Source organism: Antechinus flavipes, chromosome 2 (assembly GCF_016432865.1).
Source record: "Antechinus flavipes isolate AdamAnt ecotype Samford, QLD, Australia chromosome 2, AdamAnt_v2, whole genome shotgun sequence".
Taxonomy (NCBI): Eukaryota; Metazoa; Chordata; class Mammalia; order Dasyuromorphia; family Dasyuridae; genus Antechinus; species Antechinus flavipes.
Window position 1 is genome coordinate 616,938,921 of NC_067399.1, and position 263,571 is coordinate 617,202,491.

Genomic DNA, 263,571 nt, shown 5'->3' on the forward strand with positions numbered 1-263,571 from the left:
AAATATGAAACTATTCCATTTACCTTCTTTTGTTTGAGTATAGTTTTGGTGAACGACTATTACTCATGTTGCTAATGTAACTTCTTCCCTTCCTATATTTTACTCCATTTCTTCTGTAAATTTTCAGTGTAATTCAGGTTGGAAAATGGTATTTGGAGATTATCTTTTTTTTTTCTTTTGGACCAGGGAATACTCAATAAGAAGATTCCTAACAATGCAAATCAGTACCTGCTCTGAAACTTTTACCCTTATGGCAGTTTAATTTTAGGGAGTTTCCAGGAGGCACTGACAGATTAAGACACTTGTTTAAGATCACTCAATTAGAATACACCAGAGATGGATTTTTAATCTCCTTTCTGACTCCAAGACCAGTTCTCCATTTATTATGCCAACCTGCTGGAAATGAAGATACTTTAATTTCTTCCTTCCCTCAGAATATTTTCAATTTTTGCTGTTTATGACAAACTGCTACGTTAAGTAAGGCTATATGGTGTGGTGGGAAGAAATAATTAGCAAATAGCCAAAAATTATAGTGGTATGCAAATTACTAGGACAACCAATAATTTTGATGTGATTTCATTTTGTGATAGCAGTAGTCATGCCATTTTGCGTCTAATGATACTAGACAAAATCAGAAGATCTGACCACAATCAGATTAAGCCCAAATTTTCCTACTTTTTAGTTATTTCTTGGCAAACTGAACACTCAATTTCATAACACAATTGTTTAATTGTTCTCTTTTGGTAGTTTTAATTCTTAATTTTAAGGGAATATATAATATTCCAAGGAAACATGTAAAAGTTATAGTTCTTAAAGAACATACTTCAGTGACTATGAGAGATATTACAATTTTTGCTGATGTGTGAAAGTCAAACAATTTAAGGATTATTTAAGACCACAATGAAACCGGATCAGTTCTATAAAAGAATAAGTAAAAGAGTGATCAAAAATTAAATATAATGTTAAGAACTTACAAATTATTACTGTAAATCACCTTAATCAATTTTCAAATTCATGTCAGGCACATTTTGAAATTTGAAAAAAATTTCAAAGGGATTTGGAAGCTAGAGGGGATTGTTACTGATCCCTTTAAAGTACATAGGCTTCTTGAATTTGAAAAAAGAGCAAGCTGTTTTTTTCTTTTAAAAAAGAACTGTGGTGATAGGAAAAAAAAAATTTTGTCTTAGACAAGATGATACAAAGACTTACTGAAGGTTAAAAAAAAGATAATTTTTAGTGATGAAACTCATTTTTTATTCAAGACTATACCAAAATTATTTTCAAAAGAAATTCAGGTAACTCAGGTGCTTTATCAAATTGTAAATATTTGTATCTATATATATACACACATAAATATATACAAATCTTCATACCTAACAAATTGTCTAATATGACAGAAAAGGAAAATGATAAATATTGGAGATTATGTGAGAAAATTGAGGTGGAGTTTTGAACTCATCCCATCATTCTAAAAAGCAATTTGGAAAATGACCAAAGAGCAATCAAGCTATGCATACCCTTTGATCCAACTAATACTACTCCTAGATTTGTTGTATTCTCTTCTCCCAAAGAAATTTTTTAAAAAGGAAAAGAACTTATTTATACAAAAATATTAATAGCAGCTCTTTTTATAGTGACAAAAAATTGGAAATTGAAGGGATGCTCATCAGTTGGAGATAGCTGAACAAGTTATGATATATGATTGGCATGTGATGGCATATTATTGTGCTATAAGAAATGACAAACAAGCAAATTTCAGAAAAACCTGGACTTAAATAAATTGATGTAAAATGAAGTGAGCAGGAGAACATTGTACAGAATAAGAGCAACATTGCATGATGATCTACTATGAATGACTTATTCTCAGCAATATAATGGTTCAAGACAATTCTAAAGGATTCATAATGAAAAATGTTATCCACAACCAAATAAAGAACAGAGTGGAGTCTGAATGCAGATCAAAGCACACTATTTTCACTTTCTTTTGTGTGTGTGTTTTCTTTTGGTCTGTGTTTTCTTTTACAACATGACTAATGTGGAAATATGTTTTGCATGATTGCAAACATAAAGATAGATAGATAAATAGATATACAGTAATTGCTTATGGTCTTAGGGAAGGGGGAGGTGAAAGAGGGAGGGAGAAAATTTGGAACTCAAAAAATTTTTAAATGAATGTTAGTAATTGTTGCGACAGATAATTGAGAAAAAGTAAAATACTATTATGAAATAAAAAATTATTTAATCTCCTATTTTATCATCATCATCATTGGTAACATTTATATTGTACCTACTATGTGCTAAGCAAAAATAAATCTTTCGCAAATGTTATCTAGTTGACTCTCACAACAACCCTGGGAGATGGGTGCTATTATCACTCTCATTTTACAGTTGAGGGAACAGACTAATAGAGATTAAGCCATTTGCCAGGATCACACACAGCTAGTAATATATCAAAGATCATAAACTTAAAGCCATAAACCTTTGAAATCATCTAATTCAATTTTCTTATTTTACAGTTGAGGAAACTGAGGGACAAAGACATTAAGTGACTTGTCCAAGGTCATATCAGTAGTAAGAATCAGAGCCAAGATTAACATGAGTCCTCAGAGTACACATTTGGTATGTTACACTGTAACATGTTGCACCTGGCAAGTACATCAGAGTTTAAGTCTCTTTTTTTGTTAGAAGGGATGACTTTCTGAGAAAGGGGAGAAGAGAGGAATACAAGGGAAAATCTAGATTCTAAATTATGTCTTCTATATTTTAGATGATACAAAACCAAAATATATTAATGAAAACCCACTTTTTTTAAGTCCAACAATTTTGGCCTGTGTGGGACTTATTTATTCATTCATTTATTTATTCTTTAATACATGGGTAATTAGAATAGCCAGGGCACATCAAAAGTTCTGTGGGGAGACCAGTGGTGGATAGATGGGGCCAGAGGCAGATGGTCAATGATATAGGGCCAATGCTGGAGTACCAGCAGGTCCTTAGTGGATGCTAGTAGAACCTAGATCCCATATCCAGCCTGTTTCCCAGCCTGGGGAGACTTCTCTAATGCCCTAAAGTCCAAGACAGTAAAGTTGGAATTTTTTTTCAAATTTTTAATTAAAAAAATTAATAGCATTTTATTTTTTTAAATACATGGAAAGATAGTTTTCAGCATTCACCTTTATAAAACCTTGTGTTCCAAATTTCTCTCTCTCTCTCTCTCTCTCTCTCTCTCTCTCTCTCTCTCTCTCTCTCTCTCTCTCTCTCTCTCTCTTTCTCTCTCTCTCTCTCTCTCTCTCTTTCTTTCTCTCTTTCTCTCTCTCTCTCTCTCTCTCTCTCTCTCTCTCTCTCTCTCTCTCTCTCTCTCCACCCACCCTTCCCAAGATTGCAAGGATTTGGATATAGGTTACACATGGGCAATTCTTCTAAACATATTTCTGTATCTGTTATGCTGCACAAGAAAAATCAGATCAGATCAAGAAAAATCAAATAAAAAAAAAAGGGAGGGGGGGAGAAAAAAGATGAGAAAGAAAAAAAAAAGAACAATAACAAAAGGTGAAAAGACTATGCTTTAATCCACATTCAGCCTCCATAATTCTCCTCCAGATGTGGATGGCACTTTCCATCACAAGTCTATTAGAACTGCCTTGAATCCCCTCACTGTTAAAAAAAACTAAGTCCATCATAGTTGATCATCACACAATCTTGCTGTTACTGTATACAATGTTCTCCTAGTTCTGCTCACTTCATTCAGAATCAGTTCATGCTAGACTTTCCAGGCTTTTCTGAAATCATCCTGCTGGTTATTTCTTATAGAACAATAATATTCCATAACATTCATACACCATGACTTATTCAGTCATTCCCCAACTAATGGGCACCCACTCATTTTCCAGTTCCTTGTTATTGTAAAAAGGGCTGCTATAAACATTTTTGTACATGTGGGTCCTTTTCCCTCTTTTATGATCTCTTTGGGATATAGACCCAGGACAGACATTGCTGGATCAAAGGGTATACACAGTTTTATACTTAAAATCTACTTAAAAAAAAAAAGAAATTTAAAGTCACTGCTTTTCCTAGCTATTCAACCAAATAGTGAATGAGTCACAAGATGAACCTTTTCTATAAAATGCTGGGCTGGACATCTGAAACTAAAAGAGATTAAAAGAATTTGTTCAGGTTCTATGAATTTGTTTTCTTGTTCCTCCCATATACTACATGTTCACTCTAGTGGTAGAATCACTTTTCTTTGCATCTGTATGGGTAAGAATGGAATAGAAATAGAATGAGGAGTTATCAGGAAATATGAATGACATCACTGTTCTAGGCTTTTTTTTTTCATGTAATACCTGAAGTACTTCTGATCTTGATTTTAAAGTATTGTCTAAACTGGGTGTCCTGTCATTTTGTAAGGCACGTTATAAAGAGTCAGGTTAATATGTCTCTGAATCTGTAACAAGACTACATGTAGGTCAGGGCAGGGAAGGTTCATTCTGTCCTTTGAAAAAGAAATTCAGTTGTCCAAGCATTTCATCAATTTCCTCGTGAATTGTATGTATCTTTGCATGAATGAGATTTAATAAAGAGTTCCTCCATCTGGAAAAATAAACAACCTTTAGAAAGGAACATTATTGTAAATCAGGAAAAAACAAACAAACAATGAATTAAATAGATTTAGGGAAGTGCCGATTTGTGATTTTAATGGCATGGGGAACTCTTAATGATTGATTCACCTATAACTTAAAGTCCTGAAAGTTACCTAGATCATAGGTAGAAAAGACTTCATTGAACATCTAGACCACTTCTCATTCTACAAATGGGCAAAGAAAACTTCAAATGGAGTCATGAAGTCAGACACTTCTAAACACCTACAACAGTTTTGGTTCTGAGTTCAAAGACTAAAAAGTGATACTTATTTCACCATATAAGAATCTGAGATTTCAAAAATATGGCTCCTTTTACAAATATGCATCTCATGTCCTGCCAGACAGCACACACCCTTGTCTTAAATAGATCATTTGATGATTTGTTCTCACCAAAAAATTCACTGGATGACTAAACCTCTGGTGATTAGCCTCTCCAAATTTAGGGAGTCTAACCGTGGGATATCAGACAATCTGATCTGGGCCACAGATATTCCTAGTGACATATCCAAATGGGAGCATCCAACTAATTCATTGTTGGTGGAGTTGTGAAATGATTCAATCATTCTGGAGAGCAATTTGGAACTATGCCTAAAAGGCTATAAAACTGGGTATATCCTTTGATCCAGCAGTTTCATTGCTGGGTCTATATCCCAAAGAGATCATCAAAGACTGAAGTCTTTCCATGTGTGCAAAAATGTTTGTAGCAGCTCCTTTTGAAGTGGCAAAAATTGTAAATTGAGGGGGAATGGGGGAATGGTTAAATAATTATGGTATATGAATGTGATGGAACATTATTGTTCTATAAGAAATGATGAGCAGTCTGATTTCAGGAAAGCCGGGAGAGACTTACATGAATTGATGCTGAATGAAATAAACAGAAGCAGGGGGAAATTGTACATAGTATCAGCTACATTGTGTGATGATCAACTGTGGTGGACTTGGCTCTTCTCAGCAATGCACTGATCCAAGACATTTCTAAAAAAGTTGAGATAGAAAATGTCATTTACATTAGAAAGAGAACTATGGAAACTGACTGTGAATTGAAACATAGTATTTTCATTTTTTTGTTTATTTAATTTTTCTCTCTTGTGGTTTTTCCTTTTTTGTTTTTAATTTTTTTTTTTTGCACAATATGGCAAATATAGAAAAGGATTTATATTTATAACCTATCAGATTGCTTGATGTCTTAGGGAGCGGGGAGATAAAGGAGGGAGGGAGAAAAAAAATTTTGGAACATAAAATCTTACAAGAATGAATGCTGGAAATTATCTTTACGTTCAATTTGGAAAATAAAATATTATCAAGAAAACAAAAGAAAACAAAAAACAAATGGATGGTCCAAACTGGAAATTAGACAATGATTAAACCATCACAAGCCACTAGGTGGCACTTTTTTTTGGTTTTTGTTCCTTTCTTTTTTGTTTTTTACCAAGGAAGACTCCTGATTAAGAAAGGTGTTTAGTTTTCTTTAGCTCTTAGTATGAGAATAACACTATGAAGCGCCTTCCTGATAGTCTTGTGTCTTGCCTCTGTTGTACAGAAAGGGATACGTGTATAGGAAGAGGCCCTCTTATTGGTCTAAAGATTCCTCCATCAATAACTTGGGCTATAAGAACACTGCTGCTGGTCTTATTACAAAATTTTAAAATGGGACTAAAATTTAGAAGGTTCATTTCTTATGCTGATGGACTCTATATGTTACCTTCCACTTCTACTGGCAATGAAGTCAAGTATACTAAAAGTATAACCCTGAATAAATACCTTTCCAAGCCTCAGTTTGTTTATCTGTAAAATGAAGTATCTCTATTAAAATGACATTTCCTTTCATCTTTGACATTTTATGGTTCAGTGAAAATGTTCTCCCTATTCCCAAACTTCCCATAACATTTAGTTTGGACCTTTTTTGTGTCTCATCACATGATGCCTTATATCATTCATATTTACACACATGGTATTCTCCTATTATATTGTAAGCTCAGAAAAAGTAACAAATATAACATTTTTTACCTTTGTATGTCTCTGGCAGCATAGTATGATTGACAGAATGCTAGACTTGGAATCACAAAATTCTCAGTTCGCTAAGCTTTCAAAGTTGCAGTAGTGTATACAGATGCTGTTTGACCCAAAAAGACCTGAGAAAGACTTTAGCTTAAAAAGGCCAAGGTCTCCCCTTGTGTCTGGTACTGGAGAAGAGTTATTTTGAACACCCCTGCCTCACTTAAATCCAATTAACTTGCAAGCCAAACATCATCTTTTTGATGTCATTGGTTCTCTTGAGAAGGAAAGACAAACAACAAAAACAATAACATCATTAACTAGCTCTATATTCCAATTAAAAAATAAGAAATTTTGTACTCATGTACAAAAACATTTACAGTAATTCTTTTTGTAATAGCAAATGACTGGAAATTAAGGGGGTATCCAATAGTTGAGGAATAGCTGAATACATTACAATATATGAATGTAATGTAATACTATTGCGCTATAAGAAATGGAGAAATAAATGGTTTTGCAGAAACTGGGGATATGATGCTATCATGAAATGACGTAGAGAGAAAGAAAGTAAGTGAAGGAAAACAATTTATAAAATAACAATGTTATAAAAGAAGAAAACTATCTTTGAAAGACTTGAGAGCTCTGACCAATTCAATGATTAACCATGATTCCAGAGCACTGAATAAAAGGATTGTTGTAACACACTTTTTTTATTGAAGATTTTTATTTTCTTTTTTTTTTTTTATTTTATTTTATTTAATAATAACTTTGTATTGACAGAATCCATGCCAGGATAATTTTTATACAACATTATCCCTTGCAATCGCTTATGTTTCGTTTTTTTCCCTCCCTCCCTCCACCTCCCCCCCCCCCAAGATGGCAAGCAGTCCTATATATGTTAAATATGTTGCAGTATATCCTAGATACAATACATATTTGCAGAACCGAACAGTTCTCCCGCTGCACAGGGAGAATTGGATTCAGAAGGTAAAAATAACTCGGGAAGAAAATCAAAAATGCAAATAGTTCACATTCATTTCCCAGTATTCCTTCTTTGGGTGTAGCTGTTTCTGTCCATCATTTATCCATTGAAACTCAGTTAAGTCTCTTTGTCATAGAAATCCACTTCCATCAAAATACATCCTCATACAATATCGTTGTCGAAGTGTATAATGATCTCCTGGTTCTGCTCATCTCACTTAGCATCAGTCCATGTAGGTCTCTCCAAGCCTCTCTGTATTCATCCTGCTGGTCATTCCTTACAGAGCAATAATATTCCATAACATGAAGATTTTTATTTTCAAAACATATGCAAGGATGGTTTTTCACCACTGACCCTTGAAAAAGCTTGTGTTCCAATTCTCCCCTCCCTTTTCCCTCATCCCTCCTCTGGATGGCAAGTAATCCAATATATTTTAAACATGGTAAAAATATATGTAAAACCAAGATAGGCATATGTCTTTATACAATTATCTTGTTGTGCAAGAAAAATCAGATCAAAAAGGAGAAAAATCAGTTCAAAAAGGAAAAAAAAATGAGAAAGAAAATAAAATTCAAGCAAACAACAAAAGAAGTGAAAATGCTATGTGATCCACACTCAGTTCCCACAGTCCTCTCTCTGGGTGTAGATGGCTCTCATCATCACAAGATCATTGGAACGAAACTGAATCATCTCATTATTGAGAAGAGCCACATCCACAAAAATTGATTATAGTATAATCTTGCTGTTGCTGATCTCCTGGTTCTGCTTACTTCATTTAGCATTGGTTCATATAAGTCTCTCCAGGCTTCTCTGAAATCATCCTATTGATTGTTTCTTATAGAACAATAATATTCCATAACAATCATATACCATAAGTTACTCAGTCATTCTCCAAGTGAGGGGCATCCACTCAGTTTCCAGTTTCTTGCCATTACAAAAAGGGCTGCCACAAACATTTTTGCACATGTGCATCCTTTTCTCTCCTTTAAGATCTCTTCAGAATATAAGCCCAGTAATAATACTACTAGATCAAAGGGTATGCACAGCTTGATAACCTCTTGAGCATAGTTCCAAACTGCTCTCCAGAATGTCTGGATCCATTCACAATTCCACTGACAATGTATTAGTGTTTTCCCACATCCCCTCCAACATTCTTCATTATCCTTTCCTGTCATCTTAGCCAAACTGAGAGATGACTATTCACTTCTTGACAGGGAGATGATGAACTCAAGATGCAATATAAGATAAAAAAATTTTAGACCCAGCTGGTATGACAATTTGTTTAACTATGCATACTTGTTACAAGAGCTTTGTTTTTTTTTTTTCTTTCAGTTAAAGAAAGAAAAGGGAGGAAAAGAGGGAGGGAAGAAGAAAGGAAGAAAGGGAGGGAGGGAGAAAGAGAGGCAGGAAAAAAGGAAAGAAAAAAAGAACAATAAAATATTTTTCCCAAAAAAAGATCCATTCAAATTCGATATCTCACACTTATTGGTTCTGTGAACATGGTGAAATCATCTAAGCTCTTTGGATCTCAGTTGTCTCATATTTAAAATGAGGATGATGATAATAATATCTGTAATGGCTTCCTCATAAAGTTGTTATGAGACTTGTGTATTAGAGGGCATATAAAGTGCTATAACTCCCTTTAAGTGTGGTATAGACTCCAGTTCTTATTGTTATACTGCATTATTATCTTTATCAGATCTAGGCAACATGAGCTAAAGTGGAGATCAGGGGAACAGGGCTTAATGCATCTTTCCATTAGTCAACCTAACTGGCAAACAGACAGGATGTTGCCACACCTCTGCTGCTGGGACATAAGATTACTTCTCCAGAAAGAAAAGGCAAACCTTGGGTATTCATTTCTACCCTAATCAATTATGTAGATATTCAGCCCTAGACCAGGTAGACCTCAATGTCATACCAAAACATCTATACTCTCACTTCTATGTTAGGTCACAGATTAGAACTTGACTGAAATCTCTAGCTTATTTAGAATTACCAAGGAAATGTGTCCAAAACTGTTCCCAACACCTATCTACTTCAAGTTCTTACTAGTCTAGAGTTTAACACCAGGATCTGCCCTCTCAGGATCAATAGTCCTACATCTCCATAAACCCATCAGCCTTTGGTGATTTGCATCAGGCATCCATCTCTCATTCCCCCTTTACACATAGTTTAAGATACGTGACTCTGAGATGGCTCATTTACAAAGGTTAACAATCTACTAATAACATAAAGAGTTTAAGAATCTTGAATGGTAATGAAAAAAAATCACAAGATTTCAACTAAAAAAGACTTTAGCGGTCTACACCTTAAGACAAATCCCACTTTAATATTATTCATAAATAGTTTACTACATCTGCCTGAAGACCTCCAATGAGAGAAATTCTTCCAAGGCAGCCTAATTTTTTTGGGGGGGAAGAGGCAGCTCTAATTGTTAGCATGGAAGTTACGGAAGAAATGACAGATTTGTAGTCAAATCCTCTTCCATTTTTACCTGTATGATTCTGGGAAAGTCAGTTAAACTTTTGAGACGCCATTTTTCTTAACTGTAAAATAAGGGGATTGGTCTAGTTGATTTCTAGGATACTTTCTAGCTCTAAATCTATGATCTTTTTAAAAATTTCTTTTTTTACTAAAGCTTTTTATTTTCAAAACATATACATAATTTTCAACATTTAACTTGCAAAACCTTTTGTTCCAAATTATTTTCCCTCCCTTCCCTCTACTCTCTCCCCTAGATGACAAGTAATCTAATATGTGCAATTCTCCTATTCATATTTCCACAATTCTCATGCTGCACAAGAAAAATAAAATCAAAAGGGAAAAAATGAAAAGAAAACAAAATGCAAGCAAACAACAAATAATTGAAAATAATATGTTGTGTAAATCTATGATCTTTTTTAACTAAAGCTTTTTAATTTTCAAAACATATGCATAGATAATTTTCAACATTCTTTTTAAAAATTTCTTTTTTTTTTTGTTTTAATAACTTTTTATTGACAGAACCCATGCCAAGGTAATTTTTTACATCATTGTCCCTTGCACTCACTTCTGTTCCGATTTTTCCCCTCCCTCCTTCTACCCCCTCTCCCAGATGGCAAGCAGTCCTTTACATGTTAAATAGGTTACAGTATATCCTAGATACAATATATGTGTGCAGAACCAGTTTTCTTGTTGCACAGGGAGAATTGGATTCAGAAGGTAAAAATAACCTGGGAAGAAAAACAAAAATGTAAGCAGTTTATATTCATTTCCCAATGTTCTTTCTTTGGGTGTAGCTGCTTCTGTCTATCCTTGATCTTCATTGAAACTGAATTAGCTCTCTTTATCGAAGAGATCCACTTCCATCAGAATACATCCTCAAACAGTATCATTGTTGAGGTATATAATGATCTCCTGGTTCTGCTCATTTCACTCAGCATCAGTTCATGTAAGTCTCGCCAGTCCTCTCTGTATTCATCCTGCTGGTCATTCAGAACAATAATATTCCATAACGTTCATATACCACAATTTACTCAACCATTCTCCAATTGATGGGCATCCATTCATTTTCTAGCTTCTAGCCACTACAAATAGGGCTGCCACAAACATTTGGCACATACAGGTCCCTTTCCCTTCTTTAGTATCTCTTTGGGGTATAAGCCCAGTAGAAACACTGCTGGGTCAAAGGGTATGCACAGTTTGATAACTTTTTGAGCATAGTTCCAAATTGCTCTCCAGAATGGCTGGATGTGTTCACAATTCCACCAACAATGTATCAGTATCCCTGTTTTCCCACATCCTCTCCAACATTCCTCATTATCTTTCCCTGTCATTCTAGCCAGTCTGACAGGTGTGTAGTGGTATCTCAGAGTTGTCTTAATTTGCATTTCTCTGATTAATAATGATTTGGAGCATAAAAAATTTCTTTTTTTTTATTGAAGCTTCTTATTTTCAAAACATATACATAGATAATTTTCAACATTCACCCTTGCAAAACCTTGTATTCCAATTTTTTTTTCTCCTTCTCTTTCCTCCATCTTCTCCCCTAGACAGCAAGTAATCCAATATATGTTAAACATGTGCAATTCTTCTACACATATTTCCACAATTATCTTGCTGCACAAGAAAATCAGATCAAAAAGGAAAAAAAATGAGAAAGAAAATGAAATGCAAACAACAACAAAAAGTGAAAATATGTAAATATGTAAATCTGTGATCTTTTGATGCCAAGTTCTGCCTTATTTGTCAAGCCTACATTTGCCACTTTGCAAATTTCATCTGTTGTTCCTAGTTTGTTCATCACATATTAATTTTTCCACTTCTTTGGCTTTAACCAGTTGATCCATTAACAATCAACAACAAATCTGGGCTAACTGGGAGTGCCCACTATCACCACCATGTTAAGCCTTGGCCATCCACTTATAGTCTGCTTATGAATAACCATAAAGTTGTCTTCATTATGATTCCTTTCTTCCCCCTCTCTAAGGCCATCTCCACTAGTCCTGATCTGTATCTTGCCACTGGACCCAGATGGCATTGGAAGAGAGAGTAAGGCTAGTGACTTTGCACAGCCCTCTCTCACTTAAACATAATTTACCTTCAAGTCATGACATCTTCTCCCTGATGTCATAGACCTCTTCGAGAATGAAGGACAAACAACAGCCACCTTCTTCCCCCCAGGGGCCAGATGCTGTAATTAAGGGTACTGTCAGGTCCCCGCCCCCTCCAGAGATGAGACCAAAGCAGCCAATGATTAAAAGCAATTAACAGGGCCTGAGAGAGAGGACCCAGGTGGTCCAAGCTTAGAGCAGAATGCATAAACAAAATGACATTCAGTAGTCAAAACCCAGGAGGAGATGAATGATCATGGAGGTCCAGATAACCAGACCTAGATTGTTAATTCAGTAATTTAATTTAACAAACATTTATTCAGCAACTACTATGTGCTAACTGAGCACTATATGCTACTGGGGATATAGAAACACTATAGAAATGATTTCTATTCTCAAGGAACTTGCATTCTATTAGGAATGGGAAGAGGGGCATGTGCATAGGAAATCAAATGAAAATATAGTCAGAATAATTTGGAGAAGGGGCAGTAGCAGTGGGAAAAATCAAGATAGGTTCCCTATAAGGGAAGGGATTAAGCATCTACTCTGTGCCAAATACTATACTGATCACCTTTACAAATACTATCTTATTTGATCCTTAAAACAACCCTGGGAGGTAGGCACTGTTATTATCCCCATTTGACAGTTAAGGAAGAAGTTAATCCAGATTAAGTGACTCTGCCAGGATCACACAGCTAATAAGTGAGCTCAATCTTTATGATTCCAGGAAATCAGGAATTTTGAAGAAAGCTAGGGAGTCTTTTGAGTCAGAGATAAACAAACAAGCTTTCCAGGATTAGAGAACATTTTTAGGCCTGTTTTGGATGAATTGTAGAGTGCCTGAGAGTCATATACAGTAATCCTCCAAGGCACTCAGTGCATTTAAAGCTTAGCTCACAGATTATCTTCTCTAAGGAGTCTTTTATGATTCACCTTATGAGTATTAGCTTCAAAACCTTCCCTATAGAGAATGTGGATGTAGCTTTAAAATCTTCAAGAATGTTACTGTATCTTCAAGAATTGAGAGACTCTTGAGAGTTACAGTGTTATTAAGTCTCATGGCTGGAGAGAAATTGACAGCAGATAGCTGGTCCAATCACACCAGGTCAAATGATCAGAAGTAACCTGACCAACTCCCCCCGCCTCCCTCTTCCTCCCCCCAACTACATTTATTTATATGTGCTATTTTCTCCTATTTGAATGTAAGTTTCTTGAGGGCAGAAAATGTTTCATTTTTGCCTGTGTCTTCAGGTGTCCCGTTAGTGAGCACTAATAAATTCAGATGGTCAAAAGCAGCATGATGGAACATAGTATGAAAGAAACAACATTTAGTGCAGTTTGATCAGGATTGAGAGTCAGGGGGAGTAATAGGAAATAAGGAAAATTAGTCAAAATCCTCATTGTTAAGGACTTTATATGCCAAACTTAGGAACTTTCATTTTATTGTAGAAGAAATGGGGAGCTATGGGAACTTTCTGAGACAGTAACATGGTCAGACTTGTGCTTTAGGAAAACCAAATAGGCAGTTATGTGGAGGATGTATTGGAGACGGGAAGGACTGGACAAAGGGAAGAACCCATTGCAATAGTCCAGGTAAGAGATGATAAGGAGCTGGATTGTCTTAGAAGGTAAGTGTGTTCCTGGTATTTTATAGCCTCCATTTCTAAAAACACCTATGTTTTCCTTGTCATCAGATGCGTTCCTGTTTTCCCTTTCTAATAACACACACCCTCACATGTACACATATATATGGACACACATATTCCAATTCACTTACTCACATATACCTGAAGTCTTAATTAGACATCCCAAGTGGGACTGATCTTTATCTCTTCCTCCAGAAATTAGGGGAATAGGAAGAGAAGAAGATATATTTGTACTATTTTGCATATATTTATATATTCATATACAGAATTTGTCTTTTATTTAGTTTTCAACAACAGAAATGGAAAATGGGCAAATAAGGTAGAAAAAAAAAAGCTGGTATAGTTCAACCACTGTTATTCTGACTGCCATTTTCTAGCTATGTAACTCTCTGGGCCTCATTTCCCCTGTCAAATAAGAGGATTAGACTAATTGACTCCTGAAGAATCCCTTCCAGCTCTAAATCTGTGATATTATGATCAATGATGCTCCTGTCAGTTCTGATAGTCTATGATAGTTCTATGTGATCTGGGCCAAGAATTCTTACCTTAGGACCTCTGGTGTTAGCTTGAGCCCTGAAGCCAAATCACACAGGTTTCCAGCTCTGATGCCTTTCTCAACCAGAGCTTCCTGAGCTGGACAGTTGGTGAAGAGTCACAGATGGAATATTGTCCACATAACGAGGGCAAATTAGTTCCTTTTGGCCAAAATGTTCACTGGGAACCATTTTCCTCTCAGTCTCCTTCCGAAGGTTAATTCAATGTTTTTCATCTGCCCCTGGGATGACCGACCATCTGGCCAAGGCAGGAAAATATGTTTGGCCAAAGGATATAGATGTAATGAGTGTGAGAGTTAACATATGGATAGCTCAAACAGTTCCTTGGCAGTACCTGATGATAATGAAAAAACAAGAGAAATGCCTCCAAATCATAAGGTAGAATCTCTATGAAGGTGAGATGGATCATAAATCATAGGATCAGAAATCAAGTACACAACCTCCTTTTATAGATAAGGAAACTGAGGTTAATTGATTTGCCCAGAGTCAAGAATTATACCAGATGAGATGAGATGAGATAAATCTGTACATGTGGAAGAGATTGCTCACACTGATGAAATCATGAATACACCAAATTAGGGCTCCATAGTTATGGCTCTGTAGCCTGGAATGAAAAGGTAATAACAACAGCAGACATTTAAATAAGTAACACTTTGGAGTTTGCCAAATGCTTTATATATACAAAAATCTAGCAAGGTAATTGCTCTTATTTGTAGATGAAGAAACTGAGTCTCGGCTTCAGTTTGGGGTAACAGGATACAATGGATTCAGCTAAGTCTGGAGTCAGGAAGACCTGAGTTCAAATATGACCTCCGACACTTACTAGCTTTACCATTCTGAACAAGTCATTTAACCTGTCTGTATCAATTTTCTTAACTGTAAAATGGGTATATTAATACCCAGGATTTGTTGTTGTGAGAATAAGATAAGGTTGTTGTAAGAATAAGATAAGATAGCATAAAGTGCTTAGCACAAGGCCTGGCACACAGTGGACTCTTCATAAATGCCTATTTCCTTTCCTTTTCTTCTTTCCATAAGAAATTTGTCCAGGGTCTTATAGGCTAATTTACCTTTGTGGTAGAATTTGAATCCTAGTCTTTCTGACTCCAAATCCAAAAGATTATCTACTGTATCATCTGGCCTATCGAGTAATAGGCTGGTTTTGTGGGACCTGTTCTAGGCTGTCACTTTGGGTGACAGTTTGCCAATCCTCCTCACTGGCTTCAACCAAGTTTGGAGACTCAAAATAGATTCTTACTTCTAAGGAAGCAGTCAGGAAGTTGAGTGCAGCTACTTTTGGAAGGTACTTTGTGATAATGGTATGGACAGTCGAGAAATAGCTTGGTGCTGTGAAAAGAGCTCTGCACTTGGGTTCAAATCCTTGGGACCAAATCTCATCCTTGTCATTTAGCACATGAAGGCATATTAAAAACTCCCTTCTTTCTTTCTCTAGAAATATTAAGAAATAATACTTCTCTTTCCAAAATCCTTGGAAAAACTCTCTTAAAAGATTAGTGATTGGTTTTAAGGATAAAAAAGCTTTTCTGAAATAAATTCATTCTTCTAACTTTTGTCTTATTTTCATCTTTGCCTTCCCCAATCGGGAAGTGATCTGAATATTTACCCATCTAAGAGTAGGCTCTAATTCTCCATCCCCTGAAGTGATTAGACTAGGGGCTATCCTATAGGAATGACTCTCTTTTTCACTGAGATGTAGGTGTTCTTAACATCTCCTATTTCTATAGATCTTTGGGAGGTACCTCATTGTTTCTTCAAAGGGTACAAGAAGAATTTGATAGTGACTTGGTTACTTAAGATATTCTGAATGTTGACTAAGAACTATAGCATTGATTCCTATGTTAGATACGACTGAAAACAAAACTAAATAAGAACAAAAATAAATGTAATAAATGTCTTTGGGAGAAGGGTCATGTTGAAAAGCATGAGCTACTATATGCATTAGAATCTCTCTCTCTCTCTCTCTTTCTCTCTCTCTCTCTCTCTCTCTTCTTTGAATATTAGATTAATGAGAAATTAAATAAAACTATATCTGGCAGACCTGAACCTAAAAACAAAGAGTACAAGATTAGTATTAATGTTTTCCTCAATAGCCATATGGCTTTGAGTAATTTATTGCTTCTTTGAGCTTCAGTTTTGTAGACATAGGATTATAAATGTGAAGTTGGAAGGAAGCTTAGAAGATTTATAATCCAATCCCCATATTCTTTAGTTGTGAAACTGAGGCCCAAGGATGTTAATTAGAATTAACTGGATGGTCAGTCTCCACATACCTGCCAAAGTGATTTCCTTAAAACACAGATCTGACCATACCACCCACCTTTTCAACAAACTCTACATGGCAGAAGTGTCAGAAGGGATTTACATTCTTAGCTTCAACCCCACAACCAATATTTACTACCTGTGTGAATATGGATTATCTACTTTCTCTGGGTTTCAATTTCCCTATCTACTTCTAAGGTTCTTCCAAACTTTGTATCTATGATCCTAAAATGGAGATAATAATAATATTTGCATCACCAGCACTTAGCACAATGACCGGCAAGAGAAGGCATATAAATACTTGCTGACTTGACTTGTACTCCTTACCTCACATAGCTGTGGAGGAAAACATTCTGCAAACTGTAAAATTGTGTACAGACGTGAGCCGTGTTACTACTCAGTTTCTTGAAAGATGTTTATTAATTCCCCTTGACTTAGACCCAAAGATGAAAGTAATGAGGAAGAACTTTTTGATTCGTTTGGTTTCGGCAAAACCTGTCTGGCCAATCCTGAGATTTTAGATGAAAGGTGAGGTCACATAGTGAATTAGTCATGAAAAAAATCAATTGACAATTTCTTTTCTTTCTCCTCTTTCTCTGGAGTCTAAACCCTCATATTCACCCTCTCTGCCATCACATATTTAGCCCATGATTTTTTCCCCTTAAATCAGTGCTCTCTGAAGGGGGACCTTGTCGGGAGATTGAGGAATATGAGATCAACGAGGAGGATGGGAAGATGGGAAACAATCACCCTACCAAATGTAGTTTTGTCTCTAAAACAATTCTTACTACCCCTTTACCCATGACAGCCCATTGTTACTCAACTCTGCCTTTTCCTGAACTTTGAGACTCCCAACCTCTTTCTTTTTGCACTAAATGTTGGCCTCTAAGGGCAGCTATAACCAACCCCCACTCAGATGCTATTGGAAAATTCCATGCCCCAGAACACTAAGCCTCTAACCCCTGGATCACTTTATGTGTGAAAGGGCTACAGTTAGAGAGCAGGCTCTACACCCCAGGGCAGTGACAAATGACTAAGACTGTCCATTCTATTTCATTTTCATCTGCTACACAAATCACATTACATTATATTTCCCCAAAAAACCAGTCCTCTTCTGAACTTCCCTATTTCTATTGAAGATACCACCTCTTTCTAGTCAAGAATGTTCACAGCATCATCTATAGTCATTCCAAGTTCCTCAGTCTCATCTTTCATACTGATCAGTGATCAAGTCTAACAAGACTTGATTCTATCTGCAGTTCTCTTACATTAGTCCTAGTTTGGACTCATATCATCTCTCATTTGGACCATTACAATTAGTCTAATTTGTTTCCCTGCTTCAAGGCTCTCCTTCCTCCAATTCAATCTCCACATATAGCCAAAGTGATTTCTCTAAAATACAGGTATGATCAATTCATAATCCTCTTCAATGATTCCCAGTGAACGAGATAAAATGAGATCTTTCAAGACAGTTGTGAAAATCGAGTAAGGCTTCATCTATTTCAAAGTTTGAGTAGGCCTGAAGGACTTTAAGGTCAGGGGCATACTTAGTGTCTCCTCCCTGCAAAGTGTCTCCTCCCTGCTATCTTAAGGACATACTTAAAGTCTTCCTGCTATCCCCTCCCTGTTAGCCCTTTAAGGGCATACTTAAGTCCCCTTCTTGTTATCCTCCCTATTTCAGCCAAATATGGGCAACTATGTACTTGTTGGCCAAGTTCAATTTCTTGGATAGTTCCCGCGTTTAAAATGTAAGATCCTCAGCCAATAAGGATGAGGGTCAGTGATGGGAGGGGGAATTTGCATTAGGGATAAAAGCGCCGACCCTACCCCCTACGGTGCCTCCTCCCTTCGATTGTCTGCTCGGTTGCTCGGATGCCAGTTCTCGAGAACGTAAATAAACTTTGCTTTGCTTCTAGAGATCTATCCAGTTGTTTTATTAATGGTTTCTGACCCACACACCAGTTATCTTTAGGATCAAAAATAAGATCCCTTTTGTGGGATTTGAAGCCTTTCCCAAAATGCTTCCAATCTACCTCTCCTGTCTAATTAAACAATGCTATTCTTCCTGGATTTTATCAGCCAAAGGGTCTTCCTCATACAAAACTTTAGTCACGCAGAAACGCAATTAAAATATCCAAAAATAAGTAGGAAACTAAGGTATTAATAACCTCTATTAAGCAGAAACATGCAGGAAGAAAAGAAATGGATTTATATTTAAAATTTTTTGCTAGAATGGAATATCTCCTTTAGAGATATATCCAGACCAAGATCTAATCTGATAGCAAAAGAAATTCTAAGTTTGGGCTAAGGAGTGTATTCCTGCTCATGTTGATTCTCCCTGCTATCAAGATAGGTGATATCATCTGTCTCCTTAGTTGATGTCTTCTTAACCAAGATTTGAGTGGCCTACCTCCCATGTATCCATTTGATTAACCAATCAGAGGTGATTTAGGCATCATTCATATGAAAGGCATATAAACTGTGACCCCACCCCATTAGGGATCTTTAGTCTAAGAGAGATGGTCAAATGAACAATCTTTTATTAATTATATGCTGACCTTATTAATAAAATGATTAAATTACCCATAAACTATGTCTCTTGAACTTTTTAATCATCACAGGAACACTGTGGAGTATATTGTATAGTTGCATAATAGTCTAATTGGTCTTCTGGGATCCAAACAACTTATTCCTTTTCCAGTTCATTTCCATCTGTAAGCAAGAAATATTTATTAAGCATCAATCAGGTTCAAGACATAGATCAAAATCCTGGAACTGGAAAAACAAAAGAAAAAAAAAAAAGAAAGAAATAGGTATTTCCTTCATGGAGCTTCCATTTTATGGGAGGGGGGCAGGGAAGAAAAGGGTTAGACAACATGGAAGCAAGTTAATAATAAAGACAAATCCAATGTAATTTAGAGATGAGAGAGATGCAAAGACATAAGATAAACTAGTCCTTAGGAAGTTTCATCTCAGGAGAATATAAAATGCATCTAAGTAAATAAATGTATAGCATATACAAAATAATGCAAAGTAATTTCAAAAGGAAATGGCGATGACTAAGATGGAAATGTGTTTGGCATGATTGCACATGCATAACCTAGATCAAATCGCTTGCCTTCCCGAGGAAAGGAGAGGAGAGGAGAAGAGAGGAGGACAAAAATTTGCAACTAAAAAAAAAAAAGGTTTTAAAGAATATTAATAATGTTTTTTACATGTAATTGGAGGGAAATATTAATTTTTTTCAAAAAGAAAATGAAGAGATCAGGAAAAACTTTGCATAGTAAATAATAATATCCATTTAGCCTTTATATGGTGCTTTAAGGTTTTTAAAGTGCTTTACAAATATGTCACTTGATTCTCGTAATAACATTTGGAAGCAGGTACTATTTTTATTATCCCTATTTTACAAATAAGGAAACTGAATTACAGAAAGGTTAAATGACTCACCGAGATCCTACAGAGGCCAGATCTAAACTCAGTTCTTCTTTATTAATGAAAAATTCTACATATTTCAGTGTTTCAAGAATGAATTTGACCCTTTACAGTATGATCTACAGAGCTAAGAGACACATTGAAGAGAATGATGGATCTCTTTTAAAATATATATATATATATATATATTTAATTTCCTCTGCCCTCGTTATAATTTTTTTAAATTGGGTTTTTTAAAAAAAACTTTTGAGTTCCAGTTTCTCTCCCTTATTCCCACCTCCAGCCCCCATTAAGGAATCACATGTGAAGCTATGCAAAACATTTCCATAAAAGTCATGTTGTGAAAGATAACATAGCTCTCCCACCCTAGTAAAAAACCCTCAAAAAAAGGAGAAGATGAGGAAAGAGGGAAAAAGAGAAAGACAAAGACAAAGACAGAGCCAGAAAGACAGAGACACACAGAGAGAGAGACAGAGACAGAGAGACAGAGAGTGACAGAGACAGAGAGAGAAGGAAGAAGGGAGGGAAGAAGATAGAAGAGGAAGAGTGAGAGAATGCTTCAATCTATATTCAGACACAATCAGTTTCCTCTCTGAGTATGGATTGAATTTTTCATCACAAATCTTTCAGAACAGTCATGGATCATTGTATGCTGATAATAGCAAAGTCATTTACAGCTGGTCATCTCAGAACATTGCTATTACTTTATATACAGTACATTTCATTTTGTTTGAGTTCATAGAGGACTTTCCAGGTTTTTTTTTCTGAGTATCATTTCCCATAGAAGAATAACATTCAATGATAATCACATACCATAATTTATTCAGTCATTCTCCAGTTGATGGACATCCCTTAATCAACCTAATCTCAGTTCTTCTTGATCCCAAATCCAATACTCTATCCACTGTGCCAAGTAGTTGCACCTTGACTATGCTTTGGAGGAAGTTAAGAATTCTGAGTCAGGGATGAGAAAAGAGAACATCCCAAGCATAGAAGATCACTTTGCAAAGGCAAGGAGGAGCAATATTTAATGTCATGTAGAGGAGATAGCTAATCATTCAGTTTGAGGGAATGGAAAGTGTGTGAAGGAAATAAAATGAAATAGTACTGGAAATATATTCAGATGTTACTGGATTTAAATGCCAGTCCAAGAAGTTTGTATTTTATCCTTGAGTCAATAGAATCACTTTTTTAAAATTGGGATTTGACATGATGAGATCTGCATTTTTTTTTTGGGGGGGGTGATCTGACATGATCACATCTGCATTTTAGAAATATAGGAACATATAGATAGATCTGAGAGTAAAGAAGAAGAACCTGTAGAGGTAAAAATGACAGAATTTGGCAATTGTCTGGATATAGAGAGTGAACTGATATATGAGTGAGGGAAGGATTAAAGATAATTCCAAGTTGTGGTCATGGATGACAGGGAGAATGGTGATACCTTTAATAGAAATTTAAAAATTGGCAAAAGGTTTGAGTTTTGGAGGAAATATGAGTTCTGTTTTTAGACATTGGGGGACATCCAAGTAGAGATGGCTAGATGGCAATTGGTAATGTAAGATTAGAATTAAAAAACAGAGTAAAACCTGGACCTATAAATTTGGGAATCATCTGTAAGGAGATGCAAATTGAACCTATAGAAAATGTAGAGAAAGAAAAAGGAGAAAACCCAGGACAGAGCCTTGAGAGATGGCCATACTTCCAAGAAGGGAGGAGAGTGATCTAGTAAGGAAATTGAGCAGTCATATCGGTAGAAGAGCCAAGAAGAGCATGTCACAGAAACCAATGGAAGAGAGGAGAGCTGGGGGAAAAGAGATGATTAACACTTTTGATAACTTCTGACAATTATAGGCAGGCCAAGTAAAATGGAAAGTGAGAAAAAAATAATTTGGTTTATCTATTAAAAGATGATTTGGGAGCCTGGAAAAATGCAATTTCATTCAAATGGTGGGATCAGTTCTTTGACCTCATATTTATTTGTTGAAAACACACCTATTTTGCTATTTAATTTCCTTGCTATATTGTGCTTGTTTAATGGAATTTAGACTTTAGATGAGTGAGTGCATAAGTTATTATCAAAGATTCTATTATCAATTTGTCAGTTTCTTCTTTGTGCTATAGAATCTTTTATACCATGGCCAACTACTAAAACACCGTATTTTGACAGGAAACAAACTACATTTACCATTAACCCAGGTTTTTTTTTTTTCTCATTATGGTGTTATCACTTGATGACAGGCTGTCATTTACTTCCACACAATCCATTCATTTAATGCAAATAAAGCATCAATTTCAAAATGAGGTCCACATTTTTTCCAATTAAGTCCATTCGGGAAGTAAGGACTTCCTCAGAATAAACAGTGTTTAATTTGTTGAGAAATAGTATGGGAGAAAAGAGAAAGGCACAAGTTCTTTTTAATCAGATTTATTGATCAATTCTGATCCTTGGCAATTCCTAGAATTTTTACTGGAGTAATTACATTAGTAAAGTTAAGTGACTTAGGCATTTAAAAATTCTTTATAATCTTTCCCCTTTCTCTATTTCTAGAAAGAGTCAGACACAACTGAAAAATGACCTAACAACAACAATTTTCTCTCTCTCTCTCTGTATGTACATATGTATATAGTCATTTATATTATATATTTATATATTGTAGATAACTATTATATATATAGTATGTGTATTATATATTATACATTTATATACTTATATTCACATCCTTTGTAATTCAGTCATATTGGCCTCCTTAATATTCTTCACATAATGCTTGTCTCTCATGACTATATCTTTGCATTGACTTTTCTCAATTCCCAGAATACTCCCTTTCTTACTTCTATCTTTCAGATTCCTTGATTTCTTTTAAGATCAACTAAAAGTTGCCTTCTACTAGAAATCTTCCCTAGTCCTCAGGCCTATTCCTCAGCTGCCAGTGTCTTTCCAAGATTTTTTTCCTATCTACTTTGTATATATCTTGTAAATACCTATTTATGTATATGGAGGTAGCTGGAAGTAGAGAGAGCCTGGAATCTGGACGGCTCATCTTCTTGTGCTCAAATCTGACCTCACACACTTACTAGCTATGTGATCCTGGACAAGTCACTTAGCTCTGTTTGCCTTAATCTCTACATCTGTAAAATGAGGTAAAGAAGGAAATACAAACTATTCTGGTATCTTTGTCAAGAAAACTCCCAATGAGGTCATGAGAAGTCAGACACAACTGAAAAATGACCAAACAACAATTTATAATGTAAGCTACTTAAGGGTAAGAACAAAGATCTGATAGGTAAATTATCCTTTGCTCTTCTAATTTGTTATGGTATTCTCTATGCCCAAATCATGTACCCATTTTGACCTTATCTTAGTATAAGATATGAAATGCAGATCTATGCCAAGTTTCTGATAAATTATTTTCCAGTTTTCCTAGCAATTTTTGTCAAATGGTGAGTTCTTAATCCAAAAGCTGGAATTTGGGGATTTATCAAATACTAGATTGTTCTAGGCCTTAATTATTGCATTGTATGTATCTAATCTATTCCACTGATCTACCACTCTATTTCTAAACCAGTTACAAATGGTTTTGATTATTGCTGCTTTATAATATAGTTTTAGGTTTGGTACTGCTAAGCTACTATCCTTTGTATTTTTTTTTCATTAATTTCTTTGATATTCTTGACCTTTGTTCTGACAGATGAATTTTGTTATTATTTTTTTCTAGTTCTATAAAATAATATTTTGGTAGTTCAATTGATGTGGCACTGAAAAAGTAGATCAACTTAAGCAGAATTGTCATTTTTATTATATTAGCTCAGCCTATCCATGAGCAATTGATACTTTACAATTTTTGTAATTGTATTAATATAGTTCTTGGGTTTGTCTTGGCAGGTAGACCCCCCCAAATATTTTATTTTGTCTACAGTAATTTTAAATGGAATTTCTCTTTCTCTTGCTGATGGGCTTTGTCAATAATATATAGAAATGCTGGTGATTTGTGTAGGTTAATTTTATATCCTGCAACTTTGGTAAAGCTGTGAATTGTTTCCAGCAGATTTTTGGATGATTTTCTAGGACTCTCTAAGTATATCATCATATTATCTGCAAAGAGTGATAGTTTTATTTCCTCATTGCCTATTCTAATTCCTTTCATTTCTTTTTTCTTTTCTTATTGCTAAAGTCAATATTTCCAGTACAATGTTGCATAATAGAGGTGATAATGGGCATCCTTGTTTCACCCTTGATCTTAGGAATGCATCCAGCTTCTCTCCATTACAAATAATTCTTGCTGTTGGTTATAGATAGATATTGCTTATTAATTTAAGGAAAGCTCCCTTTATTCCTATGCTCTCTAGTGTTTTTAATAGGAATGGATGCTGTATTTTGTCAAAAGCTTTTTCTGCATCTGTTGAGATTATGATTTCTGTTGGTTTTGTTGTTGAGATGGTCGATTATGGTAATAGTTTTCCTGATCCAATATAGATTAAATAGGTGCAATTTTTCTAAACATTCCATCATGTTGCACATACACCAAAAAAATCCGATCAAAAGGAAAAAAAAAAACTTGAGAAAGGAAAAAAAAACAACGAGCAAACAATAACAACATTCACTCTAATAGTTTTCTCTCTGGATGTGGATGGCACTTTTCACAAGTCTATTAGAACTGCCTTGAATCACTTCATTGTAGAAAAGTCTCAAGTCTATCACAGTTGATCATTACATAATGTAATGTTCTCTTGGTTCTGCTCATTTCACTCAAGTCTTTCCAATCTTTTCTGAAATCAGCCTGCTCATCATTTCTTATAGAACAATAATGTTCTGTTATATTCATATACCATAATTTATATAATTTGTATATACCATATGTATACTAAATATATACCATAATTTATATAATTAACTGATGGACAATCCACTTGATTTCCATTTCCTTGCCACTACATAAAGAATTGCTACAAATATTTTTGCACATGTGAGTCCTTTCCCCACTTTTATGATCTCTTTGAGATACAGACCCAGTAGTAAGACTCTTGGATCAAAGGGCATGCACAGTTTTATAGATCTTTAGACATAAATGAACTCCACTCTTCCCCCAACTCTCCTCTTTCCATTGGAGTGCCTCCTTTTTTTTCAAGGTCCTCCTCAGATCTTACCTCCTTCATGAAGTCTTCATTGTCTTTCTACCATCTGTCATCATAGATAAATGTGCTCTCCACTTTGCTTCAGTGTCTCCTTTGCAATTATTTTAGTCTTCCTTTGGTTAGAGTTCTTTGTTTATATTAGATTGTCAGGTGCTTCAGAGCAATCAGTGTTGGACCCAGTGGCAAGAAAAGAAAGAAAAAATGAAAACAAATATTTTTAAAGTGTCTATTATGTTCAATGGTATTTGTGCTTAATACTTTAAAAATATAAGTATCAACCAAACAAACCTGGGAGGTAAGTACCACACACACACACACACACACACACACACACACGCACACGCACACACACCTCCATTTTACAGATGAGGAAACTGTGGCATTCAGCTATTAAGTAACACACCCAGGATCACACAGCTAATAAGTATTTCAGTTCGGATTTGAATTCAGGTATTCCTGAGACAAGGCCCATATTACACCAAGAACAATATTTTGAACATAATAGACAACAAATACTTACTAAATCAATTTAATTGCTGAAGCAAAGAAATGGGCTTCTAATTTGTATTCTTAGAAATTTACCTGATTTACACACACTGGACTTTTGACCCAGATGGTCACCAATGTCTTCAAGAGAGCTGGCTTTCATAGCAAATAGAATTAATAAAATTTGATTAGAAAAATGTAAAGAAATACAAAAGCTTCTAAGCTAAAAAAAATATTTGGGGGGGGAAGGGGAGAGGTGAGGAAATCATGGTTAAGTGACTTGCTCAAGATCACACAGCTAACAAGTGTCTGAGATCACATTTGAATGCAGGTCCTTCTGACTTCAGGGCAATGTTCTTCCACTGTACTACCTTGCTTCCCCAAATTACCAAGAGGATATTGAAGGAGCTCCAAATCACAGCTGAAGAGAAAGGGTTCTGGTCTGATAAATGGAGTACAGAATTCTTGTTCACCATCTCCCCTATTTTACCTCCAGCTCTACATTCAATCCAATCTTAGTCTCTGAGAGCTCTACTTGACAGGGGAAAAATTAAAATCCTTTGAACCTAGCTCATTTGGAGTTTGTGGTATTTACACTGAATTTCAACTAAAGACAAAACCAACAGGTGAATACCATCTATGACTCAGGGAGAGGATTCTTGATGTTCAGTCTTCTTTAGCTACACCCAGTTTTAATACCTTCAACCCTTTCTCGTGGTTGCTCTAAAAGAATTTGACAACACTTCTAAAATGGGAGAGGTTTCCCTATGTCATAAGGAAGCACAATTAGATGTAAAGGTCTGTCCTTTATCTCTTAGTCTGCTCCCTTATCTCATTTTTAGCCCTTCTTCCTATTGAGCCAAGTTCATAGCATCATAGATAGTGTCTGACTGACCATATGTACCATACTCTTTGTGGGGTTTTCTTGGTAAAGATACTGGAATGGTTTGCCATTTACTTCTCCAACAGATTAAGACAAACAGAGGTTATGACTTGCCCATGATCACTTAACAAATAGCTTTCTGAGGCCACATTTGAACTCATCTTCCTGACTCTACACCCAGCATTTTATCCCCCAAGCCATCTAACTGCCTCTAGGAAAAAAAAAAAAAAACCTTTAGAAGTCATTATATCTAATTCTCCAATTTTACAAAACAGTAACTTGGGTTTAGCTATAGGAATCCAAGACAAAAATTGCCAGTTACGATATAGTAAATATATCCTTGAGACTTGTCAAAATGTCAGGGAAGTTTAAGTGACTAAAGATAGCTACTTGAAGATTGAAAAAACTAAGTAACTCCAACTATATATTAAGCAAAGACAGAGTAATTCATACGGTGGGAGAGTGAGGTTTGCAAGTTGTTAGAGAAGAAAAATCTTGACTTGAGATTTTTTTTTTTGGTTGTTGTTTGGTGTGTGTGTGTGTGTGTGTGTGTGTGTGTGTGTGTGTGTGTATGTGTGTGTATGTGTGTGTGTGTGCTGACCTGGTGGCATTATGGGCAGATTAACAAAAGAGCTGGAATATTTTAGTGTATCCTAAGAATGAGCAGTCTCCTTTTGAGGACAAAGGGCTTAAAGCTGAAAACAGCTTCAACAGAGAGCAACAGCTCAGTTGGAAAAAACCCAGCAGTTTCTCAGCAACAAATATAAAAATAGCTCTGTAGGGAAGTAGTAAGCAATAGATTTGGAGGCAAAAAAACAAAAATGGCAGCTGCAGATGTGAGAGGGGAAAGAGTGATCAAACATGGTGAAAGGTATTCCAGCTGGGATGCAACCCTATGTTAGTGAGCAGTCTAGGAGTATTCCCTCTTAGTGCTGTAGGAATCTATGGAAGATTATGATCCCTTGGTATTTTTTTCAAAACAGAATCATAGTGTCTTAGAATAGGAAGGTATCTCAGAATCCTGATTGGAATCCGATTCTCTTTAAAGTTATTCCCATGGAAATATAGCAATCACATCCAGAGGGAAAACTAGGGAGACTGAATGTGGACCAAAGCATAGTATTTTCACCTTTTTGTTTTATTTTTTAATTTCTCATGTTTTTTTTTTTTCCTTTTTGGTCTGATTTTTCTTATATAATATGACAACTATAGAAATATGTTTAAAAGGATAGCACATATTTAACCTATATCAGATTACTTGCTGTCTTGAGGAAGGGGGAGAAGTGAGGGAGAGAAGGAGAAAAATTTGCAACACATAGTTTTACAAAAATGAATTTTGAAAACTAACTTTACATGTATTTAGAAAAATAAAATACTATTGGAAAAAAAAGTTATTCTCAACAAATATTCAACCAGCTCCCTGCAGCGAATAGAAACTACTATCTCTTGAAACAGCTTATTCCACTTTGGGAGCAATCAAATATTTCATCCCCATATTAAATGCAGATCTACTCTACTTTAATTTCCACCCACTGCTCCTACTCTGCCCTCTGAGGCCAAACAGAACAAATTCAATCTTTCCTCTACTTAGCCAACCTAGTAAATATCTGGAAAAAAAAATCATAATGTTCACCATTAGTCCTCTTTTTTTAATCACATTATGTCAACACATTGTTGGATTAGAAAAAAAGCAAATTTAAGAACAGCTAAAGATTAAGAAATAACTTTATTGCATTATTTAATAATATTCATGATTTCAACACTGGATATTTCCTTCACTAATCCAGATTATAAGGGCAGTTAGGTAGCACAGTGCATAGAGCACTAGACTTGGAGTCAATAAGATCAGTAGGATCTGGCCTCTGACACACACTAGCTATGTGACGCTGGGCAACTCACTTAACTCTGCTTGCCTCAGTTTTCTCATCTGCAAAATGGCCTATACCAGGTGATTCAGGCCAGTTCCAATGGTCTTGTGTTGGAGAGAACCATCTGCACCCAGAGAGAGGACTGTGGGGATTTTGTGTGGCTTACAACATAGTATTTTCTTTTCTTTCTTTCTTTTTTTTTTGATTGTTGTTTGTTTGCATTTTGTTTTCTTTCTCATTTTTTCCCTTTTTGATTTTATTTTTCTTGTGAAGCATGATAATTGTGGATACACACACACACACACACACACACACACACATATATATTGCACATGTTTAACATATATTGGATTACTTGCTATCTAGGAGAGGAGATGGGGGAAGGAAGAAGAAAAAAATTTAGAACACAATGTTTTGCAAGGATGAATGCTGAAAATTATCTATGCATATGTTTTGAAAATAAAAAGATTTAAAAAATAAATAAATAGAATAAAATGAGCTACAGAAGGAAATGACAAATCATGCCAATATCTTCACCAAGAAAACCCCTAAAGGGGATCACAGAGAGTTGGACTTGATTGAAAAGCAACAATAATGATCCAGATTAGAACTTTTTCTTTGTTATTTTATTTACTCTTCCAACTTAATTAAAAACATTGATGTTTGAGGTGTATTGAAACCAGGTGGATTCAATAGGGAAACAAGCATTTATTAAGGATTTGTCAAATGCTAGGCATTATTTTGTTGATATAAAATCCATTTGATTCTCTCCTATATTTGCACAGTCTTTGACTCTGAAGAGAAGCCATTGAACATGAAGATGAAAAGACTGAGCTGCAGAGAAGTTAAGTCATTTGACAAGCTCACAGTGCTAGAGCTGGAATTTAATGAATTCAGAACTCTCTCCCTTGCAATATGCTGTAAGCTCTGGAGCACACTTGGCCTGATGATCAAGCACCAAACTGAAGGCAGGATCACCCTGCAAGGAAAAGATCTCCAGAATTCACAGTTGCCTTAAATCTCTCCTCCTGGATCTTCCTTCTCCCTTTATCCCAGCCCTATTGGCCCTCCCAAGATTTGGCAAACACACCTGGTATTTAGGGATGTCTTATCCCCACTTTATGAGTAGTATCTGAGTCAGTGGAAAATCTGAAAAGAGACTTGAAGACTTAAAAGGACAAATTTATTGAGAATTAAGAAAAACAAAACAACCTCCCCCCCAAAATCTTTACTCAACAAAGTCAAATTCAAACAAAGATGAGTCTCGGAGGAGTGAATCAAAATGCTCTTCTTCTGGACTTCAATGGATCTGATCAAGTAGATACCCCTTCCAACTGTTGGTATCAGTCCTTCCGAGAAGCAGCTTCCCAATCTTCCAGTCTGGCCATTGCCATTGCCAAGTCATCTACTATTAACTTTATTTTTTCTGCCTTCATTCCTTACCTGGACCTCTTTATGGTTCTGGTCTTCCTGGGAATTCTGTGCTATCATGTGACTCTGTAAAATGAAAGAAAGAGTTGAGTCTGGAGTCAATGTCTGGATTCTCCTTGGGAGAGCAGCTAGATGGAGCAGTAGATAGAGCACCAGCACTGGAATCAGAAAAAACCTGAGTTTAAATCAGATCTCAGATATTTAACACTTACTAGCTGTGTGACCCTGGGTAAGACACTTAACACAAATGCCTCGCAAAAAAAAAAAATCTGCTCTGAAACTTCCTACTTATGTGACCCTAGACAAGTCATTTAATCTCCCTATCCTGACTCAGTTTTTTCATCCTTGAAATAATAGGGTTAGACTGGTGATCTAAGAGTCCTTCCCTTCCAGCTCAAAATCTATAATTTATGAGCCAGAATATTATTACTACTGGTTTTACCCTTCAGTAAAGGTCATCTTCAACTATCACTGTTGCAATTATTATTATTAATATTAATATGACCACAATATCAATCAATATAACAACAAAGTCACACCACAACTTACAAAACACTTTCCTTATTGTAATACTGAGAAGTCGAAGTAAAAGTATTATCACTAATTTGGGGGCAATGAAACTGAGCTCCTTAGTCAGTGCCCATATCAGTATGGGCTTTGCAGCCACAATGTAAATTCAGGTCTTCTGATTCCAAGTGAAGAACTCTTTTCCTTATACTATACTGCATCCTCCAGGACCATCTCCAGTTGTCTTTGATCTATATGTTGCCAATGGACCCAGATGGCTCTGGAGGGGAAAGTGAAGCAGGTGACCTTATCCTCCCTCATTTAAATCCAGTTCTCTTGTATGTCATGGCATCCCCTCCCTGATGTCATGGTCCTCTTTGAGACTGAAGAACAAACAACAAGCTGCTTCCCCCATTATTCTAGGCTCAAATTTGTTTCCCTGTATGGTCTCTCCGGATAAAGGTGGAAGGCTATCATCTTAGCCTTGAGCCTGTCTGCATCTTGCCATCCTTTGTTAGTTGGACCCCCTGTATCTTTCTGTTCCAAATTGCACATTCCTTTTTGACTTACTCACTAATTCCTGTTTCCCATCTAAGGAATGATCCCAGCTCTCCTTTCATTTGTAGCCAACAAAGCTGACTAACAACAGTGAAATAGGTTACTGGTTGTACCCATGTCTTCTATTGACACACAGTCTCCAGCTTCTCTTTAGTACCATAAAACCTAAATGAGATTTTAATTCAATACCCCCATTTTCCAATGAGCAAATTAAGATATAGTTAGTCAGGATCTAGAACCAGGTAACCTGTTCCCAGTTCAGCAATGCTGCTGTTGCTGATGACATAATGATTCATATATTCCCAGGGAAGAAATGGAACTCTTCTCAAAGTCACTTAATTACAATCTAACAGTAAATTATATTTTAAACATGTTTAATAAAGCATATAGAGATCACTCCTGCTATCAATGAATCCTTGCACCGAACAGATGCAATGTCTTCTAAGCTCTGAAAAGTCAATGTGATTCTGACAGGCAATACCCCTTTTACTATTTTCTAGGTTACAGTATTAGGTTGAGAAGTTAGCCAGGGAATAGAGATAACTTGGATTCAGGGAATGGAGATAATCAAACTAAAATCCTTCAATCCTGAAAGTTTAGGAAGTAGTAGTCTGAGATGGAATCTTTACTGTTGACTTAATGCCTAATTATTTCCTTTACAATCTGCTTTAAAGAAATGGCTTTTATTAAATTTGATGTAAATATTGTGTTGAGCCTGACCTTGATCAGGGATAGTTCAATGGATACAGAATTCATGAACTATGAATTTAAGCAAATAAGAGATCCCAAGTGGTTCCAGAAACCTAAAAGTGATGGGACGGGGGCACACATATAAATTAAAATATAAATACATATAACTCATATGTAAAAAAATCTTGTTTATTCTATGCACAGTGAAATGTTTGTGTTTGTTGATGATTGGTAAGTTCATATAAAAAAAGAAAAGATGTTTTAAAAAAAGGAAATGATGGGGTTGGACTAGATGGCCTCAGAGTGCCTTTCAGAGCTAGATCAATAGTTAAATGATCTGTTCCACCATAATAGACTGCCTCCCCTCACCCTGTTCCTCTGGGCTCCTCCTTGACTTAGCCTCTGCTTTCTTTCCTTTTAGGATGATCTCATCTATTCCCATCTACAAAGTGGAAGTCCAATCAATGAGTCTTTCCATTAAGAGCTTTTCTGTATGATCTGACTTTTTCTCTTTCCTGTACTGGGGACAGGGAGGGGCTGGGAATAAAGAGGAGGAGGAAGAGTCATCTCTTCAAAAGTTAATCTGTCTCAGGGTTTGACCCCAAAGTTTAGAACAATAGTTTAAATGGCTTTAGATTGATTAGCTTTGCTACCTAACCCAGTGCTGGCTCTGGTCACCTAAGCTCTCTTGTTGTGGAGGATTCCATTGACCTTTGTGTGTGACCTTGTACAAGATATCTAAACCTCAAAATGACCAGGTTAGGTTAAGTAGTTGTCCTTCATTCTCAAAGAAGGCCAAGATGACATCACACTAGAGTAAAGTTTGTATATCTGAATGAGACTAATCAGACCACAGGAACCCAGAATGCTTTGTCAAAGGTCAGCCATAAATAATTCCTATGAACATTTGGGGTGGTACTCTAATTTTATGCATCTTGAGTTTCTTCTGAGTTAATTCAATTGTGCTTTACTCATAGAGCATAGCACCTTCTCTGATGAGGGCATGCCATGTTGGGTTGTTCTGTGCTAAGTCACACAATCAATTCTAAAGTTCTTTTTTGGTTTGTTTTGCTGAGGCATTTGGGGTTAAATGACTTGCCCAGGGTCACACAGCTAAGTGTTAAGTGTCTGAGGTCAGATTTGAACTCAGGTTCTCCTGACTTCAGGGCTGGTGCTCTATCCATTGGGCCACCTAGCTGCCCCAATTCGAAAGTTCTTAAGAGAGACCTTGAAGGTATCATTGTATTGCTTTTTCTGACTATCTTGTAAGCACTTACCCTGTGAGAATTCTCCATAAAATAGTCTTTTTGGCAAATGTACATTTGGCAGTCAAACAACATGGCCAGTCTAACACAGTTATGTTCTCTGCAGTAGAGTTGGAATGCTTGACAGTTCGGTTTGAGAAAGGATCTCAGTGTCTAGTATCAAGTAGATAAACAATATCTATTGTCCAGACTACAATATACAATTGAATGGGCAATATATAAAGCTTCTTAATCATTATATATCTATATCTTAGCCTTACTTATGTCTTTATCCATATATTATTCTGTATACATATTTATAATTATATCCATATAATGACCATCTACATCTACAGACATTGAAATTGGATAGTCAGTTGGAAAGTTCAGAAGTGAATGGGAGGAATAAAGTGAGTAATTTCCTAGAAGCTCTTTTAATGAACTTAAGTTTCTTCCTGAAATAAAGATCCATCTTTTTCATGACAATATTTTCCTGGTGGTGTGGAAAGCTTTGAGTCATGGAATAATACTGAAGAATTGTAATTGAGGATCTTGTTTACCAGAGGAGAAAAGAAAGATTAGAGAGTAAAGGGACTTGGTCAAAGGATGTGAGATCAGGATTCAACCCAAATTTTCTGAATCTTCCCCTCTTCACAATAGATTTGATTTACTCTCTATATTCAGGTCAGCATACTGACCTGATCTGAAGATCACTTGGCTGGACAAGAAATGTAAGAGGAACAGAAAACTAGTTTAGTTGGACATTAGAGTATAAAAGGGAATAATGGCTGGAAACAACAAAAAGTATTATCTTAGAGGCAATATAGGATTAATGGAGTTTGTTCATTGAGGAGTAACCTGGTAAGACTTATCCCAGCACATAGTGCCTGGGACACTTAATGAATGTTAATTATTGAATGAATGAATTTGAGAAAAATCAATTTGCTGGCTATGTTGAAAAAGAGACATTTGAGGCAAGGATATCAATTAGGAGGCCATAGTAAAAGTCCAGGAAAGAGATAATGAAATTGTGAACTTAGGTAGTGATTGTGTGAGTAGTCAGAAAAGGAGGGATATAAGAACTGTTGTAAAAGTTGAAATGTCAAGATTTGGCAGCTCACTGGGTATATGGGGTAAAGGAGGAAGAAGAAGAGATTGTAAATTGAAGGAATTAAAAAGATAATGGCATCCCTGATAGAAAGAGGGAAATCTAGGAAAAGAATAGATTTGGTAGTCAAAAGATACTGGTTTTTCTTTTAGATACATTGAATTTAAGATGTCCAGTAGGCAGTTGTTGATGTAAGACCAGAACTCAAGAGAATGGCTGAAACTAGACATATAGATCTGGGAGCCATTTGTATAGAGATGATAATTAAACTGGTGAGGTCACCAAATTCTAGAGTTTAAAGGAAGAAGAAAAGAGGGTCAAAGACAGAGGGTCAAAGCACACTAGTAATAGAGGGTTATAATATGGAAGGTGAGCTAGCAGAGGAAACTGAGAAGAAATGGTCAGTGGGAGGACCTCAGTGTTGTATTCCCTACATCTTCTAGTTAAATTCATGATGGTAAAGATGTGCTCCATGGTGGAATATTGCCTAAGAAAGCTTGCTTCTTTCCTCTTAATATCCTCAAGAATGTCTAGTACAGATTATTTTCATAAAAATTTTATAGGGATAAGAAAGTAGAAATGCAGATCAGGATTCAGTGATGTGTTCTTGGTTATCAATTCTTTTTTGTTCAGAATAAAGTCTTGTATTTTTCAGCCAAAAGGCAATGAAGAAAGTCATGATTAGCATGTACAGGCTGCAACATATTACAAACAAAGAATTCTGGAGGAAATCTTTTGAAAGATGTCAACAGATTTGTCAGAAAATCAGAATGCCATAGTGGATAGAATATTAAACTTGGAATCACTTGATCCACATCACTAATGATAAGAAAAATGTAAATTAAAACAATTAAAGTTTCACCTCATCCTCATCAAATTGACAAAGATGATAAAAAGAAATGTTGGAGAAGTTTAGAAAGATGTGCATTCTATTACATCATTGGACAAGCTGTGAATTTTCCAGACCATTCTGGAAAACAATTTGAAATTATGCAAAAAAAAAAAATCTCTAACCTATTCATACTCTTTGACACAGTAATTCCAGTATTTGGCAGTACCCCAAGGGAGTAAATGACAGCAAGAAAGGTCTTACATATAACAAAATATTCATAACAGCTCTTTTTTTGAAGTAGTACAAACAACTGAGGACAAAAAAGAGTCCATCATTTGGGGAGATGGTTGAACAAATCATGGTGTATGAATTTGATGGATTATAATTCAGTTGTAAAATGAGGAATAGAAAGAATTCAGAAAAATATAGAAAGACCTGTATGAAGTAATGCAAAATGAAGGAAACAGAAGGTAGAGAACAATATGCACAATTACAATACAAATTACAATCATGTAAAGCTCTAAAAAGTTGTCAAACCAATCAATTTTAAGAAATATTTTTAAATCCTAGAGAACAGATAGCAAGATATATGAACAAATTAGATGCTCTGCAATGAGCAGTAATTGCTATTGTGGATGAATTAGAATAATTAGAAATAAGAACTAAGGTGGTGCAGTGGATACAGTACCAGTCCTGAATTCAGGAGGATCTGAATTCAAATCTGGTCTCAGACACTTGATACTTCCTAGCTGTGTGACCCTGGGCAAGTCACTTAACCCCAATTGCCTCAGCAAAAAAATAAAAATAAAAAACCTGTATGTGCCAAAATGTTTGTAGCAGCCCTGTTTGTAGTGGCTAGAAACTGGAAAATGAATGGATGCCCATCAATTGGAGAATGGCTGGGTAAATTATGGTATATGAATGTTATGGAATATTATTGTTCTGTAAGAAATGACCAGCAGGATGAATACGGAGAGGACTGGCGAGACTTACATGAACTGATGCTAAGTGAGATGAGCAGAACCAGGAGATCATTATACACTTCGACAGCGATATTGTATGAGGACATATTTTGATGGAAGTGGATTTCTTTGACAAAGAGACCTGAGTTTCAATTGATAAATAACGGACAAAAGCAGCTACACCCAAAGAAAGAACACTGGGAAACGAATGTGAACTATCTACATTTTTGTTTTTCTTCCCGGGTTATTTATACCTTCTGAATCCAATTCTCCCTATGCAACAAGAGAACTGTTCGGTTCTGCAAACATATATTGTATCTAGGATATACTGCAACATATCCAACATATAAAGGACTGCTTGCCATCTAGGGGAGGGGGTGGAGGGAGGAAGGGAAAAAAAATTGGAACAGAAACGAGTGTCAATATAAAGTAATTATTAAATAAAAATTAAAAAAAATTAAAAAAAAGAAAAAAAAGAAAAACTCAATTATGCTATGACTATCACTATACATATATTTGTGTAATATTTATGATCTTTAATCATACAAAACATAACTGGAATATTATAAGAAATAAGTTACTTGGTATATGAGCTAACTCTACATTGAATAGAGATTTGGATTGGTTAAAAAATGTTACATTGAATACTGAAAATTGTGAAATTGCAATTGATGAAAATGGGGTAACTGATGAGGTTTTGAATGTTCTCAAATCCTTTTAATAATGTAGGAAATATGATATTACATTTTAGCTTGTTTTTCTTACTCCTGATGCTAATGTGTGCATGTGGATGCTCCCTGTCTAAAACTGGCTCTAAAAGTTTCTCAGCATTAACCACAGACCTTCAATATCTTGAGTTAAAAAGAAAGGGGGAGGTGTAGAGGGCTAGCAAAAAGCAGATGTCCTAAAAAGCTGGGCAGGGGTTAATATACTCTCTGTGCAGCTGTGAATTGATGGGCAGCAGGCTCATTTCCACAACCAAAGTTGAGAATAGGACATGTTGACCTGTTAGATCAAGCAAGTACTGCTAGCACAAAGATGTAATAAATCTGAAGTTACCTATGTGAATATGTCAGCATCAGGAAAATATATTTGATATAAATTCAATATAACTTTGGTGATGAATACATGGAACAAGAACAAGGCATATGAACCAGACAATTTATAATTATGTTGTGGTACACAGATTGTTATTTCTAGTTACTGTTTAAAAAAATTAATGTGTAGCTACAATGTAATAATAGACTGTATATTACATAACTTAATGACAACTAATATTATTGCAACACTAGCATAAAAAGTATATAAATCCTGACTCTCAGATCAATAAACAAACTTTGAAATTCATTAATTGAAGTCTCCACCTGTCCCGCATCATACCTTCTTTTCAATGAGTCCCTTGAGCTGGTCTCACAGTATCTTTTATTATAAAATTTGGATTGATATTATATAATGTTATTCATATATTTTATGCATTTCTGAGCTTCTAAACTTTTTCTGTGCTGTCTATAGGCCTTTCTGTGTTGTTTGTGACTTCCACAAAACTGCCCCAAAATTCCCATTTAATTTTCTATGCTGCCCTGTGACACATTGAAACTATTATGGAGAAAGTTGCAATGTGGAAGGGATACCTGTATTAGTAGAAGCAAGAGATGATCAGTAGATATAGACTATGTGACCCATGGGTATCATAATGAATTCAAGAGACTTACCATGTTCAAATGCATACGGGCACATGTACACACACATACGCACACAGAGCATGTTGAGTAGAATAGATGGCAAATGTATGGAAAGGCATGAACAAGAATAGCCCAGTATGGTTGAGTCTGTATCATTGGAGGCAATCCCCAAATCAGTGTATCATAGCTCCACTGGCAAATTGGAGTTTCAGATAAAAACATTTTTCCTTTTCACAGCAAAAGATCGTTGTGAAGAAATCACTTTGGAAATTGTAAAGTGAGTTATCATAGTCTGCAAGGCATTTCATAGCCATTATTTCATTTGATCTTCAAGACAACCCTGAGAAGTAAGTGTTATTTACAGAAGGAAGAGCTGAGTCTTGGACAAATTAAATGATTTGCCGGAGCCACACCTACACACACATGTATAACAACCCAGAGACTTATACGCATGTATCAGCACACAAACACTGTTGCATGGTACGGAGCTCTGCAGGACATACATACCTTCCTTCCTCTCCTCCCTCTTTGTCACTCCCCCTACTCCCCAGGCAGCAACAAACACATGCAATCTAATGTGTATCTCCAGCCTGGGAAACAAGCCTACATCAATATTTTCAGCTGCTATCCTTGGAGCTTTTGTTCTTCTTACTGTGATTACTCATATGTTTAAAATGCCCCTCTCTCAGACCAAGATGTTTAAAGGTCATCAATTCCCTGATGCTGCTTCCTGCTCTGCCAGAGAGGCAGCCACAAGGGCCTTTAACCCATTACTGTAGTCATTACAGATCAGAGTGGGTAGAGCTGCCAGGAATTCTGGATAATCAGGCTGGCAAGGGGGCAGAGTTGGGAGGGCTGGTTAAGCAGGACTCAAAACCACAATTAAAACAAACCTTCCCTCCTTCCCTTCCCACCTCATCTTCTTTCCCCAATTTCCTGAATTGTCTTTTTTTTTGGGGGGGGGGGAGGAGGGGTTGGTGGGAGGAGCTAAGCACCAGCCAGGTATCCCAAGTACCAAGAGCCAACTTCAATCCAGCAGATCCTATTCTCCGGATCTGATACTTCAGTTGAGGCAAATTCAAGATGATTTCACATTCTTTTGTTTTTACATGTGATGGTTCTATTTCCCATATAGATTACAGGCTCCCCAGAATACAGACCTGCAACTCTTATCTCCCTTCCCAAAGCTTATTAACTTTCAATTTTTAAATGAGCATAAAGAAGTGGGGAGGCCACTAGATGTCATAGTGGATAGAGCACCGGTCCTGGAGTCAGGAGTCCCTAAGTTCAAATGTGGCCTCTGACACTTAATACTTCCTAGCTTTGTGACTCCCTGAGCAAGTTAATTTACCTCAATTGCCTTGTTTAAAAAAAAAAAAAGTGGATTTGGGGTGAGAGATTCTGTCCAAATCCTAGACCTCTTACTGTCTGTGTAATCCTAACTTCTTCCAGCCTCAATTTCCTCATTTGTAGAATGAGGAATTTGGCCCGGATACCTTTAAGGTCCCTTCCAGGTTTAAACCTGTGTTTTTAACATTTGTGTGATCCATTCTGATTCTGAGAATAATGTGAGAGATTGGGCTACAGCCGCAGGTTGGAAAACTTCCTCTCCATTAACCTTGTGATTAAAATAATTAGAAGGTTCAAATCCCAGACCTGGAACGTTCTGTTCAAAGGAAACAGATAGGCTGATGTCAGAACTTCTCTTTGTAAGCCATGATATCATGATATCAGCTCTGCCTAGGGATTGGCTTTGATTTAAATCTTACCTGGACATGAGACTTACTGGAAACATTTTATGATTTCATATGATTTTGCGATTTAGAACTAGAAGTGACTTTACTGATCATCTAGTATGGTGTCATTTCTTTTTTACAAGGAAGGAAAATGAGACAAGAAAAGTTAAATGTCTTATATAAGGTCACACAGCTATTAAGTTAGCAGAACAGCCTGCTCCAGACCCAGTACAAACCATTGGTTCCCATAGGCCCATGTATTTGTCATATGGGCAGGCACCAGGGTGTTCTATCCTAACCCAGAGAATTCCATTCATCTTTGCTTGCCAACTTTCCCCTTCATTCCTCTTTGGGAGGCTTTTATAAATTGTAGCAGGCTATTATCTAAACAACAGGAAAGGAGGTAGTAGAAATTTGGGGAGGATTCTGGGAACTGCAAAAAGCAATGAGATAACCCATTGACTTCAGATTGATTTGAAATAGGATGTCAGACTTGGAAGGTACTTCAGAGAATTAATCCAAACTTTTCATTTTCCAATGGGGAAACAAGTAAAAAGAGGGGGAATAACTTATTTAAGGTCATATTACAAGTCAATGGCAGAATCTAGATCTTGTCAAGTTAACATACTATATTATCCCTCCTCTTACAGAGAAATGACTCCTGACTCTGAGTTCAATTTAGCATTAACCTTGACTCCTGATTATACTCCCCTTACCCAAGCCCAATTCTACCCCCAACAAGTTCTGTATCACTAGTTGGCCATGAATCAGCAGGGATGACTTACGGCTCTTCCTCCTCCCCCTCCTCCCCCCCACATACACACATGCCTTTTAGGGTCGGGCCAATACAGATTAAAACTGAAAAGAACTACCAGTCTGGAAAAATACCCATAGACAATCCCTTCCTCCAGGGCTGAAGCTGGGAACCTTGGCAAGCTGTGCCACCTGCCCCGCCCTCTCCCACTCCCTGTGGGCGTGGGCTGGACCTTTGGCTGCATAAGGCTTCAACCGCTGCAGCTGCTGTATCAAGAGGGAGCCGAGAAGCATCTCAACAGGCACATTCCTCCCAAGGATCCAGGCCCCAGCCTCACCCAGTCTCGCCCACTACAGCCCAATCAACCAGCCCCTTCAAGATGGCCAGCAAGAGCTTCCAGGACCTGAAGAAGCAAGCAGAGGGAGCTGCCCAGGAGGCGGGTGAGAGACGATGAACAAAGTGGGAGCAGGGGAGAGGGAGAGAACATAACTCCTATTTCCTATTCAGGGATAGGTGCAGGGAGGCTAAACTCAGCTAATATGTCCATGTGCTGCTTTCAGGACTAGTGAGGGGCAAAATCAGCCTGAAAGTTTGGAATCCAGAGAGTTGACTTATTTCTGTTCCATTCTCCCTAGCCCTGTCTTACTTTCTTGGAGAAAAGAGCTGGTTCTCCTTGATCCCCTTCCTAGAGAAGCTGCTTTTTTAAAGTGACTGTGCCAGTGAGACCAGGATCCTTGGACTGAGTCAAATAGAACTTGAAAAGAGGAGATATCTTGAGACCTTGACCTTGCTTGTCTTATACTGGGGCCTGAGGAGGCACTTGGGGCAGAGAGTGCCAGGGACCATGTCAGGTGCTGATCCCCCAGGGATGTCTGTGGGTCTGGAAGCCACTTCTTGAGATGCTGAGAATGTGGGAATCCCTGGGCTTTTTTAATGTTGGGACTTACCTTTAGGATTTGTTACAGCCAAAGTTCCCCAAACAAATATGATTCTGAAAGAAATCTTAGGGAAGGGCCATCAGCAGGATTCCTTGAGCACTGGACATGAATAGGATGGGATGATGGCTCTCTGGCTATGCTTTGATGTTAGCCACAAAGCCAAGAAAAGGAGAAACGAGTCCCCAAGAAAGGAGGAAGGGGAGGACGAGACCAGAGGCTGCAGAAGCATGGAAACATGAATGGACAGAAGACAAAAAGCTTTATTATTGTTGCCTAGTCATTTTTTGGTCATGTTGACTCTTTGTGGCCCCTTTTGGGGTTTTCTTGGCAAGGATATAGGAATGATTTGCCATTCTTTCTTTAGCTCATTTTTTACTGATGAGAAAATGATAGCAAATAGGGTTAAGTGATTTCTCCAAGGTCACACAGCTAACAAGGATTTTGTACTGCAATACCAGACTACTCCTAGTTTCCTAAACTAGTTTCTTAAAGTTTCCTAAAAAGGATCCTAGAGAAGTGAGCAGAAACCCCTGGCATGTGTATGGTGGGGAAGAGGGAGTCACCAACAATGCTAGGACAATTGCCTTGCCAATGAAATGGGGAAGGAAAGATTCAGAGGCAAAACAGGAAGCAAGCCCCTCACTTTGGCAGCACCTGTAACAGCCAACCCTGAATCAAAGTAGCTTTGTGTGTGCAAGACAGCCTAGATTTGGGGGACCTTGTTTTTTAGTTTTTTGACTCATTCAGAATCCCACATTTGCTGAAGTCTCAGCCCCTGTACATTAATCTAATTGAAGTTTAGTTGCCCATTCCCAGCCTCTCTCAGGGGGGACATTCCTCCTCTTCACTAGTAAGTAGCAACTAAGATACCTTTGTAACTAGAAAATGCTGTATAGAAGCTGGCTAAGTCTAGTGATTATTTTCCCTTGAGGCAGAACTCTGCCAGTCTCAGGAGGTTTTCCCAAAGTTAAATTCTTGCTGTTTTGTTTCTTATTGGTCCCTTTCCAGAAGCTCACCAGGACTTTCCATTCCCAACCTCCAAGGAGAATGAGGAAACTTCCCCCCTCCACGGAAAAGTAGGGTCTCCTGGGGACAGGCTGCCTGCCACTGCTGGCTTAAAGCTGACATAACATTCCTCCTCCCCAAAGTGCTGTTTGGCGCAGGTTCCCTGATTTTTAAAAATGAAGTAAACTCATTAATTTCCTGGTAAGCGCTGCCCTTTTGAGAATATTATAGGCCACCAGGGATATGGAATCCCTGAGGACAGACAAGAGTTCAGGGAAGGACTATCTTTTAACTCTTTTAGAGGAAGGTGTGTTTATCAACCCTACTATGTTCCAGGCACTATCTATGATAAGCATTTTTAAAATATTACCTCATTTGGTAGTCATAACAACTCTGTGAGGTAGAGTTATTATCCTTATTATCACTAAAATTTTACAGTTGAGAAAGGCAGATAGAATATCTGATATAATAGATATATGCAGATATAATAGAATTTTATATATATGGTTATAACACAGATAGAAATTAAGTAACTTGCCCTAGTGAACGTTTGAGGCTAGATTTGAATTCAGATTTTCCTGACTTCAGGATCAGTTCTATCCAGTGTATCAACTAGCTGCCATTTAAGAATTAATTTCCCCATTAATAAAATGGATAGATGTCTTTCCTAATGATGCTCTCTATCTAAGAAGAGAGAAAGAGAGAGAGAGAGAGAGAGAGAGAGAGAGAGAGAGAGAGAGAGAGAGAGAGAAACTATATACTTCTTCCCTGTATGCTGATAGAATATACTGGGTCTTCTGCTGATTTCTAGAATCAGAGAATGTCATATATTGGAAGAGACTTTAGCAATCCCTTGTCCAATATTTTCATTTTAGATAAGGGAACAAAGCCGCCCCCACCCCCACCCCACCCCCCACCCCCCCAAAAAAGTAAAGTAAATTGGCTCAGGTCACTTATTTAGTGGAAGATGTAGACCTAGAATCTCAGTTTTCTAACTTCCACTTCATTCTTGGTTCTTTCTGTTAGGCTAAATCAAAGAGGGAGTCAAAGGTCAGGAAGAACATCCAGGACCAGTTTAGGGAGGCTCCATCACGAGAAGCATAAAATACCTCCGTTTCCAAGAGAGTCATAACCTTAACCCTGGTTTAAAGGACAGAATTGTACTTTCTAGGGTTGAAGGATTGGCAGATCTAAGACCAATGGAGGCCAGTCATGCCCCGTCAGGTGCCCATGGATCAGTGTTTAGAGAATTTCTTTCTGCCCCATCATATTATCCAACTCCCCCCACACACATTGTTATCTTACCTGTGCTGTATGTGTCTGGTATGTACCAATTTGTATACACCTTATCTCACTCATTAGATTTAGAATTCAATACTTCTTGAGGGCAGAAATTATTCTTTTCTTTTCTTTTTTTGTATCTTCAGATCTTAGGATAGTGCCTGGCAAATAGTAAGCTCTTAATAAATGCCTCTTGATTGACTGACAAAGATCAAAATGCCAGGAATTTTTTTAAATTTCAATTTAACAAAGTAACTGACCATTACAAGTCAGGGTGGTGATGGATGATAACAAAAAAGCAAAAAAAAAAAAAAAAAAAAAAATCCTTGCCTGGGGCAGCTAGGTCTGGTCTCAGCCACTTAACATTTCCTTGCTGTGTGACCCCCCTCCCCCCCCCCACAAGTCACTTAACCCCAATTGCCTCAGTCAAAAAAAAAAAAAGTCTTTCCTTTAGGGAGTTTGCATTCTACTGGGAGAATAAAACATACTCCCTAATCAATAAATACAAAGAATACACAAAGTAATACAAAATGATTTAGACTCACCAGAAACTCTTTCCATAGGAGGAACCTTCTATGATTCCCCAGACTCTGAAAAAGGCCAGATTTTACATGAAAAGATAAGATGATGTTCTTATCTACATGACTTTTCCCTACCACCTCCCTCCAGATCCCAGTTTGTCCATTTCTAAAATGGGTCTGCTCTGTCCTTTTCCCCATCCTCTGATTTACCAAAGACAAATAAATTAACATTTTTAGCTCTTTGGGAAAAAAGTGTTTCCTCAGAATAAGATTTTCTTTTTTGACAAATCACTTAGATGACCATCTAATCAGCTCAGTTGGCACCTTGAGATCAGGTCTGCTCTTTAAACTGAGAGAGTCCACGTTTGTAGCACCCTTTGAGAGCCTCTAAATCAGGGTAGGGATAATGGCATGGAGTTTTCAGGAGTGTCTGGGGTTATGTATGGATCTGAATGGGATTTGGAGACAAACCTGTTTATTTCTAAAGCGTGGATTCTCTGCATAACTTAGGCAGCTATCTGCCAAGAGACTCAGCTAAAGCTTATTTCTGGCCACTGGTCCAGAACAAAAGGGTCTAGACAGAAATCCTGAAATTTTCTCCAGCATCCCCAGCCCTGCCCTCTATGTTTATCTCTCCTCCTCTCATCCATTGTCCAAGCACCTACGGCCCTCATGGTACCCTCTTCTCTTCTGCTGGGGAAGAAGTGTATGAAAATGTATTCCTAAGGTTCAGTGAATGGAACTCTAGTTCTGGAGTCTGGAAGCTCTGAGTTCAAATCAAGTCTCAAACTCTTACTAGCTAACGTGATGCTGGGCAAGTAAAAATCTTGGATGACCTTAATCTGTTAGAGAAGGAAATGGCAAACCACTCTACAATTTTTGCTAAGAAAACTCTATAGATGGTATTGGCACATTATGGTCCACTGGGCCAAAGGAGTTGGATACCACAGAGCAACAGGTGAGGTAAAAAAAAAAAAAAAAAAAAGGCTTATTAGGAGGACACATTTTTAAAAGGGGGGGAAACATTTATTAAGTACCTACTATGTACCAAACACTTTACAAGTATTTCATTTGATCCTCATAATAACTCTGGGAGGCAGGTGCTGTTATGATGCCCATTTCATAGTTGGAGAAATTGAGGCAGATAAATGCTAAGTGTCTTACCCAGAATCCTGTAGCTAGTAGCTGTTTTAGGAAGAATTTAAATTCTTACTTATTCCAGGCCCAGAACTCTCTCTACTGTACCACTTACCTGCCTCAGAGCAAGACAATGTATAATCCAAAGGAATGAATGTCCATGGGTAGAATTGCAGTCATCAGGGGCAGTAGGTCTAGAAAGGGAAATGTTCATCCCCATGGAAGGTCATCTTCCATACAGAATGGAAAAAAGTATTAATTAAGCACTTCCTGTGTGCTGCTTATGTATAAGAACAGGAAACACAAAAAGAAAATAAAGACAATTTCTGCTCTCGGAGAACTCATTCTTCTCAGAGAAGATAACTCATACAGGAGAGTTCAATTTCAAGGCAGATGGAAAAGTTCAGTGGGCTTTGGGGGTGCATCAGCCAGGTGTAGGGGAATACCCAAGGATGCCTGGAGAACTCACTGGAACAAAGCAGATGGTAAAAGCTAATGGGCCTTCATCTTATTGGAAAAACTGTAGTTGGTGACTTCCTACTCTTAGAGGTGATATAGGTGACCATGTTAATTTAACATCATCTTTCTCCATTCCATGACAGTTCTTTTCACATCTGGTCAACAATATTTTTCCTGGATCTTTTAGTGAATAGAACACATAAGCCAAAGAAAAAATAATTAATTTTTGTCTGCCTTTCTCTCTCCCCTTTTCCCCTTCTTCTTTCCCTCACAATTGTCTCTTTCTATCACTGTCTCTCTGATTCTCTTTGTGTCTTTGTCTCTCTCAACACCCTTTCTTTCTCTCTCTTTCTTTTCCCCTCTCTCTCTTCTCCTCTCTTTTTCTCTTCTTTTCCCCCCATTTGTCTATTCCAGCAAATGCGGCAAGCGAAGCTGCCCAGCAGGCTGTGGACCAGGCTGCAGAGGCAGGACAGAAAGGTTAGACAATGGAAGGGGATCAAATGGTATATGGGAGGTAATCATGGCGGGAGGGGGGGATAATGGGCCAAGGAAAAAGACATAGAAGGGCCCTTCCCTCTCCAGCTAAAACTTATGGGAACCGGGTTTTGCTTTTCCTGAGGTTTCCCTGGCCAGTTGGATTTGACAAAGAACCCTTGGTTGGTACTTTATGGATTTAGCCACTCTATATAGTCAGTTTGATTATAACAAGCCATGCATATTCCTAAAAATCATCTTTATGCAAGATCACCTAATAACTACAACATTTATGGAGAAAATAAAGTTAGGTGTATAATATTCAAAAACTATCAGTGACATTTTTATGTAAAAAACACTTTTAAAAAGGTAGAAATACATCAGTACTACAATGAATAGTGGGTTACTACTCAGCCTGTAACCCAATTCCTATGGAGGTGGGGGATAGATTGGGGAGAAGTTGACAAGTTGATGGCTACAAGAGAAAGGGCACAACTGGAATGTGACCATTGCTAAAGGAGGAGGGAGGAGAGAGTATGGATACAAAACATAGTTCTTTTTGCACCAGAAGATATATAACAAATATGACATTTTTATACTGAAAAAGACCTAAATTTAGTTTGTGGAAGTGGGTATGAATTATTACAAAGTGGTACCATCTTTTTCTTTCCCCATATTTCATATATATATATATAAAAGCATTATTAGTAAATCCCAAATTTACATTTTCTAATTATTCCCTAGAAGATCAATCATGTAACAAATGTCAGTTTTTAGAACACACATTATAGAAGAATTAATTGTATTATCATAGAACTTTTGATCCCCTTAGAGATGTGTTTTCCCTGGTTTTATCCTAGTCTTTTCCCCCTGGAGCAAGAGACTAAACATCAATGACAATGATGAATTTGCTGTCTTTTTTGTGCTTTGGCCATCTTCATCTGCAGAGAAGGATTTTTCTGGAGTAGGAGGGAGGATGGAATGGTTGAATTGGGCAATTTACCTGTGACCTCTCCCTCTTCCCCAGCTGTGGAGAACTTGGTCAAGTCAACCCAGGAGGGCCTCGACAAGACAACAGGTCAAGCTGCAGAAGCCATTTCAAGTTTTGGGAAGAAATACGGGCTCCAAAAATGATCACCTTTGGGAAGAAGAACAGGAATAACCCCCCTCTCCTCAATTCCCAATCTCCATCTCTTCATCATAGCCTCGATTTGGAAATGCCCCAGGGGGTCTGATCTCTTATTAAAATGAGTTCCTCTCATGTGGAGGCAGAGGAAAACCAAATGTTCTGTCTCCTCTTTGGACCCTCGTCTAACTAACTACTTCTGACCTTAGCAGTCATGAATAGAAGTTGACCCTTTTAGGAGGAGAGTAGGTGCCACAGAGTCTGATATTGATCGGAGAAGCATATACCGTGTGTGCTCTGTGCATACCCAGCACTGACTGATTTCCTTCTCTGCAGGCCAGTCTGGCGACAGAAAAAGGCAGATTTCCTCCTTTGGAGGGTATGGGAAGGGAGGTGGTCTAACAGGGTTTCTTAAACTTTTTCCACTTGTGACTCCTTTGCGTCTAAGAAATTTGGCTGGGGGCGAGGCGGGGAGGAGGGGAGAATGGATTAGAAAAACAAATTATTTTCATTGCTTAATGGGCTTTTTTAGTGCCCAAAAATATATTTCAAAGAATACAAATATAATATAACTGTGTACATATAAAGTGAGTATGCTAATGACATCCTAGGAAGAGGCATATTGTGCAGTGTCCAAATTGGAAATGAAATGTTTGGGAAGTATCAATTGATGATTCCAAAGGAGCCTTTCAAACCTAAGAGAGTAATCTCACCCAATAAGAAAAACATGCAAAATTCATTTAAAAGAACAATTTCCAAAGTTCTCTGATGACTAGAGAAATCCGCAAATATAACAAGCAAGCACAGAGGAGGATTCTTCCTGTCACTCTTCTAATGCACAGTTCCATCTCACTTAAATCTAGTTCACTTGTATGTCAATATGTAACCCTCATGATATCATTGGTCCTTTTTGAGAATGAAGGATGAATCATCACGATTAATTCTTGCTTATGTGATATAGTGAAAAGAGCCTTGGAGAAATGTTTATGGTATATATAGGTATATAAAATAGGTATACAAATTAAACATTTACTCATAATAAATCATAATTTCATGACCACATTCAGCTATACAATCCCATGTGGGGTTGTGATCCACAGTTTAAGTTTTGGTCTATATAAATGTGCCCTGTGCAGAGCAAAACAGGAGATTCTAGTGGAAAGATCATTAAGTTTGAGCTTAGGAGACTTGGGTGGGAATCCTGACTATGATACTTACTCACTATGTGACCCTGAATAAGTCACCTTAACCTTTCTGTAAAGAATTGGGTTAGGCTAGATGCCTTCCAGCTCTGGCATTCTAAGATGCTGAGTAGTTTCCCAGATTTCCCCAGGTCACAGGGACTTGGACTGACCCAGATGCTCCTATAACCCCACCTCTATACTTCTAACCTAATTTGAGGGTTGTAATAGTTTTAGCCTCTGAGCCCTGTGCTCTATTGGAGTCTTGTGCCTCTTGTGGAAGGTTTTGATAATACAGTTAGTTATGTAACCAAGGCACTGAGTCACAGCTTCCCCTCCTCCTTCCCCCTTCTCTTTTTTTCTCTCCTTCCTTCCTCCTCCCCCCTCTCCTCCCTTCCTTTCTCCCTCTCTCCCTCCCCCCGCCACCCTGCTCTGTCTCTCTCTTTCTCTGCCTTTGTTTTTCTCTATTTCTCTGTCCTTCTCCCTTTCCTCTCTCTCTCTCTTTCTCTCTGTCTCTCTCTCTCTCTGTCACACACACACACACACACACACACACACACACACACACTCCCCTCCTTCGTCTCCCCTGAAGTCCTATTTTGGGTCTCCTAGAGTCCTTTTTTCTCTTAGATATACTTTACTTTTTTCTTTTAATTTTTCTCAACAGTTTTTTATTACATCATTTTCATCTCTGAACATTTTCTTCTTCCCCTTTCTTCCCCTTCCAAAATAACCTATCATTTATAACACAGAATAAAAAAGAGCAGTTTGATGAAACTAACCAAAACATCAATGGAGAATGGCAATGTCATTTTTTTCTCTGGAATTTTTTTTGGAATCACTCCCTGCTCCTCCTACCTCACAGCCAGACTAGACTCAGTGGCTTGGGGCTGGTGGTGTGCACAGAGAATCAAACAAGGTTGGTAGAAAAAAAAATGGCTCAAACCCAGACTAAACTTTTCCCTCCCTTTCAGTCCATAATGTAGCAGTTACCATTGAGGTCTGACTTCAACTCACTAGTTAGAGGGAGCTTAAATCAAGCCTCTGGCTAGAGGGATAGGATAGAATGGAGTTAAAGGGGGACTAAAGGTAGAATATTGAGACACAAAGGTGGGACCATGGGAGAAGAGGGCTTCAGGGATGCAAGGGGTCAGGGGAGAGCTGAGCTGAGGAACAAAGGAATAGAGGGGATTCTTTAAACATCAAGTGTTTTCTGATCTCTCCAAATCAAGCCTAGGATCTCCCCTGTATTCCCCCTTCGACCACACCCTCCTCCAACACACTTGGAGAGAATTGTCCCACTTCTCATTGTCCCCATTCTGGGCCTTCTTTGTAGGCTGGTTGTCATGGAAACCTGGGGTGGGGCAGCCACAGGGGATGACTCATGGGTTCGGCACGGAAGGGTGGGGCGGGACGTGGCCAGGCCCCTGGAAGATCAAATGAGATCCCAAAACAGGGCCAGGTTTAGAATGTAGTACAGTCCCCTGCATCCTACTAGAATCTGGCTGGAGAAACCAATACCGGCCTGGAGCTGACCTTCCCAGATTGTTCCAAATCCCTCCCTCTGTTCCCTACATCCCATCATCTTGAATTTCCTGGAAGATTTCCTTGTCTTCCAAGTTTCTCGAGCTAATTTTCCTAGAGCTAGGGTGACTGGATCCATTTCATAAATGAAGCAGACAGATCCGGAGAGGGGCAGCCCCTTCCTTACGACCCACACAGGGAATCAGAACTAAGGATCACATCTCCAGCTGTCCTGCCTCCCCAGCCAGTGATTTTGGCACCTCGCCACCCACTCCCAGATATGTCCTTTTAATGGATGAATCAAAATCACTGGCTCACTGGAATTTGTTCCTCATACTTTCTTCTCTTCCCCTGGCATTCCCAACTTTAGTCCAAACCTGTTAGTGAGTCTTCTCCCCTGGCCAGAGACCCTGGGCTGGTGACTAAGCTGAGAATCTATTCAGACTGGACTAGAGATTCTGAAGAGGACATAAAGATGTAATCGGCTCTTATACATCAAGTAAACATTCTGCCTTCAAAACATTTCTGGGGGTTCTAGTAAAACAGACTGGTTTCAATAAAATAGCCTATCTCAGGGTGCTCCCTTTCCCTCTAGTACACTCATTCAGCCACTAGGTGGAGTTTCCTTTCCTTGTGAGATTTTTATACGTACAATTCTTTGGGCCCAAAGCCTATATTTTGGCTTAATAAAATTAGCTATGAATCTCAGAGTTCAGACTCATTTAGAACAAAAAAAAGGGTGGCTCTTTCGCTTACACACACTTTGTCATTTAAACCTAGCATTTCCAGCAACAATAGTACAAATTTATTTATTGGCAACTGTTGCACTTTAGTTGTGACTGTGTACATATGTAAATACATGTACAATGTGTCATTGAACTCTAGACTAAACTCAGATATTACAAAATAGAGGTGTCTCTTACTATTGACCTGACTTTCTAACTTGTCTTTTAAAAACATTTTTATTAGTTTTATTTATATATTTATTCATTATATATGTATATTATATTTATATATTTATGTATATTTATTTTATATATATTTAAAAGCTTTTACTTTTTTGATAATAGATTTTTATTTTTAAAACCTTGTGTTCTAAATTTTTCTCCTTCCTTTCCCCCTACTCCTCTCTCTTAGACAGCAAGTAATCCAATATAGATTAAACATGTGCAATTCTTCTAAACATATTTCCACATTCTAATTTGTCTTATTTATTAGCCTATGAATCCCTCTAATCTCCAAGTTTGAAGACAGGTCACCAGCAACAAATCAAATGTAGTGTAATCCCATCATTTTAACAGATACTCATTCTCACAGTCAGTCAATCAGTTAGCTCATAAATATTTATTAATTGCCTAATATGGGTCAGGCACTGTACTAAACCCTAGAGATATGAAGAAAAGTAAAAAAACAGACAGTCCCTGCTCTCAAGGGAGACAAATTACAATGATGTAAACACAAGTGGCACAGGATGAATTAATAACCAACTGAAGGAAGGCACTGGCAATTAAAGGGGATGTTTCCTGTGGAAGGTGGGATTTTATTTTATTTTTTTAATTTGCAACTTTAAAGTATATTATTCTCAATTATGAGTCAAGATAATTTTAGCATTGATTTTTTTTTAATGATAAAAGGAATTTTATTTGACAGTGTATGTAACATTCAGCACCCCCAGTTTCTAAGCACCTGGAAGACTGGGAGAGTTTCATCCAACAATATTCCTTCACCATAGCATTGATTTTTACAAGATTTTGTGCTCTAATTTTTTTTCTTCCTTAGCTTCCCTCCCCTCTTCTGAAAATGGTAGGTAATTTGATATATGTTATACATATGCTATCATGTAAAACATATTTCCTTTTTAGTCACAGTTGTGAAAGAAGAAACAGATCAAAAGAAAAAAAAAAACATGAGAAACAATAAAGTAAAAAAAAATTATGTTTTGCTCTGCATTCAGAGCTCATCAGTTTTTTAAGTGGATGTAGACAGTATTTTCCTTCATGGATTGTTTATACTCGTCTTGGATCATTATGCTGCTGAGAAGAGCTGAGTCATTCATAGCTGATCATCACATAATCCTGTTGTTACTGTGCACACGGTTTTCCTAGTTCTGCTCATTTCTCTTTGTATCTTTTCATACAAGTCTTTGAAGGTTTTTCTGAAATCTGCCTGTTTATTTCTTATTTCAAAGCAATAATCTATTATAATCATATATCACAGCTTGTTCAGCCAGAGTTGTATTTATTTCCATTTCTCTAATCAAAAGTGATTTAGAGCACTTCTTCATATGCCTATATATCTCTTTCATTTTCTCATCTGAAACCTACTTGTTCATATCCTGTGATCATTTATTAATTAGGGAATGACTTGTATTCTTACAAATTTGACTCAGTTTTCTATATATTTGAGAAATGAGGCCTTTATCAGAGACACTTGTTGTAAAGATTATTTCCCAACTTTATATCTTTTAACAAGATGTAGTTTCCTTTCTTATCTCTTTAAATTAGGCCAATTTTTGCTTTTACTTTGTCTGAGATCAGAATTACTACCCCTGATTTTTTCACTTCAGCTGAAGCATAATAATAATAAGCGTAATTCTACTCCAGCCTCTTACCTTTATTCTGTATGCTCCATTTTAAGGGTGTCTCTTGTAAACAATATTTTGTAGGCTTCTGATTTTTGATCCATTCTGCTATCTGCTTCTGTTTTACGGGAAAGTTCATCCTATTCAACATTCAGAGTTATGATTACCATCTGTTTATTTTCCTCTATATTGTTCTTTCTCCTGTTTGTCTTCTCTCTCCTTTCTCCCTTTACAAATATTGTATTGTCTTCTCATGTAGGCATGTAAATATTTTAGTTTTATTGAATCCCTTATGTTTTCTTTTCCCTTTTTACCTATTTGTGTTTTCTAGTCTTCTTATGAAGGCTTGAAATCCCTTTATTTCATTGAATGACCTTTTTTTCCCCCCTCTCTTGATATATTATGCTTAACTTTGCTGGGTAAGTGATATTTGGTTACACTCCTAACTCTTTTGCCTTCTGGAATATCATGTTCCATGACCTTCAATCTTTTAAGGTTTTTAAGGTTGGATCCTATGTAATCTTATTAATTATGTCTCCCCTATATTTGAATTATTTCCTTCTGGCCACTTGCATTTTTTCTTGACCTGATAATTCTGAAATTTAGTTATAATGTTTCTTGCAGCTTTTATTTTGGGATCTCTTTCCTGAAGTAGATAGTGGATTCTTTCAATTTCTATTTTGCCCTCTGGTTCTATGACATCAAGGAACCTCTCCTTAAGAATTTTTTGAGAGAAGCTGTCCAGGTCCTCCTTTATATTATGGCTTTCAAGTAGTAGAATGATTCTGAGATTGTCTCTCTTGGATCTATTTTCCAGGTCAGTTGTTTTTCCCACTATGAATTTTACATTTTCTTCCATTTTTTTGTCTTTTTGAATTTAATTGATTCTTAATGTCTCATAGAATATTAGCTTCTGCTTGCCTAATTCTAACTTGTAAGGAATTATTTTCCTCAATTATCTTTAGTACTTTCCTTTCCATTTAGCCAATTGTACTCTTCATGGACTTGTTCAATGGATTTTTGTAAAGTGTAAATTTTTCCATTTGGCCAATTCTATTTTTTAAGCAATTGTTTTCTTTTTCCAAAGTGTTGGTTCTTTTTTTTTTTCCATAATTCTTTTGCATCCCTCCCATTTCTTTTCTCTGTTTTTCTTCTCTCTCTTACATATTTTTTAAAGTTCCTTTTTGAGCTCTTCCATGAGTTCTTTCTGGGCTTTAGACCATTTCCCATTTTTCTTTAGGGTTTTTCCCATAGTGTTTTGACATTGTTCTGAGTTTGTGGCTTGATCTTCCTTGTAACCATAATAACTTTTTATGGTCAGATTCTTTTGTTGTTATTGTTGTTTGCTCATATTTTTTTTTTTGGCTTTTTTCCTTTCTTTTAAGTTTGAGCTCTGTTTCCAGTGGTCACAGTCTCAGGCTTCTTGTGCTAGAGACTGCAGGTGCTGGCTGTTTACCTGGTACTATATGATATTGCTTGGAGGTCCACTTAGGAGCCTTATGTCTGGTGCTGCATTAAGGGTGTATTATGGCGCTAAAGGCCATAGGAGTCTGGCAGCTTACCTGATGCTGAATTGGTGGAGTGTCTGATATGTGCTGAGACCAGTGAGGTGTTTCTGAGTTTTTACAGGGCTAAACTCAAGCCGAAGGTGGTCTGGCTGCTGGAGGCTACCTGTTTGCCCAGGGACAAGCTGAAGCACTGGCAGAGTACAGCACTGAACAAACAGGTTGCCTGTTTGTTTAGACACCTGTTTAGCATATGTATAACATATATCAAAGGTGCTGTTTAGGATGGATGTCAGTTACCTGTGTACTCAGAACACAGAGTCTGGCTTTTGGAGGTTACTTCTTTGCCTGCGGCTATACAGAGTCACCTGGTAATTCTCAAAGCTGAAATCTGCAGATTCCCCTGACTATGGAGAGATATGTGAGGGGTCTTGGTGTTGGTGTTTACCACCACACTGGGACTAATGATCTACCACTGGTTTGCCAAGGTGGGTTTTACTACTGGCTTGCTGGAACATATACTATTCTGGACTGGGTTCTCCTTTTAGCTGAGGGAGACAGATCTGATAAGATATGGAATAATAGCTAGTGAGGATGGATGGATCAGTAGGGTTTTTTGAGGGATGAAGGAAACATGGGAATGTTTTTAGATAGTAGGGAAGTAGCCAGTAGGCTTGGAGAGAATGAAGATAAGGGGAGAGCAAGGATGATAGAGGAGTAGGTAATCTACTGAAAAAGACAGAATGGAATGGGATCACTTGTGCATCATAGGGATTTTCCTTGGTAAGGAGAAGAACTACTTCACTGTGTGAGACAAGAAGTCAGATAGTAACAGAAGGCATCTAGATGATATAAGTTGAGAAGAAGGCAAGAGAGGGAGCTCTTGGCAAATGACCTCATTTTTTTCCCAGTGAAATATGAGGTACTTCTCAGGAGAGAAGGAAAGATATGGAAATTGGAAGGATGAAATGGTTTGGAAAACCTGGTCTGATGAATGGACTAGTAAGTCAATTAATGAGGTATAAAAAGATTGCCTTGCTACGGTGACGGCCAGTATAATAGAATTTTGCAGTGAATCCAGTTAACACAATTTTGCTATTTCTTCCAGCTTCATTTGGTAGCACTTGAATAAAAATGAAGGTAGCAAAAGGCGGGAATAACCCAGGCTGAGGCTTGGCAGAGAAAAATTATCAATAGGATAAGGTAACAAGGGACTCAGGAGAAGAAGATAGTGTAGAATTGAAATAGTTCACTAAGGAGTTAAAATGGGAAAGAATTCAAGGAAAAGCCAATGCAAGTATTGAAACTGAAAGTCACAAGGAAAGAATTTGGGGTTTCAAGGGAACAGAAGTGAGATGACAACAGATTGTGATTCAGATAAGGAGAGTTCAAATTTCATAAACATAGAAGTGGAATATTTGTGAATAATGGCAAGACCAAGAATATGAGTATTTCTGTGTGTAGCTGAGGTTGGGTAGAGGAGTAGGTCATGGGAAATGATCAAGTTAAAAGAAAGAAGGAAGTGTATTTGTGGAAGTATCAATATGTATGTTCAAATTCCTTAGAATGAGGGCAAGATTTGGGGAAGAAAGAAAAATAGGGAGCCAAGAACTAAACTCATGGATAAAGGGGATGTGTCCTGGAGTGTCCTGGAGTTAGATAGACAGACAATCGTTAACAGAATTTTGATGGGGTAGAAGACATGGATTGAGTAGACTCAAAGGTGCTGAAGGGATATAGGAGCATAAATTTAAAGCCAGAAGGACCCTTGAAGACTATCTAATCCAACCCCCACATTTTACAAATGAAAACATTAATGGCAGAGAGTGTTATGATTTGCTCAGGGTCATGTGGGTAACAAATAGAAGAGCTGAGATTGAAATTCAGGCATTCTTTTCCAAAAATGGCATTCTCTCCACTGTAGGATGCCAAGAATGGATGGAACCAAGACTTTTAGAAAATTGGTTTACAGTGAACTGGATGAAGATGGGGGTGACTGACCAGAGAATAGAAAAATACTTTCATGAGTCCTTGAAGAGCAACTTCAGCCAATACAGGGTAATTATGGATAGCAACAAAAAGGCCATCAATAAACCTATCTCCTGGAGAGCAGTAGCTCTTCAAGGAAAAACCTAGAAAAGGGAGTCACAAGCAGCCAAGAGGCCCTATATCTGGGAATAGCCATTTCTCCTCACCTCTCTCTGCATCAGATTGTGTACTTCTTCCCAGATTTCCTTTCACTATTAATTTTTGTTGTTGTTCAGTTGTGTCCAACTCTTTATGAACTCATTTAGGTTTTCTTGTAAAAATGCTTTACCATTTTCTTCTCCAGATCATTTTACAGATGAGAAAAATGAAGCAAATAAATTAAGTGACTTGCCTAGGATCATCTAATCAGTGTCTGAGGCTACATTTGAACTCAGGTCCTCTTGATTCCAAGGCTTGGCACTCTATCCATTGTACCATCTTGCTATCCCCATTCACTATTCCTTATCACTCATAACATTGCATAGATTCATATGTCATAATTTATTTGATCAATTCCTAATAGATGGGCATCCCAGCAATAGATTCTCTCCCTACTCTTTGGGAAGGAGCTGAACAGAAAAAACATTGACTAAGTGAAAAGTACAGTAAATACTTAACCCTGGGCAGTCACTTCATTTGTGAATGCCCTAGTGTTACCCTGTACTTTTATATTGCCAGTCTCTCCTAATTCCCAGGGTGTCAGAGAATCCTCTCACCACTGACCTTTGCAATGTCAACTAACTTTAACTCAACTTGCCTTCTCTGAGGTCTTCAGATGTTTTTGGCTACAATTTCTTGAATTGTAGTTTAATAACCGATAGCGCGCTCAAGAACAGCCATGTGCAAACTTAAAGTCTTTATTATACTAGCTCACATAATGTCCTGACTTGTTAACTCCCAAGTGAACACCAGGTCTGCGAGAGAACTACATATTCACTATTAAGCTCCTCACCTCTTTTGGCTATCCATCCATTTGGTTCAGCTAACCCAGGATAAAGAGAGCGACCTCCAGCTGCAGTGCGTTTAAGAAGAGTCTATGAAGTCACACACACAGCCAATCAGAGAGGGAGCCATCTCCCTCCTTCCTGGTCAATATGACCAGGGTCCCACTCATGGGGCAGTCTCTGGCCACTTCTAGGCCGCCCCACATCCTCCTGTTTGCACTGAGCTAACTCATTGTAAAAAGACCCTAACGATTAAGCAGTTGCCAAGCACAGTGCTATACATTTACACATAGTGATCTGTTCCTTCTTCAAGATTCCTATAAATGTTAACAGAATCCTGTTGGAGAGTATTAGAAACTAAGCCTGTTAAACAGGACAGCTCTTCCTTTAGAAATGTTTTGCATATTAGATAATGTTAAATAAATAAAATTGTTCCTGACAGTTGCCTAAACACAGAGTTTGGTATTAATATTTTTTCTTCAATGATTTGTATCTTTAGCCCTTAGGACCAAGCCTGGCACATAAATGATTAACACACTCTTTTATTCATTCATTTATTATTTGTATGTGCACAGAGATATTATACTCATCATCCAATTACAAACCATGTCCCCCCTTCCCCCCAATTCAAAAAACAATTCAAGAAGCATTTAAATAGCCAGTATATGCCAGGCACTATGCTAAAAGTTAAAGACATGAGAGAAAGACAAAAAGCAGTATTTGTCCTCAGGTAGTTTGCATGAGTGCTAGAATTTTGTCTTTCTTGCTACTCCCATGGGGGAATTTATTTTTGTAAGACTTTATGATCTAAATTTTTCTCCCTCCCTCCATTACTTCCCCTTCCCTAAGACAGCAATCAATCTAAATTAAATATTTGACATTCCTTCTTTTAATGAATTATTCTTAATGAAATACTAAGCACAGTTGTTTCTATGCTAAGACTCCAAAGAAAGACTACAACCGTTGTTGATATCCTGGAAAAGTCAAAGCAGCACTCTACAGTAAAAACAAACCAAAAAAAAAAGTATGTAACTGTCTCTGTTACAGTCTATTATTTCAATTGAACTAGTTTTCCCCCAAGTGGCAGCAGTAGTAGCAATAGTGACCAATAACTAAGGGAGCCTGTGTTGGAAGCCTCCAGCTATGCTGCTGGAAAATCCCTTTTGCGTGTATAGTAATTTCCTGAGATAAACAACAAGTTGCATCACTGCGTCACAAGGCTCTCATTTGAAGGCCTCCTCCTTCCCTCCTTTAAAGGGGATGGGACTGGAGAGATCCATTCAGAATGTTGAAATAGGATCCTTGTGAATTCCCTTTTCTCCCATGGACTTGGGCCCAGCTTCCCCACTTAGAGATGCATTAGAGATAGATTAGACCTCAGGGATGCATTGCTCAATGTTAGACTAGGAAAATGGCATGGCAGCAAGCAGGGAAGATGGGTCCCCACAAGCAGGGGAATTTCCAAGCTTTTTTAGGTGAGGAAGGAGCTCAGTTAGAGAACCTAGAAAGGACCACAAAGAATGATCCATCTGCATTAGACTCCTCTTCATCATAGAAAGACCGCTGAATTCTAGAGTCTGGGTATCCTCTGCTGATGGGAAGCTTTCATTCAGTCTCTGGGTCATGTCTCTGTGTTTGGGAACATAACATTTTGCAACTGCTGGGTTCTGACTTCTAGGTCCTTTTCTCCTTCCTCACACTCCCAAACAGTGTCATTCCTTCCCTTCTTGCCACCCCTATATTCTACTTTAAGTAGAATACTTTTTCTATACACCCACACACGCACACACACACACACACACACACACACACACACACACACACACACACACACCATCATTCCTGTCATTAACTTTTCTGTCTGAGGAATGACAGCTTGTTTTCATCGTTGGCTTCCAGAGATGGTGAATGAATTCATCGCTCACACCTGCCTTGGTCCTTCTCGGCTGTCAGCTAGTGCAGCCCCAAGGTCAGGATTTTTTTGGCCCAGTTCTCCTGCCACTTGTTACCCTGAGATTTTAATTCCAGACACACACATGAGGACATGCTTACCAGCACAGGCTAATTGCCTAAATTACCAAGGTATTTACTTGCATCAACTGGGAGGATAGTAAAGAACTAATTAGTCTCCTGGAGTCTTTCTCCTCTGAGTTGTGAGGGATCTACTTGGACTTCATAAGGGTTGTCTCTTGTTCCAAGTGACAAATCTTAGACTCTTCCTTCGGGGGCTTTAAGATTCAGACAGGGCCAAAATGAAGCAGAGAAAGGTAGAGATGGCGAAGTGCCTGTTTCAGGATAGATTCTTGGAGTCTAAATTTTGATCTTGATCCTGCAAAGCAATTGCCCTGCTTTTCAATTGTAGCAAGAGCCAACTGAATTCTGGTTTCTAGCTCATGATGCCCATTGGATTTTAAGTTATCTCTTTCTCTTTATTCCATCTTCAAAGACAGGGCCTGTATACAGCTAGCATTCAATTATCATTCTCTAATAGGCCATGGGAGAGGGGGGGTTGACAAATGCTCACTATTTAGAGAGTCCTTTCCCCAAAACTTCAACTAATCAAACCTGGTTTGCCTACAAATGAGATTATGAGACAGCTTCTCCTGCACAGAAGGGACAGAATCTGAGGCTGAAACTCCTAAAGTCTGGATTCCAACTGCAGTCGGCTACTGCTTGCCTAAGTACAATCTTATCTCAGTTTCTTCTTCTTCCATAAAATAGACGTTTTAGTCACCTAGTGGATAGAGCACTGGGACTGGCATCAAGAATACCTGAGTTCAAATTCAATTCCAGACACTAGTGTTTGATCCTTTTAAACCATTTTAATCTCTGTCTCAATTTCCTCAACTGTAAAAGGGAGTAACAATAGCACCTACCTTTCAGGATTATTGTGAGGATTAAATGAGATGTTTTTAAAGTATTTAGCATAATGCCTAGCACATAGTAGGCACTTAATAAATGCTTATTTTCTTCCTTATCTATTCATTCATAGGGTAAAACTTCCTCTGGCAAGGTCCAATTTCTTCTCCTGGAATTGTACCTCCTGAAATACCTTGCAAAGAATTTAAGAGTTGAATAGGATCTAAGAAGTCATTTAGTACAACAGGTCCCTTTTATAAAATTTTACTCTTTCTTTTTTTTTTAATAGTATTTTATTTTTCCGATACATGCAAAGAGAGTTTTCAACATTCACCTTTACACAACCTTGTCTTCCAAATTTTTCTCCCACTCCCTTCTCCCAAGACAGCAAGCAATCCGATATATGTTAAACATGTGCAATTCTTCTAAAATTTCCATATTCATCATGCTGTGCAAAAAAAAAAAAAATCAGATCAAAAGGGAAAAACACCAGAAAGAAGAAAAAAAAAAGCAAACAATAATAACAAAAAAGTGAGAATATTATGCTTTGATCCATAATTCTCTCTCTGGATGCAAATAGCACTTAGCAACACAAAAACTTTACTCTTTTATTTCAGTCTATAACATTACCATTCAGTTCACTTTGTCTCCATATTCTTAGTTTCTGTAGTATCTGTCTTTTCTTCTCCCTCATTTCTTATATCCACTGAATTATCAAGTTCTTTAGTGCTCTAGCTCTTCTAGACATTCCTCCTTCTCTAACCCCATTGCTGTTATCTTAGTACAGGTCCTATGTCCACTTGCCCAGATAATTGCAATGGTCTTTAATATCTTCCCATCTTTTATCTTTCTCCACTCAATCCTTCCTTTATATACTAACCAGATTAGTATTCTTTATGTCTGCATTGAGATGGGTTTTCTTGATTCACTTAACTCCAATAACTATTATCCACAAAGTCAGTTTCAAATTCCATTTCTTGGCTTAGAAGGCCTTTACAATCTGGCTCCACCTCATCTTTCTGGCCTTCACTTCTATGCTAACCTTTACCTAACCAGCCAAATTGGACCACTCCACACCAATGTGGGAGTTGGTTTTGCTTGACTATGCATATTTATTACAAAGGGTTTGTTCTTTTTCAGGTTGAGGGGAAGGTAAATAGGAGGAGGTATAGAAATCAAGGGATATTGTTATTAAAAAGTGAAATTATTAAAAAGTATTGTTATTAAAAATAAAAAGCTTTAATAAAAAAAGAAAATTATCTATGTGTGTTTTGAAAATAAGCAGCTTTAATAAAAAAGTCAATTGAAAAAGAAAAGCGTACATAATTGATATTTGCTCTTTTGAATACAATCCTCTTTTTCTATTCTATTATATAGAAATGTTTGCTTTATTTGTTATTAAGTTCAGATTTTTAAAAAAATATAATAAAAAACTCCAATATAGTTTTTAAAAAACTTGAATTACTCCCGATTTCTAAATGTACCTGTAGCCTACTGCCTCCTTGCCTTTCTTTTCTGTTTCCTAGGCTTAGAATGTCCACCTTCATCTTCATTCCTACTAAGCTCTAGCCAGCAGCAAGTCACAGTGGGAAAAATACTGACACCACTGAAGACACAGGACTTAATTTCAAATTTTGCCTGTGATGTTCACCCAGTTTTGTGTCTGTGGGCAAGTCATTTAATCTGTATTTTCCTTATCTGTAGACTGAAGCAGTTGGAGTAGATGCCTCTGAGATCTTAATTTGGGATCTATGACCTTGTGAGCCATGCTGTAAGGTCCAAACCAAATGTCATCTCCCAAATTGTCTTCTTTGAAAGAAAGAAAATAGGAGAGATGCAAAAAAGAAAAGGAAAGAAAAGAGAGAGAAAAAAAGAGGAAAGGGGGGATCGAAACAAAAGAGAAACAAAAGAGAAGGAAATGAGAGATTGATGGGACTTTGCCGGGTGGGGGGGGGGCGGTTAAGATGGGGATATGGACATTCTTGGACATGGCTCTATGACTGAAGGCATATGGGCAGTCAGAGGTCCCTAAAGATTGGATCTTTTGATGACCTTATTCCCAAGAGACAATAGTACTTTATAGATGGTCTGAAAAGTAAGATTGCCTTTTAAGGAGTTGCCTCTGGTCACAGTGGATAATTTGGAAATTTCACCTGAGCTACAATGTGAGATCAGATCACTGTCCTCAAGTTCCCAGCAATACTTGAGCAGACACTGAAGCCCAGAAACAGAGTAAGGCAGTCTTGGCTTTCTATGTATGAATGAATGAAAGTGTGTGTGTGTGTGTGTGTGTGTGTGTGTGTGTGTGTGTGTGTGTGTTTGCACACTCATGTTGAAGCAGAGCATGGTTGGGAAGGATTTAGTTAACTCTGTGTCAAAATATCAATGTGTCCCTAGAATCTACCAATATTTCCATTTTGGAACTGGGGATCATTCAAGAAGACATCAGGAAGTGGAGAATTAGGAATTAGGGTTTTATTTTTTCTGGCATCCTCTATCTTGACTCCATGATAGGTACAAGGGTTGCAGCCTCTCAGTTCTTCCCTTGAGGAAGATGATGATAAGCTACTGGATTATAGATATTAAGGTCCATACAGATGTTTGCTGTGCCAGTAAGAACAATGAATTATAAGTAAGATGACCTGAGAGCCCTTCAGACACATGTTCACTTCTCTCCTGTTCTGGTTTGGAAAAGACATTCCTCTCTAGTTGAATAATCTGTCCAAGGTTTATCTCTCCCTCTTTCTCACAATCCAAACAGAAAAGCTATTTTTAGTTCACATAATCAGAAACACCTGATGATGGTTGTTGTATATTCAATAAACTGTAACCCCCTCCATCCTTAAATTCTCTTCGCTTTAGTGACATTGTCTCTTCCCCTTTATATAATACCGGCATCCTAGGTAGAGGTAGGAAAAACTTGTCAGTCTGGGAAATACAACCAGCTTATAGTGGATGGGCAAAGCAAAATTTCCTGGATTGGGGATGAGGAGGCAGGGTTTGGTTTTCTGTCATTCTTTATTAACCAATCTGAAGTTGATTTACAGAAGAGAATATAAAAAGGGAGTGATTAATAACCTAAAATGAATTTTTAAAAACTCCTTTAGACTAGACAAGGTAAGGCCTTTGAAGCAGATGGGAGCCAACAAGAGACAAAAGAAAAGAAATAGTTTTCTAGTCCATTCCTTTTTGGACCTCAGTTGGGTACCCATGGTGCTCCCCAAATACCCATTTCCATTTCAGCAGATTAGCAGTAAGGATATTTGTAGAATAAGGAACTCCTTCAGTTCTCTTCCCTCATCTCCATCCTGCCTCATTTCTTTCCTAGCCTTAATCATTAAATGGTTTTTGCCTTGGTCAAACTGAGACTTGCTTAAATATTTTAACTTAAAAAGGTCACGATCTCCCACTGCATCCAGGACCATGTCCCATCATCCTGATTGGCCACTGGACCAGAGTCAGAAGGCTCTGGAGGAAAAAGTGAGGCTGGTGACTTTGCACAGCCCACCCTTCCTTAAACCTAATTCACTTGCATGTCATAACATATTTTATATGTGTGTATATGTGTGTGTGTATTTATATATTTGTAAAATAAAGTAACCCTTCAGCTCTATTCAGCAAGAATTGTCTTTGTTGGTTTTCTAAGAACTGTGATACCACGATAAGATAAAGCTTTGAAGAGCTACCTTCTGGGCCACTAAATTACTCACCACCTCTCAAGCTTAATAATGCAGTTAGAGGCAATAACCAGGAACCAGGAAGGATATGAAATGTTCATTAGCCTCAGGACGCTTTTGTTATTTCAGCTCTGTTCATGAGATGGGAGCCTGGGGTTTTCCTGGAAATGGTACCTTGATATAAGATTTAACATCCTGGGTTCAGCATCATCAACTTTGAAGCTGGAAGAGAATGACAGTTGGTTTCTGGGCAAAGATCAGAGACTTTTATTAGGTTCTGTCATTTAGAATGATGTGGAATGGTTTTCTAGAAGAGAGATTGCTTAGAGGCAAAATTGCTGAATTTCACCTCCTTGAAAACCCACTCTCATGTTCATCGTCCCAGAGCACCAGCCTGACTGTGTCACTCCCCTGCTCCACAAACCCTAGATTACCTCCCATAGCATAAACTCCACAGCCCAGCGTGGAAAGCCCTGCCCAGTCCAGCTCCAGGCCACCTATCCAGCCCCATTTAACATGCTCTCAGTTGTAGCTGAATTGCAAACATGGAATGCCATCTCAAGCATGTGCAAAGGCCATTTCTGGTGCCGGAATTCTTTACTTTCTTCAGAATTTACCTCAGATCCTCCCTCAGCCATTTTCTCTTCATTGTAAAGTGGAAATGGTGGCTCTAACCAGTGGAATTCAAGGAGTTTTGTTTTTGTCATTGTAACCTAAGCTTTTAGCTCTGTGCAATACACACAGCAGGCACTAAATAAATGCTTTGAATATAAGAAATATTCTGGCCCTCTTGACTGGTCAGGTTAGAAAGTCTAGAACTGTAGAGTAGAATATTTCTCACAGGGCTAGGCAGGAGTTAATGCCTCTGATAAACCCAGTGATCTGAACATTCTCTACATTATTTTGTTTCATTTTTCTTTCCCTGCCTTGATTTTCTAGTACAAAGCTTTTTTGACTGTAGGTCTTAAGAATGTGGAATTCCATTTGGGGTCGCATTACTAAATATAGGGGTTGTAAAAATTTTGGCAAAAGGTATCAAATATTCCACCAAGATTTAATTATTTATGTAAAAATAAACAAGTACATCCATCTCATTTGCTTTCATCTTTAATAAATGACAAATTATATGTATACTAAATAATTATTTTTAAATAAATTTCTTTATGATTTATTATCAGTAAATGTTAGATTTGTATACCTATATTATATGCCTATATAAAAATTTCTTGGCAAAAATGGGTCACAAGTGGGAAAAATTTTAAAAGCCCTGGTCTAGTAGCTCTGAGCCACTTCTATTGAATTAATAATGTTTCCCATGTATATTCAGTCAGGTGATCGATCTTACATTCATCCTGTAAAATAGGTGAGATTATTACCACCATTTTATAGATGAGAAAAATGAGGCTGAAAGAGCTTAAATGACTTACCCGTAGTCACATAACTAGTTAGTTAGGGCTTCCTGTCCGCCAAATTCAGCATTCTTTCCACTGTGTTATCCAGCTGTTTTTTTCCCATTGAATTAAGAGAAAAATGTATAAACACTTGGCCCAGGAAGTTAAGTGGAAAATTCAGATTTTTAAAAGCCCACTGAGGATTGTTGATTGTGGGCAAGGGCAAAAGAAGACATTATTTGGGGGGAATTTTGTACTCAGTTTTAGCAGCCAACCCATCTTCCCAGAGGCCTTCCTTCACAATGTAGTCCCCTACACCCATCTTGAGGTGGGCTGCAGTGCTATTCAAATAAAAACTGCTTATGGTCATTCAAAGGTCATCAGAGGAACTGGCAGATTTAGAAAGAAGATTGAATCCTGGAGTTGGAAAAGAATGTCAAACATAATCCAATCCAACCCCGGCCAGAACAGGAATCTCCTCTTATCACCATCCCAGAAAGGGCTCAACAGGGTTTACTGGGTGGCTTCCGGGATCTGGTTATCTCTAACTAGAGCTGAGCAGATTAGACAAAATGCTAAATTTTTCAGGAGGTGCTTGGGAGATATCCACATTTAGAGGACATAACTGTGATGACTTTGAAATGTAAAGGGTAACAGCAGTACCCTGGACATGACTCTTAAAAATACATAGTCTTCTGCAAAGAGTCTAAAAATAGAAATTAAAATCTAAAATTCCTCTAATGGGTGTAATTAATCCATTAACCAACAAGTATCTATGGAATGAATGCCTTCTAAGTGCTCAGTTCTGTGTCAGGCACTGGGTAAAGAAAGGGCCATACTGAGTATAATTCTTGGTCTTCAGCCTTTTATTTTTTTTAGAGTTTTTTTAGTTTATTTTTTAATACACATTGTTTTATGAATTATGTTAGGAGAGAAAAACCAGAGTAAACTGGAAAAATCATGGGAGCGATAAAAAAACAAAACAAAACAAACAAAAAGAAGTGAATATAACATATGTTGATTTACATTCAGTCTCTTTAGTTCTTTCTCTGATTGCAGATGGCATTTTCTGTCCAAAGTTTATTGGGATTGCTTTAGATCACTGAACTACTGAGAAGAACCAAGTCTTTCTAGTTGATCATCGCACATTTTTGCTGTTATTGTGTACAACGTATTCCTGGTTCTGCTTGTTTTGCTCAGCATCAGTTCTTTATAAATCTTTCCAGGCCTTTCTATAATCAACTTATTCATCATTTTTAATAGAACAATAATATTACATTACCTTCATGTATCTCAACTTGTTCAGTCATTCCCCAATTGAGGGACATCCACTCCTTTTCCAAATTTTTGCTCCCACAAAGAGCTGCTTCAAATATTTTTGCATATGTGGGTCCTTTTCCCTCCTTTATGATTTTCCTTGGGATACAGATCTTGGTCTTCAATCTTGAAGGCTTTATAATTTATAGTATAAAAATATACAAAAAGCTAAGCAATAAAAGGATAGAACGAATATTGTCAGATTCATTTTTTAGATGAAATGCTAGAAGCATTCAAAGAGGGAAGACACTACAGCCTGAGAAGGTCAGAAGAGCCAGGTTTCCTAGGACGAATTGAGCTAGATGTTTAAGAATAAGAGTAGGATTGGGGTGAATATTTCTCAGCTTGTCACAAGGTGGCATTCCAGAATTGGAATTTCCTGTGACTACAAGAAAAAAATTTGAAGAAATAATTATGATAGCTAACATTTCTATAGGGCTTACTTTGTGTCAGGCATTTGGTCCTTAGAACAACCCTGAGAAGGAGGTACTATTATTATTATTATTCCCATTTTATAATTGAGGGAACTGAGGCAAATGGGGTGAGTGATTTGCCCAGAATCATACAGCTAGCAAGTATCTGAAGTTGGATTTGAATTTAGGACTTCCTGAGTGCAGTCTTGGCACTCTATCCACTATGCTATCCAGCTGCCCCTGAAAGAAAGCAAGGACCCGAAGATTGAATCCATGAGGAACAGGACAAGACAGAAATGAGAATGACACATTGTGAGAGGGGCAGGGACAGTGAAGAACCTGGTCTCACTAGTCTAACTGGGGTGAGGGTGAATAATGAGAAATAGTGGTCAAAAAAGGCAGGTCCTGTAGGAATCAGATTTTAGCTACACCCAGAGAAAGAACACTGGGAGATGAATATAAACTGCTTGCATTTTTGTTTTTCTTCCCGGATTATTTCTACCTTCTGAATTCAATTCTCCCTGTGCAGCAAGAAAACTGTTCGGTTCTGCACACATATATTGTATCCAGGATATACTGTAACCTATTCAACATGTAAAGGACTGCTTGCCATCTGGGGGAGGGGTGGAGGGAGGGAAGGGAAAAATTGGAACAGAAGTGAATGCAAGGGATAATGCTGTAAAAAATTACCCTGGCATGAGTTCTATCAATAAAAAGTTATTTGAAAAAAAAAAAAAAAGGAATCAGATTTTAGCTTGTCAGGTTAAAAAGTTCAGATTTTTTAGCTAAAATACTCTGCTCCCCTAAAAAAAATAACCTCAAAAAAATCTCAACATTCATGGGTTGGAGTCACAAACATTCTAAGTTTCATTTTGTACCTGTTGATTTACATGGTCATTTGGACTGATTCCAACCAAAAGGAGGATTCTATTTCATGATCCTATTTGCACAAAATATTGACTAGGCTCCTTGAGTTGTATGACAGGAAAATGGACTTTACCTGCAGGATTGCTCAGTCAGGGGTTTTTTGACTGATTAAAAAGCACGAGTCAGCACCGCTTCCCGAGCTAGCTGATTACTGCCCCTTAAGGACCATTTCCTAGAATTTTACAGCTGGGTCAACAGAATGTTTTAAAACATTCCAGTCTTTGAAAACAAAAACTCACTCAGTTGAGTATGGCTACTGAGCCCACCCCAGCTCCCTCTTTTAGCTCCCCAGGACACTTGCAAAATGCTTTCCATATATTCACTTGGCTGATTTTCATACTCATCCTGTGAGATGAAGTTATTGCCCCCATTTTGTAGATAAGGAAAATGGAGCCGAAAGAGCTTAAACGACTTGCCCATAGTCACATAGCTAGTTAGTTAGGTCTTTTTCTGCAGAAAGCCACCTTGAGGGGGGCTCCCCTGGGCCACCCTTCCATAGGCTGCCTCCATCATTCTTTAACCTCTCACTGTGCTCAAACCCCAACCCTTTGGCCTTCATCATGGGCATTTTTTTTCTTCATAGCATTGACATTAATGAGACAATGCATCTTAATAGTACCTGTCTTCCTTGGATAACAGGTCTAGTAAAAATACTAATTACCCTGCCCCACACCCTGCTGAGGCAGGATGGCATCATGGAGAATGAGGAAACCTGGGTCCAGGGAATTAAGGTCACATGCTTGATCAGTCAGCATGGGACCCAGTTGTGTCTCTCGCTACAGTCTCCTAGTTTTGTCAGATGATGGTCATCAGAGTGAAAAGGGGCTAACCTTCCCTCTCTCCCCCAGCTCCCCACTCCCACCCCTCATCATATACACACATCCACTAACTTGGGACCCTAAGGAGATGCTGTGGTGAAGAGGGCTTGGGCAAATGGAAGGAGAATTTTATCCTTCTTCTCTTATCTGGAAAGAGCCTAAGTAAAATCTGTTCTTTTCCAAATTGGTGACCAGAAGCCCTCTCTCTTGTCCAATCCCAGAAACCAGATAATGACAGCAGTTTCACTTTAGGAAACCACAATTTTCTAAAATAGTGTCTCATCCCATGGTCCAGCCATGAGCCATATTCTTCGGAGTGCTTCTTGAGGCATGTGTGTTTTTACATCCTTGTTTCAGTTTCTCAGGTCTCAGAGAATCCTTGATCAGGGAGTAATGCCTCTTGTAGGCAGAAGGAACTCTTTGGCCAAGAATTCAATGGCTTTGGGGTGCCTCACTGCCCCTTGCATCCCCAGCAGCAGTCTCATATCTGTGCCCCACCTCTCATCTAGCCTTGCTCCTTCCATTATGGCTTTCCCAGTCATTTTATGGGTTATCTGGACATCAAAGAAGGCAACCGTGGTCTAACATTAAGGGTGTCAAATATTCAGTGGCAATAGTGGGGACAGAACCAGAAGAAAATGTAATTGGGAAATATTTATCAAAATATGTAAAAATGCGATAGAATATAGGAAATGGCAATATGTGTTTATCTAAGTCAATATATGGCTAGATGGGATTTATATGTCCAGTTTAGGGGCTTTCATTTCTGTTTGGGCTTGATACCACTGTCATATCATATTCCTTGTGGTCCCATTGAGATAGATTTGGGTTGAAGGGAGAGGCAGTTTTGTAGGGAAGTCGAATGCTACATCTGGAATCAGGAAAACCTCTGTTAGAATTCTGCCTTAGATTAGACACTTACTAGCTGGGAACAATTAGCATAACTTTTCTGGATTTCATTTTTCTCAGAAAGAAACTAAGAACTGGACTCAGTAATCTCTAAGGCTCCTTCCAGCTGTAAATCTATGATCCTGTGGGAAATGGGGATGATTTCTATGATCTAATGAAAAGAGCCCTCTACTTGGTTGGCGTCTCAGCTCTGACATGGCCTACTAGCCATGTTGTGCCATCTTTTTGTGTGTGTGTGTGAGGTAATTGGGATTAAGTGGCTTACCTAGAGTCACACCGCTAGGAACTGTTAACTGGCTGAGGCTGGATTTGAACTCAGGTCCTCCTGATTTTAGCATTGGTGCTCTATCCACCGTGCCATCTAGGTGTTCCAGGTTGTGCCATCTTGACTGGAGACAAGTCCTATAATCTCTCTGAAACTCAGTTTACTCTATGCAAAAGAGAAACAACAATAATTCCTATTTTAAAGATATACAGTGAACAAAACCTCTGAAAATTATAAAATACTATAGAAATGTGAGCTATTCTTCTTATGTGTATTAAGATGTCTTGGCTATTTAACCCCTTGAAGGTAGAGAGGTTTAGTGAAAAAAGAATTAAATTTGTATCAAGGAGTCTGGGTTCAGATCTTGACAAAGTTTCTTACTCTGAGATTGTGAACAAGTGACCTCCCCTCTCTGGGTCTTAGTTCCCTCATATATAAATGAATGGGTTAGTAGATGTTCTCTGCAGATCTGTCCAACTCCAAACCTATGAGCTAACATAACTTTGGTTATAGCATGGTTCTCAAAGTATGATCCAAAGAATTGGGGGGGGGGAGAAGGTGCAGCTCTGAAACCCTTTCAGAGGATATACAAATTCAAAATTCATTTTTATTTTTAATATGATAAATATCTATAAATATAAGCCACATAAATAAAAATTCTTTGGATAGCTTCTCAATAATTCTTAATAATATAAAAATACTGGGAATGAAAGTTTGAGAACCACTGGCTTATAGGATATTATGGTTTCTGGCTGACTCAATATTGGAAATATACACACAGAACTTAGCATTTAGGTCTGAATTTGTCACAAATTGTCTGAGCAATCCTGGGCAAGTCATCAGATTTCTCCATGTTTTAAGCAGTGCTTAGTTGCAGAAAAAGTATTCCTCTACATTAATAGAGGGAATTTCCTTATCCAGGAAGCCCCTATATCACTAAAATCAGGTTCAAACATTGTCCCTATCCTACATTTATCAGTGTTTTAAGGTCTTTAAAAAAAAATTTACAAATTTCATTTCATTTGCCCCTACTGACTCCTCTGTGGGTCTGGTACACTTATTCCCATTTTGTAGATGACAAGACTGAGGTTCAGAGAGATTAAGTATTTAGACCAGAGCCATACAGCTGGTAAGTTTCTGATGTGGGATTTGAACTTCCTGATCTAGATCTGGAGGTCTTCAAGCAAAATCTGGGTAACAAAGGGGGTTCTTGTTTAGGTATGGGGCCACTGAATTCCCTTCCTATTCAGAGAATCTGGGTAACCTCTTTGGGTTGGCTTCCTTATCTATTAAATACATGGAGCATGACACGATGGGCAAAGAAACAGAATTGGAATCCCAAGAATTGAGTGATCCTATGATTTGGGCTTTGCTCATTATTCCCTGGGAGCCTTTGAGAAATCGCCATTTCTCTAGATCTTAATGTCTTCATGTGAGCAATAAGGAAATTTGACCAGAGGATTACTAAGGACTTAGTAAGAGGGTATCAACAATATTTCATCTGGACATAAAGCATCCCTTTCTTAAGTCTTTCGGTATACAAATGCTTTAGAATCGATTGATGACATGGGAGACACTGGCACAGGACTGCCCAGCACGGCGTGCCCCCATCAGAGAAGGGGCTCTATGGGCAAAGCAGAACTGAATTAGCTCAGAAGGAACATGAGGTGCACAGTCAGAGAGTCCACTCCAAATGTTCACGTGGACTAATTGTGTCCGATCTGTGGCAGAGCACTCGGGGCAAACATTGGTCTGATCAGCCACTCGGACACACAGGAACGCAACTCTTACGTAGGATGTCATTCTGGCCCTCTTCAAGAACAAAGGACAATGACCAATCAGCCAGCTTTGGCGGCTCAGGTGAGCTTACAGAGGATGATAGAGCAATTATCACAGGAGAAGGAAGCTCACCAGACAAGGAGAGCCAAGACCAGCATCAGCAAAGGGAGCTTAGCTCCCTTTTCAGAGATCCCAGGCACACAGATCCAGGAGTCCTTAGAGCTCTTTAACCTTCTAGGACTGGGAGGAGATCTGTAAAAGTCCCTATACATGGGAACAATGTCAATGTGCCACTGATTCTGAAAAAAACAGGACAAAGGGAGACACTGGTAAATTATAGATCAGTTGGCTTTACCCCAGTACCTTCAGATTATCAATAGGTAATGAGTTATACGCAAGATAACCTTTGCATGTAGGTAGCGAATGTAAATTAAGTAAAGAGATGTGGATGTCAAAAGGACAAAGTCCTTGTGTCCAGAACTTTTCCCTTATCCTCCTTCCTTTTGCTGGTGAATTCCTGAGACACCTTTAGAGCAGTGATTTCCAATTTTTCTTATTAAAAAGTTCACAAGTTATCCACATGATGGCAATTGCACTGTCAGTACCTATTGTTTGAGAAAATACATGATGAAATAAGTGATTAACATGTGGCCTTGGTGAGCATTTGAGTATCAACCACAGGTTGAGAAATTCAGCTATAAGTAATTACTGAACACTTAGTATTTAACAGATACCATGTTGGGTTCTAGGGATAAGACTACCAAAAAAATGAACAGTTCCTGCCCTGAAGGGGTTTATATTTGACATATATAAAAAGGGTAAAAAAGTAACACAAAGCATTTGGTAGTGGGATGGGGTGATAGAGGGGAGTCAGAAATGAAAAGGGTACAAAATTAATACAAAGCAATTGGTGGTAGAGAGAGTGATTGAGGGGAGTCAGAAATGAAAAGGGTACAAAATTAATACAAAGCAACTGGTGGTAGAGAGAGTGATTGAGGGGAGTCAGAAATGAAAAGGGTACAAAATTAATACAAAGCAATTTATGGTGGGGTGGGTGATTGAAGAGAGTCAAAATGAAAAGGGCACAAAATCAATACAAAGCAATTGGTGGCAGAGGGGGTGATTGAGGGGAGTCAGAAATGAAAAGGGTACAAAATCAATACAAAGCAATTGGTGGTAGAGGGGATGAGGGGAGTCAGAAATGAAAAGGGTACAAAATTAATACAAAGCAACTGGTGGTGGGATGGGTGATTGAGGGGAGTCAGAAATGAAAAGGGTACAAAATTAATACAAAGCAACTGGTGGCAGAGGGGGTGATTGAGGGGAGTCAAAATGAAAAGGGTACAAAATTAATACAAAGCAATTGGTGATGGGGTGGATGACTGAGGGGAGTCAGAAAGGCCTCATACAAGATGTCCTGAGGGAACTCAGGATTTCAAGGAGTGTCATAGGTAAGAAGAATGTTCCAGGAGACAGCCTGAGCAAAGGTGAGAGATGGGATGTTGTGTGTGGAAGAATACATGATTTGTAGGTCAAGTTGGGCAGAATATAGAGTAAAGGGGAACAGTGTCCTCCAGCTAGGGTGGAGACAAAATGAGGGGCTTCAAACCCCAACATCCATGTTTTGGATGTGATGTGGTCATCCTTATGAACTATCAATATCAATTTAACAGCCATGTAGAGCAGAGATAAGAGCAGGGAGAAGTTAAATTCATTTTGTTGTTTGTTTGTTTGTTTTGAGGCAACTGGAGTAAAGTGGCTTGCCCAGGATCGCACAGCTGAGTGTCTGAGGTCACATTTGAACTCAGGTCCTCCTGGCTGTAGGGCTCTACCCACCACCCTAACTAGCTGCCCTGAATTCATCTCTGCAATCCTCTCCCACAGAAGACATATCCATGCTAGCTCCCGGCAGCCCAGCACATAGTAGGTGCTTGTGGCTTGTGAGTACACAGGTACCATCAGTGGAAAGACACTCCCCTTGGGAAAGGGCTTTGCTCAAGACCCTAAAGAATCAGTCTCCATATATTTCTCCACCCCCTTTGATGCCTCATGGATTAATCACCTCCAAACCCTCCTGACTCCTTCAACGTGACACCCATTGCCCCATGGACATTTGGAGGAGCCCATAGCTGCCTATAAAAAGCCAGGGCTGGGAGGAAGCTGTATACTATTCATCTCTGTGTTCGAGAACAGACCAGGCAGAACCATGCTGGGAGGTTTAGGAAAGCTGGCCGCCGAGGGTCTGGCCCACCGGGCTGAGCATGCTACTGAAGGGGCAGGTGAGTAACATTACACCCCAATAGTACCTCCATATCTGAAAGGGGAGGGGGAGGAGAGGCGAGGGGATGGGTTAGGGAGTCTAAGAGGCTCTAGGGATGCTTCCAGAAGATGCCACACATATGGCTCTGCTGTCTGGGAGGAAGGTTTTGTAGGTTTGGATTTGGCATTTTGAGATCTCTCCTTTCTTCCACTGCTTTGGAAAAGAAAAAAGGAAAAAAAAAGGGAACTAGCAAACAAAATTGTTACCCACGTCTCTCTCACTTGACTCAATTATGACAAGAGAACAGCAAAAAACATCATAGACCATCCTCCCCAGTCTGCCTCCCATAGTAGGGCTAATACTGGGAAGGGGAAGGAGAGAGCTAGGTTGGGGTGGGTGAAAATTTCTGCTATTCTGCAGAGACCTTGCTCTTCCTGGGGAGATGATGGGTAGTTTTAGGAAAGACCAGACTACGTATGTGGACCTCAGCGGAAAGAATCCCCCAATCAATGCCGTCCACTCCTCCAACTCTCCTCCCTTCTGATGGATGTTGAAGAATTGAAGATAAACACTGAAAGACTCCAAAAGGAGGAAGCTTTTGTTAGGTTAATTGTAGGGCCTGCTCCAATTGGCCTCCAGTCACCAAACGAACCTGTTCAACTGCAATGGCTGCTGGGGAAGCTCTGGCTAATTGGGAACTTGGGGCCTAGAAGAAGGAGGAATGCATCTAAGGATGACTGGATGCCAGCAATGGTCCAGGTATACATTGAGAAGAGCACCTCTGTAATCTTTTTTGCCTTGGTTCCTGGGGCAGTGGCCCATGGCAAAGAGCACTGGCAGCTAAGAGATCTGGTTTTTAGAGCCCTGTGCTTTAGGGCACATTCCTGGGTCCTGTTTCTTAATCTGTAAAATCAAGGTATTGATTGAGGTGATTGCTAGAACCTAAGAATCTATGAGATTAATGTAATAGTAACTCACATGTTATATACTGTTTATAAAGTGCTCTTCTCATATTAATCTTCATGGGAGCTGACAGATCATTTAATACCTATAAAAGATGGGCTTCCCCAAAAACTCTGACAAACATTCTGTTCAAAAACAATCCTTTCTGATAACTTTGTAGACAGATAGCCAAAGGGAGTTTATATTTACCTTGGAGGAAATTTTAAAGATTTGTGCTTAAAGAAATGATTGATAATCTTCCCCTCCCTTCACTTGGCCTCTGTAACTAATTAACTATGGATAGTTGAACAAATTGAAGTGGATTGACAAGGTAAATAAAAAGCTACTCTCTATATTAGAGCTCAAAGGAGCGGTAGGGTAAAGAAAAGACCTTATGATGAATCAAAAAGCCTATTACTGACAGATGGGCTTTGATTTTAAATAGTGGCTTTAATCTCGAAAGCTCAAGGATGCTTTCTATTATTCTTTAAACAGACAGATGGATCTCAGATGGAAGAGCTTTGAAGTGAGCAGACAACCCTATTTCTCTTCAATTCTTCTTTCATTATTTTCTATAGAGTGCTTTATTGGAGGTGGAATTAGGATTTGGCTCTCAAAGATACAAATATCCTTCCCCTAACAGTCAGGCAGTCAATAAGCCTATATGTGCCTTCAAGCACTGTGTTAAGCACTAAAGACAGAAAGAAAGGGGGGCAAAGAACAGTTCCTGTGTTCAAGAAGCTCACAATCTATTGGGAGAAACAACATATAAACAATGTACAAACAACTATGTATAGACAAAAGATACACAGGATAAAAAAGAGAGTATTAAAAGAGACTGGTATTAAGTAGGGTAGTAAGTAATGGGGGAAGGCTTCTTGTCAAAGTGGGATTTAGCTGGCTTTAAACAAAACCAGGGATGCCAGGAGTCAGAGATGAGGAGACAGAATTACAGGCCACGAACATGGAGATGAAACCTCTTGTCGTATCCATTTTTTTTTTTTTTTACTTGGATCTCAGCAGTTTGGAGAGATGTGAATACAAAATGTAGTGGAGCCATTTTCTCAAGATTCTTCCTGGCCCAGTCGGTATGACAGAGACTGAGATCAATCTATACAAGGGCAAACAGTCTTTCTATCCTATTTATCTTTGTGGAACATCTTATCACAGATTCTTAGAATTGGAAGAAATCTCAGATACCATCCAGTCCAAGCTTTCTTAAATTTTTTCCACTCATGGATGACCCCTTTTTACTCAAGAAACTTTTATGCAACCTTGGGTATATAGGTATATAAAATAGGTATACAAATCAAACATTTTACAGAAAATAAATCATAATTTCTCTACCCCCACATTCAGTTACATGACTTCATTTGGGGTTGAGACCCACAGTTTAAGAAGTTTTGATCTAGTTTTGGCTGTAGTTGAACCGTAATCCGTAAGAAGTGCTCATTCAGTCTTTGCTTGAAGACTTCTAGAAAGAGAAGTCATTACCTCCCAAGATAGCCCAACGTGCTTTGGATACCTCCATAGTTAGTTTTTTCCTTAGGAGAAGCCTAAATTTGCCTCTAGGTAACTTCCCCTTATGAGGGGGCTTTATGAGGGGACTGGAATGGGGGACATCAAACAGGGTAAGTCTCTACTTAAGTACTGATGTGGGTGATGTAGACACGAGATAATGGTAGTCACCAAAAGTCGGGGTTCAGTGGAAATGTGAAGAATTCACAATGACAATCATTCTCTTTGGCAAAAGATAGATTTGTTTAGGGGAATAGATTATAGACAAAATGAAGGGATACAATAGACACCAAGAATGGTAAATATGAAGTAGAGTGGCAGAGCATATGAAAGACAAGTTCCTCAGTGGAACTCACAATTACCCAGGAGAAAGGGAGCACCATGAAGTTGGGCCATGTCCTTAGCTGGTAGGCTAAATCCTGAAAGGGACTTAGCACCCCAAAAGAAAGAGAAGTGAGGTTGGGAAACATAAGAGAGTTAGGAGAGATACCTTGAAACAAAGTGACCCAAGGAAGGGCAGCAGCCATGAGATGGTCCATAAGTAGATTTTTATTTTATTTTTTTATAAAGCTTTTTATTTTCAAAACATATGCACGGATAATTTTTCAACACTTATCCTTACATAGCCTTGTGTTTCAGATTTTCCCTTCCCCCTACCTCCTCCCCTAGATAGCAAGCACATAAGTAGATTTTATAAGAAAACATTAACCTCAGAGATATGACTGAAATTTCTGACAGGGCATGGGAAGGTGAGATTGCTTGAGATCCCTTCAGAGGATGGGCCTTAGGGGTCTGACAAAACTGGATTTCTGACTGGACAACCTCTCCAGAGGGTGGGACCATAGAGCTAAACTGATTTCTACCAGTGCCTTCTCCCTGCCTGCCTCGGGAATCAATTCTTTAGTTTCTTTCTGTTCAACACATCACTGAGGATTTCATCAGTATAATCCACGCTCTAGTTCCAATAATTCAGTTGTTTTTTTTTAATTAACTTAAATATTAATTCTGGGATACTGCATCACAATAAATGAAGAAATGCAGATGGCTGCAAACTTGAAACTGGAATATATATCATTCTCTAACTGTTCATGTTCTTCAAAGTCCTGTCCCTTGTACTTCTAAAAAGAAATTATAGAAGCTTCTCTACACCTGATTTCAGAATGATACTTATGTTCCATAGTGCTTTAGTGTTTTCAAAACTTTCTCTCCAGCAAATCTAACAATTTAGCAAAATTTCAAATGCTTACTTTCTTCACATTGAGGTACTAAGGTAGGTATTTCCGATATTCTCATTTCAGAGAAGGGAAAACTGAAATTCAGATGTTAAATATCTTGCTCAATCAGGGAACAACTTTAGAATTATTAAAATTCTGGCATCGGAAAACAAGGGGAAAAAAAATCTATCCTATAACAACAACTGTGTCAAAAGAAGCAGTTTTGAAAAACTTAAGAATTCTGAGCAACACAATGATTAAGCATGATTCCCGGGGATTGATGAAGAATGTCAGCTATCTTCTGACAAAAGGGTTATGACAGGAATCAATTCAAATTTATTAAATGGCCGTGACTATGTGTCAGGCACTGTGCTGAGTGAAAGGGATGAAAAGGAAGGTAAAAAACAGTCCACACTCTCAAGGAGCTCATAGTCTAATGGGGAAGATGACATGTACATAATTATGTATAAACAAGATGGAGACAGGATAATTTGGAGCAATCTCAGAAGAAAGACTCGAAGTTTAAGGAATATGAAGAAAGTCTTTGGATGATGGAACTCTAGCCGAGACTTGAGACGCACATTTTTGACCATGGCCAATATAAGAATTTATTTTGTGTGGAGATACTTATTTATTACAAGGCTTAACCCCCCCCTTCCCAACCTCCCCCCCAAAAAAAACCCTTGACATCACTGTCAGTGAAATATTTTCATAGTAAATATGCTCCAAATCACTATTGATAGAGAACTGAAAATTTAGACAACTCTGAGGTACTACTCCACCCCTCTCAGATTGACTAAAATGACAGGAAAAGATAATGATGAATATTGGAAAAGATATGGGAAAACTGGGACACTGATTAAATGATTTCAGAAAGGTCCAGAGACTTACATAAACTGAAATGAGTAGAACCAAGAGAACATTGTACATGGCAACAAAAAGATTATGCCATGATCAGTTCTGATGGATTCTTTTCATCAGTGAGGTGATTCAGGTCAATTCCAATAGATTTGTCATGAAGAGAGACTTAGCATTCAGAAAGAGTACTGTTGGGAATGATTGTAGAGCACAATATAGTATTTTCACTTTTTTTTTTGTTTGCTTTCTTTTTTGCTTTCTTTCTCATTTTTTCCCTTTTTGATCTGATTTTTCTTGTGCACAATGATAAATGTGGAAATAGAACAATTGTACACATTCAACATGTATTTGGGTTGCTTGTTGTTTAGAGGAGGGGAAGGGGAAAGAAAGGGAGAAAATTTGGAACACATGGTTTTGCAAGGGTGAATGCTAAAAACTATCTTTGCATATATTTAGTAACAAAAAGCTATTTTTTTTTAAAAAAAGAAATATTTTCATAGTTATTGGGACAAGCTGAAGCAATGTAGACAAAAGAAATATAAACTCTGTATCTTAAATATATTGGAGACTGATAGTTTAACTAACTTGTCAAGGATCCTGGATGGAAATTTTTTACCAAACAACCCATGGATCTTGGAGATACCTTGTTGGTTTTTTAAATTAACTTAAATATTAGGAGGAGGAAGGAAGAAGCTCTGAATATTGCCAAGAATTCAGAGAATATGTTTAAGACAAAGGCAAACTAACATATATTTTAATATGTATAACATATATTAGATTACTTGCAATCTAGAAAAGGGAGTGGAGGGAAAGAGGGAAAAATTTGGAACACAAGGTTTTGTAAGGGTTAATGTTGAAAATGTATCCATGCATATGTTTTGAAAATAAAAATCTTTAATTAAAAAATATAAAAATGAAATGAGAATCATCTTTCTGAAATTTAAACATGAAACAGTTTGGAGGGAGCCACTATTTTAGATCACAGAGTATTATTTTGTTAAAATTATTCTATTCATAGAGCTAAAGAGAGTTAGATCTCTAATATTTTGAAGTCTTACTAACATTGTAGTTTTTAATTTATTGCTTTCTCAGATTGATTCATCTGTCTATAACCTCTAATTTCCTAATTTTCAGACTTCTAACTCCCTATTGGATAATCCCATTAAACTCAACATTTCCAAACTGAAATTCCTCATCTTTCCCTAGACCCTCTCTCTCTTCCTAATTTACTGTTATTGATATGTACTAGCATTTCTAGGGCATCATCATTCTCCCGGTTACCCTGACTCGCCTCATACCATATTTTCACCCATCTAGCAATATCTGTCCTGTAAGTCCCCTTCTCTCTTTCACTGCTAAAATCCTGTGCAGACCCTTATCTCTTAACCCCTGGACTATTGCAAAGGTTGGCCAATGGACCTTCTAGTCATATCTCCTCTCTCTAATCCATCTTCTACTCAGCTGCCAAAGGGATCTTCCTAAAGTATAGCTCTGTTGCAATCCCATCCTCCCTATTCCTATTGCCCTTCAGTAAACTCTGATGGTTCCCTGTGATCTCCAGGATGATCAAAGATAAAAATCTCCATCACCCCAACTGTCCTATCTTTCCAATCTTCTTTTTATTCCCCTTCAATCCCACTGCAATACAGAGACAGCAGCCTCCTTGCCCCTTTTCTTGACTCTGTTAGCATTTTCACTGTGTATCCCCTATGCCTGGAACTTTTCCTTTACATCTCTATGGCCTAATCTTTCTGGCTTCCTTCATATCTCAGTTAAAATTCCACCTTCTACAATGAGCTTTTTCACAGTCTCCTTAATATTCATACTTTTCTTTCATTAATTATCTTCATTTATGCAATATGTAGTTTTATCAATTTATCCTACCTACATATGCATACATATATAAATATGCAAATATATAATATATACTGTAAAGATCTTGTTTGTATATAACTATTTGCATGTCATCTCCCTCATTAGATCATGAACTTCTGGAGAATAGGGACTATCTTTTGTGTTTCTTTGTATCTCCATTATTTAGTATAATACCTGGCATATATAATAAAGGCTTGTTGACTCATTTTCTTTTGCAATAAATGGACTCATTTGTGAACTAATCATATTGAATTAACATGGGATTAGAGTTGGAAACAAAAGACTGATAAAAAATCCTTCCCTGGGAGGTTATTTACTTATGTTATTTAACATATTATAAATTTATTAGGTTAGAGTTATACAAAGTTGGAAGAATTTAGCACTTATTTTTGTTTTGTGCTTTCTCTCCTTTCTAGTCCACATGGCTGAAGAAGTGGTCAAGGAAGTGGTCAAGGAAGTAGTGGAACATGCCAAGGATGCTGGTGAGAAAGGTATGAGGAATTCTAAATTAGAGAATCTAAAGATAAATAAAGCCAAACATGAAATAGCGTGGCTCAAATGGGCTCATAAATTCTTTTTTCTCCTCAATGGTACCAACTTTTATTTTGGCATAATTTTTCTTTTCCTATTATTCATATTTATGAGATTGTCTAAATTTTTAAAAAATACTCAGAGAACATGTTACTTTGGGGAAAAAAAAAGCAATAAGCAATAAATAAATAAAAATGCCCTGGAGAGATGGGCAATCTATACAAGCTTAATTAGTTATAGAAAGACAGGACAAGGAAACTGTATTGACTTCTCATTGTTATTCCTTGGGTTCCATTTGGTAAAGAAAAAAGATCCCCAAAGTTATGTCTGGAGATTGTCTAAATTTTTTTTAATAACCAGAGAACATATTACTTTGGGAAAAAAAGCAATAAGCAATAAATAAATAAAAATGCATTGGAGAGATGGCCAACCTATACAAATTTAATTACTTATAGAAGGACTTTGATAGGACGAGGAAACTGTATTGGCTTCTCATTGCTTTTCCTTGGGTTCCATTTGGTTAAAAAAAAATCATCAAAGTTAACAGTATCATTTCAGAGTAAGAGACAATTTGCACAGTTGTAATTGCTTGTCCTTCATTCTCTAAGAGGACCAGGAGAGGATGCCATGACGTGAAAGTAAATTGGATTTAAGTGAGGGAGAACTGGGCAAGGTCACCTGCCCACTTTCTTCTCTGTCCAGTGGCCTGGTATTGTAGTATGCCATATGACACCTAGTTGATCCCTCTGAATTAGGACAAACAACTTTCCTTTTTTGGACTAGATGCACGATATAATTCAGAGGGACAAACTATATTTTAGGCTATACTACCAATAAAGAAGCTGAACAATATTCATTTACTCATACCTTTTTATTCTTCTCTTTATCCTTGAAAGCCATTGCAAATGTCGTCAAAGCTGCAAAAGAAACTGAAGAGAAAGCTATCAAGGAGGTGACCAATACAGTGACCAACACAATAATGCACGCCACTGAGGGACTGAATAAACTAGGACAACAATAAACTAGGATCAACATTGCCATCACAGCTTGGACAAAATAAAAAGCCATGTGAATTCCATTTTGGGTACTGGTCTTATTGCTTATGATTGGCAAAGAAATTAAGAGAAAGTCTTTTTCTCCTAATGATTCAAATTCCCCAAACAACTGAGTAACACTGGCAGTACAATGGAAAGTACACTAGATTTGCTTCAAGAGGATCTGCTTAAAATGTATATGCTGCCACTAAATTTGTGATCATGGAGGGTTGGGTGGGAAGGCTCGAGAACCAATTTAGCTATAAATCGATGCTCCCATGAAATTCTATGCATTTGACATTCTATGTATTAAAAGTAGGGCAACAGTTTGATGGTGTCCAAACAAATAATTATGTTTTTCTCCTAGAGAGGTTTTTTTTTTTCCCACATGACTCCTAAAGTATTTCTAGCTTAGACATTAAACATCTTTAACAAATTTTCAACTCCAACATACAAACTAAGCAAGCAGTCATTATACTCCAATATTTGAAGGGGAACTAAGGTATTGATTATATTTTGGCCCATATTGTCTACAGTCTTTAAATAAAATCATTCTTAATTTGGAACACAAGGTTTTGCAAGGGCCTATGTTGAAAAATTACCCATGCATATGTTTTATAAATAAAAAGGGAAAAAAATCAATGAATATATGCTCTCAAATTTGCTTTCCTAGACTATATGACCACATGACCAGGAATTAAAAAAATATACTAAGGTCACAAAACCCCCCAATTCTTATTATTTCAATATAATTTGTGATGTGGCTGATTATAACCTAACTTTAATTCTAAGATGGAATAGTGGTAGGGTGGTAGATTTGGAATCAGGAAGACTCTAGCCTCAGACACTTAGCAGATATGATGCCAGGCAAATTACTTATCCTTTCCTTTTCAGTTTCCTCATCTGTAAAATGGAGATAATAATAATAAAAGGTTCCACCTCCCAGGGTTGTTGTAAGGATCAAATGTGATTATATTTGTAAAGTGCTTTCCAAAACTTAAAGTGCGATATAAATGTTAGGTATTATTAGAAATTATGAACTTTTTGGCTACCAATAAAGTACACCAAAATATTGGAATATAAGAGATATGGAACTTTTCCCTAGAGTCCTACACTTCTGAAGGGAAACTGTAGCCTGTGATAATTTATAAGCAACTTTTCATTGCCATTGTGCAGCCCTAGGACAACCAGGTGGCGCCATAGTGCACAGTGCTGGATCTGGAGACAGGAAGGCTCATTCATCTTCTTGAGTTCAAGTCTGACCTCAAACTTCTTACTACCCAGGTGATATTGGGCAGTCACTTAATCTGGATTGCCTCAGTTTCCTCATCTGTAAATAAGTTGGGGAAGGAAATGGCAAACCACTCCAGTATCTTTGCCGAGGATATCCCAAATAGGGTCATAAAGAGATGGATGCGACTCCATAACAAGTCAACCCAAGCAATTTGTAGCTAACAAAAAATCAAGATGCTTCTAGGGAAATGGATCCAGGTCATCATTGGGGAGGCAATGGGATGTAATGAATGGAAAGAGCATTAGATTTGTAATTAGCCAAATTAGATTTGAATCCTGGCTTCCTGCTTAGAAGCTAGGTGACTCTGGGCAAGTTTGTGTCCCTGTGGTTGTGAATGACAAATGACAAAGTATGAGCAAATATTTCGAGGATTTCCCATTTCTTCAGATTTTCCATATACTCCTTTATAACTTAATTTCTACATAAGCCTCTCCAAATTCCAAAGTTCTAACAATTACTCAGTTCAGGGACTTGCCAAGATTTCAGGATCTCTTGAAGCTTTAAATTAGCTTGAGCAGGAATGCCTGTTTTTGAGATGCTGTGCAAGTTAATGATCATTTCTGTTAAAAGCCTCAGATAAAACAGAAGATTTTGCTTTATAGAGGAAGGACTCTCCTTACCCAGAACAATATCCTCAGTTTTTTCTATCAATAGCTATTTGCCAAGGGCTCAGTGAAAAGAACTTTGGAGCCTTTTAAGGAATATGCAACTATTTTTGCCTTTATCCCTTCTAAAAATGCATGTTTTTACAGATTTAAAAATCCCTTGCCAAATTAGCCTTTTGTGCAATGTACAAGGTGAAACAGATAAAATGCAATTGATTTACCAAAACGATTGTTTTCCAAAATAGATATCTCAAGATGGTGGTTGATAACATGTTTTCTAACATATAGAGTATTTTTTAAGGAGTCAAAGAACTGTGGATCTCCTCCCTCAACCTTAACAAAAAAGCAAACAAAAACCCACGCACCCATCTCTTATCTTAAATGTGTATGGATAGGTTCCAAAACCCAAATCTTTTCTCATATCTCTGAAGGCAAGAAAAATATTTCCAGCAATACATTTCTGGAAGTTGTACGCGTCCTCCCAAAGGCATTTTGAAAGAGGAAGGATTTTATTAAGCCTCGCCTGGGATAAAGGTGAGAAAATTGCAGCAGAGTTTGAATTTGAAGCAAGGTCTTGTGACTCAAAAGCCACAGCCACATTGCACTGCCTTTCTGCTCACCCTTTGTATTGTCATAGGAAATATTCTTCTTAGGCAATGCAGTCCACGAGAATCATGAAAGTCTGCATTCAAATCCTGCTTTAGATACTCACTAACTGTATGACTTTGGACAAGGTTCTGTGCCTCAGTTTCCTCATCTATTAAATGGGAATAATAGCACCTACCTCCTAGAGATGTTGTGAGAATTAAGTGAAATTTCAAACTTTGCAAACCTTAAAGCCCTCTATAAATGCTAGCTATTATAAGTGTTCTCTTTTGCTCCTGTGGTCATTTTTTTTTTTTTAATGATAAGCCTGTCTACCTCATGGCTAATCAGTTATAGCCCTTTCTGTGTCTAATACAGTTTAGGATCAGCCCCTAATTTATTCCACACCCTGAGGCAGCATGCAGAAGAATAAATATTTCTAACCTGGAACTTTCCTATTAGAACCTAATATGCTCCATTGTGTCCCTGTAGGGCATCTTTTTGGGGGTTATCTTTCGGAGCAGTCAGAGCCACGGAATCTCATCAGTAGTTTTGTTGGTCAGTTCTGTGATCTAGTGCTTGCTCTTGTTTAAAGTCATGAATGGTGAGGTCTTCAAATTTAGGTGTAGTTAGCAGAGGAATTGATAAAAATTAATTCCTGGGCAAACAGGCAGTCAGAAAGCTCTGATAGAAATCAGTTTAGTTCCGAAGTCCCACTCTATGAAGAAGTGGTCAATCTAAAATCCAAGTTTCACCAAACCCCTGAGACCCACCTTCTGTAAGGGTCTCCAGCAGTCTCACATTCCTAATCCTTGCTGAATTTCCCTGTAGGAAATTCTAGTCATGTCCCTGAGGTTAAATTTTTCTTATAAAATCTACTTATGGGCCATCCTATGGCTGCTGCCTCTTTTGGGTCAGTCCACCACAGCTCTCTGCCCTGTGGTGTCTTTCCCCTTCCCTTTCCCCCATGCCATGCAATATCTCCCCTAACTCCACCATGCTTCCCAATCCATGTCTCCTTACAGTTAACTAACTCTTTTGGGATGCTACATCCCTTTCAGGATTCAGCCCACCAGCTAAGGGCTTGTCCCAACAGCATGGGGTGCTCCCTTTCTACTGGTAAATGGCAAGTTCCACTGAGGAACTTGTCTTTCATACACTCTCCCATTATATTACATATTTACCATTCCCATTGTCTATTGTATCCCTTCATTTTATCTATAATCTCTTCCCTAAATAAATCTACCTTTTGCCAAAGAGAATGATCACTGTGAATTGTCCACATGACCGAACCCCAACTTCAGTGCCTGCCATCATTTGGTGTCTACATTGTTTTGATCCTGAACCCACACCAATGCTTACCAATGCTGAAGGTACTGTGGGATACTCAGCCGATCAAATTAAATGTTTATTCCTCCCCATTCCCATTTCTAAATGTAATAAATTTAGATAGTTTTTTTTTTTTTTTAAATCAGCTGCAGCACTAAGAGTAAAGGTTAAGATTATTAAACCCTGCTCAAGGTGGTTTAAAGCCAATATAATTAGTAACGACCAGCTGAGTTGACTGTATTCTAGCTACTTTTTTTTTTTAATAAAAAAGATCAGTTTAACAAATAATTTTACCTGTTAGATTTTCTTTTAAAGCATAGATTTAAATACTACAAAACCAAGTAAATGTTATAGCTCTTTATTGCACAGTAGGCTATTGTGAATCAAACATATCAATGTACCTAAACAAATAATTCATGCTATACCCAAGTCAATGATGAAAAATAAATCAATAGTTTATGATGTGGGTGATATGGAATACCAGACGATGCTAGATATCAAACATTGGGGTTTGGTCATGTGAAGAGTTCACAACGGCCATTCCCTTTTGAATGAGATGAGGTGAGATCTTTCAAGACAGTTGTGAAAATCAAGTAAGGCTTTATCTACTTCAGAGTTCGAGTAGGCCTGAAGGCCTTTGAGCATCGATCCAAGGGCATACCTAAGTCTCCTTCCTGCTATCCTCCGATAACATCATTTTCTTCCTATTTCAGTCAAATATGGGCAACTATGTACTTATTGGTCAAGTTCAATTTCTTGGGTGGTCCCCTCATTTTGAATGTAAGATTTTAGGATGTAAGATCCTCAGCCAATGAGGATGAGGGTCAGTGGTGGGAGGAGGTATTTGCGTTAGGGACCAAAAAGTATTAACCTTGCCCCAGAAGGTACTTCTCCCTTCAATTGTCTGCTCCATGGCTGGTACCCCCTTCTCACGAGAATGTATAATAAACTTTGCTTTGCTTCTAGAGATCTCTCCAGCTTTTTTATTACATAGTGACCCCTCACCATTTCTGAACCACACACTCTGACAAAAGGTAGATATATACAGGAAAAGGGCTACAGACAAAATGAAGGGATATAACAGACCTTAGGAATGGTAAATATGAAATAGAGTTGGGAGAGCATATAGTTAGAAAAGGAAAAAGACTAGTTTTCTCTGGGGAACTCACAATTAACCAAGAGAAAGGAAATAACCCATATGGTGGGAAAAATCCATTGTCTGGCAGGTTGGACTGGCCAAAATTAGCTAGAATAAGAAGAATGGAGCCTTTAGAGGGAAGGGACTATGAGGGAGAGAAAGAGAGTACCTCACAATGGACTTAGAACTGAAGAGAATTTAGCAAAAATTTTCAACATATGCAGATCTTTTATAGAGGAAATACAGTCTTGTGGGTTGCAAAGGTGCAAACTGAAGAGGGAGGGTCAGGAAACCAGGTGGCAGGCTGCCAATCAAAAATGTTGGAGGGGATGTGGGAAAACTGGGACGCTAATACATTGTTGGAGGACTTGTCCCTGATCCAATCATTCTGGAAAGCAATTTGGAGCTATGGTCAAAAGGCTACATAAAACAGTGAATACATTCCCATGTGCTTGGAGATGTGACAACATATTGTCAAAATTATAATATTTCAAAGAAAAAAGTGGAACATAATTTCTGAATACATCCTGTATCACTGGAACCCCAAACTTCCACTGGTATTCACTGCCTTTCATCTACTTATTAGGACTTATCTATTCTTCTAACCCTCTCCACTTCCCACTTCCTATCCCATGCCATTTATCCCCCTGACCACCAATAATTTAGTTCATCCAACAGGAAAGCTTTTTGTCTACCTGCATTGTTATCATGATTCATAAACATGCATGATTGCAGAGTATAGACACTGTTGCCTCAAAAGCCATTATGGTGCTTTCTGTCTTAAACATTTCAAGAGAAGCTGGAGCAGTTTTTAAAGTGATTGTACGGTCATGACTAAATTTGCTCTTACGTGGTTGCCTTATGATATGGCTAGGGGAAAAAGACTCCAGTTCTCTTTGGGAAAATGACCAAAACTCCATGACATTATCATTCTCCAAAAAGAAATATTAGTGTTGCATAATAAAATTAAATGGGATGGTAGTAAACTTCTTGACAAAAAAAAGGGGAGAAAATATAATAAGACCAAGAATTTCTAATAGTCTTTTAAAAGAGTGTGACCCTTTAATAAATAAAAAACATCAGAGTGAAATATTTAGTTTATATGGGTTCTAAATGAAGGTTCTTAGGCTTAACTAAAAATCAAGTAGCATTTATTAAGAGCTGAAGATATAAAAAGGGAAAAAAAGACAATTCTTTGGCTACAGGGAGTGGCTGAGGTAGACACCAAATGATTATAGTTACCAAAGTTGGGGTTCAGTCATGTGAAGGGTTCACAATGGCCATTCTCTTTGGCCAAAGGTAGACTTATTTAGGGAAGAGTTTATGAAAGGATAAAAGAAACACCAGAATTGGTAAATATAGAGTAGAGTGGGAGAGTGTATGAAAGACAAGTTCTTCAGTGGAACTCACAATTACGCAGGAGAAAAGAAGCAACCCATGAGGCTGGGGCATGTCCTTAGCTGGTGGGCTAAATCCTGAAAGGGACATAGCACCCCAAAAGAGTTAGCTGCAAGGAGAAGTGGGGTTGGGAAACATGGTGGAGTTAGGGGAGGTGCCATGTGGCATGGGGGAAGGGGAAGAGGAAAGATACCACGAGGTAGAGTGCCATGGAGGACTGACTCAAAGAAGGCAAGCAACCATGGGGTGGCCCATATATTTCATAGGGAAAATTTACTTTTAGGGACATGACTGGGATTTCTGACAGGCCATGGCAAGGTGAGACTCCTACAGTGGGTCTTGGGTTTGACAACTTGGATTTCTGACTGATCCACTTCCCCAAATGTAGGACCATGGAAATTGATTTCTCCCAGTGCCTTCTGCCTGCCCGTCTCAGGGACTAATTTTTTATCAATTCCTCTGCTAACTACACTCAACATTGAAGACCTCATCACAAAGATATATAAGGCTAAATTAGAGGTAATCTCATGGGGAGGGCTTATAAGGGAGATCAGGAGAGACTTTCTTGTAGAAATTGGGATTTTAGCTGTACTTGAAGGAAGCCAGGAAGCCAGGAAGCAGAGACAAGGATGGAGAGACTTCCAGGCAAGGAAGAAAGCAAAAATGCCCCAAGTTGGGAGATGAAGCATCTTGTGCAAAAACAGCAAAGAAGCATTATTGCATTACATGGGGAGAACAGGTGGTATGTAAGACTGAAATGTAGAAGGGGCCCAGGCCATGAAGGGCTTTGGAAGCCAAGTTTATATTTTATCCTGGAAATAATAGGGAACCATTGGAATTTATTGAATGTGGGGAAGGTGGGGGGATTGAGATCACTTAGATTGTTGAGTTGGGGATGGACTGGAGAGGGGACAGGAAGAATAATATTACAATGGTCCAGGTATGATAGATATGATGAGGGCTTGTGAGCACTTTCAGGAGGAGAGGTGTGGATGAGAACAATGTGCTCCAAAAGCCATAAGGATGGCTGCAGCAGGTGCTGGGGAGTGCTTAGAGCTTAGTCATTCATCAAAGAAGTCAAGGCCATCGACTGCAACCCAGGCAACCATCAGTCATCTTGATTTCTGTCCTGCCAGCCACTGGACTGGAAGAGTGAAGTGGACAATTTTGTGCAGCTCTGACTTTGCTTAAATCCAATTTATATCTAAGTCATCACCCCATGATGTCATTGGTCCTTTTTGAAAATGAAGTATAAACAATCACCATGAAAGCAAAATCTACAAGCTTTGGCAATTGCTTGGATGTGGAATTTGAGAAAAAGGAGTCAAGGAAAACAATTAAATTGTGGGCCAGGATGAGTGGAAGAATGGCGATATATATCATACTACAATAATATGGGAGGTGGATTTGAAAAAAAGATGAATTCAGTTTTGGACAGTTGAATTTCTGTAGGACATCCACTTTAAAATGTCCAAAGGACAAGTGGAGACGCTGGAGGCAGGGCAGAAGTTTGGGTTAAACCAGTAGAGGAATGGGAGATTAGTGGGGAAACAATGATAGAAGGAACAATGTTTGAGATAGGGTCATAGAATGGGATCATGTGTGCATCTTGCCACAGAGAAGGGCTGTCCCATTAAGTGAGGTGGGGGTGGAGATGATGAAGCCATCTGAGAAAGATGAAGATTGATGGGATGGAGGCAGAGGATTTAACTGATATCATCATATTGTTATGTTGATATATTACATTGATTAAATTTGTAGCATACCCAAGTCATCATGGTTTTGTGAAGTTTTTCTCCCTTTCAAGTTTAAAAAAAAAATAGAGGAATACAAAACAAAATAAAACGAGACATGTGCCCAGCAGATTGGGGGTGGGGGGGTGGGAATTTCAAAATATGACAAATGATCTGTTCAATAAAGTGTGTTATTAGAATAAAAGGAATTATTCTCAAGTGTCTACCTTTTCTCTACTTCCTTGTAAATTATTTGGTTCTCTACCTTTTTTATTCTTGTTTCCACTTTCATTCCTCTCCCGCCCCTAAAAAAGTAATGTTTATATATACATTTTCTTATCCCTAACCTTTTGCTTTAATGCTTTAATTCTATTCCTAACTTGGCTTGCTATCATTTAAGCTCTCCCCACCTATGAATTTCTCCCTAGTCTTCCTTCACTGTTTCCCCCTCTACCCACCCTTTTGCTCTTATTTCTTCACTTTAATTACATATTTTGCTATATCCTTCATATATAAAGTGTTGCTTCCCTATTGAACCCACTGCTAATGAGTGAATAAGGTTTTCAAAACTGAGCCCTTCTCCCCTCTAATTCTTGTACAACTCATTTGTACAATTACTTTAATTCTGTCAATCTATTTTTTGAGCTACCCTATTGTTGATGTCAAATCTTAAACATGTTACATATTTCTCATGTAAAAAAAAAGAATTTTGTCCTATAATGAGTTCTAGAAATCTTTGATATTGGCTCTTATGTATTACATTTTCTATTAAGTTTAGGTTCGATGAAAGTCTTGAAAATCTGCAAATTCAATATAATTTTGCTGGATATATCTTTGGTCACAGGTCTACTTCTTTTATTGGCAGATATGTAGCTACTTTTAAGTTTTGTACAATTCCAACTGTAGTTAAATGCTTTTATTGAAAATATGAAATATTATTAATTGCACTGATAAAGGTAACAGTGTGACACTAGAATAATCTTGGCTGGGTGACATATACAGATTGAATGAATCTAAGAGGAAAGGTAAAAGAGGGGTACTGAGATAACAAAAGCAAGGTAAGGAATATAATGTCCTCACCACTATCAGTAACTGGAAATGGCCAAGCATTTTATACCTCATTATGTGTGCCAGACCCAGCAGAAAGACAAGCCCTATTCTCAGTATCAAATGTGGGAAGAAACATAATACAGGAGAGCTGATATTGAAGGAGAAGCAATCTGGAGGAAGGATAGCTGGTCTGAGCCCTTTGACATGGAAGCTCCAGGAGGAGGTAGCTGAAGCATGACAAGAATTCCAGAGAATGCAAAGGTTGGGTAGACCAGAAAATGGGATGCTGTAGGGACCAGGAACAGAGACAGGGATTGGGAACAGAGTTTGTCCAATGACAGCCAGGATTTCAGAATTGTTTGGATGGGAAGGCATGAAGGAGTAAACTATACTAATCATTGAGGAAAGAAATTAGTAAGACTGGAGGAAGTGTGCATGTTGGGGAAAGGAAACAGCTTGTGGGAACAGGGAAAACCAAGAGCCTGGGCTTTTTTTACAACAAGATTCCAAGCAGGGCCTCACAAACCCTGAGTTGGGCAGAGTGAAAATACAGTATCTGAAATTACTGAAATATAATTAGATATAAAATTACCAAAAAAACCCCAAAAAACAAACAAACAAACAAAAAACCCAACACGGAAAAGAATAGGTTTGAAAAAGATGAACTTTTAATAACTGCTTTTATCAACCTGTTAAGTCATACAGTTACAAAGTAGTTAGGAAAAAAAACCATGAAATTTCTGTGATTTTTTTTTTTTTGTTAAAAAAAGGGGGGAGACAGGCGAATTCTTTCACTATATAAATAATATCTGGCATCACTTCATTGGGACTCTAGACAAAAGACCTTCCCCAAATAACCCCAAAGAAGTAAACTTGTCCAAAATAAAACAAAACCACCAGATTTGATCCAATTTTGTGTCAAGGGCCACTTTGTTAGGCTTGATTATATTCAGAATGTGAGGTCTCTAAATAAAGAGAAAATACAAAGACTTCCAGAGACCAAGTCATTGACCAATATTTATAGCCGCCAGCTAGGGTCCAAATGACAGGGCCAGAGCTGTTACTGGTTAGACTTCATATTCTGATTCATTTTTCAATGAAGCAGCACAATACCTAATAATCTGATCATATCTCAAAGCAAAACCAAAAAACCCCACCCAATTTTTATTATGATTAAGAGGTTACTAAATTCGTTGGACTATGTCAGCATTATATTTAGCAAAGTTGAGAATATTTTTAAATGTTAAAAGAAAAACAAGCCCCAGTCACTGGTCAAGTTATAAAGAGGAGAATTTGACTATTATGAACTGGATTTTAATTTCTGTTGGATAACTGTACATAGTTGATAAACTATAAATGATACTGTTCTTTTCAGGTTATAAAAATACTAGCTTCTTTCATCCACATTTATAGGCATCTCACTGCTTGAGTCAAGGTTAAGTTTGATAAATGATTAAAGGCAAGTCTATTACAGCAGCATAGTTTTTTCCATAAAAAGGGAAGAAAACGTTGACTAAGGAGAAACAGCCTCTAATTCTGCAACAAGTCAAATGGAGGTATTATTTTGCTGATGTAAAGTAACAACTCTAACTCCCTGCAGGACAGCCATTCTTAATGCTAGTCATGATAAGGCCCTCTGGAAAGTCTCAAGCAGATTATAGCATTCACCAAAACTGCAATGAGCAAGTAGAGCAAACGAGCTAAGTGCTCACCTGCTGCCGGAAGCCACTCCTGAGGTGGGGAGGCAGCCCCAGGAGTGAGGCTGGAGGCCCATATGGAGAAGGCATTTTACTAAGCAGCAAAATACACCAGATGGCCCTCAACTGAGCAAACTAGTTATCGTTAGACCTGTGAGTCTGCACATACCTAGTGTGAGGTTTTTTTTTTTTTTTTTTTTAAAGAAATTAAAGACTAATTTGGACTGAAACTGGTTGGGAAGTGTCTACTACAATAAATCATGAGGGAAAAGGTATTTCTGTGGTTACATGTAAACTTGTGATAGGCTGGAAGAGGGTGTAGAACAAGAGGTGGGTGAAGAGAGAAAGCCACAGAGCCGGCCAGGCTGGCTCGCTTATGTGATGGTCAAACCAGCTTCATTATACACTTTGAAGATTTTCTCGATTGCATTGACATAAGCGGCAGTTCTCAAGTCCAGCCCCAGGTTATACTTCATGGCAGTGCGCATAATTTGCTGAAATGTAGAGTGGAAAATGTGTCAAAAATAAACATTCACTCTTAAAAATCACTCATCATTAGTAAATAGGATACATACTTGGATGTCTAATGACACAATATCTTCACAAAATCCCACTCTATATTTATTGAGGTAAGAAAAAAATTATTACATCTTTTCTAATATATGTTTATCTACTAATAATGTGATTAAGACATTATTCAATCCTGTCTTAATTCTTAGTGATTCCATCTGGGGGTTTTGGGGCAGAGATACTATACACTATGTATTTCAGATGAGGAAACTGAGGCAGACAACAAAGTTAAGGGACCTGCCCAAGCTATTGAGTGTATGAGGTCAGATTTAAATTTAGGAAGTTGAGTTTTCCTGACTCCAGGCCCAGCACTATCTATAGGAGTTGCCCTAAGCCAGTAAATAAATTCTATGAAAATCAGACTTTGAGATGTTCTGAATAACACCATTATTAGGGCTAGGAACTATAGGATTTAAAGGCACACAAATTTTAAACATAACTGTGTGTGTGTGTGTGTGTGTGTGTGTGTGTGTGTGTATGTGTGTGTGTACATGTCCCAAAGTTGACTCTTCATAGTAAAACACTGTATAAAATCTATAGGACCAGTACTTAAGAAAATAAAGGTGATATTATGAAAGTTCAAGAGAAGTGACAACACACTTCTGAGCTACACTTGAGACGGCTGGCAGAAAACATAGCAGTATGTTTCTGAATACATACCCGGGCAGAACGTTCCATAGTATATGCTAAGCCGGAGTGTACAATGTCCTTCTCAGATGCTCCCTACAAGGACAGAGAATGAAGTTAAAAACAAAACAATGCTTTTGCTACCCTCTTTGCTTCCCTACACCAACTAGGAAGCAAACTGTTCACTTGGAAGTACACCAGAACAACTAACTGTACAACCCAGCCCTTGGTTATGAGTATCCATAATTTAAAAACTATTATTGTAAAACAGGTTTTTGATAAAATAAATATGTTTATGGGGGAAAAGTAGGGAAAGTATTGTCATAGACTGAAATTTGGGCACTCACAAACAAAAGTTGAGGGGATTCTTCTTTAAACATTAAAATGGTTTTTAGAAGATGCCTCCTGATGCTGGAAGAAAGCTTTTACCTCCACAACTGTCTAAAATGGTACCTAAGAAAACCCCATTACAGAGGAGCTGTGACATATATGCTATCATATTTAAGTCACAAATGTCCCTTTAGATGGGGCCATTACTGAAGAGAAGCACAAGTCAAATGAAAGCATCTTTTACTGCTTGACCTGGACATGCTTTGCCAAGTGATCAGGACAGCAACCCTGGACAGATCCCAACCACAGCCTTGGACATGCCAGCTTGCTCTCAGTCTCAGGTCTGTCTACCAAGGGACAGAAAGGACACGGAAGGAATACGCCAATCAATCTTAATGGCTTACAAGGAATTTTCACATTCATCCTCAGCTCTTCAGTGACCCTCTAAATTATAGAAAGAAGGCAACAAGCTTCATTTCATTGGTGAGGAAGCTGAGGTTCAGGAGCAGACTTGCTGACTCTGTTGGTAAGGGGGAAAAGGAAGACTGGTCCCAATGTCTCATGACCCCAAAGTCAGTAATTTGATTCTACCACATGGCCTCTGTGATTAGACTGGAGTTCCCTTTTTTATCATACCTTATAGTCAGATGGCCTAACCATTTTAGGAGATTGAAGAGAAAATATTCTGCTCATAGATCTCATATCACCAAAGGTCAAATTATGACCAATTATTTTATCCAGGAAAAAAAGTTGTATAACAGCTTTATATTTAGTGTGTGGAGGTTAAAAAGAAAAAGCAGATCCTTTTAAAATCTCAAGTTTTAATAATATACACCAGTGCCAATTACCATAAAGATTTAACTAGATTGAGATGATAAATTGTGCAAATATTGTTTTTGACTTTAATAATGAACCTGTGCCCAGAGGCAGTGTGGAAAAGTTGAATGAGTTGGTCTGTCTTGGTTCTCAAACCCAAGTGTGGCCCCTATGCAGGCCACTTCATCTCATTGCTCTATGTCAGGCTACCTAAACTTTCCCCACTCAGGATCCCTTCAACTAAGAAAATTTCATGGGAGCCGTTTCTGGCAGTGTTTCTAACTACACAGTACACATATTGTGTGTTCAGAACTAAGTCTGCAGTAAAGTTGCATGATGCACAGGAAAGCATTGCCAGAAATACCTTTAATTTGTTAGGCATTTATTTGATTTTTTGTCATTGCTTTCAGAGACTTTTTACTGTTGTGAAAGTTTTTGTGACCTCCACATTTAGTTATGCAGCCCCATAGAAGCTTTGCTCTAGGCAACTCTAATACTAGAAAGGACAAAGAAGGTGCCAGCCTGCATAGATGAAGGGAACTTTAATTTAGTTCCTATTCTAACATATGTACAAAGACTGTTAAATATTTAGCTGATAAAAAGTAGCTGTTAGATACAAGTTTTCATTTTGACAAGTTAACAATGCAATCTATTCTGTTTGTGCAAATGTTATTCACCATCCGATGAAGACATATGCGACTAAAGAGGCTCACTCCACATTGAGAACAGAGAGAACTATTGAGAGAACTATTGTCACCTTAATTAACCTAGAATTTAAAACTTTACATTAAGTCCAGTTCACTGAGCCTGAATATCAAGAATAAACAATTCAAAAAGAGGATCCCATTAGTTACTCACCGATATCCTGTCCTGGAATTCTGCTGTGGGTACAACTGGAATAGCTCCACCATGCTTGCCAAACTTTCTTTCTAAACTTTCTTGAACAGACACTGTGAGTGGGGGGGGGGGAAGGGAAGTCAAAAAGGAATAAGAGAAACAGGAGAAAAGACACAATGACATAATTAAAAATCAACATGGAGACTCAGTTCTAAAACACAGAATTATTTAATGATCCATATATCCCATTAATTCTGTGGAATCTAAGAAAGGAGACTCAACATTTTGTTAAAGTTTCTATTCAGATGTGAATTTAACATTACCATTTTGTTTCCATAAAACCATATTGGTATAATATGATAAATATGACTTATTATAATAATAATAATAAAATTAATTTGGCAAATGCAATTTGTTAAAAGGAAAATGCCAAGTAGGAAGGGTCTCTGGGAATGGGTGAAAAAATTTGTATCCAAACTTCAACTATGACAAAGTAACCCAAAATTCTCTCCCATCTTCAGGGCCAAAGCTGCTTTTCAATCAAGTTCAAATGGAGATCTAGTCTCATACTTCAGCCTAACTTTAAAGTTGAGCTTTCTATGGAACTTCAAAGGCCCTTGGCAGAAAGGGTTGCCCAAAAGTGAGCAAAGAAAAAGCCAAAGCCAGCAGCCCAGTTTTGTGCCCAAAACTGATGGTGCCACTTTATTTTTAGAGTGTGACCTTGAACTACAGCTGAGTGCCATACGTCGCTCAGGTAGGGCTCTCCACAGCCTGGTATCATGTACTTGATATCACCTCTCCAGTCTTCTCCCTCACTGGTCACATCAAGAGTAAGTTTTTCTCCTCAAACTAAACTTCCCCAGCTTTCAGAAAAGTATGAAAAGCATAAAACTCAAGTGGAGTTCTAATGATAACTGGCCCCAAGACTCCTCGGCACTTACTGAGCAGGTGGTAGTTAGAATCCCTTTCATATTTGAATGTCAGGCGGCCATAGCTGACATGGTTGAGATTTTTCAGCCATTCAAAGTAAGACACCGTCACACCTCCAGCATTCAAGAAGAGATCCTAGGCATAAAACACAACAGTGATTCATCGGTGTACACGCACACACACACACTCATAATTGAAATTCAATGCGATGGGGACAGGTTTTAAATTTTCGGTTGCACAAGTTCTCCACCTCACATCCACAAAATCCGACAGCATACACCCTAGCGTACACCCTGACAAGCCTTTCTCCGCCAGAAGGCAGATGTGGATGTTTTCTAGCCTTTTGGTGGAAAGCTGAAGCCCCTGCTATAACATGTAACTTCTTTCCCCAGCAGCAGAGAACCAGTTTAGAGTATCTTTTTGGATCCTGGTTCTGAGCATGAAGTAATGGTATTCCCTTTGAGGGTGTCTGAACCTTAGGAATTCTCTAATGGGTCTCTGAGCTCCTTTGTTTTATAGCTGAAGAAATGGTGAGAACCTCCCTTAATAACCCATGACTGTTTCTAATAAACCCAGAGTTTTATAAGTTCAAAGTTTATGCCAATCATAATCCTGCTAACTTTGTGAATCCTCCTTCTGTTCTTGGTAGACACGACAATTCTACTACCTGACTACCTAGAAAGTGCTGGAATCTACTAGGAGAATGGTGACAATGACCACAACTTACAGGTACAACCAGGATATTCCTCTCCAGGAAAATTTTGTCAGCCTCTGGGGTTGTGGGTCCGTTGGCACCTTCAGCAATGATCTAGAAACAGAATCATGGAGCAATTGTCATACAAAAACATTCTATAAAAGTGAGAACTTTATTTAGCTGGTACTAATGATTTTAAATGATTAAACAGTAATAGGGTGTTCAAGATTGCCTCTTGCAAGGTTCCCTTCAAGTATTCCTATCTTTCTAATGAGACCCTTAATAAAAGTATTGAGGGCCATTCATACAATACTTTATTTTGAGAAAGTCCAAATGTCATCTTTCATAACTTGTTTTTATAGCATCGATTTACAAATATCCTTTCCTACACCAATCCAGAGCTATTTTCTTTGTAGCGAAGAACATAAAGAAAAAAAGCAGCTTAACCAAATGAACCATAAATCAAGTGAACCTGACAACAGACAACAGAATGCACTATTCCCTTAGTGCTGAAAAGACGGGCTGGGGTGGGGAATGGGATACAACTGAAGCTTTCTATGGACAGTCTCACCTTTGCTTTGATTTTGGATGCATTGGATTTAGTCAACTGCTTCTCACTGGCAGCAGGGATAAGTATGTCACACTCTGCTTCCAAAATGCTTCCTTCATAGGGCTTTGCCTTGGGGAAGCCAACAATTGTTCCATGTTGCTGTTGAAAAACAGAATGAGTGGTTGCATTAGAATACTTCCATGCTGAAATTAACTTAAAGGGCCACCACTCACCCCCAATAACATAAGAATCATTCTACATAAAATGATAAATGTTTGAGCCTTTCTTTATTAGTAGTAAGCTCCTGTGAAGGGCATTATATATAAAATTAAGCCCTGTGAAAGTAACCATGGCAAATGTACATGGAGAAAGAAAAATCTTTCAGATACAACAGATCATTTCCCAGGGTGACGTACCAATTTATAATCCTCCAGTTCCTTCGGGTCAATACCATCTTGATTCCATATGCTGCCATCAAGTTCTCCAACACCAACACACTTAGCACCAAAACGATGTAGGTATCTCATTGAATGAAGGCCTACATTACCAAATCCCTGTGAGAAAAGAACAGCACATGACACGCATGTACACATGCACACATTTATGCAGCCCTTACCTCAAAATCAGAGCTCACATCATAGTGGAGATCTGCTGTATTTTCATCTAATACCATAAAACGCACTTCTTGTTGGAGAGTGCATTTCTCCTTTGGGAAGTACCTTTCAAATGACAACATCAATAGTGATGACATTATTGGGTTTGGCTCCTACCTAAAAATAACTGTAAAGTACAAAGCCTGAACACTGAGGGAAGAGTGAGGTACTCGCTTGGGGCCTGCAAAGAAATTGAACCATCAGCCTCAGATCCTCATTCAGATGAGAACACAGATAAAATGACAAATACACGACAGAGCCAGATTTCTAGCCTAGGTCTTACTTTATATCTATTGTTGTTCCTCCCAAATGACAAAGGCTTTAGCTCATTCACCTCTAAGAGACTAGAAACCCCTCCTCTGAGGGTAAGATTTGAATGAAAGGGCTACAGGTGTCTTCCAGAGTACTCACATCACCTCATGTACATAACTCCATGTAAGTCATTCCAGATAATGTTAACTTCTACTAAATGAGAAATGGGATATGGTGCATTTTTCTGCTTATTACAGAACTAAGAAGACTGTAATTATTAGGCCATATTATCCTCATTATTATAGATAGAACAATTATTCCCTGGTTGAAAAAAGGGGAAACAGAGTTATGATTATGCCCTTGATGCTCCAATAAAAATACTATTGAAAAGAGAACTATATAAATATATACACATATGATGTATTTAAGATATACTTTAACATGTATGAGACTGCCTGTCATCTAGGGGAGGGGGTGGAAGGAAGGAAGGGAAAGTTGGATCAGAAGTGTTTGCAAAGGTCAATGTTGTAAATTATCCATGCATATGTTCTGTCAATAAAAAGTTATAATAAAAACAAATACTGCTGGAGATCTATCACTATTATTTTCATAATGTAATTAGATACTTGCTTAAAAGTGCTTATGGTTTCTGGATACAAATTTTGGGTTAAAGTATAGGGAAGAGAAGAATGGGAACAGTTCAAGAGTTGCAAAGATATCTAAAGTAGTCATTATCAACAAAGGAACTGGGTTTCTCAGTTAATATGAAAAAACTTAGAATTAGAATCATTAGCTTTATAAAAACTAGTGTTGTATAACAAAATAAATCTTTAATCCCAGTTGAATTATTTTATATGACAAAATTTTGTGGTACTTTCTACTTTGCATGAAAAGTAAAATTTGTGAAAACATTTTGAAACAAACATTTCCAATTTTCATTTAACTTTAAGGAAAAGAAAAACAATTACCTGAACAACAAATGTTTTATCTCCAAATCCTGGAGTCATTCCCAAAAGGCTCATATAAGAAGCTTCATTGATGAAATTTTCAATTCCATGGAAGACACCACGACCAGTGGCAGAGATACGCCCATGGATACCACCTTGACTGATAGGTTTACCAGTGACACACGCATGTGCGTTAATATCCTATAAGAAAATCAAGGCTTAATTTCACATGTGTCAATCAACAAGCAATTATTAAGCACCTAGATACAAGTGCTGGGAATACAAAGACAAAAGAAACAGTAGCCTCTTAAGAAATTCTAAGAGGAGGACACAAAATGAATACAGAAATAAGGGACATTTTTAAAAGAGCCTGAAAATCATAAAAGGCCTCATGCAGAAAAATGCATTTGAGCTGAGTTTAAGGAAACTAGGTACTATGAAAGGAGGTAAGCAGGAGGGGGTACTTTCTAAGTGAGGGGAATCCCTGATTCAGAGGGAAGGATCTGGGAAATGGAAGTCGTCATGTGTGGCAAACAGCAAGATAGCCAGCTTGACCAGATCAGAGTTAAGGAAAGGAGGAGCATTCTGTAATATATCAAGAAAGGTAGGTTGGGAATCACAGGAGTGGAGGAATGATAGGTCAGATGAGGGCATTCAGAATAACACTTTGGCAAGGGTGGGCTGTAGAAAGTAGAGTTTTTCAGTAAACAGACAAATTAGGAGGCAATAAAAATAGTCTAAAATTATCAGATGATGAGAGAGCCTGAATTACACACCAATGGTGGTTAGAGGAGAAATGATGAGATCAAAATCAACAAATTATAACAAGTGATGCGTTATGTGATGAGAGTAAGTGAAGTTTAGAAAGAGCCTAAGCTAACGAACCTGGGTGACCTGAAGAACTGTGGGTTCTGGAAGATGCACAGATAACAAAGTGAGCTCTGGTTTTGCATGTGACATTTGGTAGTATGAAGGACGTCCTTAAAAACCACCACTAGGCAATTAGTGATGTGTGATTAATGCTTGGGAGAGCATCTAGGGCTAAGAGATCTAGGAACCAGCTACTTAGGATTAAGTGAACCCATGGAAGTTATGAGGTTACTAAAAGAGTGGGTACACCCAATTAAAGAGTGTGATATGATGATGATTCAGGAAGGAAACCGGGGAATGTTTTAGACAGGTAAAGGACAAAGTGATCACCAATGCCAAATGCCATACAAAGATCAAGAAGAATAGGTTTGAAAAGTGGCAACAAAGAGATGGCTGATAATGATGGAAAAAAGCAACAGTTCAGTAGTGGGGACTAGAAGTGAGCAAGAAATGAAGGCCATGCCCTTCACGGAGACAGGGCTATTAGCCTTTTCTTGGTTTTTGAACGAGTAGTATTAAAAATTATGAAGATGGTTTGACCAGCTGTTAGATCAAGGTAAGGGTTTTTTTTTTTTTAAAAACACACACACTTCTTTATGAATGAGAACAAAAGGGAAAAACTAAGGGAGGAAAAAAAAAATTGAAAATAGCATGTGTTGATTTATGTTCAGTTTTTTGGATGCGGGTTTTTTTTCTATCCAAAGTTTATTGGGTTGCTTTGGATCACTGAACTGCTACTGCTAAGAACCAAGTCATTCATAGTTGATCATCACACATTCTTGCTTTTACTGTGTGCAATGGCATTATATTCCTAATTCTGCTTGTTTCGCTCAGCATTAATTCATGCATATCTTTCCAGGCCTTTCTATAATCAGCTTGTTTATCATTTTTAATAGAATAATATTCTATTATCTTCACATACCACAACCCATTCTCCAAGTGATGATCATCTCATTTTCTAATACTTTGCTACCACAAAAAGAGCTGCTACACATACATGCACATGTGTAGTCTTTTTCCCTCTTTTATGATTTCCTTGGGATACAGACCCAGTAGTGGCGCTGCTGAGTCAAAGGATATGCCCAGTTTTTGTGGCCCTTTGGGCATAGTGATCTGATTAAAAATAATAAAGTTACCATGTATGCAAAATATCTAATTCATTACACCAAAGTACTAACTTACATTGGATTAAAGCTATTAACATTTTCCAGTAAACCTCAGATTGAAGAAAAACCTTTATTTTCCTTTAGCAGCTCATTCAAGTTTGAGATCTTTTATTACTAATCTCCATGGCTTGTTACTAAACTTGGCAGCCTTCCACAGCCAATCTGAAAGTAAAGCTTGACTTCCTTTTCACCCCCTGATGAGGACACAACTTTTTCCTCCACAGCAACTGGTGGGTTGCTTTACTGTTTGCAGAGTTAGGAACTCATCACAGGATTTCCAGAAATGAAATATTGGGGGGAGGGAGCGAGGGGGAAAGAGGGAGGGCATTTTTTTTTTAACACAAGATTTTCCATTACATCAAGCTATAACAAAGTGATGCACACTTGTACAACATTTCTAAATTATCAGAGCACTTTCATATTCACTAATGCCTTTAGCAATAAGGAATAGTCTCAGGGAACTCGACAGAACTTGAAGATTCACAGAGAAGGGAGGGGGCATGGGAGATAAAGGACAAGAATATGTGACATAATTCAAAATATTTGTTCCAGAAAACTTGGAAAATCATCCACCAACTGCTCAATGTGTTCTGAAACTTTTGACTGAAAAATAGAAATGTCCTTCATTTTGCAATGAAAAATGAAAACAAAACAAACAAAAAAAACAAGGATCAGGAAGAAAGGCCATAAAATGGATGAAGGGAAGGAATGTATGATAATGCTAGACAGGTAGGCCCAAGTGATAGGCCCTTCTGGAGTAGAAAATTTAGCTCTAGAGCTAGAGCAGAGTGAAATAATTAGACCAGCACTTAGGGAGTGAGGAGGAAGGGGTCCAAGCTGCCATGATGAATAAGGGAGTGGTTGAATAAGAAGAGGGACACACCCAAGACAGTGCAGACGATGTAAAGGGTGAAGAGGAATGAGAATGAAGGGAAGGATGACCCGGGGCTCCCAGGCCTGTAGGAGCCTCCACAGAAATAAGGGGCAGGTGGGCAGGTTCTGGAGGAGAGGTCATTAGCTCTGGTTTCGGCCAGTTGATATGGCCTACAAAGCAGCCTGTCTGAGATGTCCAAGGGAACTGCCCTATGAAAAAGAAAGCAGCCTGTTCTGTTCACAGCCAAGGGCAGAAGTGAGAATACTAAGCAGAAGTGAGAGGGCGAGGTCAGTTATCAGCCAGTCATCCCAAAGTAGGAGAGCACCTTAGGAGGGTTCTCCTTCGGTGAGGGTCTCTCATTACTAAGAGATGCTGCTGGGGGATTCCCAAGAAATTCTAGTTGACAGAATTAGTGGTGAGACTAGAATCGACATCTCTTGGCCCTTAAACACAGGTATTTGGAATTTCGATTTCTTTTTTTTCCTCAAGGAGCCAGAGCTCTGCTCTTAGATCAACAATCACCCAAACACTCAAGATCTGACATCAAAAGATGAGCAAAATTGGTGTTCAAATAGACATGATATAAGAAATTAAGATTTCTACTGCAGTGGGAAGAACCTAACTTGTTTTTCTGTTTTTTTAAAGTCCTTTGGGTCAGAGAATGCAGTACCTTTTGGTAACTTAACAGTTCGCCTTCATTCACTAACGGCAAAGTTCCAACTACAATGTGGGTGGTTAAAGCACAGGAAGTGATTTAGAAAGCGGTTTCTAGAGTAAATCCAAACAGGCAAAATGACTGTATAAAAGCAGAGATTTATGGAATTAGTTTTCCCACAGCTTTCTTTCATGAATAATTAAGAGCCTCTCTTTAAGAGTGTGGAGCAGCATACCACCTGTGATGCCAACTTGCAAACGCAATAGCTGAGAGTGGGGGCCAGGATGGTTCAGACTTCCTACTCTTCCCCCCCAACGCCATGAGGGCCCAACCCACACAATCTGCCTCCCTGTGTGCTGCAAGAGTCTGCTAGGACTTCATGAGTGGTAGTCATTAAAAGCATAGCATTCTTGCCTGAGGGCCTAATTTCTTTTTCATGTTATTTCAACAAAAGAACCTTACAAGTACCCAAACTTGGCTGACTGCTCCCAAGCTTTCCTTTGTTGTCAGTATGTGCTGAGAGTACCAATGTCTTGTCTAAGCTGGCAGCCACAAACTCTAGGAAGGCTGTTTGGGAAGAGGGAGCATGAGAACAGAGAGGTGCCTTAGGAAGGGCAGAGCAAAAAGCTTTTGGGAGGAGCAGGGAAGCAGCTGCTTTCCCATGTTTTCTGTATCTCATCCTGGCCTGGTCATCGATTCCTATCCTAGGCTGATACTACAGGCTTCTCAATGGCTTCTCAAATTTCAAATTCTCCCCTTGCAAAATGCATGAAGTATGAATCCATTAACCTGGCATTTGAAGTTTTCCACAAAGCTTCAGAGCTCCAGCCCGATTTGTGCCATTTCTAATAACAAGGAACTGTGGTGCTGCAGTCAGTACTTTCAAGTCCTTCTGACAAAGTGGTGGAGGAAAGGGAAAGGAAACCATGAAAAAAATTTGGAAAACTGATCCAGTATAAAGAAATAAGACAAAAGCCTGAAAACCACTGAGAAGATTTAAAGCTGAATAACATGAATACTTTCTTAAAGAATCAGAAGGCAATATTTAGGACTTTGCAAGAAATCATCACCAAAAATGATTTTGACTTGCCAGAAAAAGTTAATGATGTAGGAGCCAATGATCAAAATCAAAAACAAACTTGAAATATAAATGAGATATAAAAGAAATTGACACTGCACAACTATAACATTTCCAACTGACTTATTTTAAAATGCTCAAAAAACTTTAAGTAAATAAGATTATAAAGATGCTGACTTTGATTATCATTATTTCTTAAATTAGTCACTATAACATGGAGGGTTAAAAGCACCCAGAAAGAAACTCAGTAAATATCTCCTTGCTAAAAAAGAAGACACATTAGGTAAAACAAAAACGAATTATTTATAAAAACTCCATGGAAAAAAGTGGTTCTGCCATTCTCTCTGCCAAATGGCATAAGCACATCTGTAATTGAAACTGGAAAGAAGCCATTTCCTCTAGATAAGGGGTCAAGTCTTGTCTATGATCCTCCTGGCCAACTAACCTGAGGCAGGTCATTTAACTTTCTTAGTGTCCTAGTTAACTCCAAGACCATAAAGTGCTAATCAATATTCTTAAAGGAAACTTCCCTCTATCAAAGAAATCACAGATGAGGTTTAAAAAAAAAATCTCCTGGTAATGTCATATGGTGATAAATCAGAGTACACTATGTTCTGAAAAATTATGGATGACGCAGAGAGCAAGAGATGCACAAGAGATCAGGAGGCTGCAAGTGCAACCCATGACCAAGGATAACTCAGCCTCATGAAGCTGCACAGGGATTTATGAAGACATGGTCAGAAAAGGGAAAATATATTGGTGAGAGCAAGAGATGATACAAAGGCAGCCAAGCAAAGGCACCTGAGGAATGACTGAGAGCTACAGGGGTGCCTCTGGGGGAAATGTACAATAATTCTTTTGATAAGGTCTGCCTCTACCATAACCTAGGTAAGTATCACCACCACACAAACATACATCTTTTTTCCCACACTGAGGGTACAAAAATTACTACATGTAATGTAGTAATGTAGTTAAGACTACCCTCTTGAAAGAGAAAGAGAAAGAGATTAAGGAAGGAGGGACTATTTCGGGATTTGTGCACATCCACCAGAACATAGAACTTTCTAAGAAAATTTTATGTGCCGTAAAATGAAACCATTCTAATCTCTTCTCTGGTACTTACATAATGTCCTATGGTACTGGCATAAGTATCTGCAATCCAGGACATCTCTCTTTCACCTGTGCTCATGTCAGGAGCAGGAACATCAACACCAGGTCCTGTTTGCAAAAGACAATGCAATCAATCTTTAACCCAAATCAACGGACTTTGTAACAAAAGCCAATATAGCCTTAAAATTTGTTTGAACATGCCACATAATGACTTGCCATAACTTACTGTTTCAGAAAGTCAAAATTTTTTTAATGCATTCAGCAATGTATTTCAATTTCTTTTGGAAAAATATGTTATGTATTGATCAATTAGGCAAACAACAAACCAATGACTGACAAGTACATACAGTAGGAAAAACATGGGACAAGTCAAGGTATTCCAGCCCCTGATCTCCTACCAGAAAGCTAAACAAACATAAGGCAATAAATACTTAAAACTTACTGGTACCATAGCAGACCCCCTTACCCATGGTCTGTGTAACTGATATAATACCCATCCACACTACTACTAAGGTTGCTATGAGTATAAAAATGAGACTATGTTAAGTAGTTTTATTATTTAAATAAACTCACCATAGGGACAGAAAATGTCTTTAAATGAAGAATGTAAACATTTTCTAAATAACTGAAAGTTTTAGGCACATTTTTATTATGCTCTTATTCTTTGGAAATTGGTAACCTATGGAAAGTTTATCCAGTAATTATTTTCAAAATTCTGTATTCTACGACCAAGAGATTTCCTCAGGTGGAGCCTACAATCTAGACATGGCAGAGACTTTTAAGAGAATACTGAGGGATGTCTGCCACCAGGGACCAGTTCAAATTCTGATTTGTGTGGAAAAGCTGTCTTGAAGGAAACAAGGCTGAAAGTTTGAGCCAGGTTGTGGAAGCCCTTTAATCCCTGGTTAGGAAACCACAGGAGTTCTCAGCCATGACATGGCCTCATCAGTGAGTCAAAGAAGATCACTTTAGCAGCTAAGTGAAAATGGAAATGAGAGGAAAAACCAGTGACAATAATTAAGAAGCTGCTTTAAGTACTTTAAGTGGAACAAATACTAGATATATAGCAAAAACAGACTAAATGGCAACTTATACCGCAAAGATGAGATTTCAAATGTGGGTGACTAGACAGTACCACCATTAACAGAAATAAGGAACGTTACGATTAGGAAAAGAAAATTTGTCATCTTAAAGTCACTCCATGACTCTCCATAAACAACAACTTTCAAATAGTGCTTTAAACTTTTCAAAACACTTTACAAATAAATACTGTGGCCAGGAAAAATTTAACTGGTGGCCAGTCAAGTCTCTAATGATAAGCTTCTCTCTTACTCAGCAAGGCTGAGCCCCAGATGCCGATGTATATTCCCAAGCCCATAACTCAGAGCCCCTAGCTTAGGGTTGAAGGATTCAGAATAATCTTTATGTCAGAGATAGGACCTTTAGAAGAGGTAGACTCCAGAGAGGTAGATAGCTGCTCTGTAAATTCATTTATATCAATTAAAGTAAAATTTCCCTAGAAATAAAAAGGCAAGTAGGACCCAGAATTAACTGGGAGACATACAGACAACCCTTAGGCATCTGCCACTACCTCCTAGATTCCCTGTGCTCATTTGCCATCCTCTTTTCAACTTGGTGTGGGAAGTTCCCAGTGAAAAACTCCCTTCTGCTAATGCAGAAAGGCCCCAAGGCTACATACAGAGTGACGGTCTGAAAGGCCATGAGCACCAAGAAGTGCCATCTAAGAGCAAGCTTTTTACCCCAGGTACAAGGACCAACTTCTTATTTAATCCCAGTCTGTCAATAATGGTTCAAAGGCTACTTCCAAGTAACTATCCTTTATCAGGTTTTCTTTGTTTCTAGAAACAGTAATGTTACAATTTTTAAAAATAAAAAATCCCACTGAATTATCATTTCTAAAAGGGTCAAGACTACTTTTATATGCCTGGAAGATGGTAAAGCAACAGCTGTAGTAATTAAGTGTGTAATTAGTTGTAATTCACCAATCTTCTCTCTATACTGTCTATATACTGTTTATGAAAAGTACTCCCAATTTCTCATCCCAGGCTCTCTTGAGTTCTAGGCTCTTCACCATACCTCGCTGGAGCAGGATGTCCTGCAGGCACCTGTCCACATGTCCAAAACAGAGTGCTCTAACTTTCTCCTCCAACCCAATTCTCTTCCAAACTTCCCTATTTCTTGTCACGAGCAGCACTAATCTCCCTAGGAATCAGTTTGTAGCTTCAGGGTCATTCTCCACAATTCTATAAAGGCTTCTATGAATTCAGGACTTCTCCAATTCTGAGATGTAGTCATGCCATGCCTTCCAATGAGCTATCTCCCTTGCCTGGGGGGCTCTCCCTCCTCAACCCAACCACTTGGAGTCCTCTGAATTCTCCAAGACTTTGCTAAGTGCTGTCTTCTCCATGAGGTCTTTCCTGACCCATCACAAAGGCTTTGAGTTTTCTCACAAAAAGAAATACTTTCATTTATACACTTTGTACATAAAGATATCTGCTCCTTAAGGACAGAATAAATGCTTTTTAATGGAATATCTTTATGTCTGGATGGGAGAAACAATTGTGCTTCATTTCTCTACTGTCCATAATAGATATTCTAATGATGCTGGCTCTCTGATATCCATCAGGAAAAAGGCACAACTCTCAGCATTTAAGCAAATACCCATATTAGATTTTTTAAAATTTTAATTTATTTAATATTATTTCCCTAGTTACATTCAAAACAAATTCTTTACATTTGTTTTTAAAATTTGAGCTGTAGCTTCTCTCTCTTATTCCCACCCACAATTAAGAAACCATGTGAAGTTATGCAAAACATTCCATACAAGTGGTAAAAAAACAGAACTCCCACTTTAATGAAAACAAAAACCTTCAAGAAAAACTAAATTTAAAAAAGAGAAAATGCTTCCATCTGTATTCAGATGCAATCAGTTCCTTCTTTGGGAATGGACAGGATTTTTCATCATAAGTCCTTCAGAGTACAGACTAAATTCCCTTTTTTTTGGCTGAGGCAATGGGGTTAAGTGACTTGCCCAGGATTACACGGCCAGGAAATGTTAAGTATCTGAGACCAGATTTGAACTCAGGTCTCCCGACTTCAGGGTTAGTGATCTATCCACTGCACCATCTAACTGCCCCTACAGATTAAATTCTTAAAGCATATTAAGATTACCAACTAAAATATGACGCATACTTTAGACAGAAATGAAAAAGCAGGCCTCATGACCCTGGAAGGAACAAATGGGGCCTCAAAGCAGAGCTCATTCACTTCAATTTCCTAATCTGTAAAATGGAGATCATGATATTTATCCTATCCACCCTGTTATGAGGGAAAGTGGCTCGGGGTAAAGCCTAGGCCACTATGCAAAAAATATTAATACATACCAATAAAGCCCTTTTTCGCCAGTTCCATGGTAAACCTTCTTGTGATCTTTTCTAACTCATTATCCTAAAAAGAAGCATATTTTTGGCCATTATATATTTGACCTTAAAAGTAGTATGACCTTCATATACATAGTCAATTGAAAGCAACAGTCAGAACCCTAAAAAAAGCCATGTCTCTTTGTGGGGCTCTTTATTGAGAAGCTACATTGTAATCTCTGAGCAGTTTATCCCAGGCTAACTGAGACTGCTTCATAGACTTAACATTTTAAATAGCTAATATGTTGGTTTGGGGATAACTGTATGAATTTATCGAGGGATGAAATGAAATGAGTCCTGGTTGCCTCAGAACTGAAAGATAAAATTTAATACAAAAGGACTTAAAACTGTTTATTATATGGTACCTGATAAAGACCCCCCCCCCAAAAAAAAACCACCTCAAAATTTCTTTTAAAAAAATGCTATATAAGCAACAAAAATTAAACAAATAGTGGTTTCCAATATCCAGAGATCTTCCTCTTTACTGAAGAAAAAAAGGTCAATAGCTACATCAAGAAAGTGACCTTTTAAATGGCAATTTACCAAATGAGTAACTTATTTACTTGTTTTTCCATTTGTCTTTTAAGCAATAGGGTTCATTAATCTCACCTCTGGGGAAAGGGGAAATCAGATGGGAAAACAAACACAGAAGGGCACAGAGAACACATTATTCTGATCTTTACATACACATAAAGGTGGAACTTACTGAATAGTGCCTGGGATTGATTTTAACACCAGCTTTGGCTCCTCCAAATGGCACATCTGAAAGCAAAATGGGGATGGGGAAAAAAGACAAATTGAATACTTGAGAATAAAAATGCAAAATGCCAAAAGTCAAATCTTTCTCTTAAATATCAATGACTAATAATTATGTCCTGTCAAATCTATGCTTTCTAATACAATAATGTCTCTTAAGAATTTTGTGTGGCTTACTTGTTTAATCAGAATTCAAATTTGTTATTAGTTAATTCAGTCCTACTAAAAGGTAGTACATTCTTTCAAGAGGTTTACATTTTTATGTAAAGATAGATTCTGTATAGTTTTTTGAGGTAGATTTCCCATATTTTAAAAAATCATTTTTAAAATAGAAACATTTTGCCTCAAAAGCCAGTTAATATTTTCAAAAATTAATAATGCTTCTAAAGGCAACTCCTTACCGAAGTATCTTATTAAAAATAACATTCAGACATCACTTTTTTCTCTAAGAGCTTAGAGCACTTTTAGAACATCCTGCCATAAACAAGAAAGCTCTCTTACCAACCACAGCACATTTATAAGTCATCAGAGATGCCAAGGCTTTTACTTCATCCACACTAACATCTGTACTGTAACGGATACCTATAAGAATGGGAAGGATAAAAATGAGTTTTAAAGAAGCATCTACTGGTACGTTAAAAACAAAACAAAACATAAAAACAACCTCTTTCCAACTAATACTTTCTCTTCCTTCACCGCCTCCCAACCCAAATATAAAATAGTCAAGTAAAAGAAATTCACATGTCTCATCTCTCGTCATTTCCTCTTAATACTAGTGCATTTTTATTGTTTATTGTCTGTTAGGCTTGACAACACAAGTTACCTTTTGGCTTTTCTTATATCCCTAGCACTTAGCACAGTGCTTATCATACAAATAAATTATAATATATGACCATAACATAACAAAATAAGTAATCCTTACTGATTTCAGCATTTAAAAAATATTTTAAAAGTACTTTCACTAGTGATTACTGTATTAATCAGACACATCATAAACACAATGCCTTTCATGGTAATGAGACCAATAGAAATAGTGTCCTCTCAGCATATAACTCCCTTCTTAAATGTCTGTATCTATACTATATACTTGTACCTCCAAGTACAAGATGTGCTGGCAATCATACTTATCCTCTATTGCCAATTCTCTGCTTCCTTCTTTGAATAAAAGTGCTTATTTGGGAGTAGTTAGGTGTGTGTGGCAATGGAGAACAAAATCCACATAATCAGGAGGACCTGAATTCAAATCCAGCAGACACTAACTTTATAACCAAGCAAGTACCTTAATCCAGATTGCCTCTAAAATTAAGTTGACTCTAAAGCAAAAGTTAAAGTTTTTTCTTTTGAGCATTCCTGAATATTAATCTCTAAGGGGTATGTAGTAAATCCCCCAGGGCACTAGGGCCCTCAGAGCCCAGAATCTGTGCTTGTGCAGGAGGGTGTCACTCATGCCTGTAAGGTCTCCACCTCAGAAGGATACCATCTTCTAAGCCTCAAATAGCCCTCAAAATGAGAGCACTTCCTAACCATTCTGCATCTATTCTCAGATGTCACTCTGTAAATCCTTTGAAACGCTCGTTTCTGTTGCAAGGCAAGCCCCTTGAGGAGAGTCTGGGACGGAGGCTGGCCTGTTCTTGCAGCACTGGTAACGTCTGTCTGAGACAGCATTCACAAGTAGGCCTAAGCTGAAGGCCAACACTCAATTATACTTGCACACAAGTCAGACAATGTTGGAGCTCATTACACAAACCCAGGACACTTTTTCTATACCAGAAAGCATCTTCGTTTTGTTGATGTGATTTCCAATAAATTAACAGCCTTAGCCATCAGCCTAACAGAAATGGACTTTCCAGTCAGTTTGAAGAATAAGCACTCCATACAATTCACATATTATCCACAATGAGGACCATTTAGAGGTCCACTCTTTTTAGATTCTATGTCAGACATTATTTAACGATACCTTCATGATAACTGGTTAACGTTTCTCTTGTCAGTCTTTATGATCACCAAGTCATCTCAGCTTATGTAAAAAAAAAATCTTGAATACATGTATAGGAGAGAACTGTATCAGGAACAGTAGCATTATGATTTCAAATGTCAAATGATGCCTAAATTATGTTTATTTACAATTCTGTTTTTGCCAAACTATGTATTTGCCAATTTAAAATGCCAGAGAATTTGCCCAAAACATGAGGAAAAGCAAGGACTTAAAAAAAATTAAAGGGTCCTAAACACACTTTAGTAGTTAGAAGAGTCTAAAAACCAAACCCAGAAACATTCCTGTTGTCAGTGATCATCGGGTGAGTAGGCAAGTAGTTGTATAGCTAACTTTAAAAATCATGCAGCTCTCTATTAAAGATTATATTAGATTTTAGCCCCCAGGTACTAGAGGACCTAATGTACTACTGAGGCACTGACTATGCCTTGATGTCTGAAAAAGAATGCATCCAAATTCTTCTGCAAAGTCTTTTCCCCCTCAAACAAAATAGAAGATCAGATCATGTATAGGTTAGATTTTGTATAAAAGGAAATGGGGTAAACTAGCAGAAATCATCTTCTACTATGATGTACAAAGATAGGAGAAATTCAAATATTTACTTATTTAGCAATGCTCAAGTACCAAATCAAGTTGCCAAAAGCAAGTTATTCCAAATAATAATATAGGTATCCTCCACACCAACAGAGACAAAGACTACAAAACCAGAAAAACAAAATGCCTATGAACAAGGCCTGCAAATTATGAGTCAGAAACCAACTATGACTGTACTATGGATCACCATGGAAAACACTCAAGTTTCCACTGGATAAGACCCAGGAATACTCTTATTTACAAAGTTAAAAAAGTTTTACCAACCACACCCAGTCAAAACTTAAATGCAATGCAAGGAGCAGGAGAAGACTACAACATTAATAGCTTCAAAAAGCACTTCCCCCTTCAATTTTTCACATCTGTCATCCCAGTGGGGTAGGAGAATCTTTAACTCTAAATTTTATCTTTCTCGAGCATTTTGTAAAAGGAGAAATGTTTAATGTATGTAACAAATGTATTTATTACTTATATATATGTATGTACTCAATGACCTATTTTCTTTTTTTTTTTTTAATATTTTATTTTATTTTATTTAATAATAACTTTATATTGACAGAATCCATGTCAAGGTAATTTTTTTTACAACATTATCCCTTGCACTCGTTTCTGTTCCGATTTTTCCCCTCCCTCCCTTCACTCCCTCCCCTAGATGGCAAGCAGTCCTATATATGTTAGATATGTTGCAGTATATCCTATTTACTATATATGTTTGCAGAACTGAACAGTTCTCTTGTTGCTCAGGGAGAATTGGATTCTGAAGGTAAAAATAACCCTAACCCGGGAAGAAAAACAAAAATGCAGATAGTTCACATTCGTTTCCCAGTGTTCTTTCTTTGGGTGTAGCTGCTTCTGTCCATCATTTATCAATTGAAACTCAGTTAGGTCTCTTTGTCAAAGAAATCCACTTCCATCAGAATACATCCTCATACAATATCATTGTCGAAGTGTATAATGATTTCCTGGTTCTGCTCATTTCACTTAGCATCAGTTCATGTAGGTCTCTCCAAGCCTCTCTGTATTCATCCTGCTGGTCATTTCTTACAGAACAATAATATAATGACCTATTTTCTAAGTGACCCTATTAATCACTTTGAGGAAGAACTTAGTCACTCCTTAGCCAAACTCTTAAGATTTTTCTTTTTTTGCTGAGGCAATTGGGGTTAAGTGACTTGCCCAGGATCATACTGCTAAGAAGTATTAAGTATCTGAGACCACATTTGAACTCGGGTCCTCTTGACTTCAGGGTTAATGCTCTATCCATTGTGCCACCTATGGGTTGGTTTTGGGGGTAGAGGCATGAGCCAGAGAGATAAGAGGAAAAGGCTGTCTCCTTCCACAGGGTTAGACCCAATGCATTGGAGCCCATATCCAGGGTCTACTTTACATCAGAAACACAGGTAAATGGAATTTTAAAGTAAAGGAGGGTTTAAGAAAAAAAAAAAAAAAACTACACATACATACATTCCCTCCTAGTGTTTTAAAAAGTTATAATTAAAGCCTTCCATTTTAAAAACTATTCCCAAATAAGTTTATATCAAAAAGCAAAGTACAAGTACAAGAAATATTAACAAGAAAGGCCACGTGACTCAGAGGACTTGGGGTCTGAGGTTGAAGTCACTTCCTATGTCCCTTTGCAAAAAGTCATTCAAATTCTATAATTCACTTTGTGGCTTCAGTTTCCCAAAATAGAATATCTATAATCAAAGACAATATACCTTGAAAACATTAAATGTGACTTCTGCAATATTTCCAAACTTTCAAATAGTGAAATTTGAAACAAATTTGTATCTACTACATTTTTGTGACCATCTAATAAAAAGTAAAAAAACAAAAAACACCTCTAGTGATATAATTGATGAGTTCGAAAAGACAATAACAGTATATACAACTTTAAGGAAAAAATGGAAGTCAGTGTGTTAATATTGGGGAGGGTGTCTGTAATATTGAGAGGAAATGTCAATTCACTGCCTATTAAAAAAAAAAAAATCAGTGGACCGTTTGAATTTTTCGTGCTTTCACTGGTTATGAGTCACAAAAACCTCTAGCCTAAGCTAGCATTTGTTTTTGTGATGAATCATATAGTAACTTGGTAAATGCAATAAACAAAGCCAAAGGTCTGTTTTATTTCCTTAATTTCACTGCATTCACATTCATTTACATTACAACATTATATATCCTGCTTATATTCCTTTGCATGGGTTCATAGAGTAAGCCTTTACATGCTTCTTGGAATATCTCAGCACAGCAAGCTTTGACTGCATGTACCTGGCTTGTTTAGTCACAGCCTCAACCCTGGGCATCTGCATTTACTTGGCATGTACATGGAGCATTTTTATCCTCGACCTCCTGGCAAAGTTTTCTATTCAAGTGAATAAGCATCTACTAAAATCTTTTTTGGGCTGGGGTCATGGCAGGTAAACACAATTGCCCAAGGGGCACACATTATTCTCATAAACTATGGGCCCATGGGGGATTCCCTGGGCTGGTTGGACCAATCTGCTCTAGGAAGGCAAAGCAGGCAGGAGCAGAGCCCACTGTGCTGCTCCAGTGGCTCTTGGGACAAGACCTCTGTCTTTTGGAGCCATGTCCAGGAAACTAGGTCACTTTTTTCACCTAGGACATGAGAGCATGGACTAGATCACAGGACCCCTTTATACTCTTGGCAATTGAGGACACCCCTGCAAGTAGCTTGTTTATGTGGGATTTACCATATTAGAAATAAAGATGTCTCAATATCATGAAAACGGCTTTAACCTCAAAGGTTCTCAGGGGCCCTTGACCATAGTTGAGAACCACTGGATTAAATGATCCAAGATTCCTTACAAATAAGTCACATGACCCTGTCATACAAGTATAAGGCAATCAGATTCTAAATATGAGGTGCTCAGATAGAAACCCCACCAGGAAAGGCATGTCAAAGGTAGCCACACAAAAACAGAATCTGGGCAAATTCTTTGTTTGGATGGCCACATCATCTAAATGGCCGCCTGCCCATGTTTCTCCAAATCAAGAAACAAAAAGGCTTTAGAGGAAGAGGTAAGGGGAAGGGAGAAAAAAATATAAGGTTTTACATGGGTGTTGAAAACTTTCTATGCATGTTTTGATAATAAAGTTTAAAAAGCTTGGAAGAGTTGTTTTCAAGGCCCTTCTTCCTTTTAAGAGTATAAATCTTGTTCTTGTCAAGACAACTCCCAGGACTCAGTGCAAGATCTTGGATAAAATAGCAGGTACCACACTGCTGAAAGATGATCTTTATACAAAGTTTTTGTGGGACAGTGTCCATAATGCAGAATACCACAATTATGTCCAAAAAAAAAAAAAAGTTACATCAAAAACTCTAGTTGAATTCATTTTGATAAAAGAAATTATGTGTATATCACTCCTCCTAAGGACCTTCCCAGGCTATCCCAGGCTTCTCCCAAGTTCCAGTGAACTAATCCATTTTTAGTTTCAAGAATTGCTTTTAAGCAGATGATTCCCAAAATCTAATCTCTAGCCAAGGATGTTAAAACTACTTTCAAAGCCCCTATTTAGGCTATGTTCTGCATACAGTCTCCAACACTGTATGCTCAAAACTCACCTCTTTCATCCAAATGAGTTCTTTTTGTCAGGATCCCTTCAGTCTTCTAAGCTCTCAGACTATCAACTTCTATTCTTTGACTCTTTCAAATACTTTTTATTAATCCTTCCTTGTTGCTCTTACCTCATCCAGGACTTTATAGAGGCTCAGCCACGGAGACCATGGAGTCTGTTACACTGTGGGTGCAAAGAGCTCAAGGTCCTGTCTGCCCACTAGCCGAATTATCTTGAAGAATTTAATTCTAGGATTCAGCTTCCTGTCTGAACTATGGATGTTCAATTTTTATTTCTACAATTTTAAGGCCCTTATTGCTAGTACCTCAGAGAACCAGGGTACTGTCAAGATAAATCTTTGTAAAAAACATTACTTTCAAAACCCAAGTCCCAAATAGGAGCAATTACGTGGAAACCACAGAAAGTTATTTTTATAAAGAAAAACTTCCTTACAGTAAGTAACTATCCAAAAGGACCACCAGGGGCTAGTCTGTTCTTTAATAACTAGATCTCCAAGAATCAACTATGACCATTTATGAGAGCAGGTAGGACCAACAGATGCCTCCCAAGTCCCTTTCACCTCAGATTCTACAGTTCACTAGACAAAAAACTAGAAAAAAATTTCCCTAGCCTATTTTATTAAGTAGAAACTCTTCTGCCTAACTTCCCAGGATTGTGGTCCTGCTCTGCTCATTCAATTGTGCCCAATTCAATGAGTATTTTTTATTAGACTCTACTTATTATGAATAAAGCCTTCACTAAAATTCTGGTCTAATGCCTCATTATGGCAGTCATGTGTTAACCAGTAAAAACCTGGTAATACTCTGATAGTTGTCAGACCCAGGCTGGCTGTATTTGGCATTATTATGTCTAAGAGATCAAATGAAGGTGATGAATTTGAAAGCCACAATCCTCAAAGAATATCCAAAATTGAGGTGTTGCCATTTGTTCCTGTAGAATGCTTACTTATAATCAAGTTACAGATCCTTGGAGAATGGTGAAGTAGTAATTACTAAATCATTTTTAAAATGTCTATTATCTACATGAACTTAGAAATCAAAACTATATATATATCTACATAGACTTAATAACATTAATACTTGTAAGGCAAAATATTATCACAAAGTCGCATGATTTATTCACTTGTTTCTCTGTCCCTTCATTAAAATTTGGCTGGAACTCAAAAATAAAATGCATTTTAGGCTGTATTACTCTCTACTTTTTGCTCATGATGAAACAAAAAGAGAAAGAGAGCACTGTGTTCCTAATGAGCTTGGACAGGCATTACTAAACCTTTTTTGGGTCACATCTACTCAACTTCTAGCAAAGAAGTAATTCTGAAAAATTGGAAACTCTCAAAGACTTCCAGAGAGAATAGTGTGATTCTCAGAGAAAGAACAGCAAGTTCACAACTAACTAAAACACACTGCTTTGGTTTAGGTGGGTCCGAGGGTACACAGGGAGAAAGGAAGCTATTTAAAAATTACCCCACTGAAAAGAACTCAGCTAAAGGATGATGCCTAACATATTGCTTTGGTATTAACGGGTGTTTAATAAATGTTTACTGAATGAGTCTTCAAAAACATACCATATTGTTACGTTAATTTTTGTTTGTTTGTTTGAACCTGTGCTTTTTATGGGGACAGAGCAGGTATTCTGATCCTGAAATCTATGATTTTAATTTTTAAAATATCTTTTGATATGTATTAGACTATCTACCATTCTAGTGGAAGGGGTGGGGGGAAGAAGGGGAAAAGTTGGAACAGAAGGTTTTGCAAGGGTCAATGCTGAAAAATTACCCATGCATATTATCTTTGTAAATAAAAAGCTATAATAAAAAAACCATGCATCTTTTGATAACTGGATTTCAACAGATTTCCTTTGTAATCCCGAGTTTTATGTTCTATTGGTAAAAAACATTCTGGGTCCATAGATTTTACCTGAACAACCAAAGTGGCTGTTTCACTTAGAAAATTTGTTGCATAAATACACTTACTTGCCAATTGCTTTAACAGGCAACATAGTACCACAGCTTCTAGGAAGAATTAAGCAATAATCACATTTTTTAAAAGTGTCCTTTGATTTAGCTCTTAAAACACTGTCATTTCAGCTTTAATATGAAGAAGTATTACTTATGACAGTACCGCCATCATTTTAGAGGCAGAATTCCATTAAACCTACATTTCATTTTCTTAACAATGGGGACATAAAGTGAAGATGGAAACTTCAGCTTTTTCTGAATAACAGATCTTTGAGGCTTCTTTCTTCACTTCTGGATGGAGGGTTGTGGGGAGAGAGGGAAGGAGCAAATGTTGCAATGGCTTAGAGATTTTGATGAACACTGAATGAAAAAAAATTTAAGGAAATCATTATTTTGCCTATTTCCTCCTAAGAAATATAGAAGGAATATCCCAATTAAAAGATAGATCCATTCCAGCAATTTATAAGAGAGACTGACCAGATATGGTCCAAATTTATCCCAAATAAGAGAATGGAATTATAACTTAGTTTAATCATTCTGGAAATTTTAAACCATACTCCTAAAATCGAGATTATTAAGCATTATTATGTATTAGATATTTACTGCCAAAAGAAGTCAAAAAAGTAAATTTTTTTTACATAGTAAAAAATTTTATAACAGCACCCTTAATTTTTAAAGAATTGGAAATAAAGTTTTGGAAGAATTGGAAATACTATGGTATATGAATATAATGCAATATTTTTCTATTGCATGAGACCTAATATTGATTCATAGAAACCAGAGGGAAAATTCTATGCAACACTGAATTGAAGTGAACAGAACCAAGAAAACAATTTAACCAATAATCAGTATAATTAAAACAATAGAAAGAATATTGGCTTAAAGAATCACAGGACCTGTCACTTCTGTGACAATCAGGTAATCAAGGTATTTAACCATTGGTCTTTTATAAAATAAAGTTTGGACACCACTCCCTATACATACACCCCATTTCTTAAACATTTAATAGCTTTTTTTTCTTTTTTTAAACAAAAACATCAATTTTGGCACTAAGGTTTAAAGTATGATAATGCTCCTCACTTTAGCTTTAGCTATGGCCATGTACTTGTTAGGTTGACTTTACACAGATGACTGAGCATTAAATGTTTATCTTTCAGAGGAATCATATATACATACACACATATATATGCACATACACACAATTTTAAAAGCAAATTACTGCAAGAAGTGATACAAAATGATTCATGGGTCAACTATCTACCTAGTGTATGCCCCTCCCCTTCTCCCCCTCCCCCCCCCTAATAAATAAAGGTGTTGGGAATACACTATATGATGATCAATTCTGATGGAGTTGGCCATCTTTAAAAATCAGTTCCAATGGAGCAGTAATGAACTGAACCAGCTACACCCTGCGAAAGAACTCTGGGAAATGACTAAAAACCATTACATTGAATTCCCAATCCCTATATTTTTGCCTGCCGGCATTTTGGATTTCCTTCACAGGCCAATTGTACAATATTTCAGAGTCTGCTTCTTTTTGTACAGCAAAATAACGGTTTGGTCATGTATACTTATTTTGTATTTAATTTATACTTTAATACATTTAACATGTATTGGTCATCCTGCCATCTAGGAGGAGAGGAAAAATGGGAACAAAAGGTTTGGCAATTGTCAATGCTGTAAAATTACCCATGCATATAACTTGTAAATAAAAAGCTATTAAGATGTTGGGTCTTCATTTTTTTGGTAAAAATTTTTGTTTGAACCTGTGCTTTTCATAGGGACAGAGCAGGTATTCTGATCCTGAAACCTATGAATATTTTAAAAACAGCATCAGAAGTCACAGGAAAAGCTGTTTTTTTGCTTACAAAGGCAAGGAACCATAACCAAGTTTACCAATATCATTAGAACACATAACCTGGCATCAGGGGGAAGATTCATAAAAAACATGTTCTGGGAGTTTGGCTTGATCAATCTTCTTTCAAAGAACCTAGCAGAGTACAATCTTTAACAAGGATAAGCTGGACTTGGTAGGAAAATGAATTTCTCTCTTGAAATATGTTAACATTTCAAGTTGAATGACTTCTAAAGGAACATTTTAAGAGCAGAGAATACAATTTTAGCTCCAACGTGAATCCAATCTCTACTACTTTTGTAAAGATATTAACAACACTTTTTTCAAGTCTTTTAAAAGACTTGTTTACTTGGCTGTAAGTTACTTAACAAGAACAAAGAATTTAGGCATATTCATGTTTATGTTGAGATCTGAAAATAAAGTACATATTAAAAAGGGTCCCAGAAAGAAAGAAAACTATTTAGGATTTCTTTGGTTAAAGAGGCAAATGAAGTAATTTAACTTATTATTAGAAAAGGCACCAAATTTGGGAGTTAGGACCAGGGCTCAAAACCCTGCCTCTAAAACTCTAAAATTTCTGTTCCTCAGTTTGCTCCACTGCAGAATGGAATTGTACTAGATTAAAAGTGTCAATATTGCAGAGGCCAGAATTAGATTGAAATGTAGTTCCTATCTTGATTTCATTGTGTTGCTCTATTAATTTAAAAATAAAAACATATTAACTGTATTTTCTAGGTCAATAAGACTAAGGGAACCTCATGTGTTAGTTGAGGCACCTTATTTCTATCCAGATTGTGACACCAAGAGACTAGATGACCTTGATGATCTTTTCTGGCTCTTAATCTGGGATTCCTGATTAGGGAAGAAAACTAAATTATGAATAACAAAAGAATCAAGATAATATTTATCTAGCAGAACAATCATCTGTGCTTTTCTCTTAAAATATCTAGAATTAGATGCCTTAAGCAAGTATCTAATGTCTTTGACTATGTCAATATGTAAAATAAAAATAAAATATTTCTTAAGTCATTAAAGTATCAATATTTAACAACTTTCATTTATATGCCAAAAACCCTATAAATTCAACATTTAGATAGTTGTAATGTCAAAGTTAGTCAGCCTTGGAAGAAATGTTTGAGGCTCAAAATGTTTTATCAAAATATTACTCTGCAGCATGTTTTTCTAAATATTTCCAATAGACAATGTATATGGGCAGAACATGTATCTTGGAGTCAGAAGAGCCTGGGGCTTAAATTCTGGATCTAACACTTGTTAGTGCAGTGACCTTGGGCAAATAATTTGACCTTTTTGTGAAAAGGACTTTGCAAACCTTAAGTTGCCCCCTAAATGTGAGTTACTACTTGTCATCCTTTAAGAATGAATCTAATTTGCATAAACAGTCAAGTTATTTAGAACTAATCATATCTTATAAACTGAGTAAAGTTTTATATTCCATCTATCCTGTGACTTGTATCACAGCATATTCAACTTGTTCTGAAAGCCCCCCAATTTTTTTAAATTGACAGCATGACTGAAACATAATAGGAGCCTGTCTGAAAGATCTAATCCCTTGGTCTTTGGGGGAAAGGTGGTAGGGGCTCACAAACAACACAAAAGAGGTTATTCCTTAAATCTTAGTGATTTGTTTGTAAAATATTTAAGTCTGAGTATGGAGACTGAGCTTCCCCAGAATTGTTAAGCTTTTCAGTTTTCAGTGACTTATACCTACTTTAGATTACTTCTTAACAAGTATTTTACTATAAAGTCATCAGTTTTTTGCTGCCAAATTCAATACTCGGTGTTAAAGGATTTTGCTGCACAATATGATATGATGACTTTGCATTAAGTTCCAATTTTTTCATATTGTAAATTGTTCCCCTTTGTTTAAAGGGGACCACCATCATATTATGTTTGTGACCTTGAGGGGGAAAAAACCACTTTGGACCCTCTGGATTTCCTTTTGGACTTAGAAGAGTTTCTGAAGTCTCTTTTCAGTTCTGGCTGTCTGATCCAAATGGCTTCTTCCTTTCCAAGATGAGAAACTAAGATCCAAGGTGGCAGTTACTTACCAAGGTCACACATATGTGGCATCAATACAGATTTATTAAGTAAAAATCTGTAAATCATTAAGCTAATGAACTACTCATTTAAAATGCAGTTCTAAAGCAACTGCTATTCCTAAGCTAGGACCACAGGAAATTGCCCAAGTTTTCTTTGTAGAAGAAAGATAATTTTGTAAAGTCCGTTTGGGAAGCCCATGCAAATTGTGGCCAACTTGAAAAGAATGTCCTATAAATGAGCCCAACGTGGCAAAAACACTGGAGTCCTGACCCTACTCCTCTACTTATTATGGTACATATAACAAACCTCTTTAGGTCTGAAGAGGGAATGGGTAGGTGGGTCCCAAAGTTTCTTCCAGCTCTATTTTATTTCCCCATAACAAACACTTTTTTGATCTTTTCACCAAAGATGTTCCATTGTATTTCTGTGAAATTCTTTACAACTGGCTCCCCCTTTTCTTTACTCAGAAGCCTTTGCACAAGGAATGAAACAAATCGTTAAGGAGAAGATTCCAATAAGGTGGGCAACTGAAGACGTGTGCTCAACGACACAAAGTCTGGGAGCACCGGGAGAATTGGGGTTTAATGAACAAAAATTGACTGGACTCCTTTCCTCAGCCTCACACTAAGAGTTAGCCCCGCCCTTACCACACCCCCTGGAGCTCTTTCATTCCATTGGCTGGCCTGTGGGCCACAAGGCGCCTCTAGGTTGGACGTCCCAGCACTTGTTTATGGGAGGACCAGTTCCACCTATTTGGGCATCTGGGGGTGCCCGAGGCAGCACAAATCAAAGCAATGGCATAAGGTGGCAGGAGGAATCCAGCAGTCAACAAACGGGGTCCCAGCAGAAGATCCGCCCTTTTTCTCCCCCCAAGACCCCGGTGGATGGAATCGGGGCTAGTCACATGGGTCAGATTTTTAGGGGAAAGGGGGGAAGTTGCCCGGTAAAAAACAAATCGATTCAAACACCTTCTGGGCAACTGACAGAGGGAATTGGAAGAGCAAGTCAAGAAATCATCTGAAATTCAACTTACTGGCTTGGCTAACTTCCCTTGGTTAAACAGTTGGGATGAGTGTCGTTTTCGTTTTTAAGGATACCACTAGGTGCAATACACATATAGACCGGACCCAAGCAATCTATGAAATACTACAAGAAGTCCGAAATTCAACTTCCTGGCTAACTGTCCTTTAGTTAAACAGCCGAGATAAGAAGTTTTCTTCTTATATATATAGACCGGACTCCTGCCTCTCCTTCCCCTATCCGTAGAAGTGTCAGGAACTGGTGTGGGGGGTGCGGAGAGGGAAAGTAGGTACCTGCTGGTTCTCCTTTCTACACATCCCCATCTACACTTTACTTTCAAACAGCCCCAAATAGGTGCAGCCTGGGGGAAAACTTTCCCGGGGATTGGTCCCGCCCACTTCCCCATCTAAGGACATTAATGGGGCTGAAAGGGGCAGGTCGATGCTTCCCATCTCACCCTCAGATGGCCGGAAAGGGTTTAAGCGGGCAACCCCCCCCATCCCATTCTCGGACCCCCGTAAGGGACTGAGCGGGCGTCCCATCCCACCTTCGGATTCTCGGGCCACTGGCTGGAGCTGAAAGAGGGACTGGCGAGGAGGGAGGGACCCTGGGGTCGAAACTCACCGCCCTTGCAGGGTGTGCGATGCTGGCTGTGCTGAGCCCGGTAGCCCTCAATCACCTCCCAGGCGCCGTTGTCCCTCTTGATGGGGAAGGTGACGCTCAGCACATGGTTGCAGGGCTTGATGATGCGCAAGATGCCGCGCACCCGGTTGCGCTTCTGTTCCTCCGTATCTCGCGTCTTCAGGTCCTCCACCAGTTTGTCCTCCACGATTTTCGAGCCGCGATCGAAGAAGCCCTCCACCATGTTGAAGAAGTTGGGATCGTCATCCCCGGTCCCGGCCGCCTCGCTGTAGTGGCGTCGAGGGGCGGGTGGCGCGGCCGCTGGCTGGCCCCGGGCCCGTAGCAGCAGGGCGGAGGCGGCAGGGTCGCTGGCGGCGGCAGCGGCGGCGGCCGAGGCCCCGACCCGGGACAGCTGCAGCGCTTCCCCGAGGTACCGGAACATGACGGCGGCGGCGGCGGCAGGGAGATGAGGCGGTGGGGCCCGGAGGGAGGGAACGGGCACTTGAGCCGAGGTTGCCTAGCTAGCGCGCTCGCCTTCTCCCTGTTCGCGGCTCACAGGTTAACGGGGAGCGAACGAAGGGCTTTCCGGGACGCCGGCCAGAGCTACGCCTTTTAATGGCAGGAGCGCGGGGGGGCGGGGGCGAAGACGAGGAGGAAGGGCGGGGGCGCGCGCGCCCAGCGCCACTGCCGGCCGGGGGGGTGGGTGGTGCTGGGGGAGCCCCGGCCCCCAACGCCACGGCGGCCGCCGCCGCCTCTGTGACGAGCCACGCGCGTGCTCGCGGCTCGCGCCCGGCGGCGCTCCCGACCGCGCCCCCTTCTCGGACCTGCGCGCCGGGGAGCAGGCCGCAGGAGGGGGCGTGTCTTCAGGCCGCGCTCGGGGACGGCTACTGGGATCGCGGCGCTCCTCGCAGCCCAAAGCGTGTCCCCTCCCCCTGGCGCTGCCGGGTGCGGGGCAGGCCCCGCCTCCACCTCCTCCTCCTGCTGGCTTCCCTCTGGTCTCCTCCGGACGGCGCCCTCCCTTCCCGGAGCTTCCCAGTCTGCGAGGCCCGGGGTTTCCCAGGTCAGTGAACCGTCCAGGCGGGGATAAAGCCGGAGCTTGCCCTCCCGGGCTGGGGGAGTCCTGAGGCGGGAGGCTTGGAATGGAGGGCCCAAGTGGAGACCCCGCCCCCCAAACCGCGGAAGAAGCTCTTTGGCCTGCGCAGAGGCCACGTGCTGTGGCGTCTTGGAGCTTGAACACCGGAAGGCCGCACTGTGTGACCCTGGGCAAGTCAACTAACGCAGCCTCTGGGGTGATTGGGGCAGAGACTGGCTTTTGCCCCGTAAACCCCCAGGGCCTGGGACACAGTGCGCGCTTAACCCCCTCTGGGTTTAACCCCAGTGCCCTTACGGCAGGACCTTGTGAGTCTGAGCCTGCTTCTTGCCGCATAAGTATTTCCCGAACCTGAATGGAATGAGCGAAAGTATTTATTAGGCACTTAACCATCTGCAAAGCATTGAACAGGGGCTGGGGATTTAAACCAGAAAGCAAAACCTGCTGCTTTAATGAAGGAAAACCCGTGGAGGGGCCTCCCTTTGGTCTTTAGGGCATCGGTGTTGTTTCGTTTCCCATTTAATAATCAGTTTTATTGACATCAATGGGAACCAAAAGGGTCTTTTTTAAAGCAGGTGTGCATACCTTTTCTTTAATGTCATTTCCCCCCAAAAACGAAGACAGTTCCCTAGCTTGGCCTCCTGCTGAGGGCTGTTCCCAGCTGTCTTTAGGACAGCACTGAGGCAAGTCCTTCATTCTCTAAGGGGATCGTGAGGTCAGGGAGGGGTGGCCTCTCTTTCCAAAGTCAGCTCGGTCCAGGGACAGATAGAGATTCGGTCAGTAGAGCAGGTCCTGGCTACAAGCTAAAGTCTTCAACTGGAGGCCGTCATTCAGTAATTTAGACTAGGTAGCCATGGAGGCAAAGAATGTCACCTTATAAAAAAAAAAATTAAGGAAATTTGGACCAGCCCAGGATACCCCTTCCGGGGCATGTAACTAAATGGGGAGTCTGGAGGACTTGAGTGCATTCAAGACCTGGATTAATAAGTAATGGTCGTTTCTGGGCCTTTAATGAAGGTTTCCTTTTGGGAAACCCAGGGGAGTTAAGCCGGCAAAAGTTTAGAACCCTAAATTAGGAACACTGCAGGAGATTGGCAAGGTAGTAATTGATGAGAGATACAGTTCATATACAGGAATGCAAGTTCCTTTTTTGACCTCATAGTGTAATTAGGGAATGTTGGATAAGAAGGTTATGATCAAAACGCAGAACTCTTGATTGAAAATGTGACTGGGTTTCAGATGGAGAATTGATGTCAGTCATAGGGGAGACATGAAAGAGATAATTTTTTCTGAAGTTGAATATTAGTGGTGATCCAATTGGATTGGAGGTAAATTTTAGATGTCATTGATGGACAGAATGAATAATTCGAATATGACATGGAAACTAAGGGGAACCCATTGGCATATTTATGAGTGAAATAGAAAAATACATTTCATTGAGATTAATCTATTTAAGATGATCCAAGAGGGGACCAACCTTAAGATAGATGCTTTGGTAGACAATTCTATTGTTTTTTTCCACTCAAGTTTTTCGTTAAAGTCCATGAATTTAACTACAGGAAATTCACATTTAATACAAATGATTTGCACCTTTCCTTTCCATAGGATATCACTTTGTGACCTTGGCCAACTCATCTAACTTCTCAACATTTCAATTTCTTCATCTATAAAATTAAAGATTTATTTTAGATGAATGCTGAGGTCCTTTCCTGTTAGAATTCAGTAATCCTTAATACAACAATTCCATTACATTCTTATTTAGGAATACTGTATTGGTTATATGATAATTTGTAAAATTTCAGCTGTATGATTAGCAACGTATTTGGCTAAAAACACATCAAATATCTCTTGAAAGTCTCCCTTCAGTTTATTTGCATTCTTCTCATATTTACAAATGTTATACAATCTTTGATACCAAAATAGCATTAATTTTGTATTTTTGCTTCTTAAAAGAAAGATTTTCTCATAGAACTAGATAAGTTCTTCCTTAGTTGTAAATTAGGCATCTTAGAAGTACAGTGATTCATATCATTATTAATTTAACAAATATTAAATCATCAACTTATATATATTATATTAGTGTTTTACCCAACAGAATGTGTACTACAAACTCTTTTATTTTAATAGTATTCTCAAAATGTTGCTAAGTGGTACTTTGCCTAACTAATCTAGATTAGCCACTGATCTCATAAAAAAGCACTTATTAATTGCTCTTCTAAACACAGTGGAGACACAAGTTTAAAAATGAAACAATCCATACCCTCAAGAATCTTACATAATTAAGCGAATAAATACATAAAGAAATATGCACTTGAATCATCATAATCTATATAAGGAGAATAAATACAAAATAGTTAAATGGAAAGTGGCTGAAGAGGAAGTACAAGCTCCAGAAGTTGGGGGGATCTAGAAAGGCCTTATTTACAAATGTACTAGTGTTATTGACAACTTTTTTATAAGTGCAATTATATGCTGGTTAAGAACTACCATCATTTGTTAAAGAAATTTCCTTATTGATCCGATTTTTTTTGTGCAGCAAGATAACTACAAATATGTATACATATATTGAATTTAACATATATTTTAATACATTTAATATGTATTGGACGACCTGCCTTCTAGAGGAGAGGGGGTGAGGGGAAGGAGGGGATAATTTGGAACTAGAAGGCTTTGCAAGGGTCAATGTTGAAAATTTACCCATGCATATGTTTTGTAAATAAAAAGCTTTAATAAAAATAAGTAAATAAAAAGAAATATCTTTTCATTTTTAGTGAAATATATACTAAATATCAACTGGTAAATCTTGGATAGAAATCCTACTTGCTTATGGTCTGAAAGTTAAGGTAAGAATTTCCTTTCATTTGATTATTGTGTGTGTGTGTGTGTGTGTGTGTGTGTGTACATTTGACTTACAATTTATATTTTTGTAATTTATTTTAAAAAGTAAAGTCATTCAAACGAATGATATAAATTAAAAACTAGAAATATATAACAGCTTTGTACTTAAAATGTAATTTTTTTTTTATAGGGCAGTCAGTATGATGTTATTTGAGTACCAACATGATGTACTTGGTGTATTCACCAGATGATGGTAGCCACCAGAAGTTGGAGTTTGGTCATGTGAAGAATTCACAGTGACCATTCTCCTTGGCAGAAGATAGATTTATTTAGGGAATAGGTTACAGACAAAATGAAGAAATTCAATAGACACTGGGAATGGTAAATATGGAGTGGAAGAGCATATGAAAGACCAGTTTCTCTGTAGAATTCACAATTACCTAGGAGAAATGGAGCACTCCATGAAGTTGGGGCAAGCCCTTAGCTGGTGGGCTAAATTCTGAAAGAGATATCCAAAAGAGCTATAAGGAGTAAGAGTGGGATTGGGAAGCATTGTGGAGTTAGGGGAGATACCACATGGCATAGGGGAGGAGGGAGGGAAAAGATATTGCAAGGCAAAGTGCTGTGGAGGACTGACCCAAAGAAGGCAGCAGCCATAGGATGGCCCATAGATTTTATAGGGAAAACATAACCTCAGGGACGTTATTGCGATTTCTGACAGGACATGGCAAGGTGAGACTGCTGGAGACCTCTGTGGGTCTCAGGGGTTTGACAAAACTTGAATGTCACATTGGAAAATCTCCCCTACTGGTGGGACCTTAGAGCTAAACTTATCTCTTTTCAGAGCCTTCTTCCTGTTGGCCTCAGGGATTAATTTTATCAATTCCTCTACTAACCACACCTAACATTGAAGATCTCATCATTAATCTACTCTTTTAATTTGTTACAGAAACAGAAACTTTTGAAAAGTGGGTGAGGGGTCCATAAAGAAAAGGGCATTTGTCAGACCAACTGAAATTTTAGGGGCCAAATCCTGGTATACTTGTTAAGTAGTGTCCAGAAAGAGGGAGTGAAATACTGTGGTCTCTGAGGTTGGAGTGTTACAGAGATGAACTCAAGTCAAAGTTTAGTGATATAGGGGTACAAAGTTAGTTACCAGAGCACAGTAACAGAGATTAGCACAGTCAGTTTGCACTTTACTGGGGTCCCACTCAGACTTTGGGGTAGCATTTTTGTTGGGGTCTCTTTACCCCACCTATCAGTTGGGAAATAGAACCTTGGGGGTTTGGCATGGTAACATGACTTTATATTTGGATGCAATAATGGTGGGGTTTCCAGATCTCCCCATTTGGGATGGGACTTTAATCAAAAGTTTTTTGCCTGGAGAACTAGTGGAGTAAGAAGGCCAATGTCATAGTAGCTTCTTTTATGGCTGCATCAGCAAGTCAATTTCCTATGGTTTTGTTTGTGCATATCAACTAAGTTATAAGAAAATGTGTCATAGACTCACAGAACACATAGATGTTATTCCTCCATTAGCTTAAATAGAAGTGACTTTTTTACATGGATGTAACAAAAAGTTAGGGACTAAGTATTTATGGAGTTGGGGGGCTTCATTTTAGTTTGACAACTGAGTAGAGGACAGACTGGAAGTGGGGAGAGATTAAAAGCAGGGAGACCAATCAGCAGTCTGTGAAATAGTCCATGTATGAGGAGGCAAGGGGACCTGTACCAGGGTAGTGTCAGGAGAGGAAAGAAACTGTACGGAGTTTGACCTCATAGATCTGTCACAGGTGGCAGGAGGATAGTAGTACCCAAAACTGTCATGGGGAAATTAGGGGAGGAGGAGAAGAAAGATACATATTTCAATTTTACCCATTTCATTTTAAGATGTTTGAGATGTTCAGTAAGCAGCTGGAAATATAAGACCAAAGTTCAGGAAGAGAAGTTAAAGCTGAATAAATAGATCTGAGAATCAACCATGTTGAGATGCTATAGGAGTTGATGAGATTACCAAACAAAATAGTTAAATATAGAAGAGAGCCCAGAACAAAGCCTTGGAGGTTTTTTTGTGGATATGTCCTGGATAAAGATTCAGCAGAGGAAACTGAGAAGGGGGAGACAGAGTTAAGATTGCAGAATGAGAAGAAGCAATTGAATTTAGCTTGCTGCTATCCCTTCTCTACAACAATCTAGAAAATTCTCCAATCCATATTTTAATTGGAAAAGTACATAAATGGGATCCACAATTTTGAAAATAAAAACCTATTATTAAAAAAGGGAGAAGCATCAAGTCTAGACAAGCACAAAAATGAGGAGAGAGGGAAAGGGATGGATTGAGTGAAGTTACTTTGAGGATGGGAGACCCTGGGGTGTGTTTATAGTCAGTCCCTTGAGCAGCCGCCTGCAAATGGGGGGATTGAAGGTCAGAGAGTGGGGATAATAGAAGGGACACAATGGATTCCTCCATGTGTAGAGAAGTTTGCCTTGGTGAAGGAGAGCTACCACCTCAGGTGACCTCAGGGAGGAAGAGTGGAGAAGGCTGCTCTCCCCGGAGTGGTAGCCTTGTCCCCAGGGAATTAGGGGCCCAGGGTCTCAGCTGATCATGGAGTGGAGACTGCCTCGGGAGTGGGATAGTCAGGGAAACGAATTGACTTCCCCTCATGAGGTGAAAGTAGAGGATCAGTGAGCATTGTTTTGTGATTTAGGAGTGAAGGCTGCAGATGGTGGGAATAATTTAAGGCTGAGGCTTGGCAGGGCAAGAGCTTCCATAAGTCAGGGGAGCAGGTGACTGGTAACTTGAGAAGAGAACAGTATAGAGTTGGACTGGTTTATCAGATGGTCAAAGGAGGGAAGGCAAGGGAGTGAAGCAAATGCAGGGATGATGGCTTGACAAAAAAATTGAGGGTTGGCGCAATTGGAGGTCGCAATAAGGATGAAGATGGGGATTTAGGGACAATAGTAAAAATAAGTTAATTTCAAAGTTTATCAAAATTGAAGGCAGATGATGTATGTCAAGGTGAAGGATATGACCATCTCGGTGTGGAACTAAGTGGAAGTAGAAGAATAGTTTATGGGAAATGAGTAAATTGGGAAATTTGGGTCTTGGGGTATTTGAGGAAATATCAGTATGAAAATACCAGGATAAGAGTTGAGGTGGGCAGAGAGACTGAGCCCCCTCGCTGAACTCATTGAGGAAGAAAGAAGAGGGTTCTGGAGGCCAGCAGACTACCCTAATCTGGATTGGGTGCTGGAGCATCAGTAAACTTTAGAGGAGAAAATTGTGAGTGGTGGGGAAGAGGGAGAATCCGAAGAGAGCAAAGAGTGTTCTCACTCCATATGCACTAGTGAGCAAGCCAGTGGCTATAAGTGTGTAAAAGGCGTCAGGGCTGGAAAAGAGTAGCAAACGTGGAGGGAGAGAAGGAGCAAAAAAGAGAAGAGGTTAAGGTGGAAACTAGTTCCCTGTACAACAGGTATTCGAGAGAACACAGTGGAAGGGGTAGACAGGGTTGGGGTGAGGGGAATGGCATTAAAGGAGTGGTCATTGGGTCTTGGGTTGAAAAATGTTTTCAATATGGAGAGGAAGGTTGGGAATTAAATAATATGAAGAAAGAGTTCAGATAGTTGTTATGATGGGAGGGCAATGTACATTGCTGCAGAAACAAGGTGTCCTTGAGTATGATGGAATGGCTTAACGGGACAATATTGGCCAGAATCAGCTTGTGAAGGGTTTTAAATGCCAACCAGAGGCTACTCCTGGAGCTTCTCAGCATCATCTCCACGCTCAGCTGCCGCTCACAGGCTCTTTCTGCCCCTCCAGTGGGGGAAGAAGGCCCACTGTGTTTCTACCCTGCTTTCCACTATCCATTCTCTCTCCCTTACATTGAGGTACTGTGACATAAGGAATGATACTGTTCAGCTGATCAGCATTGTGTGAAATTGGAATAGTAACAAAACATTACTTTTAAAGTTTGTGAAGTGCTTTACATCAATTATTTCCATTGACCTTCAATACAGTCTTGTGACAGAAGTACTCTAGGTGTAGATATGGTATTTTTATCATTACAGATAAGGAAACTGAGTCTGAGGTATAATAAGGACTTCCAAGAGACAGTAACTAATACTAATTGATTGATGATTTCTCTTGGTAATCAAGTGGTATGCCAAGTGAGATCTGAAACATTTTAAATATGTGCTTTCTGACAGGGAGTTCCCCTGACATTTTTTTTTAACGTTTTATTTTATATACATATATATATATGTATGTATATATATGTATATATATATATATATATATATGTATATTTTTTTTTTTAAGTAGCTTTTTTATTTACAAATTATATGCATGGGTAATTTTACAGCATTGACAATTGCCAAACCTTTCGTTCCAATTTTTCCTCTCCTTCCTCCCACTCTTTTCCCTAGATGGCAGGATGACCAATACATGTTAAATATATTAGAGTATAAATTAAATACAAAATAAGTATACACGACATTAAATGTTTAAAGAGAAATCTTCAGCTTCTCCTGCTGAGAACTTGTGGCTTAATCATGAGACTAAGCAGCCTCCAGCACTCTGGCTAGTTTTCTTCATAACCAATGCCAATGCTAACTCTAACTTCACTATGCTTTCTGACCCCACTTCTCCTCCTTGTAACCAGCAAACTCTTTTTGGGTTCTAGGGAACTTGCCCTTTCCATCCTTAATTATTATGGTCTCCCACTCTGTTTTCTATTTACCATTCCCAAGGTGTATTGTATCTCTTCATTTTGTCTGTAACCTCTTCCCTAAATAAATCTAGATTTTGCCAGAGAGAATGGTCACTGTGAATTCTTCACATGACCGAACCCTAACTTTTAGTGTCTATATCATCTTGTGTTGATAGCAGCCATATTATTTTGGTTCTCAAACCACGTCATTTGGTGCCTAAGCCCACATCATAAACCACATCAACATGCATTTTGGTAGTTCTTTTACTTCTGGCAGTGTGAATTTACTTTGTTCATTGGCTGTTTTGTTCAGTTAGATCTTTTGACAAAAGATTTATCAATTTTATTAGTCTTTTCAAAAAACCATTTCTATTTGGGTTTTTTGTTTGCTATTTAAAAATTTGAGTCCAATTTTTAGTATCTCTTCTTTTGTGCCTATGTTATGGAGGCAGCCAGAATGGCAGCTACGTAAATAGAGTGCTGACCAAATTTCAAATCGAGACTGAAATAATTGGTTTCTCTGTGAGCCTGGGCAAGTCATTTAACCTGATCTGTTTCAATTTCTTCTATAAAATGGAGATATTATTTACCTCCTAGGATTGCTGTGAGGATCAAATAAAATGTAATGTACTCTGCAAAATTTGCTATGCTATAAAAATATTTCTTGTTATTTTAGGTTTATTTGTTGGTGTATGGTATAAACTGAGTGAAGACCTCAAGGAAATATGGCCTTGAGACTTTACAATAACAAGTTGAGCTATAGGTAAAGAAAAGTTGCAGGTGTTGGGTTGTCTTGCATGAACATTTCCCCTCCAGTTTTCCCATCCTCTCTTAATTTAACATTTAAGTACTTCTTTTAAAGGCTATGATGACTTTAGGAATTCAGGTAATAGAATTGCTTATATAGCAGTTCTCTAGGGAAATTTGAATTAAGAGTTTGTTATTTACTAATATTCTTTTGTTTCTGGGATAGATTTCCATGTTTAAAGAGTATGTCTGTACTCTCCCAGACAAAAGGAGTGCAGTGCAGTGTGGGGAGGGAGTAGATGGGGGAAATCAGACTTCTGTGTTTTTCAGTTTGTTCTTCGCACTCCTATATTGATGACACTTGTCTGTTAGGAGTTGCCCTTTCTCTCCAGATCATCATAATCCCCTTTTGCCTTTTTTTTTTTTTTTTTTAACCTTGAGAGTCTCTGTTTATGTGATTGCTATTATCCCACACTTGGGCTTTCTAATTTTTTAAAATGCATATTAAGTTACCCTTTTCTATTTTTTAAATGCATGTTTTAGGGAATAAAAATAAATTTACATGATAACTTTACTACAGATTTAAAAGGAATAGCAAGTTGTGCATAATAAATTAGCAGTTTTATGTGGGAGAGGGGGAAGGGAACTTATACCCTTCCTGTGGGAAAAGACAATTTTTTTTATTATTATTAATAGCTTTTTATTTATAAGTTATATGCATGGATAATTTTACAGCATTGACAATTGCCAAACCTTTTGTTCCAGTTCTTCTCTTCCTTCCCCCTCTCTCCTCCCCCAGATGGCAGGATGACCAACACATGTTAAATATGTTAAAGTATAAATTAAATACAAAATAAGTATACATGTCCAAACCTCATTTTGCTGTACAAAAAGAATCGGACTCCTAACTAGTGCACAATTAGCCTGTGAAGGAAATAAAAAATGCAGGCAGGCAAAAATAGAGGGATTGGAACCATTCTGGAGAACAATCTGGAATTATGCCCAAAAAATTATCAAATTGTGCATACCCTTTGATCCAGCAGTGTTTCTATTGGACTTATATCCCAAAGAAATACTAAAGAAGGGAAAGGGACCTGTATGTGCCAAAATGTTTGTGGCAGCCCTGTTTGTAGTGGCTAGAAACTGGAAATTGAATGGATGCCCATCAATTGGAGAATGGCTGGGTAAATTGTGGTATATGAATGTTATGGAATATTATTGTTCTGTAAGAAATGACCAGCAGGATGAATACAGAGAGGACTGGCGAGACTTACATGAACTGATGCTAAGTGAAATGAGCAGAACCAGGAGATCATTATACACTTCGACAACGATATTGTATGAGGATGTATTCTGATGGAAGTGGATTTCTTTGACAAAGAGACCTAACTGAGTTTCAATTGATAAATGATGGACAGAAGCAGCTACACCCAAAGAAAGAACACTGGGAAACGAATGTGAACTATCTGCATTTTTGTTTTTCTTCCCGGGTTATTTATACCTTCTGAATCCAATTCTCCTGTGCAACAAGCGAACTGTTCAGTTCTGCAAACATATATTGTATCTAGGATATACTGCAACATATCTAACATATATAGGACTGCTTGCCATCTAGGGGAGGGGGTGCAGGGAGAGAGGGGAAAAATCGGAACAGAAACGAGTGCAAGGGATAATGTTGTAAAAAAAATTACCCTGGCATGGATTCTGTCAATACAAAGTTATTATTAAATTAAAAAAAAGAAAAAGAAAAAAAAAAGAAATCCCTATCTGACCTTGAAGGCTGTGGATTCAAATTTTTACTTCTCTTGCTATTTTGAAAATAAATAGAGATATGATAGTCCAAAAAAAAAAAAATAGAGGAATTGGGAATTCTATGTAGTGCTTCTTAGTCATCTCCCAGAGTTCTTTTCGCTGGTTCAGTTCATTACTGCTCCATTGGAACTGATTTGGTTCATCTCATTGCTGAAGATGGCCAGGTCCATCAGAATTGATCATCATATAGTATTGTTGTTAAAGTATATAATGATCTCTCCTGGTCCTGCTTATTTCACTCAGCATCAGTTCATGTAAGTCTCTCCAGACCTTTCTGAAATCATCCTGTTGGTCATTTCTTACCGAACAATAATATTCCATAATGTTCATATACCACAGTTTATTCAGCATTCTCCAATTGATGGGCATCCACTCAGTTTCCAGTTTCTGGCCACTACAAAGAGGGCTGCCACAAACATTCTTGCACATACAAGTCCCTTTCCTGTCTTTAAGATCTCTTTGGGATAAAGACATTTTCTCTTACTGGGAATTTTCACCTGCCTCCACCTAAGCAGTTCCTTACTGCCCTTTGCCCTCTCTATGATCATTTCTCCCTATTTCTCCCTATTTATCATACAGTCTCTTTTGAGAGCCATACTTTTCCATTTATCTCTGTGTCACAGTTCCCCAAGAGCTTAGCTTTCCTTTTTCCTGAGGAAGGATGTTGTCCTAGAATCTCAGTACTCTTGAAAGAGAGATTCTCCTATTGCCCTATAGATTATATCCATTGTAAAATCCCTATTTCCCATTATAAAGTATCTTTTTCCCCTATAGAAAATTTGGACTCCCCTTCCACCCCTAAATTGAGATTTTCACCTTCTTAACCATTTAAATTTCTCCATTTGTCACTTTACCCATTCTCCCATAGGACTTCTTTCTGAGAAAGACAGAAGTTATTTTTCTTTCATTGTTATCTCTCCATCCATCATCTATTCCCTTTCAGTTTCTTCTACCTCTCTCCCTTTTTCTGTGCTTTCACATTTTGCAGTTTAATTTTATCCCACACTGATTTACCTATAAGCAGAGTTTTGTGGGATTTAGTGAGGTTTTGTCCAGCTATATTAAGCCTTTATTTGATTTTTGTTTTCATTCTGGTTTCTTTATGTACTTTTAGTAAGAATTCTCTTAATGGCCCCATTATTGTAACTGTTAACCTGTTAGGTCTCTTTCTAGGCCTATTCCCTCTTCTTCCCCTCCCTCTATTGTATTTATTTTGCCTTCCTTGAGTACTTCATTCCTTTACCTTTTTGGGAGGTTTGTAGTATTTGCAAAGCAAATAATTTGCTGTGATATGGGTTGCTTTGTTGGAGTGCTAGGAATAATAAACCAAATATAGATGACAGCTACTTTAACTGAAGAATGAAGAACCTAATTCTTAAATCTTTCCAAAGGTTATCCACTATTTTTTTCCTCAAAGATATATGGAAATAGTAGGTGTACTTTTCAAAATCAAGAGGTAAATAAAAAATAAAAGCAAACATAGGAATGTAAGAAACAGAATATCTTACCAAAAACTCCACTGACTCACTGATGAATGAAGGAAAGATTTATTTTAAATTCTTGCAAGAATGGATGCCTAAGCAAGATAATTGTATAAATATGTTTATACATATTGGATTTAACATATTTTAACATGTTTGACATATATTGGATTGCTTGCCATTTAGGGGAGGAGATTTCAGAAAATCTGAAACAAGGCTATGCAAGGGTCAATATTGTCAAATTATCCATGCATATGTTTTGAAAATAAAAAGCTTTATTTAAAAAAAAAAAATAGAATAAAGTATAGATCTCAAGGTACTTTTCTAAAAAAAAAAAATCTGGAGATAAAACTCATCAAAGTAGAAGCAGATAAGGTAGGTTTGAAAGGACACTTCCGAATAACTTTTTCAAAAAAGGAATATTGATGGTATGTTCAAATTTATAAGATTTTCCAATGTTTGAGATGTACTCAATTGTGGGATATAACTGAACAAGATAAAATGAGATCTTTCAAGACAGTTGTGAAAATCGAGTAAGGCTTCATCTATTTCAAAGTTTGAGTAGGCCTGAAGGACTTTAAGGTCAAGGACATACTTAGTGTCTCCTCCCTGCAAAGTGTCTCCTCCCTGCTATCTTAAGGACATACTTAAAGTCTTCCTGCTATCCCCTCCCTGTTAGCCCCCTAAGGGCATACTTAAGTCCCCTTGTTATCCTCCCTATTTCAGCCAAATATGGGCAACTATGTACTTGTTGGCCAAGTTCAATTTCTTGGATAGTTCCCGCGTTTAGAATGTAAGATCCTCAGCCAATAAGGATGAGGGTCAGTGGTGGGAGGGGGAATTTGCGTTAGGGATAAAAGCGCCGACCCTACCCCGTACGGTGCTTCCTCCCTTCGACTGTCTGCTGGATGGTGGGATGCCCGATTCTCATGAGAACGTAAATAAACTTTGCTTTGCTTCTAGAGATCTATCCAGCTGTTTTATTAATGGTTTCTGACCCACACATAACTAATATATTCATTACAAATAAAATGAGTTTCAGTCTGAACTTTGCTTCTACCTAAGTCAAAATCTCTTTAGATTCTAGTTTCCTCATCTGTAAAATAAAGATAAATTAAGGTCCCTTTCAACTCTGACATTCTAGAATTAAAATCTTTGCAATTACACTACTACATATGTCATTAATACACACAAAATAAAATGAAGCTGTTTTCCAAAACACACAGGCACACAAAGAATGGGTACCTAGATTAGTAGATACACCTTTGAAATTCCTAGGATAGTATTTTATTTCTTATCTTGAAGAACAAGTCCCTCCTCTGATTCGCTATTAGTTGAATGTTAAACAGAAGTTACACCATGTGAATCTCCACCCTTCTTTACATAGTGATTCTCTGCTCTCAAGGAACTTCCATTCTTATACTCTTTTGGGGGCGATAACCTCTATCTACCCTTTATTATTTGACATCCTTGTTAGTTTCAGTTTTCTAATATGAGTTTCATTTCCCCAATTGTCATAACTGGGTATAATGCCCATCCATTTCTCACAGGAAAATATAGTTATGATGGTCAAAATTTTAACTTAACTTTTGGAAACAAGAAGGCTAAGGAACTTAATTTGTCCATAAAAACATTTTTGAGACAGGGAGTTGACCAAAGGAATATATTAGGAAAATCAGTCTGGTACATAAAAAGAAATTGAGGAATTCAATTAAATTTTTAACTGTATTAGCTACAAAAAAAATACACAATAGTATAGTGATCTCTTGTTACCATTTTTTAGAAATATTTTATATTGAGATACTCAAATGAATCTGTGATCTAATGTATTTGTATAACTCTCTCCAGTAGTTCAGAGCCCAAATCATCCAGTCCCACCTATTCTGTATCCCTCTTGTTTATGAATGCCCATAAATTTCTCATAGGAAAACTACCCATCATTCTAGAGCTATTCTACATTGTAACTTTTCAAGAATAGAGTGACATACACATAGGCTGTGCATGGACTTTTCCTACTTTTCATGTTACCAGCCCATTTTCTTTCTTACTCGTATTTTATTCTGATTCTTTCTAATTCCTTGTTGTATTTTCTGTGACGTTATGATTTTTAAAATACTACTATCAGTAGAGTATTGGTATTTTAAAGATATTTTATTAAAACAATTTTGTAATTTTCCAAAGGCAATTTAGCTTACTTTTTTTCTTCTAGTAAGTTCTAGATTCAGTTCATTGTCTTATTCGCTGTATCTGTCCAAGTTTTTATACACTAATGGACAGATTTTGTAGTTTGTTTGTACAGTTCCTGTCTCATTACTGAATTCCAGGCCAAGACTATCAGCTGCCAGTTGGGTGTCTCCAACTAGATCTCATTTGTGGTTGTTGTTCTTAAAAGAGAATTAATACCATCATCTTTCTTCCAGATCCTCCCCTATTTTTAATATTCTTGTGTCATTAAGAATACCACCATCCTATCAGTCATCCTGATTCCCAATTTAGTAGTTATCTTGCCTTTCATTTCTCTTACTTATCATGTTCAATTGGTTATCAAGTTTTATACATTTTCTCTAGACAATATATCTAACATCTTTCTCCTTCACTTACATAGCCGCCACACTGATTTTGGATCCCAAAACCTGTTCCCTAATCTGTTGCACTTGTGTCCTAATTTATTTCCCATCAACTTATCTCTTTTTTAAACTCATGCTTCATGCTGAACTATGTCACTTGCTTGCCTAAGAAGCATGTATTTTCCTCTTGGTAAAATATCCACTCTGACTTTTAAAGATCTAAATCTGACTTTCCAGGCTTGTTGTAAAACACTGTCCATTGCACATATTTTGTTTTCCCCATCTTAATGTGCTTTCTGTTTTTTCTATGTGATCTTCCTTTTTTCACCTCTCTGCTTTTGCATCCATGAATTTGCTGTATTCCTGGAATGCATTTCCTCCTCATTTCTGCCTTGTAAAATATATGACTTCTTTCAAGGTTATCTCAGGCACCATCTTCTACTTGAAAGTTTTTTGTGCTTTTCCTATTTGCTTATGTCATTTCTCTCTAAATTATTCATCATGTACATAATTTTCTGTATTCCTGTGGGTTTTCCCCACTCAATTATAGTATAAGCTTCTTGAGGGCAGGGACAGTTTTTTTTGCCTTTGTAGGCATTGTGGCAGTATTGTGACTGATACATAGAAGATGATTAATAAATGCTTAATAATTGAAAAAATGAAGGAATTCAGCTTCATACCATAATCAGGACAATATGAATTCTTCATCCACTTTTTTTGTGTGTATAAAATTAAATTAAATTCCCAAGTGATGGTAGATTTCATCCAGAAGGCTCAGCAGTATCCCAGAGCTTCCTGTAGGCAGCATGTCATTTATTCTACATCTCTTCTATGACCATAGCAAACATGTTGGGAGAGCAGTTTTCTCACTGTTTTAGATCTTGCATGATATTAGTAATTAGAAGGTCATTGAACAAGAAGGATACATGGATATCCCTTGTTGAAGGACACTCTTCAAAAATCACTTTGGAATATCTATGGAATCAAATGTTGTTGGTTGTTTTTATTGTTAACAAACAAGCATAGTAGGATCTTGTATTTGTTTTTCTCTTCATTGTATAATAGTAAATATGTAGCTTATTATGAAATATCACTTCTATAAAATCTTCCTTTGTTCCTTTCTAATAACTTTATCATAGATGCTTTTGTACTTATATAGATAGGAAAGTAGGTAGATTGATTGGTGGGTATTAGTGTCCTTCCTCTCTTCACTTTTTTTGAAGGTGGGGTAGGGAAGAGTAATGATAAGACCTAAGGTGTCTTCCCCTAGTGCCTTTTTTTACTACCTTCTCCAGATACCTTAAAAATACCCTCAAAATGTGTCATCTTCAGCATGTACTTCATCTTATACCTTTGCTCTAAGCTGTCTGTTTTTCCCTTCTGTTTTCAGTCCCATTCATACCTCCTCTAAAAGTACATATAGAACTGTGATGTTAGAATCCAAATATGGGTGACTATTTATTGTGAAAAGAGTTTGTTATACAGATAATTATGGAGATTTCGATCTTTGACCTGTTGCCCTCCTAATTTTATCTTCAAATACTTTTGGAATGACTTTATTGTGTTGGGTTTCTCTGTCCCAAACATTTCTTCTAGTTTTGTTTTATTTATCTTTTGCTTCTTGCTATCTTCTGAGTTCAAATTACTCAAAGTTGGCCAATATCTAATAAACAAGTGTGTTTTAAAGTGGCTTCATGGGTGCAAGTGAGTCAGGTATTTGTTGACCAAAGCAAATTTTAGGCCATTTTAGCTTTCTCTTTATGGCAATGATTTACATTGATTAAACTTTTATATGACATTATTATACTTAATGTAGATGTTTTCCATCTATTTCCCATTTTCTGTATCAATGATTTGCTAAAGTAGATCCATTTGGAATTTTAAGTTGCATTCTATATCCTTTTCTCATTTTTATTTTTCTTGTTTTGTATGAATTGTGTTTTTTAATCTGACTGGTTGGTGTTCTAATTGTATATAGATAACCTATTCAGTAGTGATTGGTTCATCAGTTACAAGCAGTTATCTCTTAAAATATAATCAGGTTCATTGTTTTTGTTATTTCATTTGTGCATGCCATGTTGAATATCTTATGATTCTTCTTTTTAACACAGTTCTACCCTGGAAATTTCTTGGGTGTTTTAGATTTACTTTTTGATGCCAAATTTTGAAGTTCAGATGGGAATTTCTAAAATCATCATTAAGCAATGTGAATTGGGTATAAATTGTATAATATCAGACTGTATAAAATGTGGTTTATTTTAGGGGGCAAGAAGGGGGAAAGTATTAAGAAATCACTAGTTGGCTTTTCCTTGCATGTTAGATGAAATTCTAGGTGATGTACTTTGGGACATGGTTGCACATGTTTATTCATACTTTGAATATGAAACTTGGAATAAATAGTAGACTGTTCTATCAGTTGAATATTGGGCATCATCTGGTTAGCATTATTACTGTTTCTCTAATTCTCTTTTTTCAAATACTCTTGATTTTATAGATTTTGGTATGGTGTTAAATTCTTGATATATATTCATCATGGATGCAAAATTACTCAAAAATGAAATTTACTCAGATGGGTGAAGTACCATATTAATTCCGTTTTGGTTGTAAAGTAGAAAATCAGGATAAGGATTGGGGATGCTTAATTATGCTAAATCACTTGTGTTAGATTGATTACTGGCTGATTTTGTTGCATGCCATTTATATGATTTGGACTGGACCAGGAGACATTCAATAGCTATTTTTGTTTAAATAGATCAAAGATTACTTGCAAATCTAAACATAGTATATACCATCCAAATTTTCTATCAGTAATAAGATATACCTGTTTTACATCGTGAGAAAATACCTCTATTAAATCTTCCAAAAACTTGGAATTTTGATGAAAACAACAAACTTGAATGGTTCAAGTTGTCATAGAGCTCAGATATCCAGGTGGAAGCTCTGGGAAAAGGGTTATTTCAAATGTAACCTTTTCATTCTTAAATCCTTATTTACCTCAATGATTTTGTTTTTCAGAGTTAACTTGTCTAGAAGGCTTGGATGTTCTGCAGGAAGACACTAAAATATGTTCAAAACATAAAATATTTAATTTTTTTTCCTTATTTGTTTATTTTTAATACATATTGCTTCATGTTGAGAGAGATAAATTAGAATAAAAGGGAAAAAAATCATAGGAGAGGAAAAAAAAACACAGAAAAAAGAAGTAACCATAGCATGTGTTGATTTATATTTAATCTTGATAGTTTTTTTTTCTGGACACAGATGGAATTTTCAGTCCAAAGTCACTTGGGATTGCTTTGGAACACTGAATCATTGAGAAGAACCAAATCTTTCATAGTTGATCATCACACATCATGAAATATTTCATAGGAACTATTAAGCATTAAAATAATTTTTGACATATCTCAGGGAATCAGAAAGTCAGTATTTTTCTTTTGATTGTTTTATATGTAAATGAGATGTTAGCCACCATATTAAAAAAATACTGGTTTCAATTGAATTAACTGATTCCAGTGGGGAATTGGGAGGGATTTTGTAGAAGGAGAAGATATATGTTAAATCAATTCATCCTGAAGAAATTTTTTTCCTTTTTTTTTTTTTGGGGGGGGGGAGGGCGGTTAAAACTGCTTATTTTCTAAACATATTCATAATTAATTTTAATCATTCACCTTTGCAAAACCTTGTGTTCTGAAATTTTTTTCCTTCTTTAACTTCTGCCCCCATCCCCTACACAGTAAGTAATCCAATATGTTAAACATATGTGATTCTTCTATATACATTTCCACAATCATCATGGTGCACAAGAAAAATCAGATGAAATATATAAAAATGTTTGCGACAGTCTTTTTTGTAGTGGCAAGAAACTGGAAACTGAGTGGATGCCCTTCCTTCAATTGGAGAATGGCTGAATACATTATGGGATATGAATGTTATGGAATATTATTGTTGTAAAGGAAATGATCTGCAGGATGATTTCAGAGAGGCCTGAAGAGACTTACATAAACTGATCCTGAGTGAAATGAGCAGAACCAGGAGATCATTATACACTTCAATAACAATACTATATGAGGATCAACTCTAATGGACATGGCACTTCTCAACAATGAGGTGATTCAGGCCAATTCCAATAGACTTGTGAAGGAGAGAGCCATCTGCACCCAGAGAGAGGCCTGTGGGGGCTGAGTGTGCACTATAACATAGCATTTTCATGCTTTCTGTTATTTGCTTGCATTTTGTTTTCTTTCTTGTTTTTTCCTATTTGATTTGATTTTTCTTGTGCTGCAAGATAATTGTATTGTATACATATATTGGATTTAACATATATTTCTACCATGTTTAACACTGGATTACTTGTCATCTAAGGGGAAGGGGAGGAAGAAGGAGAAGAATTGGAATACAAGGTTTTGCAAGGGTTAATGTTAAAAAATTATCCATGCATATGTTTTGAAAATAAAAAGCTTTAATAAAAAAAAAGAAAAATCAGATGAAAAAAGAAAAAATGAGAAAGAAAACAAAATGCAAGCAAAATAAAAAGGGTGAAAATACTATATTGGGATCAATACTCAGTTCCCACATTTCTCTCTCTGGGTGTAGATGGCTCTCACCATCACAAGATCATTGGAACTGGCCTGAATCATCTCATTGTTGGAAAGAGTCAAGTCCATCAGAATTGATCATTGTATAATCTTGTTGCTGCCTACAATGCTCTCTTGGTTCTTCTCATAGAAGTCAGTATTAGTTCATGTGTCTCCACGCCTTTCTGAAATCATCCTGCTGATTGTTTTTTACAGAACAATATTCCCTAACATTCATGTATCATAATTTATTCAGTCATTCTCCAACTGATGGGCATCCACTCAGTTCCCAGCTCCTTGCCACAATATAAAGGACTGCCACAAACATTTTTGCATATGTGGGTCCTTTTCCTTTTTTTTTATGTTCTTTGGCATACAGGCCCAATAGAGATACTATTGTGTGATGACCGCGTTAGCATCCTGGATACCTTAGAATCAGCTGGAGTCAGGATAAGCAAAATTCTTGATCTTTATCTTTTGTCTTTAGAGATAGAAGTGAATTGGATGGAAGCAGAATCTCTGCGATCTCTCCTCTTTGTCTCCTGCCCAGAAGTGACCTTGGCTAGTCTTACTCCACCCCCTAGTCCCTCCTACAATTCTCTGTATACACCAATTATCAAGCCAGCACAGGATAGTGGGAAGAGCCATTTTCCAAGCATATACTAATAGAGTATTGTCCAATTGGTAATTAGCCTTAAGTGCTCGGTTGTCGGACCTCAGTGCATCAATTCAGAGTTTCAGACCTTTTACATCTCCTACTTTCTTTTGTTTTGGAACACAGGTGGTCACGCCCTTCCTGACTTCTCAGGAAAGGAGGTGAAAGCACTAAAAAGGAGATAATCATGCCCTCCCTAACATTTCAGGAAGGGAGATGAAAAGCACCAAAGGGAAGTGGGGGTTGCTAGCAGGTTTCTGGGCTGAAGGGTCTTATTAGAAACAGGTATGCACAAACCCATCAGCATGGGAGGTATTATACAAGCACATAGCAATAACACACAGGGTATTAGTGGTGACCCTCCCCTCAGTGCAGGCTCGATGTGGTGTAATAAACATGAATTGTACATGCAAGTAACGGTGTAACAAATAATATAAAGCAACATGGTATTGTAAAAGATTTCCAGAAATCCTAGAAGGAGGGTATGTAAACAGCAGTCACACATACGCCTTTTTCAGCAGCCAAGAGATAGTCCAAAACCAATCTATTGTCCATTGCTTCATGTGTCAGGGAATCCAATCATCCCCCCAAGTTTTTGAAGTCCTGAAACAATCTTTTTATATGTTAGGGAATCCAATGATTCCTGGGGGTTTTCAAGTCCTGCAACAGTCTTATCCTGTCTCAGAGAATCCAGTGATTCCTGAGGGTTTTCAAGTCCTACAATAGTCGTATCATGTCTCAGAGAATCCAATGATTCCTGAAGGTTTTGAAGTCTAACAATTTTTGATGTCCATGAGTCAAATGCCATAACTGCCAAGCTCTTTCACTGATGAGCACAATCAGCAACAGAACCACCCGATGTTTCTTGGGTCTTCTCTTTCGTTTCAAGGGTCTGCTCCATCTCTCTGCGATGGGCAAGGCGAATACGGCTCATTGGCACCCATCTGATTGCTTCTCCATCTGTAGAGATACAAGCAAACCCTCTTACACAAGCAGTTAACCTATCTGGTCCCTTCCATTCACCCCTTTCTGGGTCTCTCCACATCACCTGGCGATTATCTGAAGATAGTGGAGCTGCTCGCACTGGACACTGCCCTTCCGATGGGTTATAAAACCTGTCTGCCGGAGCCAGTGCATCTTTGTCAAAAATCAAGAAGTTAGTAGTATAAAGGGTTAGATTTAGAAGTTCTCTAGGGTTACCTGTGGCTTTTTTTTTTTTTAAAGCAAAAGTCCTTGATCTTTATTCTTTGTCTTTAGAGGTAGGATTGAATTGGATAGAAGTGAAGCAGAATCTCTGTGACCTTCCTTCTTCCTCTCCCGCCCAGAAGTGACCCTGGCTGGTCTTACTCCACTCCCCTAATCCCACCTACAATTCTCTGTATACACCAATTATTGAGCCAGCACAGGATAGTGGGAAGAGCCATTTTCCAAGCATATGCTTATAGAGTATTGTCCAATTGGTAATTAGCCTTAAGTGCTGGGTTGTCCAACCTCAGTGCATTGACTCAAGAGTTTCAGCCCTTTACACTATTGGATCAAAGGCTATGCACATTTTGATAACCATTTGGGCATAGTTCCAATTGCTCTCCAGAATGATTTGATCAGTTCACAATTTCACCAACAATGTATTTGTGTTTCAGTTTTCCCACATCCTGTCTAACAATCATCATTATCTTTTCTTGTCATCTTAGCCAATCTGAGGGATGTATAAAGGTATCTCAGAGTTGTCTTAATTTGCATTTCTCTGATCAATAATGACTTAGAGCATTTTTTCTTATATTTCTAAGTGGCTTTAATTTCCTCAGCTGAAATTCCTCAGCCTTTGACTATTTATTAATTGGAGAATGGCTTGAATTCTTATAAATTTGAGTCAATTCTCTACATATTTTAGAAATGAGGCTTTTATCAGAACACTTGGATGTAAAATTTTTTTCCCAGTTTATTGCTTCCTTTCTAATATCGTCTGCATTGGTTTGTACAAAAGTTGAAAAAGTTTTCTTACTACAATTGTACATTAATAAAATTTTGTTCAGGTGACATACCAAAATTGTATCAGTTTTCTTTATGTTAAATATAGATTTTTCAGCAGTTCAAGAGTCTAAAATTTTAAAATTTAAAAGAATATTTTTGTGGGTACCATATATAAGGGAAGTGATAAAAGGTGAACATTTTAAAGGTTCATTGAATGAAATTGGAATTTAGTAAAAAAATATTTTCAGAGTAACTAGAAAATTTTGGAGAAACTATAACGTAGATGATTATCAAGAAATTATCAGTAAACTCCTTAAAAGCATATTATGAGATGTTACCTGTCATGCAAAATTCTATTCTTTGGTTCATATTTGGATTTCTTTGTAGAAAACTTAAGTGATACCATTGATGCATATAGGGAATACTTCAAGAAGTCTGGGTTGAATTAGACAAGTATAATTTTACTTAATAAAAATATAGTACCGTGATTTATGTTAAAAATTGTGGGAGATAAAATCTGAAATCAATGTTATCCTCTTTCCCTGAAGTTCATCTTACCACCACCACTACCACTATTATCTCCCTTTTTTGGTCCTATTTTTTTTCCCCAAGGAAAATATTCTTGATATATTAAGATATATATTAAGATGAGATTTTCTCCAGTTTACAGGTCTGTGACCACTCTGATTCCTTCCTTCTGAACCAAATTTTCCAACTTTTTTGCCATCCTTTTTTGATACCCTTGAGAACCCATGGTCAACTTTATTAAAGATTATGTCCTTTATATTATCTAAATAGGAAGTAACCTAGGTAGCATTGGGTAAGTCACAGAATTCAGCGACTCAGAAAGCATTTATTTACTTATTTGTTTTAGTAAAGCTTTTTATTTATAAAATATATGCATGGATAATTTTTCCAACATTGACTCTTGTAAAATCTTGTGTTCCAAAATTTCCCCTCCTTCCCTCCACCTCCTCCCCTAACTGGCAGGTTATCCAATATATGTTAAATATGTTAAAATACATGTTAGATCCAATATATGTATACATATTTATACAGTTATCTTGTTGCACAAGAAAAATCAGATTAAGGAGGAAGAAAAAGAAAAACTGATAAAACAAAATGTAAGCAAATAACAGAGAGAGTGAGAATGCTATGTTGTGTTCACACTCTGTTCTCATGGTTCTCTCTTTGGGATGGCTCTTTTCATCACTGCACAAGTGGAACTGGTTTGAATCATCTCATTGTTGAAGAGAGCCACATCTGTCAGAATTGATCGTCGTATATTCTTGTTGCCATGTATAATGATCTCCTAGTTCTGCTCATTTCACTTAGCATCAGTTCATGTCAGTCTCTCCAAGTCTCTCTGAAATCATCCTGCTGGTCATTACTTACAGAACAATAATAGTCCATAACGTTCACATACCACAATTTATTCAGCCATTCTCCAACTGATGGGTATCCACTCAGTTTCCAATTTCTTGCCACTATGAAAAGGGCTGGCACAAACATTTTTGCTCATGTGGGTCCCTTTCCTTCCTTTAAGATCTTTTTGAAATATAATCCTAGTAGAAACACTGCTGGGTCAAAGAGCATGCATAGTTTTGATAATTTTTTTTAATTTTTTATTTTATTTTATTTTTTAATAACTTTTTATTGATAGAACACATTGCCAGGGTAGTTTTTTACAGCATTATCCCTTGCATTCACTTCTGTTCCGATTTTTCCCCTCCCTCCCTCTACCCCCTCCCCCAGATGGCAAGCAGTCCTTTACATGTTGAATAGGTTACAGTATATCTTAGATACAATATATGTGTACAGGACCGAACAGTTTTCTTGTTGTACAGGGAGAATTGAATTCAGAAGGTAGAAATAACCCGGGAAGAAAAACAAAAATGCAAGCAGTTTATATTCATTTCCCAACATTCTTTCTTTGGGTGTAGCTGCTTCTGTCCATCTTTGATCAATTAAAGCTCTCTTTATCGAAGAGTTCCACTTCCATCAGAATACATCCTCAAACAGTATTGTTATTGAGGTATATAATGATCTCTTGCTTCTACTCGTCAGTTTTGATAATTTTTTGAGCAGAGTTCCAAACTGCTCTCCAGAATGGGTGGATCCATTCAGAACTCCACTAACAATGTTTCAGTGTCCCAGTTTTCCCATATCTCCTCCAACATTGGCTAAAATGACAGGAGATGATAATGACCAGCCTGACAGATGTGTAGTGGTATCTCATAGTTGTCTTAATTTGCATTTCTCTGACCAACACTGATTTGGAACACCTTTTCATATGACTAGAAATAGTTTCAATTTCTTATTCTGAAAATTGTCATATCCTTTGACCATTTATCAATTGGAGAATGGCTTGAAGTATTATAAATTTGAGTCAATTCTCTTATATATTTTAGAAATGAGGCTTTTATCAGATCTTTTGGATGTAAAAATGTTTTCCCAATTTATTGCTTCCCTTCTGCATTAGTTTTAGTTTTATTTGTACAAAAACTTTTAAACTTTTTTTAAACTTAATATAACAATATTATTGATAATCAAAATTACCTATTTTGTGATCAATCATGATCTTTATTTCTTCTTTGGTCACAAATCTGAGAGGTAAACTATTCTATGTTCTTCAACTTGTTTATATAATTCTTTATGTATAGATCATGAACCCATTTCAATCTGATCTTGGTATATGGTGTTAGGTGTGAGTCTATGCCTACTACAGAAAGCATTTATTAAGCTGAGCCAGATACTCTGCTAAGTACAGAATACAAATGCAAAAGTGAAAATTAAGCAGATCCACAAACTCTTTGAATTTATATTCAGTTGGAGGAATATGTTTATATTTGTGTAGTAAATATACAGAATCAATAGACGGCATTGACAAGAGGAGGGCACTAATAGTTAGAGAAGCTTTGTGTAAAAGGCAGTACTTGAATCAAGTTTTGAGGGAAGTCAGAGATTCTCCAATCAGAGGAACTGAAGAGTTAATTCACTTCAGACATGGAAGTGAGCTAGTGAAAGGTGTAGTAGATAGGATGTCAGGTATGATGAACAGAGAAAGAATGAGCCATGGAGAGCATGAAACAATGTGCAATATATCTGGAAAGGTAGATTAGGACCAGGTTGTAAAGGGCTTTAAATGTGAGATCGATTTTGTATTTAAGGAAGCTGAGCCGTTGGAGTTGATTGTGTAAGGGTCAGACCTGGCCTTGGGAAAACTCTGTAGCAACTCTGTGATGGGGAGATTGGAAGAGCGGGCAGGCCAACCAGAAAGGATTAGAAGAGTGCAGCCAAGAAGGGAGGAGCGTCTCTTACTTGGTTTTCCTGCCTCAAACCTCTGTGCTCTTGAGTCCATTCACTAGACAGCTGCCAAAGCATTCAGGGGATGCCCGTGGTCATCAGTTGAGAGACCTCTGGAAGATAGAACATTGAAAGACAATCGAGTTAGAAAACAGGCTGTGGAGTATGAACCAGCAAAAGAGACCCAGGGAGAAGAGCCAACGAGAAGGAAAACCCGAGGGAGCTAAGTATCCTGCAACCCGGAGAAGAGAACATCAAGGAGTAAAACCGGGTCAGGAGTGTCATCTAAGATGGGAATACAAGGATGCCAATCAAGAAGAGAAAGAAGAGATCATGGAGTTTGACAGAAAGCACTGATCATTTTGAAAGGAGCCCCTGTAATTGAGAAATAAGGTCCAAAGCCTGCTTACAAAGGATTTGAAAAATGATAAGAGAGTGGATAAGATTGATGTAAAAGTCATAGAAGTCTAGAAGTCCTTGACAGGAATCTCAAAGAAAATGAACACCTCAAGGCCACAAATCACTTATAACAACTATCCCCTTTAGAAAAATTATTTGTTGAGATAGCAAATACTATTTTAAGTATAAAGCATAAATAGTTTCATTTTCGACATTGATTTTTCTAAAATTTGAATTCCAAATTCTTTTTCTTCTAAGGTATAAGATAATAAGATAATTAAAATATGAAGATGGCATTTTCTTTATATTATTAATTTGAACATGCTAGATTTTAAGTTTTTTTTTTTTTAGTTTTTTTCTTTTTAAAAATGTTTTTTAAGTAAATGGTACTGTTTTGATGTCAGTTTTACTTCTAAGTTGTTATTAAGAATTACTTTGCTAACACAATTACAAGAATAGCCACGTACATTTATCCAACAAATAATAATTTTCTATCAGTGCAGTGCATGATTTTATGGGATGAATAGAAGGGGCGAGTAAAGGCAATGATAAATCAATTGTACACACCACAAGAAATTTACAACTAATAATCTATATCTCAGTATTAAAGTAAGGTTATAAGGCCCGCAAGAATAACTATTCTAGCATTTCTCAATGAATACATTATCTGGAGTTAGAAATATATATATGCAAAATAAATCTTCTATTGCTGGATCAAAGGGAATGCACACTTTTATAAGCCCTTTGGGCATAGTTCCAAATTGTTCTCCAGAATGGGTGGAGCAGTTCACAGTTCTATCAACAATGCATTCATCTGTATTTTTACACATCCTGTCCAGCATTTGTTATTTTCCTTTCACTAATATTATTAGCCAATCTGATAGGTATGAAGTGTTACCTGTGAGTTGTTTTAATTTGCATTTCTGTAATCCATAGTGATTTAGAGCATTTTTTTCATGTGACTTTTGATAGCTCTCATTTCTTCTTCTGAAAATTGCCTGTTCATATCCTTGGATTATTTATCAATTAGAGAATGGCTCAGAGTATATCTCTTTCTTAGGATTATATATTGTGGATTTCTTCCCTCAACAATTGCCATTTTATATCTGTAGACCATTTATCTTTTGAAGAAATTACTTTTATAAATTTAAATTGGTTCCTGTATATTTAGATATGAGACTTGTGTCAGAGGAACAAAATGGTTTGCTTTTCATTTTAGCTATACTTTACATAAATAAAACTTTAAAATTTTTATGTAATCAGAATTACTATTTCACCTTCATTGTAATATTTCCTATTCTCTTGTTCTGTCATAAAATCTTTCCCCAGTCAATTGTGAATTATTTCCTTCATTGTTCTTATATGTTGTTTACGATATTATCATTTTTAGCTAAGTCATATATCCATTTGGAACTCACCTTTGTACATAGTATGAAGGATTGGTATGTATCTATGTTCTGTAGCCTTCTTTTCAGGTTTTCCAATAATTTTTGTTGAATAGCCCTATCATAGGCCAGCTAAGTGGCCCAGTGGAGAAACCGCCAAGGCTGGAGCCAGGAAAACTTGAATTCAAATCCAGCCTTAGACACTCAGTAGCCATGTAATCCTGAGTAAATCACTTAAGTTTTTTATATCAGCTTCATCTGTGAATGAGGGGAGAGAAAACTGAGAAATGACTAATGCCTTGCCACAGTAGTTGAGGTCTTTTCAGATTTATCAAATGGTATACTAGTATGTATTGTGTAACTAATCTCACTAATTGGCCTTTCTCTTTTTTAACTAGTACCAATAAGTTCTTTTTAATAACTATTAATTCTAATCTAGTTTGAATTATACTATTGTTAGACCCTCTTTATCCCCATTTCTTTCCCCATTATTTCTCTTGAAGTACTTGATTTTTTTGACTCCTATATGAATCTCATTCTTTTTTCTAACTCTAAAAATAATCTTTTGGCTGGTATGGCACTGAATGGTAAATTGGCTGAGATGGAATTATCATTTTTGACAGAATTTCTTTGGGTTAAGTTGATAATGAGAGAAATTCCAGGTGGAAGGAATAGCTTAAATTATTTGATAGAAACAACAAAATACAGTAGCTGTTGGAGGTAATAGTGATAATGGCACTAATTACATACACAGACTGGTGTCCATGAGGAGAGTGAGTTCAGACGATTTGATGGTGATTCTTGAATGCTGGGTGGGAGAATGTTTTGAGGAGGAAAGTGACTTTTATCAGAACTGTTGTAGGAAATTAACGCAATGAAGGTGTCTCAGAGTAGATTGGAACCAGCTGAAACCTTCCAGAGCCAGCTGTTAAATTTTTAGTATCAGCATTTACACCTCTGAAAGGAGCAAGTGTTGTGTACAAATCAGGGCTTGACTTGCTGTTTTATTGGCAATACTTAAGAAAGTAATGGCTAGGGGAGGGCCTTGAGGGCCTGGTGCTGCCAGAGATCAGATCTGACAGACCTTGATGGCCCCGTAAAGATCCAAACTTGAGACCTTGGGACATTGACATTTATGCAGCTCTGTATGTGTCTCATTAGGGAGCAATGAGCCTTGCATTGCATCCCTCTCAGGAGAGAACAGGGAAGACTCCAGCACCCCACTCTAGTTAGTCCCTACATCTCCAAGTAAAGGCAGATAGTCAAGATTGGGTGGAAAAGATGTCATGGGCTATCAGGGCTTCCTGTAGCTCCAGACCAAACGCTTCTGGTAAAAAAAGATAACACTGGTTTGTGCTGGTTTAGGGAATCTCTGTATTTGATGATTACATGTAAACATACTGGAAATCTTTTTCTAAATTATCCAGAATAAACAAAGCAAGGTCAGTTATCCTTTTCATCCATTTTGCAATATCAGGATTGTAAATATGTTTTCTTCACTGTACTTATTGGTTCACACCCAGTGTCCTTTCAACCCTCTACATCTTTGGTAGTTTACAGAATTTGACATAGCCTCTTTTACCTTTTCCACATTAACCTTTTTTTTATTGGCAGATCTTTCTACAAAAGCATATGACAGATTCTGACTTAGAGTTACTGTCCTTAAGTCAGGAATTCTTAACCCTGGGGTACCTAGGCTTTCCCAAGGGAGTTGTGGGTTGATTGCAGGGAGACTTGAAGGGGGCGGGGGGAGGGGGGGGAATTTACCTCTTTATTTTCACTAACCTTTTACCAAAAATTAGCAATTTCTTTAATTATTTTAAAATGTTTTTCTGAAAGAGTTCACAGACTTCACTACTCTGCTAGAGACATCCATGACAAAGAAATTGACTTCCTGTAAACCCAAGGGATAGACTGTTAACATTTTTTCAAAGATCCTAGAATTAAAAGCTGAAAAGGACCACTTCATCTTACAAATGAGGTACCATTAACTTGTTTGCTTTGTTTTTATTTTCACCATCTCCACCTTCTACAAGCACAACTAAGTTTGTTAAATGGTATTTAAGTGTAACAAAAGGAATATTAGTAGGAGTACTTTCTGGCCTTGCAGATGGCACACTGGGTCTGCCTTCAGGAAGCCCTGAATTTAAAGGTGGCCTCCAGGACTTAACCAGCTATGGGGCTCTGGGCATTTAAGCTTTCTGCTTCAGTTCTCTCATCTACAAAATGTGTATAGTAGTAACATCTACTTCACAGGCATAGCATAACCTTCTAAATTAGTGGCATTATGCAGATGTTAGTTAGCTGGTATTATTATTATTATAATTATTAATGAACTGTAATAAAATACTTAGAATTTCAGGTTTAAAAGGATTCACAGTTCAGCCTGTAAATGAACAGACATCTTTTTCCCACAACCCTGATAAGTGCTCATCCAGCCGTTGCTTGGTGCTGGGGTCCTCACTACTTTCCTGAGACAGTGTATTCTAATTTTGAGCAGTTCTAATTATCATGAAATCTTTCCTTACAGTAATCTGAAACCTGGCTTCAACTTTGCCCATTTTTTTCTACTTTTTGCGCCTGGGTCATAACTAACCCCTCGAAGAACAGCTTTTCAAATCATGAATACAATTATAATGTCACCTGCCAAGTCTTTTGTCCCCAAGTTAAGCTTCCCTAGCTTTTTTTTTTTTTTTTTTTTTTTGCCAAGGCAATTGGGGTTAAGTGACTTGCCCAGGGTTTCACAGCTAGGAAGTGTTAAGTGTTTGAGATTAGATTTGAACTCAGGTCCTTCTGACTTCAGGGCTGGTGCTTTATCCACTGTGTCACCTTGCGGCCCCAACTATCCTAGCTTTTTAAGCTAATAATTTTACTTTGTGATTTCCACTCTTTTTACTATAGTGATTGCCCTCTTTTGGGTATGCATTAACTTGTTAGGGGCCTCCCTAAAATTAGGTGATCTTTAGTGAACTCAGTGTTCCATATTTGACCTAACCATTCTAGAGCTCAATCTGCTTTCTTTTTCTGGACCCTCTGCTTCTAAAATCCCAGTAACTTTTCTGGCTTCCTGGTATCCTGTTCAATTTGTTCGTATTGTTTTGTTTTTCCACAAGAATTGCCATCAAGTCACACATTTCCCTTCAGTACTTGCAAAGTTGAATTTTGAATAGCTCTTGACATTCATCCTTTTTTTTTTTTTTAATTTTAGATTTTTGCCACTCATTTTTCTATAGGCTAGGTTCTGTTATCTTAATATATTAATTATCCACCCCTTTTAGTTTTTGTCATCTGAAAAATTTGAGATGTGGTTTATGCCTTCTTTCAGTATACAAGAAATGTTGAATAGTCAAAATTGTGTTTTTGTTTTCATATTTTGCTAGCATTTCATAATGCTATGAATTATTAATCAGACCTTCACTATCAGGTGGTCACACAACTAAAATTATAAAACCTTAGTTCTAAAAGGTAACCTTAGAGTACACATCTTGTTTGGTCTTTTAGTTTTACAGAGGTATGAAAAAAAATTCCTCTGAGCAGCCAAAATATAAATATTGTAATTATAGAAAACTCATCACTTTACTCATGGGAAATATCTTACACCATTGTTTAAGAAACTATTTATATTTAAGCACAAATTTAACAAGATGAGATATTTGGGTTTTAGTGGCAACAGATTAAAAAAGTGGCTACAGTAAGAGTTCCTTGACAGCAGCAAGTAAAAACAGATGAACTATTTTTAAAAAACACAGTTCCCTGGAGCTGTTTAGTGTTAAAATCAAATAAAGTACAGAAAAGTAAGTTGTAAAAATCTAAGGAAAATTATAAATTTGATACAATTCTTTATATGTTTTAGAAATGAGGCCTGTATCAGAAACAGTGGCTATTCTTTTTGTAGTAGCAAGAAACTGGAAACTAAGTGGATGCCCATCAGGTGGAAAATAGCTGAATAAATTATTGTATATGAATGTTATGAAATATTATGGTTTTATAAGAAACAATCATCAGAATGAGTTCAGAGAGGTTTGGAGAGACTTATATGAACTGATGCTAAGTGAAGTGAGCAGAACCAGATCATTGTACACGGCAACAACAAAATTATACAAGTCTGATGGATGTGACTCTTTCCAAAGAGGAGATGATTCAGATCAGTTCCAAAAATTTTGTGATGAAGAGAACCATCTACACCAGAGAGAGGACTGTGGGTACTGAGAGTGGACCATAACATAGCATTTTTACTTTTTCTGTTGTTTGCTTGCGTTTTGTTTTCCTTCTCAGTTTTTTTTTCCTTGATCCGATTTTTCTTATGTAGCAAAATAACTGTATAAATATATATACATATATTGAATTTAACATATATTTTAATACATTTAACATGTATTGGATCACTTGCCATCTAGGGGAAGGGGTGGGGATGTAATCAAGATGATAAGTTTTGTAATTCATAATGTTCTCTAATTCTTCTTTGGTATGAATTCTTTTTTCCCTCCAAATATCTGATAGAGAAACTATCTCTTAGTCTCCTAATTTGTTCATACTGTTACCCTTTCCTTCCATTGAAACTCTGCCTTGTAATAAAAAAAATTTTAAACAAACCAACAAAAACATTATTTTTTATACCATTTATTATACCACATTCCATATGTATAGTTCCTCATTTCTCTACTGAAATAACAGGAGAAGAGATGGGGAAGGGGAGGAGGCAGTATTTCATCATTTCATCATTGGATTTCTGGGACCAAGATTGAACAATATAATTAAATCAGTTACCTTTTAAATGTTATTTTTGTATACATTTTTGTAGTTGTATATATTTACATAGCTTTGCTTAATTTTTTCTGCTATTCACATCTTTCCATATTTCTCTGAATTTCTCTTTATGTGTAATTTCTTATGCTACAATAATGCACTAAATTCATATGCCACACTTTTTTTCAGCCATATCCTAAGTACTTGGTGTCCACCATGTTTCCATGTTTTGATAGCTCCTTGATGACATAGGCCCTAACATGAGATTCTTGGGTTGTTCTATATAACTTTAAAAGAACAACTAGCAGATTACTGTTTTTATTATTTTCATCCTAAGTGGCAAAAATAAAGCATAAGTGTTTAAGAAACTATTTATATGTAAAATTCATCCAGTAAATATTGAGTACTTGCTGTAGGCAAATTCCTGTTTTATGTACTCTAAGGATCCAAATATTTGAGATAACACCGATTAATAAATCATGATCCCCAAATTAAGTTCCATTATAATAATCTGTAGATTTAATTCATGCCATTCAGATAAATGGAAGATGTTCCTCAGCATGCTTTAACCTTGCTTATTAAGTCTTCAAAGTTCCTCCCTATTGCATAAACTTTTAAAAAAGGAACAAAGTTCTAATCATGGTGAAAACAGAAAAATCAATTATATGAAAGTTGTTTATTAAAGATATCACAATAGAGGCTAATTATGCTGGAGGACCCACTTTGACCAAGTATAAAGTTAGCAATTAAGCCTGTAAACTTTGTACCAACCACGTATTAAGCCTAATAATGCTATACTAATCATTTGTGCACTTTAGAATAGATGTTTTGTAACTTTCTAAATGGATTTTGTTCCAAAAAAATCAAGTTATTTAAATGACTAGATGTCTATTGTGATTGATAAAAAACAAAACTGTTTATTGCACATAATATGTCATTATTTAAGAAATTGCTTCCTGATAGCTATGTAACAATAGTATAAATTCTTCCTTGACTGAGAAGACTTGTATTAGCTGACACAAAATCAAAGAATGCAGAACAAAACAGTTTATACAAACAACACTGCAAAATCAAATAATTTGAAATGCAGCCATCTCAGGGCCTGATGATGAAAAATTCAATTAAGTCCCTACTATGTGCCAGGCACTGACTATATTGAGGATCAAGGGAGGCAGAAGGTAGTCTTATTTTTTCTTACCTTTAAATGTAAATTTTGTATTTGAATTCCTTGCACGTTGCACATAGTGGGAATTTACTAAGTACTAGATGATTGAAAAGAGGGCTGTGACATCCATTTGAGAGTCATCTGCACTATGATAACCATCCATCAGTAAACTGTCACCTTCAAACTTCAGCTTTAGTCAGAATTGCTGCCAGATGTAGGAACTCTGGCAGGATCCTGGGACAGAGCTGAGTCACAGAAGCCCTGGAGCTTCTCTGAGACTTTGGCCATCACAATCCAAAAACTTAAGATCATAAGCAGAAGCTTCCACCACCTTTGCCCCAGGAAGGTTCTCAGAAGTTAGAAGTGAAGATACAATTAAAAATAAAAAACAAAACAACCAACAGCTGAGACTTCTGATTAAATGCCCTGAATTTTCTGTGCCCTCTCTACTCATCCTTTGTGCTCTGTAACAATTTCTGTTTCTCTGTTGCTCCAGCTAGACTTCCACTATTTGATTTTCCCTTATATGCCTTCTCTGAAAATCCACCTGTTTACATTTTTTCTCTGGCTCTCACCTTCAAGATTTCTTTCCATTTACTTGTTACATTCTCTCTTCTGTTTTTTTCCCCTCATTAGGGAGCCTCTATATATGATTACTGTTATCTATCAGATTTTTCAAGATAGTCCAAAATTAAAATACTTTATCCAATTTAATATACTACTGTTTTTCCCCCATATTATTTTTCTAGCTCTATAATCCATTGGTGGTCTGCTTAGCATATCACTAAATAAGTAAATTTAATTAGGTAGTATTGATATTTTAATTATATTGTCATGGCCAATCCATGATCAGTGACCATTTCTCTATTTAGGTCTGTCATTTCTACAATACTGTTTTATAATTGGATTCACATAGTTCCTGTTTATATTTTAAAAGGTAAACACTCAAATATTTTATCAACTCTAGTTATTTTGTCTAGAATTTTTCTCTTTTCCCTGTCAGAATTTGTTGATAATATACAGAAGTGTTGATGATTTACATAGGTGCAGTTTATATACTTAGGTGAAATTATTGTTTCGTTTAATTTGTACATTATTTCATGTACAAAAATTCAAAGATTTTGTTGACTCTTTTACTTTAATTTTCTTAATTTCTTATTTATATTGCTATAATTAGAATTACTAAAACTATATAAGCTAATAATGATGATAATGGATATTACTTTATTCTTGATTCTATTTTAGAAGCCTCTGGGTTTTCTCCATTACATATAACGTTTACTCTTGATTTTAGAGAAATAGTAGTTATGTTATGATCCGTTTATTCCAAAGTTTTCTGTTGTTGTTTTTCAGCGTTATTTTTTATTGCTTAGTACATTAGCATATTTTCACAATGGAAACCTTTTGCTTTATATGAGAACAAATGTATTTGTGACTAATTGTGTTAAAAGAGCAAACATAGTAAATCAAAAATTTACAGTTAGCTAATTGAGATTTCTCTTTAATACACAGTGAACAACAAAGAACTAGTTACCTTTTATTTCAATATTTCAAGGAAACAATTAAAGTTGAATACACATGTAATTTTTTTTAATCCTTTTTTTCCCCTCCTGAGCAACAAAATCTTGGTCAGCCGATAAGGAAATCTATGGCTAAGAGTATTTGTTGAAATCTTATATTTGTTTGATTCCTCTTCCATTTTCATGATATAAGAACCCCTGAATTTGGAAAAGGACAACACAGGACTGTGAAAGCCAATTTTTCAAAAAATATTTTTCCCCAGTTGCATTCAAAACAAAAAAATTCTTTTACACTTGTTTTTAAAATTTTTGCATTCTAGGTTCTTTCTCTTATCCCTATCCACAATTAAGAAACCACATGTGAAGTTAGGCAAAACATTTCCATAAAAGTCAAGTTGTGAAAGAAAATATAGATCTCCCACCCTAATGAAAATAAAAACCCTCAAGAAAAATTCAACAGTTAAAGGGAAAGAATGCTTCAATCCATATTCCGACATAATCAATTCCTTCTCTGGGTATGAATAGTATTTTTCATTATAAGTCCTTCAGAGTAGTCTTGGGTGATTGTATTACTGAGAATAGTGAAGTCATTTAAAATTGGTTTGTCCAAAAACATTGCTATTACTTTGTTATAGTACATTTTGCTTGAGTTCATGGAGGACTTTACAGGTGTTTTGTTTTTTGTTTTCTGAGAGCATCCTGCTCATTATTTCCCATAGAACAATAATACAAACATATACCATAGTTTATTGGGCCTTTCTTCAATTAATGGGCATCCCTCGATTTCCAGAGTTTTTTTGCCCTAGGAAGAGAGCTGCTATGAATATTTTTTGTACATATAGGTCATTTTCTTTCCCCTCCCCCCTCCCACTCTGAATCTCTTTTGGTATTCATGCCTAGTCCTGATGTTGTACTTCCTGTTGTTTTTAAGAGAAACAGATGTTGAATTCTATTTTAAAAATAACAAAACCTATAACAGCATATATTCATGTGATTTTTAATTATTTTTATTATTTACATAGTCAACAGTATTTATAGTTTGTCTTTGTTGAACTCTGCATTCCTGTTAAAATCCAACCTAATTGTTGGATATGATTTTTTAAAAATATATTGTTGCTTGAAATCAGACAGATCTGAGTTCAATTACATACAGCCTTCAAATACTATTTGCTACATAATCTTGGGCTAGTTATTGACCTGTGAGTGCTTACCACAAATTCTTCATCATCTATTAATATTCTGTGTCTGTCTATGTATATGTGTCTGTCTGTCTTTGTGTCTGTCTCTCTAGGTGTATATGTGTGTCTGTCTAAGTGTGTGTGTGTGTGTGTGTGTGTGTGTCTGTCTGTCTGTCTGTGTCTGTCTGTGTCTGTGTGTGTGCATCTATGTGCGTGTGAATGTGAGTGTCTAGGTGTGTGTGTCTAGCTGTATCTATATGTATGTATGTGTGTGTGTCTGGGTCAGTGTCTGTGTTTAGCCTTCCTTTGTCTACTTCAGATGATAAGATTTTCATTAGTTGTTCCTTCTCTTCACTCCTTTTCTGTGTCTGTATACTTTTTAACCTCTCATATAAAATAGCAAATTCTTTTTCCTTCTTCTTCACTTCCTTATGCATCCACTGCATTTCACATGCAGAACACTGACACATAATAGCTTCATGTTTCCTACCTCACCGGGCTTTTTGCCCTCCTCTATGACTGCCTTAGACATTAGGCTTCCGAGAGGACACTTATTTCTTCTCCCTATTAGAATGCAAACCATTCATCGCCCTATGGTTCCTTCCAATTGATAAAAGTATTTACTTTTTTGTATTCCTCTTGATTCTTGTCTTTGCATTTAAAAATTTTATTCCCAGGAATGCTTGGTAGCCTTCTCTTTCATTCAAGATCCATTTTTTCCCTTTAGAATTATGCTCAGTTTTGCCAGGTTTGGTTTCTGAAATATATTCCCAGATCTTCTGTCCTTTGTAGAAATAGATGCCAATTGGTTGTGGCCCTTCAGTTCTTAAATGGGGAATTGGCATGGGCGGAGTACTTAAAATACTTAGCCTGGAAGTTCTGGGTTTGAGCTCTGAAATTTTGGGGGGTTCTTTCAGGAGATAACTAATGTATTCTTTGTTTTTATTTGGCCCTCCGATTTTTAAATCTAGAGTATTTTTGTTTGATTTTGTGAAATATGGTATCCAGACATTTTTGGTTATGATTTTCAGTTGTTCTTATGATTCTTTATATTAGCTTTTTTTGAACTGTTTTCCAAATTAATTGTATTTTTAAACAAGTTATAAATTAAGTCAAGTTAACAGGGGTTTATTTCTTACATACTCATCTATGACAGGGAACTTTTATTTTAGCTTTGATTTTGCTTGTATGCTATTGTTTTTATTTATTGATTTTATTTAAAAAAACAATTGAAAAAAGAAAAATAGAAAAGGAATACAAAATAAAATAAAACAAAAGAGAACATTTCATGTGCCCAGCAGAACATCAGGGAGGATTCAAAATATGTGACAACAAATTACCAGATCAAGAAAGTGTATATATTAGTATAATAAATCATATTTAAAATCCACCTTTTTTTTTAACTTCCTTGTAACTGTGCTATGCACCTTTTTAACTTTATTTTCCCCCCTTTCAATCCTCCCTACTCTCTCCAAAAAGGCTATAGTTAGGAAAGGTTATACACACACACACACACACACACACACACACACACACACCCATCTACATATACACATTATCTTTCCTATCTCTGTGATTCTGTTTTAATTCTGCTCCTTAACTTGCCTTGCTATTATTTAACCTCCTCCCATCCTTGGATCCATTTCTTTTCCCCTCACTCTTTGCTTCCCCGTACACCTATCCCTCCTCCTTTATTTCTTTATAGATTTTGAAGAATGCTAACTTCATGATATATATGTAGTTTTGCTTGCCTATTTAACCTTCCTTATGTGAATAGGTTTTCAGAACTACAATCCCTCCTTCACCCTCTAAAACCTCTATATCTATTCTTTCTCTGCACCTCATTTATATAACAACATTATTATTTTTACCTTAACTGCCCCAGTCTTTCTTTTGAGCTACCATATTGTTGATGTCAATCTTAAACATATAGTATGCCATCTATACTCTGGGAGCTGAGTGTGGACCACAACATACCATTTCCTTTCTTTCTGTTATTGTTTACTTGCATTTTTGTTTTCCTTCTCAGGTTTTTTTCCTTTCTATCTAGATCAGATTTTTCTTGTTCAACAAGATAACTGTATAAATATTGCATTTAACATATACTTTAATATATTTAACATGTATTAGACTACCTGTCAGCTAGGGGAGGAAGTGGGGGGAAGGAGGGGAAAAGTTGGAACAGAAGGTTTTGCAAGGGTCATTGTTGAAAAATTACCTGTGCATATGTTTTGTAAATAAAAAGCTATAATAATAATTTTTTAAATGGTATATATACATTTCCCATGCAAAAATACCAAATGATTTGTCCATCTTGAGTTCCTTGAAATTGATCTTTTGATATTGATTCTATGTTGATAGAAAGTCTTGAAAATCTGCAAGTTCATTGAATATCCATCTTTTTCTTGTTAAATATTATAGATAATTTTGTTGGATGTGATATTTTTGGCTGCAGGCCTAGTTCTTTTGCTTGTCAATAGCTATGATTCCAGGACCTGTGGTTTTTTATTGTGGCTGCTGCTAAGTCCTATAAAATTCTAATTGCAACTCCAGTGTATTTGAATTGTTTTTTTTCTTGTTTCTTGAAAAATCTTCTCTTCATCTGGGGATTTTGAAATGTGGTAATAATATTTCTATACATTTTCCATAAAGGATCTTATTGAGGTGGTGATTGATGGATTTTTTCTATTTCTACTTTCCTCTCTTGTTGTCAAAAAAGGACATTTTTTCCTTCATAATAATAGTTTTTCATTTTCAAAATATACACAAAGATAGTTTTCAACATTTATCTTTGGAAATCCTTGTGTTCCAAATTTTTCTCCCTTCTTTTCCCCCACCTCTTCCCCTAGATAGCAAGTAATCCAGTATGTTAAACATGTACAATTCTATTATACATATTTCCGTATTTATCATGCTGAACAAAAAAATTATATGAAAAAGGGGGGAAAAAAGCAAGGAAAGAACAACAAAAATGGTGAGAATATTATGTTGTGGTTCACACTCAGTTCCCACAGTCCTCTCTCTGGATGGACTCTCTCCATCCCAAGATCATTAGAACTGGCACCAATCATCTTAATTTTAGAAAGAGCCATGTCCATCATAATTGATCTTCGTATAATCTTGCTATTGCCATATACAATGATCTTCTGGTTCTGCTCATACCACTTAGCATCAGTTCATATAAGTCTCTCCAGGCATTTCTGAAATCATCCTGCTGGTTATTTCTTATAGAAAATAAGATTCCATAACATTCATATACTATAACTTTTTCAGTCATTCCCCAACTGATGGGCAAACATTCAGTTTCCAGTTCCTTACCACTACAAAAAGGACTGCTACAAACACTTTTGCATATGTGTGTCCCTTTCCCTTCTTCATTATCTCTTTGGGATATAAACCCAGTAGAGGCACTGCTGGATCAAAGGGTACACACAGTTGGATAGCCCTTTGGGCATAATTCCAAATTGGACAGCAAGCAATTCTTAGATTATTTCTTGCATTATTATGTCAAGGTTCTTTTTTTGGTCACAACTTTCAGGCAGTCCAATTCTTATATTTTCTTTTTTTGACCTGTTATCCAGATTTGTCATTTTTCTTATAAGATGTTGCACATTCTGTTCTATTTTTTCATTATTTAGAATCTGTTTTGTTATTTTTTGGTCTCAGCTTCATTGGCTTTCCTCTGCCCAATTCTAATTTTCTTTTCTTTTTTTTTTAATTATAGCTTTTTATTTACAAGATATATGCATGGGTAATTTTTCAGCACTGATAATTGCAAAACCTTTTGTTCTAATTTTTCCCTTCCTTCTCCCTCCCCCCTCCCCAGTTGGCATGTATACCAATACATGCTAAATATGTTAAAGTATATGTTAAATACAATATATGTATACATGTCCATACAGTTATTTTGCTGTACAAAAAAAAATCGGACTTTAAAATAGTGTACTATTAGCCTGTGAAGGAAATTAAAAATGCAGGTGGACAAAAATAGAGGGATTGGGAATTCTATGTACTGGTTCATACTCATTTCCCAGAGTTCTTTTGCTGGGTGTAGCTGGTTCAATTCATTACTGTTCTATTGGAACTGACTTGTTTCAGCTCATTGTTAAAGAGGGCCATGTCCATCAGAATTGATCATCATATAGTATATACTTTTTGAATATATAATGATCTCCTGATTCTGCTCGTTTCACTCAGCATCAGTTCATGTAAGTCTTTCCAGGCCTTTCTGAAATCATCCTGCTGGTCATTTCTTACAGAACAATACCAATTCTAATTTTCAAAGAATTATTTTCATCTTTGAGACTCTGTATCTCCTTTTCTAATTGGTTAACTTTTTTTTCATCATTATTTTTCTTGGGTGTTTTTTAGTTTTTAGTTTTTCCTCAATGCCTCTCATTTGCTTTTTAAATTCTTCTTTGAGTTTTTCTATAAATTCTCACTGAGCAGGGAGCCATTTCACGTTATTCTTTGGAGTTGAAGAAACTTAAAAAGAATAAAAAGCTTAAGTGTCCTCTGAAGATGAAAACAATCTTCTCTGGTCTCATAGTAAGAATTGATGATGGGGTTTTTTCCTTTGCATGTTCATTTTTTTTTTTAAACAAGAGGTTTTTAGTGTAAGCACTTCTACTCATGGAGTGGGGGATGGTGTCTCAAGCTTCCCTTCAGTTCTCTACTCTGACCTGGAACCCCAAACCAAGAGCTCTACCCTCCTGCAAGTGCCTGCAGCGTCCCTGTCCCCTTGTCTCTGCACTCACGGGTGCTGCTTCCTTCTTGCCCAGGGCTGTGTCCCTGCCGCCCAACTGGGCCTGGTTTTCCCAGTCAGCCAGGGTTCCCTCAATCTTCCCAGACTCAGACCCCACTTCCTCTAGCTGTCCAGGAGGTGGAAGTTTCTGAGACTCTCCACTTGGTGTTTGTGGGGATGTAGCCTGGAGGGGTTTGCATTGCACATGGGTAAATCCGGCCTGGGAGCTTTCTTCACATCTTCTCAGATTGTACCTAAAGGTCCCCTGTTCTGCTCCAAGTCTTCTTGGTTTTTCATCAATCTGTATTCCTTGCAAGGCACGAATTTGTTTTATTTTGGGGAAATTTGGAAAGCTTGACATTTTCCAACCTACTGCACCATCTTCCCAGAATCTTCCCCCTGTTTGCATGTTTCTGTTTCTTGTGGTCTTAGAGGCAGTCTTTCTTTTTGTTTAGCCAATTCTGATTTTGGGAGAGGTCAATTTTGGGATGAGGTTTACTTTAATTTGTCCTAAAGGTGTTCTCCTTGGCATCCTTTTCCCCCCTGCCCATCATTTCCTTTAACATTATATTTTGATCTGGTCAAAGGATATGAACAGACAATTTTCAGAGGATGAAATTGAAACTATTACCACTCATATGAAAGAGTGTTCCAAATCATTATTGATCAGAGAAGTGCAAATTAAGACAACTCTGAGATACCACTACACACCTGTCAGATTGGCTTAGATGACAGGAAAAAATAATGATGAATGTTGGAGGGGATGTGGGAAAACTGGGACACTAATGCATTGTTGGTGGAGTTGTGAACGAATCCAACCATTCTGGAGAGCAATCTGGAATTATGCCCCAAAAATTATCAAATTGTGCATACCCTTTGATCCAGCAGTGTTTCTATTGGGCTTATATCCTAAAGAAATACTAAAGAAGGGAAAGGGACCTATATATGCCAAAATGTTTGTAGCAGCCCTATTTGTAGTGGCTAGAAACTGGAAAATGAATGGATGCCCATCAATTGGAGAACGGCTGGGTAAATTGTGGTATATGAATGTTATGGAATATTATTGTTCTGTAAGGAATGACCAGCAGGATGAATACAGAGAGGACTGGCGAGACTTACATGAACTGATGCTAAGTGAAATGAGCAGAACTAGGAGATCATTATACACTTCGACAACGATATTGTATGAGGACATATTTTGATGGAAGTGGATTTCTTTGACAAAGACACCTAACTGAGTTTCAATTGATAAATGACGGACAAAAGCAGCTACACCTAAAGAAAGAATACTGGGAAACGAATGTGAACTATCTGCATTTTTGTTTTTCTTCCCGGATTATTTATACCTTCTGAATCCAATTCTCCCTATGCAACAAGAGAACTGTTCGGTTCTGCAAACATATATTGTATCTAGGATATACTGCAACATATCCAACATATAAAGGACTGCTTGCCATCTAGGGGAGGGGATGGAGGGAAGGAGGGGAAAAAAATCGGAACAGAAACGAGTGCAAGGGATAATGTTGTAAAAAAAAAAATTACCCTGGCATGGATTCTGTCAATATAAAGTAATTATTAAATAAAAATTAAAGAAAATAAAAATAAAAATAAAATAAAATGTAAGTTTACTAAAAAAAAAAAAAAAAACATTATATTTTGATCTCTGTTGCATTTCTTGTTCTCCTTGAGGCCAGGACATTTTCTTCTAGCCTCTTTTGGAATTGTGGAGTTAGCCTCTTCTTTTTGGTTTGATCTCCTGGCTTTGTCCCCTGTCTCTAGAATTTCCCTGCTTTGAGCATTTTTCTCTATTGGGAGGTAGTGCTTGAGTCATCACCCACATGGGTAATGAGAGCAGGTCTTTATTCTGGACATTGTAGCAAAGACTCAGTCTTGCTTTCTTCAAATATTCAGGTCTTGGCTCTTGGTAGTTCAATTTAGGTTTTGACCTTGGCTTGTTCTCGATCTCCTTCTCCTTGAATAGCCCCAAACCCAGAGTTGGCTTTGCCCCTTGCTTGTAACCCTGAAGGCCTCACACAGATAATGATAATGCTCTCGGTGGACCTTCCACAAAACCCCAGGTGCTTTGCTTCCCAGAGAGTGCCCTGGCCCTATCTTTTGCTGAGGCTCAGGTATCAGTTGCCTCAATAATGTTGGGCTACAGACACTGGGAGGATCTTATGGTCCAAGGATGGCTGCTCAGGCCCTGGGTTGGGCAGAAGCACCTCGCACTGGCTCAGCTTGAATTCTGGGCTTGGCTCAGATGCAGACAATCTGCACCCTGAACTGGGTTTTGACTTGTCCCTGTGTCCTGCAGTTGGGAAAAGTAGTTATGTGTTTAGTATATTAGTAAGTACTGATATTTTGAGGCCTGGTAAATAGAGCCCTGGAGACACTGAGACATAAGACCTAATAAGGTTTTCAATGTTGGGCGTGGTTAGCAGAGAGTTAATAATCCGTGAGGCAGGCAGGGAGAAGGCACCCACGGCAATCAGCTTTGCTCTGGTTTCACCCTCTGTAGGGGTCTTGAGCAGTCTCACCTTGCCATGGCATCAGAAATCCCAGTCATGTCCCTGAGATTTCCCTTAAAATCTACTTATAGTTATGGCTACTGCTTTCTTTGGGTCAGTCCTCCCTGGCACTCTGTCTCAAGGTGTCTTTTTCCTCACTCTCTTCATGCCATGTGGTATCTTCTCTAATTCCACCTTGCTTCCCAGCCCCACTCCTCCTCCTTACAGCTAACTCTTTTGGGGTGCTGTGTTCCTTTCAAGATTTAGCCCACCAGCTAAGGGCTTGCTCTACCTCATGGGGTTCTACTGGTAAATGGCAAGTTCCACTGAGGAACTTGTCTTTCATACGCTCTCCCACTATACTACATGTTTACCATTCCTGGTGTGTATTCTATCCCTGTATTTTGTCTGTAACCTTTTCCCTAAATAAGTCTACCTTTTGCCAAAAAGAATGGTCATTGTGAATTCTTCATATGACTCTACCTCAGCTTTTGGTGCCTGCCATCATTTGGTGTCTACATTACCCACATTATATCCACTGGGAGATTATTGTAATAGTTCAAACTAGAAGTGACTGATTGTTGACTATGGAGTATTAGATCTATACCCCAGAGAGATCAAAGGAAAAGGAAATAAGCTCATGTGCAAAAAAATATTTATAGCAACTCTTGAAGTAGCAAAGAATTGAGGGTATGTCCATCATTTGGGGAACAGTTGACAAGTTATGGTGTATATATTGCATTTTAAGAAATATTGAAGAGGATGGTTTTAGAAAAATATGGGAAGATATGTGAACTGATAGAGTATAGAGAAAAGAACCAAAAGAATAATTTTTACAATACCAGCCAATATATAAGGCCAAACAATTTTGAAAAACTTAAGAGCTCTGATCAGCATAATGACCAATCACAATTTCAAAGGACTGGAGATGAAACTAGCCATCCTTGACTGAAAGCTGATGGACTCAAGACTACAGCTTGAGAACACATCATTTTTAGACATGGCCATGCAGGGAATTTGTTCAGCTTGATTTATATGCTTTTACCTGGGATTTTGTTTCCTTGCTTTGTTAGTTGGTGCATGGAAGGGTTTGGAAGAGGGAAAATATATATACATTTTTTCAAAAGAAGTGGTAGGAGAATGAACTAGAGTGGTAGCCACATGAGGGGAGAGAAGGAAATGAATTTACTCCCTTACTAGATGTTCCAAAACAACAAGCATTTATTAAGCAATTACTGTGTGCCAATCTTTTTGCTAAGCATTGGGATTAAAAAGAAAGGCTAAAAATGGCCTGTGCTCACAATTGAATGAGGGAAGACAAGACATAAAAAAAGCTGAAAGTCTAGGAGGATAAAGAAAGATGTGAGGAAGTCAGAGGGGTGCAGGTGGGTGGGAAATGATGAAGGCTGCTCTTCCCTTCTTCCAAACTTCCCTGTTTCTGGCAAGGTCAGTCCCAACCTCACATCTCCAGTCTGTGGCCCAGTCCTGTCCATTCTCCCAGGACCTCTCTTGTGCCCTAATGAAAAGGTAATTAGCTTTTATACAGTGTGTATAGACAATGCTGGGCACTGTGCTAATCATTTTACAAACAGTCCCTATATTTATAAAAATACAACTCTTTGCTGGATCTTGTAAAGCCCATTATGTTATGCCACAGCTCTCTTTAACTGTCCTGACTCAGTTTCCCTGTACGAGTTTCCCTTGTCTCAGTTTCCTTAACTGTTCTGTCTCAATTTCTTTAGTTGTAAATCCTCCTCTGACCCAGTAAGACTGAGGACTGTTTGTTCAAAGGTTATAAATTAGCAAGAGAGTAGGCCTCCTGACTCTTTTCTTCCTCAAGGATTTACAATATCCCTCTAAAATATTCCAAGATATCTCATTGATATCTTTACTTCTTTGTATTCAGATATCCTGTCTCTGGGTTTTCTAGGATTTATGGCCTCCCTATCGTGATAGAGGTTTTCCCTTGCTTCTTACTCCTTCCTTTGTTTAGAGAAAAGATATTTAAGAAGTTGGGGTTCCTCCATTCATTGTTGGAGGCTGGCGGCTGGATGCTGGATGCTGGATTCTTTGGGATGACAGTCTCCTCCAGCCCTGGGACCAAAATGGATTCCTTGGTCCTAGTATACTTATTTCTGTCTGACTGGATAATTTGAGACAAGAGTCCTGTCTAGTCAATTATACTCTCCCATTAATAAAATATTAAAAACTCTCTAATCTCTCTCCTGTCTCAGTTTCTCTGGCATTACAGTTACATTCTGGTTCTTTCCCATGTCTTACTTCCTTCTCTATACTTTAGGGTCCAACCCCCACTGGCCTGTCTCCTAACTGCCTTTTCCCTAGCTATTTTCCTTGCCTCATTTGTTCTCCCTCCTTACCGGCACTGTTTGGTATCTTTAAGACAATTCAAATCCTGCTTTTGCTATAGGCCTGTCACTTTCCCAACTCCCTGCTGCCTAGTACTTTGTATGCACATTAAGTATTTGCAAGTTTTCTCTTCCATTAGAATGGGAGCTCTCTGATTGCAGGGACTCTTTCTTTTGGCCTTATTATATCCTCAACTCTGAACATAGTGCCTGGCATGTAATAATTGTTTAATAAATGCTTTTAAATATCAAGGATGTTCTTAGATAAGGTGCTCAGCTCTTTCTCTGAAGAAAATATGATTAGATAGAATTATGTTTTAGAAAAAAGATAATGAGCATACTTAATATTAATGCTTTCTTTGTTTATTATCTTCAATTTATCCTGTATATCTTATTTATACATTGTTGTTTGCATGTTGTCTTCCCCCATTAGATTGTGTACTTTTTGAAAGCAAGAATTATTTTTTGCTTTTCTTTTTGTCCTTAAATCCAACTGCAATGGATAAATATAAATTGCCCAGATTAACAGAGGAGGAAATAAATTATCTAAATAGTCCCATTTTAGAAAAAGAAATTGAACAAATCATTAATGAACTCCCTAAGAAAAAATCTCCAGGGTCAGATGAATTTACAAGTGAATTCTCCAAATATTTAAAGAACAATTCTCATACTATGTAAACTATTTGAAAAATAGGTAAAGAAGGAATCTTGCTAATTCCTTTTTTGATGCAAATGTGGTACTGATACCTAAACCATGAAGAGTCAAAACAGAGAAAGAAAATTACAGACCAATCTCTCTAATGAATATTGATGCAAAAGTTTTTTTCATAAAATATTAGCAAAGAAATTACTGCAACTTATCAACAAAATAATACACTATGACCAAGTGGTTTATACCAGGAATGCAGGGCTGGTTCAATATCAGGAAAACTATTACCATCATTGACCATATCAATAACAAAACCAACAGAAATCATGAGATAATTTCAATAAATGCAGAAAAAGCTTTTGACAAAATACAGCACTCATTCCTATTAAAAATACTAGAGAGCATAGGGATAAAGAGTGCAGAGAAACTGGATGCATTCCGAGTAAGATCAGGGGTGAAAACAAAGATGCCCCTTTTCTTTATGTCCTCAGTGCCTGGCAATAGAATAGGTGCTCAATAAGTGTTTGTTGATTTATATGCTGAGTCAGGTTGTCCATGAGACATCCAGTGTAAAACGTTTATTAGGCAGTTCATGTGTGGCTGAAGCTTGAGATTAGGACAAAATCCACTAGATTCTGGAATTATGTTGTTAGCAGTGATAAAACTGTGATGGCCAGTAAAATATACATTCTTTATATTTTTCTTTATGTGCAGAAATTGTTAAATTTGATTAACTTAAATAAAATTTCAAATTAACAAAGGCTGGGAAAAAACAGCTCATCAGATATCAGACTGATTATTAGAAATGTTAATAGGTAAGTATTAGTTTCAATATCCGAGCTTAGTTATATTTTTTTAATTCACTGGGCAGATGTATAATCTTGTCATCAGTTAAAGCAGATATAGATTTTCCCTGTGCTTATTAGGTGTTTTGTACAGTGGGCTTCATTTATATTCATATATATTTGTAATCTCATAGTTATTTCAATAGGAAATAGGGATCAAATCAGAGTGAATTTTTATGATTGGTTGGTAGAATAGGAAAGCATGAACAAATTTGGTAACAGCATTTTCAGTTGTAGTCTGAAAAGGTAAAACCTGCTGATGCAGTTCATCTTGTTTTAATAGATCTTTGACCCTTCAATCAGACTCTGACCATTCTAAAGATAAAGGGTTCTAGTTGTATTGGTCTTTCTGTGTGAAGCAACCTTTTACAGATTGTGAAATGGTATAATAATTAACAAGGATAATGGCCTTGTGCTAACAAGTTTCACTTAGTATCTCACTGAGCATTAACTCTTTGAGCATACCCAAAACATATAGAGATTCTGCAGATATAACTGGCTTATCAGCAATCAACCACACTATATTAATCATGTTATTTTTTTGTCATGATAAAATTGTGTTAGTAAGTATAAATTTTTTCTTCCACAAAGTTCACTTGTTTCCTTAAATAGAATAAAATGAAAGGAGAAATCACATTATCACTAGAACTTGAGTTCATTGATGATATAAATTACCTTTAATAAATTTTACTTTTAAATACAATATTACCTCATACATCTATATCAATCAGCTCTGTGTATGTTCTGGATATAATCTGATCATACCACCCTTTGAAGTTGGGTTTGTATTGAAGTTTGAAGGTTTGGTTGTATTGCCTTTTTTATATAACTTTCCCACTAAGTGAACCTGAGATAGAAACAAGCTATTCACCTTTTTGGTGTTTTGGGCAGATTGCTTGGCTTAGTTGCACTGGGGAGTGAAGTGGAAATTGTCTTAGACTGGGAATCAGACAAAGAACATGGATTCCAACATCAGCTGACTCTGCACTAGCGTCCTGTAACCTCCATAAATCTGCTTCCTCATCTCCGAAATAGCAAAAGTGCTTGTCTAACCCACTTCACAAAGGGCTCAAGAGGATCAGATGTTTATAGAGTACCCAGGTGCCAGGCAAGATACAAATCTGAGATAAGACGTGACCACTCCCTCAGTACAATAAAGGGATTTGACACATCCAAAGATCACTCTAGTTCAAAATCTCTAAATGTACCAGAGAGCTTTATTCCTAGTGCCTTGTGAAAGTTAAGGGCATTAAAAAAAAATGAAAAAGGAAAAGGAAATAAAAAATTAAATTAAATTTTTAAAAAGGAAGTTAAGGATATAAAGGTAATTCCAGATTGGGGAGGACCAAGCAAAACCTTGAAGGGAGAGCAGCCTTTCAAAGGGGATTTTTCTTTTCTTTTTTAGCTTTTTATTTTCTAATTATAGTTTTCAACATCCACCCTTACAAAACCTTGTGTTCCAAAATTTTTCCCCTCCCTTTACCCTATCCCCTTTAAAAAGCAAGTAATACAATATCTGTTAAACACGTACAATTTTCTATACATATTTCCACAATTATACTGCAAAAAGAAAAATCACATCAAAAAGGAAAAAAATGAGAAAGAAAACAAAATGCAAGCAAATGACAAAAAAGGTGAAAATGCCATTTTGTGATCCACACTCAGCTCCCACAGTCCTCTCTCCTAGTGTACATGGTTCATTGGAACTGGCCTGAATCACCTCATTGTTGCAGAGAGCCATGTTCATCATAATTGATCATCATATAATCTTGTTATTGCTGTGTATAATGATCTCCGGGTTCTGCTTGTTTCACTTAGCATCAGTTCATGTAAGTCTCTCCAGCCTCTCTGAGATCATCCTGTTGGTGATTTCTTATAGAACAATAATATTCCATAACATTTATATACCATAACTTATTTAGTTATGGTATATAAATGTTATGGAATATTATTAGAAAAAGAGTGGATGCCCATCAATTGGAGAATGGCCATTCTCCAATTGCTGGGCATCCACTCTTTTTCCAATCCTTTGCTCCCACAAAAAAGGCTGGCACAAACATTTTTACACATGTGGGTCCTTTTCCCTCTGTTAAGATCTCTTTGGGATATAAGCCCAATAGAAACACTCCTGAGTCAAAGGGTATGCGCAGTTTGGCAGCCCTGTGGGCAAAGTTCAAATGGGGATTTAAAAGATGGCTGGGGATTCAGCAGTGAGGGGGAGGGTGGGCACTCTGGGCAGAGGGAGCTGGTGAAGGGTGGGATGGGAAGAGGACCTGCCCTGGGATCTGGAGAGTAGATAATGGGGAGGGAAGGCCAGGCAAGGTCTTGGTGGAGGTCCAGGTGGGAAAAAGCTCTTCTAGGGCTTTGGTCAAGGTCTCCTGGTGATGGAAAAGATCAAGGTGTGAAGCATTGTCCAATGCTGGTATTCAGATGTTCCCAGAGTTCCCAGACTATCCATTCCTGCCCATTCTGGGCCGACTTGTCTGGATCTTCACACATGGTCCTCAGTGGTCTCCTGCCTGCTGGGGACATGTGAGGACACCAAGGAAACACACAGATTGCCCACTGACAATCTCGCTCTTGCCCATGACCAGCCCATCCTCTTTGATCAGATCTTTCTCTGACCATCAGTCCCTTGGTTCTTCTCTGGACCCTGCGTCTCCAATGACCCCTGTGTGATCCTGATTGATGTTTGATAGGGTCATCATTCCAGAACCAGAAAGCATTTTATTGGCCATTTATTTCAGCCCCTTATTTTACGGAGGAGGCAGCCAGCTGGCCCAGGGGACAGAACCCTGAACCTGGGGTAGGAAGACCTGAACTCAGATTCTGCCACAAATACTTAGAAGCTGGGGGACCTTTGTCAAGCTAGTGATTTCTCTGTAAAATGGAGATGGCCACAGCACCTACCTCCCTAGGGGTGTGAGGATCACATGAGATAGCAGCTGTAAAGCCCTTAGCCCAGGGCCTGGCACATAGGAGCACTGTAAAAATGCTGAGAGGATTATAAGGAAATCGATGTTCAGAAACAGTGGAGCTTGCCCTGTATTACACTGACAATACAGGAAATGGCCCAGAGTTAGAACTACAAGATGAGCATTTCTGAACTCCCCTGCCTTGGAACCATGCAACGCCAGTGGAATAAAAGGCTCAAAAAGATGGACCTTTTTGGGGGTCATTTGAAGAGTTTGGTTTTTTCTTCCAGGGCATGTCAGCCTGATCTATCCAATATATATTCTTTTCCATTCAATTTTTCCTGTGATACTCTCTATGCACGACAGTATGTCTCAGTGATTCCCTTGGTCCCTTCAGCCTCTTGAAATCCCATCCTTCTGAGAAAACTCAGATCCTACCTCCTAAGTAATGCCCTAATGAGGGCATTTACTTTGTGCTGGGCTCCATGCTGAGCAAATACAGAAAGCAAGGCAGTCCTTACCCTCAAGGAGGTGGCGAGACAACATATATGTGACTGCACTCTCTCTGATTTTGTGTTTGCCAGTCTGTCCATTTCCTCCCCTGCCCCACTTTGTCTGTCTGTCTGTCTGTTTCCCATCTCTCCCCTCTCTTCCCCGGGCTAGAAGTGCAGAGGCTGCTTGTGGACTGCTTGTGACCAGCACAGAATCTTTGACCACTGCTGCTCCTGACCGGTGCTGCACCGGCCCTCTCGGGCCCTCACTACTGAGGCCAGACTCACTATGGACATGTGTTTGGCTTCTCCTAAGGCAGCTTGGACCGGAGCTGGAGGGATCCACCAGCTCTAGCCTTCCTGGTGGCTGGGCTTCCCGGCATGTGCCTCCACACATTGCCACGGCCCCTTTCATGTAGAAGCGGAGGATCAAATCTGCTCCTTCTGAACAGTCATCCTGTTTTGTTTGGAAGTGTTCTTCAGACATAACACTGGGAATTCCACAAACCACTTCTCTCTTCTAGCCCATCTCTGGGCTGCTGAAGACACAGGGACTAGACTACTGTCAAAGTGTCTCCTGGTGGCAGGTAAATCTGGTGCCCTTTAGCTGTTATCATTCATAAAAGATTTTGGCATGGAGAACAAGCAACTTGAAAAAGAAGGTCACCTCTTTTACTCTCTGGACTTCCCCTTTCAGGACATGAAGTTCAGTGACCTGAAATCATACATGGAACAATAATCCAGAACATAAAAATGGCCTGCTACAGCTGGTTATTGGCAACAGCTTGTCCTGGAGATGCCAAGAAATGAAAAAGCACTTTTCTTTCCTTTCAGAAAAATGCCCAGAAGTAGAGAGAAAATACTGAGTCTGAGTAAAAACTTAAGGGTACAAAGGCCTGGGAAAGTTTACCCTATTGAACCCTAGTGACTCCTAAGTAACCATGAACTCCGCTTTTACTTTCTCCTCACTTTAAAAGTAGGGAGGGAGAAGAGGACAAAGTGCCTTTTTATAAGAGTGAGATTCCCAACTCTTTCTTTTCATAGTCAAGGGTGTTTGTTCTTGGGTTTAATGAATGCCACGGCATTATTGGACCCTTCTGACTTTATGAATGGTTGTGCAGGCCCCCAGAAGAATCATGGGAAGTCTTTGGCCGGCAGAGACATTCTCTGTCCCCTTGTCTCTCACTCCTTTTCTTCATCTTTCCCCTCCTCCCTAACTTCTCCCGTTCGCTGACTATCTTCCTCCATGTTGTCAAGCACATTTCTTCTAGGCTCTTTCTCACTTGGTGCATAAGTAAGTTCTTCTGTCTTCTGTTTTCATCACTTGCCTTAAATGCTTTCCAGAGATAGTGGAAAGTGTTGAACCCCAAGTCAAGTCAGCAAGCCTTAATTCAATACTTCCTGTGTACCAGGCCCTAGGCTAAGCATTTTGGGGTATAGATACAAGGAAAGAGCTATACCCAGCGAAAGAAGTGTGGGAGATGACTATGAACCACTACATAGAATTCCCAATCCCTCTATTTTTGTCTGCCTACATTTTTGATTTCCTTCACAGGCTTATTGTACGCTATTTCAAAGTCCGATTCTTTTTGTACAGCAAAATAACTATGGACATGTATACATATTTTGTAATTAACTTATACTTTAACATTTAACATGTATTGGTCAATCTGCCATCTGGGGGAGAGGGTGGGGAGAAAGAGGGGAAAAGTTAGAACAAAAGGTTTTGCAATTGTCAATGCAGAAAAATTACCCATGCATATATCTTGTAAATAAAAAGCTATAATAAAAAAAAAGTGTGAACAATAAAAAAAATGTCATTGTAGAAAGTGGATTTTTGTTGTTTAGTTGTTCAATTCTGTCAGATTCTTTGTGACCCCATTTGGGAGTTTTCTTGGCAAAGATAGTATACTGGTTGGCTGTTTTCTTCTCCAGCTTGTTCTACAGATGAGGAAACTGAGGCAAACAGGGTGAGGTGCCCACAGTCAAATGGCTAGGAAGTATCTGAGACCTCTTCAAGTTGAGCCTTCCTGATTCCAGGTCTGGTGCCACTGAGCCACCTATGGGTAGATCTCTAATGTTCCATAAAAATTTTCTTTTACTTAAACATATTTTCAAGGAAAGAGGCTATTCATAAAAATGAGCCAGCCATCCACTTATTAAATTGAGACCAAAAAAATGATATGATGCTAATGTGATACTTAAATAACAAATATGCTCTAATTGATGTGAGAACTCCCATAGGATAGTTCATAACATATCCATCCCTTCTTATCTTGTCCCCTTAAATCCTTCCAAGTAGATCTAGGCAGGGGATTCTTTTTATATATTTTGATATTTTAAAAATACTTGTTTAACTCTTAAACCATACATATATTAATCCCTTATTTTTACTACATAACGAGCCCATCTCCCTTTCAACTCATGCAATATCTTTGATGACATATCTTGTGCAATTTCTTGCATAGAAGTCATCATTTTTGATTGTTCAGAGGTTTTGATGTTCTGTGATTCATATCCACATAGATTGTGTTTGTCTTTACAAAATTAAATTTTTTTGTTGTTGTTATCATTAAACAGCAAATAAAGTGAGATCTTTCATCTTTAGACTTTTTGGTCATTTGTGTGGTTATGAAATTATCATTTGCTACAAAAAATACTTTGTCTTTTGTTGTTGTTTGCTTGAATTTTTTTTTTTCTTTTCTTCCTCTTTGCTCAGATTTTTCTTGTGTAGTGCGAATTTAGGGAGATAATGGAACAGAAGGTTTTGCAAGGGTCAATATTGAATAATCATCTTTGCATATTTTTTTTGATAATTATAACTTTTTATTGACAGAACCCTTGCCAGGGTAATTTTTTACAACATTATCCCTTGCACTCATTTCTGTTCTGACTTTTCCCCTCCCTCCCTATATCCCCTCCCCCAGATGGCAAGCAGTCCTATACATTTTAGATATGCCACAGTATATTCTAGATACAATATATGTGTTTGCATATGTTTTGAAAATAAAAAGCTTCAAGAAAAGAAAAGAGTTGGTGAAAACTCACCTTTTCCTCTCCCATGTTTTCATCAAGGATACTATCGAGTAGGCTATTCTAATAAAGATTTTAGTTTTATGGATGTGATAAAGTAGATTAGTTCTTTTATCATTCCCTTTTCAAAATGAAAATGAAGTTTTCTGATCTTTTTTTAATTTAAAGGTATTTTCTATTGGGATCTTTATCTTGTTTCTTGTCTTGAACACATTACTAATAATACTCTTCTGAAACCTGTTGATCCTTCAGGTGTAATAATCTAACAGCTTATGCAAACTGAGCAGGACCTTTCATAGAGAGACATAATCATAAAAATCATATTTAAAACTTCTCTCTCTCTCTCTCTCTCTCTCTCTCTCTCTCTCTCTCTCTCTCTCTCTCTCTCTCTCTTTCTCTCTCTCTCTTTCTCTGTAGAAAGTCCGCAAATGGTTATGGTAAGGCTGTAGTAAAAATAATACTGTACTGTGTTTGCCCTTATATATCAAAATATTGGAACTTTTGTTAACCTTTTTAAAACATAAATTAATTGATTGAATTTCATTAGGAAAAAAAAATTCAGAAACTCCTCAAGTTCTCTGGCTTGTATTTGTTGTATGTACATAGCCCTGCCCCAAAATACTCAATTTCAAGGTTTGAGGCTGGACAGTACAGTGGAACACTCACTGGGCTTAAAATCAGAAGCCCTGTTCCCAATCCTGTTCTGCTACTTAACTGTCTACGTGACTTGGGCAGATCAGTGACCTAATTCCCCACCTCCTGACATGAAGTACCGAGCACCTTCCAGCCCTTAACACCTTGATTCTCTGGGCCTTTATTCAGAGGCTGAACTTGGAAGACTTTTATCGGATGATTTGGTGACCTCTAATGGCCAAAGAAGGAGATGACACTTTAGAAATAAAGCTTGACTGAAGCCCTGCTTAAAGTCCTCTAGAGTCTGGGGGAGGGGGTTTCCGCTGCTGCTCCCAGGGCCTCTTAGGCACCTGGACAAGGACGGCTTCCACCTGTTCAGGAGTTCCGGGGTCCATGTCACGACTGCAGGCTGTGGACTCCGAGATCCAGGGCATCTCCCATTGGGGTGGCCATCAGCAATTCTGGGGGGCACCTTTCTTGCCTGGGTTTCCTGCTTTGCTGCCTCCTAGTGACTGGGTTTTTGTCAGTGCCCTTTGGATCAGTGTGGTGACCACTGGAGTGGGGAACGTCCTGCACTCTAGGTTACATCTCCTAGTCAGCACCGCTGTCTGGGGCTCGCCAGGGGGACATCTGTGCCCGCTCTGGCTCAGCCTTCTCGGCTATCTTTGTAGGCATGGTCTTCAACATCCTGGTGGGCGTCAGTCCGGGCCTTGGGTGGGATGTGAAGCTAGGGCCTGAGGGACTGCTGGGGAGGTCTTGGCGGAGCTCTTGGAGCCTCTCCAGGGCTTCCCCCTGAATAAAGCTTTGGAGGGGTCCTGCCTCTTTGGTCTGTAAGAAGTCAAGATAGCCAGCACTCAGGGACACCCCACCCTTAGCCCCAGGGCCAGTCTAAGGACTATGAGTTCATTCAGTGGGGCCTACTGTCTTTAAAGCCCTTCCCTGTTCTTGTGGATAGGTGGGAGTGTTTTCTGGGGGCCTCTGGTTCTTGTGGCCCAATAATCTCCAGACTAGTTATATCAAACAGTCCTTCCTCCAGGCATGTGGTGAGCTCTAGGATCTGCCTTGTCCTTAATAAGTGGGGCAGGAGCACTTCTGATTAGCATGGGCAAGGACTCTGCTTAGAAGGACTCTTTACAAAGACCATTAATGGTCTCCAGCTTTGCTCTGGGCTTTCTTGATCCTGTCAGTCTCCTGAAGCTCCTGGGGTTGCCGAGGCATTCCATAAAAGGCCCCAGCTCTGCCATTTTACATACATTTGATTAGCTTTATATTTTTTCCATTTTGGGGAGAAGGACCCTTAGAGGTAAAATTGTTTCATCAGTCCCTCTAGGCTGACTAGGAAGGGTCTCCTAACTGAGAGCAAGAATGCACACCGAAGGAGACAGCCAGGGAAAAACCAAGCCCCTCTGATCTGGGTCCCTAATCCTGGCTCTTTTCTGCAGGACTCAACAGCCTTTCTCATTCTTGGAGTCAAGGGAGAGAACTTTGTTTTTGTTTGTTTGTTTTTTAAATTAAATTAAAATCCAAACCAAGAAAAAAAAAAAAAAAAAAAAAAAAAAGGAAAGCTTGACAATAAGGAATTTATGACCTGCTAGGGGCAGGGGAGGAAAATGGAGGAGTCCAGAAGATAATAGGTATAAATACCATGCTAGTAAATCAGAGAAATATAGGAAACATGAGATCAAAGGAAAGTTTAGGAAACAGGATTTCTGCTTGTTTGGAATATGATATTTATGAAGGGAGAAGCAGAGGCTAGAAAGACAAGTAGAAGCCAAATAATTGTATCTTTAACCTTTGAGAAATGGAGAAAGAATCACTAAAGATTTCCAATCAGGGAAAAAGCACACAAAATAACAGATAATTCAAAAATGAAGTTATGTAGATTTGGAAATATTAATTATTACATCTATGCAAGGTTCTGATTTTTTGTTTGGTTTATATTTGGAGAGGATATGAACCATTTGGCTTATCATAAATAACAGATAAATATTATCTGTTAATAATAACTAATAATAAATTTTTATTTTTCTACTAATTAAACAAGTTATATTTTTGATGGTTAAGTAAGGGTTGAATGAGGATTAAAATGGGATCGAAATGTACATAATAAAGCTGAACAAATTAGATGAATGTAGCAAGTAGTATTTTATTTACCTGCTGAAAGAGTCTCTAAATTAATATTAGGGGTCATTTTCTTTTCAAGCCTAAATATGTTGATTGGATGGTGAAAAACATTGAAAAGAAGTTGAGAGTCTTGCAATAAACATGACTAATTTAAAATTTCTTATTTCAGTTGAAATCAAATGAGATGTTTGTAAAACCCTTTGCAATCTTAAAGTTCTATGTATTAATCTTAGCTATTGTTTTAAATTTATAGTTAATTGTCTTTTGCATTTGTGACTCTGAAATTAATATGATAACATTAATGAATTCACACATTCATAAATTTTCATTTTCTTCCCTCAGAAATCATGAGTAAAAAATCTACTCAAATCCATGTTTTCTTTGGAGCACCAGTTATTCCATCAAATACAGCAATATCACAAGAACAAACTTACTCAGCAACAAGTGCCAATCCATGGAAAATTACTCAGTTCTTTTATCATCCACATTCCTTAAATGTTAGTGCTGAAACATGCAAGTGTGGCCATCTTGAAGACCATCATGTAAGTATTCCAGTTCCTCTTAAAGAACATATCCTGAACTCTGGTAAGACTGGATCTTGGCATGATGAAGACTATTTAACATGTGTTCCAGAAACACAGTGTATAGAGTCCCAGAGTAGTGGTCCTTCAAGGATAATTGATACAGCTTACTGTCATGAGCAAATACCTGGATTTGAGAGCAGAGTACAACAGCATTTAAATGAAGGAAAATATCATTATCCTGTGGATGATGATAATAAAATCATGGACCAGAAGGAAAAATTTGAATCCAATTTCTCTTTGCAAAATCTTTTTAAAAAAAATTCCCAGCCAATAAAACAAGATTATTCTGATATCCGGGATTTGGTCTGCAGTACTAAGCAGATTAATATAGAACCAGAAGCTGTAGAAAATGATCACATGCCATCAAAAAATAATGAGACAGTCAACCATTCTCTGGGATTCTCTTCTCCCCAAATAGCAGATGAGTCTAAAGATAAAGGAGTGATAATAAGGAAGATCTCGAGCTTCAGTACATCAGCAGACATTGAATTTCTTACTATTATGACATCAAGCAAGAAAGCTTTTCTAGCCCAAAGCCTGGATAAAGAACAGAGTTTTCTAAGTAAAGAAACTTTGAGCATGAAGCCAGAACCAAAGGAAAGTTGTAGGGAAGTGAAACTAGGAAATTCCAATAATTTTGTGAATGCACCAAATCAGGCAAACTCCCTTGAACTTTTTAGTCCTAATCGTCCTGAGACAACAAACAACAGCACTTCCTTAAACTGTAGCAATGGAATCAAAGAAAATACAGCATCTCAAGAACTTTTCAAACCTCCTAATGAACAGCCCACAGATGATTTTTGTATTGATTCATTTCTCACAAGAAAAATTTGTTCCCAACAAAATACTTTCCATAAAGTCTCTATGAAAAGAAATCGAACATCTGAAGATAAGTCAGGTCCTTCAAGCACTGTATCAGAAGCCCTCCAGGGATCCAAGAAGGTTAAATCAATTTGTTCTTCAGAAACCCATCAAATCTCTTCCAGAGCAACTCCTGAAAAAAGAGTATCTAGCTTTGGCAAGTTCTTAAACAAAACATCACTGCTTAAAAATTGTGTTTGCAAAAGCCAGAGATATAATTGTTTGGTTATGGCCTTACATCCATGTCATGTGAAGGAAATACACATAAAAACGGGACCAAATTCTGGCTGTAAAGTTCCTTTGGCAACTATTACAGTAATTGACCAATCAGAAATTAAGAAGAAGGTTGTACTTTGGCGTGATGCTGCCTTTCACATGCTAACAGTATTTCCTGGAGACATAATTTTACTAACAGGTAAGAACCTTGTGCTACTAGCAATTGCTTTATTTCATTAAAAAACTTTTCTCTGCCCATATGAACTTGATGACTCATTTTCCATCACTTTTCTGTTCTGAGTTCAAGCATACTTCCTCTCTATCCATTTATGTTCTTACATTATAGAGCAATGCTTAATTTTGGGAGAAAGACAAAATTCTAATGATCTGTGCCACTATAAAGCCCATAGAATAGGAGAAAAAACATAAACATGAATAACTAATACATAATATTACACAAGTTCTATAGTTTTAACACCAAATGGTTTTATATAATAAGGTCAGGAGACAAGATTTTTGCCAGTTGGGAAGATCAGATGAGGATAAATGAAGTAGGGTGTGGCATTTGAAAAGAATTATAAAGAAGGGTTTGAAATTCTGCCATAAAGGGATAAACTTTGGGACATTCTGGAAGGCTTGAGAAGAGGTTATTTTATAGTGGGAAACTTTGTATGAAGTGATATAGAATAAGAGAAGCAAAACCAAAAGAATATACGTGACGACTACAGCAATGTAAATTTTTTTTTTAAAAATCACTAACATTGCAAAATACCAAGTAATTGAAAAATCAGTGATAGTCTTGGTGAACAGATTATGAAACATAGCTCTTTCCTCTTGACAGAGAACTTAATGACTCTCAGGCCAGAATGTTGTACATATTATCAAATAAAATCATTGTATTTGATGTTTTTGCTTAATTGCTTTTCTTGTATAAAAGATTCCTTTTGGAAGGATTTTCTTCCAGAAACAGTTAATATAAAAGCAAAAAATACTAATAGCATATTTTGTGTTTTAGTTTTTTAAAGAAAAGGCAAGGAGATGGGAAAGGTGTAGAGTATATTCTAGAAAAAGAGAAGCCTAGTCAAATAAGAATATAAAAATAGCCTTAAGTGATCTCAAATCCCAGGCAGAGGAATTTGGATTTTAATCAATAATTATAATAGCTTCCATTTACATAGCATCTTTTCAGGCTTCCCAAGACTTGTATATTAGTTCATTTGACCCTGACAAAGACCACCATGGGATATTACAAGTACCATTATGGATGGTAAATATTTGGAAGTCATTGGCATTGAGATGTTTGTTGAAACTATAGGAATAAATAAGATCACCTAGAGAAGATGTACGGAAAACTTCAGAACAGAGTCACTCTCAAGGTGGGAGATGGATTATACCATGCAAAGGAAACTGGACTATTCATGGCTGGGTAAGAGAAAAACCAGCATAGAATAAATAGTTTTTATTAGGTGAAAGAAGAATTGAACAGTTTCAAAAATCACATAAAAGTCAAGTAAAATGAGGCTTACGAAAAGGCCATCTGATGTAGTCATAGAGAGATTTTTACTTGTTTTTTTTTTTTTTAAGGATTATGGAGAAGTAGGTTATTTTAGACATAGTAAAGAACCAAGGGATAAAGAAAAACTAAAGATTAAAGATGAAAAATCATCAAAGAGGCAACTCAAATTTGATGAGAGGATCCAAGGAGAAGGAGCTAGCCTTGGCAAGAAAGAATGGGAGATACAATAGAGGGATTGTGACCAGAAATAGTATTCAGATGTGATCTCAAGTGATTGAGAACAAATTTCTTGAAAGGCATGGTTGAAAAGTGGTTGAGGATTTCTAAATGCTCTCAACTGATTTTTATTTCTTTTTTTCCCAGATGTCACTATACATGATGACCAATGGTACAGGGAAACAGTACTGCAATCTACATCTACCACTCAGTTATTGAATCTGGGAAGTTGCTCATCTGTCCAAGCAAAAGAATGTAAGACATATTATGAATATAATGGTTTGTTTGCCAAGTTCTTTGTGTGGTTAAAACACAAAGTGGCTTAAAAAATGTTACAGGGAGTTGGTCACGTGTTTTAGTCAGTGTTGGTACCATAACTGTCAGGGTTAAAAGACACCTAACTTTTTTTTTTCCATAATCTTTTTTTTTTCCAATTCCATGTAGAGAAAATTTTGGACATTAATTTTTTTTTTTTAAATTTTGAATTCCAAATTCTTCCCCTCCTATTACCCTTATAGAGTGAGCATTTTGATACAGGTTGTACATGTGTAATCATGCAAAACTTTTTTCCATATTCATTATAATGTGAAAGAAGACAGAAAATCTCCTGTCATCCTTCTCCCCCCCCAAAAAAAAAAAATTAAGTTAAAAATATATGCTTTGAAGGGAAAGGGACCTGTATGTGCCAAAATGTTTGTAGCAGCTCTATTTGTAGTGGCTAGCAACTGGAAAATGAATGGATGCCCATCAATTGGAGAATGGCTGGGTAAATTGTGGTATATGAATGTTATGGAATATTATTGTTCTGTAAGAAATGACCAGCAGGATGAATACAGAGAGGACTGGCAAGACTTACATGAACTGATGCTAAGTGAAATGAGCAGAACCAGGAGATCATTATACACTTCGACAACGATATTGTATGAGGACATATTTTGATGGAAGTGGATTTCTTTGACAAAGAGACCTAACTGAGTTTCAATTGATAAATGACGGACAAAAGCAGCTACACCCAAAGAAAGAACACTGGGAAACGAATGTGAACTATCTGCATTTTTGTTTTTCTTCCCGGATTATTTATATCTTCTGAATCCAATTCTCCCTGTGCAACAAGAGAACTGTTCGGTTCTGCAAACATATATTGTATCTAGGATATACTGCAACATATCCAACATATAAAGGACTGCTTGCCATCTAGGGGAGGGGGTGGAGGGAGGGAGGGGAAAAATATTGGAACAGAAACGAATGCAAAGGATAATGTTGTAAAAAAAAAAAAAATTACCCTGGCATGGATTCTGTCAATGTAAAGTAATTATTTAAAAAAAAAATATGCTTTGATCTGCATTAAGACTTCCTTCAGTTCTTTCTCCAGATATGAAAAGTATTTTTTATCATGAGTCTTTTAGGATTATCTTCAAGCCTTATATTGCTAAGCGTGGCCAAGTCATTTGCAGTACATTATACAATATTGCTGTTATTGTATACAGTGTTCTCCTAGTTCTGCTTGCTAAACTTTGCATCAGTTTATGTAAGTTTTTCCATGTTTTTCTGAAATCAGCCTGTTTATCATTTCATATAGCATAGTAGTATTCCATTACAGCTTGTTCAGCCATTTCCCAATTCATCATTATTTGCTCAATTTCACTATGAAAAGAGGTGCTAGAAATATTTTTTACAAATAGGGCCTTCCCTCCTTCCCCGCCACCCCCATCTTTTATTTAATCTCTTTGGCAATTAGATCTAATAGTGGTATTGATGCATTAAAGGGTTTGCATGAGTTTATAGCCCATTAGGCATAGTTCCAGTTTGCTTCCAGAATAGTTGAATCAGTTCACAACTCCACCACATGCATTAGACACATGTGACTCTTTAAAAAATTATTATTTTAAATTTTTATTGATAGAATCCATGCCCGGGTAATTTTTTTTACAACATTATCCCTTGCACTCACTTCTGTTCTGACTTTTCCCCTCCCTCCCTTCACTCCGTCCCCCAGATGGCAAGCAGTCCTATACATGTTAAATATGTCACCGTATATCCTAGATGCAATATATGTGTGCAGAACCGAACAGTTCTCTTGTTGCACAGGGAGAATTGGATTCATAAGGTAAAAATAACCTGGGAAGAAAAACAAAAATGCAAACAGTTTACATTCATTTCCCAGTGTTCTTTCTTTGGGTGTAGCTGTTTCTGTCCACCCTTGATCAATTGAAACTGATTTAGATCTTCCCTTTGTCAAAGAAATCCACTTCCATCAGAATACATCCTCATATAGTATCGTTATTGAGGTATATAATGATCTCCTGGTTCTGCTCATTTCACTTAGCATCAGTTCATGTAAGTCTCGCCAGTCCTCTCTGTATTCATCCTGCTGGTCATTTCTTACCGAACAATAATATTCCATAACATTCATATACTACAATTTACCCAAACATTCTCCAATTGATGGACATCCATTCATTTTCCAGTTTCTAGCCACTACAAACAGGGCTGCCACAGACATTTTGGCACATACAGGTCCCCTTCCTTTCTTTAGTATCTCTTTGGGGTATAAACCCAGTAGAAACACTGCTGGATCAAAGGGTATGCAGTTTGATAACTTTTTGAGCATAGTTCCAAATTGCTCTCCAGAATGGCTGGATGTGTTCACATTTCCACCAACAATGTATCAGTGTGCCTGTTTTCCCACATCTCACATCCCACATTCCGTATTATCTTTCCCTGTCATTCTAGCCAATCTGACAGGTGTGTAGTGGTATCTCAGAGTTGTCTTAATTTGCATTTCTCTGATTAATAATGACTTGGAGCATATTTTCATATGGCAAGAAATAGTTTCAAATTCTTCATCTGAGAATTTTCTGTTCATATCCTTTGACCATTTGTCAATTGGAGAATGGCTTAATTTCTTATAGTGTCAATTCTCTATATATTTTGGAAATGAGGCCTTTATGAGAACCTTTGACTTAAAAATGTTTTCCAGTTTATTAGACACATGTAACTCTTAATAGGTAAACTAGCTTTTTCAAGAATATGGAGTTCATTTGGATGTTTTTTTTGTGTGTGTGAAGTATATCAAAATAAAAAAAATTAATGCAAAATTTATGTTAATTACTTCACTATCATTTTTTGCTCTATTTTTGTTGATGTAGATAGAAAGTAATATTTTTGCAAATTTGTTGGAATCAGTTTTCTTTTAGAAAGAATAATAAAAAAAAGACAAAGAAAAATATGGCTTAATATTTTATAGCATTTTAGTGGTTTAAAACTTCCATAGAATAGTTTTTATCCTATAAGTAATAAGGATTTATGAGATGCTATTTTTAAAAACTATATTATTTTTTCAACTATTTAATTTGCAGATTATGTAAAATATATAATTCTGTTTTTGCCTATTCACTTTTGGATATACTCTGCCTTAAAAACTGCCTTGAGATGACAATGCTCCCTAAACTAACCTGTTTATTTAGTGCTATACCAATCAAATTCCCAAGAAATTGTTTTACCGACAAGAAATTGTGATGGAAAAAATAACAACAAAATTCATCTGGAAGAACAAAAGGTCAAGAATTTCAAAGGAATTAATAAAGAGAAAAGCAAATGTAGATGGCCTAGCTGTACCAGATCTAAAATTATATTATAAAGAAATGGTCATCAAAACCATTTGATACTAGCTAAGAAATAGAGAAATTGATCAGTGGAATAGGTTAGGTTCACAGAGCCCATGACTATAACAATCTAGTATTTGACAAACCCAAAGGCCCCACCTTTTAGGATAAGAATTCACTATTTGACAAAAACGGCTGAGAAAACTGGAAACTAGTATGGCAGAAAGTAGGCATAGACCCACACCTAACACCATATACCCAAATCAGGTTGAAATGGGTTCATGATCTACTCATAAAGAATGATATTATAAACAAATTAGAAGAACATAGGATAGTTTACTCCTCAGATTTGTGGAAGAGAAAGGAATTTGTGACCAAAGAAGAACTAGAGATCATTATTGATCACAAAATAGATAATTATGATTATATTAGGTAAAAATTTTTGTACAAACAAAACTTAATGCAGACAAGATTAGAAGGGAAGCAATAAACTGGGAAAACATTTTTATATCCAAAGAATCTGATAAAGACTTCATTTCTAAATATAGAGAATTGATTCAAATTTATAGTAGTTCAAGACATTCACCATTGGTCAAAGGATATGTACAGACAGTTTTCAGATGAAGAAATTGAAACTATTTATAACACATGAAAAGGTGCTCCAAATCACTATTGATCAGACAAATGCAAATTAAGACAACTCTGAAATACACTACACACCTCTCAGATTGGCTAAGATGACAGGAAAAGATAATGATGAATGTTGGAGAGGATGTGGGAAAACTGGGACACTGATGCATTGTTGGTGGAACTGTGAAAGGATCTAAACATTCTGAAGAGCAGTTTGGAACTATGCTCAAAAATTTCTCAAACTGTGCATACTCTTTGACCTAGCAGTGTAACTACTAGGCTTATATCTTGAAGAGATTTAAAGGACGGAAAGGGACCCACATGTGCAAAAATGTTTGTGGCAGCCCTTTTTGTAGTGGCAAGAAACTGGAAACTGAGTGGATGCCCATCAGATGGAGAATGTCTGAATAAATTGCAGTATATGAATGTTATGGAATGTAAGAAATCAGCAGGAAGATTTCAGAGAGGCTTGGAGAGACTTACATGAACTGATGCTAAGTGAAATGAGCAGAACCAGGAGATCATTGTACATGGCAACAACAAGACTATATGAGGGTCAATTCTGATGGATGTGGTTCTTTTCAACAATGAGTTGATTCAGGCCAGTGCCAATGGTCTTGTGATGGAGAGAGCCATCTGTACCCAGAGAGAGAGTGGGAACTGAGGATGGACCACAACCTAGTATTGTCACCTTTTGTTGTTGTTTGCTTGCTTTTTGTTTTCTTTCTCATTTTTTCCCCTGATTTTTTTTTTTGTGTGTGTGTGTGTATCCAGCATGATAATTGTATTAATTTTTTTAAAAGCAAGTTATTGACCTTTGATGCAGATCATTGGACCTTACCTTCGTTTGTGACCGGTTTTTCTATTTTGTGTAAACTCTTCAAAGTTAGGTTTCCAAAGATGTGTAATTAGAATTAGTTGGTCAGAGGGTTTGAAAATTTATAGGATGTCCCAAAAGTTCTAAGGAAGATTTTTAAACTATTAAAACTAAAGACCTACAGTAGGTCATTTGGGACAGCGTGTGTGTGTGTGTGTGCGTGTGTGTGTGTGTGTGTGTGTGTGTGTGTGTATGAGAAAGAAGTTCAAAAATTCACAGATCCTTGATCGAGCAGTAATAGTTTTATTACGTATACTAAATTAGTCCAAATTTAACCTACCCTAAATAAAGTGCTGCTGCTTCCACTCATCTACCCCCAATGAGATCTTTATGTATATTAGCACAGTACTTTCAAGGATTCATGATTTTGTCAGTGTGAGTATTCTCTCCACCAACAGAGATAGCAGCCCTTTTACAATTTTATACAGTCTTCAAAAATTAATTGTTGCTGAAAATTCATTACTCCATATCCTGCTATGGGAAAAACCTCTTTCAGGCTCATTGTGAGGTACATTTTTAGTAGCAAATACTGTCTGTCTCTAATACTGTATTTGAAGACTTTCTTGTTTTTTTGTTTTTCAGGTTTTGCAAAAAAAAAAAAAAAGCCTTGAAAATTCCAAAGTTAATCTCTAGTTAAATATAAAAATAGGATTTTATTTATTTATTCTTTTGAAGTAGGATTTTATTGAAGCACATAGTTATTAGGAAAGAAATGTAACATTGTAGGTGGCACTGCTTATTTTAAATAAACAAAATTTGAAGGGGGAATGTAGCCTACAGAATGTGTGTGTGTTTTTTTTTTAAAGGAATAATTTGTACTATTTTTTAGTTAAAGATATAACAGTTAATGCTTTTTTTTTAAATAACAAAGGAAATATTAGAAGATTATGGGAGGTTTTAATAAAGTTTACCTTCTGAATTATTCTTTATTCAGGAAAAACCAGTTTTATAAAATTTCCCTACAGACAGAACTTTGAATGAATTGTTTTTGGCTGTCCTTAATGTTATTTAGAAATAAATGCATTGTTGTTATAGAGTGAAATTAATTATAATAATATAATTTTGAAGCATGAGTTTTGGAAGCATGGAAATATAATGGGATATTCAAGGCCATCTAATTCATACCATTTCTGGAAAAGAATTCCATCTGTTACATATGTGACATATGCTTATATGACATTTGCTCAAAGACCTCCAGTGAGGGAAATTCATTACACAGACAGCTTTAATTGTGATCTTGGATTTCACCTCCTCTTTGTCAGTTTTGTTTTATTTGTTTCTATTGAAATTCATGATCTATAATTAGTGACCTCATACAAATTTAGTATTAAAAAACATTTTTTTTTTTTTTTACAAAAACACTTTAACCAGCTCTACCTAAAACAACCATACTGGATTTTAGGATTAGAAGAGAATTTAATGGTCTTATAGTCCAATATCAACAGCTCTTTCAGGAATCTCCTTCTCTTAAAAATTCATTTAATTGGAATATGTCATTTTTTTTTTTTCATTTTGCTTTCATGAGAAAGAAATGGCAACTAAACAAGCTTATTCCAAGGGATTTTTAAAAAAGGCTATCTCAAGAACATTTCATAGGATTATCTACACTATTACATAGTTATAATTGATATTGTTCAAAGTGCCTTTAATAATAGCAGATAGTGATTGTAGTGTGTTCAGTAGAGGTTCTGCTGTCTTATAATTGTTTGAAAACATTTTTAAAAATTATAATCCATTTATCATTATTTCTGGATTTATTGTCAAAGGACAATAAAAAGTAACTGAGATTTTGAACCTGATTGTGAAATTATGTGGCTTGATTCTTGGAAAGGTTTACATAACTTAGCCAGAGAAACCTTTGTAAAATATGTCCCAGAGTTTAATGTGCTAAGTAAATGCCAGATAATACTAGTTTTTCTTTCTTTCTTTCTTTTTATTAAAGCTTTTTATTTACAAAACATATACATGGGTAATTTTTCAACAATGACCTTGCAAAACCTTGTGTTTCAAATTTTCTCTTCCTTCCCCCTACCCTCTCTCCTAGATAGCAGATATTCTAATACATCTTAAATATATTAAAATATATGTTAAATCCAATATATGCATGAGTATTTATACAATTATCTTCTTGCACAAGAAAAATCTGATCAAAAAGGAGAAAGAAAACAAAATGCAGGCAAACAATAACAAAAAGAGTAAAAATGCTATGTTGTGATCCACACTCGGTTCCCACAATCCTTTCTCTGAGTGTAGATGGCTTTCTTTATCACAAGATTATTGGATCTTGATCCAATCTCTCATTGTTGGAAAGAGCCACGTCCATCAGAATTGATCATTGTATTATCTTGTCGCTATGTACAATACAGATAAAATTATTGCTGCTATTGTTGTTATGATGAATACCTGGGAATTTATTATAAAACCACAAATAAATGTTTTGCTCCATTTATCAAATGTCTATATTTTGTTATCCATTAAAAAAAAAGAAAAAGAAAAAACAGTACACCTTCACCTGGCTTGACTTTTTAAATTAGATCTGAGTCTGTCACTAACTAAAATAAACCTAAAGATATCTTAAAATAGTTCCATTTCAGAAACAGATGATTTTAACTCAGCATTACAAACACACAGTACTCAGTATTCAGACATTGTAATGAGGATATCTGAAAAAAAATGAAAATTTAGTTATTGTCTTTCCTTTAAGATAATATAAGTATTATTTATAAATCATTTCCCTCCCTCAGTCATTTACATACTATCCATTGAAAAGGTTAAGGTTGATTCTAGAAAGCTGAGCATCATGAAGTGAGTAATTTATGCCAAAAATATTATTTAAATAATCAATAAATGTTTATTGGTACATTGTTCCTATCCACAGGTAACTTAAATTCTAATTACATATGATATATAAAAATAGTACAAGACAACAGTATATCATAAAGCAATATATATCACTTGATGAATGAAAGATATTAATGATGAGAATAATAAGTTGAAAGAAAAGAAAAAACCCATTGTGGGTTGGAAGGATCTGAAAGGTATCATGAGAGGGGAAAGACTTCAACTGGTTGGGTCTTATAAGATTTGGGGGCAAAGGAAGCAGGTAAAGGATTTAGATTCAGGTAGACATAAAACATATTTCAGACATTGTAATTAGATTACTCCAGAGTGGAGGGTTGCATTGATTAATAGACTCCTTTGAGTGCTAGACAAAGTGATTTGAATGTTATCCAGTGGGATAGCCATTGAAGATATGTAAACAGAGACCTGATGGTTTTAAGGAGAGTAATGTGATGGTAATGCATAGAATAGTTTGAGGGACTAGAAAAGCTATGGCAGAGAGACCAATTAAGAACTTGTTGCTATAGTTTTGGTAGGAGTATAAGAAGAGTTTCAATTAGGTTGGTAACACTGGAGATGAGACATGCCTAATGAGTAAACAAATAATAAATTGTCAAGAAACAATAAAAAGTAACTGAAGTTTTGAGCCTGATTGTGAATTAAAAGAAACTGTAACAGAATTAAAAAGTAATTGAAGTTTTGAATCTGGTTGTAAATTAGAAGAATTACGGAAGTTAGAAGTAGATGCCAAATTTCTTTGTCTAATCTTCACAGTCAAAATAGAGTTCTCTAAATAGACTGATATTTTCATCATTTGTGCCTTTTTTTTTTTTTTTAGATTCCTATATAGTCAGTGTTACAGTTCTGCAAGATTTATTGGGGTACATCTCTTCAAAGCATTCCTACATTGTAGATCTCCCTTTTAGACGTCCTCAGAAATTGGAAAATATACAGTATGTAGAACTGGACCAGATTCAGCCAAACACATTAGTCCATTCAATAGTAAAAGTTGTCAGTATCACAGTACTAACAGGTAAGTCGTCTTGTGGTCCCTTCATTGAAAAGATTTATAATGGTGTTTTCTCAAGAATCAAGAATTTTTGAGCATATGATAAAAATCTAGATTATGATGGTCTCATAACATGAAAATAGTCTTTTAAAAAAGGAAATAAAAACTGAAAATGAAATGTGTATCTTTTTAAAATAGATTTTTTATTGATATCTTTTGTTTTTATATTGCCTAGATTTTCCCTTGTAATCCTTTTCTTTCTTCCTTATAGCAAAGATTTTTCTAAAAAGAGGAAAAAATTGTAGACAGACATCCATCCAAAAAAATCTCTTGTATGCAGTGTTCCATGGTTATGTTCCTTTTAACACATTTTCAAAGGAGTGAAGGAAATATCTTTTTCTGTTTCTCCATATCTCTTCTTTAGGGTCAAATTTGTTTTTTGCAGTTTTGCAACATTTCATTTCCAAGTGTTTTGTGTTCTTTCAGTTTACATTGATGATGTTATTTGTATTTTTTCCTGTTTTATTACTTTGTATCAGTTTATGTATGTCTTTTCGTGCTTTTCTATAGTCATCATATTTGTGTTTTTCTATAGCATATAGTAATAACCCTATTGCATTTATATCTATTTGTTTTTTAAGTCATTCTCTAATCAGTTGCATCTACTTTATTTCTAAGTTGTCAAATCAACAAACATTTATTAAGCACTTATTATATGCCAAATATTATGCTAAGTTCTGAAGATAAAAAGAAAAGCAGAGTATAATTACTTCTCTCTAGGAACTCACAATCTTAAGTGCGGATGGTTTTAAGTATTTAAATTCCATACTCCAACAGCTCCATACATACAAAATAAATACAGAATAAATTAGAATCTCAGAGGGAAGGCACTAACTATAAGGAGGACCAGGAAAAGCTTCTTGGCACAAATTTGAATGAAACTAGCTAAAGAAGAGGGAAGAGTGCAGTCCCAGCACAAGGATCAGCCACTTAAAATGCCCAGAGTTGGAAAATGAATCATCCTTCTAGTTCTTTGCTGCCACAAAAAAGTGCTGGTGTTAATATTTGGTGTGTATGGAGCCTTTCTTTTTGTCAGTGTCTTCCTTGGAGTAAATGCCTAGGAATAAATTCTCCAGGTCAAAGGATATGAATGTTTTAGTCACCTTATATGCATAATTACAGATTACTTTACAAAATGGTTGTACTAATTAAATTTCACCTCCATCCGCAGTGCATTAGTATGAGAAAGTACATCTATAATCTAGTTAAAAAAATTTTTTTTTGGTTTAAATGGTTTTTTTTTGGTTAAATTATAGACACTTAATAAGTGTCTATAGCTGGTTTTAAACTCAGGTTCTCCTGACTCCAGGGCTGGTGCTATATCCATCATGCCACCTAGTTGTCCCTTGCCTAATCTGCATTTGAGGTAAGTAACAGACTTAAGAAAATGAGAAAAATTTCAATTAGGTCAAATAAAATTAATAATCTTTTGCTTTTTCAGAGGCAGTATATGGTTACAGAGGACAGAAACAAAGAAAAATTATTTTGACAATAGAACAGGTCCAAGATCAACACTTTATACTTGTATTATGGGGTCCTGGAGCAGCTTGGTACTCAGAATTTCAAAGGAAAAGGGGTAATGTATCAGACTTTTAAAAAACTAAACAACACTATTTGAATGGTTAATAATCCGATGTAAGTTAAAGAGGAACATAAGGTTCAGAATTTATTAAATATTCTATAAACATGCCCTATTTATTTATTTTAATTTTGAAGTAGAAAAATGTGTCCTAAAAATCCTCATTATTCAGAAATGTGATAAAATAAAAAAACTCATTTATAGGTGTAATACCTCAGTTTCCCTGAATTATTATGCTATGCTCTGAATAAAATTATTATGGCTACCCCTCTTTCTTATCCCATTAAGCTCTGGCCACTCTCATATTCTAGTGAATCATAAAACTCCAGGTGTCTTATCTGAAATGCCTGTGTATTGCTCACTATCTCCTGCCTTAGACTCTTTGTCTTCTGCCCCCAACCTTCTTGATCCCCAACTTGTCAGGACTAAGTTATAACTTACCTCCCTCTTTTTTTGCCTTTGTTTTCCTGATAGTTGGACCTATAAAAAGTCTCTGGAATTAATTGCTCGGTGCTGAATGCTTTGAAACAAGAGTCCCATTCAGTTGGCTGGCTTCAGCTAATCTTGGTTAACCCAAATTCTCCACTATTAAAATATTAAAAACTAATTTCTCTCGTCTCAGTTTCTCTGGCATTACATAGGGACTTACAATAGTGCTATGAAATTTCTATCAGCCAATTAATAAAATATTTAAATATTGAGACTATGTCTCTTTATTTAGGTGCAATGTGCTAAAAATATAAACTGGTTATATGTCTTTATATTCTGTCACAATGTGCTACTTTGAAAGTACGTGTGTTGACTTTTAAAAAAAAAATTGATTCTGAACTTACAGAACGAATCCTTCCTCGTACAGAAAGAGCATTATATATGAAATTGTGAATTTCTGTTATATATATTTCTGTTGCATATATTACATAGTCTATTACATATTGTTTTTGCTTTTTTAAAAAGTATTTAGCTTGTTACTTTCAATGCTATTCTGCTTGTGTTTCCTTCTGAACTCTGCATTTCTGAATGTATTTAATGACCTTTTCTTCTTTTCTTTTCTTTTCTTTTTTTTTTTTTTTTTTTTTTTTTGTGGGGGGAGAAGGAACCCAAGCACTAGGAGCTTCCCTTCCTCTATTTCCCTAAAACTTTTTCCCTCTAATCTTTAACATATTTAAACAAAATAAATTCATCTGTTGGCCATATACATTTTGCATATATGTCTTAATTTTATACCTTGGAAGAATATATCATCTCACCCTTCAGGTGGAGCGTTGCATGCTTCAACAGCAGTCCTCTGGAATATATGGAAATATAGCATCATTTTTTCAACCATTCTCCAGTTAATAGACGATTAGTTTCTAAGTCTTTGCTATTACAGAAAAAGCTTCTATAAATATTTTTGTACAAATGAATCATCTTGCTGTCTCTTTGGTTTCTTTGGGGTATAGACCTAATGACAGTGCCTCTGAGTCAAAGAGTATATAGAGTTTAGTGACTTTCAGAGCCTAATTCCAAATTGTTTTCCAGAATGGCTGATCTCATTCCACAGTTCCATATACCAGTATGCCCCTTTGTATTACCTCTCTGACAAAAGTAAAAAAACTTTTTACATGCACAAAGCCAGTGATTTTTGACATGTAGTCATGTTTAAAATATGAACTATACCTATATTTTCAGTTCAGGCTTGAAGGAATTATATTAAAAATAATTTATACTTCATTGATAGAACTGTACTTTTCTTCCTTTTAATTCTGGCGAAATTTTTTTGGTTTATAATAAGTAGGAATGGCAGTACAGGTGATCTGTCTTTTCCTTTAGCTCACTGAAGTGATCTCCAGAGTAAAAGAGTTTGTAAATCATTGTATCATTCAACTGGAAAGGGTTAATGGCTGTCCCCACAAACTGAACTTACACCTTGTTGAGTTGTAATACAAATATAAGCCTCCGATCCATCTTTTAATGATTAATAGGAAATACCTAGAATGTTAGACATTAAAATTAATTTTTTTTTATGTTAAAATCAAATGTTCATGGTATGTCATGAGAGTTGTTTGCCAATTGTGAAATTAGACAAATATCTGTCATTGGTAATCAAGCCCTGAACATATTTGATCTCAACCTAAAAGTCCAGACCATGAGTTTAATAGATGCTTCCAAAATGTGGTTTATCATGTAATCAGTTAACAAAGTAGATAACCACATGATGGACATTCTTTTAAGGGTAACAAGGGTTAGCATTATTTACCCACAAAGCTTTCTCCAGAAGAGGGTTTGTATACTTGCATACAATTTAGTTTAATATTAAAAAGTAAAATGTCAGAAAGCTGAAAAGCAAATATTGCCCCAATATTCACTTAATAAACATTTATGAAGTGCTTGCTATATAAGACATCATGCTCATATCATAAAGTTTTAATCTTTAACATATTCAAGAGAGCTTCCTACCCAAGCAGGTCTGCCATGTTATGTTCTGAGGCTTCATAGTGAAGATGTTTTCATTTTCAGAATTTCTTAAAAACTCTTTTCTGCTTTACTCCAATAATACAAATTCCCATTCATATACAGTATCAAGTTTCATTGTTGATCAGAAAAAGCAGAAGAGCTGATTGTTTAGAAGGGGAAAATGATCCAAAATGTACGGCCCTTTTCAAAATATCTTACTGCCATTTAGTTTTCAGAAACAACTCAAAGTGCCTGAGAACAAATATTTGGGCAATAAATGCACCGCGTGGCCACATAGGAGAAATGTCGTGGCAATTAGGAAGAATTTTATTTAGAATGAGAGTTGGGCAGAGCCTAGGGGGTCAAACCCGCATTCACAGGGTCTAGATTTTTCTAGGTATAGGTAGAGTTGTAATCAAAAGGCATTGAGAACTACGATTGTTGCTAGGACAGAGTTGATCAGGAGAGTCAGAATTAGGTTAATTATTTTTCTCTGGTTTTACACAGAATTTTATTCTGCTGATTAAAATGTCTATTGATTAATGATTCTATTGATTAAATGATTCTAATGATTAAAAGTCCTGGTGCTGGGTAGACTAGCAGCATAAAAGAATTCTTGTGCAGAATAGCCACCAACTTAGTTGTTGTGCTCTAACCACCAAGATGGCATGTAAGGCAGAACAGCCAGTCACTACAATGTGTGGAGCAGAACAAGCAACCACAATAGCTCGTGGGACAGAACAACCAACCACAGTGGCGCATGGGCGCAGAACAATCACAATGGCACGTGGGGCAGAACAACCAACCACAGCAGCGCATGGCGCAGAACAACCAACCACCACAACATGTGGGGCAGAACAACCAACCACAGCAGCGCATGGCGCCAAACAACCAACCACAACAATGTTTGGGGCAGAACAACCAACCACAGCAGCGCGTGGCGCAGAACAACCAACCACAGCATCCGTGGCGCAAACAACCCCGATGGCACGTGGGGCAGAAATAGCGCTGCCCTTGCAGTCAGAATGCCTCCGTTGGAGTCCAGCTCTAAGACTTAATTGTGGTGATTCTAGACAATTCGTCTAATCTGTCAAAGCCTCCATTTTCCTCATCCATGTTTGCCGTAGAGTGTGAGCATAGTAAAGTGCTTTACACAAATTGAAATGCTATTAAAAATGCTGTTAGAATTCATTATCTAGAATTTAATTTTGCCTAACTCAGAATCACATAAACTCAGCATTGAAGGAGCCCTCAGAATCTGTGATGCCCATCTGGTACCTAAACAAGTTCTCATTTTTAAGAAACCTTTCCTTCCATCAAGCCCACAGTTCTCCCTACTGCTGGTTATACTGTCCCAATGCCACATAACCAGTCTAACCCCATTGCTTTTGGTAGACACGCCCTGATCATATTTCATCTGATGACCCTTCAGGTATTTGAAATAAGTCTTTCCTTTCCTAGGCTAAATATGCCCATTGCTTTAACCAGTCCCCCTGTGCCATTACTAGAATCCCATCTTATTTTCATGGCTGTACTGCTCTGAATCCCCTTTGGCTTATCAAAGGCCTTCCTAAAATGGAGCATTCAGAGTTGAACAGAATACTTTGTAGTAGTCTAAGCGCAGCAAAAGACAGCAGGACTCCTGCCACTTTAGTCCTGGATTCTGTGCCTCTCTTACTGTTGCCCAATTTATATCAGTTTTTTTTGGCTGCCTAGATCAGTTTTTTATTCATCTCCAGGGCTTTTTTCACATTGCTCTCTTGCCAAACCTGTCCAGATCTGATTCTTGTGAAATTACTTTTTACCCCATTGAAGAGCTTGTTTATCCCTATCAAAGTTCCTCTTTTTAAAGGTAGCCTGTGTAGTAGACAAAGCTTGAATTTGAACTCAGAGAACCTAGAGTTGAATTCTGCCTCTCATTTATTTTTGTAGCCTCTTTCTCATTATGGAGCTCAGGTTTCTCTTCGCTCTAGATCAGTGGTTCTCAAAGTGTGGTTCAGAGAATCCTGGGGTCTGTCAAACCCTTTCAGATAGTCAACAAATTTAAAATTTGGTTCCATGGTCCCTAAACTAATACTTTCAGGTAGTCAACAAATTTAGGGGTCCTTTCGACTAATCAGGAGTTGCTGCTTCTGCTGGACTGAGGTCAGTGATGGCAGTGCGACTGTAACAGAACCTAGGAAGGTCCATTCCAGGGGCCTTGAAACTAGATGCCTTCCCAGAGTTTTGGATCCACATGTAGCCTCCTGGTCCTTCTCCAAAGGCAGAGTTTGCACCAAGGCTGCCCTCCTTCCACACAGGTGAAAGGGGTCACCTGAGTTCCCTATATGCCTCCTTCCTTTGATGAGATCAGGATGCTACAGATTCCCACTTCAGGGCTTCTGACCATGATGGAACTTTCTTAGCAGAGACCTTTTCCCTTGCTCATTCTGGACATTGAACCCTGGCCTATTTCTGGCCACCCTAGGAGACCTGCGGCTTGTTGGGCCTGTTCTGACATTGGCAGCCTACTTTCTAGTTGCCCTTGTGTGGTGGAAGTATTCACTTACAGTTGCTCATCGAACTTCTTGATCATTATTCATTCTAATGTGAATGAATTCTAATGTGAATTTTAGGGTTCTGCTATAGCAGATGTGGGAGAGCGAAGCACAGATAGCCATCTTGTCTGGAAGTCCAAGTCATCTTTGAAAGAGCACTTTTTAAAGAGCGTAGACACTTTACTTTGATGACAAAATAAAGCTCACATTTAATTATGTGATTGATCGTATGTGTAGTGGAAAGAATATTGAACTAGAACACAGAAAGCTTGGGTTCTGAATTGTCTCTGCTCTCTCCCAGCCACTTAACTCTGAGCAAGGGATGCGTGAGTCTTAAGGGATAAATCTGCAGCCTTGCCTGTCTGATCAATTAGATTTTATATGTGTAGAACTTTGAAAACCCTAAAACTTTATGCAGTTACTTAGTGTTTTATTTAATTACCAGATTCTAAAGCATAATCCCAGAATTGAAGAGTTTAGTACTGGTTTTGGTTCTTGAATGTTTTCCTTACATTGGCTTTTTTTTTAATTTTCTTGCTTTAAGATCATCTTTGGGAATTTAAGTATCTCCTCACTCAGCACAATTCCATATCAGGACATCTAGAATTACATACAACCCCATGGTCCTCCTGTGAGTGCCTCTTTGAGGATGACATGAGGGCAATTGACTTTAAAGCCAAATTCCAAAAAAGGGAAAGTCACCTCATGAAGATCTCACATTTATCTGCCCTTCTGGAAGAGAAGCGCTCAGGTAAGTGTCTGTGCATGTGCACAACTAATGACCTCTTAATGCTGACTGTGACTTGAATGGAACAGTATATTTGAGCTGCTTTACAGTTGTCTTAGCTGGGCCCCAAGAGGCACTTTAGATTAAGCTGTCTTTCCTGGGATATTACATTTCAATACACATATTTTGTATAGCTTCAACCATGGGTAGCCCATAAAAAAAAAACCGGTGCACTAGTCATTGGAGAACTTTTCAGTAATTTAACCTGCTTTCTACTAAATATTTACACAAGGCACTAACCCATCATCTGGATACTATATATAATAAATTTTCAGATATCTTTTAGCTTATTCAAATCACTTTAACCATCTAGATGCTTTTATTTGAATTGATCATTTATGATATGTGAAAATTCTTTATTATAAAAAATGTCTGTGAGTATCTACTCCCTGAACTTCTCTTTTTTAATATATAATTCATCATCAAAAGCATTTTAAGAATCTCTTAGTTGATGGTATTGTTCTTTGGAATTATCCCCAACAAACAGAAATATATACTGAACCATATGACATGGAAAAACATTTTTTGTTTTTCTCTATCAGTCATTACTTATCTTTTAAATATTATTCAAATGTTTTTATTAGATATAAGTTATATGATATGTGATAAACATTATTTAGAAAATATCATTTGGATTAGTTGGCATATCTACAGTATGGGCAGTTAAGACATCTTAAATGTAACTACATATTACTGAAACTATTTATTCTGAACTCAGAAATTTTAAGAAAAATCTTCCTATATTTATTATTCCAAATAAGAGAAGAAATAGAAAGTGAAAAATTGGGGAATATCTTCTTATGTCTTAATATGATTTAATACTAACAAAAGTCTTCATAACTTTTTTTAATAATAGCTTTTTATTTTCAAAATATATACAAAGGTATTTTCCAACATTCATCCTTGCAAAACCTTGTCTCCCAAATTTTTCTCCCTCCCTTCCCCCCGCCTTCCCTAGACAGCATGTAATCCAAAATATGTTAAACCTATACAATCCACATTTATCACGCTACACAAGAAAAATCAAATCAAGAAAGAAAACAAAAAATAAGCAAACAATAACCAAAAAGTTGAAAATACTACATTGTAACCACCTTCAGTCCCCACAGTTCTCAGTGTTCATAGCTTTTGCACAATATGTAATTAAAAGTTAAACCAGACTATTTTGGTCTTAAGATTGAAATTTAAATAACTTTATGGCAATTACATTTGTAATATATCTGTAACTATTATGGTTATATTTATTATATAATTATATATATTTGTACTATACATTGTTTTGTATTTTATTATTTAAAATGTCATAGTTATAACATTTTAATAACTAATTTTCTTAGCTGATTTGTGTCTCATATTCTCAGATTTTTTCAAGATTTCATATATTCTGCAGATAAAAAAAGATTATTAGAATTATTTGAAAAAAATGGAGAATATTAAAATAACTGACATTCTTAAAAAGTTCAATGCTATGGTTCTCATCGAATTTTTGCAATTTCCCCTTTCAGTCATCCAAAGGAACAGTTTAAAACTTAGATTACTTGGTACATCATTGCATGGAAATTTTCAGGGGCAATATTTTAAAAATGTAGACCTGGATAGATGAAGTCAACATTTTTCTACTTTCTAACTAGTTTCTAGCTTTGTGTTATGGGCTCTGGGATTAAAGAGTTGAATTCAAAGAGCTAATAATTAGGAAGCCATCATGATATTTTTAGACAACTTAAGGGAATGCAACAATTCTAATTCTAAATATATAATTTTTTGTCTTCCATAGGAGTAGTTCAAATAGAAGCCCAGATTTTAGCATTAATGTTCCCTGTTTCTACCCATGAGAGCCGGCAGTTTGTACTAGATGCCAGCACTTCTCTGGAGGATATTCTTACATGTCTCTCCACCATTATATATTCAGGATGTGGAAAATGTGGACTGGAATTAGAAATAGATGAGAACAAAATATACAAGCAATGTGTCAGCTGTTTGCCATTTACTATGGTGAAATTGTACTACAGGTAAATAAAGCCAAAACCCAAGTTTTTCCAATTATTTAAGTCAGTTTTTAATTCTGTAAAATAGTGTTTTGTAGTTATTTTATATTCATGTAGCTTTTATGTGCATCTTGGTAAGTAGACTCCCCAATATTTTATATATTCTGTAGTTATTTAAGTGGAATTTCCCTTTTTCACTCTTCCTGCTGAGTTTTAATAGGAACAAAAAAATGTTGATGATTTATGTGAATTTATCTTATATCCTATAATTTTGATGGAGTTATAATTAATTTTTAGTTGATTCTCTAGATTCTTTTAAGTAAACTACTATATCATCTGAGGAAAACAATATTTGTTTCTTCTTTGCCTGTGCTTATTCCCTCAATTTATTTTTCTTACCTTATTACTATAACTAACATAAGCATTATATCAAATAGAAGAGTGACAACAGACATCCTTTCTTTACCCCTGGTCTCACTGAGAATTATTTTAGTTATGTCCATTATGTACAGTTTTGGTGCTTGGTTTTGTTAGATTGATGGGGTTTTATTGTTTATTTTTATTTATTTTTATTTATTTTTATTTAATGTAAATATTCATTCACTAAAATTGTAGGCTTGATTGTCATATAGATGGATAAAATCATTTCCAATAATATCTCTTATCTCTTCTTCATTTGTTGTGAATTTTTTTTTTTCATTTTTAATACTGGTGGTTTGGTCTCCCTCTTACTTATTTTTAGTAAAATGAGTTAATTTTTTAAAGCTCCTATTATTAATTTATTGGTTTCTTTGCTTTCAATTTTCTGTTTTGTTTTTTTTTTTTGGATTTCTGTTTTGGTTTTAAATTGAGGCAAAAATGTGTTGGTTTTCTGGATTGTTGCGGGGGGGGGACTTTTTTGAGGGGCTTGCATAACCAATTCAATAATCTCTTTTCTCCTTTGTTGGTGGACTTTCTTTTTCTTCATCCTCAAAATTTTGGTGTATGTAGCCTCATTGTTGTTATTACCTTAAATGAAGATAATAATAATATACATTTATGTGAATAACATTTACTATATACCATGCATTATGCTAAGTGTTTTACAATTATTTTCTCATTTGATCCTTACAATAATACTAGGAGGTAGATGCTATTATCACCCCAATTTTATAGTTAAGAAAACTGAGGCAAACAAGGTTAAGGGACTATACCAAGGTCACCCAGGGAGTGTCTGAGGCCAAACTTGAATTCAGATCTTCTTGACTTCTTTTGCTCTGCCTACTGTGTCACCTATCTGCCTATTACCTATTTGTCTCTATGATTTATTCTTTAACCCATTTCTTCTGGGTATTAAATTTTCTTTAATCCTTTCTCTTAGTACCCCTTTATCAAATGTAATTGTATTGCATTGTAATCAGAAAAAGATATATTTAATATTACTTCCTTTCTACATATGTTTGTGAGGTTTTTACATATATTGATATATGGTTAATTTTCTTAGTTGAATGTGCAGCTTAGAAATATTTATATTCCTTTCTTTTCCCATTCAATAATCCCCAGAGACCTATCATAATTAACTTTTCTAAAATTATGTTCAGATCACCAGCTTCTTTCTCCTTTATTTGTTTATTAGTTTTATCTACCTTTGAAAGGGATACATTTAGCAAATTCCTCATTATGATAGTATTACCATCTATTTCTCTACCTTCTCCTTTAAGGAGTTAGATGCTTTGCTATTTGGCACATGCTTGGTATGTTTTTTTTTTTTTTTTAATTTTTATTTAATAATTACTTTATATTGACAGAATCCATGCCAGGGTAATTTTTTTTTTTACAACATTATCCCTTGCACTCGTTTCTGTTCCAATTTTTTTCCCCTCCCTCCCTCCACCCCCTCCCCTAGATGGCAAGCATTCCTTTATATGTTGGATATGTTGCAGTATATCCTAGATATAATATATGTGTGCAGAACCGAACAGTTCTCTTGTTGCACAGGGAGAATTGGATTCAGAAGGTAAAAATAACCCGGGAAAAAAACAAAAATGTAGATAGTTCACATTCGTTTCCCAGTGTTCTTTCTTTGGGTGTAGCTGCTTTTGTCCGTCGTTTATCAATTGAAACTCAGTTAGGTCTCTTTGTCAAAGAAATCCACTTCCATCAGAATACATCCTCATACAATATCGTTGTCGAAGTATATAATGATCTCCTGGTTCTGCTCATTTCACTTAGCATCAGTTCATGTAAGTCTCACCAGTCCTCTCTGTATTCATCCTGCTGGTCATTTCTTACAGAACAATAATATTCCATAACATTCATATACCACAATTTACCCAGCCATTCTCCAATTGATGGGCATCCATTCATTTTCCAATTTCTAGCCACTACAAATAGGGCTGCTACAAACATTTTGGCACATACAGGTCCTTTTCCCTTCTTTAGTATTTCTTTGGGATATAAGCCCAATAGAAACACAGCTGGATCAAAGGGTATGCACAATTTGATAATTTTTGGGGCATAATTCCAGATTGCTCTCCAGAATGGTTGGATTCGTTCACAACTCCACCAACAATGCATTAGTGTCCCAGTTTTCCCACATCCCCTCCAACATTCATCATTATTTTTTCCTGTCATCTTAGCCAAACTGACAGGTGTGTAGTGGTATCTCAGAGTTGTCTTAATTTGCATTTCTCTGATCAATAATGATTTGGAACACTCTTTCATATGAGTGGTAATAGTTTCAATTTCATCCTCTGAAAATTGTCTGTTCATATCCTTTGACCATTTATCAATTGGAGAATGGCTTGATTTCTTAGAAATTTGAGTCAGTTCTCTATATATTTTGGAAATGAGGCCTTTATCAGAACCTTTAACTGTGAAGATGTTTTCCCAGTTTGTTGCTTCCCTTCTAATCTTGTTTGCATTCGTTTTGTTTGTACAAAGGCTTTTTAATTTGATGTAATCAAAATTTTCTATTTTGTGATCAGTAATGGTCTCTAGTTCATCTTTGGTCACAAATTTCTTTCTCCTCCACAAGTCTGAGAGATAAACTATTCTATGTTCCTCTAATTTATTTATAATCTCGTTCTTTATGCCTAGGTCATGGACCCATTTTGATCTTATCTTGGTATATGGTGTTAAGTGTGGGTCCATGCCTAATTTCTGCCATACTAATTTCCAATTATCCCAGCAGTTTTTATCAAATAATGAATTCTTTTCCCAGAAGTTAGGGGCTTTGGGTTTGTCAAACACTAGATTGCTATAGTTGACTATTCTGTCTTGTGAACCTAACCTTTTCCACTGATCCACTAATCTATTTCTTAGCCAATACCAAATGGTTTTGGTGACTGCTGCTTTATAATATAATTTTAGATCAGGTACAGCTAGACCACCTTCATTTGATTTTTTTTTCATTAATTCCCTTGAGATTCTCGACTTTTTATTGTTCCATATGAATTTTGTTGTTATTTTTTCTAGATCATTAAAATATTTTCTTGGAAGTCTGATTGGTATAGCACTAAATAAATAGATTAGTTTAGGGAGTATTGTCATCTTTATTATGTTCGCTCGGCCGATCTTGGTATGTTTGGTATTGAAATTATTTCATTTTATATGGTGCCCTTCAACAAAGATAGTTTCCTTATTTATCTTTTGTCTATTTTTGCTTTGTCTAAAATTTCTGCCTATTTAGCAAAATTATGCTGAGGTGCAGTAGGTTTTAATTCATATGTGAGTAATTTCTATGTGAGTTTCTTATCAATGACATATTGTTTTATTCTGCTTTCTGCATTTTGCAATAGACTGTCATCATATGAGTTCGTCTCACTCATAATTATGATCACTAATTTTATTTCCCTTCATTCTGTTCTTTTACACTTTTTTCTTATTTTTTGCCCTTTCTTGCTTGTCTTTTAAATCTCTCTTCATGATGTCCATACTGATCTTGGGCTTTGTTTTGCTTAAAATTAATTCCTTCTCAATTTCCCCACTCCCTCATCCTTCCTGTTTCCTTGTTGAATTGGATTTCTTTCTATATCAAATGCTTTGTATATATTTATATTTATCTATACCTTCTTTTGACCAATTCAAAGAAAAGTGAGGTTCATGTGACACCCATTCTTCCTAACACTTCCATGTTTGTATAAATTTCTGCCTGCACAGATATGTGAGATTAATTCCCCTTCATCTCTTCCTAATGTGTTCTTTTTACCCCTCCCTTTCCTTTGTTTCAAGAACCTCACTATATAACAACATCAATTTCAGGTCTTCGATTTTATTTTCCCTACTTTCTGGCTCCTGATGACCAAGTTCTGGAGAGAATCTGGTGTTACCTCCTTCCCACCTCCTCATTAAAAAGCCATCATTGAGTTCTTGTTAGGCTACTCCTAATCGGGCAGTACCTTTCCTTACCCAGTCGCCTCAAAGACTCTTTGGATGTCTCCGGATACAAGAGAGGAGATAGTCAGTTACCACACCCAATGGAGGTTGCAGCAGGCACACTTTGTTTGGTACAGCTCATGATGTCTTTCCCCCTCCCTCGTCCCTTGTCCCTTATATCTTCCCCACAACAATCCTCTGTTTCCTCCAGGTTACATGCCTTGGCAACAGTCCTTCTAGTGGAAGGGAGTGCTTGTCCCATTTTTGGCACGTACTCGATGCACGACTGTGCCATAATTCTCTTGCTGGAATCCCTAGTGCACACCTGTCAGCAGAACATACGCCTGGGTGCCTCAACCCAACTCTGGTTTGTACTGTTAGCCAAGGCATTGTGTTATAGGGGTCATGGAAAACAGGTAGGGTAGAAGGTTTCAGGGCCTAATAGTTCTTAAGAAAGTTCTTTCTAATGTTTCCTTGTATTGACCTTTTTTATGGTTCTCTTAACTCATCTTCTGTTTGCATTTCAAAATTTCTACTCAGCTCCATTCTTTTTATCAAGAAAGCTTAAAAGTCCTCTATTACATTGAAGATCCATTTTCCCCCTGTATTTTTATACTCAATTTTGGCTGAGTAAGTTATTCTTGGTTGTAGGTCTGTCTCTTTTACCTTTTAGAATACAAACAGTTCTTGTTTTACACAAATTTGTATTAAGAAAATTCAACTTTACATAAAGAATTCTAAAAAAAATATAAATTCCAAAAAAACACTTAAGTAAACTTTACCATATAGTGTTATGCTTCTTTCTCCTTTCTTTTTCCATATCTGTGGACAAATTCACTTTATGTAAAAATCCCTCTATGTAGAAGTCTGCACTTAGGTAAAATAAGGACTGTCTGTTCTTTCCCTTCCCTTGTAATAATAGCTGCAAAATCTTATGTGAATCTTCACTTTGTTTCTTTTTTTTTTGGCTGCCTACAGTATTTTTTCCCTTTTAAGCCAAAAAGCTCTGGATCTTGTTTACAATATTCCTAGAAGTTTTCATTTTGGGGTTTCTTTCAGAAAGAGACAAGTAGATTCTATTTTCATTTTGCCCTCTCCTAATATATCTGGGAAGATTTCTTTCATGATTTCTTGAAATATGATATCTAAATTTTCCAGTAGCCCAATGATTTTCAAATGATCTTTCTTTGATCTCTTTTTCAGCTCAATTGTGTTTGTTAAGAGATACCCTACTTCCCCCCCCCCCATTTTTTCCAATATTTTGGCTTTGTTTTATTATTTCTTATCATCTTAAAGAGGCATTAACTTCTGCTTAGTTCATTCTGATTTTTAGAGAGTGTTTCCTGGGTTCAGTTTTGTACTTTTTGTCACTCTCATTTATATCATATTTCATTTTTGCATCATTTTCTCTAGGAATTCAAGCTGATTTTGTAGACAAGCTATGTGTTTCTTTGAGGGGTTGCTTGTAGATATCCTGGAGCTTTTCTCCTCTTGGGAATTGTGTCTTAGATATACCTGGCGTCATCATTAGCTCTTTATTCTTTCATTGTATGCTCATTCCTCCAGCCTTACTCTGCCCATTTCTGGTGGTATTGTATGATTCTGTATGATTCTATTCTCTCTTACTTCCTGTCCTGCCGCTGAGGTCAGAAACCCACTGCTGCAGCCTTGTTCTTCTCCTAGGGACTGGCTGTGCCCTCCCCTCCCCTGGGGGAGAGACACGGCCTGTTCTGGTGATCTGTGTCTGAGATCCTCTCTCCCAGGCAATGGAAGAACCCCCTGACCGTGAGTAACGGCACCTAGGACCCCCTCTGTGACTAAGTTAGGACCTTAGATAGGACTTCTGGAAATTGTTCTCTGCTAGAGGTTGTGTACAGGGCTATCTCTTGTGGGTTAGCAGGACGGAGCTATGGTCCCCACATGAGGGGCTGATTCAAGATGAATCCCCTTGTTCTGCTCTGAGGTCCTGCCATCCCCATCCCACAGATCCTGCTCAGGTCACTTGCTTGCATATAGATTTAATTTGTGATTTTGTGCTGGAAAGGTCACCACTGTGGCTTGTTAGATTTCTGACCTCTGCTTGGCTAGGCACTTATCAGAAATCCATGTTAGGGAAGCTAAGTTGGCCCAGCTCCTCCTCCTGTACCGCCTGTCCTGGCCTGACTGGTCTCCTGAGGCTGGGTTCCCAAACTTTGCCAGCCAAGCACTCACTCTGATGGTCTGCAGAGTGCCACATTGGAAGCAGGGCACGTTGGCTTCCCAGGGACCGGCCCGCTGGGAAACAGCTCACAAAAACATGGAGCATTAGGTCCTGAATCTTGGGCTACCTCCACTCACAAATCTGTGCATTCCACTCCCTTTTCTGTAATCACCATGGTAAAATGGAGCCCAGCAATCCTTTTGTTTTTAGACCAGTTACAAATGGTAACTTGGCTGCTCATACTAACCATGTTGAGAGTCACCAAATTGTCCGGTGACCAAGTAAGTCTGTATCTGGAGAAACAGAATCATATCAGTCTTGACAAGCTCTGTGAATAAAGCCAAAGAATAAAGGGGAGGAAATGGAAGGAAAGCTCACAGGTTCTCCTTGAACAAAGATATTGGCAGAGATGCCTTTCTCAGAAGCCCAAAGGCAAAAAAAAAATCTCACATCTATCATATTGGACTGCCCAGGAAATAAGCATTTGCAAAAAAAAAAAAAAAAAAAAAAAAAGCCAAAGCTACAAAAAAGATAATTGTAATGAATGTTATGGTATTTGTTACAGAGAATGAGAAAATAAAGGAATTCTATGAAGAATTTAGTAGCTGCCTCTCTCCAAATTAAATGAATACATGTAACAATGACTTTCTTGCATAGATGAGCAAAAGGCAAAATAATGAAGAATGAATTGGAAAATAGAGTACAGAAGTAAGAAATAAGAAAGATCAGAGGCTTGTAGACAGGATTGAATCTTTCTTGATTCTTGGATAAAATACAAACTCCTCTGTTTGACATTTAAAGCCTTTAATAATATGGCCCCACCCTATCTTTTCAAACTTATTCCATATTACTCATCTGCACATATCTTCCAGCAAACTGTCATGCTTGTTGTGCCTTGTTCCATCTTATGCCTCTTGGCACAGGTTTGTCCCTCAGCCTCTTACCCCCTAATTTCTTTTTTTTTTTTTTTTAATAACTTTTTATTGACAGAACCCATGCCAGGGTAATTTTTTATAGCATTATCCCTTGCACTCACTTCTGTTCCGGTTTTTCCCCTCCCTCCCTCCCCTCCCTCTCCCAGATGATAAGCAGTCCTTTACATGTTAAATAGGTTACAGATATCCTAGATACAATATGTGTGTGCAGAACCGAACAGTTCTCTTGTTGTACAGGGAGAATTTCACCCCCTAATTTCAACCTCTCCAAGGTTCACTCCTATACCATCTCCCTTCCTGATCTTTCCCAAAATTAGTGACAAAATTAATTGTATGTGATTATGGATGTGTGTGCATTCACAGAGCTAGAGATTTGGCCTAGAACTCTAGAAAAATTATATTCAGTTTTTGCCTTTAGTCTATATTAGCTTCCATTGGTAGGAGAAGTTCCTCTGTAGAAGAGATCCCTGTGTATCACTCATGAGACTGACTCATGAAACTGATTGACTTTCACATAGTCATAATTATTTACCATTCCAGATTTTAAATGGGATGAACTTATTGTGTGTATATAAGTAACAAAACCTATATTCTAATAAATATTAGGTGGAATGTTAATTACTCCCTTTTTATTCTATATATACACATGCATTGTATGTAACTGTCTATCTCCTCCATGAAATTATAAACTCTGTGAGGGCAGGGACTGCCTTTTGCTTCTTTCTATATCCCCAGAGCTTAGCACAGTGGTTGGCACAATTGATCCATTAGATTTTATGCAGACTAAATCATTAGCCTTCAAACCCTTTTTGTCATGTGCTATTTGTTATCAGCCAATTAATTTGTTCCTAGCTACAGTACGTCATATACTGAGGCAGTGGAGTCATGGTCTGGCAGCTACATTATTGCTGATGAGTGTATTTTGCCATAAGGGTTTTGGTAATCTGCACCATTTCATATGTATTTGCTTTTTTTCTTCTGCTTTCGTTTGCAAATACCCTTGTAGTGATAAGACTATACTGGGTTTCAACCAAGTCCTTCGGAAATTTGTTTTTTCCTGTACCTCTTCTCACAGTTTTGTGAAGCAATACTGATTGTCATATTAAGTCATACTCTGTGCTTTCAAATAAACTTCTGTTCTAAATAGATTGTTGCTCTTAGAAGCTGTTTCCTTCTACTTGTTGGTTTTCTGGCTAATGTTGCTTCTAGGATCTGTTAGCCTCCTTATTTTTACAATCATTGTGCATCATTTAAATTTCTCTGCAAAGGCTGTATTACCTAGTAGAACGGGAGTAGCCTTGAAGGCAGACAGACTTGAGGTGAAGTCCTACTTCTGAGGAGTAACTCTGTCACCTTGGACAGACCACCTAACATCTTAGTGCCTTGATCAGGGAACTCACTCTTTCAGACTGTTAGGAGGCTGAAGAGTTGCCAGTCTGCCTTGGAGAAAGAAGTTTCCTGCACCAATGAATGAAGTTGTAGGTCTAGAGCAAAAAGAAAAAAATAAATCCTTGAGAAATGATAACACAAAGGAGATTACCATTGTGTATTTAGTCAGGTAGAAAGAGAATCTCGACAGCAAGTAATAAAATATTCAGAAGAGTGGTCAACAGAGTTGACATGGGAAGACTTATCAGTTGTTAAACATTTATTAAATGAATTATTCGTTCCAAGTTTTGTGCTAGGAATACCAAGACCAACTCAGACTTTACTCTAGTGACTCAATAAATAGTCTTGAGAGCCTCTATTCCAGCAGGGCCTGAGGTCAGAGAAGAGAGGTTTATCTAAAATCAGGTCAGATGTTTCCCAATGTTTGCTTTTGACTTTTGATAATTTTAGACTGATGTTTTTCTGAACTTTTAAGACCTTAAACCCACTTTAACTCATTGGGGTGTTAATAGTTATCCAATTATCAGTTTTTATTTGTGATTCATAGTAATGTAACTCAGTTGGCAAATATGTGATTTTTCCAATATCTTTGGAACACGATATGAATGGTTAATGCAACCTAAGGAATCTTATTCATCTAAAGTTCTAATCCACTAGGAAAAGTTTGCCTTTATACTCTGTTGTGGTTTTCTTTTTCTTAGATTCATCTCATCTCATTCACTTTAATTATCTCCCCTTCTTCTCATGCTGAATAATCTTTCCTCAAAGTTCCTTCTCTCATGCTATCCATATCTAGAGAAAGAACTGATTGAATTTGAATACAGATTGAATCATTCTTTTTTTTTTTTTAAACTTTATTTTTCTTGCAGGTCTTTTTTGTAGGGTGGAATTCTATGTTTTCTTTCAAAACATAACTTTTATGGAAATGTTTTGCATAATTTTACAGGTGTATTTTCAATGGAGGGGGGAGGAAAGGAGTGAATCTGGAATTCAAAGTTTTAAAAACAAACGTAAGAAATTGTTTTACATGTAACTGGGGAAAAATAAAGTAGTAAATCAAAGTTCCTTCTCTTTCTTAGTGATTACTTAGTACAAAAATTGTTATTTGTTACTTTTTTGTAAGTTAATTTTTGGTCACCATAAGTTTAATCTTTAAAGTAGATTTGAATTTTCCATACAGTAATGGTCTTTAGAAATGTCGTAAAAATCACTATCAAGGGGATTTAGTCACTAGACTTTTTCCCTTTCTGATTTTTTGACTAGATTGATACTTTGATGTGTTTTAGTAATATGTTAAAACATCAGACCCTTGAGTTATTTTTGTGAATTTTCTATTTCTTAAATTAGGCATCATTGCAAAAAGGGAATTCTGGATAGCTTTGGTGTATTTTGTTTGAAGTGATACTGAAAACATATTATCATAGTTGTGGAAATTCTTTATCACTTCTACTAAACATTATTGGGTGTTCTTTTGGTAGGTGTATGTAAGAATTCCCAGGCACTTTGCTCTTCTCGAGGTCTATGACCTCGAAAATTCACTTTTCTTGTCCACCCTACCACTGTAGAATAAAGAACTCCCTGTGCATCTCATATTTTTATTGTTTGCCTTAAAAACTCAAGTTTTGTGTTACAATTATATTCCTGCTGATCTAGATTGACCTAGTGTGTCCTTCATGATCTGCAGCATTATCTGCTAGTGCTGGTTGTGATATCGTCGTCTTGTCAGATTGGCATCTTTTGACAACAAAAACTAAAGTCTCAGAAACCTCTCTCTGGATTTTCAGAGAGCAAGTAAGATAGAGGGGTGGACATTAGTATAGCATACAGTACAGTGCCCTCACGCTGCCTTCTGACACAGTGAAAGGTAAGATTCAAGTGTAAAAATGTTTTAGTATTAAGAAGTTTATTTCCTGTATAATATTTATGGTACTGTAGATTTCATGTTTTATAAAATGTTAATATTGTCTTAAATCAGTTTTTTTAATTGAGATGTTAGCACAAAAAGTTATGGAATTCTAAGGAATTATCTAGCAAGAAAAAATGTTTTGCCTGTTACCACTTTTATTTTATATACTGCATTTTATGAGTTATTTCATAGTTACTGTGTAAGGAAAAGTACATGTGTCAGAATTAATATTTTGTTGTAAAGATTTATATGCAGAAAAATATATTTTCAGCTTTCTCTAGCAAAAGGTTACATTTTTTTATGGTTGCAGGAACCTACTTCTCATAGGTTCAGTTTATCAACATTCGCATTTTTTTTGCCTTTGCACTATTTTATAAGAATATTACATCTATGGAAGTTAAGGATTGACAGTATACTATTTTTTCTTACATTTCTTAAAAGAAATATTTTTCCTCATTTATGTGTAAAGATAAATTTTTAACATTTAAAAAAAAAATTGAGTTTTACATTTTCTTCCTTTCTCCTTCACTTCCCCCCTTCTTTTTTTCTTACATTTTTAAAACACTAAAAATCATTTGTAAAGAACTGAAATTAAGGAATTATATTCAAGAAGGAATGTTTTAAAAAGCTGCAAATTAGAATTTATAATGTCATTTGCAGTTTTAAAAATTTTTATTTCTCTATGGAACACATGACCCTCTTTCTCTTTGATTTTTAAATTATTCAGGAAACATCGCAGAAAGTGAGATTGTAAAAAATCCAGGATGTCCAGTTTGTAAATAAAAATGTGCCCTGATTTTGCATATGCTGCTGAAGTCAACCATCTTGAATCCAGAAATAGTTTAATAGTAGAAATACCAGTAATGTCAAACTTGGCAGGCCTTCACAGTATGGCTCACACCAGATTCAGAGGTCATTAGGAAATGTTTAACAAAATAAATTAAAAAGACAGCACAACATAAATAATAATAATTTGAGGTTTTCTTTTTCTTTTTTTTTTGTTTTTGGGGGGGGGCAATTTAACCATTTTATTAACAAGGCCAATAGGTTATTAAAAAGAATGGTCTTTTGGCCATCTCTTTTAGACCAAAGAAAAATACTTTATAAGGATTTCTTGGAACTTATGAGGGGAGACACAAAGTGAAAGGAAAAAAATGGGAAAATGGTTGACAAAATGGCTTGACAAAAATCAGAAAGGGCGATCCTCTTTGATAGCATTGACAAAATTGAAAAGGATAGTCCCCTTTGATAAGTAGATCTTATAGATAAAAGACCCAAAGTAAAATGTAGATGTCTCCCCATCTCTACATACTTCTGATGCAGTCCTGTGGCTTTGATCTGTTCTCCAGCTCAAGTCACTTGTAGAAGTTTCCTACAAAATTGATCTAGAAACAAACTTCCAATTTATTTTGCCAATAAACAATTAAGATAATGAAAGTCAGCTCAAACCTTATGGAATCTTTTATTAGAACAGGGAACTCATAATTTCACCTATCACCAATATCCATCACCTGTATAACACCTATCTATAAACAGAAATCAGAAGCTCAATATTGTAAGATGTATTCCAGTACAAAAAAGAATTCATTTAAAATTGCCAGATTTATCTAAAGTTTACAAAAGATTCTGGGATGGATATATAAATATATTGAGTAACAATTTAAAGTTTAAAGTAATACATATATAATTTACAAGAAAGCCGTTTAATTTCAGCTCTGTTCAAATAAACAGACTCCTTAACAAAAATATGTTACATTAATTTGTGGTTTTCTAATAATAGTACGCTAGCCACTGAGATCCATTTAAATCTAAAAAATGCAAGAGTACAGAAATAGATTTAATTTCTTCATTATAAATTATATATTCACAGCACAGTTTTAGGATCACCATTTTTGATGAATTTAGCATCTAGCCATATATCAAGATATTTTTTAAAAATCAAACTTGAGCCAGATAGTAAAATTCTTTTTTTCATTCAGTATCAATAAACAAGCAACTATGTGACAGATGAGATTGCTCTTTATACTTAGGGAGAAGTTTTATATTCTATTTTTTAAGTGCTAAGAATATCATCCCAATCTTGAGTTCCCACATGGTTCAACAAATCTGCAAGTACCAGTTTTATGTGAAGTACAGTACAGTGTCTGGCAGAGGTAGGGAGTGTGGGGTGGGAGGGATTGGTGATAAAACTGGGGCTGTCCCTTCTTCTTGGGTAGAGAAGAGATTCAGCAAATAGCCAGGACTTTCTGACAAATCTGGCACTCCATCAGGAGAGTTCCTCATTAACAGAGCAAGCCTTATGTTGTTGGATGGATCCTCCTGATGCATTATCGAGGGAGGCCAACCCTCTCGTGGCTTTGTTGGGGCTATAAGATATTGGCTTTTTTTGTGACTGCAAGAGAACCAGGTGTAGCTTGGAGCCACCTTGAAGCCAGAGGAACTTTGGGTAGCTTTCAGGATCAGGGTTGATTTGGAGCCTGAAGGAATTTGCCCTGTTAAATTATTTCTAAATTTATAGTCTCTTTTTTCCTTCTAGTTAAATTCTAGAAAATACTTGGTTTATTTGCTTCTGCTCAAGAGATTTAATTGCTTTCTTTTTTCCTCTGAGATCTTTGGTCAATTTTCCCCCCAAATGCTCACTAGACAACAAAGTGAGAAATTAGATAAAGCCCTGGGCCTGGGGTCAGGAAGATCTGAGTTTAATTGCAGCCTCGGACACTTGTGTGATTGTGAGCAAGTCACTTCTATCTGCCTTAGTTTCCTGATCTGTAAAATGGAGATAAGATTAGCACTTCCTCCCCACCCCCAGAGTTGTTGTAGAGTCACATGAGATATTTGCCTAGGGCTTAGCTGGATACTTTTCTTTCCCCTCCCACCCCTTTCTGGCTCCTTCCCCTTTGACAGTCATTTCCCTATGGACCAGGAGCTTTCTCCCATGCAAGGAGCCGGTCCTCCCTGGATGCTGGGCTCCTTTCCTTGGGTTTAATGGAATGCCACCCAGCCACCCACATCTCCTGCCCTAGCTCCCTTTGCTCTCCTTTCTCTAGCTGGACTCTGCCCTGGCCTGAGCCAGATGCTGCCATTTGTATTTCCAGGGAGGAAATATAACTGATTTGTGGGTTAGCTTGTGTGGCCTGGGGTGCCCCAGCTTTGGGCAGTGGGGGAGGGAGGGTGTGTAAAACCGATGTTAGGGCTTATTAGGCTTCTCGTTGTTAGTTAATTGGATTTTTGTCTCCTTTGGGTTGTTGGTATCTTTATCTCATGCTTGTCATTCCAGTTTTACAGAGTTTGAGAGGTCATGAGGATGTTCTCCATCTTCCAATGTCTCGTTCTCAATGTGGTTGTCACAGGACCCAGAATTCTCCCTCTTCTTGCTTCACTCAAAAAAACAAACAAGAGCTCTCCATCTTGTAGTCTTTTTTTTTTTTTTTTTTAAGTTAACTAGATCTCTGTCTCACCCCTGCTGGAAGTGCAGAGCATGGGCCACTCAAGGGCCATGTCCCACTGCCTGGGCTTGTTCAGCCTGCTGGACCCCCAGGCCCTTTACTAAGTAGAGATGCTGAGAAGGCTCATCTAGGCTGGGTCATGGCCGTGAGCTCCAGACAAGGATGGGTGGTGGGAATGGATCCAGCTCAGATTGAAGGCTCTGCACAGAATCCAGCAGTGGAAGAGAAGGCCACAGGATGGAGGAAACAGCCGAGGCTGGGAGTGGGGCCTGGAGAATAAGAAATAGAATTTGGGGACTTGCCTCCAACATTGCTTTCCTTCTCTGGGCTGCAGCCAGAACTTTATTTTTTTTTTAATTTTTATTTAATAATTACTTTATATAGACAGAATCCATGCCAGGGTAATTTTTTTTACAACATTATCCCTTGCACTCATTTCTGTTCCGATTTTTCTCCTCCCTCCCTCTACCCCCTCCCCTAGATGGCAAGCAGTCCTATATATGTTGGATATGTTGCAGTATATCCTAGATATAATATATGTTTGCAGAACCGAACAGTTCTCTTGTTGCACAGGGAGAATTGGATTCAGAAGGTATAAATAACCCGGGAAGAAAAACAAAAATGTAGATAGTTCACATTCGTTTCCCAGTGTTCTTTCTTTGGGTGTAGCTGCTTTTGTCTGTCATTTATCAATTGAAACTCAGGTCTCTTTGTCAAAGAAATCCACTTCCACCAAAATATGTCCTCATATAATATCATTGTTGAAGTGTATAATGATCTCCTAGTTCTGCTCATTTCACTCAGCATCAGTTCATGTAAGTCTCGCCAGTCCTCTCTGTATTCATCCTGCTGGTCATTTCTTACAGAACAATAATATTCCATAACATTCATATACCACAATTTACCCAGCCATTCTCCAATTGATGGGCATCCATTCATTTTCCAGTTTCTAGCCACTACAAATAAGGCTGCCACAAACATTTTAGCACATACAGGTCCCTTTCCCTTCTTTAGTATTTCTTAGGGGTATAAGCCCAATAGAAACACTGTGCAGCCAGAACTTTAAAGCATCTTCACCTCCTCACTCCCACTCACTCCACATCCGGGCTTTTACCTCTACAGTCCCTCCACTCCTCAGGCCTGCTTTCCTCATGTTCCTCTTTCATTCAGCTGCCAAAGTGAATTCCTGACACTCTCCCATTCCTCCCCATGATATACTCTTCACAATCCAGCCTTCTTTCCCTTTATTCTCTTCTATGAGTGCTCCACAATCCAGCCACACTGGCTTATTTGCAGTCCTCAAACACAGCACGCTGTTTCCCATTTTTGCCATTTCAGGCTGTCCCAGTTCCCAGGATGTTGTGCCCTGCAGGAGGCTTCCTGGGTCTCTTGCTTGGCAGTAGCTTCCCTCTGGGATTAGCTGCATCTGTGTGTGCATTGACTTGTCTGTTGTCTTTCCCATTCATGTGAGCTCCTTTAGGGCATGGATAGTGTCTTTGTCTTTCTTTGCCTGCAATTAGCAGTGTCCAAAACCTAGCAAGTCCTTAATAAATGTTTGGGGATCACCTTATTCACTGACAAATGAGTATAGCAGGTTTATATTAAATTGGTCTGCTTCGGCCCTTAAAAGCCACTAAACATCCAAGGGTTTACTCTTTTCACACTGGTATGATTATCCCCAGTCTTAAAGAGCAACAGGATGCTAATTAATGAAAACATTTCTCTGTAGAAAATTACCTATTCAATTGTATACTTCCTGCTAGTGCCACTAATGAATAACTGAAGCCAACAGTATAATTTTCCAAGGAGACTGGGACTTGATCTTGGAAACTGTTTCATTTTTCTCTTACTTATTAGATGTATCATTTTCCCAAAGGCACAGGTTTTTCCTCTGTTCTTCCATAAGAACCAAAGGTAGATAGTGACATAGGAGCACTCTGATGTTGTCGGCATGCTAAAATCAAGTCTGACTTAGAAAGTGACACTTCATGTCATTAATTTGCTGAAACTGCTTTCATTTCAAAGCTTCCTTTTTTGACTTTTGCTTCTCCTGATATGTCTCCTTTTTCAGATCAGCACTAATGACTGTGTCTGATGGCAAGAATGAAATTCAAATTCATGCAGGATCAGAGATGATGCAGAAGATTCTTCTCAATATTCCACCTGATTGGTTAAGCAGAGTTGTAGGTATTGTATCCAATATTAAAATGTAAATATTTCTTAATGATCTGTGTATATGTTTCAATAGAGGTTTCTGGACAAGTGAAATGTTTACTATAATCTAGCAACATGATCACATGTTTTGTACGGTCAAGATTTTTTTAATTGGTAAAAAGCTCTAGTTCGTATGTAATAAACGGATCTCCTATGATCTGGAAAGCTTAGTACGCCTCCATGTTCTCAGTTTATTTCAGTTAACTTCTTCACTGGTAAAGCTTGTTCTCATCAGAGGTGAGTGTCAGGGACAGGTGAAAAGGGACACTAGTATTTTAGACCAAGCAAACATGAATTAAGAGTCTCATCCTATTTGGCTTCTGTTCCAGCATTCATGAAGAAGGAAGGTTTGATGGAACCACAGGAGTTACAAGTTAATGAGATTTAATCCTCAACTCATCTCAGTGTGTAAATTCAGTCATAGTCTTTAATTTAGAAATAGCCATTCTGGTCAGTGCTTAAATTTTCCGTTGTTAAAAGTAATGGCATTGGGGCAGGTAGGAGGCACAGTGCATAGAGCACAAGCCCTGAAGTCAGGAAGACCTGGGTTCAAATTTGACCTCAGATACTTAACACTTCCTGGCTGTGTGACCCCAGGCAAGTCACTTAACCCCAATTTCCCCAGCAAAGGGGAAAAAAAGTGAAAAGGCAGACATTGAGTCAAAGAGAGGCAACCTCATGTAAACTGGGTTGTTCTCTTGGTATGTCCAACTCTGCTCTGCTGTCATCTATGGGAAACTTTCTGAGAGAGAGTTTTCTGAGCCTGGTGAGCCATGGACCTAAGAGCAGGAAGCTGCAAAGTAGAACCAGTACACAGGAATCGTAAGGAACCTGAACGATGAGGAGAGAGCTGGATAAGTAGGGTAGGACCAGATTGGAATTGGCTTTAAAAACTAAACCAAAAAGCTCCAATTCTGTGCCCAATAAAGACAAGAGCACATGATATGTTGTAGGTACAGGGAATCATTGCCCAAACTGCCAGGCTGCCTTGTTGGCTTGGTTAATTTTCTCACACTAGTTTTTTCCCCCTTCCTTTTTATTCTTTGGTATCAGAGATGACTCTTGGGAATTAGGCAATAATACAACATATTAATAATTTGATTTTTAAAATTGGAATTATTCAGAGTGCTGGTACAGTCCCCCTCTCTGGGCTGGGCCTAGCTCATTGTTCATCTGTAACACTTGTTCTGAGATATTAATGACACATCTGTCTTTAATTTAATATTTGACACTTTCAAGGAAGCAATATTAGTCTAGTCACTTAACATACAATGAGATTATTTTTAGTCATCTATCCTTTCTTTTTTAAACAACTAAAAATTTTGATTTATTTCTCCTGGTTATATGTAGAAACAATTTTAACACCTTATGTTAAAGCTTTGAGTTTCAAATTCTCTTCTTTCCTCCCTCCTTCCCCATTTCCCCTCATTGAGAAAGCATGCAACCTGATATAGATTAATACATGTTAATCACCTATTCTTTTTGATTTTTTTTATTAAAGCTTTATTTTCAAAATATATGCATGAATAATTTTTCAAACATTAACCCTTGCAAAACCTTTTGTTCCAATTTCTCCCCTCTCACCCTCTACCCCCTCACATAGATGGCAAGTAATACAATATATAAAACATGGTAAATAATAATATAATATATGCATAAATATTCATATGATTATCTTGCTGCATAAGAACAATCAAATCAAAAAGGAAACAAATAAGAAAGAAAATAAAATACAAGCAAACAACAACAAAAAGTGAAAATGCTATGTTGTGATCCATACTCAGTTCCCAGTCCTCTCTCTTCATCGTAAGACCATTGAAACTGGTCTGAATCATCTCATTGTTGAAGAGAGCCACGTCCATCAGAATTGATCTTTGTATAATCTTGCTGTTTTCGTGTATAATGAAGTGATACCATTTCTTTGAGAGAAATGAAGTAATTGGTTTCTCAGATGTCATGTCTTTGTTGTTGTGGGCTGAAAAGAAGGGAAGGAAATCAAAGTCTTTTGCTGCGCAGCAAAAAGGAATAATAGAAGATGATTGTAAGTGTCATTGTAAAAAGTTATATTTGTGGTCTCTTTTTTTTGGCAGTCCCTTCCTCAGGTATCACATATGGGATGGTTGCTGCAGACCTGTGCCACTCATTGCTAGCAAGCAGAGAAAGCGTCTACACACTGAAAATTCAAAGCCTTTTTATTGTAGATGAAAACAGCTATCCTTTGCAACAAGACTTCTATCTGCTAGATTTTCACAGCAGCTTTGAAGTATGAATATAATTGTATAAGTGATCAGAAGAACAAACTGTCAGTAATTGGAGGAGAAATTAAATGAAATTATTGTCTTCTGAAATGAAGTAACATGGCTTTTTAGCTTGGGTTTATAATAAAAATAAAAAACCCAAAACCCAAAAATGTAACAAAAAGAATTTGCAGGCTCCAGAAATGGTAATTTGAGCATATTCTTATTTTTTTAATAAAACTTTGTAGTCATTGAAAAATAAATTATTTTCCCATAATCTCTCCCAATTTTCCTGCTGAAATATAATGTAGATAATTACAGTGTCACATGTCAGTATGGCACTTTATAATTTACACTTCTTCCCACAAGATAACCTTGTGGGGTAAATGATGATCCAAGTCTTATCCCGGCTTGACAGATGAAGATACTGAGTTTTAAAGATGTTAAGTGACCCGCCTAAGTCACACAGCTAGAATTACTATGAGGTAATGGCCATTAGTAAATGTATGAGGGTAGGGATTTTCTAAAGAGTGACAATTACATGGAAGGGAAAAATGAAGCAGAGGTGGAGAAAGCTGGGTAATGATGATGAGAAGATTGGAGCCGCCGAATTGGGGAGAAGAGGGAGCTTTGGATAGCCTCTCCGTAAGGTAAGAACTGTCAGAGCCCTCCTGTCTGCCATGACTCGGCTTCTCTCTGTATGCTTTGTGTTTACTCCTTAGCTGTGTGGTGTCACCCCCCCGTCCCCCTTCAGGAGAGCGGGCATTTCTGCAGAGATTGTCTGGTTTTCTCTACTGGCTTCCACGAGCGCTTACTCAGAAGAAGGTTCTCTCCTGAGAAGGCAGCTGAGAATAACGGCCAGAAAGCTGGCCGGCTGGGGAGGAGCAGGCCACTCCTGACCCCTACGAGACTCTGGGCAAGTCACTGCAGCCGGCCGTGCCCTGGGCAGTTTTCGGACTATGAGCTTCAGCCAGGGTGCTGACCTACACGGGGGTGCAGGGTTTCCTCCTTCAGGAGTCCCCAGGATCAGTGACACTCAGTGGGCCCATCCCTTTCTTTCCATGGTGGGAAAGAACAAGAGGGTAGTTTACACAGAGATGCTGTGGTCCAGCCGGCCCAGAGAACAGGATTGAGTCAGTTGGGGGAGATTTTAAAGGATGCAGTGGTGGGGACTCGCCTCCAAGCCAGCACCATCTTTCAGCTGTCAGTGAGGGCCCGGCTTCTTACAGGTCTGGAAGAACTGAGCCCATCCCTCCTGAGCTCTCCTCCTCTGGCCCTCAGCCCTCTTTCTGCCCCATCACCTGTCCCCTCCTCCCTTGTACCCTGAGAAAAAGATGGTCCTTCTTGTTGAGGCTGCCCTCTTCCCTTCCCTCCTCCAGCAAGGGCCTACTCATCCATCATTTTCTCTCTCTCCCTTTAAATCGCTGTTTCCCTCTCATATCAGGAAACTCCCTCCTTCCCTGTTGTCTCTAAACATTCTCCAGTCTCCTCCCTCCTATAAAAACTTTTTTCTTTACCCTGACAGTCCCTATCCACCTCCCCGCGCCCCCAACTTTTTTTTTTTTTTTTTTTTTTTTTTAGTGGTATCTTAGTAGGCTTCTTGTGTCACAAACTATGATTCATCATAGGATGATTAAAGGCCATCCTTCCTGTCAGGTGAAAAATGACTGACCCCTGCTCTGGTTTATAGGGAGAAAGCTTGTGACAAGAAATGTAATTTGCTTATTAGCTTCCTTTCACTCTCTCTAAAGGTCTTGGACCTGGTTTGTCATCAGTTACATCAATTCCTTCACACCAAAAAACATGTTTGCTAAGAATGGCTTCTTTGTTTCCAGGTAGAAGTGAAATCAGTGAAATCCTTCAAAGCAATCAGTGTCAAATTGTCACAGAGAAGAAAAAATATTTGACTTTATGAGTAAATGTAGAATAACGCTTTTGCCTAAAGTGTCAACACTACAAATTTATACACACACACATATATATATGCATATATACATACATATATATAAAACTCAATATATGTATATGTATATATAGTTATAAGTATACAGTTAGTTATGGATCACTAGGATCTCTTTTGTTGCTAAAAGTTGATTAAACTTTGCTATAAGGGTGTTTGATACACATGCCAGCTTAGAGTCCCAACTACTTTGCAGTCTTTTTATGTTGATAGAAGCCCTTTTTTCACGTGTTGGAGAATAGGTATTGAACAGGTGTTAGCTGCCTATTATTAATGCTACTTCCAAAGACATGAAGGAGGAGACCCAGAAGCCTCTTGGCCCACTTTTCATGAGTTAATGACTTTTGACTGTCTTTCAACCAAAGCAATATAATAACAAGCTTTAAGGAAGAGAAAGTACTAAGATTGTATTTAAAAGCAAAAAGTAATCCTGTAGAAAAGTTATTCCTAAAAAAACTGAACCTTAAAAATAGAAATATGGGGTGAAGGGAAATAGCAGCAGAGCGAGAAGGAATTAGACCTAGCCTTGTGTGGTTTTGGTTTGGGGAAAAGCCACAAAATTAGGCTTCCTTCTAACTGGATGCAGAGAAATATGCTACATCTTCAGGAAGCCTTGAACCAATCTACAAAATCTCTCTCCTTTGAACCATTTTCAGAATATGGAGCCAGCTGTTCCAGTCACTGAGATGGGGAGATAAATATGATAGGAACCTTCAAACAGGCAAATTTTCCATTTCAGATTTCATCCCCTATCTAGCTTTAGAAATAACCAATTATGTATGTCAGGCTAATTCTTAGAAATAAACAGTAACAGAGCCTGAAGGGATGGTTTTAACTTATTTTTACCAATATTATGACAACTATTGTGCCATCTCCTCTGTTCTTAAAGAATCTTTAGAGCTAATTAGCACAATGATTAATACAAAATTCATCTATGATGTTGACTTAAAATTGATTTGAAAATATCAGGTATAAAAACAATGGAATGGATAATAAATTGTAAAGATAAAAATATCCTATCCCAGCTTTCCATTGTTATCGCCTGTTTTTCTTCCTTCCTTGGCAACAAGAAAAGTGACAAATGAAAACTGTCCTTAGACTTCACTTCAAGTAAAATATCAAAGATGCTTTTGCTGTTTACTTGGATTTACACAAAGTGTTGGAAAACCTTAATTGAATTGCCAGTTTTGCTGGGTCGTTCCATTGGATCCTGGTTCACAGATGCAGTGTGAGCTAAATAAATATTCATTGACTTGAACCTTCTCCAAACAAAGTTCCAAAAACATGCAACATGGGTGGCTTCTACTAACTATAATAAAGAAAATGACAACCAGTCTTGGTTCATGAGTGTTTTAATGACCAGAAGAATATGAGAATATGCAATGGTTTAAAATAGTTAATGTATGGGAAAGCAGAAAAAGTCAAGATTTTGAACAACATCTGCCTGAGGAACTCTCACAGTAAAGGTTATACTTTATCAGGAATTTCACTGTAATAGTCCAGTCCCCTATCTCAGTGTCACAATATCCAGGTCTACAATGACCAGCTTAGATTTCCCCTCTAGTTCTGATGCTTATAACAAGATTTCTTTGCTCCAAAGAGATTGTCTTCCAACTAGCTCAGAACACGTTCTTGTCATCAAGGAACTTCATTCCACCTTGAGGTCACTCTATTGCTGGGATGAGTCTCAGGCTACAGATCCCTAAAGCCTGCTTCCAGAGGTAGGGTTCTCAGGAGTTTCAAGTAAACAAGTGATAAACCATACATCTCTTCTGTGATCAACTGCTCCAGTCCATATGCAGTCATCGATATGATGGCTTAAGTACACCGGGCTATATTTTCTTAGCTTCTTCCTAGTCCGATCTTTTTGTGCTGAATACAGAGAGACCAGCCTATCTACAAAAAAGTGTTCACACGTGCTGAAAGAAACTTAATCTTGGGAGAAAACCAATGTTTTTCCCACTGACTTGTATACTATTCAGCAAACAGTCTGAGTGTCTGAAATTCTGACAACTCCAGCTTTAGAGTGATCAGGGTCCCAAACAGGACTCTTAGGAGTGTTCCAGAAAAGAGAGAAGAGAGCATTTATTAGGATTTTCCCTATGCTAAGGAAAGATGAGATTCTATTTGTCAGAACTAGAGAGGATGTCTTCCCTTATCTCATTAGTTGGCTCCCATGGGTACACGCTCCACTATGAGACCAGACTGAGATTCTGCTAGCTTTCTGGGGAAATCTTGTCCTTCTGTCCCAGATCTTTAGAGGAAGAGGAGCAGTTTCTAAAGCAGGGAAGTCGCTGTCCCTGTAGACCGGAGTAGTTAGGTGCTTCCAGATAGCGCGTGCCATCTCTTCACCAGCTCCTTGGGCTTATTGATCATCTCATTCCAATGTTCCAATTCTTTCCCCCTTGTGTACATGAAGGGTCCTACTACCACACGGCCCAGCTGGTGGCTTTCTGGAGTAAAAAGAGGGATGGGGATGGGGGAACAGCTTAGTTATTCTTTTCTGTAGTGTTGGGGCTACTGCAGCCACCCATTTGAGTTACTTCTCACCTTCGCTTTAAGGGAGTAGCAAATTCACTCTCCCCACAGAGAGGAAAACAGGCATCAGCTACAACCTTTGAACTTGAACTCCACTATCTATAGTAGTATACTGATAGTAGAGAGTCCTCCAAAATTCAATTAACCAATGAGGGCCCCTCTTTTCTAATGGTGGGCACTATCCTTCCTCAGACCCCTATCCTCTCAGCCTTGCTTCCTGATGAGAGCTGGTGCAGGAGATACCATGGAGATTGTGATCCTGGGAGAGTCACTTAACCTTCTGCCTCAGTTTCCTCAATTGGTAAAATGGAGATAACACCCTATAGGACAGTTGTGAGGATCAAGTGAGAGTCTACTATAGAGGCTATAAAATGCTTATTATTATTACTGCTGCTACTACTACAGCTAATATAAGGTCTTTTCAAGTCTGGGTCAGAAAGATAAACTCACTGTCTCCATCTGTGTTCTGTAGCACCGTCAGGCTCAGACTCGCAGTGTCCAGCTCCTCAGAATCCGCCTTGAAGCTAAAAGTCTCATTATACACAGGATTGGGGGAGCCCAGCACGGCGGAAGTCTTCTTACATTTGACGAATTTGTTGTGGTTCATCAGCGACACTTTGACAGACACGCCTAAGAAAACCCAGGTGAGAATCATTGGGAAACTGCAGAAGGGAGACTAAAGAGAGAACTAACCCCCACTTATCTTCTCTACTGGAAGCTTCTGGATGGAATAATCAGCCAGTAGAAGCCAAATGCCCGTTCTCCCCTGTTAACCTCTAGCTACGGCTCCCAAGCTGAACAAGACAGTGTTTTCCCCTCCTCCCCCACTTCTAGAATATGCCCAGTTTGGCAAACATGCTGGGCCCTAGGAACTGAGCCAACATGCCCCTAATCACCGCAGCTAGGGGCCGTTATCAAAAGGAAACGGGTTAATTATTTTAATGGCTTTCTAGCCTGACCATCCATCTTAAAGAAAGGCTGTTCCTTCCTCCCAGGCTTTGGAGAGTATTTGTTGTCATTGTCCCAGACAAGGCTTTTGCTTATTTGAAAATAACGCAAACCCCTGGTACTGCATTTGCCCAAGCAGCAAACAATCTCAGGACAACAGCAGCTATGTTTCCAGGCCCAACCAGCGGGCCCTCTCCCCCAGGAACCGTGACTTTCCCAACGTTCCTGTTCCAAAGGATCCCTCTCCTCCACTTAAGCAATGATTAAGCTTCTTTAGTCCTCAAGAGAAGTCCAAATCCTACCAAGCCTAAAGTGAAGGGAGAAAGATGGCTCCATTTCTAGGGAAAGCAGGGTCAGCTTTCCCTACTGCCAAAAGGTTATAAGAAATGGGGGGGGGGGGGGGGAGGGAGAAACACCTCAGTGTCGGAGTCCCCGGCTTCATCCCTCCACACTGGGCCCTCCCTATGCTCTTCCCTAAAAGAGCCTCCGGCCCACTTGTTATGGACTCAACCCAAAACTCCTGGAGGAGCAGAGAGATTTGGGAGGCTGGTGGGGAGGGAAAGGGGAGATAATTAGTGACTGAGAGATCAAGGAAGGCTTCCTGGAGATTAAAGGAAGGAGTTACAGGCGTAAAAGAAGGATGGAAAATGGCGGAGGGAATGGCGTGACATGGTGCGGAAAGGGTTCAGGGCACAGGGAGCACCTAATTCAGCTTAGCCCAGCTCAGAGAAGCTTCCTTTTAGAAGCAGTTCACATTGGGGAAGCTCCGTGGCAGGGTGGATGGGGATGCATGTTTGTGTGTGTGCACATGTGTGTGTAGGAGTGTTACACACTTATAAACAGATGTGTGGGTAGGTATGGATGTGTGTCTGGGTACAATTAGCCCAGAAGAGACGTGAGATGTGCAGAATAGAGAATCCACCCCCGCATTCCCAGGGACTGGGACCTGGGCCGGAGCGCTCCCAGCTTGCGCTGCTAGATAAGAAGGACCGACGCTCTGTATTTGTTTGCATCTAACATCTTCCTAGTTATTTCTTATCATCTTATCCATGCACGGGTCTGCTCCATTAGCAGGGAGCACCTTCAGAGCGGCCACCTTTGTTGTTATCCCCAAACACCGGGTCTGGCCCTCCCTGTCATGCTTTCTGGGAGGTGATTCAGGGACCACCTAACTCATTTAGCAGATTAAGAAGCTGAGTCCCAGGAGATGAGCCAATGGCCCACAGGGGCAACCAGCCAGCCTCGGAGTCCTCCGACTTCAGGGCCAGGATTCTTTATACCGCACCAAAAAATAAAAGGGAGTGCAATGGAATAACAAACTGCAACATAGCATGAGTTGAAGGATCTAGGAATGTTTGGCCTGAAAAAAAGTCTGCGTTGGGATAGATGTGCTAGTGATTTTCAAACACTTAAAGCACCAAAAGCTTTGGATGGTATCTGCCAAAGTTCGGTGCGAGGAAAGCCTTAGCCAGTGTTCAAAGCTACCCTGGAACTGAAGGACCTGCCTGGACAGGGAAGGGGGGTCTGTCACAAGGCGTTCTCAAGTAAGAATTGAGAGGATGCCATAGAAAAGTCTTGTTCAGGTAAAGATTGGGTTAGATGGACTCTGTCTGGGGTTTCTTCTGGTTCTGAAATTTTATGATTCTGGGGGATCTGAAGAAATGGGTTGTGGAATTTTCTAGTAGAAAGTTGATCCCTTAGGGCAGGAATTCTGAACCTGGGGGCTATATACCCCCACAGGTTCCAGGTTTTGGGATAGATTTCTGGGATTCCATGAACTTGTACAGATAAAATATTCCCTTTCCCCACTAATTTCTAACTGAAATTTAACATTTCCTTTAATTATGAATGCTGGCAACAAAATGCCATTCTGAGAGACGGCTCCAAAGGTTCCCCAGATTGCCAAAGTGGTCCATGGTACCCCAAAAACAGGTTTCTAGACCGGAGGACCACCCTAACAAAAGCTAAATTCCGGGACATCTTCTCAGCAAAAGGCAGGCAGAACTCACTGACAACATTCCTGTCGTCCTGGAACTTCAAGCCCTTAGCTCTCAGCACCACGACAGTCAGGCGTCCCAGGTAGTCATTGTAACTGAGAGAGAACTGGATGTCCCCAAACTCGGAAGGGGGCTGTGGGGAACAGAATGAACAGTCAGCTTCAGGGAAGAGATTTATCTAAAGGCATAGCAAGTGGCTTCCCGGAAAACCCAAGCCCTCAGCCTTCTCCAACAGCCAGAGTGATTTACCCCAGACAGGGAGCCCTCCAAGCCCACACTGGCTGGACTGCTCTCTCCCTACCTCCCCCATTAGCCCTCCTAGCTTAGTTCAAGGACCAGCTCCTCTATGAGGCCTATTCTAACCTCTCTCCCCATATTAATGTCTCTCTTTAGCCCAATATGACTACATATAATATATATATGTATATAATTTCTTTATGTTTTTATATATATTTATATGTTCAAATGTTGTTTCCCTGAATAAAACTTAAAGTTCTTACTTTTATCTTAAATTCATAGGACTGAGCACAGTAGCTGTTTTATTATGATACTGCCAATTGATAGATAATCTTTTTAATCTCTTCTAGCTCTAAATCTATGATGTCTTGATCACAATCAGGTCAACAAAGCAGACTTTAAGTCAGAACACTTGCATCTAAGTAATCCTTTTCTGGACAATTTCCTAAAGTCTTTATATTCTTTACAAAATTTCTGCCTCTCTGAGAAATAGATATTGTAGATAATTAATGTTTGCTAACTTTTTTTTACCATTTCTTATATTTTCTTTGGCACAATGGTCAGATGCTTTCCTGGGCTCATCCATGGTTGATGCTGTTTTACAAGACTATCCCTTAAGGGACAATCCGTAGTTTGGGGGTTGGATTTTTTTTCATTATGTTACCCTGACAACCAGGTCAAGAGAAGATGTGGTATATTCTCATGAAGCCCTCGTCCCATCTCTATAAAGTCATAGGGGAGAGATGTCTTCTCATGTGTCTATTATGGAGCCAAAATTGTTCTTCATAATTTTGCAGTTCTCATTTTTTAAATTGTTTTCTAGTTATGTTCTTTTCCATTTACACCAAACTAGTTCTTAATACTCTAAAAAAGCAAATTGAAGGAAGGGCTTTTGTAGCTGGCTGGATACCTAGCTGGAGAGCTCCTATGACACAGCCACTTCTTCCCTCTAGCAATCAGTTACACATCAATCAAAGGCAGCATAGTGCACTGGGAATGTCACTGGATTTAGAGTCAAAGGAATCTGAGTTTGGGTAAATCACTGAAAAAAAATCTTTCTGGCCCTCAGTTTCCTTCTCCATCAAGGAAGGAGTTGTACTAAATGATTTGCAAAGTGTCTTTCCCAAGCTTCACTGATCCTTATCAAATCTACCCCAGTATTCTGCTGGAATCCTGCCACAACCTAAGAAGTTGCTGTGCTAACACAGGGTGATATTTGCTTAATTAATTTAACCTTTAATTAGCCACCTACCTCCAGGCTCTCTGCTTCCAAGTCTCTCCAGACAATGGACCGACTATCGCTAGTTAGCATCTCATCTTTCAGTGGGAAGAGCACTTGGCCCAGGAGGTGATGCTTCCTTTGCTTGTCTACATGAAATACCGAAAACTTCAGCACCCTCCGAGTGACTGTTCTACTGGATACCTGGGGGGATGGAGACCCAGGACCAAGTCAAGTACCAAACAGGCATATGGAAGATTGCTTTGGTTTTTCAATTAATCATTTTTTCTCCCTTTCACCTACCTTCTTTCCATTGAAAGTGGGGGAGGAAAAGTGGAGAGAAGCAAGTAGAAACAATCTTGTAACCAATTCACATAATCAAACAAAACAAATTCCCTCATTGGCCAGGTTCAAAAACTAACTCTGGGCAAGTTGTACCAAATTTAATCCAGCAGTATCAAACTCATCAGAAATGGGGATTAGTAATCCATATAGCAGGATCCCTGTGGACTATATTTTAACTTAGTTTTAAAACATAATATTATTTATGCTTTGTTGTATTTTTATTTATTTTGTTAAATAGTTCCTGTTACATTTTAATCTGTCTGGGCCACAAAGTAGGTTTAATACCTTCTCTAAATACCCCTTTAAGCCTATAAATTGCAGAGAAGATGTCAATTTGTATTGGTAGAGAAGAGTTCCCTGGATCAATGAAATCTCTAGTCCAGTCTCGGGACTCCCTTTGATAACTATACCCAAAGTGTTGATTAATGCATATGAACTTTCATGATGTTTAACAGAGGATCTTGGGGCCTTCCTATCCTCAACATTTTTATAATACTAATCTTAACTTCTAATACTGTAATTCAAGGGAAAAAATTCTTGAGTGCTTATTAATTATGTTAAATGACACAAGATTTTTTTAAACCAAGCAATAGTGTATCAGGGCCATTCTACTCTACTCTTTCCTCCACTTTGTGCCTTTTCCTGAGATTACTTTTTATATTCTCTGTATATATTTATATGTTGGTTCCTCCATCAGAATATGGGCTTATTGAAGGCAGGGATTATTTTTTTTCATCCCCTTCTCCTCCCACCTTTTATTGCATCCCCAATGCAAACATTCTTAATAAATGCTTATTGATGTACTGAGGACAACAGATGAACCACTGCATACATGGGGAACTAAAAGTTCTCCATTGAACTCCCACAGGGTCCATTCCTTTGCAATCAAGTGATAAAGCTGATTGTGTGTGAGTGTGTGTAGGGGGAGATGGACAAAAAGGGAAGCAAACTCCTTTTTAAACAAGCCCGAAACTTTTCCAGGATGGACCTCTAGGTTCCTCTATTCTGTTCGCCAGGGAAGTCAGTACCTGGAAAATGAAGTTTTCATCAAATTGTGGGTTGGATGTTTTCCGCTTCACTTTGGACTGCAGAAAGCGCCTCTCGTCAGGCAGCAGATAGAGCTTCACCAAGGGACTGCAAGTCTCTGATGGGGAGGGGGTCTGCAACTTCCGGGCCTTGATCAGGCCCACCAGGAGCCTCTCGGCCTCCTGCTCATACTCCACCGTGAACCACAGCCTCCCCAGGCAGCCTTCAGGGAAGTCGGTCTCACTCTTGTCCTCAGGAAACTTGTAAAGCTCTGGATTGATTGTCCCAACCATATATGCACCCCCTGCAACAGACACATCATGGACTTCAAAAAGAGGAGGAAACACCCGTATATAACAGACAAGAAACCTATCCTGAGATTACTTTTATTTTCCAACATGGAAACCAGTCCGAGTGAGCCAGGTGAGTGGGCACTAGAAGCTTCAGGCTTCCACATCCATCAGACCTGTAAACTGTCAAGGTAGCCTGAGAGAAAGGTGCCTCTGGATCCAGTTTCTGTATTGGATAAAGGAGGCAGCTCCAGAATTTAGAAGTCAGAAGAATTATACACAGGTAATCAGGTCTACATCCAGACCTGGCCTCCAAAGAGGTAAACCCAGGTTCAAGTCCCATCTCTAATATATATTAATCATGTGACATTGGAGAAATCACTTTATCATGATTATTACTGGCATTTCTCCACAATCACCAGTTGCAGAACAGTTGCTGATTTGCCCTGGAGGAGGGAATTTCCTAACTGGCATTTCACAATAACAATAAAATCACAAGTGTACATTAAAAAAGAAAAAGGAAGAGAGAAAAGTCCTTATGCTTCAACCAAATTTTCCCACTCAAACATAGCTCCTGTTTTTACTCTGTATTTACTCACATTATTCCTCTTTCCTAGAATGGCCCTGTAATTTCCAGAGATACCCTTCAATTTGTGATCCTTCTTCTTATGATAAAAAGCAACTGATAGCAAACATATTTGGAAGCATATGTGAAGTTCTCAACCTCTTCGATGAAAAGACTCTTCCTTCTTTCCTACTTAATGACATTTTCCTCAGTGAAGCCTTGGGCCATCTGAGTGCACAGAAAGTTTTCCAAATTCTATTTAAATGTAAACATTTTAAAGAACCCACTAAGGCAAAAGCAAAATATTTATATGTAAAGGTCTTTTTCCAAATCACCAGCAGAATTTGTTGTTTGACATTAAAATTATTAAATTTACCATTATATGTCTTGAAATTTTGCAGCATAGGATTTCTTTCTGGAGATACTTTTAGATTCTTTCAATTGCCATTTCCTTTTCTGGGTTCAAAAGTTCTGAGAAGGTTTCTTGTATTATTTCTTGCATTATGTTCAAGTTTTTGTTTTGGTGAATGCTTCTGGGAAATCTGTAATCCTTCGGTTGTTTCCGTGCATTCCTGTCTTTGATGTTTGCTTGTATAGAAATGTTGTATTTTAATGCTATTGATTTTTGCTTCTCTTCTCCCAGATTGTCCCTCATGTCTGTATATCTGCATTTCTAATCTATCACTCCCTCTTATTTCTGTGAAATCAACCACCATCAATTTACATTTTTCTGTTTTGCCAATTCTGAAAAAGTGAAAAAAAAATTGCTTTCAGAATTCTTAGTTCTCTCTTTTTTTGGCTGAGGCAATTGGGATTAAGTGTCTTGCCCAGGGTCACACAGCAAATTTGAATTCAAGTCATCCTGACTTCAGGGCTGGTGTTCTATCCAGTATGCTGGATAACTGCTCCTTCTTAGTTCTCTCTTAAAACATTCAAGGGCATCCCATTGTGATTCATGTTCTCCTGATAATCCACAGGATCCCCAGCCTCCTCCGCACTGATTCATTTTCCCTTTGCCTCAGTTTATTTTTCCTAGATGTCTTAATTTTAATCTTTTTTCCTTGTATTCCTCCATTGCTCACTTTATAACTCTCTCCTCTCTGATGACAGTTTCTCCAGGTGAGCATACTTCGCAGCTGTCTCGACTTCCTTTAAAATGGACAATTCACATTTCACCAGCTTTGATCTGTGCTCCAAGTGCCTTCTGGAGACACAGAACTGGCCCAGCTGGATGTCAGTCTCCTTTCCTTCAAGCCCAGTGGAGCCATATATATCCAACATCCTGGCCCAGTTCCGTGTTCATCAGGTCACTGAGTATTGTTCCAGAGCAGAGTGCCGTACCATAGTTCCAGCCAACAAAACTTTTGCCTATTGGCTTCCTGTGATACAGAAATTGTGGGAGGTGGGAGGGGGAGCGTTGAGTTCTATTACAAGACTGATGATCAGTTTGTACAGCCCTGCCAGTACATGGCAGACAATGGGAGAGGGGTTGGGAAATAGGGATTAGCTTTCTTTCTTTTAGGGTGTATTAGATCCTGGATATAGGTTAAAATGTGTGCTCTCTTGTATATTACTCTTAATTTGGAGAAATTTGAGAGATCATGTGAATCTAAGGAAGTGTGTCTACTACTACATCTTATAGTCACAGAATCTAGAACCTTTCCAGCCCTATTATTCCCTTCTGTGCATTCTATACTCTAACCAAACTGACTAATTTTCTGCTAATTCTCCCCCTAATTCTCACCAAAACATACTGTGTTCCACCTTTCAGATTGGCTAAAATAATGATAAATGTTGGAGGGGATATGGGAAAACAGATACTAATGCATCATTGGTGGACTGTGAAATAATCTATTCTGGAGAGCAGTTTGGAACTATGCTGGGTCTGTATCCCAAAGAGATAATAAAAGAGGGAAAAGGACCCATATGTGCAAAAATGTTTGTAGCAGCCTTTTTGCTAACTGTGAGGAACTAGTAACTGAGTGGATTCCCTTCAGTTGGGAAATGGCTGAGTAAGTCACGGTATATGAATGTAATGGAATATTACTGTTCTATAAGAAATGACGAGCAGATTGATTTCAGAAAGGCCTGGAAAGACTTATAAGAACAGATGCTGAGTGAAGTGAAGTGAATAGAAGCAGGAAAACGTACACAATAACAAGATTATGTGATGATCAGCTATAATGAATTTGGTTCTTTTCCAAAGTGATTCAAGGCAATTCCAATAGATTTGTGATGGACCATGCCATCTGCAACAGAGTCTGAATTTGAATCAAAGCATAGTGTGTTCACTTTTTTGGTGGTTGTTGTTGTTTGCTTTATTTTTCTTTCTTATTTTTTTCCCTTTTAATCTGATTTTTCTTGTACAGCATTTTATGGGAAAATGTGTTTAGAAGAATTGCACATGTTTAACTATATTGGATTGCTTGCTGTCTTGGGGAAGGGAAAAGGAGAAAATTTTTGAACACAGATTTCGAAAAGATGAATGTTGAAAACGATTTTTGCATATATTTGGAAAAATAAAATACTATTAAAAACATTTTGTTCCCTCTGTGTCTTACTTTGTTCCCAATACCTGGCATGCTCTCAGTCCCTTCAGTGTCTGGATGCCCATCCTTTATTTTTTATTTTTTTAAATTTTATTTTATAATAACTTAATATTGACAGAATCCATGCCAGGGTAATTTTTTTACAGCATTATCCTTTGCACTCGCTTCTGTTCCAATTTTTCCCCTCCCTCCCTCCACCCCCTCCCCTAGATGGCAAGCAGTCCTATATATGTTAGATATGTCGCAGTATATCCTAGATACAATATATGTTTGCAGAACCGAACAGTTCTCTTGTTGCACAGGGAGAATTGGATTCAGAAGTCAAAAATACCCCGGGAAGAAAACAAAAATGCAAATAGTTCACATTCATTTCCCAGTGTTCTTTGGATGTAGCTGTTTCATTTATCAATTTTTTGATAAATTTATCATTTATCAATTGAAACTCAGTTAGGTCTCTTTGTCAAAGAAATCTACTTCCATCAGAATACATCCTCATACAGTATCATTGTTGAAGTATATAATGATTTCTTGGTTCTGCTCATTTCACTTAGCATCAGTTCATGTAGGTCTCTCCAAACCTCTCTGTATTCATCCTGCTGGTCATTTCTTATAGAACAATAATATTCTAATATTCCATAACATTCATATACCACAATTTACCCAGCCATTCTCCAATTGATGGGATGCCCATCCTTTAAAGCCCAACTCAAATGCTGCCTCTTCCATGAAGCCCCTTCAATCTCTGAGTAGTTATGATCTTCCCCCCAGACAATTTTTATATTTTGTATTTTGGCAATACTCTGATGTTTTTTCATGAAAAATTTTGCATTACTTGCATTTTGTTTTCTTTCTCATTTTTTCCCTTTTTGATTTGCTTTTTTTTTTGTGTGTGTAGCACAGTAATTGTATAAATATGTATACATATATTGGATTTAACACATATTTTTAACATGTTTAACATATATGTTGGATTACTTACCATCTAGGGGAGGAGGTGGGGTAAGGGAGGAAAAAATTTGGAACTCAAGGTTTTGCAAGGGTCAAGGTCGAAAAATTATCCCTACATATGTTTTGAAAATAAAAAGAAAAAAGAAATGAAAAAAGAAAAATTTTGCATTACAGTTAATTTGGTCTATGTTATCACTTTATTAGACTAAATCCATGAGGATCAGGATCACAGTGGATGTAAACCTTAATCTATCTCACCACCATCAAAGAATTCAGTATCCAGAGAGAACATCATAAAAGTCTATTGATTGAATAGAGCCTGAGTGCAGTCTACTCACCAAATGAATGAAAAGATGATCGAAGCAGGAATTCTGGGGCAATGTATGGATCACTCTCATCCTGGATTCTCTCTCCATTGGTCAGAGTAATCCAATCCCTGCCATGGAAGGAGGGAGGAACAACAAATGGGATACCTTTGGTCCTGTTTACAAAATCAAATAAAGATGGAAAAAATTAAATGACCAGAATAAAAGAAGGCAATAGGTTCATAAAACAACAATGGAAGAGAGGAAAGGATGAAGATACCGTGGAAGAAATAAATATGTAAATAGGCAGTATTGATTCTACTTCAGGGTCTCCTATTGCAGCTCCTCAGGAATTTCCAAATAAAATCAAAGAGAAAGACCCTGAGGTTTGACCAGCTGCCTTCCTACTGGGGCAGCTGGTGGCACAGTGGACTGAGCACAGGGACTGAAGTCAGAAAGCCCTGATTTCAAATCCAGCCTCAGACATGTAATACCTGTGTAACTTTGGACAAGTCACTTTAGTTCGGTTTCCTTAATGGTAAAAGGGGGAAAATAATACCTTCCAGGATTATCATAATAATCAAATTTTTTGCAAATCAAATATTTGCAAAGCCCTTAACAAAACTGGCACTATATAAATGATGTTTATCATTATCATTATTATTATCACTACATCTCCAGACTCTTCAGACCCAAACCACCATCTGACTTGCTGCTCCTTAAGTATCCCTGAATTTTGCCACCTTCCCCGAAACTGAACTCATAAATATTCTGTTTCCCCCAATTAGAGTGTGAATTCCTTGAGAGTAAGGGACTGACTCATTTTCTTCTACTTATTCCTAGTGTTTGGCACACAGTAAATACTTAATAAATGCTTTTTTTCTTTCATTTCAGGAATAGAAGCAAATCTCTATATTCTTCACTCACATCTAAGACCTCATCTTTTAGGGGGAAAATGCCAAAGTCCCAAACCAAACCAAATGACCAGGATGACAAACTCATTACAGCAGGTCAGAGATACTCCAGCCTAGTCTGGCTTTATTTAGTCTTTCTTCCCTTCTCCCTTGTTTTTCCTCTCCATTTCTGTGCCATTAGGAGGGCTGAGATCATTTACCTGTTGGGCTGGATCACTGCTGACTGAGAAGGCTGCTTCTCCTGTCCCCCAGCAAGAGACGGCGGTCCAGTCAACTCCTCATAGGCAGGGGCAGCGCACAGCTTCTTCCAGAGACAATAGCCCATGATCCCAATCAGAACCAGCAACAGCAGCCCTGCGATCACTCCTCCGGCTACTATGGTTACCTGCTCTGGGGCCACAGAGAATCAGGCAGGGCTCACTTTTAAGTAAGAGCTCTAAGGTTCCAAAATATTTCCTTAAGCTCAACTACTGCCCCTTCAGTCAGTTTCATCCCAGGGGATCTTTTCTAACACTTTCTCCCATGTCTTTACCACCCAGTCTTGCCTGGCCACCAAATTGCTAAGCAAGGGACAGGATTTTGAGTTGAGAAGGGAAAAAAAATCAAACAAGATTCTCAAAAACCTGTCTTCCTAATGCCCTTAACACTGCCTTCTGAGTAACAGGAAACAGAAAATGTGTCTGTTTCTTTTGGGGGGATAGAGGGAAAGAAAAAGGAAGGGGGGCAAGAAAACACTCAAATAGTCAGTGACTGGATTTTAAAGGAATTACAATCCAGGCAAAATACAGATGCTGGTCCTTGCTTTTCCCTTTGTGGATCTCTTTCCCTTCAGGGGAAGTTGATCTCAGCCAATGCCTGGTATGAAATGATTCCTGGTAATTATGAGAGGCCCTATGGGATCGTGGATGGAGAGTCTGACCTTGGAGTCAAGACCTGGGTTCGTGTCTTCCTTCTAATACATAGTGGTTAAAAGAAATTAATGCCCCAACTACAAATAAATGGCCCTTATCTCCAGGCATTTGGAGTGGTCCTGAATTTACTAATAAGAAGGAAAAATTGAGCTATGCATAAGCAATTACAGCAAACATTTATCATTCCAGGTGGTGGAGTGGATTTAGTGCTTAAGGTTATGAAAAATCAAATTAAAATCCTGCATCAGACATTTACTATGTACTCCCAGCCAAGTCACTTAATTTCTCAGCCTTGATTTCCTCATCTATAAAACAAAAGTAAGAGTTCTTGTGAGGATAGCCTATGTAAAGCATTTTGCAAACCCTAAATCATTTTCAAATTACTAGTTATTAAGTGCCCACTAAGTACAAAACATTCTACTAAGTGCTGATATTACAAAAATACATGGGACATAGAATGACCTCTTTGTATGTAGTTCATTCCTGGCTCAGAAAATGCTATGAAAATGAACTTGGACTTAATTGTCTTCCTTTTTGTTTTTATAGGCACACCCACCAATCAAAATAACCCTTCCTTTTCCTTTCCCAGACTCAGAACTACCCTTTAGCTTTCAGCCTAGAGCATTTCTCTCCAGGGCTTAAATCAGAAGCTCCTCCCAAAGGACTACCTTAGAAAGAAAGAAATACAAGACAATTTGCAAAGGAAGGAAGACTGAATTTAGGCTCTCAAAGATGGATTAAAGTCAGAATTTCATTACATCCTCATTATCTTGACCCCTTTAGAGTTTCAACAGTCAAAAAAAGGGTTATTTGTTTTACTTACATCACAGAGCTGTAGGGATGAAACTTTGATTTATGTAAAGGCCTATAAAAATGACAGCTACGCCACACACAGTTGAAGAACACTAGCTATAGACAAATAAGCATTTACACATTTCCTTAGCACAAACTGTCCCCCTGGGTGGGTGGCAATGTCTAACACCGGCAGTCTTGGAGACTCTGTTTGGATATGACTAAAACTTGCCCTTTCTGGATCCCCCAGTTACACACACACACACACACACACACACACATTTTTCTCCTAATCCTAGGACCAGCCCAAAGGAATCATTTCTTGGGAAGGGGCTGATTTCTACTTCTTAGACAATAGCACTGTAAATTGCCCCCCTCACTCCGAGCCACATCTGTCCCTCCTGCCCAGGCACCAATGTCAAACTGTCACTGGAGCGATTCCAATTAGGGTCTAGAATACTTGGTACCTAAAGAAGTCTTGGATAGCTGGCGCAGTGGACAGAGGGCTGGCCTTAGACACTTCCTAGCAGGGTGACCCCTCTGCCTCCGTTTCTTCAGCTGTAATAACTGAGGCCGGGACCTTGCACAGCCCTCCCTCACTTAAATCCAATTCACTTGCATGCCAGGGCATCCCTTCGGTGCTGTCATGGTCCTCTACAGCAACAATAAATGAGGCCATATTGGCAAAGCTCTCAGCCCAGTGCCCAGCGCATAGTAGGGCTTAAGAAATGCTTATTTCCTTCCTTCCCCTCCTCCCAAAGTGAGGGAAGCCAACTTGTTGAGACGCTTTATCTAGCTGGGCCCCCTGTAGGAACATCCCTCTTTTGCACCCGCTAGTCCCGGCGCAGGATAGTAGGAATCCTCCTGGCGAGTCCCCTCTTACAAGAGGGATGTGTGAGCTCAGAAAAGAACTTTTCTTCCAGCCAGACCCCTCCCCAGCTTCCTGCCAGGCCGCGTCCGCAGCTGCTGCACTCCCACGGGCACCTTGGGGCGGCCCTGGACACGCACCCCAAGGCCAAGCGGGCCAGGGTCCTTGGGGGAGGGGAGGCAGGGGTGGGCCCGGACGCTCCCCCAGCGAGCCCTGCAGATACCCCTGAGGGCAAAGCCGCGGGCTTCCAGAAAAGTGCCCTTCACCCAGCCAAGCCAAGTGGGGGAAGCACCGTGAGGGTCCTCGCCCGCCGCTTGCTCGAAAGCATCCCCGCATGGCCGCGCCCGCTACTTTGGGAAGCTGGCACTTACCGGGCATGAGTCTGGGGAACAGCCGGGGGTCCCAGAGGCGCGCGGGGCACAGGAGGCGGCGCAGGGTGGCAGCAGGGCGGCCCCTGGTTCCCCGCTCCGGCTCGGGCAGAAGCGCCAGGCGGGCACTGCCCACACACGTGGATGTCCCGGACCTTCGGCCGCTCGCTGACCTGAGACGGGCGAGCGCCAGATCCGGGCTCCGGCTCCGGCCCCGCGCTCAGTCTCCACCCCTTCAGAGCTGACTTGGGGAGCGCCGGGGGATTTAAAGGCTGCGCTGGCCGGAGAGCCTTGGGGAAGGGGGAAAGGGGCGGGCCCGCGCTCCCTCCTTCCTTCCCCCCGCACCGCGCCCCGGGAGCCCGGCCAGGAGCAGCTGCCTCCCCGTCCCTCCCCGTGCCCTGTTCTCTCTGCTAGTTGGTGGCTGTCGGGCGCGGTGAGTCCGGGGCAGGTGTCTGTCTGGTGGCCACCGGCTGCACCCTGATACTGCTGGGAAAGGGCCCAAGTACCGCGTGCTGCGGGCGGGGACCAACCGGGGGGACTTGGTGGAGACGTAGCCCAAGGAAATGCTCCAGGAGGGAGAAGGACCCGCACGCGCAAAAATGTTTGTGGGACAAAGAACTGGGAAATGAGTAGGTGCCGTCGGCTGGAGAACGGTTTAATTAGTGGTGGAATGTTATTGTTCTATAAAAAATGATGAACGATCTGATTTTAGAAAGACCTGGAAAGATTCACACGAACTGATGCTAAGGGAAACAAGCAGGACCAGCAACGCATTGTACACAGTAACAGTAAGAGTGTGCGGGCTTAATGGAAATGGAATTGCCATAACCAATCTAGTAAATGCCGGACCCAAACTCTATCCCAGGGATACTAATAGAGATACTCTTACCCCTAGGTAATAAGGGTACTATGGACATGTTGTTGGAGGAAACGGTTTAATATGAATCTCTAAATATCAGGGACATCTCCAACCACTTAGTTTCCCTCAATAACCTAAAAATTATGTAAATATTTCTTGTATATACTTCTATAACATGTGTCAGAGAATTCTTCCTGACTTTTGCCTGACTGTGGTGCTCCCACTTGGATGGAACTGGGAATTTGGATATCTTCACTAACCACAAGCAGTCAATCTACTTCTCTTATGAGCACATGGGTTCACAAAGCTTCAAAGTATCAGTTTTATTTAGAAGTAAAGGATACAACATTTCCAGAAGAAGAAGAAGAAGAAGAAGAAGAAGAAGAAGAAGAAGAAGAAGAAGAAGAAGAAGAAGAAGAAGAAGAAGAAGAAGAAGAAGAAGAAGAAGAAGAAGAAGAAGAAGAAGAAGAAGAAGAAGAAGAAGAAGAAGAAGAAGAAGAAGAAGAAGAAGAAGAAGAAGAAGAAGAAGAAGAAGAAGAAGAAGGAAGAAGAAGAAGAAGAAGAAGAAGAAGAAGAAGGAAGAAGAAGAAGAAGAAGAAAAGGATATAGAACAGATTTACAATCAAGCCCAAAGGAATTGAGAAATTCTCCCCTTGGAAAAGACTAGTGCTCTCCTTTGGGAATTATTTTCCCATGACTCACATTATTATTAAAGAACTTAGGGTTCACTCCCCTGAGTCATTGTTCTGCTATTACGTTCATTCTTTACCCTCCAATATTCAATTTTTTTTCTATACCATGTTGTTCTTCCCCTAGCCTCTTATCTTCATATGATAATGCCAGCCTTTAGATAAGTGAATAAGAAAGAGATTATGATAAAGTTCTAATAAACCATGTTAAAGCACTTCCATAGGTCAGAATACTCCCAGATTGGCTGAAACTTTTAGGATTGAACACATGGTTTTCACAGCTCCATCTTTAATACAAAAGATTGTATTCTTATAATCTTTAATACAAAAGATGACTAAGAAACTTTCTTTCACTTTTTGCCTTTCACTTCATACTGGCTTGTAGACAGTTTGTAATTATCATTGATTTCCTCTTTTCCCTAGAACTACTAGAACTATTGCTTCCTGCCCAAATCAGTACCTCCCAAATAGCCTTGTTCCCTTACCCCTTACATTTCCAACCTCCCATCCTGCCATGGTCCAGGTTTTGCAGTTACTTGGACTGTTACTTATAGCTCTCCAAAAGCAAGAAAATAAGGTAGAGATAGTTCCTCCTAGCTCAAACATTAAGGCTCAAGGAGAACAGTTTATATGGAGGGAAAGGAATCTATAAATGAGAGACAGATTTTATAGTCCCTCCTACATATATATCTATAACCTTATGAATAAGTATAACCCATCTTCTTGGGTGTAATAAGTTCTGTAAGTCAACCATTCCATTTGTAAACTGAAACTTGCTTTAGATTTCAATTTATATCTACTCCAAAAAAGTGACTCTTTATCCTATTCTAACAGATTTCTGGGGTAGAATTAGTTGATTACGTCAGTGACTTGAGTGAGAAAGTTTATCTATATATTACCTTCACACCTGGACTATCACAATAGCCTACTAACTACAACTTGTTTCCCTACTAATAACTTCTCCCTCATATTAACTATATTGGGAAAAAAAAGCAAGGAAAAAAGGGAGAAAAGTATGTTTTATTTTGTACTCAGAGTTAATTCATTAGTTTCTCTGAAGGTAAATAGCATCTTTCATCATGGGTTCAAATCATTATCTTGATCAGAGTAGCTAAATCTTTTATAGTTGATCATCTTTACTTTATTGCTGTTCCTGTATAAAATGTTCTTCTAATTCTGCTCACTTCACCTCAGCTAAGTCTTCCCAGATTTTTTCTGAAGTCATCTTGTTCATTATTTCTTATAGCACAATAATATATTTTTACAATCATATGCCACAATTTGTTCAGCCATTCTCCACATAATGGGTATTTTCTCAATTTCCAATTTGTTGCCACTACAGAAGAAACGTTATAATATTTTTGTACATATAAGACCTTTACCTTTTTTTGGGATACAGTTCTAGTAGTAATATTGTTGGGTCAAGGTTATACACAGTTTTATAGTCCTTTGGGCATAGTTCCAAATTGTTCCCCAGAATAATTGGACGAGTTCAAAACTCTACCAGTAATGTATTACCAGTATTGCAATGTGTACCTATTTTTTCACATCCTTTCCAGCATTTGACATTTTACCTTCCTGTCATGCTAGTCAATTTGATAGAGTAGTACCTCAGAGTTGTTTTGATTTGCATTTCTCTACTTATTAGTTATTTAGAGCATTTTATCATGTGACTGTTACTAGCTTGAACTTTTTCTTCTGAAAACAGCCTGGTCATATCATTTGACTATTTATGAATTGGGGATTGGCTCTTATTTTTATAAATTTGATTCTGTTTTCTCTAAATTTGAGCAATGAGATCTTTATCAGAGAAACTTGCTGTACATTTTTTCCCCAACTTCCTTTTCTCCTAGTTTTTGCTGCATTGGTTTTGTTTATGCAAAAACTTTAAAATAATTTTAATTTAATATTTTACTTCCCATGATTTTCTCTGTCTCATGTTTGATTATAAACTCTTCCCTTATCCACAGATCTGACAGGTAACTTTTCCCATGCTAAATCATGTATCAATTTTGATCTTACCTTGAATGTGTGAGATACTGCCTATTTCTAGTTTCTGCTGAATGTTTTCCAATTTTCCCTGTAATTTTTTTGTCAAATGGTGAATTCTTGCTCCACAAAACTTAGATCGTTGGGTTTATCAAACACTAGATTATTATGGTCATTTACTATTGTGTATCTAATGTATTCTATTGATCCATCACTATTTCTTTTTCAATGGAGGTTAAGTAACTTGCCCAGGGTCACACAGCCAGGAAGTGTTGTGTCTGAGGTTAGATTTGAACTCAGATCTTCCTGACTTCAGGGCTGGCTCTCTATCCACTACACCAACTAGCTGCCCCTCCATCACTATTTCTTAACCAGCACCAGACCGTTTTGATGGGTTAACACTTTATAATATAGTTTAATTGTGGATCTGTTAGGCCACATTCCTTTATATCTTTTTTTCATTGATCCTTTTATCTTGACCTTTTGTTCTTCCAGATGACTTTTGTTATTTTTCCCCTCTAGATCTACAATTCTTTGGTAGTTTGAGCAGTATGGCACTGAATAAGTAAATCAATTTAGGCAGAATTGTCATTTTTATTATATTGGCTCAGCCTAATGACATGTAATTAATATTTTTCTGATTATTTAGATCTGTCATTATTTGTGTGAAAATGTTTTATAATTGCTTTCACATAGTTTTTTGGTTTGTTTTGGTAAGTATACTCCCAAGTATTTTAAATTGTCTGTTGTTATTTTAAGTGGGATTTCTATCCTATTTTTTTCCTTATTGGTAACATATACAAATGATGGTGATTTATAAGGATTTATTTTATAAATATTCTACAACTTTGCTAAAGTTGTTAATTGTTTCAACTACTTTTTAATCGATGCTCTAGGGTTCCCTAAAATATACATCTTACAATCTATACTGAGTACTTCCTCATTGCTTATGCTTAGTCTTCAATTTCTTTTTTTTTTTTGTCTTATGTTTAGTTAGCATTCCCAATACAATATGAATAATAGTGATGATAATGGACATCTTTGCTTCTCCTGATTTTTTAAAATTTTTATATAATGCTTTATTATTTACAAAACACTTTCAACAATTCTTAAATGGGTAATATAAGTACTATTTCAATGAGGAAATGAGCCCCAGAAGTGAGATGAATTTGCCTAGGATTACCCAGCTAGAATCAGAGGCTTCAAGTCATGTATTGTGTGTATATACAAATAGGCACTGACTCTCATATAGAAAATTTAGGCAAGACAGTGTGGTTTCTTGAACTCATAGAACATATAAAAGAATTACAGTAAAAACACAAATAATGAATATGACATCATAATAGGATACAAGAGTTTCCCGCGATTTTATTGGGAAAATCTCTAGGCTATCCCCATTATAGATAATGCTATTGGTTTGAAAGACGTTATGATTTTAAGAGACTCCATTTATTCATATACTTTTACTGTTTTTAAGAGGCATGTTTTGTACAGTTTTAAAATAGGAATGGGTATTTAATAGGAATGCATGTTCTTCATTTTGTTAAAAGTTTTTTCTGCCTCTATTGATATGTGCATAATTTCTTCTGTTTATGTTATTGATATGATCAATTATGCTTATATATTTTAAAAATATTTATCCAACCCTGCATTTCTGGCATAAATTCTATTTAGTTATAGGGCATGCTCTTTGTGATATATTGCTCCTTCTTTGTTATTTTTTTTATTTAAAATTTTTGCAATAATACTCATTGGAGAAATTGGACTATAGCTTTCTCTCTCTGTTTTTGTTCTCCTTAGTTTAGTTATCAAAACCATATTTGTGTCATGAGAGATTTGATTGGACTACTCCTTTGTCTCTTTTTTCCAAATAGTTAGCACATTATTGAAATTCATTGTTCCTTAAAAGTTTGGCAGAATTCACTTATAAATCTATTTGGCTCTAGGGATATTTTGTTTTTTAGGAAACTCATTTATGGTTTATTCAGTTTCTATATCAGAGGTTTTTGGACCCCTTATAGTAATAGATTTCAAGATCCATGGATGGGAAAAAAAAACCATTTTTTTTTTTACCACCTCTGATGGAAACTTAATATTTCCTTCAATTATGATTTTTTAAAAGAAAATTATCCTAAGAGGCGGTCTAGACTACCTAGGGGTCCCTGACACAAAAGATTAAGAACGCCATACCTTCTGGACTGATCTTTTTTAAAAATCACTTTTATCGTGACCCTCTCTTATTTAAAAATCTTCAATGATTTTCCACTGTCCTTTGGATAAAATTCAAACCTGAAAATAGAGCATTAGAGGTCCTCCACAAGACATCTCCATTTTACTTTTCTAAGTGGATCTCAAACATGAAGTATCTACTCCAGTCAAATTGTTTTGTTGTTGTTTTTTTCACTATTCTTCAACCATGCCCTCTTCTACTTCTTCCCCTGGGCTCTTGGCATTCTTCCTGCTTGAAAAGAGTTCTTGTCTCCTCTCCAAATCCTACTTTCCTTATAAAATTCCACCTCCTCCATGATAGTTTTCTCAGGCCATCACCTACTATAGTCAAAACAAGGATCTTTCCCTTTTTTGAATCTATAGTTTCTGAAGTCAGTAACACCTGGCACTTGTCATAAACTACTTGGTATTGTTAGTTGTCTGTTCAGATGGTATAATGCTTTTTTTTTTTTAATTGAAAACTGGAGGTTTCTTGAGGAGAGGATCTGTATATTATTTTGGTGTTTCCTAGAACAAAGCTTCTTAAACTGTGAGTCCCAAGTCCACTTGAAGTCACATAACTGAATAAAAATAAATCTAAAAATAAACAAACCTATCCATTTCATTAGTACGCAAATTTTCTTTCATATTTAATAAATGGTAACATTATATGTATTTCAAAGAATTGTTTTAAAATAAATTTCTTTAAATCATAGAGACAATAAATCATATTGTCAGTAAATGTTGGATTCATTTACCTATATTATATACCTATATACCCAAGGTTGTGTAAGAATTTCTTGGTAAAAAAAAAAAAAAAAAAAAAAAAGAATTTCTTGGGTAAAAAGGGATTGTAAGTGGAAAAAGTTTAAGAAGCCCTGCCCTAGAAGAGAAAATCCTTGTTGAATAATACTATGCTGAAACTTCATAAGTTATCATCAATTTAAGTGACCACTATCATGGAAGCCAAAGGATTCTAATTTGTGTCTGGAAGGTATCAAGTTGTGGAGGCTTCTTGGGTAATATTGCAGAATAATATTACAGAGCTAGAGTTTGCTTGAGAACCTAAAAAGAAAGACAAAAACACACTTTAATGTTACTATTCAGGAACATAATCAAATCTAAAAATCCATTTTGTATTTTAGATTTTGTAAATCCATTATTAAGAAATTATAGAATGAATTGAACCAGCTACACTCAGCAAAAGAACTCTGGGAAATGACTATGAACCACTACATAGAATTCCCAATCCCTTTATTTTTATCCACCTGCATTTTTGATTTTCTTCACAGGTTAATTGTACACTATTTAAAAGGTCCAATTCATTTGTGCAGCAGATTAACTGTATGGATATGTGTACATATATTGTATTTAACATATACTTTAATGTATTGGTCAACCTGCCATCTGGGGGAGGGGATGGGGAAGGAGGGAAAAAATTGTAACAAAAGTTTTTGCAATTGTCAATGCTGAAAAGTTACCCATGTATGTATCTTGTAAATAAAAAGCTATAGTAATAAAAAAAGAAATTATAGAATGCAGTCTAGTGATCAGGGAGCACAGAAGAACAGATAAAAAAAAAACTCCCAATTGGGGAAAAAAAATTGGCAAGAGAGATTGTCCCCTCTTTGAAGAGGGGACATCTGAGATAACCTTGGAAAAGAGCTAAAAATTTCAAAAGGTAAAGATGAGACAACATTCCAGGCAGAGAGACTGGAAATGGGATGTCATGTACTGGGAACATCAAGTTGGCCAATTTAGTCAGAATGTAATTTGAGAGGAGTAGGACTATTGTATCATCAGCCTGAAAAGATAAGACTGGAGTTTGATTGTGTAGGATTTTAAATGGTAAATAGAGGAGTTTGGATTTGATACTAGAGGTAATCAAGAACCAAAGGACTGGGCTTTTTTGCTGTTTTGTTTTTGTTATTTTGTTATGTTAGTTGGTATCTGTGCAGTAGCTGTTCTGTTCTCTGGTTTCCCATTGCAAATGATCTTTGTGGGAAGTTATAGTGAAGTAAGACAGAAATACCAGTATCTTTGTGGTCTGGCGTCCAGGATGATTTGGTATTGAACAATCGTAGCAAGATATGGCCTTAGATGCTATAAACTACCAGAGATCTTTGAAGGAAATGAATCTCAGTTTCTTCAGAAAATCTGCTATTTAAATACTTTTCTCATTCCTCTCTGTGGGTCTAGGTTTTCTCATCTATAAAAATAAAGAGAGTGGACTAGATAATCTCCAAGGTTGTTTTCAACTCTCAACCCTACCATCCTAATTCATGACAGTCCCTGAGGGAGGGAAGGAAGGGAAAACTGTCACTCTAGGACATTATACATAATAAGGGTGTTCTGTCTTTTTATTAATTGGCACTCTTAAAAAGACCTGTCACCATGACATACAAGCCCTCATACAAATATGTGAGATAAACCGAGAAAGGAAGAACATTCCTCTCTGGTTTCTGCTGCTCCCTCTAATACAATTCTCTAGCTTTAAAACTGCATACGGCAATTTAATTGTCTTACCACGCTGATATCACCTTGGCCATCTTCCCTCTAAGATATTACCGTTGTCTCCAGTGTTTGAGTGATGATCTTATTCACTGTGGCATTGGTTTAATATAAAGGCTCTTTTGGAGAAGATTTTAGTCTAAATATGAGCTCATCCTTTCTTATAACACTTAAAACAGTTGGGGAAAGCACCAGATTTATTACTTTAACAGACAAATGGGAAAACTGAAAAGTGACAATATCTAAGACCTTCAAAAGGCATGTGGGTGCATCCCAAAGCCTGTTAGCTTACCCAGGCTCATTCAGGAAGGGAGGGAGGAATGAGGCAAAAAGCCAGACTCTAATAGTGCTATATCTCCTGAGGGAGGGAGGCTGGCAATCTAAGGTTATCATGAGTTCCCAACAAATATTGAGGTCTCAGTCATCTATCCAAGCTGTGGACAATGGCCTGACACCTCAAAAAGTTGTTTCTCTGCATAGATTGAGGTTGTAGTTTAAGAATCATTCAGTTAGTATCCTAGACTAACTAAAATTTGTAAGGAGATTGGGGTTTTCAGTGGGCAAAATAGGGTACCAAAGCAGCTTTGCTGCTGATAGATATGCCCAATAATGAAAGCATTGGGGGGTGAGGTGGAAGGAGAACATTGACCTTGACTGCTCAGATTAGGCTTAAATTCATTATCAGCTAATTCAGAAACTTGCAAGAACATCAGGCTGTCTGGAATTTAAATTAGACAATTAAGTGTAAAAAAAAAAAAAAAGCTTTATCTGGAATCCAAGCAAAGTATAAATCTGAAGGCACCTGATCCTACATGGGGACACTCTTCCTATATTCCTTCTGGGAGGGGGGAGATGTAGAGCCTGTGATTCTAGAACTATCACTTTCCCTTATTGTGGAGAGGTTCTAGCCATCATATCTTAGGTGAATGTAGGTGAGATGGTTTAGTTGGCTATGGAGAAATGTGTAGAGGGCCAGAGCTCTGGGGAAGTATACTTGAAACAAGGATGCTTACAACAAGGTGTTAACTCAGTGGAATTGATGAAAGAATGGTTCTCTAGTATACATATACTTAGTACTTAGCATGGTGATGTAATGGTTCTTTAGTTCATACATAATCAGTAGGCTGTCATGATATAATTGTAATAGAGTATTTAAGGGCTGAGAAGGACTGGAAACGAGACATTCCATCCTTGAGCAGCCTCGTGGTGGCTCTCCTGCCTCCTGCACTAAGATCAAAGGTTGATCCCGAGGTCCTCCAGAAAGCTAGCCCGAACATTGCAGAAATGAATATAGAAAACATAGAAACAAAGAGCAACAGTCAGAGCCACTCACAGAAGAAGCTGTGTGGTAAGAACAGTGGAGTCGTGTGCCAACTGTTCTGTCTAATAAGCAAAGTTTGATGCCATGACCAGAAGCATCATTGGAGTTATGAGTTGTCCCCACATCACAACCGTCCTTTGATGCGGGCCCTTCTTGTGTGATTGCTGTAGGTCATTACACTTACTTAGGTACTATATCCACGTAAGAATCTACTTGTGGGAGAGTGCTCTATTGCAGATCTTACTCTGCAGTTTTATTAAATGCCTTTGCTTTGAAAAAAAAGAACTACTCATTTGGGTAGACTTTTCCTCCTAGTACTCTGAAGAGACTGTTCAGCACCATCTAGATTCAGAAATATAGGAAGTAACCAGGAAGTCATTGTAAAGAAAAATTTTCAACAAAGGGAGCCATCTGCGAATGATATGGACTACCTTGGGAAGTAGTGAGTCCCCTTTTCTAGGAGGTCTTCAAGGAGGTCTTGTCACTTGGGTATGCTGGGTTGGAGGATGTTTTTATTTAAATGCAAATTGGGCTGGATGTTCTTGGAGGTCACTTCCAACTTAAAAATTCTGAGCTTTTGGAGGGGTGATCATGTCTTATTTCTTTTATCTAGAAGACTAGAGGTAGTTGGAACAGTGGGGAAAACCTTGGATTTGAGGTCAGAAGACCTATGTTTAAAGCTTACTTTCCATATTTCCATGAGTCCTTGAGGCAATCCTCTTCAAGTCTCTGTGCCATGGTGTCCTTAGTTGTCACCAATTTGGGCATTGGACTTAGCTGTTCCCTAATGCACCTTATAATTCCAAATCTTATGATCTATAGAAGTGCTACATCAAGGAACTAATTAAAAATAAGTTTCTCTGATATTCACACTATGCCTACAGAGGGAAGTCAGAAAAGAAAGCAAAAAATAAAAGTAACTGAAGGAAATCTTTAGAAGGAATGATGGCAAACTTCATTACTAGGTTACTGGGAAGCTCAGAATTTTCTTGGTGACATCAAGTGCTTTCAGTGTGATCTTACTCAAAACTACAGAAAGAGCCTTTCCCGTACATTGATGTTTAATTTGGAAACACCCAATGGTGCCATCTTACCATGAATGAGAGCCATACCTCCCCCAGCTCAGGCTTAGGCTCTCTTTCTTTCCTTTGATCAAAGAAGAGGGGAAGAGACAGGAAGAGAAACCATGGGGCCTTTCCTAAAGCATATGTTTGACTCCCTCCTTTTGTAGAGGTTCTTTGTGACCCTCTTCAATTATGTTAAGAATAGAAGTAAACTAAGGGTTGACTATGTTACTCTCCTGTTCAAGAAGCTCTGTTGGCTCACTATTTCCTTTAGGATGAAAACTAGCTCTTCTGGAATTTAAAGTCCTCCCCAGAATGGCTCTAGCTTTTCCATGCTGAATGTACTTTCCCCACCTCTCATGTATTCTAGTCCCAATGGCCTTCTTTACTGTTAATTAAACAAAGTTTTCCTTGTGGCCATGCCCATCACAGAATCATTTTTAAAAATTCATTTTAAATCTAAATACAGAAAGACAAAAATATTCTATGTATAGAGCACAACATAAAAGAAAGATTCAACACAAAACCATGAATTCTGTTTTCAAACTGTTATCTTTTTTGAAATTCTATGCAATAAATACTATACATCTTTTTCAAAGCTACCACACTTTTCTGTGCTTCCTTCTAAATTTTCTTTTATTCTCTGACATGTACTTTTTTTCCTTCTTGCCTCCCCACCTGCCATAGATAAAGCTATCATTAGACACAAATATGCACATGCATATATGTGTATGTACACATATATATGGGAAAACATCCTATGCATTCTTCTATTTATCAGTTTTTTCTCTGAAGATGAATAGCATCTTCATTCATAGATCCTTTGTAATTAATTTGAGTATTTGTAATATTCAAAATGACTTATTCATTCAAAATTGTTCATAAAACAATATGGCTGTTACTGTGTATAATGTTCTCTTGGTTCTGCTCATTTTACTCTTCATTATTTCCTGCAGGTCTTTCCATGTCTTTCTAAAATCAGTGAACTCATCATTGTCATAGCATGATAGTATCCCATCACAATTATATACCAGAATTTGTTTAACCATTCCCCAATTAATGAGCATCCCTTCATTTCTTTGCTACCACAAAGAGAGTGGCTATACATAATTTAGAACACATAGGTTATTTTCCTTTCCCCCCATCACTTTGGGGAAACAGATCTAATAATGGTATGACTGGTTTTATACCTCTTTGGCCATAACACCAGATTACCCTCCAAATGGTTGGAACATTTCACAGTTCCACCAACAGTGAATTAGTGTCCCAATTTCCCATATCCCTTTCAACATTTATTGATTTCCCCTTCTGTGAATAGGTGTAAAATGGTATCTCAAAGTTATTTTAATTGGCAGTTCGCTAACCATTTAAAACATTTTTTCATATAACTATATATAGTTTTGATTTCTTCATCAAAAAATCAACTGTTCATATCCTTTGACCATTATCAACTGGGGAATGAGTCATATTTTTATAAATTTGACAAAGTTCTTTATGTAGTTGAGATATGGTCTTTATCTGAGAAACTATCTATAAAAATTTTCTCCCAATTTTCTCCCTTACTTCTAATATTGGCTATATTATTTTTATTCACACAAAACCTTTTAAACTTAATGTTATCAAAATTATCCATTTTACACCCCATCACAGAATCTTGTAGATTTTTAACATTAATGTTCCAGAGAAATTCTGGATATATATATATATCCAGATATATTTTATATATATAATTTATGAGCTATAATTTATTTTATACCAGACCTATAATTTAATATAAGGTATTGAAATTTCCTCATCCATGCAAATTAACAAATCATCTCTAGTTTATAGTCTTAGAAAGTTGCCTAGTTGGTTGGTCAACCAAGCAGTATTCATTAAGTTTTCCCATTACTGTGTGAAAACCAAAAACATGAACTCTGTTCTCAAGGAGTTAATGTTCTAACGAGGGAAACAGCATGTAAATAACTAAATACATACAAAATTAGATAGATAGATAGACAGACAGACAGGTAGAAGATAGATGGATGGATGGAGGGATGGATGGATAATCTATATGGAAGACAGTCTCAGGAGAAGTTGATGATGGAGGGATATAGGAGGGAATGGGAAAATGCTGGGACACTGAGAAGGTAATGATTTTATGATATTAGTATGTGATTAAGACAAGACTTGAATCCAAATCAAGCTACTATATCAGACTGATTTTTATCATTCATATGACCTTTTAATTCTGGAGCTGACTCCTTTATCTGAAGAATGTGTGTTTAGTCCTGCTTTGTTGTCCCAGCTCCCTGTGACTTCCCAACAGTGGCCTTCAAAAAAGGAAAACTTGACTCAAGCCAATTTACACAAGAACCCATTTCCTTCTTCATATTTGTCTGCATTCTACTTTGCCATTAAGATTGATATTTGTGCTTGATTAAGCTCACTCAGTCCTTGTGATCACCAGTCCTTTGACATGACCCTTCAGGGAATGATGAAATCCCTTATTTACAAGAACTCTTGGGAGCGGCCACCAGACAAATTGGAGAAGGGAGCAAAATGACAGAGAGAAACCTAAACCTTGGATTGTAGATTTTATACCTCCTCTTTTTTGCTTCTCCTCTCCCACCCCCTAATTTTTTTTTTTACCAAGGATGCCCCAGGAAATAGTGGGTTCTTCTTCATTACAGGCATTCTATCTAAAGAGGGGATTTCTATTTAAGTGTGAATTATATTGAATGAGATTCTTTTCACTTCTGATATTTTATGAAGTAACTGGGATTGCAGTAGATGAGAAAGAAGAGAATGAAAAGACAGATCCTGGAATGGAGAATAGGAGAGAGGCAACCAAGTAGGTAATCTGAGGGGATTGGGTTTGTGGGAGCTAAAGATAACAGATGGCAGGCACTGGGGGTGGGGGAATTCAAGAAAGAAAATTGAGAAAAAGTCAAAAATATATTCCATCTATTTCACAATTTTGCTAAGGGCAAATTTTATCTATACCTAGACCTCAGCTCCATGTGTTGGCATCAGGTCTGGGATTCAGGGTCCTTTGATATTTCCCCTACAGGGGGCTCCTACACTGGTCAACCCTCCCTCTGAATACTGGGGTTCCCTACAATCATAGTAGGGTACAGATGAAAATTCAACATTATCTCCAACATTTGGATCAGTAACTGGTGACTATTCCCAAACCTTTCCATTTTTTGATCAGGCATTGATTTAATAATAGCTAATGTTTCTAAAATACTTTTAAGTTTTATGAAAGGCTAAATATATATAATCTCATTCAAGCCTTCCAATAACCAAGTGAGGCAGGTAGAGTTATCAGCTCCATTTTACAGATGTGGAAACTGAGGTTTTCACAGAGGAACTGATGTTCTGAAAGGTTGAATGCTTAGGAAGTATATCCTACTGCCTCATTTTACAGCCCTAAAACAGCATGGTTTAGGTCAAAGCTAATGGAGACTGTGTTTTTAAATGCTTCCCAGCCAGAACTGTTCCACCCAGTGACATGAAATAACATTTCCTCAGACTAGAGCTGATTCTTAAGGTTAATTGAAAGTGGCCTTTCTTATGAATCACCAGTGTTATTGAATTATTAATGATTTGCAGCAATAACTAGGTTTTTAATTCTTGGACTTCCTTATTAGTGGGGACATCTTTCAATCTCACCTTTTGCTTTTTTTTTTTTTTCTCATCCCTAACCTTAAAAATGTTTTTTGTTTGTTTGTTTTTCATGGTGTGATTTTCTCTCAATCGTTGGAAAAAGAAACTTCATCTATTAATGTTCCTAGTTTTCCTTCAGCTTTCCAGAGATTGCTGTGAGGAAGGAAACCTTGGGGGAAACTTCAAAGCTAATCCACAAGGACTGTTTTCATTAAGTGGAATGTCTCTGAGCCCTTCAGTTGGTGCTGGGATGAAGGGGTGGATGGTGGATTTTTTTTTAATTGGTTGCTAACTACGATTCTTTGTCATTGTTAACCTTGAGTCATGGCCAGATTTTAAGTGTCTCCTAATTCTTCATCAAAAATAGTTTCATTTGGCCTCATTTCCCTTTGCCAGAACCCAGTGCCCCAGGAGCTGACCTTGGGGAAGAAGGGTCTTTGCCTGTATTGGTCCATTTCTTCTCTGAGTACTTTTACTTGGAATGCTCCTCCTCACCTTCTACCTCTTGGAGTGCCTAATTTCCTTCAAGTCTCAATTCAGACACCTGCAAGAGGCTTTCCCCAATCCTGGAGCTGCTAGGACCTCCCTCAACCCCACTAGCGGCTAGGAAAATAGAGAAACCCTTCATGTAGAAGATGTCACTGGAAATGAGTTTTGAAGAAAACAAGAGATTTTTAAAGACCTACGTGAAAAAGATGTACCTTTCAAACATGAGGAACAGCCAAGTTTCTTAGTTGGAAGACCAAAAAAAAAAAAATTATAATTTGGCTGGACTCAAAGATTCATGAAGAAAAGTTCTATCCTTATGAGGATGAAAAGATAGGGCAGGGCCAGTTTGGGACAGATTTTATGTAGGATTAATGAAAAAGCATTTATCAAGCACTTACTAAATGCCAAGTGGATACAGAGGTGTTTATATTTGATACTAGCAATGATGGGGAGACATTGAAGCTTCTTGAGCAGGTGAGTGGCAAGGTTAGACTTATACTTTAGAATAACACCATTACAGCTGAGTAGAAATGGATTGGAGAAGGAAAATGAGGGAAGGAGAACAATTAAGAAGCTATTGCCATAGTCCTGGCGTTCTTCAGATAGAAATGACAATATTGGTGTCCATTAGGCAGCTAGTCATGAGAAACATGGAAACTGCAGAAGTGAGAATTAAATGCAGGGGAGCTGCTGACACCATTGAGAAAGATTATATAGAAAAAAGAGAACAGAGCCCAGTTCAGAGCCTTGGGGTATACTCATAGTTTAGGGGGCTTGACCTGGAAGGGATCCAGCAAAGGAGACTAAGAAAGAGCAGTCAGATAGTTAGGAAGAGATCAAACTGAAATAAATAGAAGGAGCAGTTCACCATAGGCACCAAGAGAAATTAAGTAAGAGAACAGGATGAGTATCAGGACCACGTTTTCTGAACCCCATCATGAGTCTGGTCAGAAAAATGATGAAGAGGTCATAATCCATCTTAGGAACTAGTTTGATACTGAGATTCATCCTTTACCTTCATCTACTTTTCATCCCAATGATATCCAGAATTAAAAATAAAACACGTTGGCTTTTAAAGATCTTGGTAACCTCATCCATTCTTACCTTGTTAGGTTTCTTACATCTCATTTTCCTCTGGAGGATACCCTTTCCCTCCTTTATGGTCTCTTGGGGATACAGACCCAGAAGAGACACTGTTGAATCAAAGAGTTTGTGCAGTTGTTTGAACATAGTTCCAAATTGCCCTCCAGAATAGTTGGATACGTTCACAGTTCCACCAACAATGTATTAGTGTTTTAGCTTTCCCGCATCCCCTCCAACATTCATCATTATCTTTTCCTGTCATCTTAGCCAACTGACAGGTGTGTAGTGGTATCTCAGAGTTGTCTTAATTTGCATTTCTCTGATCAATAGCATCACATAATCTTGTTGTTGCTGTGTACAATGTTCTCTTGGTTCTATTTACTTCACTTAGCATCAGTTCATGTAAGTCTCTCCAGACTTTTCTGAAATCGACATGCTCATCATTTCTTATAGAACAATAATATTCAGAATTGTCTTAATTTGCATTTCTCTAATCAATAGTGATTTAGAGTATTTTTTCAAACGACTAGAAATGACTTTAATTTCTTCATCTGAAAATTGTCTATTCACATCCTTTGACCATTTATCAACTGGGACTTGTATTCTTATAAATTTGAACCAGTTTTTTATGTATATTATAGAAATGAGGCCTATTTATCAGAAACACTGGTTATAAAAATTGTTTTAAGATATAAAAAATCTTACAGGATTTGCTCTGTAAGAACTTTTCTGCTTCCTACTTCACTGGTTTTGTTTATGAAAAATGTTTTTAATTTAATGTAATCAGAATTATCTGTTTTGCACTTCATAATGTTCTCTAGTTCTTTGGCTATAAATTCCTCCCTTCTCTGCAGATTTGACAGGTAGACCAAGCCTTTTCTAGGAAGAAATTGTCTGAACCAACGCCAAAGAGTGAAGGATTGGGGAAGAGGAGAAAGCTTGCCAATTAAATGAAGCCTAAAGAGCTCCTTAGTATGAACAGTATCTTCTCTTGAGGGAAAAATCTCAAGGCCTATGCAACTCTGTTTAGGGATCCTCATAAAGAATTGCTAAAGGGATCAATCAACTGATTGATGGATCATTTTCTAAAAGCAGTCCATCTATATCAGGTATGTCTTTCTGGAGGCCAGAACTTACAAACCCCTGGAGTTGAGAGTTCTCCACCTTCACAGGATAGTGCTAGTTCATCACAGATACAACTTTTAAGAGGTATGATGATCAATCCCCAAAATCAAGAGTATGAAGATAGACCTGTTCTTTCCAAAGTCCTTTCCAGTGTTCCACAATACCAGCTAACTGGGGGTAGTAGAAAATAACAAACTCAGTAAATATGATTGAGCCTGCTTCAGTGGGTTCCCTGATAAGAGGAACTAATGCTTGAGGGTCCATTAGGAAGAAGGATTTGCTCTTTAAGAACTTGGATGAGGGATGATATGGTTATGGACTTAACTAGAACAGAAATTCCATTTTGTAAATAAATGTCAATTTTAGGAAAGATGAACCTCTTGCCCAGGGATGAAGGAAGAGAGCCAATATAATGAATTTGCCAGCAAGAAGTCAAGCATCATAGATATACTGCTCTTTTAAAGACTTGTGTGCCAATTGGCAGGAAGCCGGAGTTGAAATTAGGTGTCAATGAACAAAATTATCTGCTTTCTTCTAAGCTAAGAGTATGGTCCAGTGCCTACCAACATAGTCTCATAACCTTCACTTTAGGGTGATAATGAATCTAGTCCCCGATCTTTGCCATTCTTAAGAGTGTCTGATTATTCAACTCAATAGAAAAGGTTTGATGACTCTGAGAATACTCCACCAATAACTGTGTGTATGGTGGGAACCATGTCAAAATTCCTCCATTGCTTCTGACTCAGAAAGGAAGAATCTTTGATTGTCTACTTTTGATAGCCCCAAACTTCAGACCCCAAGTCACTCTCTCCCTCCAGCCATGAATCAGAACAGAGGAAGATTTTTATCTGCTATATTCCTCAAACTTCATATCTTGGCTCATAGAAAGGATTTGCCAGGAATTTCATCCCTCAAGTCATCCCCTAATATCAGATTCAAGTCTGACTGTCAATGTCTATTCACACAAAGTTGGCAGGGATGTCAATAAACCAGGTAAACTGGCTTTTCCTTATAAGTCCTTGTAAGTGGGAATTCATTGGACTAGCAGAGAAAGCAAAGAATTGGGGTTAGGACTGTAAAAGTCACAATTTATTTATGAATTATAGTAGCCTCTAAAGAGCTCAGGGGAGCACACTATTGAATATACCACTTATAATTAAAAATGGAAGCTTCCTATGCTCTACCCATCTTATTGAAAGAAACCATTTGCATCACCCAAGTCATAGTGGGAATTTCTAGATAAAGAATGATACTATGACACTGCCATCCTTTGATTAACAACAAGGGCCCAGAAGTGATCAGAAAGCTCTTTTCAAATGTGATAGGAGTGGATGATTTAGGGAATTTATAGCTCCAGAAACCTAATATTTAATCTGGCCATCTCTTCACATGCATCAAAGGTCCTACTAAGCCAGGTCCTTATGGACCAAGATCTCCAAAACCTCAAGCCCCATGGGATCATAAGGAAGAACAAATAAAGACTGATGGATGACTCACTTTATATCCTATTCTTGGTTCTACCCAAAAGAGACAGATTGCTAGTGACTTGGTAAATGAAGCCATCAAAATGTCCAAGTGCAGAATGTGGGTTCTCTAGAACCTGAAACATTCAATAAACATCTGCGTTTCTTTTGTAGACAATGGGGGAATGTTAGTAGCTTATTATGGACTAGAGTGAGAAGCAACTGAATTCTCCCTATTCAGTAGCATCCTCCAAACTTAACTGAACAGGCTAGACCCCAAATTTCTTAAAGTATTTATCTCCCACCCATTGACTCTCATATGAAGGGACATTTAATCCAGAGTCTTTGTCACTATGTCCTCACCCAGCCCAATCAACATGACATCATCAATATAATGACAGACATCAACACCTTTAAATACACAATGCCTTTTTGAGAGTTCTGTTTCCCAAACTATAGCAATGCTAAAGAAAATTCAACTGATCCAACCATTCTGGAGAGCAGTTTGGAACTGTGCCCAAAGGGCTATTAAACAGTGCATACCCTTTTATCCAGCAGTCTCATTACTATCAGTATCCCAAAGAGATCAAGGATCCACATGTGCAAAAATGTTTATAGCAGCCTTTTTTGTAGTGGCAAGGAACTGGAAAGTGAGTGGATGCCCATCAGCTAGAGAATGGCTGAATAAGTGATGGGATGTGAATGCTATAGAACATAACTGTTCTATAAGAAATGATGAGGAGGATGATTTCAGAAAAGCCTGGAGAGACTTAAACTGATGCTGAGTGAAGTGAACAGAACCAGAGGAACATTATATACAGTAACAACAAGATTATGTAATGATCAACTGTGATGGATTTGGCTCTTTTCACTAATTAGGTAATTCAAGGCAATTCCAGTACACTCGGGATAGAAATGCCAATAGAATATCCAAATACAAATATCCATTTGGATAGAATTTTTACCTTTTTTGTTTATTTCTTGTTTTTTTTTTTCTTTTTGGTCTAATTTTTCTTGCACAACATGACAAATGTGGAAATATGTTTAAAAGGATTGCACATATTTAATCTAATCACATTGCTTGCTATGTATGGGAGGAAGAAGATAAGGGAGGGTAGGAGAACAATTTGGAATACAAAGTTTTACAAAAATGAATATTAAAAACTATCTTTACATGTATTTGGAAAAATAAAATGCTATTGAGGAAAAAAAAGAAAATTCAAGTAATCCTGAGGAAGTATAGGGAATTCTTTTTTTTTTTTTTCCCTGAGGCAATTGGGGTTAAGTGACTTGCCCAGGGTCACAGAGCTAGGAAGTATTAAGTGTCTGAGGCCAGATTTGAACTCTGGTCCTCCTGACTTCAGGGCTGGTGCTCTATCCATTTCAGGGAATTCTTCCTAGATAAATATAGAATGTTTTTCTCTACCACAGTGTTTGATCAGTTGACATGAAAGCCAGTGTGTTTTATCAGAAAGAAATCGGATGTAGATTTGAGCCTCAGTTTACTATCTATAAAATGGGAAGTTTGAGGTTCCAAAGTCCAAAATATTTTAATACTAAAATTCTGTAATTTTACGCTTAGAACTGAAAAAGTGAACTAAAATATTTACTAAAAATTATTTTAAAATTAAGTCAAATTTATTTATTTTTGTTATATTTCAAATTCCAAACAAGTCTCCCTCTTTCCTTTTCTTCTGTGCACTAGAGATGGCCACCATTTGATGCAGATTTATAAAAAATATGTGTAAAACCATATTGTGCATAATTTTATTTTTTTCTTTTCTTTCTTTTTTAAAAAAGCCTTTTATTTTCAAAACATATGCATGGAGAATTTTTTAACATTGACCTTGCATAGCCTTGTGTTTCAGATTTTCCCCTCCTTCTCCCTAGATGGCAAGCAATCCAATATATGTTATACATGTTAAAATATATGTTAAATACAATATGTGTAAACATCTTTATACAATTCTCTTTATGTATACTTTTATTTATCACTTCTTTCTCTGGAGTTGAACAGCATCTTCCTTTATATTCCCTTATAGTTGATTTGAGTATTTATATTACTGAGAATAACTTAGCTGTTCACAATTATTCTTCAAACAATATTGCTATTACTACAATATTCTCATTTTTGCTTACTTCACTTTGCATTATTTTCTACAAGTGTTCATGTGTTTTTTAAAACAATTAGATCAACATTTCTTATAACACAGTAGTGTCCTATCACAATTATATATCAAAACTTGTTTAGCTATTTCCAAATTGAAGGATATCACCTCAATTTCCAGTTCTTTGCCACCACAAAGAGAGCTGTTACAAATAATTTAGAACATAGAAGTTCTTTTCCTTTTCCCCTAATCACATTGGGAAATAAACCTAATAGTGGTATTGCTGGCTAAAGTGTAAAAACAGTTTAATAACTCTTTGGGAAGAATTTCACATTACTCTCCAAAATGACTGAATCAGTTCCTAATGTCACAATGTTTCCACATCTCCTCTGATTTTTGTCATTTCCCCTTTATATCACTGGGATAAAAATATACTACTTGGGAAAAATTGTTGGGAAAACTTGAAAACAGTCAGGAAGAAATTGGGTATAGAGCAATATCTTATACCAGGTCTTCTTAAACTTTTTCCACTTGTGAGATCTTTTAACTCAAGAAATTTTTATGTGATCCCAGGAATATAGGTATATAAACTATAGGTATAAAAATAAAGGTATATAAAATAGGTATATAAATCAAACACTGATAATAAATCATAATTTCACAACCCCACATTCAGTTATGAGACCTCATGTGGTCATGACCTGCAATATAAAAAGCTAAATCTTACATCATAAATCAAGAAATGGCTTAGATATAAAAGGAGATAGCATAATACAAGGAGAATATATTACCTATCAGAGTTTGGATAGGAGAAGAATTTATGAATAAACAAGAGACGGAAAACATTTGATAATTTGTTACATTAAATTTAAAAATTTTGTATAATATAGCCAAGATTATTAGCAGAAAAGTGAAAATTGGGGTGGAGGGAATTTTATAGACAATTTTTTTTTTCAAATAAAGGCCACATCTCAAATACATAGAGAACTTTGTCAAATTTATAAGAATATGAGTCATTCTCTAATTGATAAATGGTCAAATGACATTAAGTGGTAGTTTTTCAAGGAAGAAAGCAAAACTATATATGGTCACACAAAAAGTTTATTGCCACTAACTCAGTTTAATTTTTAATTCAATTTAACAAACATTTCTTAGCCTCTACTATGTATTAAGAGGGCTATGCAAGGTGAGATGCTACATACCATGGATCAGGGATGGGAAATGTTTTTTCTGCCAAGGGCCATTTGGATATTTATTACATCATTCACAGACCATACAAAATTATGAGTTTGAAGAACTCAAACAGTGGGAGGTTGTTGTACCAAGCTTTCAGAGCACCATCATCTGCTGTTACCTTGGAAGGCCCAGATTGAATGATGTTGTGAGAATTATACTGCTTGCAAACTGGATGTTTGTCACTCCTGACATAGATGCATCTGTATGCATTAAAAATATCCTTCAATCCATGCAAAATTATTATTATTATTACAGCTTTTTTTAAACACATGCATAGATTAGTTTCAATATTCACCCTTGCAAAACCTTGTGTTCCAAATTTTTTTCCCTCCCTTTCCCCCATCCCCTCCTTTAGACAGCAAGTAATTCAATGTACATTGAATATACAATTCTTCTATACAGAGTGCAATGTCCCAAGTTGCACGGGTTTTGTGTAGTTATTTTCAGAGATCCCTATAGGGACCTATACTGTGAACCAGCACTGTGACCCAGAACTGAGCATGGGCAAAGCAATAGACCCCTGCCTCAGTGCCAGTTAAAGGGCCCCTGCAATTTCCCCTCTGACCAGCTGTCGCCACCCCCCTCCCATCTATGGGCTGAGATCTGGAGGCCGGCCATTGTTGCTGCTATTGATTCAGTGGCTCCCAAAGCCCAGTCCTGAGCTGGGGCTCTCCTCACCCTCGTGTGTCCAACCTTGTCTGCTGAGTTCTCTTTGGCTCGTTGGCTGGAGATCGCTGCCACTGCCGCAGATTCAGAGGCCCCTCTGCCTGATTTCTTGGGGCTCCGGCTGTGCTGGCTGGAGGAGCATTGAGATTGTGCTCCAGATCTACCCCATGCAACAGACCCCTTCTGCCAATCTTCCAAGCCACCTTGGTCGGGAAAATTGTTCTACTCCATCTTGTTCAGAGTCATTATTTAAAGGTATTTGGAGGTGTTTAGGGGACAAGCTTGGCTAGTTCCTCTGCCATCTTGGCTCCCTGCCTCTAGTCAAGTCTTTGAAACTTTTCTGAGAATAATTTGTTGTGCCCAAGATTGGTGAAAATAAAGCACACACACATATCTTTATCTGTACACATACATACTTATTTATATTTATTTATTTATGAATATTTCTTTATTATTTTTTAATTTATGAACTTGTCTCAGACATAAAATATGATTCAAAGGCAGGATAGTAGGAATAGATCTGGGGTATGTCAGCTTAGATGGGAAATATACAAATATATATATGCATATATACACACATATACACATTTATATACATACATGATATATATATATAATGTATAATTTATATATAAATATATCTATACATTATGTATGTGTATGCATGTATAATGTATATTTCCCATCTAAGCTGACATACCCCAAATCTATATTACCCCTCTCTTTGAATCATTTTTAATACTTCTAAAGTGTCTTTTAACAAATGAAGAGATGAAGAGAAGAAATGAAAAGATTTGCCCAGCAGCATAGAGGTATTAGCCAGAAACCTCAACAAAAAGCATCCTATAAACGGGAAATCTGTTTCTTTACATGAAGTTGTTGCTAATATGGAAATATCTTTTTCATGACTTCACATGTATAATCTGTGTCAAATTTCTTGCCTTTTCAAGGAGAGATGAGAAGAGGGAAGGAGAAAATTTGCAAGTCAAAAAAAGTTTTCTCATGTTTTCTCATGTAATTGGAAAAAATAAAATATAAATTTAAAAAATTAGATTTAGTTGTTTTGGCTGAGCTATCTAAGCAGGAACAGGTGGAAACAGGATGATTTTTAGCTTCTCTACTTTTTTCTCTAGGACTGTTTTTTGGGGAGAGAGGGGATAGGGAAAGATGGAAGTGGGGAGCTGTCCATCAGCAATATTCAGTCGCCCCCTGCTGCCCATGCTCAGCCTTGGCCTGAGAGTTCCTTTGGGCTCATGATTCCACCTTGGGGAGGACTGACTGCTAAGGAGCGTGATATAGGCAGGTGGCCAGCAGCAAACAAGTTACAGAACAAACATCTGTGAGAGGTCAGGGCTCCTCTACTTTGGCACAGAGACAGCAAGGCTGGTTCAAGAGGAAGGTTCAGGGAAGTAGGTATTTGTCTTGTGATAGGAGAGAAAGAAATCTCCTTTTAACTCAGGGATTTTTAGCCTTTGGGGGTCAAGAACCCTTATAGCAGTTTGGTAAAGTCTATGATTATGACTCCAAATTCACTGCCCTTTTCATTGTAGACATTCTCTCCCCTAGACCATCTAATGTATAACTAAATAGGAATTTCTGTAAGAGATTATCTATTCTCTTCTCTGCTTAAAGACCTCTGAAAATGGAGAACACATTGCCTCCTCCCCCCAAAAAGTTCTCCTATTTGGATAGCTCTAATCATTAGGAAATTTTTCCTTACAAAGGAACCAAAATATTTCTCTAGGCAACTCTCACCCACTGCTCCTAGTCCTGCCATATAGAGTAAAGCAGAACAAATTTAATTTATCTTCCACATGATAGAGAAGATGGCCCTGGGAATAGACTAAATTTGTTTTCCAAGGATCACCATAGCTAATGAAGGAAAGATCTATCACCAGCAGGCTGGTCACTTGGTGACAAATTATTTTCTCCATAGAAATCCATGAAACAGAAGGAAAATTTAAATCTCTCATTATTGTATAGTCTCCCTCTACTTCTACAGTAACAGTGCCAGCAAGCTGGACAGTAGGCGCTAAGTCACATTGGTTTTAGACCATCAACAAACTTTAATTTGACTGTTAGTACTTTAAATATGGGATCCTTGTCTCATGACCTTAGAATCATATCAATCTTGACAGTGACATATCAAGCTTGGCTAGATAACAAGCTAACTGAAATTCTTCCAAAATTATTTGAGGATGAAAACAGAAAAGCAGATTAGAAACAGAAGAAAAATGGAAACGATTTGCAAAAATCATTAAAACAAACTGTTTTCTCCATCAAGGATAATGGAATCACCAGACCTCACATTCCAGTCCCTAAAGAATTTACAGAAGTACTGAATACATTAAAAAAGAGTTGAATTTGGATTGAATGGAGAAAATAGCCACACTGGAGGCAATATAGTTGTTGGACTAAAATCTGGGCAAGTCACATGATGCTATTTGCTTCAGTTTCCCCATCTGTAAAATGAGCTGGAAAAA

The 263,571-nt window shown here is 37.5% G+C and overlaps 5 protein-coding genes across 7 annotated transcripts; 3 read left to right on the top strand and 2 right to left on the bottom strand.

The window, feature by feature from the left end:
• The first annotated feature begins 40,148 nt into the window (after nt 1-40,148).
• On the top strand, nt 40,149-47,103 carry ADIRF (adipogenesis regulatory factor). Its single transcript, XM_051981864.1, has 3 exons — nt 40,149-40,444; nt 45,760-45,822; nt 46,847-47,103. The coding sequence occupies exons 1-3, from the start codon at nt 40,384-40,386 to the stop codon at nt 46,951-46,953; spliced, it is 231 nt and encodes a 76-aa protein (XP_051837824.1). The 5' UTR covers nt 40,149-40,383; the 3' UTR covers nt 46,954-47,103.
• A 26,117-nt stretch (nt 47,104-73,220) lies between these two features.
• On the top strand, nt 73,221-81,339 carry FAM25A (family with sequence similarity 25 member A). The gene is made up of 3 exons (XM_051981863.1): nt 73,221-73,342; nt 80,147-80,221; nt 81,158-81,339. The coding sequence occupies exons 1-3, from the start codon at nt 73,270-73,272 to the stop codon at nt 81,280-81,282; spliced, it is 273 nt and encodes a 90-aa protein (XP_051837823.1). The 5' UTR covers nt 73,221-73,269; the 3' UTR covers nt 81,283-81,339.
• Nucleotides 81,340-91,073: 9,734 nt separating this feature from the next.
• On the bottom strand, nt 91,074-123,661 carry GLUD1 (glutamate dehydrogenase 1). The gene is made up of 13 exons (XM_051981860.1): nt 122,981-123,661; nt 109,781-109,861; nt 109,230-109,285; nt 108,488-108,551; nt 105,097-105,191; nt 99,352-99,531; nt 97,895-98,032; nt 97,500-97,637; nt 96,962-97,042; nt 96,246-96,369; nt 95,326-95,417; nt 93,355-93,417; nt 91,074-92,618 (listed from the first exon to the last, which is right to left on the bottom strand). The coding sequence occupies exons 1-13, from the start codon at nt 123,417-123,419 to the stop codon at nt 92,499-92,501; spliced, it is 1,671 nt and encodes a 556-aa protein (XP_051837820.1). The 5' UTR covers nt 123,420-123,661; the 3' UTR covers nt 91,074-92,498.
• A 134-nt stretch (nt 123,662-123,795) lies between these two features.
• On the top strand, nt 123,796-220,123 carry SHLD2 (shieldin complex subunit 2). 3 transcript variants are annotated; one of them, XM_051981857.1, is made up of 10 exons: nt 123,796-124,037; nt 126,839-126,910; nt 179,770-181,287; nt 182,968-183,075; nt 191,612-191,806; nt 193,284-193,418; nt 198,936-199,142; nt 200,953-201,187; nt 217,467-217,582; nt 219,700-220,123. In XM_051981857.1, the coding sequence occupies exons 3-10, from the start codon at nt 179,775-179,777 to the stop codon at nt 219,876-219,878; spliced, it is 2,688 nt and encodes an 895-aa protein (XP_051837817.1). In that variant the 5' UTR covers nt 123,796-124,037; nt 126,839-126,910; nt 179,770-179,774; the 3' UTR covers nt 219,879-220,123. The 3 variants fall into 3 exon arrangements, with proteins under 3 accessions (XP_051837817.1, XP_051837818.1, XP_051837819.1); XM_051981858.1 differs by having other exon boundaries at nt 217,467-217,578; nt 219,700-219,839; XM_051981859.1 differs by lacking the exons at nt 200,953-201,187; nt 219,700-220,123 and having other exon boundaries at nt 217,467-217,559.
• Nucleotides 220,124-223,140: 3,017 nt separating this feature from the next.
• SYT15 (synaptotagmin 15) lies at nt 223,141-239,837 on the bottom strand. Its single transcript, XM_051981861.1, has 8 exons — nt 238,630-239,837; nt 235,888-236,077; nt 234,807-234,949; nt 230,119-230,420; nt 228,779-228,949; nt 227,302-227,422; nt 224,795-224,974; nt 223,141-224,259 (listed from the first exon to the last, which is right to left on the bottom strand). Exons 1-8 carry the CDS (start codon nt 238,634-238,636, stop codon nt 224,123-224,125), a joined length of 1,251 nt encoding a protein of 416 aa, XP_051837821.1. The 5' UTR covers nt 238,637-239,837; the 3' UTR covers nt 223,141-224,122.
• Between the last annotated feature and the right edge of the window lie 23,734 nt (nt 239,838-263,571).

Bases quoted from the DNA above. Each gene is read 5' to 3' on its own strand.
- GLUD1 (XM_051981860.1), bottom strand. From the start codon at position 123,419: ATGTTCCGGTACCTCGGGGAAGCGCTGCAGCTGTCCCGGGTCGGGGCC. The intron at 109,286-109,780 runs GTAAGAGAGCTT...TTTTGCTTTCAG, and splicing joins TTATAAATGTGCTGTGGTTG to ATGTGCCATTTGGAGGAGCC. The intron at 99,532-105,096 runs GTAAGTACCAGA...ATTTTCTTATAG, and splicing joins CCAGTACCATAGGACATTAT to GATATTAACGCACATGCGTG.
- ADIRF (XM_051981864.1), top strand. From the start codon at position 40,384: ATGGCCAGCAAGAGCTTCCAGGACCTGAAGAAGCAAGCAGAGGGAGCT. The intron at 40,445-45,759 runs GTGAGAGACGAT...TGTCTATTCCAG, and splicing joins GGGAGCTGCCCAGGAGGCGG to CAAATGCGGCAAGCGAAGCT. The intron at 45,823-46,846 runs GTTAGACAATGG...CCTCTTCCCCAG, and splicing joins TGCAGAGGCAGGACAGAAAG to CTGTGGAGAACTTGGTCAAG.
- SYT15 (XM_051981861.1), bottom strand. The intron at 234,950-235,887 runs GTAAATGATCTC...TTTTGTAAACAG, and splicing joins GCAGTGATCCAGCCCAACAG to GACCAAAGGTATCCCATTTG. The intron at 224,975-227,301 runs GTGAGTTCTGCC...GGGTTTTCTTAG, and splicing joins GGACGACAGGAATGTTGTCA to GCGTGTCTGTCAAAGTGTCG.
- FAM25A (XM_051981863.1), top strand. From the start codon at position 73,270: ATGCTGGGAGGTTTAGGAAAGCTGGCCGCCGAGGGTCTGGCCCACCGG. The intron at 73,343-80,146 runs GTGAGTAACATT...TCTCCTTTCTAG, and splicing joins GCATGCTACTGAAGGGGCAG to TCCACATGGCTGAAGAAGTG. The intron at 80,222-81,157 runs GTATGAGGAATT...TATCCTTGAAAG, and splicing joins CAAGGATGCTGGTGAGAAAG to CCATTGCAAATGTCGTCAAA.
- SHLD2 (XM_051981857.1), top strand. From the start codon at position 179,775: ATGAGTAAAAAATCTACTCAAATCCATGTTTTCTTTGGAGCACCAGTT. The intron at 183,076-191,611 runs GTAAGACATATT...TTTTTTTTTTAG, and splicing joins ATCTGTCCAAGCAAAAGAAT to ATTCCTATATAGTCAGTGTT. The intron at 199,143-200,952 runs GTAAGTGTCTGT...TGTCTTCCATAG, and splicing joins TCTGGAAGAGAAGCGCTCAG to GAGTAGTTCAAATAGAAGCC.